Source organism: Cheilinus undulatus, linkage group 24 (assembly GCF_018320785.1).
Source record: "Cheilinus undulatus linkage group 24, ASM1832078v1, whole genome shotgun sequence".
NCBI classification, from domain to species: domain Eukaryota; kingdom Metazoa; phylum Chordata; class Actinopteri; order Labriformes; family Labridae; genus Cheilinus; species Cheilinus undulatus.
The window spans coordinates 8,148,245-8,398,789 of NC_054888.1; the positions used below are offsets into that span (position 1 = coordinate 8,148,245).

The 250,545-nt window shown below is 38.9% G+C and overlaps 13 protein-coding genes across 23 annotated transcripts; 6 read left to right on the plus strand and 7 right to left on the minus strand.

Annotated features, from left to right (window-relative positions):
* The first annotated feature begins 4,161 nt into the window (after positions 1 to 4,161).
* nbeal1 (neurobeachin-like 1) lies at positions 4,162 to 108,515 on the plus strand. Of its 4 annotated transcripts, XM_041781695.1 has the most exons (54): positions 4,162 to 4,211; positions 4,747 to 5,095; positions 28,902 to 28,993; positions 31,495 to 31,656; positions 31,794 to 31,875; positions 32,001 to 32,128; positions 32,544 to 32,626; positions 34,705 to 34,790; positions 37,343 to 37,709; positions 37,899 to 38,005; positions 41,440 to 41,526; positions 45,695 to 45,778; positions 45,874 to 45,972; positions 48,150 to 48,721; positions 50,521 to 50,653; positions 50,739 to 50,858; positions 50,967 to 51,276; positions 51,530 to 51,615; positions 54,064 to 54,153; positions 54,261 to 54,438; positions 54,532 to 54,665; positions 56,699 to 56,858; positions 56,941 to 57,043; positions 57,130 to 57,289; positions 59,237 to 59,395; positions 60,970 to 61,129; positions 61,634 to 61,722; positions 64,821 to 65,420; positions 68,791 to 68,966; positions 69,045 to 69,333; positions 69,406 to 69,714; positions 71,025 to 71,174; positions 71,257 to 71,414; positions 72,272 to 72,396; positions 73,694 to 73,820; positions 73,909 to 74,057; positions 74,137 to 74,372; positions 75,413 to 75,508; positions 75,593 to 75,717; positions 75,809 to 75,949; positions 76,045 to 76,175; positions 77,240 to 77,349; positions 77,529 to 77,646; positions 99,735 to 99,832; positions 99,902 to 100,018; positions 100,141 to 100,230; positions 100,330 to 100,439; positions 100,526 to 100,698; positions 102,463 to 102,557; positions 102,962 to 103,078; positions 103,549 to 103,710; positions 105,825 to 105,973; positions 106,087 to 106,222; positions 108,399 to 108,515. In XM_041781695.1, the coding sequence occupies exons 2-54, from the start codon at positions 5,045 to 5,047 to the stop codon at positions 108,486 to 108,488; spliced, it is 8,259 nt and encodes a 2,752-aa protein (XP_041637629.1). In that variant the 5' UTR covers positions 4,162 to 4,211; positions 4,747 to 5,044; the 3' UTR covers positions 108,489 to 108,515. The 4 variants fall into 4 exon arrangements, with proteins under 4 accessions (XP_041637629.1, XP_041637632.1, XP_041637628.1 ...); XM_041781698.1 differs by lacking the exon at positions 41,440 to 41,526; XM_041781694.1 differs by lacking the exon at positions 108,399 to 108,515 and having other exon boundaries at positions 106,087 to 108,245.
* A 5,108-nt stretch (positions 108,516 to 113,623) lies between these two features.
* On the minus strand, positions 113,624 to 118,398 carry LOC121506358. Its single transcript, XM_041782134.1, has 8 exons — positions 118,366 to 118,398; positions 118,187 to 118,233; positions 116,439 to 116,654; positions 116,259 to 116,327; positions 115,073 to 115,950; positions 114,752 to 114,889; positions 114,141 to 114,252; positions 113,624 to 113,824 (listed from the first exon to the last, which is right to left on the minus strand). Exons 2-8 carry the CDS (start codon positions 118,221 to 118,223, stop codon positions 113,751 to 113,753), a joined length of 1,524 nt encoding a protein of 507 aa, XP_041638068.1. The 5' UTR covers positions 118,224 to 118,233; positions 118,366 to 118,398; the 3' UTR covers positions 113,624 to 113,750.
* A 2,678-nt stretch (positions 118,399 to 121,076) lies between these two features.
* Positions 121,077 to 130,659, plus strand: LOC121506474 (adrenodoxin-like). The gene is made up of 4 exons (XM_041782304.1): positions 121,077 to 121,580; positions 126,866 to 126,990; positions 127,097 to 127,226; positions 129,916 to 130,659. The coding sequence occupies exons 1-4, from the start codon at positions 121,447 to 121,449 to the stop codon at positions 130,022 to 130,024; spliced, it is 498 nt and encodes a 165-aa protein (XP_041638238.1). The 5' UTR covers positions 121,077 to 121,446; the 3' UTR covers positions 130,025 to 130,659.
* A 1,024-nt stretch (positions 130,660 to 131,683) lies between these two features.
* On the minus strand, positions 131,684 to 165,262 carry LOC121506079 (rho GTPase-activating protein 20-like). 2 transcript variants are annotated; one of them, XM_041781590.1, is made up of 16 exons: positions 164,072 to 165,262; positions 155,692 to 155,777; positions 147,886 to 148,059; positions 147,587 to 147,736; positions 145,931 to 145,972; positions 145,757 to 145,841; positions 145,546 to 145,623; positions 143,958 to 144,024; positions 143,493 to 143,681; positions 143,241 to 143,407; positions 139,544 to 139,708; positions 139,090 to 139,202; positions 138,814 to 139,006; positions 138,189 to 138,303; positions 135,169 to 136,019; positions 131,684 to 134,996 (listed from the first exon to the last, which is right to left on the minus strand). In XM_041781590.1, exons 1-16 carry the CDS (start codon positions 164,126 to 164,128, stop codon positions 134,229 to 134,231), a joined length of 3,300 nt encoding a protein of 1,099 aa, XP_041637524.1. In that variant the 5' UTR covers positions 164,129 to 165,262; the 3' UTR covers positions 131,684 to 134,228. The 2 variants fall into 2 exon arrangements, with proteins under 2 accessions (XP_041637524.1, XP_041637525.1); XM_041781591.1 differs by lacking the exons at positions 155,692 to 155,777; positions 164,072 to 165,262 and adding exons at positions 150,899 to 151,020; positions 151,147 to 151,321.
* A 6,991-nt stretch (positions 165,263 to 172,253) lies between these two features.
* On the minus strand, positions 172,254 to 187,853 carry pspc1 (paraspeckle component 1). 2 transcript variants are annotated; one of them, XM_041781593.1, is made up of 10 exons: positions 187,385 to 187,853; positions 186,394 to 186,546; positions 186,140 to 186,291; positions 184,646 to 184,741; positions 184,351 to 184,547; positions 183,999 to 184,083; positions 183,627 to 183,732; positions 178,622 to 178,679; positions 174,067 to 174,203; positions 172,254 to 173,087 (listed from the first exon to the last, which is right to left on the minus strand). In XM_041781593.1, exons 1-10 carry the CDS (start codon positions 187,769 to 187,771, stop codon positions 172,863 to 172,865), a joined length of 1,596 nt encoding a protein of 531 aa, XP_041637527.1. In that variant the 5' UTR covers positions 187,772 to 187,853; the 3' UTR covers positions 172,254 to 172,862. The 2 variants fall into 2 exon arrangements, with proteins under 2 accessions (XP_041637527.1, XP_041637528.1); XM_041781594.1 differs by lacking the exons at positions 174,067 to 174,203; positions 178,622 to 178,679.
* A 17,433-nt stretch (positions 187,854 to 205,286) lies between these two features.
* Positions 205,287 to 208,115, plus strand: LOC121506480 (ly6/PLAUR domain-containing protein 6-like). The gene is made up of 4 exons (XM_041782313.1): positions 205,287 to 205,404; positions 207,176 to 207,274; positions 207,720 to 207,850; positions 207,942 to 208,115. Exons 1-4 carry the CDS (start codon positions 205,287 to 205,289, stop codon positions 208,113 to 208,115), a joined length of 522 nt encoding a protein of 173 aa, XP_041638247.1.
* Positions 208,116 to 209,690: 1,575 nt separating this feature from the next.
* Positions 209,691 to 212,488, minus strand: LOC121506383 (gastrula zinc finger protein XlCGF57.1-like). The gene is made up of 2 exons (XM_041782169.1): positions 212,243 to 212,488; positions 209,691 to 211,321 (listed from the first exon to the last, which is right to left on the minus strand). Exons 1-2 carry the CDS (start codon positions 212,412 to 212,414, stop codon positions 210,066 to 210,068), a joined length of 1,428 nt encoding a protein of 475 aa, XP_041638103.1. The 5' UTR covers positions 212,415 to 212,488; the 3' UTR covers positions 209,691 to 210,065.
* Positions 212,489 to 213,543: 1,055 nt separating this feature from the next.
* On the plus strand, positions 213,544 to 216,055 carry LOC121506424 (zinc finger protein 501-like). Its single transcript, XM_041782220.1, has 2 exons — positions 213,544 to 213,770; positions 214,065 to 216,055. The coding sequence occupies exons 1-2, from the start codon at positions 213,599 to 213,601 to the stop codon at positions 215,345 to 215,347; spliced, it is 1,455 nt and encodes a 484-aa protein (XP_041638154.1). The 5' UTR covers positions 213,544 to 213,598; the 3' UTR covers positions 215,348 to 216,055.
* A 250-nt stretch (positions 216,056 to 216,305) lies between these two features.
* LOC121506423 (gastrula zinc finger protein XlCGF57.1-like) lies at positions 216,306 to 220,809 on the plus strand. The gene is made up of 2 exons (XM_041782219.1): positions 216,306 to 216,549; positions 219,219 to 220,809. The coding sequence occupies exons 1-2, from the start codon at positions 216,378 to 216,380 to the stop codon at positions 220,505 to 220,507; spliced, it is 1,461 nt and encodes a 486-aa protein (XP_041638153.1). The 5' UTR covers positions 216,306 to 216,377; the 3' UTR covers positions 220,508 to 220,809.
* A 1,106-nt stretch (positions 220,810 to 221,915) lies between these two features.
* LOC121506422 (gastrula zinc finger protein XlCGF57.1-like) lies at positions 221,916 to 225,189 on the plus strand. The gene is made up of 2 exons (XM_041782218.1): positions 221,916 to 222,158; positions 223,394 to 225,189. The coding sequence occupies exons 1-2, from the start codon at positions 221,942 to 221,944 to the stop codon at positions 225,127 to 225,129; spliced, it is 1,953 nt and encodes a 650-aa protein (XP_041638152.1). The 5' UTR covers positions 221,916 to 221,941; the 3' UTR covers positions 225,130 to 225,189.
* A 3,390-nt stretch (positions 225,190 to 228,579) lies between these two features.
* Positions 228,580 to 232,728, minus strand: LOC121506352 (gastrula zinc finger protein XlCGF28.1-like). Of its 2 annotated transcripts, XM_041782127.1 has the most exons (3): positions 232,508 to 232,728; positions 231,448 to 231,715; positions 228,580 to 230,329 (listed from the first exon to the last, which is right to left on the minus strand). In XM_041782127.1, the coding sequence occupies exons 2-3, from the start codon at positions 231,572 to 231,574 to the stop codon at positions 229,059 to 229,061; spliced, it is 1,398 nt and encodes a 465-aa protein (XP_041638061.1). In that variant the 5' UTR covers positions 231,575 to 231,715; positions 232,508 to 232,728; the 3' UTR covers positions 228,580 to 229,058. The 2 variants fall into 2 exon arrangements, with proteins under 2 accessions (XP_041638061.1, XP_041638060.1); XM_041782126.1 differs by lacking the exon at positions 231,448 to 231,715.
* Positions 232,729 to 234,874: 2,146 nt separating this feature from the next.
* Positions 234,875 to 241,317, minus strand: LOC121506336 (oocyte zinc finger protein XlCOF6-like). Its single transcript, XM_041782104.1, has 2 exons — positions 240,961 to 241,317; positions 234,875 to 236,811 (listed from the first exon to the last, which is right to left on the minus strand). Exons 1-2 carry the CDS (start codon positions 241,130 to 241,132, stop codon positions 235,094 to 235,096), a joined length of 1,890 nt encoding a protein of 629 aa, XP_041638038.1. The 5' UTR covers positions 241,133 to 241,317; the 3' UTR covers positions 234,875 to 235,093.
* A 611-nt stretch (positions 241,318 to 241,928) lies between these two features.
* Positions 241,929 to 248,503, minus strand: LOC121506283 (gastrula zinc finger protein XlCGF8.2DB-like). Of its 5 annotated transcripts, none has more exons than XM_041782011.1 (3): positions 248,241 to 248,503; positions 247,416 to 247,598; positions 241,929 to 244,114 (listed from the first exon to the last, which is right to left on the minus strand). In XM_041782011.1, the coding sequence occupies exons 1-3, from the start codon at positions 248,410 to 248,412 to the stop codon at positions 242,877 to 242,879; spliced, it is 1,593 nt and encodes a 530-aa protein (XP_041637945.1). In that variant the 5' UTR covers positions 248,413 to 248,503; the 3' UTR covers positions 241,929 to 242,876. The 5 variants fall into 5 exon arrangements, with proteins under 5 accessions (XP_041637945.1, XP_041637947.1, XP_041637946.1 ...); XM_041782013.1 differs by lacking the exon at positions 248,241 to 248,503 and adding an exon at positions 246,705 to 247,070 and having other exon boundaries at positions 247,416 to 247,537; XM_041782012.1 differs by lacking the exon at positions 248,241 to 248,503 and adding an exon at positions 246,705 to 247,098 and having other exon boundaries at positions 247,416 to 247,527.
* Positions 248,504 to 250,545: the final 2,042 nt, after the last annotated feature.

Genomic DNA, 250,545 nt, shown 5'->3' on the forward strand with positions numbered 1-250,545 from the left:
ATCACATTGATAAAGTGATTCTAGGGATGTGCAGTTTTCACAAATATACACTACTTTAAACATTTTTGAAGTGCAAACACAGCTGGTTAAAGTAGAAAGCTAATGATGGCTCTAAAGCAGGGGTGTCCAAACTATGGCCCGGGGGCAAAATGTGGCCCGCAGTCTAGTTTTGATTGGCCTTCAGCAAATTCTTGACATAATATTGAATATGGCCCACATTTGAACTTTAGCATTGTGCTTGGCTGTATTGAACTGTGTAGTTTCAGCACAAAGCAACGCTACAGTGTTAATTCCGTAAACAAACATTTTGACGAAATGTATTTGTGCTTTTTTTCAGACTGAATTGCGACAACACTGTAAATATTGAACACATTTGCAACCAAAATTATAACAGTATCTTTGTTTATAACTCCCTGATGGATTACAGCAACAAATAGCAAAACCAGTAAAATTTTAGGGGCTGAGCCAGTTGGTGCCGGGTCCGAACAGGGCCCTCTGAAATCTGATTGGCCTCCCCAAAAATCCTAAAAATGATTGTCTATTTGCCTTGTCAAAAGTGAACTTGCCATTTAGGCCTACTCTGTAACTTTGCACGGCTTAACCTATATTACATAGGTTTTGAATATCCTCAAGGTGAGGAATATGAAAGTGGTCCCACCATCCTTATATATTTCTGTATGTGGCCCTCAGTGGAAAAAGTTTGGACACCCCTACACAAAGGTCAAGAGACTTCAGTGTTACCACCACTCAGCTTCCAACTTTGATTTTCAAACTCTACAGTCCCAGTTAGCCACGTGTTAGCGACCGCCTTTTGCAAGGTGTTTAAAAACTTCCAAATGCACAAGCGGGGCACTTCCAGTTGTATTTTATTCTTTTGAAAATAATGCTAAAATCTCATAAGCTTGTGTATGACACTAACCTTACTTTGGAATTTAACCTTAAACTTGTACAAAATATCCCATAGACTTAGCTGGTAGAACTAGAAATGCTAAAATGCTAATTCATGTCTGGTTAAAGACTTATCACGTCAACACTCTATACCAATTGAAATAGATTGTTGATGATGATACCTGCATGAAACTTTTAATTTATTCATCGACCTTGTGTCTACAAAAAATCTTGGCAGTGCATGTGTTTTAACCTCCTGAATAAGCTACTTCTTGTTTCATGGCGAATAACACATTTACAGAGCAACAGCCTTCATTGAAGATCTGTGTGCTTCACATGATAGCACGAGGGCTGAATTCAGGATGTTAAACACCTATTTAAAGATAGTCAGGAACCCTAGAGAGAACTGTCCTTTTTTTTTTTTTTTTTTTTTTTGTAAAACCCTTTTTCTGTGCCATGACAAGCACTTTAAGTTTTTCACACAAGCTGAATTAACTTTTGTTTCCCAAAAAAGGTCTCTACCAACGGCAAACCAAATTTAAAGTTGATGTCATGAATGCCCTTGGAGTAGTTGTTCATAGATGGGGCCCTTGGAAGTGGCCCCATCCAATTTTTCCAATAAAAATCAATATGGCAGACTTCCTGTGTATTTTACAATATAGGTCCAAGAGGCTTTTTTGTAGGTCCCGACATTATACACATGCCTACCAAATTTCCAAATCATTGGCTAAAAGAGCTGAAGGGGCTGATTTTTTTTTAATATTATGGGGGTGCCACTGAGTCATTGAGCAACATATGTAACTTTTAAGAAGGTTCATGCCCAACAATCTTCACAGCAGTACAAGCCCTATAAAGCCATTCAAGAAACTATTTCCTTCTTCATGACGAAAAATTGTGGCCGCTAGCTAGCTGAGTTAGCAGCATAGTGCTTACAGTTATATCTCCAAACTCATGGTAAATTTGTACCCTTTCATGCAAGATTAGACTTCTAATTGATACACGTAAGTAATGATGTTATTTAATGTATTTAAATCAGAATTTAATGATTTTTTTTAAATGTTTGAAAATATATGCACATGGTGTTTATGTATAGGACTTTTCCAAACTATTCTCATATCTTTGCCTACAAACAAAAAAAAGTTTGTGCAAACTTGACTCTTAAAAAAGCACATTAGCAATAGAGTATATTGTATGTTCTGTGTAGGAGTTAGAAACCCCTCAGTTAAACAAAAACAATATTTCTACTGTGCTGTGTGACCACTTATCCAACAAATGCCTTTTTGTTTGAGTGAAACCTGCATTCTGAATATGGTGATCTATCTGTAACTGTGATTAAGTGTACTGTGTATGAGAACTGTGATCTGCAGTTAATGGCAAACATGGTAGCTGTATGAGCCTTATATAAACACATTATAAATGATGTACATACAAAAATGTGATTTCTAAACTGTGTGCTGGCCTTGATTTATTTCTTTATTTGTGTTCCTATGAGGAACTTTTTTCTGTACATGCATTTCATAGACTTTAAAAATGACTATCGAAATCACTAATAATGTCTCTAATGGTCATTTTGTTTTTGTAGGTTTCATAGAGATGACCATATTAATTCTCTTGTTTTATAACCAGCAAAGAGCTCCTGACATGAGCAGTGTATACAGATGAATAAACAGGTATATCATCTGCTTATAAGCATATACATCCTGCTGCTCAGTGCCATTTCTTTGTATCCAACCCTTTGTTTTTGTCCCCTTGCCTTTTGAAATGGTTAGGGGGGAAAGTGGTGAAATCTGCTACTAACCAAAGGGATAACCCATCCAATTCCTGTTACATCAGTAGTCACTGACAGTGTTTACATAAACAAATGTTACAGCGTTTTCGGACATTTCTTCTGCAAGCAATTTTTAAAATGCTTGTTCGTAATTTAAAGCACCATACACTAACATTTTTTGGCGCCTTTTATAACACCTCCTAGGATGATTTACCCTCCAACTGATGTTAGAAATCAATCATGGTCAATCTAATTTGGCTTTTTGAAAATCTCAGCAGCTTGCCAACAAGATCTGGGCATCTATGTGAATGCGTAAAGCATAAAGGTAGAACAAAGTGATGGGGCAAGGGGTGTATTGGGGCTGAGCTTCAAAAAATATATTATTTTTGAGTTCATCTCAAATATTTTCAAGTATATTTACACCTTTTTTCCTTTGTGCAACAGAATCAAGTACTTTAGACTTGATAGATAATGTGATTCCCAGTTTGTGACCTCTTTTGCAGCTTTAGATTTGTATTTTTGTGGCGTAAGCATATGTAATGTGTACTGTATGTAAATAACTAAAAGCTTCCATTAAAATACTACTTAATATGATATTTTTAAATCTGATTCACCTTTCTCCATTTAAAACAACGTAATTTTAAACAGCATTTTTTATTTACTCCACTAGGTGGCAATACATATCCAAACAAACTGATGGGGCTCTGCAACCAAGCCCTGCCCGTAGCAACCCATTCCTCCACATCGACAACGTAAAGTGGATTAACTGTCGCAAACACATTGAGTACTACGATAAACGCTACAAACCATAAGTCGTGTGAGAGGTCTACTCATAAGCGTTTACAAGAAAAACACATAGGTTATTGTGTAGATGCAGCTTTAGCATTTGCATGTTGCTTGGTTGGCAGTATAGCAGTGCGAGTTTCTGCAGCGTGTTGTGCATCCGGTTAGCTTACCAAAGTAAAGGTTCGTTTATGTACTCGTTTCTCATGCGAAAGACAGTCGATAAACTGGGTTAGTATCGCACATAAGTCTGATTTAAGAAAGGCTTGTGAGCTATTATTATTTTATTTTCGTGTAAAAACATATTTTACGACTACAGTAGCGATATTTTTGCCCTTTATTTGGAAAAAAAACTTTATTTATCACATCAGTGCTAGGCAAATGTATTTTTTTATTTTAAAAATTCACCAGTTTTGTTCTCATAAGTCGCTTGATCTATAATAGACAAAAGCTAATATTACTGTGATGAGCAGGAAATATATCGTCTTTTCTAAAAAATAATTATGAAAAATGACTTACTCTGATTTGAAAGCGAAAAACTGCCTTTCAACAAGAGAAATTATATTCTAAAACATAATTTCTACTCTCAGTAACTCACTTTGGCTTCTGCAGTCGACTTTCTTCCTGTTTGTTATCTTATTTTGTAATAAAAGAAAGTGTCCTGTGACCGGAAGTCGCTTTGCTTGTATTCGTGGTGTCAGTGTCGTTAACTTGACGCATTACAACAACTCTGGAGACGCCGTCAGTGACAGTTGGTCGTCTCGTTACACAGGTGAGTGGTCTTCAGTTTGTCGACGGTTATGATACGTTTCACCAAGTATTCCTACGTTTATATTTTTATATATGAAGACTCTGTAGCCGGGCAGACTCTAAAGGACGAGGCGTTTCTGTCACATGAGACGGAGGAGGAGAGAGGAGGGCTAAAAACACCGAAATAGGCTTTTTTTTTGACAGCTAGCGCTTAGCTAGCTTGGTCAGGTAAGGTCGACTGATAGTGTAACGTTTGCAGAGGATAACCGGAGGCGTTGTAGTGGTGTCGCGTGACGAACGAGCCTGTCTCCGGCTTATTTTTAGAGCACTCACACAGAAACAGACGTTATTAATGGTGTGTGTTTTGCTGTGTAGTTAACCCACCATTGCCTCAGTCTGTCTGCGCTCGGAGCCAGCGGGGCAGCTCAAAGTGCACAGGGAGGGTTTCTGGAGGTATTTAAAATCTGGGAATAGAGGATAGTTTCAGCATTCCTTTCACCGTGACGAAAACATCCGCCTCAGTTGCATGTAATTGTCTGTGTTGTTATCATTGGCAGAGCTGGGAAAACCCTCCGGTTCTTCCAGGAGAGGAGCTGGAAGCGCAGGCCCATCTGCACCGAGCCCTCTTTGGGACTGCACATCTCTCCTTTGACATGGAATAATTTCTCTGGAAGTTTCCACCACATTACGTTCGTTTTTTTTTTTGTTTTTTTTTTGCATCTTTCAAGGAGTGTTACAGCTTTTCCAGTCATGGCTCTGAGCTCTGGAGGTTTAGCCCACGACTGGAAACCATGAAGCAGCCAGGGAAGTGACCTAGGTGGACACTACAGCCTGAGGGTGCCTCTCACAGGCACCATGGCATCCAAGGAGAGATTGTATGAAGTCTGGATGCTCTACTGCACCAAGGTAAGCTGTAGTCCTGCACATACATCTTCAAACTGTGGCTGCTTTGTCTGAGGGAAATGTCATCAGGTGAAGTAATGGTAATGTGATGTGATGGCATTTCCTCCCTAGCATGAAAGATTATTCTCTGTTGGCATTTAAATGCAGGAAGTGGCTCTTTTTGATAACAGACTGAGCATTTCTGTGTATGAAACGTTGAAGCCAAACCAACAAGCCAAGAGAGACCAGTCAAAGTTTCCAATACTTGTTTGAAACTATGTGTTTACAATCTTTATTATTATTAGTATCAAATAGCATCAATATACTCAAGGTCCACAAGACAGGTGCGTAGGAAGATATTACTCCCATTACAAATTGCAGGATTTAACTGCGGATTAATAAACTTGGATCTTACCTAATAGTGGATGCGAGGAATTTGATATGATAGGACACCATAATGGAATACTATACCATACCATAGCACAGGGTTCTCAACCTTTTCAGCCCGCAACCCCAAAATAAAGGTGCCAGAGACCAGGGACCCCCACTGTACCTGAAGGTGGCTGAACACAGCCATGCACATTCAAGAGGAGTCATGTGCAGACAAGGCTGCACATAAGGGGGGAAAAAAGGAGAGCTTTCTGGGGCCCAGCAAAATCCTGGTCCATTGTAAAGTTAAGCTGTGGTATTTTATAATTCACCTGAATAATAACCACTCTTATCAAAGAAACAAATTCGAATTCATTTGTGTTGTAAGAAGCCCTCTTAAAAGTGTTAATCCCTTTGTGAAAAACTAATTAAAATACGTCAAAAATAACTAAAATTAGTTAATAATGGCAAAAATGGTGGGAAAGCTGGTGAAATTTGATTTCAAAGTAGCAGAAATGGGTTAGAAATGCCAGAAATTAGATAAAAGTGACAGAAAATGGGTTGAAAGTGGCAAAAATGGGCATATTAAGTGGTAAAGGGTGATTCAAAAGTGGCTGAAATGATGTTAAAGTGGCAAAAATAGGAGGACATCTGGTGGAATGGAATAGTTTCTGACTATTTCTGAGGCAGAAATAGTCAGAAACTGGCAAAAACAGGCTTTTTAAACTGTGAAATGTGGCTTAAAAAGTGGAAAAAGAGGTTAAGATTGGCAATAATGTGTCAACAGAGCCAACAATAGGCAGAGAGTTGCAAGATTTGGTTTAGAAGTGGCTGAAAAAAAGTGGTGGAAAGGGTTTAAAATTGACAAAAAATGGGTTTTAAGTTGCAAAAATGTGTAAAATTTGGCAAAATTGGTGTAAAGTGGCAGCAGTGTAATTCAAAATGTTCTTAGTTTTTTTAAGGCAACTGGAGACCCCCTCTTAGTGTCTCGTGACCCCAAATGGGGTCCCGACCCTAACGTTGCGATCCCCTGCCATAGCATACCAATATTATACAGCAGGGCTCATTAACTCCATTTTCACAAGGACCAGCTTATTCCTAACTGATGCTGATTTTGAAATAAACAGAAATCCAATCTTTGTCTAATTAACATTCTTGTAAAACTATCTTTCCAAAATGAATAGAACTTTTTAAGCCTTTAACAGTGAGATCCGTCCCGATCACCTATATCGCAGCCAGCCACAAGGAACAACTAAGATATTTTAGCTACATATTTCTGGAGCCCTCTTGATGTCTATCACTGAGTTTGATGCTAATATGCTGTGATTGGCCAACAACATGTGCTGGAAACAGACCGTCTGTGAAGGTTCTCAGAGGGGAAAATTGCACTCTTAAAGGGCCTTATGTGGAAATATTGATGCCAAAAACTGCAACTTTAATCAAGATAACAATGATAAGTATGTGTTTACCATGCCAAATGACAGAAATACTAGTTTGCCTCTTGTCTGATAAGCTGCTAGGTTAAAGATTTTATTTAAACTTAAACCAAAACATGCCATATTTTTGCTCTCACAAATTTTCTGAATTTGACCATCCTCTTGGGGGCGGATAGGAAGCTGTCGGGGGGGGCCTGATGTGGCCTCCAGTTGATGATCACTGCTATACAGCCTTTGATCAGTCAACAATAAATCCTTGTTTGTATAGCGCCATGTCACAACGGAAGTTATGTCAAGATGCTTTACAAAGAGGGCAGGTGTAGACTTAACTCTCTGTTGTTGCCTATTGTAATAGACCAGTGTTGATCATTAATATTATTATAATAACAACTATAATAATAATAATAATAACTTTATTTATATTGCACCTTTAAAAACAGATGTTTACAAAGTGCTTTAACAGACATAGCAACAGCAAGAACACAGGGATTCACAAAATAAACAAATTAGTAATAAACAAAACAGAGAAACTCTTGATAATCAAACAGAAAATCAAAACAAACTGAAACAAGTCTACAGAATTAGCAAAATTGAAAGGAAAAGGAATGACGAGGATGACCTTGATGACAGTTAAAATACTAAAAGATGAAAATATCCAGGAAAAGGCAGTATGATATGATATGAAAGTAAAACTGTATACACATATAAGAAGACGACATCACATCATTATCAATAAAACAAAAATAAGAAGATTAAAAGCAGATAAAAGAGAAGGAACAGGTAGTATATTCAAAATATATGGAAGGAAAAGTCATGGATAAAAAGACTAAGAACTGCAAAAAGAGTAAAAGAGTGATTATAAAAATAAGTTAAAAGAAGTGTCACATAAAAGTGAGTTTTAAGGAGTGATTTAAAAGTTGTCACTGAATCTGCTAGCCTGATCTCCTCAGGTAGGTCATTCCAAAGTCGAGGGGCCCTGACAGCAAAAGCCCTGCCTCCTTTAGATTTGAGTCTCGACTTTGGAACGACCAGGAACCCCCGCCTGAGAATTTAAGGCTGCATGAAGGCTCATAAGGGGTCAGCATCTCAGTGATATTACCTGGGACTAAACCCATGAGAGCTTTAGTAGTGATCAGTAGAATCTTACAATCAATTCTAAAAGTGACAGGAAGCCAGTGGAGGGAAGCGAGGATGTGATGCCGTCAGTGAAAAAACAGTTAAAAGCCTAGCTGCTGTGTTTTGGACCAGTTGGAGGCGGGAGAAGGATTTTTTTTTGGTGATGCCAGAGAGGAAGGAGTTCCAGTGCCATTTTTTAAATTCAGATATCAATATATGATACTAGAAATTAAATGATTGTACCTAAGGTTGTGAAATTTAAAATTGAACTATAAATCAATATATTCCACACAAGTAAAGACAGCAATATATTTCTGTACTGATATTTTTACACTGCAATTGTTGCACTTTCAGGGATATAAAGCCTCTGAAACAGCACATAAAACATTATAGGACTCTAAAACACTCCAGTCTAAGCCAGACTAATGAAACAGCTTGAAGACCCTGAAGAATTTATTGGCAGTAAACCCATTAAGTGTATGAATAAATGATAAATTCTCAGTGTAACCTAAGATCAGGTAGCTTTTCTGTGTCCATGGTGCTGAATTAACAATTCTAAATCCACACAAATACAACAGATATTGATTAAACAACGACTCTACACTAGTTTGGATGAATTATGCCAATCATATCCGGCTGAAAATCAATCTTAGACTGCAGTGTACATAGTATCCTGCTCTGTTTTTACACTGGAGATGAATGGATGTAACTCCAGTAGAGACAGCACCCTTTGAGTCAGCTGTTAGGTACATTTAATTCACTTGGCGATAAAGCATGTGAACGTCCTGGTGCCCAATCAAAACGGCCCGCCTGAGCCGCTCCTCACGTGAGCCTGGCTGCAGTCACACACTTAAATAATCCTTGGCAGTAGCTCACACGTTACACGTCCCTCTTTGAAGTCTCTGCTGCATGAAAGCAGAGCTATTTTCTGCAAAGTTTAGGACGTGACATCGAATAATCCTCAGCTTGAGAAATAAAGTATGGGAGCTGGCGCGCTCACGTGAATAGAATGCATGTAAACAGAAGTCAGACAAACTCTTACCCACACACACTTGTCACAACAACTTGTGAAAATGCCGGCAGTTGCTGCAAGCGTACACATCACATTTGCCATAGCCAGAGAGGCTGTTTGCATTGACTGAGCATTGCACTGCAAGGAAGGAGGGGACGTTTCATTTCATGCTGGCTCTAAGCCAGGGTCCACTGAGGCAATATTTCTCTCTGCATGAGGCACGCTGAGAGGGAAGCATTTAAATATATATGTGCAGCAGAACTGCAAGGTATAGCCGCCGGGTTGTCCCTGCAATATATATGTGAGTGCATGTGAGGGTTGCCAGGATATGTTGTCTGTAAGGAGAACCTGCAGTCACGTGGCTGTAATCAGGCGAGGAATGCTGGCGTAGAGGAGCTGAGACCCTCTGTGTCCCTCCAAAGGGTTAATTTTTTTCTCAAGTCCTTAGCTCCCCTTCTCAGCCTCTTATTGTCTCAACACAGCACAGCGATTTTCTTATCTTACTCTGCGAGGAAGTCATTTGTGTTGTGTGACAGATGGCATGCTGTCACTGTAGAATCAATAACCGCTATCTACACTGGTGGTCGAGCCTCAAAATCAAGGATGTGATGCTAGACGTAGAGTTGCATTTTCACTGTCACACAGTTTCAGGTTCTTATCGCTTCCCTGTTTTGATTCTGAATAAATAATTTGATCTTTTAAGCATTTGTGGCCACTGAAAGTGAATTCCACGTAATACTTCTCTTGAGTCTTATCAGAAATCGTCAATGTTTTTAATCTATGTAAATGAGTCATACCCGAGACTGAGGCCTAATTACCCATGCAAAGCAATGAGCATGCAAAGAGCCTAGAAGTGTTAGCTGATAACACAGTCGAGCTCTAGCGAAGTATGCCAGTCGTCAAACATTGGACATTATTCAAGTTCCTCACCATCCTGTTTTGATGATAGTCGTGCATTTTAGCTCATATATCAACAAGTACACATCATTTTGTGCCTTATGTAACAGTCACATACAGCTGTCTTGGCAGAGTAAAGCCCTGTAGATTAGTTGTTACAAAGGATTATTGCATGTATGCAGCATCTAAAAGCAGAATACATTTTCCATTTCTTCTACCACTACCCAGTGAGAGGCATACTGGATTTGATTTTCCTTTGGAACAAACATCACGTCCTTCAAACTGATGGTACTGCGCGGTATCAAGCCTGTGATTACCAAAGTGGGGCCTGTGAATTAAGGCTACATGAAAACATGTTTGCCATTTTGCCTTGCTAGCAAAGCACAGTTGATTTTGTCAGGTTCCAGGTAATTGTGGGACTAACTATGAATCTGCATCAAGAACCGGTACTGACATAGTACCAGTACCACACATCCAATACCTACAAGACTGAATCACAGCACAGATATTGATACTTCATTTTGATACCCTGCCAATCAATGAAAGGCAAGAAATACATTCTGAAATTTGTGTGATTTGTGTGTTAAAATACACTGGTTTCCTTTTATATCCCATGTTTTTTTTTTTTTTGGTTATATTTTATTTGTAATTTTTCTTTTTTTTTTTTTTTTAAGATTTATTTATGGGCATTTTTGTGCCTTTATTAGATAGAGGAGGACAGTGGATGGAGTTGGAAACAGGGTAAGAGTGGGGGAGAGACATGCGGTAAAGGGCCTCAGGCCGGATTCAAACCCGGGCCGCCCGTGTACATGGGGAGCGCCTTTAACCACTAGGCCACCTGCTCCCCATTTTTTCAATTCTTACAGAAAACAACAAAAGTGAAAGAAAAAAACCCAAAACAAATAAGACAAACAACAAGGCTCAGACAGTTACCAAACAAAACAATGTGCAAGCTACAAATCATACAATGTGACTCTAAATGCTGTGCATCAAATTTTGAGGCTGAGAGCAATAGGTACATGTAAAAATGAAAATATAATGTGGAGATAAGATGTGTTTGCATGCAGACAATATTCATCCCAAACTGGCCTTGTCCAAGTGGACAAGAAATGGATCCTAGATAGCAGAGAAAGTTTTTATCGAGTCAATCCTCAAAAATCAGAGTCTCTCTGTCTGTATGACTGACAACATACTAGAAACCCATTTTTTTTTATCCCATGTTTAACTGGCACCTTAAAAAGATATTTCTGCAAATCATTTATGATGCCCAGACTGTTTTTATTTTCCCGCTGACTCTCAGCATGTTTTTTCGCCTTAAAAGTATTGATTCAGGCACTGTTTAGGCACCAGCACCTTATAAAAAGTATCAATTTAGCACCAATATCAGAAAAAAACACAACCATAATCAGAATTCCCAAAATGATACACATTAATGGGAATGAAAGAAAGAACCATACTTCCATCCTTTTGGCACATTTTAACAGTGTGAGCTAGTTTTTCTAGAAGGCATTATATTGAATTTTCGCTGATATTGGGTATGCCAGTATTTACGTATCAGTTTTGGCTCATACAACTACACAGTGTTTCATATTAGGTATATACTGGTTTCGTTCATTTTTACCTAAATAGTCTATAAGTGGAAATCAACAGGTTTTTCATTTCTCAGCAGTTGTATTGTAATCTGGATTTTATTCAACAAAATTACCAATGATGACAATGGCATCTTTTTGCAAAATAATTCAAAGTGCAATGTTCCAAATTATTATGCAAATAAATTTTTAAAGACAATAGTTTCTAAAAGATTGAAAACAGAAATTTGTTGTAATATTTTGCATTAGGAGGTAAATTTTCTCAAATCAAAGCTATTTGAATCAAACATATCTTTATAGATCAAGTTCATATCAAGTTTGATATCGCCATAACAACACCCTCATCCATTGAACTTCTAAGTTCATGTATAATTTCTGCTCTGAATTGCATCTCAGAGCTGCTGATGTGACTTTCCTTTTAAGGATGCTCTACAGGTTCTCAATAGGGCTGAGGTCAGGGGATGATGGTGGCCACACCTTGTTTTTCCCCCCTGACCATAGCAACCAAGGCCTGAGTGGTGTTTTTTTGCCATAGGAGATGGTGTGTTGTCTTGCATGAAAATGATTTTACTCCAGAAGGCACAGTTCTTCTTTTTGTACCATTGCAGGAAATGGGCAGTTAAGAACCCCATGTGTTTTGCTGAGGTCACTTTGACACCTTCAGGCACCTTAAAGGGGCCTACAAACTTACTTCCTATGATTCCAGCCAAAAACATGATTCCACTACCTCCTTGCTGACGTTGCAGCTTTGTTGGGACCTGGTAGCCATCCACCAACAATCCAGAACTCCATCCATCTGGGCCATCTAGTGCAACCTGGCATTCATAAGTTAATAGAGCTCCTTGTGGGCATTGGTTAAGGGTGGCAGAAATACGGCTGTTTTATATTCTGCACATGAGCATAACTTTGAGAGTGATTTTGCATTTATAAAATTGTCCTGTATGCATTGTATATTAGTAAGAAGTGATATGAAACAACAGCTTATTATGATCACTTAGTGGATGTAGCAACACTGAAACATTTTTCTTTATTCATGCTACTTTTTAAGCAGACCTGCTACCTTGTGTGATATCCATTCACTGCTGTGTCTTTATTTATCATGCAACCAGTAAGTTAAGTGATTTAGCCAGCTGCTTGGTGGCCATAATGACTCGTTAAAATAGACAAAGATTGCCTGATCTAATTTTATTCAGATCACCCAAGGCAGATAAATACACGTTAAGTTGATGCAGTACTTTTCTACTTTATATGTAAACCCATGTTATGGGAATTACTGCTGTATAGTAATTACTGTTCACTGTTTTATCATTGGCCTTTGGTCACTGGTTAAATTTAACCTAGTTCCATTGTACCACTGCCACTTCAAAGGCAATTTCAGCATAATAGCAGAGTAGACAACAAGGAGAGGCAATTGAATCTAGGTTATACTGTTCAGTCAGTGGAAGTTGTTTGTTTCATTCTGGGGCTCATCATGGCTCCCTCATGCCATCCGCCTGGTTAATGATTGCCAAAACAGAGACATCACTGCCGTTAGTGTCAGAGGTTAACACCCACACTGCTCTCTGTGGAGCAGTCAGTCAGATGTTGACAGTAAAAGCTGGTACAGTACAATCAGCTGCTGGTTGCATTAAGAGAACCAGCTCATCCTGCTCCGTCAGCCCGACATCAGATGCCTCCTCTTATCTCTGTGTGTTATTATTATCCACCTGACCGTCACACAGTTCCTGGTGCTGAGAAGTAAATGGATTAATACTCAAACAGATGTGTTAAGCTTTCATTTATGTATTAGAATGTTGACATGTGACACAGAAATGATAGATTAGGGCTTTGTTTCAGATCCAGCAGTTACAGCTGGTCACACAGTGATGATGAGGTTGAATATTGCTGTGAAAATAGCTGTGGCTTCAAAACCACTGTGAAGTTGTATGAAGGACTGTGTACTTGGTATGTCAGAGTGTTTTCTTTGTTTGATTCTGGCTTCCTGTTTCTGTCATTATAACACTTGTTTTGTATCATAGCTTGTTAAAGCATATCATTTAATTCAGTACCATACAGTATTGACTCATACAGTGTGATTTCATTCAGGACTGTACAGTCTGTTATCATATTGTATCATTGAATACCTTTTAAAATAGCAGAGGATTGCATGGTGACCTAAGCTTTTGTTCTGGACCCTACAGATGTTGTGTTGTAAAGAACCAAACCATGCCATATCATATGGTGTACTATTCTATTTTATCTTATTGTATACTTGTCATATACCCTGATTCAGATTGAATTATGATATTGATTCATGTAATCTAGAGATCAGTCTTTATATGGGCCTTCTCCATTTCCTGACAGCTCCTTGTGCAACCAGTCTTGAACTTGCATCGCTCATGCAGCTTGAAACTTAACCTGCACTTTCCTCTAAAGCCTTTAGACTTGCATTTAATTCCCATACCCTAACCCTAATCCCCAAAAAAGGGTTAGCTGAGGCAAAAATAGGCAAAAATGGGTATAACTGGCAAAAATGGACATATTAACTTGTGAAATGTGGCGTAAAAAGTGGTAAAGAGGGGCTAATAGTGGCAATAATGGGTCAACAAAGGCGGAGAGTGGAAAGATTTGGTTTAGTTGCAATAAAAGGGAAAAAAAGCGGTGGAAAGGGTTTAAATGGAAAAAAAAGAGTTTTAAGAGGCAAAAATGTGTAAAAATTGGCAAAAGTGATGGGGAAAAAGTCATGAAAATGGGTTACAAATCTGGCAAAATTGGCGTAAATTTGTAACAGTGTAATTTAAAACATATTCTTTGCTTTTTTAAGGCATCTGAAGATCCCCTCTCAGTGTCTCGCGATCCCCAGTGGGGTCCCAACCCTAGTGTTGAGAACCCCTGCTTTATTGTATCATGTCAACCAAACATTATCTTCTAGTTGCATTGGGTTTCATCGCATCTTTCAGTACAATACAATACTATTCTTTATTGTATCGTGCCTTTGCATTTCATGGTATTGCATTGCATTCCTCCTTTAGTACCATAGAGCAGTGGTTCTCAACCTTGAGGTTGGGACCCCCATGGGGGTCATGAGACACTGAGAGGGGGTCTCCAGATGCCCTAAAAAACTAAGAAACTTTTTAAAAATACACTGTTGCCACTTTACACAAATTTAGTCAATTTTTCACCCCTTTACATCATTTTTCCTCACATTTTTACCATTTAACACCTATTTTTGTAGTTTTAAACTCATTCCACCACTTTTTTTCTGCCTGTTTTTGCCACTTCTAAACCAATTCTTGCCACTCAAGCTTAATGTTGCCTCTGCTGACCCATTATTACCACTATTAATCCCTTTAAACCACTTTTTGCACCCAGTTTTTCCCATTTTATCCCCATTTCATCTTTTGATATGCCAATTTTTGCTTGTTTAACCAATTTCTGCCTATTTTTTCTTTCTCAGTTAACGTTTTTTGCCATTTTTATCCAACTTTTGCCACTTCTTACCCATTTCTGCTACTGTTAAAATCCAACTTCACTTCCTTTTCCACCATTTTTGCCATTGTTAACCCATTTTCAAACCTTTTTAATCCCTTTTTTTAACAAAAGGGATTTACGTTTTTAAGAAGGCTTTTACTACACAAATGATTATAAATAGATATTTGTTTCTTTGAGAAGAGTGGTTTTTCAGGTTAAAAATGAAATATGAATATCACAGCTTAACTTTACAATGGACCATGGTTTTGCTGACCTCCATGGGCCCCCAGTTTGGCTGGGTCCCAGAGACCTCCCCCTTTATCCCTCCTTTATGGACGACCTTGTCTGCACATGACTATTACAGATTGTGCATGGCTGTGTTCAACCACCTTCAGGTACTGTGGGGGTCCCCAGTCTCTGGCACCTTTATTCTGGGGGTCACGGGCTGAAAAGGTTGAGAACCACTCCCATAGAGTACCATACTTTGTTGTTTTGTGCCAACCAAACATTGTGTTCTAGTTGCTTTGGGTTGCATTGCATCACATTGCTTGTAAATTTTCTCAGTATTTCCCACCTTTTTGACTCCTGTGCTTGCACTCAGGCCTATTTCTTTCTGTCGCAGATGCAAATACATGTCACTTTCCACTTCAAGAAAGTCTCAGGCATTTGTAAAACAGGCTGTATTAGTACAGTTTTCATGAAATATTACTACATACTGTGCATGTTTTGGTAGCCCTTGGGGTTGGACAACATTTTTAGCTTTAGTGAGTGTCATTGGCAGTCACATGCACCTCACCTGAAAGCGCATTAGCATCATTTCAGAGTCATGTTAATCACGTATGCAAATAAGATTATATCAGTCATTAATTTGGCATTCAAAGCAGACTCTTATTAGCTATAGAAGCATGATTAAAGATGTAGTTGAAAACCAACCACCAGATCACAGAAAAGTCTGATACTGACTCTCTGAGTCATCAAAAACCATGCTCAAACTTTCCCATGAATTTAAATCAAGCCTAAGCCTGCCTTTTACTGCAGCAAGCATCATTTGAGACATCTGTAAAGAAAGTGGATGTCTTCTTAAAAAGTTAGAGAAAGTGTAATCACATTGCCTGAAAGCACCAGTGAAACTGGACTCCCATTAACCTCCATAAATGAGGAAATGGATTGGTCACAGCTTGGCTAGCAGCATCCTTATCAGACAGTCTGTGTCTGCCCAGGAGCGTTAGCAGTTATTACGTGCTTTGATTCAAATCTCTTTATTAATAGAGTATATATTGTCGATTGTAATTCTTGGTAAGAAGCATCTGTGTAATGAAGATTAGTTGAATCTTAACTCAAAAGAGTATTTTTCCCCAGTCTTATTTTGGTAGGAGGCTAGAAATGTGCAGATTATCCCCTCCAGCTCGCCTGAAACAGGCTGAGTTATTAGAAACATTGCACACTAATGTTGAGTCATCTTGGCTGGGTGGCCGGGTATCAAAAGGGCAGTCTAAAAGAGAACAGCTTTGAAATGCTCAACTCTAACACACTTATACAGTATTGCATACTCAACAAATGACCCTTCCTTTTATTTCAGACCTCAGTCATGCAAAGACGACCCTTGAACTGGCAGAATTATTCACTTCTATGATTCTAGAGGCATCATTATTATGTGATTTGGTAAATAACAACTGTGATCACAATTGTTTTTTGTCATATTTACTTGTTTTTCTCTCAGTAGCCACAGAGGCCGACTCCAGCTTTGCTTCTCAGAGCTGCCGAGGGCCGAGAGGTCACAGACAACACTAAGTCTGTTATGTAACCAGCAATCCTTTTAGCTGCCTATCATTGGTCCGTGCCAGAGCGTGTTCCCCGAGCAACAACACAGCCGCTGGTTGCCGCTGGTTTATATCGGCAACAACACAGCTTTGCAGCGGAGCTTGCCTTTCACTACCCAGAAGGACTTGTAAGGGAAAGTGGAGGTTTCATCAGAGTTCTGAATAATTCCTGTGACTCTGTTAAGGCTTTTGTCTACTGAAGAAAAGCCCTTTTAATTCTAAGCAGTAGGGAACATGCCTCAACAGTCAGGGACAGCCTTTACAGCCTGGTATCTCCATTATAATTGTACACAATCTAGTGATTTTGTGTCAAAACATACAGAACTGTCACCCTGCCTCTTGGGGCCTAGCCTGGCGAGATGCAATGACAGTAATTTGCATAAACCCCTCAACTTCTGGGACATTGAAAGGACCAAAGTGAGAGAGCGGAACTAGAGTGAAATGAAGAGGAAAAAAAAAACACTGAAGTGGAGCCAGGAGCCATGTAGGAGGAGAAAGTGCCACGGTTTCACATATTTGCTTGAGTAGATTACTCAGGTCTTTTTCACAGCTTTGCTGCTTGTTGTCGCAAACACTCATGAACTCCATGCCACACACAGTCACACACCCAGGCTTTAGTTGAAGTGCCGGTATGCAAAGTTTGTTCCCTCAGGCTAGCTTTCTATCCCTGCTGATTTTATTCCATGTCCCTGTCTTGCATTTTTCCTCCGTGCTATGAATATCTCTGCAATAACACTGATGTCACTGACATTGTGTATCAGACCAGCCTCTGTGGTTTTAACCCCTCCCACCAGGCTCTGTAAATACACCCATGGCTGTGACATCACCAGGAAGTGTCACTGACTGATAGGCGGTGATGTTCGACTCCAGTGATGTTGCAGGGTACAGAGAAACCACAGCCATCTCTTAAACCCACAGGGAGGGGACACTGTAAAACACTGTGGTTTCAGTGACTCCATGCCACTTCCACCAAACCAGGTCATCCACCCAAACTGAGCAAGTAGCCACCCTTGGGCGACTGCTACAGCTGGCAGACCGCGCCTGTCTGGAGGGGTGGGGATGTGCTGAGTGGCACATTGTGTAGCTGCATTGCATAGCAGCACAGAACAACTGAAAATTGATCTGTTTACCAGGGAAGGACTTTTGTTTTTTAGCAGCGTCCTCTTAAATAAGCTCAGTGCAGTCAAAGCTGTAAACTCACCATAGACATCATTAGACATAATGAGCCTGGGGCTTTTTAAGTTTATGTTAATTCTTTTATTAGTGTGGTAACTCTTGTTTTTAATGTCTGCAAAACTTGGTTTGTTGAATGTTACTTTTCCTTCTGTTTTTCTTACTTTGACTTTCTCTTCTTTTTTTGCATGAATCTAAAATTGGAAATTTTACAATCAAGAGAACCATTGACATGTAGTGTTCTTCATTCAAATGTTCCTTGGAAACCTTTTAGGGGAAAGCTGGCATTCTTTAATCTTACTTTTGCATTGTTTGCAACCATTTTTTCTTGATAGAGGGGAAACTATACCTTTAGATAAACAGTACTGTGCAAAACTTTAAGGCATGCTTAGGTCAAAAATTTAGGCTGAAATGAGGCGTGTAATGGCAAGTAAGCCCACCTGAGGGCTTACTTGCCCACCTTCTGTGCCACAGACACAGAAGTGGTTTGTTCTGGTCAGGGCTGAAACAGAGGGGTTTTTAGACATGCAAAAATCCAAAACTGGAGTGATTTTTCAGCATCAAGTTTCACAGGCATGTCTTGGGGACCACTGAGACCAATATTAACTTGTCTTAAAGGGGTCAAATATGTCCCCTTTAATTGTTTTTCACTGACAAAACCCACCATAGTAGGCCTACATAGACATTTTCTTGACAAAAGATCTGTGTTTACTAGGGCCACTCTAGAAAAAATTATGAGGATCTGTTCATTTTCAAGAAAAAAAGTGAAATTCTCAGCTTTAAAAAGTTGTTAATTTATAAGAATTTTTTCTTAAAAGTTTTAAACATAGCCAGTTTGTTTCTTGTATTTTTTTTTTACATTTACACTGCTGTTAAAAATGGGTGTTTTCTAAGTTTCTAGTGTCAAAATGTAAGATATTTTAAACTCTGAAATTTCAAGGTTTTTTTTTTTTTGCAAAATTTCTGATGTTATAAACTCTGAAATTCTGAGTGTGATTTCTGGAAAATGTACCACTATATAGTCTCTAAAAATATTTTTTCCCCTACAAAATGACCTTTTTTTTTGGTTGGCCCTAATACACTATGTCTCTAATCATGGTTTTGTAAAACATGTATACACATCTGATTTTGACAATGTCAGAGCAGACAGGGTCCTGCCCCCCTTAGATCTTTGGCGCCCCCTGAGGGTGCCCAGACCTCAGGTTGGAAACTACTGGCCCAGGGTAGGTTCTGGGAGGTAGTAGGGTTGCCACAAGCCCCTGGTAATGCTAGTGGATGTCCCAAGGGCCTGAAAAACTGCCAGTGTTCTCTGGGTGTATCACCAAGGGTGAAAAGGCAAGGACAAAAGAATTGCTTCCAAGCTTGACTCTGTCTGCCCCAGTGTAATAAGACATGATATGATACAATACAATCAATATGATACTTACAATCTCTATGACATAATGTGATCTATTTTGAAATATCACTAGAGCACAACTCAGTACTTCTAAGCTGCTGACATTTTTCTTTAGCATTGACCAGAGAAAATCAATCACATCTATGTGAAAGATCACTTCCTTGGTGCTAAAAAACCTCCAACAAAAGCCCAATTTCTTAATCAACAGTGAAGTATGCTGCCTGAACAGCATTAATAATGCATCACCAGCATTGCTTGTGTTCAGCTGATTTATCAGTGCATCCTTAAGTCATTTATAACAATTAATCAAGGAAATAATCTTTAACCATAGACCATTCAAAGAACAGATGTTCAAACATAAAGGCATCACTGATTTGGAGTTAGAATCTTGCATTAATGGCCTACTGGAGTGGAATTTTACAGCTGTATTTCCTTTCCCATATTGTAGATGTATCAGCTGCTCTTATAATTCCAAATAGAAGTCCTGATTCGTCATGCCAATGTTTATAGAACACAGCATCTCTTCTGTCTAGCTGAATGAGTTCTGTCTATGGATCCAGACATTGATCTCTTATCTGTGGGTCAGTGGGAATCTCATTGTCAAGAATTAAGCGCATGGATCTGTGTTGCTGACGGTGACCTTGTTAATTTAACAGAGGTCAGCCTCAGTAGATCATTAGGAATGTTGTGAAGCAGCTCAGCATTGCACATAATATGATAATGGATGCATGGGAAAAGCATGTGAGCCTCTCATGGAATTTTAGTTTTTTACTCGTTGCGCACAAAGTGGTTGTTAGGAGTTTGGACAAGGTGGCTGTTGTTAAAGGATTCCTACGTGTACGTTTGGATTGTGTACGTGTGTTAGGCCAGTGATGAAGGATAAACAGAGCCCACGGAGAGCAGGGTGTGTCCCCGCCTGCCACAGTCCAAACCCTCAATGGGCATCTGTGCTCTTGAGCTGCTGCCTAAAAGAGCACATTCTTTCTATGCTACTACACACAGTCATTCAGGCACAGCCACTGGACAGCTCACACACTTGAGAATGGAGCCGCTAAAATCATCTGCTAATTTTGTAGCGGCATTGTTAAAGGGAGGTGAGAACTTTTTAAGTGGGGTACTTCTCAATAGCAACAGGAGATGCTGGTCAGTGTGGCCCCTTTAAGGAGAGGAGAGGATGGCAGCTAAGCTGTATGCCTATGCAGATGATGTCATTTGCTCTAGAGCAGGGGTTCTCAACCTTTTCAGCCTGTGATCCTTAAAATAAAGGGGCCAAAGACCGGGGCCCCCACTGTACCTGGATGTGGTTGAGCACAGCCATGCAAAGTCAAGAATAGTCATGTGCAGACAAGGACCCCCATAAGGAGAGCTTTCAGGGCCTTAGCCATGAAGTCAGCAAAATTATGGTACATTGTTATATTGATCTGTGATACTCACATTTAACTGAATAATAGCCACTGTTACCAAAGCAAAAATTGTGGGGGGGTTTCATGCATTTGTGTCATGATATATAGTCATCTCATAAATATAAATCAGAAATAAAATGGGTTAGAAATGACAAAAAATGGTGGAAATGGGATTTGAAAAGTAGCAGAAATGGGTTAAAGGTGGCTAAAAAGGGTTAGAATGGCAAAAACAGGCATAAACATGGTACAAAAAGGTTAACAGTGTCAATATTGGCTTATAAGTGGCAGAAATGGGAGAAAAGGTGGTGAAATGGGATTTAAAAGTGGGAAAAAATTGGTTTAAACTGGCTAAAATGGGCATGACAAATAGTGAACTGTGGTTGAATTGGCAAAAATAGCTGTAAAATGATGGGAAAAGGGTTTTGAAGTTACAATAATGGGTCAGCAGTAGCAGTATTAGATGGGAAAAGTGGTGGAAAATGTTTAAAAGTGACAAAAATGTCTTACCAGTGGAAAAAATGTGCAGAAAAGGTGTTGAAATTTGATTAAGAAGTGGCAAAAATAGGAGCAATATGGCAATAATGTAGCAAAAGGGGCAAAAAATGGCCAGAAACAGTGATAAAAATTGGTTAAAAACTGGCCAAAAAGGGTAAAAAGAAGCAAAAATGGGCACGAAATTGTACAAAAACATTCTTAGTTTCTTAACGGCATCTGGTGACTCCTTCCTAGTGTCTCACGACCCCCAAGGGGGTCCTGACCCCAACGTTGAGAACCACTGCTCTAGAGAATTTAGCTAATTTAAAAAGAAAAGCTAAAAAAAACTACTTTGGGTATTCTCCTGTCCTCCAGTTCCCCCTCTACGTTTGAGACCTGTTCACACATCTTTCCTTGTGTACTCCAGCCCATGAAAGTATCCTCTTGATTCCACATTTAATGGTGTCATATTCTTAGTAAAAGTCACTCGTTTTCTTTGTGAGGATGTGCTAAAAAGTACCAAAACAAATTGCCATTAATGCTACTATGCTAGCATTCCAAACTAAAGTAAACTATGACAAGAGCGTGGTGCTTTAAAAAAGCTATGTTATCAGAGGAAAAAGTCAACATGTTGAGATGTAAAGGAAATATTTTAAGGTATACCATTGTCAGACAGGTATGCCATTGCTGGACAGTGAAGGTACAATGGTAGGTTGGAAAGGGCTGGAGTGGTTTTGTTGTGGTGGGAAGGTAAAGCACTGGGAGTTTTCTCAATATAGCATTAATGAGGAGTGTTATTAGGGTTTTTCTGATACTGGTGCTAAATAAATACTTAAGATCAGTACTGGTGCCTAAATAATGCCTGAAATCATACTTTTAAGTGGGAAAAGCAACCCCACGGACTAGATATCGTCATATGTGACAGGTATGGGGTTCATCTAGTTTGTACAAAAGTAAAACATGGATTCTTACAAATCTAAATGCCTAAGGCAGAGAAGATTTAGCGTCTTTGGCTGAGCCATTTATTGAGTGGTACCTAAATAATGTTCCTACAACCAAGGCTACCAATAAGGGGGATAAAGGGGAGAGCTTTCCAGGACCCAGCCAAATGTGGGGGCCCATGTAGGTCAGGAATGTCATTGTAAAGTTGGTCCATTGTGAAGTTAGGCTGTTTTTTTTTTTTTGCCTGAATGACAACCATCCTAATCAAAGCATCACATAATTTCATAATCTGTTTATGCCATGGTATATAGCCTTCCTCAAAATGTAAAACCACTTATCTTGAAACAGAATAATAAAGGTTTAAAACAATGGTTTTGTAACAAGTGGAAAAAATAAGCGTAAAAGAGTGAAATGCAGTCAAAATTTCAAATATTGGCATTAAAAGTGATGAAAACAGAGGCAGAATTGGTTTAAATAGGCAAAAATGGGTTCTAAGTAGAAAAAGGGTTAGCAGGTAAAAAAAAGGTAGAAAGTTGCAAATGGGTTAAAAGAGGCCAAATAGGTTTACATTGGCAAAAAGTGGCAGAAAAAGTGGTGAAAAGATGTTAAAAAGTGGCAAAAATGTACAGAGAAAGGGGCAAAATTGATGAAAAGTGGCTAATAAATTAGTTAAAAGTGGTCAAAAATGGCACAAATAGCCTAAATATCTTCAATATCAGACTCAATAAAAGCTTGACACAATTTTCCCCTTCAAAATGAAATAACTCTTAGCCAGGATAGCTAGCACCTATGCTACTCATCCAGCACACACTGAAATAATCAATATAACACAACTGGGGATGGCCCATTCTCTGGATTTGTCAGGGGCCCGGCCAAATGTGTGGACAGAGTACCTAAATCCGAGTTATGAGTTGGTTTGTTAGGTATCTGATGAGTTGATACTGCTGTTCTTAAATTTATGAATATCATGCCCTTATAAGCTGGAGGCTCATGCACATTTTTCCTAAGCAGCATAAATGAATATCCCTTTTATGTCCATAAAAGAGCAGGAGACTGCAGGGCTGTATGCAAACACAGAACACACACAGGACTGAGAAGTAGCAAGATGTTATCAGCAATGATGGAATTAAAATAAGAAATTCTTAGACCCTAAAGTAGACGCAGTACTGCTTGAAATAAAACCTAAAACAGTACCAGTAGCGGATATTTAATATATCCTAAAACTCAATGGATAACACTCATTGATACTGATTGATCTATCCATTCAATACTAATGCCTTTATAAGACCAACAGCATTTAAAAAATGCCAAGGACAAGCCCTATTATTTCTGTATCCTATTATTCTGCAGGGGATAAATTGATGCAAACCAAAAGTTTCTCACAGGAGCTTTAACCAACAGCCACAAGTAAAGGTTTTACTCACTAAAGTCCCTGAATTATGCAGCTTTGGTAACACAGGACCAAAAAATCACTCAGGCAACACGGGATGTTTTTTTCCAATAGAACAAACCATTCACACGTGGCTGCTGCTGACTCAGTTTAAATGTCTCTTGCTTTTTCTGGTCCTTCTTTCTTCTTGCCTCTCTCTCTCTCTCACACTCACACAGAGGGAGGCATCACAGGCTTGTCCTGATGACTTCATAGCAGGCTTCCTGCTCCGTTCTGGCTGATTCCCACTCTGACACGCAGACAGAAGCAGCAAGCCTCTCAAGCCCCCGACTCCCCACTCTTTAGCCAGATGGCTCTGCTGCTGTCCTCAGAAAACCCAGTTTTTTTTCCAGTTGTTGTGTATTTTCCTTCAGCCTTAATCTTCAGATTCTTTCGAATTAAAGTAATAGCTTCATAGGAAATGGCATAAATGTTTTTGGGAATCATCTTTGGCTTCCTGTTTGTCTGACATTAGCATGATGGGATATTTTCAGTTGAATATCTTTTGCAGGGTCCGGTCTGAGGTAGCTTGAGTGCAGGAAAGAAAACCTGAAAAGAAACACAGGAAAATAAAGTAAAGCCACAGAAATTTGGTCAACATACAGAACAAACAGCAACATTTTCCCCTTGTTGTAAGTTTTCCGACTGTTCGTCTGTATTTTGGGGGGGGGGGGGGGCAGCTCAGTCAATCAATACACTGGTGGCTATCCCATTCTCAGGCTCTAAGACACATACATATTTCATTTCACTCCGTTAGTGTCACTCATAGTAAAAGGTCTTTCAGATGAGTGACAAATGTGGGACACAGATCTCAACAACTGTGGCAGAGGAGGAGAAGATGGGGAAGTGTTGCATGGTGTAGTTTAGGAAAAACACTTGAAGTATCATGGTCTGTACAGTCAAATAAAGGAAACATGTCCAAAGCTACATCTTCTTTTGTAAGACTTTGTTATGAGTATCTAATCAAAAAAAATAATAATGCTGGCATCAACCTTTTTAAGTTCTTATTACAGCACAGCTAAAAGTATGGCAACCCTCTTTACTCAGCTGGTTAAAACTGTTAGTCCAGATTGTATTATTCTAGATTAAAGATATGAAATTTTATGAACACATCCATGGTGCTAGGAAAGTGAATTCTTAAAATTTTGGTGAACTTGTGACATTTTAACATCACCATAATGCAAAAAGTGAAATATTAAGCCTCTGGCATTTCAGTCATTCTCAATGTCAATGTGAGCATGCTGAAAAAAAAACTAGAACTAGAGTCTGGTAAAACAGCCATATCGTTGGATAACAAGTCAGCATGATTGGGTAGAACAACGGCATCTTAAGGTAAACCATTGCTGAACAGGTACGCCATTGCTGCATAGCCATGCAGTTGCTGGAGGTTTGCTATTACTGGACAGATATGCATATGCCGGGCAAGTTTGCTATTGCCGGGCAGGTATGCGCTCTCCAGCAATTGCATGCCTATCTGTCTGGAAAGTGCATACCTGCCCGGCAATGGCAAGTTTGCCATTGCCGGGCAGGTATGCACTTTCCAGACAGATAGGCATACAATTGCTGGAGAGGTTTGCCATTGCTGGACAAGTTAAAGCATTACTAGATAGGTAGGTAATTGCTGGACAGGCTTGCCATAGCCAGACAGGTTTGCCATGGCCAGACAAGTATACCATCGCTGGATAGGTATGCCACTGCCAGACAGGCATGCCATTGCCTGACAGGTATGCAAATGCCAGAAAGGTTTGCAATTGCTGTACAGATATGCAATTGCCAGACAGGCACTTGATGGCTGGACACGTGTGCCATTGCTGCACAGGCATGCAATTACAAGTTCAGCATTGTCAGACAGGTTTGCCATTGCCAGATCAGTGTGCAATTGCAGAACAGGTTTGCAGTTGCAGGATAGGTTTTCCATTGTCAGACAGGTACGTCATTGCAGGTAGGGCATTTCTTTTCAGACTATGGAAGAACAGCACATTTCCTCTAACCAGGGTGGTGTTTGACGTAGGGATTACAATGTTTGTAAAACTGTTGGTGTAACGCTTTAGTTCCTCCCCCTTCATATGTTTAAAACAAAGCAGGTTAGCCCTTCACAATATTTGCGCTTGGAAAAAGTCCGAAATGAGTTTGTGAGGAGTCCCTGTAATTTAGCAATACAGTTTGAAATTTCATATAATTACATATTCATTAAAAACTGGCATACATTTTCAGGAATATGCTAATTTCATTTTCACCATTCTGCACCACCTCTTCCTCAAAACACCAACACAAAAACATTCATTTTTAATCATTTTTGACATTTTCAGCCATAAAACATATTCTCATGTCACAGCCTAAACACAGATATCACCAATCCAGAAAGTACATGTTTTAGCCTCTATTACATGCACGGTAAAAAGGATTTACATCTGACTTAGAGTGAATACTATTGTTTGTTTGTTTGTTTTTTTTTTTTTTTTTTTTCAAAGCCTAGCTATCTGTCTTGTCAAACAGTTCTACCAAATGCACAATACTCTATGCTGTAATCTGCCCGATCACCTCTTCAGCCCTCCTTGACCTAGATTGCTCATTCACACCCACCAGATGGCCCAAAGTCCTTATGACAGGATGTTCTGGGGGGTTGTTGGAAGTGATTACTCTTGTCTTTGTATTAATGACTCTGTTGAAGCTGCATGAGGCCACACATGTGTTTGGCACTTCACTTGTCTATAGTGTAGTTCAGATACAACTTTTTTAACTCATTAGCTACGGCTGGAGAAATATGGCCTAATTGAGCGTAGCATACAATTAAATGAGACCAAATTAGCCACAGGCCAAGAGGCTATTGGTGCATCTTTAATGGCTTTTCTCCCTCATTTTGCCATAAATATGTTTTCAAAGTGCAGTGAGTTATACTAGTTAGCAGGGTCCAAAACTAACTTTTTCACTTACCAGCCAGGCTGGCTGGTAAGTGAAATTTTTACCACCCAGGCAGATATTTTACCAGCCAACCAAATAAAAATGGCTTTTAAGTGTTGTAATTTGGTATCAGTATTATTTAACATGTCATTTGGGTCTTTGTATGTGATTCTCAATCAATATTGTAATAGTTTGCACTAATACTAACAATAATGTGTGCTAAAATATGAATAACTGTTTCAAAAGTTAAGTGTAATATATGGGTTAATAAATTCTGTAGTATTCTTACTACAGTGCAAAAAGAATCTTTCAGTAAGGAATTTTACCTGAATCACGGACTTCAGTCTTCTTGGACAGTTGAGACATAAGATTTTAGCTCGGCCAGACTGCGACAGCCCTAAATAAACATGAATGTCTGACCAGTGGTGGACAAAGTATGCCAAGAAAGGCCTGCTAGCTGTCAATTTTTACCATAACATTCTTAACATGTTTTTATATATATACAAACTACATTAACAATCCAAATGGACCAAAAAGAGATGATTGAAAAAACTGTCAAGGTGGCTTCACGTCGTGGTTAAATTGCAGTCTGGACGTGAAGGGGTGAGCATCTGCTGCTCTGCCTGCAGCTGAGAGGGACTGCTGCATGAGGATGGGCTGCCTGTGAGAGCTTTGGGATGGGGAGGGGCCCATAGCAGCGCCCGCTGCTTATTGAGAGGAGCATGAACGATACGTGCTTTCACGTCAGAGTCTCCTAAGGTCTCCAGTAACACCAGAAAAAGTTGCTAAATTTGTTGCCAGTCGCTTTTTTGAAAAAGAGTCGCCAGAGGGGTCTGAAAACTCGCTAAATATAGCGACAAAGCCGCTAAGTTGGCAACACGGCGAGCAAGGAGGTACGGGTACAGTAACAACCAGCTATCCACCTCAGCACGCTGTGAATGACGTCATGACTGACGCATTTAGGTGACCAAAGATCTTCTTGGCCTGAAATACGCATTACTCTGCCAGGAAACCAGTGATACCAGCATCGTCTCCAGTAACAAAAAAAGGAATTTTTCACTAGTAAAAAAATAAATTGCCAGAGTGGCAAGTGGTCTTAAAAATTTACCAACTGGAGACAAAATCTACCCGTAATTGGCGAGTGGCAAGTGTTAGTTTTGGATCCTGCTAGTTAGCAAATAAACTTAGTGAAATAAGATTGATTGTCTTATTTTATTGTTATAGGGTCTAGTTTTCTTCTGGTACACCAGCCAGTCGCTCCTCAAAGGGGCCAGCAACTCATGTTACTAATCCACCTTTCAATACAAGTCCCTTTGAATAATCGGCAGGTTACCTGACTCTAACATCATCACTAGTTTCTGACTTACCATAACAGATGTAGCAGATCCACTTGTACTGCTAATGCAGTTTGTACAGCACACACCCATCAATTATGTTCAGTGTAAGAAGAGAAAATGTGACAGCATTATAGTCAGTGTTGCTTTCAGCTGTTTGCTCTGTGTGGTTTGGTCCGATCAGTTTGTGGTCATGGCCTGGCTTGATCCACAATGAAAATTGATGACTAAATATGACATGAAATATCTTGTGTTAAAGCCATAACAGCCATAAAATTTAAGAATGCATCCGAACAGTGATATAACTAAGTGTCTTTTTGTTTCTAGTGGCCAAACACAGTGGAGATATTAGAATTATTCTCCTGCTGTATCACCATGTTAGCTTCTCTGTCTTTGTTCCTATTGACTTGCACCAGGTCAAGCAAAGCCGGCCCTTCCCTGTGGCTTGTGTCGCCTTTCCATCCTTCGCCTGGCTTTGTTCCAGGAATTTAGGAAATGTTGATCGGCCGGCTGTTGTTAGAAACTTTCCGTCACAATGCAACCCGGCCAGTTTTCCTCTCAGACAGGTGCATGATTGAGCCTAACGCCTTGAAAAGATAAGGCGCTCACACCCACCTGAGTCATTTCTGCTCTCACAAGTTTAACATTCCATGATTGAATTACAGTAATCCATTGTGTTCAATAAAAGCATGCACAGCGTGAACACCTTGTTGTTTTCTTAAGATCTGCTTTTAAAAATCAGATTTTTTAAACTGGATTTTGTTTGTTACTGACAAACAGAAAGTGAAACCACTTTTTAAAACATGCTCAGGTCCTTGAGGGAGTTGGGACCAGCAAAGATGGCTGTCTGTCTCTCATATCCGTCATTTCATGTCTGCTCTCATAAATTAGGAGCAGCTAGTTGCTCATTGTTGTCTGACTCTTGAAGACGAGGATAATGTATGCAACCAAAATGAATTGAATCAAATCGCAGACAAGACTTGTCAGCTGCCAGCCAAGACGGCTATTGTCAGCAAAAGCCTCTAACTGTACTCCCAGTCTTAACTCACCCCCCTTCTCTCTCTCTTCTTTGTCTTTCTCTTTTGTCAGAGGGATCCAGACTACTTGAAGCTATGGCTGGAGATTTTCATCAGCTCTTATGAGCGATGTCTGGATGTGGACTTTGAAAAGCCGCCTACCAGGTAAAGGTTTGCAACACAAACTCAAATCAAGTCATTTTCTATTGATTGCATTTGGTTCATTAACAGTGAAATAATTGTAATAAAGCTACTGCTGCTCACAGGGGCAAGACTAATCCTTTTTTAGATCTGATCTGGTGGGAAACACTAATGTCCATCCATCCATCTTCTTCCGTTTATTACAATAGCAGCAGTCTGAGTAAGTCAACCCAGATGTCCCTCTCCCCAGCAACACTTTCCAACTCCTTTTGGGAGATGCCGTGGTGTTCCCAGACCAGACAGGATATATAATCCTTCCAGAGCATTCTGGGTCATCCCCGAGGTCTCCTCCCAGCTGGATGTGCCTGGAAGACCTCCAAAGGGAGGTGCCCAGGAGGCATCCTGATCAGATGCCTGAACCACCTCAGCATCAGGTCTACGTCTAGTTCTCTCTGGAAATCTAAGACCCCCCCTTCTCTAAAGCCCAAAACACATGGCGCTGTCCAACTTATGTCAAAATGATTGCCCCCATTATTCTCTATGAACAAATTCACACTGGCAGCACTTTAGACCACTGCTCTATTCCTGATTCTGTTGGTAGTGGCAGGTCGAATGTTTCTTAGAGAAAACAGCTGTTTTGTCCATCTCGCCTGCTGTAGTAGCAGTTCCGTTTGTAAGCACAAGAAGAGAAATTTAGCACCTGTCACCAGAATAAACAGGAGGCCTCGGCTGCTGGTGAAATACCACTGCTCCTATTGGTTTTTCACCTACCTGGTGAGGCATGAGCAGGCTCTCGGCTCTAGTATCAAGCACCTGGCCCAACAGTGGCTGGTGGAGAATTCGACTTTTGACGCGCTATTGTCTGAGCCACTTCAATGATAGGCTGGTGTGTTTTTGGCTTAAGGCTGAACCCAGACACCCTCTGGAGAAAACCCATTTCGACCACTTGTATCCCCGATTTCATTCTTTCAGTCATCACCCAGTTCATGACCATGGGTGAGGGTTGGGATGTAGATCGAGCAGTAAATTAAAGGATTTGCCTTTTCAGCTCAGGTTCCTCTTCACCACAAAGGTCCAGCACAATGTCCGCTGTCCATCAATCTCACGCTCACTTTTACCATCACTCGTGAACAAGAACCTGTGACACTTGAACTCCTTCACCTGAGGCAGAGACTCGGCCCCGTCTCAGAGGGTGTAATCGGTTGTTTTCAGATAGAGAACCATGGCCTCGGACTTGGAGGGGCTTACCCTTATCGCAACTGCTTCGAAGTTAGCTGCAAACTGCCCCAATGCCTGCTAGAGGTCCCCAGCTGAGGAAGAGAACAGAACCACATCATCTGCAAAAAGCAAGAGGCGAAATTCTGAGGTCCGCGAACTGGCAGCCCTCCTTCACTTGGCTGCACCTCGAGATCCTGTCCATGAAAATCCCAAACAGAATTGTTGATTAGTTGGTAGGGATGCAGACACAACTCTTTGGTTATACGGGTACCTGATGGCTCGGCCTGGAACCCATATTCCCATAGTACCACCACCAAGCCTTCTCCAAGTCCACAAAATGCTTATGCCATTGTCTAGTTATCATGATCATCCAATTAAGTGTAACACATGACTAGTACTGAAAGGCAAATTGCACTATCCATTTTGTCTTACACTGTCACTAGTTATCCTCTTTCTGTCAGTCATCTATCACTTCTAATGATTAAACTGACCCCCTCTGTTGTTGTTTTGGGTCACTGCAATGGGATCAGATTTATCCCTTCTTGTTTGTGACATCCACAGTGTGACCATTCAGCCTTTCACCGACCAAAATAGTTGCCACACCAGATGTTTTAGTGCTTAGCTATCATGTATTTTTATGCCCTGATTGGTGCCCAAATATGAAGATATGGCGCTGGTTAGTTTGAGAAAAGATCAACACGTCTCACAAAACAGTGGGAAGTCGGACCCTAAGTCACACTTTATATCAGAGCAGCAGCTTTGTGTAAAAGGGTGAAATGAAATAGAGAAAATATGGGTGACTAAATCCTCTTCATCTCTTCTTAGGATCCTCCTCCTTTGACTTACTTCCTCCTATCCTCTCCTGCTTTTTCTCTGCCTGCTTTCATCATCCTCTCTGCTGTCTCCTTCCCTTTTGTCCTCTGTCTTCTCATAATTTTCTTCCCCCTCCACTCCTCCTTCTCTCTCCTTTTCTTCCTCTGCAGCTGTCACATCTGTGCAGCCTTCCCACTGACACTTATTGCATTGGTTTTGCTACGCTCCCTCTCCTTCCCTCTCTCTCTCTCCCGCTCTAATATGAGCAGTGCAGCAAACATGGTGTGTTTCCAAGGAATTAGCACCTCAGTGCAGCAGGCATGTGTCTGGTTGAGGAAAAGCAGAGTGGTGCCTGCTCTTTCACATTGCCCTCCTGTGTTCATACCATGATTAACACCCATGATAAGAGGTTACAAATAAAGAGTTATCTTTATCTATCTAATGAAGATTTCGTATCGTAGTGTTTCAATCTTGTTGTTCTTCTGTGTCTTCAGGCCCGAAGAGGTTCCGCCAGTGTTGACGCTCCTCCCTGATAACATCCTGCAGGTTTTGCGCCACCAGCTGCTGCAGTGCGTCCAGAAAGCATCGGACGGCCTGGAGCCTGAGCAGCAAAACCTGGCTCTGCTGCTGCTCAAGTTCCTTATCATTATCTGCAGGTCTGGCAGGATAACAGACACAAATAGCACAGCTAATAACAGCAGAAAAGAAAGGATTGTGACACATGAATCATGGCTTAGCTTGTAGTCTGAAGCCAGTAATTGATAAGCATGTTTTTTGTGTTTGTGTCTGAAAGGAACCTGTCAAACGTGGAGGAGATTGGCACTTGCTCGTACATCAATCACATCATCACGATGACAACACTCTATATCCAGCAGGTCTGACTCCTCCTAGATTTAACCCTGCTTATTCTTTTTGGCACAAAAAGCCAGAAAAGAAATGACTTGATGAAATAAAAAACTGAGATTTGTGTATTTTTTTGTCTGTGTGTATGTTATTACAGCTGAAGAGCAAAACCAAAGAGAAGGAGATGGCTGACCAGAGCCAGGCGGAGGAGTTCGTCCGTCATGCGTTGGCTTTCTGCGAGAGCCTTTACGACCCCTACCGCAACTGGAGGCATCGAACCTGCGGGTAAAAATGTCCAGAAGCTAACTTGACATTTGCTTACAATAAATAATGCACATTTAAAGCAAATGATGATGAATCAAGCTGCATTTTTGGGTGTTTTCTTAGTGCTTTTTGTTCCTCGTGGGAGTAAAAAGCACATACATTAATCAACGTACAAGCATCCTTGCCGTTGAAATAAGCTGCTATCGAAGATTGGTGTGTTAGGAAATCTGCAAAAACTTGAAACTTACAGAAAGGATTCACAAAAGTCCTAGCCACATAATGTACAGATGTTCAAATCCTGATAAAGGCTTCAGATTTAGGCTTTTAAAGGTCTAAAAATGTTGATTCACTGGAAAATCAAAGTCATATGCATACTGCTTTCTTGTTTGGTTTCATTTTCTGGCTCTACCTGAGTTTTATGTGTCTATTTTTCCAGGGAGCAGCTTGGTACAGTGGAAAGAAGCAGACAGAAGTACAAGGCAGCGCCTCTTACTGTGGAGTTTGTTCCTTTTTTTTACCGTAAGTAACTAAATATTTGTCACACTTCCAAGTCCCACGCTCTTTCAATTTGTAACAGCGTGAGCAGCGTACTGCAGGGAATTTAAACATGGTTCTTAGTTCAGTTAAGATTCAGAAAACCAAAAGTGTGGTCATTAGTAGCAAAATCACTTCATATCATGAACAAAACACATTTTAGTATTGTCACAAATTTATTTGTGTATCCAGAGTATCTACCAACCCACAAAATGAGAGCTATGCCAACCCAGAACCTCCTCAGGTGCTTGATCCATGATATATTGTGACCAGAAACACAACACGGTTCACCCAAAGCCACGCAACTCTTCTTTTACACCCCTTTATCAAACTCATAAAAAAATAAATGGATTTTAAATTTTTTAAGAACATAATGCACATCAATAGCAGTTAATTACATTATTTCTGTGTTTTCTAATCTTATCTTCTGTCATTCAAACCTGGGGATTGGGCCTATTAAAATGGGGGTGTGGCCACTCTTGAGGGACACTTAACTGCTCATATCATACTTTACCATACCGTATCTTACTGCACAGTACCACACTGTACTGCAACATATTAGATGGTATCATACTGTATCGTATCTTATCGTATGGTATCGTATCATAAATTTCACTTTAAGGCATCAAAGGGCAGAACAGGTGGAGGCTGTAATCATCATGGTAACATTTCCTAATGTATCTAAAATATTGCTTTGTACCTTATCGTATCATAAATCTGATTGCAAGGCATTAAAGGGCAGGACAGGTCTAGACTGTAATCTTTATTTCATCGTATAGTATTGTACTGTATTATGTCCTGTTCTGTCCTATCCTATCTAGAAAACAGAACAAATCAGGATAACCCTAACACCCCAAAGATCTTGCCAAAAACCTGATGAACATAATAATTCAACAATATTATGAGACATCAAGAGCGCAGACGTCATGAGATGCAATGCAAACTAAGACATCAGTCACAGTACAGGAATCATTGAATACTACACAACTACGGCATCATAGACGTCACCGGAACGCAGGCATCACGTCGGCATCCTAAGTACCGTAAAGACAGTAGGAACCGAGGCAATTGTACATTACCATATCATATCATATCAAATATGGTAACATACTAGATCATTTATCTTATCCTAAGTCCCTCTGTGATTTCCATCCCTATTGGATATCATAAAATCCTAGATTTTGATTTTAGAAACCAGCCGTTCTTCTCTTTATCCTCTTCTCCTTTCTTCTTCTGATCACTTCCTCCACCATCTTTTTTCTAAGTACTTCTATGCCCTCACTCTCTCACCCGCTGACTCCTCTCCTTTCCTCCCTGGGTCTGGTTGAATCTGCTCTTTGTGTCCGCGTTCTGTTTGCCAGGCGATGAGATGAGCCGATAGTGAATAGTGTCTGTCAGGCCACTTCAGCTACGCTGGCGGCCATTTTGAACAAATCCTCCTTTCTGTCCTGTGTCTGGTGTGTGGCTGCTGTGGTTTGGCACTAGAAATAATACCCACAGCCTAACCTGACAGACAGACTGCTAATACATGCTTGTACTTCCGGACTTTTGCATGTTATGCACAATGAGAACATTTGGTGTCCTTTTTTATTTTAAAGTCTTTTAAAAACAATGTCATCACTGATAGAAGGAATTTGTTTACTTCTTTGGATAAGAAAACATAAATTATGGAGCCAAGATGTCCGACTTCTTCCGCCTAATCTGACGTGTTGACAGATGAGTTAATGGATGACTGGGACCTAGATGACCTGGAGGTTACTGACAGGGCTCCCACATGCCTCGCTGTCTGTGTTTGTGCACTGTGTGTGCTAACTGAGGCCCTATCTTATCTAGTTTTCAGATTTCATTTCGCTTCCTTGCATGGGAGTGTGCGTACAAAAACGCTAGATAAAGGTGTATCTGTGCCTGCATCCATCTGTGTTTTGTTTATAGATAAAGGATCATCAGCTTCATTGGTTTGCTGTGAGGCTGTGGTTTGGTTTCAGCTGTGTCATGTTTGTATAGCTGACATCACACCTACTTACCAAACTAAAAGTGTTTGTTTGTGTGTGCCCTTGTTTCAGAGTGCTTCCAGGAGAGTGAGCACCTAAAGGAGAGTCTGAAATGCTGCTTACTGCACCTGTTTGGAGCCATAGTAGCAGGGGACCAGGTAAACATTTGTATGACCTTCATGTCATGGGCTTGACTGCCTCGATGTGTGCATAACATCTCTTAATGGATCTGTGCAAGGGCGGTTTTAAAATACTACAACATCCAAACAGTGAAAAAGAAACTGCTCACTCTTGCATCCTCCTTTTTGGGCCAGAATACAAGAGCATAAAAGTTTGGTCTTCATTAAGCAACAGTAAATTTTAGGATGTTTCATGGTGGCTTTTTATGTAATGGTCCTGATGAGTACTGGAAGGCTTGAGTCAGCTTTTACAGCTGTTTTTATAAGGCATAATGCCTTTCTTTTATGTGCATGCACAATCAAACAACCCTGATAAAGAAGTGTAATAAGAAAGCGTCAGTGTAGATGTAAATGTGAATGACTTTTCCAGCATAAAAGCACAACTTCATAAGGAGATAAAGTATTTACAAAGGGTATAATATAGTGGGAACAGAAGGAGAAGAGAGAGGAAATATGATCTATACCATGGCTGTTCATGTCTATAGATATTAACCTGAAAAAGCTGATGCAGCAGCAAACTTTTGCCTGTACATACACATGGTTATGCCTGAGCGCTGAGGGTGCAAGGACCCTATCGAAATCCAAAGGATTCCTTCCTTCTACGTATTCCTCAGTGCTTAAACATACTCAAAAACTCACCTAACTTGGCAGGCCCTTCAGACATGGTGAAATAATAAATGCTTTATGGGTCTCCAATAGAAGTGGTGAAAATTGGCTCAATAGTGCCCCCTAACAGCTTTCCCCCTAAAGTATGTTTCACCTAGAATGACAAAATTTGGTAGGCATAACCAGCATCTTGAGACTTTAAAAAAAGCCCATTATCGTCATGGTGAATTCCCAAAAGGAAGTCCACAATTGTGGAGAAACTAGCAAAATTTGTGTTTTGGGGCCATTTCAAGGGGTCCTTCTAGGATGAACTCCTCCTAGCGCGTTCATCAAATCAAGCTAATTTTTATTTTGCAGCTAAAAGAGATCTGAATGAAGAAAAGTTATAAGATTTGTGGGTAAAGCTTAAAGGACTTGGCTGTTGTAAACCCCCCAAAATTGTGTATTTGCCAGGAAACAGGAAGTAGTGTTTATATCAGCATATATGACCCAAACTTTATATTTATGACAAGGGTCAGGCCCTGAACACAGTTGTATGGTAGTTTTAAAAATCAGTCAGAGCCCCCTAGTTATACATAGGAGTTAATAAGTCTATGCACATATATATTGTTTCAGATATGCAAAACAGTCCTGAAAATTTACCAGGTTTTCCAAGATTGTTTTTTAAGGATAGGGCTGGTGTTAATTTTTCATCTGGATTTTTTCTTTCTGCATCAAATTCCTGATTTTCTTGATTGATAATGCAACCAGTACAACTGTGCATGCAATAAATACTCTTTTACTCTTTTCAAACAAGGAAAAACACACTTTGTAAAGGACATGTGTAAATACAAAAATTAGAAAATTTCAGGAGCAGGCTAGCATGAAAATTTCAGCTGTTGAGAATCTGTTGATGTATGAATGTGAAGTTGTAGTTGGCGAAGACTTAAAAAAATGGTCTAGTTTCAGTCCATAAAACATTTAGTCAAAACATGTACTCTTTTTTTTTCTTGAATCTGGTGCCATATCATACTTGCATATTCTTTCACTCTGCAAAACCTGGAATCCATGCTCTCTTCAGCTGAGAGGCAGAGGAGAGGAGGAACATTTTAGTCCATCTCATCAGAGCTTTTGCCATCAGAGATCTATTTTTAGTTAGACTTAGTCTGTTTTTTTCTCATGGGAACAAGGTCGTTGACTTCCACAATGCTCTTTAACCAATGTAAACAGCTGTTAACTGATAGCACTGATAACATCTTGTAGGAACAGCCTGTTTTAGTAGTATTTAGAAAAGTTGTATGTAGGTGGTTCACAGTATACTCACATAAAACTGGAGCATTAAGACATGATATTTAGCACAGATGTGAATGCTCACCTGCAAAGAGGGTCGCTGCTTACATTAGCTACATTCTGCTTCCTTCTTAAATAAACAGGGCTCAAGTTTTGACTGTACCATTAGTGTTTTCTTAACCTTAGACTAATCAACAAAACTGTTATTATTTGCATTTAATTGTATGTGGAATAATTTGTGTAGGAATATCACTAAAATTTAGCCAAAAACATGCAAATTTCCGAAAAATCAGGACAGCCTCCTCCATAAGTTTCCGAGTTCCTGAATTTCCCTGCTGCATTCACACATTGTCTAACTGAAACCTCTCATTCACACTTTGAGACGTCTGGATGGAAGAATACGTGCTGCAAAACCTGTATGTATCTCTGAGTATTAATGGAACCTGCACAGATGTGCAAGTTACCCATGTCATGAGCACTAACACACCCCAACACAATGACTGAATGACTGGAATTTCTTAGGATACAGGGCATGTGTGAAAGTGGTTAAACTAACCCTTTCCAGGGTGTTTCTTGCTGAAGTTTATCTCTTATATCCCGGCTAGCCTTCTCTGACTATACTCTTTACATTTCTGTTTTATCTTCCCTTCCTCCAGAGGAACGCTCTTCTTGCCATCTCCCCTGCCACCATGGAGGTGTTGATGCGGGTGTTAGCCGACTGCTCCATGGGCAGCTGCCCCTCAGACGAAGGCGAAGACTGGGACAGCGAAGCCCCCGACCGTAAGGCGCTGCTTACTCTAGGCTGCCTGCGGGAGGTGGTGCAGCGCCTCCTCGCCTCCAGCTCCGACCAGCGGCAGGTGGAAATTGCCTCAGTGCTGGAAAATTATTTTAAGCTGCTTAACTCGGACCCGGCGGCTGTCGTCGCTGCAAAACAGCAGCAGCAGCAGCAAGCTAAGGGCCGAGTGCCAACGCTGGGGCGACACTGGGAGAGCAGATTTGTGGCATTGCAAGTAAATATGCTAGGTAAGGCCTCAAAAACCCCTCAAGTAAAATTATACATTTTGTTTGAGCTGCTTTTTTTGTATCATGATTGCACTACCCAGAACAGACAGGCTAATATGTTTTATTTCTGTCTCTCTTTTTTTCTCTCTATCTTTGTCTCCTTATCATTTTCTTGGCCTGTCTGTTTCCATTCCTCCTGCTGTCCCTCAGACACCATCAGGGACATGTTCCTGTGTTCAGACAGGCCAGTTCTTCAAGCCATCTTCCTCAATAGCAACTGTTTCGAGCATCTGACACGACTGCTGCAGAACAGCAAGGTAACAGCGAAAGCCTTTCTATCTAAATTTAACCTAAAGACAGAACAGAGCTAGGAGTGTGAGTGGCTTGATCTGCTGTTGGGTAGTATTTTTTCCCTAAAATTTCAAGTGTATAAGGCTTATAAGGAAATCTTATCTGGGTCATGTTAAACATTATTGCCTCTGTAAAAATTCCTTTAGCTGTGCTTGATCATTTCTTCTATCAGAAACGTGATCCAAAGGCTGCTTTAAATCATAGTGGAGACATCTCCAAACTGCTGTCTCTATTTATGGAAACATTTATTCAAATTCCAAAAAAGCTGGGACATTTTGCAAAATGAGAACAAAGAGCAGAATGTAGTGATTGGAAAATCCTTTCAGCTTATATTCAGTTGAATACAGCACAAAAACAAGATATTTTATCCTTAAACAAATCAAGATTGCTTTGTTTAAGAAATATACACAAATTCTGAATTTGATGCCATTGACACATTCCAAAAAAGTTGGGACATGAATAACCTTTTCTTTCAACAACACTCTGTAGGCGTCTTGGGACTGAAAACACAGTTAAAGTGCTGAAGTGGAAATCTTCCATTCATCATTTCAGTTGCTATACAGTGGGTTTTTCCCATTTTTGTTAATTTTCGCTTCATAATGTGCAATTAATTTTTAATAAGATTGCTTTCAAGTCTAGTACCAGCACTCTTTTATTGTGAAGCCATAGTGTTGTTACAGAAATAAGCAGGACAAACCCTAAATGGAAGCATATGTTGTACATACCTCTCAGTATTAATTCTGCCTTTGCAGATGTGCAAGTTCCCCATGCCATGGGCACCAGTACACCCACACACTATCACAGATTTTGGCTTTTGTAACTTTGCCTCAATAACAATGTACATGATGCTTTTCCTTTTCAGTATAGATGACGGTACAGCCATTATTTACAAAAAACACACTTTTACACTTTAGGTTAGTCCATCACAGATTAGCTCAGACCTAGAGGAGTCGGTGGCACTTCTGGTTGTTGTTGATGTATGGCTTTCAGTTTGCATGGAAGAGTTCTGACATACTATGTAAACTAACAACGGCTTTCCAAGACATTTCTGTGTTGTAGAGATGCAGAGATTTCTCCAGGTTCTCTAAATCTTTTGATAGAATTGTGGACTATAAATGGGGAAGTCGTAAAACTCCTTGCTATTGCTTGTTAAGCAGCATTGCTCCTAAATTGTTGGTCTATTACACCATGCACCTTCCCTTTGAAAGACTGCATGGGGAGAGAACGTTACTCCTGACCTTTCAAAGCAGATGGATTTGCCAGACTCCATCTTGAAAAGCTCCAATCCACAACATTTATGCCTAACTGCACACTGTTCGGGCCAGTCAGCAACAGTTGAGGAGAACAAGGTGGTAGCTATTGGCGAGCTCTAGTTGTATTCAGAGCTGTTTGCAATGGCTGTCTTCATGATTACCTTGAATGTAGCTTTAGCATAGCATCGGTTTTACTAGGGTTAGTGGTTGTGTGCAATAGTTGTTAGTGGAGTGATTGGCTCAGACGTAGCCACATTGGCAGTTTTGCTAGAACTGGACAACATTTCCATACTAAAACAAGGGCAACAAGAGCAACACTAGAAGCATTTGATGGTGGAAAAGATGTTTTCACTCTCCTCCCGGTCTGCTTCAGCATGGATTTGTGATCATTCCTGGTGGGGTTTGCTGGTGTGTCCAATGGCTGCTGCGTGGTAACTGTTAGCTCGGATCTAGCTGTAGGAAAGTCTCCAGAGCTGCTTTGGCATCAGTTTTATTCACAGAAGAGCTCTGCCATTAACAATGACAGCGCTATGATAGCAGTAACCTACCTTTTCAAGACTAGAACAAGTGCAGAACGTCATTTTGTCTTGTCACTCTGGTTGGCTCGTTATGAATGTGACAGACAGAATGTTCCTCCAATCACCTTCCAAGAATATTTAAAAAAAATCCTGCCCTTCCCAAACACTTTCTATGGGAGCTTTCCTAGATGAATGTGAAATGTATCCATGCAGAGCATATGAAATAGTCTGTCTGGCTTGTCAGGTTGCCTCACTCAGGCCCTGATTGAGAACAAGTGGAAGCTTTTAAGAGTGCTCCTTTTATACGCAGTTATGGAACTATCATCTGTTACCAAGCAGAGTTGGAATTTTACTTTTTTGTGTTCCTGCCACCGTGGCTGGTGGACTCAAAAAGCTACAAGCCACAAACTTTTCTTTCCAGCCACTCTATTTTAATATGCGGCATTATTTAATCAGAAATAATAGAATAATCAAGGCTTATAGTGTTCCAAGTTATAGGCTGTTTAATAAGAGAGTTGGTGCATAAATTATTGCATTGTTGCACATTTTAAACCTCCTTTTCTTAACCAATTTGTCCTGTAAGCAACCATGCAAACTTTGCAGTGCTTCCTACAGGGGTACTGTAAATTCATAGGAATTTTCCTGCATTATAAGTTGTAGACTTGCCAGAATATAACATTTACTGTGCGATTCTTAAGTCTCACACCATAACTCAGGCTTTTTTAAACTATCTTGAACTTGCAACATGACATTGGTTCGAGCTAACCTTTAGCAGATAGCCCAGCACAGCAGCTCTGACACAGGGAGAAAAAAAGGGGTTTCATTTACACTGTTTTCTGTAACAAAATCACTCTATTAGTCATTTAGGTTGTGCTACTTTTATTTACTTGCTCTAGTGGCTGGTAAATTGAGCAAATTCAAAGCTCCAAAATACCTGCATTTGGCTGGTGGTGGGTGGTAATTTCCCACCCTGTCACCAAGTAACCTACTCACCTTTGGAGTGTTCCAGGTGTTTTTTAAGCATTCCATAGCTTTGCAAGTCTTTTCTTGGCCATGCCCCAACTTTTTTGGAACATTTGACAGTCATCAAATTCAGAAGCTGGTATATTTACAAACAATACCCAATACATTTGATCAGTTTAATCATTAAATACATTGCCTTTGTGTAGAATTCAATGTACACAATGTCCCAACTTTTTTGAAATTCAAGTTCCTTCCATTCTCTTTATATTCTAAAAATGTTGAGAGTGATTTTACCTTGTAAGTCACTCCTCATTTAGCCAGTTAGGAGTTATTCTTTGCTAACTTTGTAAATACAGTCCCAGATATTTTACATGTATTTTTAGGCTTTCTAGTCTGGTTTATCTTGTATGTTATGAAAACCTGTTAAAGTTTCAGTGTGAGCATTTTGCCCACCTTGCATGTTTGCCTCCCCACAGCAAGGCTGGATCACCACACGCCTCCTCACAGCGAGGTCCCGGCTTTTAACCTCTCACCCTCTCCTCCCACTTACAAACATCTCTCCCCTCCTTCTGCACTGCCCTCTGCCTCTCCTTCTTTATCTCCATCTTCTCTCTCTGTCCACCTCCCCACATGCTGTGTTGACATGTTGCCTGTTGTGTGTGTCAGCTGGTTAATGCTAGGTGCACGGCGGCAGACAAGGACCAGAAAGATATAACCAACAACAGGTTACTGACAGGAGAGAGGGACACTCAGGTACCGCCGAGAAAAAGACCCCTAACATCCCCCCTCTGTCATCCACCTACCTGCACTTTTGCCCTCACCTGCTGGAAAGTCTCATCACATTCCCTTCAGCAGAGCATCTGGGCCACTCCACAGCAAGACACTGCTTTGTCTCAGATAATGATTTGTAATTGGATCATGCCTTCAACAGAAAGCACACAGTCATTTAGCTGTCAGAGAGTTGGCAGGAAACACAGAAGCACGTTGAGTGTGTTATTTATTTAACAGATTCGAACAACATATTATTATGATGGTGCATCAGAGCCATGTTAGAAAAGCAACGATTATGGGAATAAAGTTGTAATTTTATAACAAGTAAGTTGTTATTTTATGAAAATGAAGTCATGATATAACACCGATTAAGTCTTGAGAAAATAAGGTTGGAGTAAAATAAGAAAAAAGTGTAAATTTCTGAGTAAAAAGTTGTAAAAAGTCATCATTTGCAGCCTATATGTCATTTTAAAGGAGAAACCATGAGAGCAGCCAGTCCCCTGAAATAAGAACTAAAGTATTTAAGTATTCGTGAAACCTAAAGGAAAGTATAACTCCACATGACACTCCATGACTTTATTCTCATATTACAACTTTTTATTAAACCTTTGTAATATTTTTTTTTTTGGCTTCACAAAACTACAAGAAGCCCAGAGATCAGTTTTCAAATAAAGTTTTCATGAAGTGACTGACGCTCATATTGCCATCAAAGAGGTCCTGTCGTCCTGCTAGTCAACATAGATTTTCACATTTTACATGAAAGGAAAAATCCTTCTTGGGTAAATCCACAATATGTAAATTCATAGTGTCATTTGTGCCGCATCAGTGTAATATTGTTTTATATTTGAGTTTTTGATAATAAGGGAGAAAAGCTGTTTAAAGTGGCCCCCCGTTTACACTTTAAGCTATTATCAAAACGTTCTAGTGTCTCTTACTTGCAGTGCAAACCATGAAGGCCACTTTTAACAACTTTTCTCCCTCATCATCAGGTATGCCCAATATTAGATGTTGCCTTTGTCTGATACGCCGATGTTTACAGATTCGTTTTAGCCGACATCAAGACCGATATTTAAATATGTTTTATATAAGTAAAAATTTAGTCCTTTGAACACACTTCAAAGTTTGAGGATGAACAAAGAAAAAAACTTTTTTCTTAAAACAAACTTTGAAGTTGAAAGAATGAGGATGAATAAAGAAAAAGATCTCAACTTACATAGGTCTGTTGGTCCAGCCTCAAACTCAACTAATTTATTAGTAAATATTGCCAAATTTTACAGTTGATATATGCTGATATTCATGGCCAAAATATCAGATGTAAATATTGGCAGAAATTTTTATATCTGCCGGTACCGATTTTGCCTTTTTTAGCCAATATCTGCCGATACCGATATCAGGACAATAATATCGGGCATCCCTACTCATTATGTGAAATCCATCCATAAAACAATAATGTTTACAACTGTTTTGTAAATGCAGTATTTTGAGTTTTTATTAGATATAGTCCACAAAGCTCAACAAAAAAGTAAGATGCTGAATAGGGTGGAGTAAATTAGCATGTTAATAACGCACTTCTTGACTTGGATATGTCTAGTAGGGCCACACTATAACATTGGGAGCTTTGGCAACAGAATACAGTACCTGTAAAAGCTATTCACCCCTTTTATCGGTTTTATAAATCAATCATGGTCAATACATTTTGGCTTTTTTAACATAAAAAACTCTTTAATGTAAAAGTGGAAACGAATTTCTACAAAGTAATGTCACCTCCTTCAAGTCAGTGTTTAGTAGATGCACCTTTGATTGCAATCACAGCACTGAGTCTGTTTGGATAGGTCTCAATCAGGCTTGCATATCTGGGTGTTAACAGCCCTTTTCAAGCCCAGTCACAGATTCAGTATTAGATTGAAGTTTGGGCTTTGACTCAGCCAATCCAAAACATCCACCTTGTTGTCTCTAAAACATTCCCAGTCATCGTCTTGTTGGATAATAAATCTTCTCCCATTAAGTATTTCTCCTGCAGACTGAATAAGACTGTCCTCCAGGATTTCTATATTTTTGCCACATTCACATTGAATGAATGAGAAGCATCCCCACAGCGTGATGCTGCCACCACTGTGCTTCACAATGGGGATGGCGTGTCTATTGGCCTAAAAAGCATCGTTTTGGTCTCATCAGACCAAAGAACTTTCTTCCAATTGACCATGGAGTCTTCCACATGCCCTTTTCTCACTTTTCTCTGAGTTGCTTGGAGTGTTCTTTTGTCTTCATAGTGTAATGGTAGCCATGAATACTGATTAACTAGTGACTGGACCTTCCAGACAAAGGTGTCTTTGTACTACAATCACTTGAGAAACTTTTTTTGTCAGAAAGCCAGATTATATTGACCATGATTGATTTATAAAACCAATAAAAAGGTAAAACGTCCATGGGGATGAATACTTCTTTTTTTTTACATAATACCAAAATAATAAATAAAAGAATCAGTTTTAGCAAGTAACACGTCATCTAGTAGCTATTGCACAAATAACCACATGCAGATTTCACTCTTTTTTATGTTTTATTAACAGCTATAAAGATGACTGAGTCTCTTAAATGATCTCTCTGCACATAAAAGGTCACTTGTTTCCCTCAGAGTAAACCAGCACTCATTTTACTCTTTGTACTTCAATACACAGAGCCACCTTTATTAGGTATAATCCCTCCATTGATCAGGATAATGTGAATACAGGTGGACCAGCCGGTGTGTAGACATAGACATTAGTGGGCTTTTGTTGTTGTGTAGCTGTAACCTGATGCAGCTGGAGATGCTGCAGCCTGCCTGGCAGGTTTTAAGCATCTAGTCTCAGAAGGGTAAGAAGCATTTTATTGAAGCAGGGAGACATATAACGCCAAACACAACATCCAAATCAGGAAGTGATTCAAACTAGCTGATTAGCTATACAACTTTTCTATCTTGCTGTGGAGTGACCACTTTGCCTCTTTCATGGCTACGTCATTTCATTTATATTCCCTCCCTCATCTCCCCTCCTCCTCCACGTTGTCCTGGTTTCTGCGGTAAATTCTGGGTTCACTGGAATGCTATCACATTGGCCTGATGTGTGTCCTAATAGGGTACAGTGGTTTTGAACTCAGTGACGATGATTTAAGTGTTTGATTTATTTACCACATTCCCTCTCCAGCTGGTCCAAGCCTCTCTACATGTGTTTCACTTTGATGCCATAAGGGTTTCAGTCACCCATGAGGAGGACAGAGCTGGACGGAGATGTGTCTTTGTTTATTTCCACGATTTGGCTTGTGTTTTATGGGTTGCATGCTTTTCTGTGGATGCTTGACAGAAAACTAAGGTTCTTTTTTGTGTCTGTCTGTACGTGGAGGTGGGTGTTTTTTGTTTCACAAAGCTCTGAAAGCTTCCTGCTCCAGTCAGATCTATTAAAAGAATTACAGTCTTTACCTGGAGCAGAAAGACAACTCGTCATATCTACACTACAAAGTCTGCAGAACAAGCTTTGGTGCCAGCATCTACTGCAGCGACAAACAAGGTTTAAACAATACATAGCAAGTGAATCAAACTGCAAGGCATCAACTCAAGTCTCCTTTTTATTCCTCTAACCGTGATGCATGGTACAATCAATGCCTCAAAAAGGTTATAGAATTGGGGGTGGGATCTGCAGGGAAACTAAGGACAAGGTACAGTACAGTTCCAATACGCAGTGGATGGCCCATAATAATGATAATATTCCAATACAGGGTCATTCACCATTTGCTATGATATGATACGATACTACATGTTGATATAATATGATGTAACACATGGCTAAAGAGGAAAAAAGTATGATGCAGCAATTTGCCTTAAATCTGTTAATAAGGGTAGGAATAGCAGGGTTATTCTTAATATGATACACTACGATTGTACTGCACAAATCAAAAATGACCATAGAGATACCTAGTCCCACCCATACTCAGCATTATGAACCATGTATATGAATGCAACTTTGATTTATATGCATGCTTGACCCTTTGTAAAATTGCTGACACCTCCATCGGAATAAGAGTTCTGGCTTGTGTCCAATCATCACTAAATATTTACTGATTGCTACAAAAATAAATGGTGACATTGGTGAGTAACTCACAAGGGTGATTTTCTCTCCAGGTGTTTCAGGGGCGACTAGACTCCCTAGCTGTAGCAACCATTAAAGCCCTGACAACGGTGATGCACAAATCCCCAGCTGCAAAGGTAACAACAATAACTCCAGTGCACCCATTACGGCTTTCTCCTGCTCTTATGTAGAGTGTAGTTGTACTCATTCCTGTTTTTCTCCACGTATGCAGGAAGTGTTCAAGGAGAGGATTGGTTACAATCACCTGTATGAAGTTCTCACCTCACTCGGACAGCCTTCACGACACCTTCTGAAAGAGCTGATGAACATGGTGAGAGAAGGATTATCAGTGGTGCATAAATTTGGCCCCTTGTGGGTAAATCCAACTAGGTTTGGATTTTTGTTGTAGAAGGATTCTAGTGTCCATTTATGTGCCAGGTTATTATGACCAATTGTGATTTATACTTTTATTTTTTTTAATACTTATTTATTTTAATAACTTTTGTAATTCAATGTTGTTATGCTATTTCAGCAAAGTGAAGAACTGCTAATTACAAATTGTTCGCCATGAAACAGGAAGTAGTTTTTTTTTTTTCCAGAGTCTAACAACAGTCGTGGTGACAATAGAGAAGGACTGATACAATTTTTTTTGTTCGCCATGAAACAGGAAGTAGATTTCCAGAGTCTTAAAACAGTCATAGAGCCATGAATCTCAGCACTAAATTTTTGAATGACAAAAGAGGAGGATTGATACAAATTTTTTGTTCGCCATGAAACAGGAAGGTTGTTTTTTCCAGTCTTAAAACCATTGTACAGCCATAAATCTAAGCACTAAATTTTTGAATGACAAAAGAGGAGGGTTGATACCAATTTTTTGTTCGCCATGAAACAGGAAGTAGATTTCCTGTGTCTTGAAACAGCTGTAGAGCCATGAATCTCAGCACAAAATTTTTGAATGACAAAAGAGGAGGATTGATACCAATTTTTTGTTCGCCATGAAACAGGAAGTAGAATTCCAGAGTCTTGAAACAGCTGTAGAGCCATGAATCTCAGCACAAAATTTTTGAATGACAAAAGAGGAGGATTGATACAAATTTTTTGTTCGCCATGAAACAGGAAGGTTGTTTTTTCCAGTCTTAAAACCATTGTACAGCCATAAATCTAAGCACTAAATTTTTGAATGACAAAAGAGGAGGGTTGATACCAATTTTTTGTTCGCCATGAAACAGGAAGTAGTTTTTCCCAGAATCTTAAAACCGTTACAGACCCATGAATCTTGGCACAACTGTTTTGAAGGAGGAGGGATTGATACCAATTTGGAATATTTCTTCTTGAATTGTGTCCTCTGAGGGGATTCATCTGATCCAAATAAAGATAGTTTGATAGTTCATAGAGAGCTGAAAAAAGTAACTTTTTTAAGCATGAACAAAACTCACAGGTCAAGGCCTTCCCTAAATCAAGTCATTGTGTCTGAAACATACAGGGTACAACTTCCTGAAGTCAAGTTTTGAGTGGAAAGGGATTTTATGTTATTGTAAATCAAATCCGGGGGAACAGTCTTTGTGTTCAGATTGCTGTTTTTTACAAATTTGAACCCGCTCTGCCAAGATTCATGGCTGTGTGACTGAAAAACTACTTCCTGTTTCATGGCAAACAAATAAATTGCCATGGCTACATTTTTTGATGTGACTTGAGCTGACCTTAACCCATGGACAGCTGTAAAAAAGCTTCAACACCACAACCATTTTGCTTTTTGATTTCATTTGTGGAAAGTAATTACAATTTTTAAAGCTGAAGATTTTTACCTTCCTATAAAGTGTGATAAATCCTAGCAAATGTTATTATATTTGTTGGAAATATGTTATTATGGTTGCAGCAGGCAACTGCTATTATGTTTGTGGGAAATGTCTTACATTTGTGGGATTATGATGTAAAAAATTTCAGATTCGTATTACAATTGTGGGATTAAGAAAACCTCATCTGAAAGTTGACTCTTTGTCAAACTCATACAACTGAACCAGGCCCTAATGAGGCCTCTGTGTAACTTATTTACACTTACTAACCAGAAACAGCTGAACGTCTGAACAGCTGAAATGGAGAACTGACAGTGTGTGTATTGCAGACATATTTGAGGAGGCACATCTCACTTTATATTTATCCCAAACATCGGAGCACAGCAGATCCAATCCAACTCCATTCACGCATCTCATGTTGCTAGTTGGACTGTAAACAATGACCAGCGCGTGGAAAAGAAGGTCTTGGCCTGGATGTTTCTTTCCACTTTTCTGTATAACTGCTGGCAGCGCCTGGAGCCCTGAAATATAATCTGTCTCTCCCAGAGGCAAAACTGTGCCAGAGTATAGCCACTGGCTTCCAAGATTGGGTTAGGGATGTCCTGCTTACTTTCTTGGTAACGTGATTGGCTGAATGTGGCTCTCTAATTCACTATGCCTGTACTCTATCAGGGATAATTATCCTTGTTGTGTTTATTTCTGTGTTTGCGTCCAGGCTGTGGAGGGTGAGCACACCTCAGTGGGCCTCCTGGGGATCAGTAACGTGGAGCCTTTGCTGCTGCTGGTCCAGTGGCTCCCAGAGCTGGACTCATCGGAGCAACAGCTTTTCACAGCCGACTGGCTACGCCGTCTCAGCTGCCTCAACCGCCAGACCCGCGCCACCTGCGTCAACGCTGCCATGGTCATGCGAGCGCTAGCCGCCTTGGAGCGCCACGAACGGCTACACCGCTCTTGTGCCGAGAGCCTCCTAGCACTGGTGGGCTCTCTTGGCTCACAGTCTCTAAGCGCCAGAGAACTGTTGGGACTCCTGCGCCTTCTGAGGCCTCCGGAGCCAAATCAAGCACACCCCTACGTAGGTCCCACTCTGAGAGCCCTTCTGGCTATGGTACGAAAGCAGGGTCTGGAGAGTGCAATGCAGTACTTTGATCTGTCACCGAGCATGGCTGGGATTGTGGTTCCAACAGTGCAGCGATGGCCAGGATCTGCTTTTAGCTTTCTCGCCTGGTTGTCATTAGATCAGGACCAGCTCGGCCCACCCAGCAAGGACAAAAGGAAACAGCTCTACAGGTGAGAAAAAAAGACAAGTAGAAATAGAACAAACCAAATAACATACTTTTTCTCATGGAATCAACACACTCCTCTGTCTTGCAGATGTAGAGGTTAGTGATGCAGTAATGCAGAAATCAGGGCCAATACCAATATACACTGCTACAATATACACACTGATCTCGATAAGCTAAAAGAATGAATAGATATTGTTGAATTTCCCTCGGGATCAATAAAGTATCTGTCTATCTATCTATCTATCTATCTATCTTTCTATCTATCTATCTATCTATCTATCTATCTATTTTATTTTAGTGATATGCCCTATGTCTAAAAACAGACATTATTTAACATCAAGTTTGTAATAATAGTATTGTTTTATTTGTAGTTTAGGCTGAAGCTTGTGGCTATTCTTGCTCATCCTCTACCATCTGAGAAATAACCTAGAAAATCAGCAATACAAACAAAAATAAAGCTTTAGTTATTTTACATATCAACCTTCTAAGACCCTGCGTCCACGTATGAGGGCGTTACATTTTGGCTCCCCTTCATTATAGCAGTCATTTCTGGTAGAATTGATGAGATAATTGTCCAGAATGTCCATTCAAGGTCAAGGTATTTGCTTGGAATGTTGGGATAATTTGCTATTTGGATATTTTGGGGAATTTTCTTGGAAGGTATCAAATATTTTTATGGAAATTAAGAGGATATTTTTGTATATTTTGAAGAGTTTCATTCCTTTTAATTTATTTCAGTTTTCTTGCATTTTCATGGGAATATGGAAACTTTATTACCAGATTTTAAGGGAATTTAATTGGGAATTGAGGGGGGTGGATTTGTCTTCAAAAATGTCAGGCAGTTTGGGTGTTTGCATCATTTCATGGAATTTTTGAGAGAGTTCTTGTACATTTCTAGAATTTTCAGAGAAATATAAGGGTTAATTTGCTTTTATATTTGGGGAATTTGCTTTAAATATTTTCAGGAATTTGCATGGAATTTTTGGGGAATTTTAATGCTTTATGAGGAAGTTTCCCTAAAAATATTGAGTAGTATCTGGGGTACTTTTTCATGTGATACTTAAAAAATATATTTTTAAGAATTTTCAAATAAATTTTAGGTCTTTTTAAAATTATTTTATGGAATTTGGGTTTTGGAAAGGAAAATTTCCAAGAAATTCCTGTTCAATGGCAAGGCTGATGTTTTAACTTATCAGACCCTACTTGTAACAAATCAGTGGGAGAAACTGAAAATGCTCTCCAAAGAAATGTTCAGGCCTCAGGAGGTTAAAGGTTTTTGAAAATCAACAGAGGGTTACACAGTTTCAAGTCAGCATAAGTCTGTCCTGTAACACAACCCCAAAACTCACAAACATCTGTGTTTACCTTTTTTTTCCTCACTGCATGTTTAAATCCTATAAGATTATAATTTCCTTCTCTTAATTTGAAACCAGAAGGCTTTTATCTAATTGACTACACAAAACATGTAGTGTTTTGGAATGTACAATGTCCAGAAATTTTCATGTGGAGGACCCTTTAGAAAAACTAATTGGTTTATTTAAAATATCAAACTATTGGCCCTGACAAAGTTGTATTCCTGGTGCTGCACCTGGTCCGCCCTGATCTCACTCATCAGTCTGACCAACAGGTGACTTCTCCTGCTCAGTAAAATCCCTGTTTTCTCCTCACAGCGCAATCACATCGAAGCTCACCATAATATTGCCAATCAACAGAGCAAGCATTGGTGCATCCCTAATTACCACAGCAGACAGTTATGCATGTGAATGCAAACAGAACACTTTTGCTTTGTTTTGTCCCCTGCAGCTTTTTCACCCCAGGAGGGACGGGGTTCGAGGCCTTCATCAGCTCAGCGGGTGTCTTGGTAGTTGCTGTTTGTACAAAGAAGGAATACGTGACAGTCATGCTGCCTGACTACTGCTTTTGTGACTCTCTCTGGGTGAGTCACAGCTTCAGTGATAAAAGCTGAATTTGCACAGTCCCATTCAGTAGCTCTTGACTTCTATTTGAATCTCTCTTTACAGCACAGCATCGGTGTGGTGCATATTCCGGGAAAGAGGCCATTCGGGCAAAGCCTTGTGTATATTTATGTGGACGGACAGCAGAAACTGTCAGCCCCACTCAAATACCCCACCATGACTGATGTGAGACTTGCACCAACCTATATTTATGTTAAGATTTACCAGTTTCTTAGCAGTTAAGCTAACCAGCTACATTAAGTGCTTGATTTTTTTTTGTTCCTCCATCCACAGCCGTTCACCTCCTGCTGCATCGGCTCAGCAGGCCACCGCACCACCACTCCCCCGCCCTCCCAAATCCCAGACCCTCCCTTCTCTTCTGCAACAACACCCTCTACTCGCTCCTCATTGGGTGGCATCCTCTCACCGCAGACCTGGGGAGGCCTCCTTGGAGGAAAACCCGAGTCTGTGACTAAGCTCATCTCTGCAGGGACTCAGGACAGCGAGTGGGGAAGCCCGACGTCCTTACAGGGCCAGCTGGGGAGCGTCATGGTGTTTCATGAACCTTTGCAGCCTAACCACATTAAAGCCATCTGTAGTGCCGGTAAGGAGAAGAAATTTAAAGGACAAGCAATACAAGCAAAAAATCTGCTCAAAGGTTGAAGATCCAAATTTTGTCAAATGGCCTTGGAATCCTTTGTTTGGTGTTGGAATGTGTGTATAATTGAATCTTTATAATTTTAGCCGAGCTACTGTGATAAAAGTTACATTTCAGACTGTATCTGACTTTTCAATCAAAGTTGAAAAGTTGTAATATTACCATGACAGAGTATTTGTTCCTTTTTTTTTCTTCCCAGGTCCAAACTGTATCTCTCCTTTTAAAGCCCAGGAATCAGAACTTGGTGACTTATCAACCAAACTGCTGCTACACTACTCACCCAAGGTAAGGGGACAACTTTCAGTCATAAAAGAGTCTGAAATGATTACTTATGCCCCTGACAAAAGCAAACAAGACCATCAATGACAAGATTCATGATTTTAAATGTGATTTATAATATACAGTTCAAATATGTGTGCTTTAATATGGAGTTACCCCCCTTTTGCAGCTCTAAGAGCTTCCACTCTTCTAGGAAGGATGTCCACAGGATTTAGATTTTTTTTATGGCTTTTTTTTAAGGAACTCCATTCCAGTTCATCCCAAAGGTGCTCAGTGGGATTGAGGTCTGGGCTCAGGGTGGGCCTGTCAGGTTCCTTGTGCACTGGGGCACAGTCATGTTGGAATAGAAAAGGGCCTTATTTGAAGTTTTATGACAAAGTTGGAAGCATAGCATTGTCACCTCTTCATCCAATGCTTGGCAAAAATCAGCACAAGCTTAAAATCTACCACAGGAGCTTCAAAAGTAGCCAAACAAAGTATACAGGGCAGTGGTTGTAAATATTATGAGGTGTCAGGGAAAATATAAAGTGAAGTGAAAAATTCACCACTTGCTTTAATTTTCATTCCAGTATCTGTTAATCACTATTAGCAGATGTGACATTTGGCTGCTTGAAGCATTCTGATTTCTGTAATCAGAGTACCATTGTCCATTGAATCAGCTGACATTGGTTGTATGCAGAAGAAACAATTAATGTGGAGAGCAAAAGAGCCTATCAGGAGGCATCTTCTACATATATACACTGCCTGGCCAAAAAAAAAGTCGCCACCTAGATTTAACTAAGCAAATGGGTTCAAGCCTCATATTGGATAATTACTGCATGGGCAATTATCTTTCAGCTGGCAACAAGTTATTCAACCCCAGCTGATGCAATGAGTAACTTCTCATTTCTTAAACAACCATGTCGAAAGACACATCCTGTGGTCGTGGAAAAGATGTTAGTCTGTTTAGAAGGGTCAAATCATTGGCATGCATAAAGCAGAGAAAACATCTAAGGAGATTGCAGAAACTACTAAAATTGGGTTAAGAACTGTCCAACGCATTATTAAAAACTGGAAGGATGGTGGGGAACCATCGTCTTCCAGGAAGAAATGTGGTCATAAAACAATCCCGAATGATCGTGATCGGCGATTACTTAAACGTTTGGCCAAATCAAATCGAAGAAAAACAACAGTAGAACTTAGGGGTATGTTTAATAGTGAAAGTAAGAGCATTTCCACACGCACAATGCGAAGGGAACTCAAGGGATTGGGACTGAACAGCTGTGTAGCCTTAAGAAAACCACTAATCAGTAAGGCTAACCGGAAAAAAAAGGCTTCGGTTTGCTACGGAGCATGAAGATTGGACTCTGGAGGAATGCAAGAAGGTCATGTGGTCTGATCAGTCCAGATTTACCCTGTTCCAGAGTGATGGGCACATCAGGATGAGAAGAGAGGCAAGTGAAGTGATGCACCCATCATGCCTAGTGCCTACTGTACAAGCCTGTGGGGGCAGTGCTATGATCTTGGGTAGCTGCAGTTGGTCAGGTCTAGGTTCAGCAACATTATGTGCCCAAAGAATGAAATTGTGAAAGAGTGGTTCAGGGAGCATGAGACATCATTTTCACACATGGATTGGCCACCACAGAGTCCAGACCTTAACCCCATTGAGAATCTTTGGGATGTGCTGGAGAAGGCTTTGCGCAGTGGTCAGACTCTCCTATCATCAATACAAGATCTTGGTGAAAAATTAATACGACACTGGATGGAAATAAATCTTGTGACATTGCAGAAGCTTATCAAAACACAGCTAATGCATGCTGTAATCAAAGCTAAAGGCGGTCCAACAAAATATTAGAGTGTGGGACCTTTTTTTGGTGGCGACTTTTTTTTTGGCCAGGCAGTGTATGTACATCATCTGCATCTAAGTGCAGCCAAATCCACGTAGGGCTGTGAATCATGGTACTGCACAGCAAAGAAAGTCTTGATTAAAAGTCCTTCATCATTTACCTTTGAAAAGCTGTCTTGCACTCTAAACAGCTGTACTGTTTATAAATATAGACCATGCATCAGTCTCCCTCAAGAAGCACAAAAGTGAAGCCAAAATCCTCCACCACAAGCGCTGACTTTTTGCACAGGTACCAAGGAATGCACAAAAGGAAATTGTTGGTGGAACTGCAAAAATAACACCATGTCCCCTCTGTTGACTGCCGTACACCTAAGACTTAAATGTCAGAGTTCTCTTAGGTTGGTATATTTGCAGAAGAAAAGATTTTTATGTAGGTTTTATATGGACAGCTTGACACCATTCCTCCTCTTATCATGGCCAGTCAGCAGGGGAAGCTCTAAGTAATTGGCTTCATTCCCAGGTGGCTGTTGAGCTGTCCATCTAAATACAGAGTTTATGGCTGCTCCCAGAGGCTTTATCACATGATAGGTGATGGCTAATGAGCTAAATATTTGTCTTTTTATCAACAGGCGTGCAGGAATCCCATCTGTCTGGATCTGTCTCCAAACATGCTGCATGGGCGTCTAACTGGGAATAAAGTCGTCAACTGGGATATCAAGGTGCTTCTAACAGAATTATCGCTCCTACTGTCATGAAATTGGTTTGGTGCTCAGCGGCGCTTGAGCTGCATGACTGTAAATATGTATTTCTTTTGGACCTGATGCAGGATATGATCAACTGTGTTGGCGGTCTGCCGGTGCTTTTCCCCATCCTGGAGCAGTTGGCTTTAGTGACCCCTGATCAGCAGGCCAGTGACCCCACAGCTGGGTCAGATTTCATCACCCCTGATGTGACGACGCCAGCTGATGGAGACTGGGTCATCCTCCCGTCCAACAGGGCTTCAGGTCTGTGACATGTCTTTTTTTTTTCTTCATTTCTTAGTGTTTTGAATTTAACTCTGGAACTGGGTCAAATCCATTTTCTTTTTTTCATCACAGAGGCACGCCTGGAGAAGAATCTGGTGGCCACCTTCCTGTTGGTGCTGAAGCATTTCCTGCAGAGACATCTGATCAATCAGGAGAATCTGCTCCATTCACACGGCCTCGCTACACTAGGAGCCCTGCTGCAGAAGGTCTGTGTTTAATCCAAACTTTGCACACAATCAGTATAACCAAGTGGAAGGCTAAGTGCACATACTCATTCTTTAGAAACAAATCAAGAAATTTTTTTGATAACTGCTGCCTCATTTTAGCCAGTATGCTTGGTGGAGGCATATCGTCTTATTTCTACAGTTTACTCCTGGTGAAAAATAAGAAAAAAGCCATATGTTATACAATATTTGACAAGGGCCTAAGTATGGGGAAATGTAAACTTCTGGTAAAGTTCCTTAAACTGTGGAGACAGATTTGTATTCTTTAGGTACCATTTCTAAAACTGTGGCTACAGATTTGTAAACCATATAAAGGTATCTTTAACTGTGGGAATGTTTGTCAGCTATAGGCACAGTCTTATAAATTTTTGGAACAGATTGGTCAACTGTAGTCATGGTTTTCTAAACTATAGCCACAGAATTTAAAACCATTGGAATGGATATGTCAACTGTTGCAAGTGTTTCTTGGGCTGTGGGAACAGATTGGTCAAGTGTAGCTAGAGTTTCTTGAGCTGTGGGAGTGGATTTGTCAAGTGTAGCTAGAGTTTCTTGAACTGTGGGAGTGGATTTGTCAAGTGTAGCTAGAGTTTCTTGAACTGTGGGAACAGATTTGTCAAGTGTAGCTAGAGTTTCTTGAGCTGTAGGAACAGATTTTTCAATTGTAGCTAAAATTTCTTCAACTGTGGGAACAGATTGGTCAAGTGTAGCTAGAGTGTCTTGGACTGGGGAGCAGATTTGTCAAGTGTAGCTGGAGTTTCTTGAGCTGTAGGAACAGATTTGTCAACTGTGGACGTGGTTTTGTTTACAGTAGTCCTAGCTTCTTAAACCATTAGAACAGATTCGTAAACTCTGATCTCTCACAGTCCAAAGACATGCTCAGTTGGTTAATTTGTCACTCTTAATTGCCCGTAGGTGCGAGTGTGAGCTTGCCTGGTTGCTTGTCTGTTCGTGTGATTGACTGCAAATCAGTCCTCAGTGTACTCCGCCTCCTACCCACTCTCTCTCCTAAAAGCACCCGTAAGGAGCAGTGTTGACATCTGATGGTTTGTTTTCTAGAAAGTGATAACTTCGCTGCAAAGTTTAGAATTGCTTGTGAGCAAATTTGTATAAAAATAGAAATAGGAAATGGAAGCAATTTTCTCTTGAGGATTATAAAAGACAGAAATCTTGTCTGTTTGCAATTTGTAACCTTAAAACAAAGCAAGTTCATTCCTTTGTAATTCAAATCTTCTATGCTAGGTTTGGGTTTAATTTTGTGGGGTTTGAAGTTTCTTTCTCCTTCCAAATTGTGACTCCTCTCTCCCTGCAGTGCAAAATCTCGTTATCGTGGGGTCTAGACGGCAAGATTAGGAACCTTGGGCGACTGACTTTAATTTTAAAATCTCCATGCTGCACGGTCATTTATAGCTCTGTATCATTGCTGGTGCTGTGTGAGATTCACGGTGTGAGAAATATGAATGCTGCTGGAGCTCCACCAATGAAAACAAATGACCTCAGACAGCTTTTATGTCTGGTTGTGTGTCTGTGTTTGTGTTTTCTTTTGTGTCTGTCTGTGTCATTTCTCTTTCTTTTTTTTTTCCTTCCCCGCAAAAGCTTCAGAATTTATTTCTTTATCAGCTTTTTGTGCATTGGGGATGGAAATACCTCACAGTTAGTTTGCACTCTGGGAAAATAAAAGCCTCCACAGAGACACAGATAAAAGAAAATGACTTAGATGTGGTGATAGTTGCTGTAGGCAAACTAACCACACCCTGTAAATGGTAAAAGTCTAAATAAACCACTAATGCATCCACATTCCAGCATGTTTCTTATCTGTTTTGCCGGCAATTTATGGGTGTCAAATGTATTTGCAAACACGCCTCTACATGGTTTAAAGGAAATATAAAAAACCTATATAAACTTGGTAAAGCCCTATTTATTTTCATGTCTATATTCCTTCCTTCTTTTTCTAAATTGTGCATCAAAGGCAGTATATATCCCTCTGAAAAACCAATCTATATTTTGTGCATTTGTAGCTGCCAGCAGGTCATGTGGACGTTAGCGTTCTGGTCGCTGTGCAGCTTCTGATCGAGCAGGTGACATATGAGAAAAACCAGGCGCTTCTGCTGCAGCTTCACACACATTTGCTGTTTAACTTCAACATCTGGAACAAAGGAGACTTCCCTCTACGAATAGGTTAGATCTATACCAGCGTAATCCTGCACATGTCATTTTATTTCTGCAACTTTAAAATTCATGCTGTGTTTGTCTAACGCAGGTCATATCCAGTACATGTCTACGGTCATCAAAGACAACAGGAAGCAGTTCAGGAAGAAGTATGGAGTTCAGTTCCTTTTGGACACCGTGCGCCTTTACTATGGGTGAGCACTCATTAAAAAAGTTTGAATTTGTTCAATACTTATACTTTTCCCTGAAAAAAACACTGACACTGTTTTCTATACTGAAGGAAGAACAGCAATAAAGAGAGTGACCTGAGCGAGGATGACGTTCGAACAATCAGGGCGTCTCTCTGCGGCCTCATCAAGTACTACATTAGTAAGGGAATGTCACAGGATGAGATGCACAGCATTCTGGGATACATTGCTGCCATTGGAGATGAAGAACAGGTATGTGGGTTTGAGACTCAAGGTTGTCCATTCAGTTTCAGAAAAGGTGATATGAACCTTGAAAACTACAGTGCATATAAAACGTATTCACCCACTTGAATACGGGTGAATCCTCTTGGATGTTTTACTCCGGGGGTCATCAAGTACATTTGCACAAGGGCCAGATTTAGTCTTGACAGAAACTCTGGGGGCCAGACTTTCAAATAAACAAAAATTAAATCAGTATTCTGGTCTGATTAGCGTATTATTGAATTTATAGAGTTTTCTTTCAAAACATTCAGGACGTTTTTTGGCATTACCAGTGAGCTCTATCCCTGTTATCTATAATGTGGCAGGTCATAAGTAGACAGGCCTGACAACAGGATTGGCTGGGCCCCTGAAAATCCCAGAAAATGCCCCCCTACCCCCCACTTGTGATTTAGCACCAGTCTTGAATTACTTTTAATCCCTTTTTGATACTTTTTAGCACTATTTTTGCCACTTTCAACCCCTTCTGATACTTTTTGCACCTTTTTGTCTCTTTAACCCAATTTTTCCATTCTTTGACCCCTTTAAAACCACTTTTCCTGCCTGTTTTATCCCCTTTGTGCCACACTTTAATCAGTTTTTGCAGCTTTACTTCTATATTTGCCACTTTTAAACCCCTTTTCATTACTTTTTCTGAACCATTTTTACCACTTTCAACCAATTTTTGCCCATTTTGCCTCTCTTTAACCCATTTTCGATCTTTTTTGCCAATTATTGCCCCTGTGTGCCACTCTTAAACACATTTTCCCTACTTTGCCAGGCTATTTTTGCTACCACTTCTAACCCATTTTTAATACTTTCTGTCCCTTTTTGTGTGTTTAACCCAATTTTTGTCTGTCTCTAACCCCTTTAAAACCACTTTTCCTGCATGTTTTATCCCCTTTGTGCCAATCTTTAATCCATTTTTGCAGCTTTTCTTCTATTTCTGCTACTTTTACTCCTTTTCATAACTTTTTTTTGCACTATTTTTGCCACTTTTAACCCATTTTTGATACTTTTTGCACGGTTTACCTCTTTTACCAATTTTTGGCACATTTAACGTCTTTTCACCACTTTGTCTGTCCATTTCCACAACATTTCCGCCAGTCTTAACCCTTTTTTTTTATATTTACTGATAATGGCTGACAAGTGAATCTCTGTAAACAGATCAAGTGTTATGTCATTAACATACAGTCAAACAGATTAATTTGTGTTGATGCAACAGCTGAAATTTAAGCGTAGTTCAAGTTATTATAAGCACTTTCTTGCCATATGACTCATATTTTTTGAATTTGTTAATGCCAACATCCGTTGCTATTTGAGGATTTACTGGTGACCACAGATGAGCTTTTACTACAGGATTTTGTTTCCCTCTGAGACTCAGCGCAGGGATTTCTGTGTAGGAATCTGTCAGCTCACTTCCCTCCTCTGCATTATTGTTAAACATTTTCCCCCTCTGTAAGCGGTATCCTTCACTGTTCCTGATACAAACTGCTTAATTTCCACACTGACGGTGAACCTGACACCTGTTTAAATGAGTTTTCATGTAACTGTGTCTGTCAGCGGTTTTGTGAAGTCCATTTCCTCCTCCTGTCACATCTCTACCCCCTCTTCCTCTTTTAGTCCTGTCTCATTTTTCATTTGTCTGCCACTTTACATATCCTCTTACACCGCTGCTCTATATGTGGAAGCTTACATCACACTTTATGAGCATATGGTCAATACTGTCCTCTTCTACTGCTCTGCATCTGCTCTCTCTGATCATGTTTACCCATTCATGAAGCCCGACAGTCTTCTAATGCACTTAATGATTCACAAAATCTCAAACACTATCCTCATTGTCCAGATACAGTCCTTGTATTAGCTGCTCTTTATGACACTGATTTCCTCTCAGTTTTGTAGTTTTTTAAACTAAATTTTTTCCATGATTGTGTGTTGCAGTTATGTGGATTGCTGGAGTTGTTGCTCAGTCTTCTCCAAAGCAGTCCAGCTAGAGACCAGATCTTCCTGCTCCTCTTTGAACCTGGTGCAGCCGACTCCTGCTACGCACTACTGCTCAATAATAAGCACTCAGACAGACTCAGAGAGCTCGTCTTTAAGGTGGGTGAATGCCAATCTACTCCTGGGTCAAAATTAAAAAACTCGAGTTCATTTTTGGCTTTAGATATAACTTTCGTCTTAGTTTAATAATTTACAACTATTTTTTATATACAGAGCCTGAGGCAAAAAGAATTCACCCCGTTGGGTGCTTTCAGTCATGGACTGAGGTCTCAGCTTTGACTGAGCTGCTTCAGAACGTTCACCTTTTTGTTTTTAAACCATTTCTGTGTAGCTTTTGCTGTAGTTCTAGTTCAAGCTGAAGTTCTCTCGCAGCCTAAATAAGATAGTCCTCAAGGATTTTCCAACATTTTGCCGCATTCATTTTACCCTCTACCTTTAAAAGCCTTACAGGGATGGCTGCTGAGAAGCATCCCCACAGCATGATGGTGCCACCACCGTGCGTCAGAGTGGGGATGGTGTTTTTGTGGTCATACGCAGTGCTTGTCTGATGGCCTAAAAGCACCATTTTGGTCTCATTAGATCAAAGAACTTTCTCCCACTTGACTATGGAGTCTCCCACGGTGAACTCTTGCTGAGATTTAAGGAGTTTTCTTCAACAGTGGCTTTCTCTTTGCCACCCCCCCATAAAGCTTTGACTGGTGAAAAAACCAGGGCAACAGTCGTTGTATGCTTGTATCTCCTTTAGAGTAGTCATAGGTGTCTTGGTAGTCTCTCTCACTAGTCTCCATCTGGCGCTGTCACTCGGTTTGTAAGGATGGCCTGATCTAGGCAGATTTATACACGTGTCATGTTCCTTCCATTTTTTGATGATGAATTTAACTGAACTCAATGAGATGTTCAGTGCCTTTGAAATTTTTTAGTATCCTTCTCCTGATTTCTATATTTCAATAACCTTTTCTATGAATTGCTTGGAGTCTTCTTTTGTCCTCAGGGTGTAATGGTAGCCAGGAATACTGATTAGCTGGTGTCTGGTCCTTCCAGACACAGGTGTCTTTATACTACAATCATTTGAGACACACTCACTGCAATCAGGTGATCCCCGCTATGCTAATTGTGAGACTGCTAGCACCACTCTAGCTTCAGTCCTCACTGTGAAGCATAGTGGTGGCAGCAGCATGCTGTGGGGATGCTTCTCAGGCAGATTTTAGGCAGATTTACACATGCCATGTGCTTTATTCCTTCCATTTCTTGATGGTGGATTTAAGTGAACTCCAGGCATGTTGTCTGAATTGCTTGGAGTGTTCTTTTGTCTTCATGGTGTAATGGCAGCCAGGAATACTGATTAACCAGGGATTTGACCTTCCAGACACTGGTGTCTTCATACTACAATCACTTGAGACACATTCACAGCCCCTATTTTACTAATTGTGAGACTGCTAGCACCAATGGCTGGACCTCTGTTGAGGTCCATCTATAAAAGACCTGGACTAGCAGGTCCGTCCTTTGACCCAAAGGTAGCCAGGCAGTTCAGACAGGTGTTATGGTTAGTGTAATCTAAGTGTAATCTATAAACATTTCATGCCTTTAACTTGTGTGTGTAATCATATACATTGCTTTAGTATCATATGCATAAAAAAAGAAGCAAAAACAATCTGTTCCTTTTGTGTCCTCAGCTGTTTGAGCGCATGCTGCGCTGCGACCGCGTCTACGAGAGGAATAAGCAGCGTTTACGTCTGAGGGAGGCGGGTTATGCCGGCCTGTCGCTGCTCTTTTCTGAACTTCACATCACTCCAACACTAATCCGCTGTCTCCTCAACCAAGTCCTTCACACAGGTCAGCTTTCCTTCTTCTTTATTTGAAATTACAAAGCTGTGTTTCCTTTCTGCTTTGCTTATTGTAGCCATTCTCATCATCATAACCTTAAATAGTTTTCTTGAATTATTAGGTACAGTGTAAGAGGCCAGCCTTGCCTTTCCTTTCCATAAATCACTATTGCATGGAATTTATTGGGCATGGGATTATGCATTCAGTCGATTTTTCATCAGGCAGTAGGGCTTTGTTTTTCTTACCAGTTCATGGTCCTTTGACCATTACAGCCTCTGCAGTCACTTATCCTTACTTGAGTTAATTAAATCAATTTTATGAGCCGTCACGGAGCGTTATGGCGCTCACTGGACAGAGAATCTGTGTGGTTTCACTTTCATTTAACTCTATATACATTCTGATTATGACTTGACAACACACTTGAGTTGTTTTTGAAGCCTTTAAAGTGCCAGTCTATGCCATAAAAATGATGAATGTTGCTAAAATGCATCTGTTTGTGTCTAACATCTACAGACAACTTGGTGAACTACAAAGACCTCATGTCCTTGGTCCAGGTCACTCACAGGGCCGGGCCGAGTGTACGCCTCATCGTCTGCAAGAGGGTGAGGAAACACCTGCACTTAAAGCTGCAGACACTAACGCTATTAATTATAGATATTGATTAGCTGCAGGTAGAGGAAAGGGGGGAATGTCCAGCATTGATTGGAATCGTCAGAGGCTTTCCATTTTCTATATCCTCTCTTGTTTTTATGTCCTGTTTTCCTTCATCTGTTATTTGCTTAAACACACTTTGCTCTAAGTTTTATTGTGTTGCCTGGCATTTATTTCCTTGCTGATATTGTGACATCCGTTGCTAGTGTTTACAGTAAATGTAGTTTAATAGAGCAAAGAGTCATGGAGCTGCAGGTTTGGAGCAGTAATGTAGCACAAGACTGAAAGGTCGGACCACTTACAGGAGTGAATGATAAGGGCCCTAGTACCAACCTCAGAGTGAGGTAAACAGTTGCTAATTTGGGGGCCTTATCTTGCTCAAAACCTCACAAAACCATGCAAATGTATCTGACATGGTGAAAAATTACATATTTTGGTAATTTCATTTATGTGCATCAAATCATCCTTTATTGGGGGTCCCCTCCACATAATCTAGGCCACATATCTGAAAATCAGCATACACTATGTCCAGAGAAAGAACAAACTGATTTACTGTATTCTAAAAATATGTGCAGGAAGTGAGATAATGAACAGTAAAGGTCAAAATTTGAGATTTCTTTTTTTTTTTTTCTTTTTTACATTTTTTAAGGTCTCACATTTTAAGAAACTCCACCGAGGGGTTTTATCTGAGTCAGTCCTCAATCTTTTTGATAATTATAGACAAGATGGAGATCTAGAGTTGTGAAAACTCTGAGTTCTCACAAAATGGCTGGGCTACAATCTGGCCCCAAAGTTTGAATTATAATTATGTAGGGTAAAGGTCAGGATTGGACATTTTTGGACATTTTTTAAAGGTCTCACATTTTGACAAACTCCACCTATTGATTTTATCTTATTTGCTCCGGAATCTTTTTGATAAGTCTAGACAAGATGGAGATCTAAAGTTGTGAAAACTGTGAATTTTCACCAAAGGACGGAGCCACAATCTGGCCCCAAAATTTATGATTTTTCCCCTCCAAAATCTATTCAAACAATCAGCCCCTGTGGACCATTCAACCTAGCCTTATGATTTTTGGTCAGAATATACAGTGCTTAACAAATTTGTTAGACCACCTGTCATATTTGTCTCAAAGGCCATCCAGCATCATAAAGTGCTTTAATGCGGACTCTTTCATTTTCATTGAGCCACGTTTTACCATTTTGAACAGGAATGAGGAATTTCAAGCTGAATTCACCCCAATTTTAGCCGGCTCACTGGGCTTCTCTGAGAAGTCAGAAATTAATCAAGCATAACATTCAACCACTAAAACTATTTTTTCTCTTTAGTAATGCAAGTAAATAACTATAATTATATATCTAAGTTTGAATGGTGCAAAATGACTGTTCCCTATTGCAACTTTTGTATACACTATTATGTGTTCTTTTAATCTTTCTGGAAGGACAATAGTAACACACTGAACTCGCCCTCATGCAAACATCTCATCATAGCGCCTTCACTGAAGTCCTCAATAATTGTCCACAGCACTCACTTGTTTCAATAATGAACACCTCACTGGCGAGCATTTTGACATCTCACTAGTTTCACAGGAAGTTGGCGTAACTCTCATATGATACATCTGGTTTCATCCAAATTTTACATGTATGATCAAGGTCTCCCTCTACACATTTAAAGGTTAATTTTCTGGATGTGCTTTGTGCCGCCTACTGTAAAAAGCCAGTCACACCTCTATCATGAAATTACCAATCTTTGAATTTTGTATGAGAAATAATCAGTCCTGGTCTGATCATATCTACATATTGGCATCTCTGACTGTTTCTGGCGAGAGACTGAACACACCTTCATGCAAACATCTCATCATAGCACCTTCGCTGAAGTCCTCAATAACTGAACACACCCTCACATGTTTCAAAAATGGACACCTAACTGGCGATTGCAGACATTTTGATATCTTGCCAGTTTCACAGGAAGTTGGCATAACTCTCATATAGTACATCTGATTTCATTCAAATTGATCAAGGTGCCTCTCCACACATTTAAAGGTTCATTTTGCTGTTTTGCTGTAGCGCCACCTACTGTAAGAAGCCAGTAACACCTCTAACATAGAATGTCCATTGTTCTTTGAACTTTATATGTGAAAATATCACTTCTGGTTTGATCACATTTATATATTAGCAACTTGCTTTGTCATACTGATATCTAGTCTTGATAGTCAGTACTTCCTCATACAAATTGCAACATGCCTGTTAGTTTTTTATTTAATGACAAGCCTGGGAGGATCTACATGGCCTCTTTGCTATGCTGCAGCACACTGCATGGTATACCAACACCGATCAGCACCAAAATGATGTGATTAATTGCAATTAACTGTAGAAATCCTAAAATTTTAATCCTTTGATGACCTTGACATAGCAGGCGGGGTTCAGTATCTTTCCCCAGTACACTTAGAGGTTACTGCAGGGGCTGGGGTTCAAATTCCCCAGCCTTTTCTAGTAGAGACGACTGACTCTACCACTGCACCACAGCTGCCAAGGGTCCATTTCAAACCCTGAAAGACAGCCTGTCTGAAGGACAACCTCATCCTTAAATGGGGCATGCAGCATGACTGCTTGGCGTAAATTGTGCTCAAATTATTCAGATAATTAAAGATTTAAATTTAATCTCCCATTTTAACTTAGGAATTAGTGTTTTGCTACCTCCCTAGTTGTCTCCATAGAAGAGAAATTAATGTACTTTGCAAACAGATTTTTATTTTATAGCACAACATAAAAGTCTCATTTTGCTCTATTATTATGTTTTACACCTGTTTACTTGTACCTAGTATCAACCAAAACAATAGTTTGAAACACATCAGGATGTTAGAGTTCTGTACTTAAAGTCAGACACAAGCACTGATCAAAGCACTGACATTTTGAGAAATAGAAAGCTAATTATTAAATCATAAGCAGCTTTGAAGATTGTTTTTCTTTCATCTTTTCCCTCCAATGCGTCGTGACTTTCTCTCTCTGCAGGTGTTGTTAAACTTTAATCTTCTTCCTCCTCTGTCTTCAGGTGTACCAGCTGCTACAGTCCCAGCAGGATGCTGCCGTCCAGATTTCCCGGCAGCAGTGTTGGCAGGACACTCTGATGCGTCTCTACCTGCGAGGCGACGGCTCTTTACCGCTGCGAAGTGCAGACACCGTCAGCACCTGCAGCCTGGACCTGAACCGACCCAGCAGCACCAACCGCCTGGAGCTACCACTGGAGAGAAGGGGGAGGGCGGGCAGTACAGGCCGCCTGGACCGGCTGGACGACGACCGGCTCAGTATAGGTGACACCCGCTCTGTGGACAGCATGGAGAACGGGGACGTCATCTCCCTGCTGGACACGCCGTCGTCTTCGGCTTCCACTGAGCCGCAGCTTCACGTCAAACCCTGGGTGGTGGGGAAGTCAGGGGGCTTGACGCTGGATCTGTCCCACTTGCAGGCCTATGAAGGAGCAGAGAGCGGCAGCCAAACACCTGGCAGCATGCCCAGCACACCATCACCTCTAGAGACCTCTAAACCTTTCCCAGGAAGCTCTGGGGATAGAGAGGCATCGTCGTCTTTGACTGAAGACAGCTTTTTGTTCAGTGACAACATCTCACTGGGAGATTCCTTCAACAATGCTGAGGTGAGAGGGATCAGAGGTCAGGGAGGTAGTTTTGACTCCATATTTTGTTTAATAAGGTGGGAATCTCAAGGGATACTTTTAAGGTACAATACACTGATGTGATCCATAACACATACCCCACAATAATGATAATATCACAATAAAAAGATTCTGTTCTTGATTATATTAGGAATAGATTTTCTGTCATCTGAAAAAAATACTTTTCCAATATTTTTCACCTGGCTGCAATGCAGCCCAAGATGGTGGTGGTTGAACATCTGAAGGCTAATTGCTAACTGCTAATAAATAACAAAAGAAGAAAAATCCAGTTGAAGAGTGCACAGATGCAAACAAACTAACATGACCCCTTTTAATGCATATTTTCAATCAATTAAAATTAATACAATGCTAAATCTTCTAGCCCTTTAACAGCAGTTTCCATTATGTGTTAGCATCAAGCTAACAACCTGTTTCAATCTATTTGTGAGAAAATCCCAGAAGTAAGTAGACATCAAACTATTAGTGGCTATGATGATAATAAAAGTAGTTTACTTCAAAGTTGCATTCCCTATCTATGGATAAAGCAGGACGTTCATATACTGAGAAATTACAGCGCTGATGTTTTCTGATGCCCTTCCTCTGACTCTTGCACCCAGGCCTGTTTTTAGATCAGTCAGAACTATATATTTTCTTTTTATAAGAGCATCTTGTTTTTGGAAAAGAGCTCAAAAAAGATTAAAACAGGCATTTGCTATTTTTAGCTGCACATTTGGTGTTCCATTGCAGTGTTTCTCTAATGAGGGTACAGGTTTCTCTCTTCACACTGTCAAGAAGTGCAGGGGTGAAACATGTTTTAATAGTTATGTCTCGATGAGACCTAGAAAGGCAAATTAGACCAACATTACAACTACCCTCTCTTATTTGCCATTGTTAAAGCTGAAACCACTATAGCAGGGCAGGTGTTAGGCTAGGTTAACACATGGCTAAAACAACCTTTTTATACTGAACTCTAAAGACTCTTGTGTGTCAAACAAATGTTTGATATTAATGTGAAGATTTTAAACATACAACATAGTCAGAAATACTTCTACTGAGAAAACAGTCTTCTAGCATTATAAATCATTGCAGACTGCTAGCAAGGCAGAGGGTTCAGAGGAGCCCGCAGAGGGTGCTCATAAAAACATATTAACATAAAGCCTGCTGTATAAGTCGTGCTTTTAATGCCTGTTTTTCACTGAGAAAGGTGCCTGTGGCTTATATAGGTCCTTTGCAGATGACGTCACACTACAGTAGAGAACTCCCCTTCATAGAGAAACGCTACCAATAAGGCCATGTTCTGACTTGTTTAGCACTATGCCAAGCGCTCAAAGGTCGACAAAAAAAAAAAAAAAACATTCTGAATTTTTTTAGCTACTTTTGTGTCCAGAAAGTAGAGAAATATTCAGGCAACAAAACAATGTCACACAATGCTCTTGTATGTTCCGTTGGTTCAATACAGTTTTTTCACGGTTTAGCACGTTAAACTCTGATTTTATGTCACCATCCTCCAGTCTTGTTTGTTGTGATGAGAGGAGTCATTTTTAAGAGATCCAGATCTTTTGGCTGAGCTCAGTAGAGCCGGTTGTTTGCTTCCAAACGGCTTTTCATTGGGTCACAGTTTGGCTTTATAAATGTGGATTAAATGACAAAGAAAGGTGGAATGGAAACTGGCACTCAATGGGAGCAAGCTACTGTAGCTCACATTAAAGAGCCGTGTCACAGCACAGGCTCATTTGTAAAGCTTACAAGATTTATAGAAGTTGATACAAGTACATCATCGTTTCATTGTTGTTGAAGGGGCTGAGCTAACTTCTTAGATCTGTACAAGATGACGCTAGACGCTAAGAGGTCTGCAGGGCTGAATAAATTATGATATTGATTACCTCCGTGCCAGGTAAATCAGTTAAACTGTGGTTAAATCTCTTTTTTTAAAGTGTAGGGATGATACTCAATGTATGTAGAAATTTTCTCATAATAATTGCAGTGTGCAGGTCCATTTAGAGCTTTTAAGTACTAACTGTCCTCAAATCCCATTCATTCCTTATGGCTGTCCCCCACTTCCTGGCCCCCAATGGACATTCAGGATCACCTGATTGCAAACAACCTATTCCAGGGGCTACATATAAACTTTATATTAAGTTCTAAGTCATGCAACATCATTGCCTCAAGGGTGTTCACCTGCACTTGTCACACACTGTATGAGACCTAATGTGTTTAAAAAAATCACCCAAGTCATTGTGGATTGCAAGTGGTTACTTCACTGCTCACTGTGGGGGTTGGTGTCACTTTTCAACAGCTTTTTAGCCACATTTTTGTTGTTTTTTTAACTGCTTTCCCCCCCATCAGGTCATAATCCTACATTTAAAGGAAACAGGGAGTATACCAATAAGTAAATTACCCTTGTAGAGTGCATTGATGACTGTAAACACAGTAAGGACATAAAGTGTACTTTTGATTGCTATAACACAATAAAAGTAGCAGATAAGTGCACATGATGACAACTGCTACCATTTAGTGTAGTTATTATAATTAGCTAAAATACTATCAAAAGGGGTTGCGTTAGTAGAAGAGGGTTGATAACCGCTGTCTGGTTCGCGTCTCTTCTAGTGAGACTGTTTTTATGTTATAATCTCAAAATGAAGCAAATCAACTATGCTAAAGGTAATGAAAGTCATCCAGTATAGCTCTCTACCATGTTTTTAATGGTTTTCTGGCTTTGGCTACACTGAAAGCACTTTTTGAATGGTATATTAAGTGTCATTCTCTTTCACAGAAGAGTAATACCACCTAAAATAATCTGTTAAACAGTTTTTAATTAGCCGGCAGACGAAGGCAGGTGGCGAACCACCCCCTACATCTTCATTTTATACGATAGTCCACACTCCAAGGCTGCCATAATGCTTCTTAACAGCAAGTTCTTCCAACTCAGTGGGTGAAATGTCACTGCCACCTCAGGGAGCCCAGTGCTGACTTTCATCTAATGGGCTCTTTTAGTCATTTCAGAGTGTTCATGGAGGGCTGGAGTGGAAGAAAGACAACCTGTCCCCTCCTACAGCAGGCTGTCAAATGTAGAATAAATGTTTCATTTTTAAAAGTACAGCTTTAAGAGCGCAGCTTTTAAGATTAGAGGGGGATCATACTTACACTGGGGCTGGCACAAGGATTTGAGAGGAATTAGCATGCATTAAGTTCTTGTACAAAGAGATAACTTGACCTTCTATGTCTTATTAAAGACCTTTTATTTATTTCCTACCTTGATCTGCAGTTAGAGACATTCTGTTTTGTTAGTTCCATCTTTTCTAATTATAACCCTTTCTGTTTATGTCTCTCTCGGTGTGATGTCGCCCCCTAGCGAGCAGAAGAGGAGCTGTGTAACATGCTGCTGGAGATAATACTCTGTGTGATGTGGCGTGGAGTGGAAGGTTCTGATGATTCGGCGTGGCTCGAGAGAGGTCAGGTCTTTTCAGCTCTCACCAAACTTGGAACTGCCAACGAGCTGCTGCAACCAGTCGACCAAATAAAGCTCAGGTCAGCCCTTTATTCAGTGTTTTAAACACCTTAATTCATACCAAAGATGTGCTATGTAACATTTTTTTTCCGTTTCAGTCTCATGGAGCGCATGCTGGAGTGGGCAGTGAGTGATAACCGTGAGGCTTCAGCTGCTACGTTGCCCCAGCACACAGAGAATGCAGTGAGATTGCTTCACATGGTGCAGGACTTCCTGCAGGCGGAGGGCCTCATCAACCCGTCTCTGTGGACAGAGAAGGTGCTAGAGGAGACGGTGACGCTGATGGACAGCCTCATGGTGTGGTACACATCCGGCACCCAATGGTTCCAGCTCTCACAAGTTGGGCTGAGGCTGTTGCTTGGATTCATGGCACAGGAAGACCCTGATGTGAGTTTTCAACCCATCATATTTGGCATCTTTGCTCAAAGAAAGCACACTCAAGAGTTGTTTTTGTTCCAGGTGTGCGCGATGGCAACGGCTAAGCTCAACGGCATCCTTCAGACCAAAGAGGTGTCGAGTCAAGACGAGGCCTGCTACCTGCTCGGCAAGGTTGAAGGCATCCTGCGGCGCTCAATCCAGGAGCAAACGGAGGAGACTTACTCCTTCCTGGTTCCTCTTCTGCGAACGCTGCTCTCCAAAGTGCACCGCCTCCTCTACATGGAGCTGCACCTCCCTCAGCTACCGGACACCAACGGCAGCCCCTCCTTCTTTGAAGACTTCCAGCTTTACTGCAACTCACCTGAGTGGCGCGTCTACCTCGATAAATATGTAAGGGACTGACATTTGCACGGTGTTGGAGGCAAATTTTACAACCCTGATTCCACTGCGGGCCACATACAGAAATACATAAGGATGGTGGGGCCGCTTTTACATACCTCATCCTGAGGATTTTAAAGTTAATTAAACCAATCTAATGTCAGTTTAGTTATGCTTAGTGATTGAGTATGTTCAAGTGGATCATTTAACTATTTTGGGGAGGCCAATCAGATTTCAGGGGGCTCTGGTAAGACTGGCTCTGACTTTGAGTCGCTATTGGCTTATTTTCTGCTGTAATCAAAAAGAGCCTTATAAATTAATATATTATATATTTTAGTTGACAATATGTTTACCACTTCCAGTGTTGTCTCAATTTTGTTAAGAAAAAAAATATTCTTGTCAAAATCTTTGTTTACAGAATTAGCATGGTAGCATCACCTTGTGCTGAAATTAAGAAGTACACTACGGTCATGCACAAGCTCCATGTTTCCATTGTGGGTAATATTTCCTTTTCCTATTTAGGAATGTGTTTAGGGCCAATTAAAAACAGACCGTGGGCTGCATTTGGCCTCAAAGCCATAGTTTGGACACCCCTGCCACAGGCACCAATGCAACCCCATACCATCAGAGATGCAGGTTTTGGACTGTGCATTGATAACAAGCTGGATGGTCCCTCTCCTGTTTCGTCTTTGGGAAATGGTGTCTGTGGTTTCTAAAAAATTTTGAATGACTGACCACAGAACAGTTTTCCATTTTGCCTCAATCAATTTTAAATGAGCGATGTTCACATATGACTTCGTCTTTGCATGATACAGCTTTAACTGTTGACAGACAGTGATTTCTGGAAGTATTCCTGAGACTGTGCAGGGATTTCCAGTGCAGAATCATGCCACCTAAGGGCCCAAAGGTCGCGAGCATCATATTCTGACCTCAGTCTTGTCCTTTGTGCCCAGAGATTTCTCCAGATTCTTTTGATGATATGTCCTGTAGATGGTGTGATATTCTTTGCAAGTTTGCATTGAGGAACATTTTTCTGAATTTGTTCCACAATCTATAGACATTATGTTTTGCTGATTGTTGAACCTCTGCCCATCTTTACTTCTGAGAGACCCTGCCTCTCTAAAATGCTGACCTGCTGGCAATAACTCAATTAATTGCAAAATCTTCCTGCAGCTGTTTTTCATGAGTTCCACTTACTTTTCCAGCCTTTTGTTGCCCTGTCCCTACTTTTTTGAGATGTGTTGCTTCCATCAAATTCAAAATAAGCTAATATTTTCATGAAATGCAAAAATAACTCCTTGTCATCTTTCTTTCGTCCTTAGATAATTCCGTACATGAAGCAGTATGAAATAGAGACATTCAGCCAGGGCCATGAGACCATGGCTCTGTACTGGAAGGAATGCTATGAGGCCTTCATGGTCAGCCTGCACAAGAGAGAGAGGGAGAGAGGAGAGAGCAAGATCCGCTTCCAGGTACGCTATCACATTTCCCTAAGTTAAAAATCATGTTTTGGGGTCTGACAGCAAAGTGTGACCCCTCAAACTCGTCCTGCAGGAGCAGTTTGTGGAGCCTTTCTCACGCCGTGGTCGACAGGAGAACCTGCGCTACAACAGCATGTTGAAGCAGCAGCACAGCCAGAACAGTGCCACCCTGAGGCAGTGGAAGGCAGCACGTCGGGGTCTGGTGTGTGAGAGGGGGCCGTGGGCTGAAAGGTACTGAGCTTTATCTCTGCATTACTTGTTTTTTCATTATTTTGATTATGCTAATATGTCTCAGTGTGAGCCAATTCTCGCTTAAGTAAGGTAGATATACGGCTGTTTTAATTTGGAAAATAACATAGCAAGGGGAATACAAAGTGTTTGAATATTATGTACTGATATATACAAAAATAATAAATAAGAATCCAAGTAACAAAAAAGTTGGGACATTGTGTAAAATGTGAATTAAGACAAAGAATGATTCAAAAGTCTTTTTCAACCTAAATCAGTCAAATACAGCAGAAAGATTATGCATTTTATGTCGAAGCTGGTGAATTTTATTGTTTTTTTTAAATGTACACATATTCTTAATTTGATGCCTGCAGCATGCTCTAAAAAAAGTTGGGACAGGAGCGTGTTTACCACTGTGTCACATCACATTTTCTTCTAACAACACGTAAGAATCTAGAGACTGAAGACTTAAATTGTTGAAGTAGTAACAGTGGAATTCTTTCTCTTTCTTGCTTGTTGCACATCTTAAGTTGCTCTACAGTGCAGGGTTTCTGTTGTATTTTGGCTGCATAAATCTCCATACATTTTCAATGAGAGACAGGTCTGCATACAGGCCATTCTAGCACCTGCACTCTTTCACTGTGAAGCCATGCTGTTGTAACTTGCGCAGAATGTGACAAGTAAAACTGTTAATCCATTTTGCAATAAAATGGTTAAATGTGTGACAAGAGTGTTCCTGAATTTGCAAATCACTGCATTCTGTTTTATTCTCATTTTGCACAACATCCAACCTTTTTAAATTTGTATAATGAAAGTGAGATTTAGGAATTTGATAAGAGTTTGGTCTCATTTTGTTACAGGCAGCTGGACGAGATGCACTGGAGGGTTTCTAGCGCAGAAAATTTCTCTCGCATGAGGCTCAAACTGGTCCGGAATTACAACTACGACCCTCACCGAGAGGCCAGCGCTCTGAGAGACAACCTTGGTGAGACAAAAGGAGCTTTATATGGACTTGAACCATCATTTTTCATGTATTTTTGGAGTGGTACAGCTCCCTTTGTTCTCCTATATGTCTACACCAATGATACTCAATGTGTGGCTCTTAAGCCACATGTGGCTCTTTTGTGATGATTTGTGGCTCTTTTTTTAAATAATTTGAAATATTATTTCCCCAGAAAACCTTACGAAAGGGAAACTTTGACCTCAGAAAACATTTATTGCTAATTGCATTGATCTGTTTAGTCCCACACTTATACAGTAGCCTTAAACTTGATTGTCAACATCTATTTTTTGTCTGTATATTTCCATTGCCTTTACTTGCAATTTTTGCCTCTTTTCTCATTTTTTTGCCACTTTTGATGTATTTTTGCCACATTTAGACCATTTTTGCCACTTTTTTTTCCACTTTTCACCTGTTTTTTGCCACTTTGGTCCAATCTTTGCCCTTATTCACAAGTCTTAGCCCCTTTTTTTGCCCTGGAGTTGCAGTTGTTTACTTCGGTGACTGTATGGCCAGAAGTATCCATTCTTTCTTGTGAAAGGATGCTGTCATAAGGGCCAAGTGTGCTCACAGTATGATATAAGCACACTCATCCAGCCTGGCCTTAATAAACAGATTAAACAGGACTGACATTGAAAATCCGCTTTAAGCCGAACTTATGTCCAACCCTTCCATTTACTTTATGAGGAGGATGATCTGCTTTCCTTTAGAAGATGTAAGTACATGTGATCATGCTGCAGTCAGCAAACTCTCATTTTATTTTTACTTTCATTTTTTATCAGGCAGCATTGTAAAACAGTTTAATTCATATTGCCATCTCTTCTTCAAGCAGCTTTTAGGGCATGGGGATGATCCTTCTTTTCTTTGAAAATAAGCATCAGTTACTAAATTTTGCTGCCCATGTTCCTCACAGATTAGATTTCTCATGGTCCTACAGGTCTGGCTTCACGCTGTGAGTTCATCCTTTCAGTCTAAATTTATATTTTTAATAAGCAGAAGCCAGCAGGAGTTAAGTCTGCACTAATTTAACCACCTGGCTTGTGTCGGCCTCAAAATAAGTGAATAAAATCAATTTAAGTTTGAAGGAGAGGAGGAAAGTTTGTGTTTATATCCTGCTGAGATTATTCAAAGGCTAATTTCAGGTTAAAGTCCGCTTCTAAACACAAAAAGTGAAAAAAGGAAGCTTAATTTCAAGTCCTGTCATATGAAATTAGCCACTCCACTATTTTTAAATTCCTCCTCTGCATCTTTAATCCTCTCCTGTCTTCCTCGCTCTGCTCAGGTGTCCATCAGCAGCGTGTAAACCCCGAGTCTCTGCTGCTGGAGGCCGTGAAGCAGGTCAAAGTCAGCGACCTGGAGGACGACATCTTGGAGCTGCCGGAGGACGACCCTGCCGTCGCCAACAACCAGTCAGTCAATAATTAAAGCAGCCACAAAGTAACAAAACCACTTTGTAGATATTAGGTCAGCCTTTGATTTGTTGTTAATATCATGCAGGGTTGAAGCAGAGGAGGCAGGCCAGAAGGAGAAGCTGGTGCTGTGGGAGGATTGCGAGTTGGTGACTGTGGTGGACGTGGTGCCGGGCCGCCTGGAGCTCACCACCCAACATATCTACTTCTACGACAGCAGCCAGGAGAAGGAGGAAGGTGAGACAGAGGCGGTAAGAGAAACACTAAAACAACAATGATAAAAATGTAAATTAAATCTGTTGTCTTGTTCTTGAAGGAGTCGGCCACGACTTTAAATGGCCCCTGTCTCAGATCCGAGAAGTCCACCTGCGGCGTTACAACCTCCGTCGCTCAGCTCTGGAGATCTTCCTCATCGACCAGACCAATTATTTCCTCAACTTTAAAAAAGAGGCGAGGAATAAGGTGTACAGCCGCATGCTGCTGCTACGATCGCTCAGTCTTTATGGAACCAGGTCACCACAGGAGCTCCTTAAAGCCTCTGGGCTCACACAGGTAAGAGCAAAGGAGTCTCATCCGCAGTTAATTTGAGAAGAGGATAGTTTGATACTGTAGTGACTGAGTTTTTCATGTAGGAATGTAGTTTTGTTTCACCATGGAGCAGAAAAATGTGTGGGTTTGATTGGCTCACTCTCCCACTGTGTCTCATCTGCTGTAGCTTTGATGACACGGCGCTGTCTTAAAGTTGTGGCACCATGTTTAGCAGTCAGATTTTCAATTAAACTTCTTTTCAACATCGAAGACTTCAATATGGAATTGCAGACTAAGTATGTTTTCTTCAAGAACTGCATCTATTGCTTATTTGCTCCCATGCCCTGAAATGTTGGGCGGTATTGCTTTGACTACAGTCCTTAAAAAGGGTGCATATTTACAGTAAACATCTTAAAGTGTGTCTATTTCCAGCAGCAGCACCACTGCCCGTGTATCAAGATGCTCCAGAAGCTATGGTAGAACTTCTGTGACTGATGTAGGCCTAATTTTTCAATGAATCAAAAAAAAGGACTTTCTATTTACTGGATTGCACCATGCTATAGTCTTTGCTGCAAAATGAGCTCAACATTGTCCAAAATGTCTTGACATGCTGAAGCATTGATAAGAGGCCTATCCCTAACCCTGAAAAACAGCCCCATACCATTATCCCTCCTTCAACAGATATAGTCAAATACTGTTGTACATATAGTGTAAATGCTATTGCACACAAAGGGAAGGGAAAAAAGGGACTTTTTAGTTGGCTCAGGAGTTTCAGTATGTCATAAAAAGGATGTTCCATGGAGGTTTAACTGTAATGTTTCACCCTGACTTCTTATGGAAGTTTCACAAGGGGGCTGGAAGGAAAAAATCTGAATAAAGTGAAGGTGAATACCTTCATATTTGCATTTACACATGCACCCTACCATGAAAAAATGGAGACTTCTCTGTGCATTACAGCTCAACCACTAGATGACAGATGTGTGCTCTCACAAGTTTGAAATGTTGATTTAAAGTAATAGAATTAAGAATAAAATTTTTCATTTTTCTCCTTTTTTTCTCCACAGAAATGGGTGAACAGAGAGATCTCCAACTTCGACTACTTGATGCAACTCAACACAATAGCAGGCCGAACGTACAACAACCTGGCTCAGTATCCAGTGGTACTTACTCCTTACTCCTCTACAGCTTTGCTTTCTGATAAATATTAAAATTTAAACTAAATCAAGAGCTTTTTTTTCTTCCAGTTTCCCTGGATTCTTGCTGACTACACTTCAGAGGAGCTGAACCTGTCTGATCCTCGGGTATTTAGGGACCTATCAAAGCCAGTGGCTGTTCTTAATGAACGCAACGCCAAGGCTGTTAGAGAGAAGTATGTCAAAAGACTGTAGAATTGAAGAAAATAAATGACATAAATGATGTGTCAAAACTGCATAATGCTGAGGTTATTTTTGTGTCCTTAGGTATGAAAGTTTTGAAGACCCTACAGGCACCATAGATAGGTTTCATTATGGAACCCACTACTCAAACGCTGCTGGTGTGATGCACTACTTAATCAGAGTGGAGCCTTTTACCTCCCTACACATCCAGCTGCAGAGCGGACGGTAAGACAGCCATACTTCCTTCATTGAAGGATTCAAACTGTCATCTGCTTTTGTTTATTCTGGATGCTAATTGTACATATCTGCCTTCTGGTTAGGTTTGACTGCGCTGACCGCCAATTCCACTCCATCCCTGCTACCTGGCAGGCAATCATGGACAACCCCAACGACGTCAAGGAGCTCATCCCAGAGTTTTTCTACTTCCCAGAATTCCTTGAGAACCAAAATGGTGAGGGTTGCGTGTTCAGAAACCTTTGAATTATTGAAGTATTACTCTGTTCATGACAGGATATGTGTTCTCAAAATAAAGCAACATGCCTTTAGGTGCCAAAGTATATTTATTGAATGTTCTCAAAATGCAACTTATAATGGTTGCACTATGATTAGGGCCCAAGCACTGGGTGTGCAAGAACTTCTAATAATCCAGGGGATTATTTTGTCTGTGCATTTCCTTAATTTTCAGCACCTAAACACCTTCAGAAAGTCATCAAACCTGGCAGGAAAGTCATTTCTCATGATAATAAGAAAGATAAGTGAACTATGGCCATTTCTTCTGGTGCTTTCAGAATGAGCTTGTCCAAAGGCTTAACACCAAACAAGATGAAAACTTGTTCAGCTTGTGTAAAGAAACAAGTTGTTCATAACTCAGATGTGCATAGTCCAATGTCATTTGAATATGCCATGTATAAAAAGAGTTCAGATCTAAACACATATCACCCCCCCAAAGCATGTTCAACTGAGGGATTTGAAATTTGGTACACATGTTAAGCATAACAAGATCTAAAAAAAAGGCTCATGGACCCCTATCACCAAATCAACAGGAAGCCCACAGTTTGAATTTTTTTAAAGGGAGAAAAAAGTGACAGAGTTGCATTTTTCAGGGGTCCATTTTGGCTTGACTCCTCCAAGGGGGTTCTTCCAATCCTTTTGGAATTTGGTTTGCTGCTAGATGAGACCTTTGAGAAAAAACTTACTCTGCTTGTGTGCAAAACTTGGGTGGCCAAGGTAGCTCCTCAAATGTGTATATCTTACCATAGCACAGGATGTAGTTCTCTCTCAAAACAAATAGGGATCAAATCTATCAGATTTTGTTTCTATTATAATTATATCATCCTAATTACATCACCGGGGGGATAAAGTTCTGAAATGATATTTTTCTGCCTCATTATTGCATCACAAGAATGTGGCATTTTAACAGTGTTGTGCAGACTTTTCAAATCAACTGTGCATTCCTTGGGTGTTGTGTATCCCAGAATGTTTCTAATCATCCATGTCTTGTATTCTGTCACCCAGGCTTTGATCTGGGTCGCCTGCAGATCTCTAAGGAGAGAGTAAATGATGTTGTTCTGCCAAAATGGGCCAAATCTCCTGAGGACTTCATCTACAAGCACCGCAAAGCCCTGGTGAGATGCCGTTTTAGCCTTAATGCTGTAGCGTAACTTGTCACTCAAGGGAGTGTTCTCAGAAGTTATTATCCAGGATGACAAATTGTAACGTTTAGAATAAAAATAAGCAGCTCTGTGCCTTTTTCTGTGATGCCTGCCCTGTTTGCAACCACATTATATTTCTGTTTTTCATTCAGGAGTCAGAGTATGTATCAGCTCACCTCCACGAGTGGATAGATCTCATCTTTGGTTACAAGCAGAGGGGCCCTGCAGCAGTGGAGGCCCTTAACGTCTTCTACTACTGCACATATGAAGGTAAAACATCCAGTACAGTTTTAATAATGTCAAGTAAAATCAAGGTTAAGGTTTCCTGGTGTAATTTGGCAGCATTGCAAACTGAAGACATTTTGAGTTGGAGGTCCAAGGTTGCTAGAGAGAAATGGGAGTAGGGGTGCGTTAGAATGCAGAGACTGCTGATGTGTTGAGGCAGTGGCTTAAGTTGGAGTTGGAACCATCATTCCTTTTTTAATGGTGGGGGTGTAGTCTGATGGTTTCTGGCAATGCTCGGTCATTGGAGGCAGCAGCTGAATTTTAGGACAGAGGTACTGGTAGAGGCTGCAGGTGGAGGCACTGCATGGCAGAGGCTGGTGGCTGATGATGTTTAGCAGAGACTGGAGACAAAGGCATGGACTGCAGCTGATAGAGTGGGCAGGTTGGTAGCAGAGGCAGAGAGATTTTCATTGGAGAAGTTGTAACCATGTGGCCACAAACTGCAGTTGGGGATAGCTGCAAGTCCTGGCTCTAGTATAGGGTAATGAATGCAAAAAAATGTCATATTTGAAAGGTGGAGGTAGAGACCGATGAGTTCTTTACTCATTGAGTGCCAGCCCTTTTATAAAATGGAAAGTGGCTTGTGCCAGCGTTTTTGGACATTTTGAGTCGTCTTTCAAGACCCACAGTATATTTTGTACTATGACTCTGAAAACACAGAATAGCTCAAATGAAAAAAGAAACCTTCCATTTCATCATGGACAATACTGTTTGTTTGCACTTTGTTCCGTTCTCGATTTATCTGAAGTGAATAGAGGCTAGTTTCAACAAAAAGACCACTTTTTCTCTAGAATGCCGAGAAAAATGTGTTTTTGTGAAAGAGAGTCTGTCAAGCAAAACAGTGATTTGAATGTTATAATTTTGCCTTCAATAACATAAAAGACATCTGAAAATTGTATAAAAAATGTTATTTTATTGTAAAATAAATAATGCTTCCAGTCACTGTCATTCACACTTTTGAACTGGACGGCCTCAACGTGACCCCCCCCCATACGCCCACATCCTCTCCTGCTTGCGTGTCCTCTGGCACTACCTGTAAATTATAGAAGTAATGTAATAGCTATATAATATGTTTTGTATATATAATGTATATATAACCTAGAATCTAGAATTTTTTTGTTCTTACCTCTTTTTCTGCCAGCAGACGGTGTTGTAGAACTGCATGGGGCTTGCTCTTCTCTCAAGTCTGTTTCTGAAATCACAGGAGCAGGAGTGATGGTTTCATTCAATAAATTTGGCTGAATAATCAGTAGTGCTGGGCAATTAATTGTAAATTAGATCAAATCGCAATGGTGTGCTGCAATTTTCAAATTGCAGATGGTGCAATATTTCTTTAACCTGAAATTTGTGCCAAAATACCAGTTTACAACTTTTTTTTTGCTGTAGAGAAAATATGCATTACATATCATGCAATCATTCAAGTTAGATTTTTTTAGAATCGAAAAAATGTTATTTTCTTCCTTTTTTTTTTTTTTTTACATTATTCTTATTGAATATGAAGCTGATGGCTGCTGATTTTTTTTGCAGACGCTGTAGGAAAATGCAGGGCAGCTGAAGTTTTCCTTTAAGAGGAGACAGCAGCTCACATTGATGGTAAAGCTGTTTTCTGAGGGTAGTGAAGAGTTGGAGAGAATGCAGTTTGAGGCATTGGCTGTAGTTTCTGTCAGAGACTTGAGTCGGAGGCATCGCTTAAGCTACCTACTGCAGGAAGAGATGGCATCTCACATTGTTTGTAGAAGGTGCAGTCGTGTGCTTTTGTTTCTAGAAGGTCTGGGCTGGAGCCCTTGGATCAAGTTGGAGGTAGAAGTTGATGCTGTAGTTGGAGGCACTGGTTGAAATTGTATCCCACAGAAATCGGATAACTTTCCAGCATGCAGATGGAGGCGCTGAGTTTTCTGCAAGGTGCTTTTGAAAGGCTGGAGCAGCAGTAGTTTTTGGCTTATTGCTGCCTGTACTAGGCGGCAGTTGGAGTCTTGAGAGAGGAAGCTGTGCTTGATATTGAGCAAGTGAGACTGCAGGTGGAGGTAGTACTTCACATCTTTCAAGGCTGCAGTTGGATATATGGGCTTAAGCTGCAGCTGGAGTTGCTACAGTATGCTTTTAGAAGCTTGAAGGTTGAAGCAGTTGTTCTTTATTGTGCAGGTTAAGTTTTTTTTTTTTTGTGGTGCCCATAGTGCTTTTGGCTTAGGCTGAAGGTGAAGATAGCTTGCTTTCAACAGCTGCAACTGGGGGTGTGTTTGTAAGTGTTTAGTTCAGGTGGCTGCAGCTTTTGGTCAGGCTCAGGTTGTGGCTGGTTTGGCTGTTGGTGCACAGAAGTGGCTATGAACTGCCAGTGGAGGTGGCTGCAGTTTTCTGGCAAAGGCTCGGTTAAAGGCACTAGAGGCAGCTTTCATTTATGAAAGCTTTTTTTATGAAGCATTTATGAAGTACATTAAAGCTGAGGGTTCTAGCTGAGGTTTTGTACTGCAGGAGTGGGCACTGTTGTAGTCTTAAGTTGGAGGTAGTGGTGGCTGCTGGTGTAGAGGAGATGCTCTGGTTGGTCCTTGGGGAACTGCTTTGTGCCACAAACTGCTGGTGAAGGTGGTTGCAGTTTGCTGACAGAATCTTAATACTACTTTGATTTAAATTTCAAAATATTTCACTTCATATTTTATATCTATATATATTTTTTCCCACCACCAGCCCCCCTCATCAGAGGACAAATAATTTTAATCTATTTAAAAATAATTGTTTAAAGTTACCCCCTGATAAGGGCAGTTCGGTCCCTGTACGACCGGTGCCAGAGCTTGGTCCACATTGCCGGAATTAAGTCGGACTCATTCCCGGTGCGTGTTGGACTCCGCCAGGGCTGCCCTTTGTCATCGGTTCTGTTCATAACTTTTATGGACAGAATTTCTAGGCGCAGCCAGGGCGTTGAGGGTGCCCGGTTTGGTGGCCTCAGGAATAGGTCTCTGCTTTTCACGGATGATGTGTTCCTGTTGGCTTCATCAGACCGGGACCTCCAGCTCTCACTGGAATGGTTTGCAACCGAGTGTGAAGCGGCTGGGATGAGAATCAGCGCCTCCAAATCTGAGACCATGGTCCTCAGTCGGACAAGGGTGGAATGCCCTCTCCAGGTTGGGAATGAGATCCTGCCCCAAGTGGAGGAGTTCAAGTATCTCGGGGTCTTGTTCACGAGTGAGGGAAGAATGGAACGGGAGATCGACAGGCGGATCGGTGTGGCATCAGCAGTGATGCGGTCTCTGCATCAGTCTGTCATGGTGAAGAAAGAGCTGAGTCGAAAGGCGAAGCTCTCAATTTACCGGTCGAGCTACGTTCCCACCCTCACCTATGGTCATGAGAGGTGGAAAGTGACCGAAAGAACGAGATCGCGGATACAGGCAGCTGAAATGAGTTTCCTCCGCAGGGTGTCTGGGCTCTCCCTTAGAGATAGGGTGAGAAGCTCAGCCATCCGGGAGAGGAGCCAGATAAGGTGGCTCGGGTATCTGGTCCGGATGCCTCCTGGACGCCTCCCTGGTGAGGTGTTTCGGGCAAGTCCCACTGGGAGGAGGCCCTAGGGGAGACCCAGGACACGCTGGAGAGACTATGTCGCTCGGCTGGCCTGGGAATGCCTTGGGATCCCCTGGGAAGAGCTGGACCAAGTGGCTGGAGAGAGGGAAGTCTGGGCTTCCCTGCTTAGGCTGCTGCCCCTGCGACCCGTTCTCAGATAAGCGGAAGAAGATGGATGGATGGATGGATGGATATTTTATATCTGTTACTGTTTTTACCCGCCACCACCCCCCCTCATCGGAGGACAAATAACTTTTTTCTATTAAAAAAAATATTGCTTAATGTTACTTTTTGGATAATAATACTACTTTGGTTTAATTTTCAAAATATTTAACTTCATATTTTATATCTATTACTATTTTTTCCCACCACCACCCCTCTGATCAGAGGACAAATAATATTAATCTATTTGAAAATTATTGCTTAAGTTACTTTTTTAGATAATAAAACTACTTTGATTTAATTTTAAAAATACGTCAACTTCATATTTTTTATCTGTTACTATTTTTTCCCACCACCACCCCCTGATCAGAGGACAAATAATATTAATCTATTTAACGATAATTGCTTAAGTTACTCTGTTAGATAATAAAACTAGTTTGATTTAATTTTTTAAATATTTGACTTCATATCTTATATCTGTTACTATTTTTACCCGCCACCACCCCTCTCATCGGAGGACAAATAACTTTTTTCTATTTAACAAATTAGTGCTTAATGTTACTTTTGGATAATAATACTACTTTGACTTAATTTTAAAAATATTTAACTTCATATTTTATATCTGTTACTATTTTTACCCCCCACCTGCCCCCCTCATCGGAGGACAGATAATATTAATCTATTAAAAAATTGTTGCTTAATGTTACTGTTTGGAGAATAATACTTCTTTGTTTTAATTTTCAAAATATTTAACTTCATATTTTATATCTATTACTATTTTTCCCACCGCCACCCCCAAACAGAGGACAAATAATTTTAATCTATTTAAAAATGATTGCTTAGGGTTACTTTTTTAGATTAAAATAGTACTTTGATTTAATTTCGAAAATATTTAACTTCATATTTTATATCTGTTACTATGTTTACCCGCCACCACCTCCCTCATCGGAGGACAAATAATTTTAACCTATTTAAAAATAATTGCTTAAAGTTACTTTTTTAGATAATAAAACTACTTTGATTTAATTTTAAAAATACGTCAACTTCATATTTTTTATCTGTTACTATTTTTTCCCACCACCACCCCCTGATCAGAGGACAAATAATATTAATCTATTTAACGATAATTGCTTAAGTTACTCTGTTAGATAATAAAACTAGTTTGATTTAATTTTTTAAATATTTGACTTCATATCTTATATCTGTTACTATTTTTACCCGCCACCACCCCTCTCATCGGAGGACAAATAACTTTTTTCTATTTAACAAATAAGTGCTTAATGTTACTTTTGGATAATAATACTACTTTGACTTAATTTTAAAAATATTTAACTTCATATTTTATATCTGTTACTATTTTTACCCCCCACCTGCCCCCCTCATCGGAGGACAGATAATATTAATCTATTAAAAAATTGTTGCTTAATGTTACTGTTTGGAGAATAATACTACTTTGTTTTAATTTTCAAAATATTTAACTTCATATTTTATATCTATTACTATTTTTCCCACCGCCACCCCCAAACAGAGGACAAATAATTTTAATCTATTTAAAAATGATTGCTTAGGGTTACTTTTTTAGATTAAAATAGTACTTTGATTTAATTTCGAAAATATTTAACTTCATATTTTATATCTGTTACTATGTTTACCCGCCACCACCTCCCTCATCGGAGGACAAATAATTTTAACCTATTTAAAAATAATTGCTTAAAGTTACTTTTTTAGATAATAAAACTACTTTGATTAAATTTTAAAAATATGTAACTTCATATATTATATCTATTACTATGTTTTCCCACCACCACCCCTCATCGGAGGACAAATAACTCTTTTCTATTAAAAAATTATTGCTCAATGTTACTTTTTTAGATAATAAAATTTCTTTGATTTCATTTTAAAAATATTTAACTTCATCTTTTATATCTGTTACTATGTTTACCCGACATCCCCCCCCCCACCCCATTGGAGGACAAATGATTTTAACCTATTTAAAAATAATTGCTTAAAGTTACTTTTTTAGATAGTAACACTACTTTGATTTAATTTTAAAAAATATGTAACTTCATATATTATATCTATTACTATTTTTCCCCGCCACCACCCCCCCTCATCGGAGAACAAGTAACTTTTTCTATTTAACAAATTATTGCTTAATGTTACTTTTTTAGATAATAACACTACTTTGATTTAATTTTAAAAATATGTAACTTCATAATTTATATCTATTCCTATTTTTACCCACCACCACCCCCCCCCCCATTGGAGGACAAATAATTTTAACCTATTTAAAAAATTATTGCTTAAGTTAATCTAGTTTAAGGCTTATTATGAAGTTGATGGCTTCTGGTGCATGGGTCGTGCTTACAGAACAGGCATTGTCTTCAAACCATGAACTGCGTTTAGCGGCTGCAGTTTGCCGGAAGAAGCTGCAGGTGAAGTATCTGGATGAAGCTTTCATTTATGACACGCAGGTGAAGAAGCTGGAGCTAGGGTCTGGAGGTTCTAGCTGAGGTTTGAGATGACAATACTGAAGCTTTCGGCCATGTTTCTATGACGCAAACGACGGCTGCTTGTAGAGACATAAGCAGGGTTGCCCATATCTTTTTCAGTGAGTTTAGATCATTTAGGTCTAGTTGGGGCAACTAGATCTAAATGATCTAGATCTAGTTGGGGCAACTAGATTGCTTGCTGGAGATTTAGTTGGAGGTAGCTGTCTTCAGGTTTCTTTTGTAGTCAACAGTTGGAGTTGGCGGCTGTTGGCAGAGGTTGAAAAAGGATAAATAGGATTCAGCTTAAGCCAGGCTTGTGTCTGATGCAGTGTTGGCTGAATTGGTTGGCATTAGTTGTCACAGGTGGAGGAAGTGGCTGGTGATACATGGCACAAGTTTAGGCTGGAGTTCCTGGCTTTTGGAGTTTGACAGAAGAGGGTGACATCAGGCACTGACTGCAAGTGGAAGCAGCTGCAGTTTGTCAGGAGACACTTGATGTTGGAGGTGACTTTCTTGTGGAGGCAGAGGCTTGAGATGGAGTGGACAGATGTTTTTGTCCATGTGCAGCTGTATGTTGGTATAAACTGCTGGCACAGGTGGAGGTCACAGATGCTGTTTTGGATGGAGGCAGGTTAGATGTTACGGAGGCTGGCAGACTTGATTGAGGCAGGAGGATGTTTGAGTTCAGTTGTTAGTCCCTAGTAGTTGGTGGAGGTACCTGTTTTCTTCACAATACATTTTCAGTTTCTTAAAAATCAATCCTACGAATCTTAAACTAAAAACTACACACTATGTTGTATAACAGACTTAAACTTAAAACTACAGTATTTACAATATTTACAGAGAGAAACTTAGAGAATGCAAAGACTCTCTTTTCAGTTCTTTACAGTCTTGGTTGCTCAGTCGCACTCGGTTCCCCAGAAATGTCGACATTGTAAAGGGGAGGATAGACTCCAACCCCGTACTCCACATTCACCTGGACGAGTCCTGTCTCATCTTGAGTTTCAGTGAATGTGGGCCGACCAAGCCTTTCCCACAGCTGTTGCTTTATGCGCATTCCCAGATCTTGACTGTAGGGTCGTTTACGACCACTCGGGTACTTGCACATGTCGTCTACCACGGCGTGGTAGAGCGACTGGTATTCTTCCACTGAATGGTGGTGAATCCTCAGTGGAATATCTTCAAGCACTGAAGCTGTGGAGGTCTGGGGTCTAGGGAGTGCACTGCAGACAGGCAGTTCCTCTGGTGAAATTGGATCCCGTTCCTTTGGAGCCACTGTGGGAACATCCTGGGAAGGATGCTGAGGAGCAGGAGGATGGACCACGGAGGTCCGCTTCCTCTTCCTGGAGCTTCCAGCTTCCGGAGCAGGTTTGTGGTTCTGGGAGTTCTTCCTTCCTCTTGTCTCCAGGGCCTTTCCAGGCTGTGGAGGAACCACAGCTTGGGGGTCCTGTTTCCTTGGAACCACCTTAGGGTTCAGCCACTCCTGCAGCACAAGCAGCGTGTGGAAGCTTGACGCTTTCTTTCCGTACGGCGCGGCAACAGTTCCAGTGTCTGGAGGTCAACGGGTACATCACACTGCAACAAAAAACACAACATTTCAGAACACAAGAGTACAAAAATGATGTCAAATCAAAATTCCTACTAAGTCAACACATGAATATTTGAATAAAATCTAAGTTGTTAATATCATCCATTAGGATGAATTCGACTTTACTAGGACCTCCCAGTCTGTGATTATCATGATTCCAGCAAAAATGGTAAAGCAGGCCATTTTTTAACTTTTTATATCAACACCATTAGGGCATATCAGTTAGATTAATAGTAGCTAATAATGCATCTTATGAAGATCTGATGTGTCAAAATGAATTGTGCATTTATTTAAGTAAATATCACGATTAAAAAGAAAAATTACAGTGTGTGTGTATTAAGAGGATCCGTAATTTTTTTTTAGAAAAATAAGGCACATTTTTTGGGATTTGAAAAGGTTGAATATTTACAAGAAAACAAACTCAGAGTTTACAAAGTCATGAATTTTGACATTAGAACTCTTAATTTTCATGTTTTTAGCATCATAAATTTAGAACAGTGTAAAGTAAAAAAAAATTACAAGAAACCAAACTGAAAACAGTGGTTTAATGTTCAGCTTTTCAACTTTATATTCATAAAAATTCAAAGTTGTGGTTCAGGTACATTTACAACCTTTAAAGAAAAAAAGTCTGTTATTTTCCCTCGTAATTTGATGACTTTAGATTGGTTAGTGGTCAGTTTGTGCCTACGGATTTTATAATCTTCACTGTTTGACCTGACAGGTATGAATTCCCCCGACAGGCTTCAGGATTTAAGTCCCATTTTGGTGATTTCTGGTGCATTTATGTATTGGAAGACTGCATATTGATGATACATAGATCCCAGTCAAATAGAAACACATTATTGCCACAAACAGTGATTGAGGCAGACAGACTAAATAGGTCAAAGTTCATCAGTCAGCGTTTAACAGGTCATAGGAGCACCTTCAAATGTGAGCTACAGGTCAGGGCATGGTGTTAAAAATCATATTTCTAAAGTGGATTAACTCACAAACAGTAGTGTGTTTGAAAAAAAATGACAAGTGAACACCTCTTGGATAAAGGTGATGTATGTTTAATGTAAGAGAACAGCTTTGACTGAATGATGGAGCTTTATTTCTTGGTAGAATATGAAATATTACACTCAGGAACAAAGAACTAGTGCATAAAAACAAAGGACTTCACAAGTAGACGATCCCCATAAAACTATTTCATTTCTTTTTCTTTTGAATCTCATATCAATTTTAATTTCATTTGGACTGAAATGCAAATTTTAAAATGTGTTTTGTTTGAAAACCTGTCATCTTCTGTCATTTGTTTAATATAATCGGTCTTTAGTGAGGCAAAAGAGATGAATTTGTTTTCTGAGCTTGAAATATTTCTTATTAGAGTACCCGATTAGTCAATAGAAGAACGGATTACATAAAGAATCAACCACTGCAGCCCTAATTATACTTGATGTTTAATTTTTCCTAGTGGGTCCTAGGGGTCTTAGATATGAGTAGGGGGGCCCTGAGGATAAAAGGTTGGGAGCCACTGTTGTAAAGGCTCTTTTTGTCCTCTTAATGAAAGTTCAGTTGAAATCAAGGCCACAATAACACTCCTAGCATCTCTGTTTGTCTGTATCCCAGTATGGAGTTAGATTCACCTCAACATTTTATTTTTTAGATAAATTCAAAGATAGCACATCTTTCTGAAAGTTTATTTTTGGCTTTTTGATTGAACAAAACAGACCATCCACCCAGTAAAGTTAAACAGTTTGTATCTAGGACCAAATATCACAAAAAAGTTATAATGTCCCATTTTTCCATCATGAAACTTTGTAGAGTTTCTCTCTTTATCCTCCAGGAGTCTTTATTATATGTCAGGATGTAATATTTCTCAGTTAAAATGATGAATTTAGCAGAAAATCTCAGTTTAAATCCTGTTAAATGTTTCTTTCAGGCTATTTTAGGTTTTGTTTATGTTTAAATTCTTCTGATGACTCTGATGTCTTGAACATTCTATGGAACCAGAGGCTTTGTCGGCCATTTTGTCCCTATTAAACCAATGTTATTGGAAAATACAATAAAAATGTGATTAAATTGAAATCTGTGCGCACAAATCCACATTTTCTACCATCAATTGTCACCTCCAGTTATGATCTTTTAATTTTATCGTGTAAAATGTAAAAATAGGCATTTTTAATGTGTTTGCAGAGGGTTAGCCTGAGAGACATCAACAATGAGGTTTTCTTCCACTTTGGTTGTTAAAAAGTGGTTGAATCTCTTTAAATCTATGAAATATTTGTAGCTAAAAACAATATTTGACCTTTTAGCGACATATTAGTGATAAAAACGTTAGGAAATCATGCTAATGAAGCTAATGTTTGTGGCTAACTCTAGCATAGTTTCTCTGCGTTAGCTAGTCAGATTTTGATCTTAAATTCTAACAAACTTCATGAAATGTGTTGAAACATTTCAGAAACATGAAGATAATTCAGCTTTTTGGTCCTTTCTTAATAAAAATGGTGAAATATTTGAGCTTGAGTGGAGTTTTTAGCGTCTAAGTGTCTGCAGTAAACAGAAATCTTTTAAAGTTCAAATCTTACATTTGCCATCTCAGAGGTTTTTTATGTTTTTCTGGTGAAGGTCAAAGGAAATCTTTAATCCGTCTCTGGGGGGGAAATATCCACAGTTTTGTTGAGATTTTCAGGAGAAATGGCAGAATCCAGCAGGAGCAAAATTTTCTGTCTGTCTGTGATCTTGGTTTGGTTGAAATGAGCTGATTTGAAAAAATGCATTTTAGAGGAACCACGGCAACCACGGAATCATGGGCAGCCATTTTGTACATGCATGAGCTTCACATGAGAAATGAACCAGAAACCTTAAAATTAAGACTAGATTATCAAAAAAATACAAGTAATAAGTCATTTTCTTTGTGAGAATTATTAAATGTGATGTATGTAGTTGAAGCTTTGGCAGAAAATTAAATGTTATGCCTCTGTACTAGCACATTTAATGTATCAATTATTTTAGAAAACAGTTTTTAATTATTTTTAACATTAAATGGATGTCTATTTTTATGTATGTTGCTTTAAAGAATAAATAAAACCAGACCTGTCATCAAATTTTCTCAGTTTAGCTGGTTTGGGTCCAGGAGCACTTGATGAAGTGGACAGGCTTAAGTCATTATCCATTGTTGCTAGCTGGACCTGCACACCAAATGCGACATGGGCAAAGTGGCTGATGCGTGACGAATGATAGACTTCAGTGATACGTCACAGTCATATCTGAGTTTTTATCAGCCCAAAGCTGACTTATGTGGGAGTCATTGGTTAAGTATGGCGCTGTGGTCCCTATATGTGGCTTGAGAACTCCTGCTTCAGGAGACCTGACTTTGTTTAGGTTGATAAAGCATGAGCACAGAGCATGTGTTTTGTCTCATCCCAGATTTTCTTGATGCAAACTTTGTAAATTTCTGTTTTCACCCGAGGACAAATGCTTGTAACTTAGAATCAAAGTTTTCTGTTTCATTTCAAAGGATTGTAAATCAAGTTCAAGTCAGTTTTAACATGGTGTAGTCAACATTTATTCTATTATACAGGATTTATGGAACTCAATGTTGTGGCAAGCTGAAACTGAGAGTGGCCTATGAATGAATAAATGAATGATGTAATTCATGACTTGAATAGTGATTATGAGTTATTTTCTTTGAGAGAAATATAAGTGTGACACATGTAGTTGTAGCTTTATATCCTTAATTTGTCCAAGCTATATGTGTGAAATTTCTAAAATCCTAAAATGAACAAAAAGATCTCCCTTGCCCGGACGTGGGTCACCGGGGCCCCCTCCTGGAGCCAGGCCTGGGAGTGGGGCTCGATGGCGATAGCTGGGCCTGCACCCATGGGGCCCAGCCGGGCACAGCCTGAATAGGCAACGTGGGTCCCCCCTCCCATGGACTCACCACCCGTAGGAGGGGCCATAGAGGTCGGGTGCAGTGTGAGCTGGGCAGCAGCCGAAGGCGGGGACCTTGGCGGTCCGATCCTCGGCTGCAGAGGCTGGCTCTGGTGACATGGAATATCACCTCTCTGGTGGGGAAGGAGCCTAAGCTTGTGCGTGAGGTTGAGCGGTACCAGCTAGATATAGTTGGTCTCACCTCAACGCACAGCTTGGGCTCTGGAACTAGTCCTCTTGAGAGGGGTTGGTCTCTTTTCCACTCTGGAGTTGCACTTAGTGAGAGGCGCCGAGCAAGTGTGGGCATACTGATTGCCCCCGGGCTGGCAGCCTGTACATTGGGGTTTATCCCGATGGACGAGAGGGTCGCCTCCCTCCGCCTTCGCGTGGGGGGACGGGTCCTGACTGTTGTTTGTGCGTATGCACCAAACAGCAGCTCAGAGTACCCACCCTTTGTGGAGTCGCTGGAGGGGGTGCTGGAGAGTGCTCCTTCCAGGGACTCCATCGTCCTGCTGGGAGACCTCAGTGCTCATGGTGGGCAACGACAGCGAGAACTGGAAGGAGGTGATTGGGAGGAACAGCCCCCCTGATCTGGACCTGAGTGGTGTTCTGTTGCTGGACTTCTGTGCTCGTCATGGGATGTCTTTAACGAATACCATGTTCAGGCATAAGGGTTTCCATATGTGCACTTTGCACCAGGACACCCTAGGTCGCAGTTTGATGATCAACTTTGTAGTCGTATCATCGGACTTGCGGCCACATGTCCTGGACACTCGGGTAAAGAGAGGGGCGGAGCTGTCAACTGATCACCACCTGGTTGTGAGTTGGCTCCGCTGGTGGGGGAGGAAGCCGGTCAGACCTGGCAGGCCCAAACGTATGGTGAGGGTCTGCTGGGAATGTCTGGCAGAGTCCCCTGTCAGAAGGCGCTTCAACTCTCACCTCTGACAGAGCTTCAACCACGTTCCGGGGGAGGCGGGGGACATTGAGTCTGAGTGGGCCGTGTTCCGTGCCTCTACTGTGGAGGCAGCTGATAAGAGCTGCGGCCAGAAGGTGGTCGGTGCCTGTCATGGCGGCAACCCCCGAACCCACTGGTGGACACCGGCGGTGAGGGATGCCGTCAAACTGAAGAAGGAGTCTTATCGGGCCTTGTTTTGTGGATCTGGAGAAGGTATTCGACCGTGTCCCACGAGGAATCCTGTGGAGGGTGCTCTGGGAGTATGGGGTGCCGGACCCCCTGATAAGGGCAGTTCGGTCCCTGTACGACCGGTGCCAGAGCTTGGTCCACATTGCCGGAATTAAGTCGGACTCATTCCCGGTGCGTGTTGGACTCCGCCAGGGCTGCCTTTTGTCACCGGTTCTGTTCATAACTTTAATGGACAGAATTTCTAGGCGCAGCCAGGGCGTTGAGGGCGCCCAGTTTGGTGGCCTCAGGATTAGGTCTCTGCTTTTCACGGATGATGTGTTCCTGTTGGCTTCATCAGACCGGGACCTCCAGTTCTCACTGGAATGGTTTGCGACCGAGTGCGAAGCGGCTGGGATGAGAATCAGCACCTCCAAATCTGAGACCATGGTCCTCAGTCGGAATGCCCTCTCCAGGTTGGGAATGAGATCCTGCCCCAAGTGGAGGAGTTCAAGTATCTCGGGGTCTTGTTCACGAGTGAGGGAAGAATGGAGCGGGAGATTGACAGGCGGATTGGTGTGGCATCAGCAGTGATCCAGTCTCTGCATCAGTCTGTCATGGTGAAGAAAGAGCTGAGTCGAAAGGCGAAGCTCTCAATTTACCGGTTGATCTACGTTCCCACCCTCACCTATGGTCATGAGCGGTGGAAAGTGACCGAAAGAATGAGATCGCGGATACAGGCAGCTGAAATTAGGGTGTCTGGGCTCTCCCTTAGAGATAGGGTGAGAAGCTCAGCCATCCGGGAGAGACTCGGAGTAGAGCCGCTGCTCCTCCACGTTGAGAGGAGCCAGATAAGGTGGCTCGGGCATCTGGTCCAGATGCCTCCTGGACGCCTCCCTGGTGAGGTGTTCCGGGCAAGTCCCGCTGGGAGGAGGCCCCAGGGGAGACCCAGGACACGCTGGAGAGACTATGTCACTCGGCTGGCCTGGGAATGCCTTGGGATCCCCTGGGAAGAGCTGGACCAAGTGGCTGGAGAGAGGGAAGTCTGGGCTTCCCTGCTTAGGCTGCTGCCCCTGCGACCCGATCTCAGATAAGCGGCAGAAGATGGATGGATGGATGGATGGATGGATATTTTATATCTGTTACTATTTTTACCCGCCACCACCCCCCGTTATTGGAGGACAAATAACTTTTTTCTATTAAAAAAAAATATTGCTTAATGTTACTTTTTGGATAATAATACTACTTTGATTTAATTTTCAAAATATTTAACTTCATATTTTATATCCATACTATTTTTTCCCACCACCACCCCTCCGATCAGAGGACAAATAATATTAATCTATTTGAAAATAATTGCTTAAGTTACTTTTTTAGATAATAAAACTACTTTGATTTAGTTTTAAAAATATGTCAACTTCACATTTTATATCTATTACTATTTTTTTCCCACCACCACCCCTCCAATCAGAGGACAAATAATTTTAATCGATGTGAAAATAATTGCATAAGTTACTTTTTTTGATAATAAAACTACTTTGATTTAATTTTAAAAATATGTCAACTTCATATTTTATATCTGTTACTATTTTTCCCACCACCGCCCCCCCGATCAGAGGACAAATAATATCAATCTATGTAACGAGAATTGCTTAAGTTACTTTCTTAGATAATAAAACTACTTTGATTTAATTTTTTAAATATTTGACTTCATGTTTTATATCTGTTACTATTTTTACCTGCCACTACCCCTCTCATCGGAGGACAAATAACTTTTTTCTATTTAACAAATTAGTGCTTAATGTTACTTTTGGATAACAATACTACTTTGACTTAATTTTAAAAATACGTAACTTCATATTTTATATCTGTTACTATTTTCCCCCACCACCACCCCCCCTCATCGGAGGACAATTAATATTAATCTATTTAAAAATTATTGCTTAATGTTACTTTTTCGAGAATAATACTACTTTGATTTAATTTTCAAAATATTTAACTTCATTTTTTATATCTATTACTATTTTTTTCCGCCATCACCCCCGATCAGAGGACAAATAATTTTAACCTATTTAAAAATAATTGCTTAAAGTTACTTTTTTAGATAATAGAACTACTTTGATTTAATTTTTTAAATATGTAACTTCATATTTTATAGCTGTTACTATTTTTACCCACCACCACCCCCCCCTCATCAGAGGACAAATACCTTTTTTCTATTAAAAAAAATTATTGCTTAATGGTACTTTTTAGATAAAAACCTACTTTGATTTAATTTTAAAAATATTTAACTTCATATTTTATATCTATTACTATTTTTACCCACCACCACCCCCCTCATCGGAGGACAAATAACTTTTTTCTATTTAACAAATAAGTGCTTAATGTTACTTTTGGATAATAATACTACTTTGACTTAATTTTAAAAATATTTAACTTCATATTTTATATCTATTACTATTTTTCCCACCGCCACCCCCAAACAGAGGACAAATAATTTTAATATATTTAAAAATGATTGCTTAGGGTTACTTTTTTAGATAATAGAACTACTTTGATTTAATTTTTTAAATATGTAACTTCATATTTTATAGCTGTTACTATTTTTACCCACCACCACCCCCCCCTCATCAGAGGACAAATACCTTTTTTCTATTAAAAAAAATTATTGCTTAATGGTACTTTTTAGATAAAAACCTACTTTGATTTAATTTTAAAAATATTTAACTTCATATTTTATATCTATTACTATTTTTACCCACCACCACCCCCCTCATCGGAGGACAAATAACTCTTTTCTATTAAAAAATTATTGCTCAATGTTACTTTTTTAGATAATAAAATATCTTTGATTTCATTTTAAAAATATTTAACTTCATCTTTTATATCTGTTACTATGTTTACCTGACACCCCACCCCCCACCCCATTGGAGGACAAATAATATTGATCTATTTAAAAATTATTGTCTAATGTTACTTTTTTAAATAGTAACACTACTTTGATTTGATTTTAAAAATATTTAACTTCATTTTTTATATCTGTTACTATATTTCCCCGCCACCCCCCCCCCCCAATCGGAGAACAAGTAACTTTTTCTATTTAACAAATTATTGCTTAATGTTACTTTTTTAGTTAATAACACTACTTTGATTTAATTTTAAAAATATGTAACTTCATAATTTATATCTATTACATTTTTTACCCACCACCAACCCCCCTCATCGGAGGACAAATAATTTTAACCTATTTAAAAAATTATTGCCTAAGTTAATCTAGTTTAAGGCTTATTATGAAGTTGATGGCTTCTGGTGCATGGGTCGTGCTTACAGAACAGGCATTGGCTTCAAACCATGAACTGCGTTTGGTGGCTGCAGTTTGCCTGAAGAAGCTGCAGGTGAAGTATCTGGATGAAGCTTTCATTTATGACACCCAGGTGAAGAAGCTGGAGCTAGGGTCTGGAGGTTCTAGCTGAGGTTTGAGATGACAATATTGAAGCTTTCGGCCATGTTTCTATGACGCAAACGACGGCTGCTTGTAGAGACATAAGCAGGGGTGCCCATATCTTTTTCAGTGAGTTTAGATCATTTAGATCTAGTTGGGGCAACTAGATCTAAATGATCTAGATCTAGTTGGGGCAACTAGATTGCTTGCTGGAGATTTAGTTGGAGGTAGCTGTCTTCAGGTTTCTTTTGTAGTCAACAGTTGGAGTTGGCGGCTGTTGGCAGAGGTTGAAAAAGGATAAATAGGATTCAGCTTAAGCCAGGCTTGTGTCTGATGCAGTGTTGGCTGAATTGGTTGGCATTAGTTGTCACAGGTGGAGGAAGTGGCTGGTGATACATGGCACAGGTTTAGGCTGGAGTTCCTGGCTTTTGGAGTTTGACAGAAGAGGGTGACATCAGGCACTGACTGCTGGTGGAAGCAGCTGCAGTTTGTCAGGAGACACTTGATGTTGGAGGTGACTTTCTTGTGGAGGCAGAGGCTTGAGATGGAGTGGACAGATGTTTTTGTCCATGTGCAGCTGTATGTTGGTATAAACTGCTGGCACAGGTGGAGGTCACAGATGCTGTTTTGGATGGAGGCAGGTTAGATGTTACGGAGGCTGGCAGACTTGATTGAGGCAGGAGGATGTTTGAGTTCAGTTGTTAGTCCCTAGTAGTTGGTGGAGGTACCTGTTTTCTTCACAATACATTTTCAGTTTCTTAAAAATCAATCCTACGAATCTTAAACTAAAAACTACACACTATGTTGTATAACAGACTTAAACTTAAAACTACAGTATTTACAATATTTACAGAGAGAAACTTAGAGAATGCAAAGACTCTCTTTTCAGTTCTTTACAGTCTTGGTTGCTCAGTCGCACTCGGTTCCCCAGAAATGTCGACTTTGTAAAGGGGAGGATAGACTCCAACCCCGTACTCCACATTCACCTGGACGAGTCCTGTCTCATCTTGAGTTTCAGTGAATGTGGGCCGACCAAGCCTTTCCCACAGCTGTTGCTTTATGCGCATTCCCAGATCTTGACTGTAGGGTCGTTTACGACCACTTGGGTACTTGCACATGTCGTCTACCACGGTGTGGTAGAGCGACTGGTATTCTTCCACTGAATGGTGGTGAATCCTCAGTGGAATATCTTCAAGCACTGAAGCTGTGGAGGTCTGGGGTCTAGGGAGTGCACTGCAGACAGGCAGTTCCTCTGGTGAAATTGGATCCCGTTCCTTTGGAGCCACTGTGGGAACATCCTGGGAAGGATGCTGAGGAGCAGGAGGATGGACCACGGAGGTCCGCTTCCTCTTCCTGGAGCTTCCAGCTTCCGGAGCAGGTTTGTGGTTCTGGGAGTTCTTCCTTCCTCTTGTCTCCAGGGCCTTTCCAGGCTGTGGAGGAACCACAGCTTGGGGGTCCTGTTTCCTTGGAACCACCTTAGGGTTCAGGCCACTCCTGCAGCACAAGCAGCGTGTGGAAGCTTGACGCTTTCTTTCCGTACGGCGCGGCAACAGTTCCAGTGTCTGGAGGTCAACGGGTACATCACACTGCAACAAAAAACACAACATTTCAGAATACAAAAGTACAAAAATGATGTCAAATCAAAATTCCTACTAAGTCAACACATGAATATTTGAATAAAATCTAAGTTGTTAATATCATCCATTAGGATGAATTCGACTTTACTAGGACCTCCCAGTCTGTGATTATCATGATTCCAGCAAAAATGGTAAAGCAGGCCATTTTTTAACTTTTTATATCAACACCATTAGGGCATATCAGTTAGATTAATAGTAGCTAATAATGCATCTTATGAAGATCTGATGTGTCAACATTAATTGTGCATTTATTTAAGTAAATATCATGATTAAAAAGAAAAATTACAGTGTGTGTGTATTAAGAGGATCCGTTATTTTTTTTTTTAGAAAAAAAAGGCACATTTTTTGGGATTGAAAAGGTTGAATATTTACAAGAAAACAAACTCAGAGTTTACAAAGTCATGAATTTTGACATTAGAACTCTTAATTTTCATGTTTTTAGCATCATAAATTTAGAACAGTGTAAAGTAAAAAAAATTACAAGAAACCAAACTGAAAACAGTGGTTTAATGTTCAGCTTTTCAACTTTATAGTCATAAAAATTCAAAGTTGTGGTTCAGGTACATTTACAACCTTTAAAGAAAAAAAGTCTGTTATTTTCCCTCGTAATTTGATGACTTTAGATTGGTTAGTGGTCAGTTTGTGTCTGCGGATTTTATAATCTTCACTGTTTGACCTGACAGGTATGAATTCCCCCGACAGGCTTCAGGATTTAAGTCCCATTTTGGTGATTTCTGGTGCATTTATGTATTGGAAGACTGCATATTGATGATACATAGATCCCAGTCAAATAGAAACACATTATTGCCACAAACAGTGATTGAGGCAGACAGACTAAATAGGTCAAAGTTCATCAGTCAGCGTTTAACAGGTCATAGGAGCACCTTCAAATGTGAGCTACAGGTCAGGGCATGGTGTTAAAAATCATATTTCTAAAGTGGATTAACTCACAAACAGTAGTGTGTTTGAAAAAAAATGACAAGTGAACACCTCTTGGATAAAGGTGATGTATGTTTAATGTAAGAGAACAGCTTTGACTGAATGATGGAGCTTTATTTCTTGGTAGAATATGAAATATTACACTCAGGAACAAAGAACTAGTGCATAAAAACAAACAACTTTCAAAGTAGACCATCCCCATAAAACTATTTCATGTCTTTTTCTATTGAATCTCATATCAATTTTAATTTCATTTGGACTTAAATGCAAATTTTAAAATGTGTTTTGTTTGAAAACCTGTCATCTTCTGTCATTTGTTTAATATAATCGGTCTTTAGTGAGGCAAAAGAGATGAATTTGTTTTCTGAGCTTGAAATATTTCTTATTAGAGTACCCGATTAGTCAATAGAAGAACGGATTACATAAAGAATCAACCACTGCAGCCCTAATTATACTTGATGTTTAATTTTTCCTAGTGGGTCCTAGGGGTCTTAGATATGAGTAGGGGGGCCCTGAGGATAAAAGGTTGGGAGCCACTGTTGTAAAGGCTCTTTTTGTCCTCTTAATGAAAGTTCAGTTGAAATCAAGGCCACAATAAAACCCCTAGCATCTCTGTTTGTCTGTATCCCAGTATGGAGTTAGATTCACCTCAACATTTTATTTTTTAGATAAATTCAAAGATAGCACATCTTTCTGAAAGTTTATTTTTGGCTTTTTGATTGAACAAAACAGACCATCCACCCAGTAAAGTTAAACAGTTTGTATCTAGGACCAAATATCACAAAAAAGTTATAATGTCCCATTTTTCCATCATGAAACTGTGTAGAGTTTCTCTCTTTATCCTCCAGGAGTCTTTATTATACGTCAGGATGTAATATTTCTCAGTTAAAATGATGAATTTAGCAGAAAATCTCAGTTTAAATCCTGTTAAATGTTTCTTTCAGGCTATTTTAGGTTTTGTTTATGTTTAAATTCTTCTGATGACTCTGATGTCTTGAACATTCTATGGAACCAGAGGCTTTGTCGGCCATTTTGTCCCTATTAAACCAATGTTATTGGAAAATACAATAAAAATGTGATTAAATTGAAATCTGTGCGCATAAATCCACATTTTCTACCATCAATTGTCACCTCTAGTTATGATCTTTTAATTTTATCGTGTAAAATGTAAAAATAGACATTTTTAATGTGTTTGCAGAGGGTTAGCCTGAGAGACATCAACAATGAGGTTTTCTTCCACTTTGGTTGTTAAAAAGTGGTTGAAACATTTCAGAAACATGAAGATAATTCAGCTTTTTGGTCCTTTCTTAATAAAAATGGTGAAATATTTGAGCTTGAGTGGAGTTTTTAGCGTCTAAGTGTCTGCAGTAAACAGAAATCTTTTAAAGTTCAAATCTTACATTTGCCATCTCAGAGGTTTTTTATGTTTTTCTGGTGAAGGTCAAAGGAAATCTTTAATCCGTCTCTGGGGGGGAAATATCCACAGTTTTGTTGAGATTTTCAGGAGAAATGGCAGAATCCAGCAGGAGCAAAATTTTCTGTGTCTGTCTGTGATCTTGGTTTGGTTGAAATGAGCTGATTCGAAAAAATGCATTTTAGAGGAACCACGGCAACCACGGAATCATGGGCAGCCATTTTGTACACGCATGAGCTTCACATGAGAAATGAACCAGAAACCTTAAAATTAAGACTAGATTATAAAAATAATACAAGTAATAAGTCATTTTCTTTGTGAGAATTATTAAATGTGATGTATGTAGTTGAAGCTTTGGCAGAAAATTAAATGTTATGCCTCTGTACTAGCACATTTAATGTATCAATTATTTTAGAAAACAGTTTTTAATTATTTTTAACATTAAATGGATGTCTATTTTTATGTATGTTGCTTTAAAGAATAAATAAAACCAGACCTGTCATCAAATTTTCTCAGTTTAGCTGGTTTGGGTCCAGGAGCACTTGATGAAGTGGACAGGCTTAAGTCATTATCCATTGTTGCTAGCTGGACCTGCACACCAAATGCAACATGGGCAAAGTGGCTGATGCGTGACGAATGATAGACTTCAGTGATATGTCACAGTCATATCTGGGTTTTTATCAGCCCAAAGCTGACTTATGTGGGAGTCATTGGTTAAGTATGGCGCTTTGGGTCCTATATGTGGCTTGAGAACTCCTGCTTCAGGAGACCTGACTTTGTTTAGGTTGATAAAGCATGAGCACAGAGCATGTGTTTTGTCTCATCCCAGATTTTCTTGATGCAAACTTTGTAAATTTCTGTTTTCACCCGAGGACAAATGCTTGTAACTTAGAATCAAAGTTTTCTGTTTCATTTCAAAGGATTGTAAATCAAGTTCAAGTCAGTTTTAACATGCTATAGTCAACATTTATTCTATTATACAGGATTTATGGAACTCAATGTTGTGGCAAGCTGAAACTGAGAGTGGCCTATGAATGAATAAATGAATGATGTAATTCATGACTTGAATAGCGATTATGAGTTATTTTCTTTGAGAGAATTATAAGTGTGATACATGTAGTTGTAGCTTTATATCCTTAATTTGTCCAAGCTATATGTGTGAAATTTCTAAAATCCTAAAATGAACAAAAAACACATAAATCCATGTGTTAAACTGAAATGTCAGTTTGTACTGGCAAGGCTGGATGTGCTGTGTAGTCTCTGAGTTGCTTGAGGTGTTGTTTTGTTTTCATAGTGTAATGGTAGCTGGGCAAATTAATTAACTGGTCACTGGACCTTCCAGACACAATCACTTGAGACACTTTGACTGCACTCAGGTGATCCCCATCTCACTAATTGTTGGACCGCTAGCACTACTCCAGCTTCAGTCCCCACCGTGAAGCATGGCGGTGGAGGCATCATGTCGTGGGGATGCTTCTCAGGCAGATTTTAGGCAGATGTGCTATATTCCTTCCATTTTTTGATGATGGATTTAAGTTAACTTGAATTGTGAGACTAGTAGCACCAAATGCCTGGACCTTTGTTGACTTAGGCCAGTCACTTTAAAGGGGGTGTAGGCAGCTGATATCTCTGACATGCAGTGAAGTTGATTGGAGGTCTGTTGCCCTAGATTTGGGGTCTTTTTAAGTTGGGATGGCAAATGTGGGGAGCTTCTGTAACTCCTTTTTTTACACTTTGATGGTTTTCATTCTAATGATTTTTCTTTGCTTTAATCCCTGTATTTGTAAGTGCAGAACTTGAATATTTTTGATGTTGCAGGAGCCGTGGACCTGGACGCCATCACCGACGAGAAAGAGCGTAAAGCCCTGGAAGGCATGATCAGCAACTTCGGACAAACACCGTGCCAGTTACTCAAGGTGCAAACAAATACATTACTTTATTATATGATGGAGAAAAGCAAGACACTAACATTTATATCTGCATAGGAGCCCCACCCTGTACGTCTGTCTCAGGAGGAAGTTGAAAAGAGGAAAGCTCAGCTTGATTCGTGTCCCCTTAACATGTTCGAACACCTCAGCGACCTCAAGTCCTTCTTTGTCGAGGTTTGAACTCCTTTTTTTTTAACTGTTGCAGCATTATATCTCAGATGTCAAAGACTGAAATAGACACAAAAAACATTTCTTGCGTGTTTGAATAAAAATGCTTCTGTCATATCGTGCTGTAGGGCATCAGCGACAGCGTGCCACTTGTTAAGGCCGTGGTGCCAAAGAATCAGTCCCATTCCTTTATCACCCAGGGGAGCCCTGACACCATGGTGAGCTCTTCTTCTTACAGTACTAATGCAGTTTTCTACTCCTCTAAGTTGTGTAAAATGGAATGATTGAACGGATCTTGGTGTTTGTGCTTCCTCCAGGTGACGGTTAGTAAGAACTGCCTTGTCGGGACCCATGGGTGGCTGCCTTACAACAAGAACATCTCCAACTACTTCACCTTTATTAAGGACCCCACAGTGTCCAACAGCAAGTGAGAGCACCCGCAGCTCAGTGCAGACTTAATAAAACACTGTTGATGTGGCTGTAAACTCTGACCCACTCTGTATCTTCACCCAGGACCCAGCGGTTCCTGTCAGGACCGTTTGCCCCCGGCGTTGAGGTCACAGCAGGTCTGTTTGTCGTCTCTCACGACGGGAAGCTGCTCTTCAGCGGCGGCCACTGGGACAACAGCCTGCGGGTCACATCTCTGGTGAAGGGCAAGACTGTTGGACAACACATTCGACACATGGGTAAACAGCCACGCTAAGCATGCATCACTGAGGAGAAGAGGGCAGTTTGACTCATGCAAAAGTAGGGGTGGGAATCTAAGACTAATGTATATAATACTATGTCATATGATATGATACACTATATTGCAAAAAGTATTCACTCACCCATCCAAATAATTGAAATCAGGTGTTCCAATCACTTCCATGGCCACAGGTGTATAAAATCAAGCACCATGGTGAAATTTCCTCACTCTTAAATATTCTACAGTCAGCTGTCAGTGGTATTATAACAACGTGGAAGCGATTGGGAACGACAGCAACTCAGCCACGAAGTGGTAGGCCACGTAAAATGATGGAGCGGGGTCAGCGGATGCTGAGGCGCATAGTGTGCAGAGGTGGCCAACTTTCTGCAGAGTCAATCACTACAGACCTCCAAACTTCATGTGGCCTTCAGATTAGCTCAAGAACAGTGGTAGAGAGCTTCATGGAATGGGTTTCCATGGCCGAGCAGCTGCATCCAAGCCATACATCACCAAGTGCAATGCAAAGCGTCGGATGCAGTGGTGTAAAGCGCGCCACCACTGGACTCTAGAGCAGTAGAGTGACGTTCTCTGGAGTGACGAATCGCGGTTCTCCATCTGGCAGTCTGATTGACGAGTCTGGGTTTGGCGGTTGCCGGGAGAATGCTACTTGTCTGACTTCATTGTACCAAGTGTAATGTTTAAGGAGGGGGGATTATGGTGTGGGGTTGTTTTTCAGGAGCTGGGCTTGGCCCCTTAGTTCCAGTGAAAGAAACTCTGAATGCTTCAGCATACCAAGAAATTTTGGACAATTCCATGCTCCCAACTTTGTGGGACCAGTTTGAGGATGGCCCCTTCCTGTTCCAACATGACTGTGCACCAGTGCACAAAGCAAGGTCCATAAAGACATGGATGAGAGAGTTTGGTGTGGATGAGCTTGACTGGCCTGCACAGAGTCCTGACCTCAACCTGATAAAACACCTTTGGGATGAATTAGAGTGGAGACTGAGAGCCAGGCCTTCTTGTCCAACATCAGTGTGTGACCTCACAAATGCACTTCTGGAAGAATGGTCAAATATTCCCATAAACACACTCCTAAACCTTGTGGAAAGCCTTCCCAGAAGAGTTTAAGCTGTTATAGCTGCAAAGGGTGGACCGACATCATATTAAACCCTATGGATTAAGAATGGGAGGTCACTTAAGTTCATATGCAAGTCAAGGCAGGTGAGCGAATACTTTTGGTAATATAGTGTATATACTCAATATATACAATGACAGAATGCTTCATTACAGTGTCAGATTTACTGAAGACTACAAAATGTCCTGAAAAATTTAAGGCATATTAAAACATTTTTATGTTTGCATCAAAAGTCAGGGCGGCAGTGCATTGCTGTGACAATATTTCAACCCCAATTCCAATGCAATGATTTGCAAACTTCATAAACCCATGTTTTATTCACAGTGTTGAAAGTGAGCCCATTTTGTGGAAAATTTTAGCTCATTATGAATTTGATGGCAGCAACACACCTCAAAAGAGTAGGGACGGGACAAAAGGAGTGGACTGAATGGACTGAGGCGAAATGGAATACTGTTCTGTGGTCAGATCATGAACTGTAAAAAGACTTGGACAAAGCTTGTTTGATGTTAGATTACAATCAGAAGATCAGCCTTATGGCAGACAAGACACCAAATGTCTTGTATTTGTCTACCAGCTTGTCAAAAACCTTGATTCTGATGCTGTTTGTGTGTCTCACCTCTCTTCCAGACATCGTGACCTGCTTATCCACAGACCACTGCGGCATTCACCTGATCTCAGGCTCCAGAGACACAACCTGTATGGTGTGGCAGGTTCTGCAGCAGGTGAGGGCAGCTTGATGGGATGTTTTTTTCAGAGGATAGGTCTCAATTAGGCTTGCACATCTGGACACTGCAATTCTACTCCATTCTTCTTTGCAAAACTTCCGATCAGTGTCTTGCTGGAAAATAAATCTTCTCCCAAGCTGTAGACCTCTTGCAGACTGAATAAGATTGTCCTCCAGGAATTTCCAACATTTTTTCCGCATTCATTTTACCCCCTACCTTTACAAGGCTTTCAGGCTGGCTGCTGAGAAGCATCCTCACAGTATGATGCTGCTACCACCATACTGGTCAAATTTGTGTTGAACTTTCATAGAAATTTTTACAACTCTGGACTTCTCTGCAACTTTCTACCAATTAAAACGCATTTCATGAGTTGTTTGTGTTTCTTTCTTTCTGATTTTCAGGGAGGAGCTCCCGTTGGTCTCTATCCCAAACCTGTCCAGGTGTTGTACGGGCACACGGATGAGGTGGTGAGCGTCAGCATCAGCACAGAGCTGGACATGGCCGTGTCTGGGTCAAGGGTAAGAGCCAGTGCTGCTTTCCCAATCATGAATCAGAAAATGCCAAATTATTCATCAAATAAGTTAAAGCTCCAAAAGTGAAAGCAATGTTGAAACCAGATCTTGTGGGCTCTAAAACTATTCAGGCTTCATTTATGAGCAGGAAAAACAAGTTTAGACTGAAACAAAATGTCCTGGACATGTGTGATTATGGGTCCTTGAATGTAAAGAGATTTATAAGGTTTTAAGCGTTGTGCAATTGTTGTTTTTCAGAGGCACTAGTTGCTGTTAACACGAATGAACTCAGATATTTCACCTTGAACGTTTTATGTGATTTTGCAGAATTAAAGAATTAGGCTTTCAGCTGAGTGAAACTTACAGTGTGAAATAAGGATACAAAATAAAGAAATACTTGCCCTGGGTACAGTTTAACATCAGGTATGAACAGCTGCTTGACTAAATAATGCCCTTTTTGTGTGTTTTTGCTTCAGGATGGCACTGTGATCATCCACACTGTGCGTCGGGGTCAGTACATGCGTTGCCTGCGACCTCCCTGCGACAGCTCCCTGCCGCTCTCCATCCTTCACCTCGCCGTGTCGTGGGAGGGTCACCTGCTGGTTCACACCTGTGTCGAGGGCAAAGCAACGCTCAAGGTGCAAACATAATTTTTTTGTTAGGTAGCATTAAAAGAAGGGAATACACACATGCAGGATTCACTTTGGTGGCCAGTGGATCATTTTAGATTTTTTCCTTATAGATATAATGTGTGTTGGATCAGTAGCATTGGTGCTAGCTACCCTGGCTAACAGTTACTTTATTTTGTTGCTGAAAAGTGTTTCAAGTTGTTAATGGGTTTGATGTTGAAGAGATTAATTTCTTCTGCTTTTTAGCCTCTTTTTACCACTTTTTCCAGCCAATTTATTCCACTTTCATTTGCCACTTTTCATCAATTGTGTGCACTTTTTTACCCAACTTGCCCCTTTTTTACACATTTTTGCCAGGTTTTAACCCTGCCTCACCTCTTTTTCTGCCCTTTTTTACTTTTAATGATTTTGCCAGTTCAAACCAATTTTTGCCCCTTTTAATCATATTTCACTCATTCTGCTGTGTCCAAGCCATTTTGCCATTTTGAACCCTTTTCACTACTTTTCTGCTCATTTTCACTTTTTCTGCCTGTTTTAACCATTTTTAGGCAATTTTTTGCGAATTTCTGCGATCTATTTTGCTTTTTAACGCATTTGTGCCAATCTAAACCTATTTCGCCTTTTGTCATGTAATTTTTGCCAATTTATATCGCTTTTACTGCTTGCAACTCATTTTTTGCCTCTTTTCCCTATTTTTTGACAGTTTTTAAACCATGTTCACTATTTTTCCTACTGTTTTTGCCAATTTGCCCCTTTTGAACAGATTTTTGCTACTTTCTACCTATTTTTTTGCATTTAACCATTTCCACTTCTATCTAATCTTTGCCTCTTTTTATCCTATATTACCCATTCTGCCACGTTTAAGCCATTTTACCACATTTTAAGCCTTTTCCAGCACTTCTTCTGCCCATTTTGCCACTATTAACCCTTTTGCACCACATTTTACACCAAATTTTGCTAACTTAGACTGCATTTCACTCTTTCTTAAACTACACTTGTAACCCTTTTTCATTATTTCAGACTTGTTTGATAAACTTTTAAGCCATTTTTGCAACTGTCTGCCATTTGTTTTTGCTTCTGTAACCCAATTGTTGCCTTCTTTTCCCTTTTTTTGCCACTTTTTAACCTCTTTTCACCAATTTTCTCCCATTTTTGCTTATTTCAACCCATTTTCACCCGTTTTAACCCATTTTTGCCACTTTCTACCAGTTATTTTTTTACAATAAATCTTTTCCACTTTTAACCATTTTTTGCCCCTTTTAGTCCTCTTTCACCCATTATGTCATACTTAAGCCTTTTTGCCAATTTTTGAACCCTTTTCACTACTTTTCTACCCAGTTTGCCTGTTAACCCACGTTTGCCACTATAAACCCCTTTTTCACCACTTCTTATGCCAAATTTGGCCAATTTGAACTGCATTTCACTATTTCTTACCCTTATTTTTGGCACTTGTAACATCTTTTGACCTTTATTCCTGCCTGTTTTAACAATTTTTAAGACATTTTTGCAACTTTTAGCCATTTATTTTGCTTTTTAGCTCATTTTTTGCCACTTTCTGAACCCTTTCCACCAGTTTTTATGCCCATGTTGCCTCTGTTAACACCTTTTCACCACTTTTTATGCAAATTTTTGCAGATTCAAACTGCATTTCACTCTTTCTTACACTTATTTTTACCCGCTTTCATCCATTTCTTTTGCTTTTGTTAACCCATTTGTGCCACTTTAAACCCATTTTTTGTTCTGTTTTGAGAAAAGGTTTTCATTTCAAAGAAGACTATACGCAACAGCATAAATAAATTAAGAAATTATTTGTTGCTTTGATAAGGATGGTTGTTATTCAGGTAAAAAAAAGCCAAATATGGTTATCATAGCTTAACTTTACAATGGACCATGATTTTCCTGACCTCCATGGGTCCTCCATTTGGCTGGGCTGGGAAGGCTCTCCCCTTTATCCCCACTTAGGGGGGCCTTGGATACATAGTTTTAGAGCACTTTTACCACTCCACTTCTGAGTTAGAAAGATATAAAGTCTTTAAAAATGTTAGGAAATGACTGAAACAGAACAAACAACCAAGGTTTTACATTAAAAAAAGTTCATCACTGGTTTGGTATCTTCTTTCCAGGACAAAAACGCCCTCCATCTTTATTCTGTGAATGGGAAGCACCTCTGTAGTGAGCCACTGAAGGAGCAGGTGACTGACATGTGTGTTTCAGGAGAGTATGTAGTCATTGGAAGCGAGCAGGGATACCTGTCCATCCGAGACCTCTACAGGTAACGTCTTACACTTTATCTTAAGCTGGAAAGCAGTCCAGTTTTTCTCTCCTTTTATCCTCTAGCGAGCATTTTCTTGTGGTCATAATTGCCGCATCTTTCCCCCGGTACAGTCTGTCTCTGAGTACGGAGCCCATGGCGATGCGCGTGCCAGTCCGCTGCGTCTCCGTCACCAAAGAGCAGAGCCACGTCCTGGTGGGCCTCGAGGACGGCAAGCTGATCATCGTCGGCGTGGGCAAGCCAGCGGAGGTAAAGAACTCGCTGAGGAACTACATCGCTCAGAGCCTGGAGGGATCGCCGCTCATGGCCTCCCCCCTGCTGGCCCCACTCCGGGCTCGCTCGCCAACCCGCCTGCTGCACCAGCGTGACCAGCTGGTGTTCACTCCCCCCTCTAACACCCTTAAACCCTAACCTCCCTCTTCTCCCCCTTACATCACTGTCACACACTGATAAACCTGCTGCACACGTCACTGGTGTTGCAAAACTCGGCCTCAACATTCTCAACGACCTTTAGAATCACTTTCACCTCGTCCTACTCAGGGATGGTTGTCGCCCACAGTCACACCTGAAGCTATGCTCACATTTACGTTAAAAACAAACACATTCCTTCAGCGCACCGCTGAGCAGACAACTGTGATAGAAAAACAACTCTCCATGCTGACCTCATTCTGTATTTCCAGTTAGGTTTGGCATCAGTGCAATATTTGACTTGATTTGGCTGTTGACCTGGGATAAATTCCATCCCCTGCTGTTTACCTAAAGTGTCATTATGTTACATGTCTGAGTGTACTCTACAAATATAACAAATATGCTGTGAAAAACCTGTGAACGCTTCTGCAAACTCAAGCCATACTAACAATGTAGCTACAATCTAATAATGCAAACTAGTAACCTAGCCAAGTTAGACTCCAGTGTTTTATAATGTAAATATAAAGTTAGCATAGACGATGCAGGTAGTTCCCTCTGAGTCTTTGAATCATCGCACCTTTGATTTTCATCTTTTCTGTTCAGATCTACGGAGGAGTGTTAGGGCCACGAGAAAAAACTGACATCAAACATTTTGTTTTAAATCTATTTATTAATTTTTCAAATCTGAGATTAAAGTTAGAATTCTCATACTGAAGTGAATAATCTGAGACAATAATCAGAATTCTGAGTAGAAATTTGAATTCTTAGATTAAAGCCAGAATTCTGAGAAAATAATCAGACTGCTGAGTAAAACTTTTAGTTTTTAGATTGAAGCCAGAATTCTGAGATTACAGTCAGAAGTCTTAGATTTAGAATAGATGTCCAAGAATAGAGCCAAAATTCAGACAGTAAAGGCAGTAATCTGAGAAAATGATCAGAATTCTGAGTTAAAAAAAAAAAAAAAAAGAATTCTGAGATTGAAGTCAGAATTCTCAGATTAATACAAAAAGGGAAAAAAAATCTAAGGTTAAAGTCTGATATTTTAATTAGAATTCTTGGATTAAAGTCAGATTTCAAAGATTAAAGAAAATAATCTGAGAAAATAATCAGAATTCTGGGTAAAGAATTGCATTCTGAAATTAAAGTCTGTAATTTGAGATTAAAGTCCAAAATCTCAGATTAAAATCAGCAATATTCTTTGATTAAAGTCAGAATTTCTCGAGTAAGGTCAGTAATCTGAGAAAATTATCAGAATTCTGAGTAAAAATTGGGATTCTGAGATTAAAGTCAAAATTCTAGGTTAAAGTCAGAGGTCTGCAGGTAGAAATAAAGATTCTGAGTACAGAGTCTGAAGTCTGATCTTTAAATTAGAAGTCTGGGATTTATGTCAGATTTAAAAGATTAAAGTAGAAAATAATCAAATTTCTGAGTAAAAAATTGAATTCTCAGATTGAAGTCAGAAGTCAGAAATAAAAATCAGAAATTTGAGATTTAAACCAAATTCTATTATTAAAGTCAGAGTTCTGACTTTATCACAAGATTTTGAAAGAGATTAAAGTCAAAAATGTGTAAAATAAGTCAGAATTCTGAGTTAAAAATCGGAATACTGGGATTTAAGTTGGGTTTCTGAGGGTTCTGACTTTTTTTCCAAGATTTGGAAAAAATAAGAATTGGTCAGAACTCTGGCTTTTGGTTAAGAAATGTTCCTTTAATTTAGAATTCTGCCTTTTTCCTTTTTTTGAGTTGGATTTAAAGTTGGATCTCAGAAATATTTTTTTTGGTCCTCATCCTCTTCCGTACAGATCAACTGAATCAAGCTTGATTTTTTTTCCTTTAGTCTTAATTTTACTCGCAAGTAAATCAAGCTAGACTGATCTAAACACTCATGAATCATATCCCTCCTCCTTTTTTCCCCGTTTTCTTTGACTTCATGCTTTTCTTTCCCCCACTCTCCCCCCACCCCCTCCTCCTCCTCCTCCTCCTCCTCCTCCTCCTCCTCTTCCTCCGCTCTTCCCAGATGCGTTCGGGCCAGATCACACGGAAGCTGTGGGGCTCCAGGAGGGGACTGAGCCAGATCTCCTCGGGGGAGACCGTGTACAACATCTAGCACGAGCACCACCGACCCCACCCGCCCACCCAAACTCCCTGATTCCTGATCCTTCCCTTCCATGCACATCCCACATTCCCGTCACCCTGTTCACCTTTATGCCTGTCAATCACCAAAACAGGTCGCTTTATTCTGTCTGATGAGTGTGCTCTCCAGGTGTTCTGTGGTGCTTGAAACATTTAGCATCACAACATCTGTCTTTTTATGTGTCTGCTTTCATGCTTGGGATTGACCAAACAGTGCTGGCGCTGTTTTTTGAATCCAGAAGCAACATCACCCCACCACCAAACATCCTTCTAAATCAGTCATCGTCATTTATACACGGTCAGCCTAATGTTTCCTGTCTTGTCCGAATTGATCTGCTTAAATTTAAAAGGATCAATTATTTTGTGTGTTTATGTATGTTTTGCTATTCTCTGTCTAAAAATATAGTTTCAAGTGGCCTTTTCGTCCCCCCCTTAGTTTGCCTTCGATGCAGACAGGCGGGCCTGTGCTATCTGAAGGTGAAACCTTTTCATGGTTGCCTCAAAGCTGCTGACTCAGCAGCCTTATGCAGTAAGACAGCTCCATCACTCACAAGACCAAACTCTCTGCCTTTCCTATGCGTTTTTTACATGTATATATATGTGAGTGAATGTTGTTTTTATCGTGGATTTCTTCGTGTTTTGTCACTGCATGTGCCAGTTCACTCGGCATCTGTTCGTACGCATGGCATTTCTGATCCATTTTGAGATTAGGCAGCAGAGAATAGTTATGGAGAAGTTTTTTTTTTACACTTGGATACAGCTGTCTGATTTTACTCACATCTGTAGTGTCTGTCATTAAAGCTCCTGTGAGGAGTTTTTATCTGGTTACAAACAATTGAACAGTAATGCCTCTTTATAAGATAAAAAATCAAGCAGGACATCGGCATAATGCACAGCTTCTTAAATTTGGTTATTTTCAGTGTGGGAAAAAAATACTCCGGGGGAAAGCATTAAAAGTGTCAAAGAAAATGAATTCAAACTGCTGAAACATCCTCTTTTTTTGCGGCAAATTTTATTTTCTATAAGAACTTACCGGGGGTACGAATCAAAAGTGTTCAAGTAATTAAAAACTACTTTTGTTATCTTCACAGGGTGGGGTGCTCTGTGTAGTTATTGTTGATGGGGATGCCCGGCCATCAAAAGTGTGCAAGTAACTCCAAACTGCTGAAACGCTTTTTTTCTTTTGTTGCGGCAAATCTTGTCATTTAATGCTCTGCAAAATCAGCTGAGACTCATGAAGTATAGCTTTGTCCATAGGGGGGAGCCCTGTGCAGTTGTTTCAATGTGGAGAAAAACCCCGCCAGGAGGTAGCCATCAAAGGTTTGAAGTAGTAGACTTCAAACTGTGGAAACACCCTCTTTTTGCAGCAAATATTCTCAATGAGTAAACCTTTTGATGTTTTAAAGCAGCAAAATCAGCAGAGACTCAAGAAGTCTAACTTTGTCCGCAGGGGGTTGCCCTATGCAATGATTTTCATTGTGTAAAAAACAAGCCCTGCCAGGGAGTAGCCATCAAAAGAGATGAAGTAATTGACTTCAAACTGCTGAAACACCCTCTTTTTGCTGCAAATCGTCTCAATGTGTGAACATTTTGATGTTTTAAAATCAGCAGAGACTCAAGAAGTCTAACTTTGTCCGCAGGGGGTTGCCCTATGTAGGTATTTTCAATGTGTAAAAAACCTCGCCAGGGAGTAGGCATCAAAAATGTTGACGTAACAGACTTCAAACTGCTGAAACACCCTCTTTTTTTTTTTTTTTTTTTTTTTTTACAGAAAATCTTCTCAGTGAGTGAGCCACTTGATTCTTAAAGCAAGCAAAATCAGTAGAGATTTAAGAAGAAGTGTTTGTCCAAAGGGGAGTGCCCTATGTACTTATTTTTGATGTAGAAAAACCCCGCCAGGGGGTAGCCATCCAAAACGTTTAAGTAATTGACTTTAAACTACTTTTACACTCATTTCTTTTTTTGCAGCAAATATTCTCATTTAGTCAGCCGCAAAATTAGCACAGACTTGAAAAGTCTAACTTTGTCCACAAGGGGGTGCTCTGTATAATTATTTTTAATGTGTAAAAAACCTGTCGCAGGGGGTGGGAATCAAAAATGTTAAAATAATTGACTTCAAACTGCTGAAACACTTTTTGTGTGGCAAATATTTCTAATGAGTGAGCTGCTTCATTTTTTTAAGCATCCAAAATCAGCATAGTCAAGAAGTACTGATTTGTCCACAGGTGGCGCCAAAAACAACCCAAACAAAAAACCCTCACTGGAGCTTTAACTTTCACAAAGATGAAGATTTTCTCACTACAGAAAACACTACATTCTCTAACACATGAAGCTTCCATTACTGCAGTAAAGAAAAGAAGTCTAATGTTTATAAGTTACTTGAAACATGTTTATTTATATGTATAAGTAGCAGTTTTTAGATCACATTTTGTCAATGGAATACAGACACAAGTATGGAATATTTAAAACTCTTCTGACTGTTCAGAGACCTATAAAAGAAGGAGAAAGAAGATATCCTCAAGGGCTTTATGAGATGTCAGTGTTAACAGCAATACAGCTGCGTTGCTTGGTGGCTGTCGATGCTTTCTTCCCGTCTTTTTCCGTAAGCCATGCCTCTATCGCTAGTCTTCCTGTAGTAGAAAATTGCCTGAACTCCTCCCTTTTCCCCCTAGATTTGCCTTCATCAACGCCTCAGTCTTTCTCCGTGTTTTTACATCTCATTCTCATTCCTGCTCATCGTGAAGTGACTGATTTTAAGGGGCATTGGAACAGTTTGCATGCCTCGCCGCTTGCGTCGTTCATGTTTGAATGGGGTTTCTGTGATATCAGACTAACACAAAAAAGCCACAGTAAGAAGCTCCTGTGGATTAAACTGTGTGATTTATATTTTTGCACCATACATGTTAGTGTGTGATTGAATCTGTGTGTGAGGATGCCAGTGATAAGTTTGTTTTTTATCGCCAAATTCTTGATTTCATTGTATGTTTCTGTGAACCGAAGTCACACGTTTCTGTTTTTTTAATGTGATATTGTATTAAGTTTTATTTAAATGTCACGGAAAGGCCTATCTGTGTCCTTCTTTAAGAGATTTCTGCAAAAGGTGCATAAAATGTCTCTCAATGCAGCTTTTTCTTTCATCTTCATTCATCGTTCTGACTAAAGACCACTGTTTGAGTTGTTCCACGACTGCAACAAACGGAGTGCCTTTATCCAGTGTGTGATTGACATAGAGATAGGTTTCTCTCATTTCTTTCTTAAGCTCATCTCCCCTGAATTTTACTGTCAAAATAAATAAAAAGCAGCATTCCAGATGATAAACCTCAAAAAGAGGAAGTGAGAATATAGGACTTTAAAGCAAAGCATACTATTTTGTGTCTTAGCAACATTCTCTGTGACTGTCACCAAATGGATGTGTGTATATCTGTGATTATTTATGAATACAGTATATAATGTACAGCATGATTTTTATTTCAGCGTATTTGAAATGTACTTTTTGCACTTTCCAGGTACTAAATTGTAACAAATTGTTTTAACTTGGCTCCCTAATCTGTACAAACTGCTTTGTATACACAGGTGGAAAAATGATCATTAAAGTCTTGTCTAAATTAAAGTAGGGTTATATGAATTTGTTATGACTCTGTATTTAATGGAACACAGAAAAGTGGCAAAAACCAACCAAGGGTCTGCGAGGACCCTGCTTTATCTATGCATCATTTTTCTGTGAGAAGAATCGCTAATTTTGGGGCTTTAAAATACTCAAAAACTCACCAAACTTAACAGAAAATTTTCCCCAAGTTTTGGTATTTTGGTGGAATCGTGCAAGTCCATCAAGCAGACATGAGATAGAGGACTGAGTAAGAGCTACCTGCATGAAAATCAGTAAACCTATGTATCATGATTAGACAAGAAAAAAGTCTCCTGGGGCCACCCTCTAAAATGTACAGGAAGTGCACTACAAAAAGCTAAAGGTGAAATTTTGGCATTTTTCGCCGATTCACTGGTTTCATACTTTTACAAACTAGTTTGAGGGATTTCATCTGACTGTCTCCAGATTTTTTTTGCTCATACTAGACAACCTGAAGATTTAAAGTTGTGCAAACTGTGAGTTTCCACTACAGGGTGGAGCCATGACCCAAGCCTAGACTTAAACTACTTTTTGTACATTTTTTTGCAGTGAAAATGTATGAATAATGCCTTCTAACTCTTTAGTGCTTTCACCAATCATCACCAAACTTTACAGGGATGATCACATATCGATCTTAAATATTTTCTTATATTAATATCATTACATTGTCACAGCGCCTCCTTCTGGCAATTGAACATTTCTGCTTCTGATTTTTTAACTTTCCCTTTGAATATTCAGCCCCCACACACCATTCAGCCTTGGCTTATAATTTTTGGTATACATATGGGTCATCATAAGACCTACATGAAAGCCTCTTGGACGCATGCCAAATCCCAACAGGAAGTAAACAAGCTTCATCTCTAGTTTCAAAATAACACATTTTTGATGGTGCCAAATGACTTTAACCTTTTATAACTTTAGTATACAATCTTCTGTGATCTTCTGCTCTTTCTTGCAAGCCTACGGTATCACACTGGTCACGCCCATGTGCAAATGTCTCATAATAACATCTCCGGCTGGCAACGGGAAGTGACACAAATGGGTCATATCTTCATTCCTCTTATTGTGCTTAACCAGTTAAGCTCTGATTTTGAAAGAAAGGTCTCAAAACACAGATATGTTTCATTAAAGGATATCTTGCCAATTTGACAGGAAGTATGTGCAACTCTCACACCAAACATCTGATTGCCTTATAATTTCCCATGTAGGATCAAGGTCTGCCCCTCTACATATTCAAACAATTATTTCATTGTTTTGATGTAGCACCCCTACTGTCAACAGAAAGTGACACAATTGTCTCGCCAATTTACAGGAAGTGACTGTAACTCATGAAATGTCTGATTTGCATGAAATCTCACATGATTAGGGTCTTCCCCTCTACATATTTAAATATGTGTGGGAGATGTGTGAGGGCCCTTCAGTGCTGCTTGCAGCCCTAGTCTTTATTTGTTGCTTTTCATGTTAAAAAACACCAAAGACAGGGGTAATATGCCAGGTTTATTCAAGGAAACTCAGACAGATTCATACAAAGGTATGGAAACTCATTTGAAGGTATGATTTTGACAAGAAACCAATCAAAAACACCCTCTTATCGCTGTCTCTTTATGGTTTTCATGCAGTGATCGGGTAAGAGCAGATGGATGCTCTCTTCAGCTCACAGTCGACCGCAGTCCACCAGCTCTGATCTGCAAAAAGCGGTAGGGACAGGTTAATAAAGGACACATTTTCTATATGTTTAAGACTATTTACACTGAAAATGTACAAAGGCAGTCATTCAAGTTAATATTTTAATATCTTATCAACCTTCCATGACGCAGACTAAGCTTATCTAAGCTTCCTTAATTCATAACCTTTGAATTAATAGTGCCATAAAAGCAAAAGTGCTTAATCTATGACTTGTTTAATGCTGTTACTGTGTTATAAGGAAAGACTAGTTGGAACTTTTCCAAAAAAAAAGATCTTGATTATGTGTTTACGGTATATGTTAGTGTTAGATATTACCTATCTTGAACATCTCCACACAAACAGGCTTGTCACTGTGAATGTTAGGATGGCCAGGCATCCAGTCGCTGTAGCTCCACTCTGACCCGTCAACCCAAGATGCCTTCTGGTTCTGAGGTGTGCAAAGCCAATACGCATACAATTAAGACTGGTTTGAACCATTCATTTTACAGAAACAATAAGATTATTCAAATGTTCTAAATAAGCCATTCAAAGTCCTTTAAAGAATAATACTATAGTACTAAAGTGTACTTTGAGTCCAGAAACATGCTTCTATCTCAAACTAAAAGCTCAGAGGTCAGTGTTCTACCAAGGTAAGAATAACATTATCTGTCCTGTTGATACCATATCTGATGACACTCTCCTTGGCCTCAATTCTGAGTGGGAGTTGGTGTCAAACTGCTGGCGTCATAGTCAGAAAGTTCATTACAAGGAGGTGGTTTGCTGACATGCATGTTTATTTTATTGTAGTGGGTTTTTTTCCTAGCTATAGATCCAATTAAATATTTAGATTTGGAAAGAATCTGAGTACTGGTGATGGTAGAATGGTACAATTTCAGTTGCCAAGTATGCAGAAGAGGAAAGGGTTGTGTATGAAAAGACGAACTTGCCTTTACAGTGCCTCCCAGCCAGGTCAGCACGGGGTTACTCTCACCACCCTTGGTCACCAGAGAGACCAGACGGGAATGCAGGTCGCCACTTGTTACAGATGCAAGCTCAGCATTTGGTGCAAGAGCTCTGCATAAGTCCTGGAGACAAAGGACAAAGAAAGTTCATGATTTAATTTGGAAAGCAACAAACAGTCAGAAGTGAAGAATAAAGGCTACAGTTTTAGGGGTGAAACAGAGCGGCCTTTCTGTTTTGGCCTAAACAGTGAAGGAATTAAGGCTTAATTACTCTTGTACATCATTTTAATACAAGAGTAGTCTAACCTGTGCATCTTGAAAGGCAAGTGGTGTGGGGTTGAACTGGTAGCAGTTTCCGTTGATGACCGCTCCTTTGCATTCAACTGTCTGGGTTTGGCGCCTGGAGGTTGAGGGTTCTGTTCCCTGTCGGAAGCCCATTGGGAGTGTTCGAATTGGTTCAGTGCCCTGCCTAAAACCATCAGGGATTGTCTTGACAGGTTCTGTGCCCTGTCTGTAGCCCTCTGGGATGTTGCGAACAGGTTCTGTGCCCTGTCTAAAACCCTCTGGGATCTTACGAACAGGCTCTGTGCCCTGTCTAAAACCCTCTGGGATCTTACGAACAGGCTCTGTACCCTGTCTAAAGCCCTCTGGGATCTTACGAACAGGCTCTGTACCCTGTCTAAAGCCCTCTGGGATCTTACGAACAGGCTCTGTGCCCTGTCTAAAGCCCTCTGGGATCTTACGAACAGGCTCTGTGCCCTGTCTAAAGCCCTCTGGGATCTTACGAACAGGCTCTGTACCCTGTCTAAAGCCCTCTGGGATCTTACGAACAGGCTCTGTGCCCTGTCTAAAACCAGCTGGAAGTGATTTCCTGGGTTCTGCTCCCTGTCTGAGAAGCTCAAGGTTTTGCAAAGATGGTTCTGTGCCCTGTCTGTAGCTCTCTGGGATGTTACGAACAGGTTCAGTGCCCTGTCTAAAGCCTTCTGGGATGGTCTTGACGGGCTCTGTTCCCTGTCTGAAACCAGCTGGGATTGCTCTAACGGGCTCTGTTCCCTGCCTAAAACCATCAGGGATTGTCTTGACAGGTTCAGTTCCCTGTCTGAAACCATCAGGAAGACGATAAGCAGACGCCATCTCCACACGGACCCAACCATGACCATTCCTCTGGGCTGGGACATCTTGAGCTTTTGAAAGACACAACATTTTCGACAATTCAGGCTTGACAGCAAGACCAAGGGTTGTAGCTATGTTAGTTCACACCAGCATGCTCGCATGCTAATTGTGGCTTGCTAATGTTAAGTAGATGTTTATCGTGCCCACTATAGAAAATGTGCATGTTGCCATGCTAAAATAGCTAATTATCACTCAAACACAAAAAAAGACAAATCTAGGTCTGCAGCACAATGGTTTGTCATTGTTTGTAGTGCCTGAAAGTACTGGAGAATGAATTATGATTGAATTTTATCATTGTAGCACTTACACCCATGCTTACCCTCTTCCAATATCCAGTGTCTTCTCTTCATCTCGCCTAATCCATTCCCACGAGAAGGATGGATTGAATCTGGCAAAAAAAAAGAGGTAGATAAGAATTATTTAAATTTTTTAGATTTCCTCACATGGAAACAAGTTCCTAGTTCCACCAAAATGTGTCCAGCCTCGTGTGTATTCTTACCTACTCTCCTCTCCATCTCACTGACGTAATCCTGAACAAGGCCAGTGTTGAGGTTTATGATGAATCTCCTGGAGGGCTCGGTACCTTGTCGGAAGTTGTCGGGAATCGGCTTGCGGATGTCGGAGTGTTCAGTGCCCTGCCGAAAGCCATCAGGCAGCCGGTAGGTATGTGACTTCTTATGGAAAGTTTGGCGTGCGAGTGGGGCAGCCTGGAGGCCTGTAAAGGACATATTTTACTTTACAGTTAGGTCACTTTTTGAAAAGCAAAGACTTCAAAGCAGAGTAAGTAGTCTTAAAAGGAACATACCAATTTGACCTTTTATAACAATGATTCATCACTGTGCTAGAATTACATGTGGGCCAAAGTTTTTTGCTTACTGTGTCATAAAGATCTATTGCCCTGATTACATTGCTGTAAGCCACGATTGACCAGGTTATAGACATTATTAAAGTTTAACTAGGACTGTCAAATAGAAAAAAAGCAATTTTTCCAAAAAATTCTGTGTTTTATGTCAAGAAAAGCTTTGGAGTGGTTCATTTTGTTGAAAAAACTTGAAGTTTTTACATTGAGATTGAAAAATTTCTTCAAGATCACATAAAAAATACTTTAAAAAATTATATTACTGGTGCATATTTCAAGCCATCAAACATAAATAGCTTAGAATGAAAATAAAAAAAAATCTGAAAAAAAAAAAAACATTTATTGCAATTTATGATAAAAGAACTATTATTTTTTATGTTAAAACAATAACAGCGTTTTTTTAAGGGGGGAAAAATGCTTAGAATCATATCATCTGCATACTGAAGAATACTATCAGTTATACTACTGAGAAAAATCTCTTTATGGAGGTTACTTTTATTCAGAATAACTATAGGGTTATAGACATTATTCAAGTTTTGCTAAGACTATCAATGGGAAAAAAAGCAGTTTTACCAAAAAATTCTGTGTTTTATGTCAAGAAAAGCTTTGGAGTGGTTCATTTTGTTGAAAAAACTTGAAGTTATTTCATTGAGATTGACAGATTTCTTCAAGATCACATAAAAAATACTTTTAAAAAATTATATTATTGGTGCGTATTTCCAGCCATCAAACATAAATAGCTTAGAATGAAAATAAAAAAATCAGGAAAATACATTTATTGCCATTTATGATAAAAAGAACTATTATTTTTTTCATGTTAAAACAATAATAGCGTTTTTTAAGAGGGAAAATGCTTAGAATCACATCATCTGCATATTGAAGAATACTATCCGTTATACTACGGAGAAAAATCTCTTTATGGAGGTTACTTTCATTCAGAATAATTATAGGGTTATAGACATTATTCAAGTTTTGCTAAGACTATCAATGGAAAAAAGTTTTACCAAAAAAGAATCTGTGTTTTATGTCAAGAAAAGCTTTGGAGTGGTTCATTTTGTTGAAAAAAGTTATTTCATTGAGATTGACAGATTTCTTCAAGATCACTTAAAAAAATGCTTTAAAAAGTATATTATTGTTGCATATTTCACACATAAATAGCTTAGAATTAAAATTCAAGCATTTATGATTAAAGAACTATTATTTTTATATTAAACCAATAATACTGTATTTTAGGGTAAAACAAATGCTTAGAATCACATCATCTGCATATTGAAGAATACTATCACTCATATTATGGAGAAAAATCTCTTTATGGAGGTTAATTTTATCCAGAATTACTACTTTAAATGTCAAAAATGATAGTGACAAAGAAATTTAACAGAACTTACCTGACAGTGTCAGGAACAACAGCACTAGCTTGAGCATCCTGTCGGCACTAGAATAAGCAGAGCAAATATTCATACGTCTTTGAAGCTACTGTAACTGCCTCTGCACTCCCTGCTCTATTTAAGCGGCTGTCAGTCTGGGTAGATAAGGTGTGTCAGGTATGTCAGTCTGAGTTGCTTACCTGTGGCAGCAGCAAGGAACACTGAGCCACTTTCACACATACGGTTTCCCATTAAAATGTTACAGTCTTGGTCATAAAGTCATAATAAGATTATTGATTGATTCGAAGTATTCATTGCACTTTGCCCTCAGGTCTTGTCTGACACTGGTTTGAACACAACACAGTTACAACAGTAGATAATTAAGTACACTCTGTGATGACCTTTGATGACCACTAAAACGCTCAGTGTTGCATGATGTGATGCTGACGCTACAACTTAAATTGAACCTGCCCTCTTTGTCCTGTAAGGTGAATGGCACCTGGTTCAATCAAGGCTGGTGCAATCGACATTTCTGCCAGAGAGCAGAGATGACAACATGTTTTTACGTGACTATGTGGGTCACCAAAGTTTGGTCCAGGGATGGGCTACCACGGGTTAATCACAACTTTAAACACAATGAATGTCAAAGAGGCCTGCAGATCTTTAGATGTTGTTCTGAGTTCTTTTGTGACCTGGATGAGTCAACAATACGTTCTTGAAGTGATTTTGGTAGGCCAGACACTGTCATTAAATGGCTCCTTCACTTCACTTTGTCCATCAGGTTCTACTTTTCACATAGGGCAAGCTACGTTTGGATGACTTTTCCCCTCAATGAATAAAACTAACATGTAGAAACTAAATTTTATATATACTTGGGATGTCTTTGTCTAATGTTAACATATGTCTGATGGCCTGAAATATTTAAGAGTGACAAATATGCAAAAGAAGAAGAAGATGATGTAAGAAGGTAGCAAATGCTCTTCCCAGCACTTTTATGTTGCGTATAAGCATGAGAAATTACACTGCCCTCAATCTCTGGCTCCATCTGGTGTATATTTGCAGTAGCATACCTTCTGCTGATATATCAAGAAAGCTTTCATCGCAAAGTCACATAAAACCCAAATCCTAACTGTAATTACAACAGTTAACACTAATGACAAAACGTTTATTGTGGCTTGAGGGATAAATGCGTTTTGCCTGTTTTTCTGTCCAGGAGAGAAGACATAATTTTCCTCAAAAGCTATGACCTTTCTTAGGCAACACTTGGAGGGTTGGTCTTTATCTCTCGGTTACACGACGGAGGAGTTCCTCCCCTTTGGAGAGCCCTTCCAAAGCGAGAAAAATCTCTTACTCAATCCACCGGCGGACGCTGAGGTACAAAACGAACACACGAACTCACTGATACTCTATTTGGCAGACTTCCGCACGCACGTGTACAGACACAACTCTCTATTAGCGGTGTCAAGCTGGCGTCAGTTATCCGGTACATACCTGAAAAATTAACGGTTGGTTTTTCAAAATAAAGTGCTGTCGAGTCAGGACAGTTTGCTGAACGCAAAATTCAGTTAGTAAGGGGACTCTTTTTGGTTATGGGGTCGCTTACTGTCTAAAATGTGTAAATCGAAGAAACACGCAGTTTGTATACGGGCACGTCATTTCCGTCCGAGTCTGTAACAGTTTTGGATTTTTCACAAGTTTTATTTGGTTTCTGCTGTTGTTTTTAACTCCAGTTTAGTTTTGCGTTATTTTGTCTATATGTCATTTTAATCAGTTTTGCCAACTTTTAACAAAATAGCCCGTTCTTCAGTTATTCTTGCCACTTTTCAACTCTTTTTCAACCCTTTTTTTTGTGAATTTGAAGAAATTTTGCCTCTTTTTGGCATATTTTTAGCTTTTTTTCCAGTTACCCTTTTCCTCTTACAACCAGTTTTGCCTATTTAAACCCGTTTTTATTTTTAAATCGCATTTTACCCATTTTGTCTCTACTAACCCATTTTTGGCATTTTTTAACCCTTTCCACATCTTCTGCCCATTTTGCCTCAGTTAATCCATTTTTATCAATATTAATCCTTTTTCAACACTTTTTTTTTTTTTTTTTTTTTGCTGATTTTAAATGCCTTTCACTCTTTTTAAACTTATTTTTGCTACCTATATCCCTTCACCTTTCTTTCTAACTGTTTTAACAATTTCTAAGCCCTTGTTGCAGCTTTCCGTCAATTATTTAGCTTCTGTTAAGCCGTTTCTGTCTCTTTTAGCCCATTTGTGCCACTTTTGATATATTTATGCCACCTTTAACCCATTTTTATTCTGTTCAAAGAAAATGGGTTTACATTTTGGCTGTATACAGCATTAATAAATTAAATTATTCGTTGCTTTGATAAGGGTGGTGGTTATTCAGATAAAAAAAGACAGGATTGGTTTTACTTGACTATATAGTATAGTTGCAGTCACTGCACGGTCATGATAATGCAGTTAAGATTTAAATAGCGACCGTGTTAACTGGTGATCTACAGCCGTTATAACATGTCTTGAACCAAATAAATGTGACTAAGGCATAGTTTATGAATGTTCTTGGAAAATACTGTGTTATTAAAGCGAAAGGGGGGGGGCAGCATTTAGTTCCGTCTTTGACATCACTTTTATAAGTCACCATTTAGCACGGTAACAATTGAAGCCACAACAACGTATCCACGTTTTGGCATAAATGTTTCGTCAAGAGCTTCCGTTTAAACGGGAAGTTACTGTGTTTTTTGAGTTAAAAAAAAAAGTTTTTCATTTTCAGATATACGTGAGTGTTTGGGAAACACCTTTGAATGTAAAGCTGCAACGTTTTGGTTACTTGAGCTTTTATTTTTGAAGTCATAACCGGATGTGGACTCACCGTGCCTACTCTAACGTCACCCCCATGCCAGGAAATACATCGGAGACCCGTCACATTTGCTATTTGCCTGCATAAACTTGTGTGGCGTGATTACAGCCGATAGTCTCTGCATGCTCTTTGTTTCCTGCTCATTATTACGAGCTAATGAACCAAATCAGCTAGGACCTTAGACCGCGGGCAGTTGACATATGTGTCGGGTTACGCAATGAACGTGACAGTGACAGAGTGATTTCTTGTACATAAAAAACGCTAGTTAAGCTAGCAGGCTAGCTCGCTCAAAACCTCTCTGGGGTGTCCGCGGTCGCTGGAGCTCGACGAAAGTGGACTGTGAAGCCCAGGTTGTGAGTGTCGGCAGCAGTTTGGATAGTTTTGAACTGCCTTTTCCGTGTCTGTACTTCAAATGGCTTTGGTAACGGCTTTCAGAAGGCTTGCTCACGTAAGGCTACGGGAGTATACGCGGAGGACGGCGGCTGTAAGTTGGAGCGCCTGGCTGACGGGTCAGAGGAGTTTTACCACAGGGACGCAGCCTCTGAGGTAAGTGAATTCACCTTATCACAAGGTAAACTGTATGCTCTGAAAGTCCACTGACGTCTTGTAAGGACAGAGCCAAGAAAACAGTTTAATTAGTAGTGCAGCTCTAGTTATATGTGTTGTCAAACATGGCAAAGAGCTGGACTAACGTCCACAATGCTGACTGCTGCTGGGGTCACCTTAGATCAGACGCATGTGGAGGGCAGACAGCACGTTTGAAAGGTTTAACTTGTGAAAATGCTTACTGTTTTCACAGCTAATAATCCCAGTAGTAGGAAATCAGCTGGACCAACACAGAAAGGGATAATCGAATCAAACTCAAGCTTTGTAGTGAGTTTCACTGGTCTGGTTTTTCAAGATAAGCTATCTAAAGTCAACAAAAGACACACATGGGTAATGAAACACAAGGATCAGGTTAAACAGGAAAATTGGAACAGATTCCGTATAAAGTATGTCATAACATATCTATTTTATCTTATAAATGGAGAATCAATCATCATTATGAAGCCTTGGAAGAAGCCAAAACTTGAAGGCTGAAGTGATCCATCCTACTCCGGTACAAAGCTGTAATCAAGGCTAGGCTTCCCATGGCCAAACAGAACCGGACCAGTTGAAGGTTTGGCGTTCTCAGCTGGCCTTAAACTGGTAAACACCAGCCCTGACCCTCACATATCACTGTCATTTTAAAAGTCAACATTTCAGACTGTTGTTTTAAAGTTCATGCAGTGCATTGGTTGGATGAAAGGTTTATAATTGACATATTTTGTAAAGAGGATTACATGGGGGTCTAGGGTGCTGGGATTTTCAGAGGGGTCATGGAGTTTGTTATGTATAGCTGAGGAAATCAGAATTATGTAGGTTTAGACTTTGGATTTTCTATGTGGGTATAATCGGGGCAGCAAGTCTGGGAAGTTAGCTCTCATCAGGAGCAACGCTTGTCACAGTGTGGCTAAGGTGATTATAGGAGGACATGCTTCTTTTTCATCATGACTAACTTTTCTAATTACACTCACAGATTCTTGCAGTGAAATAACAACAAAAAAAAAGTTTGCACCTTGTTTCAGTTCCAACCAAAAATCCACTGCAGTGAAATAGTTACTCTGGCTGCTTGGCTAATCAGATGAAGAATGTTTATCCTGATCCTGAATAGAAACATTAAACTGGGTGAATTCAGGTGGATTTGTAAACACATGCTCAATGAGCATTTGTGTGCATTTTTTAAAGAGTGTTTTTGATATTGGACGTGCAATGTATAACATCCTTATTTCAGAAAAGATCCCACACAATCTTTCCTCTATAGATAGCATGTGCAACAGGTCTTTCCATTTTTAGATGCTTTTAACTAATAGTGTCAAAACTTTTAAAGAGTCTTTTTAAAATCCTTTATTTTAGTATTCGGTTACATCAAGAAGTACCCAACGCTTTTAAACATCAGATCTTCAGTCAGATTTCAAGATTTTGTGAGTGATCAGGATCACCATCTGGATCCAGGAATTTTTTTTAAGGGTTCTGTACTATTGGGAGATAGGGCTAATGGTAGAGGTCTGCACGCTCTGAGTGCTTTTCTAGTTGGTACTGATATTTGCTGTTGAAACTCATCAGGGAGTTAGAAAACAAGATGTTCTTTTTTGTTTTCCAGTAATTTTGTACAGTACTGTCTCAGTTTAATCACAAAAAACATCCACTAATTCTTCCTGCTGAGAAGTTTGTTTACAACATTAGATGAAAAAACAAATGCAATTTCAGCTGAAATTGTGTGGGGATGCTGAGAGCTGAACTGTGGAAGAACTGCTGAAAATAGCGGATAAAACAATAAAATAGCTGAAAATAGCATTAAAAAATGCCAGAAAATAGCATAAAAGAGCTAAATAGCATAAAAATAGCTGAAAATAGCATAAAAATATCTAAATCAAGCATAGAATAGCTAAATAGCAAAATAACTGAAAATAGCATATAAATAGCATAAATAGCCAAAAGGCAAAAAAAGCTGAAAAGCATACAAATGGTTGAAAATGCATATAAGCTGAAGAGTGCAATACCTGATTAGTGAAAAATGGAAAAAAAAACATTGAAAAAGAGAGCCATTTAGAAATTTGTCTCAAGATTTACACTCAAACACATTGTTTTATACTTTAAGAAGCTGAAGAGTATGATAGTAGAATAGTGAAAATAGAGAATAGAAAATATAGAAATATATAGAATAGAAAATATAGAAAAGCCAAAGTTAGGAGGAGTTGGAAAAAAGTGCTGATTTGTTAAATTTTTCCATCTGTTTGGCATTCTTAAACAAAGTTAAATATTTTAAAAATTATAAACGTTAGAAAAGAGAAAAGTCAAAGCATGACAAAGAAACTTATTTTTTTAAAAGTTTAAGCAGTGTTGATACGACAAAGTATGAAGGAGGAGATAGCCAGCGTGGAAGAATAATAATAAACAAAATGGCCTACCCAAATATCAACAGTGTGGATGCTAACTCAGCATCCCCACTAATTAACGTGGTAGCAGGCCACTCACAATTGGACCGCGGCCTGCATTTGGCCCCTGGGCCATAGTTTGGACACCTCTGGTTTACACAGTAATTATTAGAGATGCATTGATTGTAAAAATTATGGCCGGCATTTAGCAGATGCCAACGCCAATAGAGATTTTTTTTATTTCAATATTTCTTTTGGAGTACTGCTCCTAGTGCAGGGGTGTCTAAACTATGGCATGGGGACCAAATATGGCCCTCTGCCCACTTTTGGTAGGTCCCCTAAAATGATTTAAATTAAATGAAATATGGCCCTCAAGTATGAGGCTTTTGGTAGACTGTATTATACCTCTTAGTTTCAGCACAAGGCAGTGCTACCATGCTAATACTGTAAACAAACATTTTGACAACAATGCTGTTGTTATAAGGACTAAATTGAGACACTAAAAATATTAAACACAGTGGCAACCAATATATCTTAAATAATAATGCCCTAATGGATTACAGCAGAAAAGAGCAGCACCAATGATGTTCCAGGGGCGGAGCCAGTGGTAGCCAGAGCCGACCGGGGCCCCCTGAAATCTGATTGGTCTCCTCAAAATCCTCAGAATGATTTGCCATTTGTCCTGCCAGCAATTTAAAGCATACCCAATCACTGAGCATATCTTTACCTGTATTAGTCTGGTTTTACTTACATTAATATCAAAGTGAGGTATATGGAAGTGGCCCCACCATCCTTATATATTTCTGTATGTGACCCCCAATGGAAGAAGTCTGGACACCCCTGTCATAGTGTGTCTGTCACATTTGGCAATCTGGCAATGAAAGAAATGACCCAATATTTGGTGCACAGGACTTAAATTTGTTTCTGTGATGTTAAAACAGGTCTAGATGTTGTCTGATTTTTGACAGTACGATATCAAAGTTAAAGATTCTGGTCTATTTCAGAAGCCAAAGGTGATGCGTAACAAACAGTCCCTAACCTGAAAATATTTAACTCACTGTAATGCAAGGCAAGAACAGGGTGGTCTATTTCAGAAGCTGGAGTCTTCAGTTTGAGTAATTTGGCTTTAGACTCTGTGTGAATAAGGACTTTGATTATCTGTGGAGTACATGATGTCTGGATATTCGCACAGCATTGTTGAAAAACGACTTCTGACTTTGTTTATGCAGTATGTAGATAAAGGTCGTGATGCATGAGAGTAAACATGTTTGATTTATATAATGATGAATTGTGTACTCAGTAGTAGGGCTGTCAGGATATGAAAGGCTTAATCTTTAGTGGAATTGAAACAGTTTTGATACCCAAACCACAATACTAGTCTTAAGCGTCCGTTACTGGGTAATTTGTAGCTTTAGTTACAGTAAAATGCAGACAGAATTTGTTTTGGGTTTTTTTTAAACAATATTTCATGGTCTTTGTCTTCTCTTACACATGTTCTGTGTAAAAGATGTCTATTTGAAAAGTTTGGACTAAATTCCCAGAAATTTACACCATTTAATCCTTACAAATCCTGTCACTTCAGCTGGCTGAACTGAGTGCAGTGTCAAGTTTTAGCCACCAGAGAGCAGCGTCAGTCTGGGAAGGTTGGAGCCTTCAGGTAGTTGGAGAAAGGTACAAAATACCATTTAATATATGAATCTTCCTGAGACCTGAGACCTGAGCTGGGGAACTTGATCACAAAGCCTTAAATATTATGGTGAAGATTTCCCCTAAAATCCACGCAGACTCCTTAAATTTTAAAAGCAAATTCCCTTTAAGTTTTATTAAACAAAGCCACTGAAAATAAATCAATACTTTCCCCAATATTCTGTGAAAATGATGGGAAGTTCCCCCAAACATCCAAACACATTCCCTGAAATTTCCATGGATCTTTTGACAATTTCAAAGGACACCCCCCTCCCAAATTTCCCAAATAAATCAGCTAAATTTCCATTAAAAAGCCAACTTTCTATAAAAATACCTACAGGTTTGTATCAAATACACCCAAACATCCAAACAAATTTGCTTTAATTTCTGTTTAAATTCAAGGAAAATTTCAAATATACAATCCCCAAAATTCCCAGCCAATAAGTAAATATATTTGCCAAAATTCCCTGAAAATATCTTGAAATTTCAAGGCATATTCCCCTTAATTTCCATGAAAATTTTTGAAAATTTAAATGGACAAAAAAATGCAATAAAAATACCAAACATTTACAAATAAATTTCAAATATTTCCACAAAAATAGCTAAAAAAGTCCTATCAATCCCCCAAACATCCAGATAAATTCCCTTTAATTTCTAAGAAAATTTCAAAGGATACCTTCCCCCAAATTCCCAATCAAGTTACAAACAAATTGCCAAATTTCCATGAAAATACTGGAAAAAATTTCAAAGCAATTTCTCTTAAGCAACCAAACAGACTTTCCAAATTCCCAGGTCTAAAATTTCATAGCATTTTCAAAATTTGAAATGAAACTCTCTAAAATAAACAAACATATCACAAAATTTCCTTGAAAATACTTTAAAAATACCCACAAATTCCCCAAAATATCAAAACAAATTCACCAGAAGTTCCATTAAAATTCCTGAGAATTTCAGAGCAAATTCTCCCAACATTTGAAGCAAATTAGGCTTTTTATTTATTAATCCTAAAAGTAGAAACTATTACTATGTTGTAGAAAAGCCAAATGTTATGTACTCATATGTTAAATTTCTGTCATTGTATACTGGATTTCTATCAGCTCTAATCTTTGTGTCTGTGTTCCTAATGTGAGAAATGTGGGCTGTTGTGATTGTTGGAATAGAGAAGGTCAGCTGTTCTCTCTGTCTCAGGTCAGACAACAAGGTGACGATCCACTTCATCAACAGAGACGGAGAGAAGATCACAGTGAAGGGCTCGCCTGGAGACTCGCTGCTAGACATCGTCATTAACGAAGACCTCGACTTTGATGGTTTTGGTAAGAAAGCAAAAACACAAAAAAGCAGAGACGGTCCTATCAGATGGCTGCCTGCTCTCACATCTGTCAGATAAGCTCTAAAATGTGTGTTTGTTGGTGTGTTCAGGAGCGTGTGAGGGCACCCTGGCATGCTCCACATGCCATCTGATCTTCGACGAGGACGTCTACAAGAAGCTGGGGCCGGTCACAGATGAGGAGATGGACATGCTAGACTTAGCTTACGGCCTGACTGACACGTAAGTTTAAACCAGCTCACCAACATCTGGAGGGAAAACACTCCCATTAAAGACTGAATGATAAAATCAGGCATCATCTGCACAGACAGTACATGTTAATGTAAATATTCTCTGTTGATTGTATGTTTTTAATCAGTTGGCCTCGTCATTGTCAGCCGGTAGATTTAAAGTAAGTGATCTCACATCCTGCATTATGCTGATAAGTTAGTTACCAGGATGTAATGAGATTTGTCAGAGCTGATCAGTTAATCAGAGAAGGACAAAGAGGTAAACATAACAGGGCCGTCCTCCTACACCAGCATTAAACCGCCCACTTTCCTCCATCTCTACTTCCATTAGATTAAGATCATTTAGAAACACTTAAGACATGGAACTACCAATATTTGGTTTAATTCTTCACTACTCTTTGCATCTGTCTGATAAAAACACAGCCCTGATTGACCCTGGGGATGTCTTAATACTACAGTTCTCGCCTTCAGTGTGAAACTAGCAAGAAATCAAACAATAGTGATGCTTGTTTAGATGGTATGATGCAAAAATAGAAGTCCTGTGCACCTAATTTTGGCTCATTTCTTGTTCTTATTTCACTAAATTTGCAGGCAAACTTCTGCACAGTGGCATTTTTTTGAATACTGACCTCTCTTTGTTTCTGTTTCAGTAGCTTCTGGCTAAAAATATACCTGAAAATCTGCTGTTTTTTTTAAGTTTGTGCACTTTTTTGATCACTTGAAATTTAATTTATATGTAAAGACTTTGACACAACTGCTACAACAACGCCATCCCACCCAATGAAACTGCCAATTTATTTTGCATGTAAGGCCACTGGTTCCCAACCCCAGGTCCTATTACACATAAGAGGGCACCAAACATCACAAACAAGGCGCATTGTCAAAATTAGATGAAATCATGATAAGAAAAACAATCTGTAACAGGGGTTTATCAGCACCCTAAAACATTAAAAATAAAGAGGATCTGTTATTTAAAAAAAAAAAAGATATGTTTTTGGGCTTTTTATGCCTTCATTGATTATATGAGGATAGCTGATAAGATCGATAAGAGAGAGCTGGGAGAGACGTGAAGGAAATGGTGCCACGGACTCGAACTTGAGCCGCCTGCATACATGGCGCCTTAAACCCTTGGCCATCTACGCCCCAGGATCTGTTGATTTAAATAAATAATAATAATAATAATAATGAATTTTGTGGGGAAAAAGTTATTTTGGAGATTATAGTCCTTTATTTACAAGAAACCAAACTCAGTACATCTTAGTTTAAAAAGTCATAAATGTACAGGAAAAATGTGAAACTTACACATTAAAAATGTGCATATTTTGACTTTATAAACACAAAAATTTCAGATTTTCCTAGTCATAGATTTACAGCATTGTAAAGCCACACTGAAAACAGTGGCTGGATTGACCCATTTCATAGACATGTCTCATTGGGATGATAATGTGATGATTTTGGGCTAAAATTATAAGTATTTCCTTTTTGACAAGGCCGTACATGAGGGGGGATAAAGGAGAGAGCTCTTCCAAAATGTCAACCCCTTTTTTAAAACAGAAGAAAAAAGGGATAAATGTGCAAAAAGGTATTTAAAGTGGCACAGAATCAAAATAAAAGCTTGTTTAAGTCATTGCAGAAACGACTTCAAACAGGCAAAAATGGGTTAAAAGAGGCTAAAAAAAAGTTTAAAATTGGCAAAAACAGCAGGAAACATGGGGAAAAGCTGTTAAAAAGTGTCAAGAATGTGTGGGGAAAAAAGGCAAATTGGGCAAAAATGTTGAAAAACAGCTTACAAAAGTGGCATATATCAACTGAAAAAAGAGGTTAAAAAGTGGCACAAATGAAAATCTTCCACATCAGTAGTATCAGCGAAACACTCTTCAAATTGAAGTAGCTGTTAGCCAGGATCGTTAGCACCAATGCCACTGATCAAACACACATTTGTATCATCAATAAATCACAACTGGGATTGACTAGTAGCAATTTCAAACATTATTTGTTAGACTGTCCACTGCAGAACTAGTGCAAGGAAAACGGCTTCATCTGGTGTTATTTTCTTCCATGCAATCAGCTGTTTCCGACTTTATAATCTCAAAAACTAAAAGTTTTGATTTAAATTAACAACTTTCAACACAGTGAGCATGCAGTGCAGCAGGGTACAATGTCTGACGTTAGCATGCTGTAAGGATGTTGGTTATAGTTTTTCTAGTTGCTGCATAGTTGTAGTAATAATAGATTCCCAAAGCACACCACTGGTGTAGACCAAAAAAGGAGCTAAAAATGTATCGTAGAACTTTGAGAGATGCATTGATTATAAAATCAGAGCAGGTACCAGTGTTTAAACTATTTTAGCAGAGACAGATGTGTTTTTAGAACTTTTTTTGGTGAAAGACTCGCAAAATGTCAACAGTTTCTCCATGTTTGACCACTAAAACAGATCATTTCTCTTTTTCTGCCTAAAGAAATGTTTCTATACCAGCAGTCAGGTGCAAAAAATTCTACATATGCAGGTTTTAGACAAACTTTGTAAATAATGAGTATGAAAGTTTGTTCTTATGAAATTTAGAGGATGCTGGGATGTGACTCTTTTGTGAGTTTTGAGTAGGCAGCCTTCATCTAGAGTTGAGTTTGTAGTCAGAAATGATGTAAAATATGACATGAAATATGTATTTCTTTTTTTACAGATCTCGTCTGGGCTGCCAGATTTGTCTTACCAAGTCCCTGGAAGGCATCGTGGCCCGGGTCCCCGAGAGCGTAGCGGACATCAGACAGAGCAAAGACGGCTCCTCCTAACAGACGTGACGTTGCAGACAGCATAATTGGGGCTGAGGGTTTGTTCTGTATGCACAGGGATGATGGTGGGTGTGAAATCTGTCAGCACTGCCTCTGCTCATCCCTCCTTTTTTTAAAAAAGAAAAAACACATTTTCAACTAGAGCCAGCTCTGGACCCCCAGGTCATGTGAAACCAGAACTCTTTACTCAGAAGGCAGAATCACTTTTATAGGCAAGATTTTTAGACTAGTGGAAGACAGACTTATTAACTATTAATCTGCACTGATTTAAGGTTTTTAATCTCATAAAGACGTCTTCACCTCAGCTTACACTTCCATCTGGACCAGAAACGTCTCAATGCAACATTCAACTCTCTTCTTTTTCACTGAACAATGCAATGAAATGGTGCATAGCTGCTCACAGCATGACTGAAACATTTGAACCAACTAACAGTTCAACGCCTTAAAGATTGTGCTGATGATGACCTCTGTAAACCTCTATTTTATTCCACCTATGTATACCCACCCCTACTATTGTTTGTTTGATCCAATCCATCATGTAACCGTATAATTTCATCATGATTGTACATAGCTAGAACACAAACGTATACCTATGTATAGAGTGAAAAAGAATGTAATAAAAATCACCTTTCTAATGGCGTGTTGAACTGTCAGTTTTTAAAAGTTATGAGTTAAAAATGAGCACAAAGTGAAACCGTTTTTTCATAGGTCACTTTATTTGCAAATACAGCTTTATAGGCCGATATCTTAGGTACATCTGCATAGAAAGGAGGCATGGATGATATTAAAGCAACAGTCTTGTGGCCTAGTTAAAGGTTTGAGCTGCCTAAATATCAAGCTTTCATAATAAGAATGTGCTAGTATCCCCCACAGATGATCATATTTACATATAAGATACACTGTTCATAATTTACATTAGTACAGGCTTCTGTGAAAACCACGTTGGCACCTACAATGTAAACCTAAAGATAGCAACTCGTAAGTGAACTGAACCCATTTTCTAAGTGCTAATGCTGAGAAGTGTTTGAAATATGTTGTGTAAATAACATTTAAAACCGTCGTGAACAGCAAAGATTTACTGCCAGCATAACTTATCATCTAAAAGTGTCAGTTAATCTTGATTTTTTAACCCTTATTGACATTGAAATTGGCAAAAAGCAGTACAAACATCCAAAAAACAAAGGATACCTTCAGGTTGCCCTTTCATTTAAGCATAATTATAAGCTCGATATAAAACAACTTGAAAAAAGGTTATAAGCTCATTGCAACACCAATGATGGTTCTGAATTTAGACTATAATCATGAATGTATTTGCTGTTATATGCTTAATACTTACTCAAACATACAAGGTGCAATTCTTGGCATATCTGTTGTCTCCAAGGCTGCATTTACACCACAGTCCAAGCATTAAAGGTCATATATTTTACCCTTTTAAGACAAGTTTATATTGGTCTCAGAGGTCCCCGAAACATGCCTGTCAAGTTTGTTGCTGAAAAAACACTCCAGTATTGGATTTTTCATGTATAAAAACTCCTCTGTTTCAGCCTCTCTCAGACCGAGCTGTTTCTGTGTCTGTAGCTTTAAATATTACTGAGCTGTCTGACTCCACCCCTAACCACACCCCTCTTAGGAAATGAATGTGGCTCTTCCGCTCAGGAGGGCGGAACTTTCTTCCAGGTGGGGAGGGCCAACTGAACCTGGGGGCGGGGCTAACTCCCCACATTACATCATGAGGGGAAAATCTCAGAACGGCTTGTTTCAGCACACATTTTCCGAAAGGTGGTATTTGAAATTGAATAGTCCAAAATAATCTCAGCCTATACTGATATCAACACCCATATCTAAATGTCGATCAGAGCCAAATTTCAGTCCTTAAAATAGACTTTAAAGTGTAAAGAATAGGGGTGTAATGGTTTTTTGTAATCATTACTGTTCAGGGGTCGCAAATTCGATGCCCATAGCCCCACGACAAATACGACTGAACCATTAAAAAGAGAAAAGAAGAAAAAAATTAGATAAAAAACAAAAAAAACTTTAACAGTATTTACCCACCAATCTTAGTGGCAGCACTGCTCATAAGTGTTTTGCTAATCGCTGTTAAATCACCGATGAGGAAGAAGAAGTCACCGTCATTTTAAAAACATACGAAGAAGAAATGTTTCCTACACTTTTCATCCTCTCCTAAGCAACACGCTGGTTTTAAAAAGCCTACGGACCATAAGAGAAGACCGACGACCGTGTTTTTAATCACTCTGCACAGGCTCTGAGTTAACGTCCCATCCTGTGTGTACATGAGCTAGTCTGTGATCCTCCTCTGATGAATATGAGTCAGGATTTTGCACGAGTAATCACTGCACAGCGTTACAGCATGCTTTATAAATCACAAATATGATACACTGCTCTGTAAGCAGTGTAATTAATTTGCATTTTATGTTGTACACTTTATTTTTTAAATCAGGAGATAGCGGGCTGTTTTCTGTTAACCTTTTCATTTTGCAGATTTTTTTTTGTCTTGTGTTTAATATATCAGGCTGTGCAAACTATCACTGATAGTCCTTTATAACACTAGATGGAATAAAGTATTGATGTAATCATATATTTTCAATATGTAAAATTATTAGTTGCACTAACATTAGTAAAAAAATAAGTAAGTGAGGGGCATCTAGAATTATAAATCTGGGACTCCTTGTTTTTTTATCGAACTGAACCCGTACCGAACCGTGACCCCAAAACCGAGGTACCCATACCAAACTGTGACCTGTGTGAACCGTTACACCCCTAGTAAGGAATGATGACTAATAAAGAAAGCCAAAAAAGCCAAAAACTCCCCAAACTTATTTGTTTTGTTGTTCGTACGGCCAATATTTTGTAGCCAAAATATTGAGTCTTAAATATCAGCTGAAATGTTCTGATCTGCTGATGCAGATAATTAAGTTTTTAAGCTTCTATCTGCTGATACCGATATCTTACCAATTATGTCGTGCATCTCTGGTCTTTGTTTACCCAATTCTGTAAAATCCAGAATATAATTTGCACTGTTTCACGGGACAGTCTTTTTTTTTTTTTGGGGGGGGGGGGTGTCTACCAGAGGGAAAGCTATGCCCAGTTGCCCTGAACCATGCTTGTCCCTTCTTCCCAGTCCCTGCTGGCCAGCACACATAAAGCTCAACCAGCCTGGGCACAGATCATCATAGTGTAATAATGTAACTTGGACAGTGTTTAAAATTGTTGTGCAAACTGGACTTATGGTGCTCAAGCATGCTTGGGAATGGTACAGATTGCCTAGTGGGAGTGCACCCTTGAATGGTCTCTGCATGATTTCCATTGGATTCAGCAGAGTCAAGTTTCTGTACAGATGTGTAACTCTTTTAGTACGCTCTGTTTTAGTGTAAACTCCTACCCTTGCAAGCTATTGGTGCAGCAGTTAAGCTCTTTGAAACTACACTGATAGTTGCGAAGTACAGACCCACAGTCTGTGAGTTGAGCTACCCATCTCTGCTGGCTTGTCTTTAATTGGTGTCTTTTCAGTCATTAAGGCTGGTTTACTTAACAGCACTGTTGTTTTTTAAAATGTATGATTGTTACCGAATGAAGAAGTAAATTCGTTTTACAGTAGCGTCACCAGCTTGATTTTGAAATGTGATATTTTTCGAAAAAAAAAAACAAAGTTGGTGAACTTGTGCATAAAACCTTAGACTGCCAATCCTGCAAAAGACTCAACCATCCACATTTAAATACAGCTCTACATTCTACGTGTCCAGGGTTGTTTGAAAGGCAAAATTAGGAAAGTTTCAATTGGCTGGATTTATATTTAGTACAGTCTAGAACAGAACCAATCAGTTGGACTGTGCTAAGTATTTCATTCTATCAAAAGTAGCATCATTTCTGAATGTGTAAATCCAGCCTCGAGGACATTGAAGCAAAGCAGAAACATTCCCTTAATGGCAAAAAGCACTAGGCAAGTTTAAAAAGTACTTATCACTTATTTTACAAAATGTACCCAGCCTTGTGTTTACAATCATTTCCTCCCTGCTATCTCTACTATGGCATAACCGTTACGTCCACAGACTCAGGCAAGTATGTATCACAATTTAAGGGTCTGAGAACACAACAAAAAGCAGTTATTTAAGTTGGCAATATTATCTATTTTCCAGTATTCTAGAATCTGCTGCAGGTAAGTGGTATCGCTTTGCTAAAGGTTAAATTAAACGAAGGATTCTTCAGCGAACAGAAGCTGGTCAAAGTCTGGTTCTGCCTTTGCATCGCTGCATCTCTTAACCCATTCCCTGCGACTCTCCACCAAGGCGAGTGCCACCTGCTGGCTGCTCTGGGGGTTGCTGCGCGGGTGGGAGGAGAAGTACTCCTTCACTGCTTTAGTGGCGAAAGGGGTGAGGCAGAACCGGGCCTCTGACGTCTCTCCCTGCCAGTCCACATCAGTCACCCTCAGTCCTGGATCGCTGGGCAGCCTCGCCCTTGTGAAGCTTGAGACTCGCTCTACGACCTGCCGCATTGGTTCAGACACCCGGCGTTGGTTGACTTTGGCTTTGTATCCCTCGTCAATGGAATGCGGCTTGTTTTCCTTGAGTACGGATAGAGATAACCGATCCTGATTGTAAAAGAAGGATGTCGATTGCTCCTTCAGCAGATTCCCTTCACTTTTTACTGTGGTGCCACCGTCACTGACCTGCTTGGCTGACTCTGGAGACCATACCCAGGGGGACATTGGCATATGGAGACTACCTGTAGAGCGGTGGTGGGAAGGGGGGCTGGATGACATCTTAAGCTGTCGAGGATTGCGAGTCTCCTGGCTTGGCCACTCTCCTACGTGTCCTTTTCCTTCTGCATCTTTTGAGACTGTTTGGGTAGTTTCGGACTCGCCATGACCACTGGAAACAAGTCCTCCTCCGATCTCAGCTACTTTACCTTTCTCTGAGGAGAGTTTCCCAAAGGTGAGCAACTTAACAGTTCCTTCCTGTTAAAGGAAACATACACACAATATTAACCTTCAATGGTGCAAGGACAGTGTGCAACATGGTACAAGTTTCAGCTTAATCCCAGCCAAAAGCTTGGAGGTTCAGGAAGACAAGAAACTGAGTTCCCTGTACGATTTAGCGATCTTCTATAGTCTAAACTAAATGACTCACCCCAGTCATGTCCTGGTCCTTGTCCAAGTTGTCTTCTTGGCTGCGTGACATCCTCTGGCTTCTCATAAGCCAAGACTTTGGGTGGACATTGCAGCAGCCTTTCCCAGCTGCAAAGTTTTGTGGTTCTTTGGGTGGGCAGGCTTTTTGAGAAGTTGCTGAGGTTAGAGCAGAGCTTCCAGTAAAGGCTGTAGAGGGGACAAAGGATGGAGCGGTTGAAGAAGTGGAGTAAAATACGTTCTTCTCCCTCCGCTTCGTCAACCAGCTGTGATCGCTGCAAGGGGAATCCAAGGAGGAGTCAGTGGGTGCAGGGGAGATGGGTGGACTCTCCTTTAGAGCTTCTGATCTCAGATCATGATAGTTCAATATCGACCCATGTCCTTTTTTGCTGCTGTAATCTCTGGATGGAGGGAATGCCTGGCTGATTGGTTTCTTGCAAAACTCCTCTTCATCGTCTTCGTCCTCACCAGTGAGAGCGTCAGCGCTTGGCTGAAACTTGTTCATGTATGATATGGCTGGTTCAGAGCACCGCCGCCTCCGCTGTCTGTGCCGAGGATCAAGGGACCGCCACTCCAAGTTGGACGATGTGTTCACAGTCGGGTTCTGTCTCGGACAGCAGAGATTTGGTTCCTGTGTCCTGATTTGTGCTCTTTTCGATGGTTCTAACTTCTGCTGCGTGTCTGGCTCTGTGTCTTGGTCGTAGTCGCTAAACGTTAAGATGGAGTCCAGGCTGCCTTGGAGAGCGTTGGGTTTAAACGGCTCTCTGCCGTAGAAGCCTGGAGAACCACCACTGCTGTTGTCTAAATCGTTCTCTAGACTGTCGTAGGAAGAGTCGGTCATGGGGTACAGCCAGTCTGATGGTCCGAGACAGGATGACGAATGAAATAGAGGGAAAGAGAATTACAGTATGAATTTAACACAAAAAACCAAAACAAAAAACAACAACCTGGGACCCAATAAAAAAGCTTTGAGATCCAATAACAGATAATTAAGTGTAGCAATGGGTTTTGCTTAGGTTGGGCCATTAAACTGTACTACGTTTTTGCATAAATATTGGGGCTGTCAAGATTAATCAAGTTAATCACTATTAGTCAAGGTCCACAAATAGTACACTTATTTTTTGTAATCGCGATTAATTGCATGCTTTATTATCCCTTTTCTGTACACTTTGGTTGAAGCATTTCAGCATCTACCTGCAGCCACAGTGATGTAAAACAAGTCCGCCGCTGCTCTTTAACGTCTCATTGTATTTTAAAATCTCACAGGCAGCTCAGTGAAAAACGTCAAAGTCGTCTAAACCTTTTTAATGTTCTCTTATTTCATTCTCAATCATAACAAGTTCCTTTTTCCACAGTTAAGTTCATATTAAAATCTCTGATCTACCAATAGAAGTAGGTCTGGATCTCAACAGGAAGGGAATTATCCCAAGTTTAAGACAGTGGAAAACACAAATGCAAAATAGTGGAATTTTAAAATGCACTAAAAAGGGTATGATTAATTGCAATTCACTACAGAAATTCTGAGATTAATCTAATTAAATTTTAATCTTTGACAGCCCTAATCAAAATACAAGGGAGGGAAATTCAACTTTTATCCAACTTCCTAAAAGCTGGAATCCCAGGTTTTCCCATATGCATCGAGTATTCTATACTTTTGGAATCAACTCCATCAGACACTAAATCTGATGGAATACACATTTTTAAAGATGATTTATAATAATTTAATGATGACTTGCAGATATGTGTGCATTGTTTATTTAAAACATCCAAAGATGTGGAACTTAACAGATTAATTGTACTAGTCTGAATATGCCATTAACAGGAAGTTGCAAAAGGATCACAAGGGTCCTTGATTAATTAAAGGTTTTTCAAAAACCCGACAGAGCTGACTGAGTGTGAGGACAAACCTTAATTGACAGTATTTTATGGTAAATATAATTTCACTTTATATTTGTAATGTTAATAACACTTTCCTTCCATCTGATTAGATTTTTTTATGCATTTCTACAGCTCTGTTAACCACGTTTTGTCTCCTGAACACTGGGACTACTTGCTGAGGAACAAGTTAAATTTGCATAATTTCTGGCTACAGACCCCACATTATAGCAAGTTCGATTAAGATAGATTTTTAAAAGATAAAATTAATGCTATATGAATCACATTTACCTTGTATTTACATTTTAACAAGATTTAATGCCATTAATTGTTTTTACTTTTTAACACAGAACTATTTAATTTTAAAGGACTTTATCATTATCCCCCTAATTTATTAAATAAACCAAGAGTGGTTGACGATTGTCAGATATTAGGCTCACTATCTGGTTTGATGTGGGTCCTCAAGGTGGACCAGTTTGGGACTACTACCTTGGCTTATGGCGATATCTGAAGGCAGAAGACAGCATAACGTCTGTCTTGTTATGCATCTATGCTGTTCAACTTTTATGTGAAACTGTGGAACATATCAGGGACGTCTAGTCCACTTTGACTTTGAATTGTAAATGCCTGACTAAAGTCCCTAATCACGATATTAAGATGTATCAGACTTAAAGAAACATTACTTAGTAGGATTCCACTGCATTCTTACTGTGTGTAAATGTACAGTTAGTCTGGGTACATTGTTTTGCCAAACAGACCTGTGACCTGGGCCACATTAAAGCACCGCCTTTATTCTCCTCATATCCACTCTAGATCATGTTGAACACTTGTTCTATCTATTTGCTGTCTTGTGAAAATGGTGCTGTATTTTCTTGTCTAGTTTTCGTTTAAAATGTTTCTACAAGCATGTGAAAACACAGCTTATGCATTGTGCATGATGATAAAGGCATACTATATACTGTATTTGATCACTGAGGGACACAATGTTTAGTTTTTCCTGAGGTATGGATCTTTTACTGACAAAGGAGAGGGGATGTGCACTATAATTATGCTTGTAAATTGTTAAAAGTAAAGTCAAAACCCATAATGCAGGTGGATATAAATTAATATAACAGTTTCATCCCTCTCTAGTTAAAGTTGTTGATTTACCTGATCCCATCTCTTCAGTGGCGACTCTTTGTGGTGGTCCTCCAAACAGGTTTGATGGATTTTCTCCCAGAATCTGCTGACAGTGTTCGATCATGAACTTCACCAGCTCACAGACCTGCACCAGAGGAGAGTTTGACATTTCAGAAGTGTAACCACTGAAATTTTCAATGACACATCCCTATCTTCTGCTTCTAGCATTTAAATGTCATCTTTGTAAGCAGCTGCTGGTGCTTCAGTGTTGAATACTTTCTAGAACAAAAGTCAAACAGAATGCAGCATCATTGTAGCAATATTAGTTTGAGAGTGTGTTAGTGATCTGTGGTATTCCATGTCTAAATATTTATTTTTTCATGTCAGACACTTTAATTTCTTGCCAGTTTTCTTGATATCAATGCCTTTAAAAAGTATTTACTTCCTTGAATTTTTTTACCCTTTGAAAACAGATTTCAAAAGGGGCGAAGATTCATGCAGTCACTTATTTTACATTACATGTTTTTTTACCTTCACTTTGACAAAAACTTCTTTTTTTTCCAATTTTTTTGTCAAAATGCCAAATTATTTAGACCACATCTGATTTATAAAGTTAATGAAAATAAGATTTAAGAAGCTGACTTCCTTCTCTGACCTTCCTAGTTCCTTCTCCTTCCACCTCAGGGCTACAAGGCATTCCAGGAGGCCAAAGCATGCTGGGAGCTATGCACACTGATAGGTTAAAACTGGTCATCTGGTTCTCCTGGGCATTGCCTTGGATGCCGTGCAGCATTGCTAACAGGTAGCGTAGCAGGAGAATGTTTTCTTTGGGGAGGCGGAAAACCATCCTGCAGAGACAGAACAAGAAAACAGGTGATGATAAAGACTCAGGAACAATATTAAAAAGCCAGATCTAGATCATAGTGTGTACCTCTGTACATCCTGCACTTGTTCCTCCTCATCGTCATCTTCATCCAGCACATCCATCCACTCTTCATGAAGCTCACAGCACAACAAGCTACCTGGGATGCTGCGCAGGAAATCCTATAAACATGAACACATTTTCTCTGTAAACAAGAAAAACTTTCTGCTGGGCAAAGCTATGACCTATTTTAAGCACTCATGCACAGAAGCTCCCAGTTATCCCTTTAAGATAATAAGGGATTATAATCCAGATTACATCCTCAAACCAATCTGAAGAGGCTGTCCTGCTTAAATAGCTGCATAACATGTGGCATACGAAGGCTGAGCAGGATGTTGGCAGATTAATTTGGTGTTTCCAGATGTGGCCTACTAAGGTCACCAATGTAAAGATAGACCTGCCAGTGACACTGATGTTATTCCATTTAGATTTAAAAGCATGTTTGCGAGTCCTACGGTCTCACCTTGAAGACACCAGCGATGATGAAGATGTTATCCTTCGTCAGAGGAAGTTGAAAAACTCCTAAATCCAGAGAGTCCCGCAGCTCTCTGACTGCTCGAGCTCCCGCCGGACGACGGAAGATCCCCCGAGTGCATGAACCCTCATGGTACAGGAAGACCAACATGTCCTGGTGATGGAGGAAAGAGGAAGTGATTATCTAAATCATTAAATACTAAAGGAAGAAGAACATGGCATGACCTGCAGTCCGAAACTACCATAAGGAGGACAATACAGTCAGAGGTGGTAAAACAAAGAGCATTGTGATATAAATCATTCAGTAGCTCTAAGACGGAAGAAGTTGCATATGTATACGGAGTGTCTCCATTGTACTAATTTGCTCCTTTATATACATTTAAGCCATTTTTAACCCCTTTTTCCACCACTTTTTTGGATGTTTGTTTTCTACTTTTGGCCCATTTTTGTCTCTGGTAACCCATTTTACCACTTTCTCCCTATTTTTTGCCACTTTTTTAACTGCTTTTCAACCCTTCTTCTGCCATTTTTGCCAATTGAAACCTATTTTGCAGTTTTTTCCTCTTGACTCAGTAGCATTATTGCTAGCTATCCTGGTAACAGTTACTTCATTTTGGAGCTGAAAAGTATCTCAAGAATGATGTTGAAGACAATTATTTGTGCCATTTTTTTAACCTCTTTCTCAGCCAATTTTTGCCACTTTTTACCCAATTTGTCCCCCCTCCAAACCTTTTTTCTACTTTAGAACCTTTTTCATCATGTCTTCTGCTGTTTTTGACACTTTTGGCCTACTTTTTCTCTGCTAACCCAGTTCTGCCCCTTTTACCTATTTTTTTTATGCTTATAACTGCTTTTCACCACTTTCTCTGACCTTTTTGACATTTACATTTTGCCTGTTGAACCCCCTTTTTCCCCTTTTAATCCTATTCAGTGTTTGAAGTTATTTGGCCTGATGTTGAAGATATTATTTGTGCCTCTTTTTCTTACTTTTTTGGCCACTTTTCACCGACTCCGCTCCTTTGTACACATTTTGCCACTTTATTACCATTTTAAACATGCTATCTGCTGTTTTTGCCAGGTTTGGCCCATTTTTTTGCCACTTTGTACCATTCTTTTTACTCTTTTTCCACCACTTTTTAGCCGCTTTTCACTGCTTTTTCTGCCCTTTTCCAGTTTGAAACCATATTGCCCCTTTTAACCATTTTTGCCCTTGACTCATATTCCACCCATTCTGCCACATTTAAGCCATTTTTGCCACTATATACCCATTTTTAATCACTTTTTGTGCCAATTTTGGCCGGTTTTAACTGCATTTCACCCTTTCTTACACTTGTTTTTTCCACTTCTAACTCCTTGTCACCAATTTTTTTGCCTGTTTTTACCATTTATTTTGCTTCTGTTAACCCATTTTTGCCACTTTAAACCTGTTTTACTCTGTTTTAAGAAAAGGGGTTTACATTTTGAAGAAGGATATATACTACAGCAGTGGTGCCCCCCCCCCACCCCAAGGGAGTCCCAGACCCCAGGCTGAGAACCAGTGTACTACAGCATAAATAAATGACTAAATTGTTTGTTGTTATTCAGGTAAAAAAAATCTAATATGATTATCACAGCTTTACTTTATAATGAACCATAATTTCCCTGACCTCCATGGGCCCCCCACTTGGCTTGGCCTTAGAAAGTTCTCCCCTTTATCCCCCCCTTGCTTATGGTTAGGCTAGACTTATTCCTGAAAAGAAAGCCAAACTGAGGCCTTACTTTCCCAACTAAATTTGAAATGTGAGACCTAAAAGGCAGAACTAACCAGATACCCAGGTATTTGTACTGTTGGACATGTTCCTTGTTCATATATTTTGTAAAAAAGAAAAAAAAAACAGTCTGTGGCTGTGAGGGTTTGACTGTTGGAAGGGGTAGTGAAGTATAAAATCGCATCGTCTGCATAAAGATGTATTTTACAATTTCCTGTTTGTCCTGCAAGTCATTTATATAGAGTAAAAGGAGTGGCCCAAGGATGAAGCCCTGGGGAACTTCTTTGCAGACATATATAAAGGGTGACTTAACAATATCCACAACAGTGTCGCCACCTTAACAGACCCAAGCTCCAAGTAGGGACAACACCAATGCTACCTTACTGTAACACTTGGCCCTCACACACCCCCAACCCAACTATGTAGACTGGGCAGAAAGAGACAGTCCATCACTGGGGTCATAAAGTGGGACTGCTTTCAGGGATCAAAGATTCTCCCACAAGTTTAACATTTGTGGTATTGATTAAATGTCTCAAAAAGTATGAATGAAATACAAGACATTCTGTAAACACCTCCCCCTCAGGATGAACTATAGTAACCTGAGTGATTCCTAAACATAATCTAGTCCAACCAGCCTGATTAGTAAACATTAGCTATAATACGCTTATCTAATAGCTATGACTACTGTCATTGTGTGCATATAAATATTAGCATTTATCTCAAGACACTACGGTTCCTAAATAAAGTCTCAGCTGCTAGCATGGCCAAAGCTTTGCTTTCTAAAGGTAAAATATGCAATTGTAAGAGTAGATGCTGCACTGTAGCATTAGCCTCTCTGATGAAAACAAACTCACTGCCTCCCCTCCTCCATTTGTTTTGATCATTCCAAAGTTGATTCAATTCTTGTGTCTTTATTTTTAGACCATCTAAGTCTTTTGTTTGGGAAGTCACTGGCTGTCCTTCAGTTGTTCTTTTTTTCCACAAATTTTGCCTGAATGTTTTTTTAATTTTCACACTTTGAATGATTGAAATAATTGTAAACGACACAAAACAAGCCACTTTTTTTTTTTTACACATTCTTGCCATTTTTTAACAGCTTTTCACCACTTTTTCTGACATTTTTGACACTTGTGTCACACTTCTGCCTCTGTCAACCCAGTTTTAGCCGCTTTCTACAGTGTTTTTTTTTTTTTGCTGCTTTTTAACCGCTTTTCACCACCTTTCCTGCCATTTTTTTCCCCTTTCAATCCTATTTTACCAATTCTGCCACGTTTAAGCTGTTATGCCACTTTCTGGACCCTTTCAACCACTTTTTTTGGTCCATTTTGCCACTGTTAACCCATTTTAACCACTAATAACCACTTTTTAATCTGATTTTTGCCTATTCTAACTGCACTTCACTCTTTGTTACACTTATTTTTGGCACTTGTAAGCCTTTTTCATCTTTTTTTCTGCTTGTTTTCTCAATTTTTAGGCAATTTTTGTGATGTTCTGCCACTTAGTTGCTTCTGTTAACCCATTTTTGCCACTTTCTAACACTTTTTGCCACTTTTAACTCATTTGTATTCTGTTTTAAGAAAAGATGTTTACATTTTGAAGAAGGCTATATACTACAGCATACATTAATTAATAACTTCTTTGTCACTTAGATAAGGGTGGTTGTTATTGAAGTTTTAAAAAATCAAATATGGTTATCACAGCTTATTTTTTACAATGGACCATGATTTTCCTGACCTCCATAACAAAATGTGCACCTACGTTGTTGAAAGAATACGATTTCGACCAATCTGCTACCACAAAAAACACCCAAGCCCCTCTTCTTTGCTGTGTCCTGTACTTAAACTGTCTAACAATTGTGAACCTTACGGAGGCAGCATCTCTAGATACTTCCTGTTAACTTCTGCACACTTACATCTAACTCCAAGAGTGCCCACTTACCATGATAGGCTTTGGAAGCTTGTTGTCTACACAAATAGTGCTGAGCGGCTGGCAGAACAGGCGGCCTTGAGAGGCCTCTGATAACTCATTCAGGTTGTAGGAGGATCCCCGCCAAAAGGCCCAGGTGATGAGGGAACGCCTCCTCTTATACGGCTTCTTACACATCTCTGAAATGAAAATCAGAGCCCAAGAATTCACCAAAATCCGCTTATAAAAGTCTACCTAAAGAGAATAACCTGCTGGTGCTCTGACCTGCAGAGGGGTGCTGTGTTTCAGTGGGACGAGGCTTCAGGATGAACTGGCACTGCTTGTACACCTGCATCTGCTCCACCTGCATGGCCCGCTGCCTGTCTGCAGGTGACGCAGGCATATCTCTGCTGCCTCCTGTCGCCATGGTGTGTCTCACATGACTCATCTGGATACTGAAGGGAAACTCATGACCTGAGACAGGAGAGAGAAGACACCATCGTTTCCTTGAGGCAGCAACAAAATCACATTTTATGCAAACACTGTGACCCTTCACTCCTTCACTGCAGGAGCAACATCACATTCTTCTCTGTGAATCAATGCTCCTACTGTGTCCAAAAAAACTCCTCACTCATGTGTCAAAGCTTGGAGCCACATTTTTTTGCCCTAGCCTTCTTCAGGAGGCTGCAAAGTTCTATCAACAAGATGTAACAGTGTTTTTGAAAACGTGTCTAGAGTTCATGCACTGACCGATTAGAGGATAAACACAGTTGTCCCTCTTGGAGATGACCCAAAGCTGGAAGTCTTTCACATTTCCCTGAACAAAACACACATAGACGTACAAATCAACATGTAAAAAATATGTAAACATGAGAAAAACACACTGTCACAGTTCTTGCTAAAAAAAAAACAAAAAAAAAACACCTATCTTTTTATTTACCACAACATAAAACTGTAAATTTTTGTAGAAATATCAACAACCAACGCCTTAAACATTGTTTTAAAATTCTGACTGTCTGAAGATAAACAATTCCCTGAGAATATAAAGTGTGGCTAGGGCTCTCCTGCCCAGCAGTGGATACTCCTTTTCTCCTTTACTGATTTTACCCAGAATTCTAAGGTGTTAGTTATCAGTTTTTTAATGCATTAACTATGAAAGACCTTCTATTTGTCAAATAAATCGTGTTGGGTACTGTATAAATTGAAATGATAACAATAAGTTACACGCACTTTTTTCCCCCGTTTGCCCCTTTCTACACATTTTTGGCACTTTTTAACCACTATTCCTGCTATTTCTGACACTTTTGACCCACTTCTGCACCGTTCTTCCTATTTTTTTGCTGCGTTTTAACTGCTTTTCACCACTTAATCTGATGTTTTTGCCAATTCAAACCCATTTTTGTCTCTTTTAACCCCTTTTTGTCCACTTTGAACAAATTTCACCCGGCCATTCACTCGGCCATTTTGCCACTTTTTCTGCCCATTGTGTCTTTCTTAACCAATTTTTTTTGCCACTGTGAGCTTTCACACCACTCCAAACGAACCGGACTATACAGGAAAACAGACCGAAGTTCATTTAAAGTGGACCAAACAGCTCTGGAATCATAGAATCCCTCCTGGACTGAATCTGATTGGTCGTGGATTCATATACCAACAAAACAATGACCCAAAGCTTCAAAGCTGAGACAGCAGAGACTATTGGACCAGGAAAAAAGGAATCTGGAGTACTCGACCAGATGGACTGGCCAAGCCAAGCCAAAGTCTGAATTTGAATCCTATTGAACAAATTTGGGATTTATTAGATTCAATGATTGATCGCATCAAAGTTTCATCTATCAGCTAGAAACTATTTGGAACTCAATCAAAAAAGAGACTGTGGAAAAGTCTGCAAAGGATGCCAGCTGTTATCAGGGCCAAAGGAAGCCGTACAAAATGTTACATTTTATTGTTATTATGTGTGAAAAAAAGACTCTTTAGTTGTTTCAGTTTGATTCAGTTTTAAACAAGTTTTTGACAGATTTCTAAAATATTTGTTTTCTCGCAGAAACATCAGTCTAGCTCCATTAACAACAATACAGTTATGTAGCTGAACTACATCAGGATTTTTTTAGAATTTATCCAAAAATGAAAATTAGGCGTGTGTCTAAGTAACTCATATTTTTTTGCATAAATATCCAGAAGGGTCTACTTTTTTATTTCTACTCATACATTGCTCCTTCTTGAAAAAAAACTTGACAGCCTGTCCAGATATATAAGTATGGCGGTTTGTGAGTGCAACTAAAGAAGCAAGTTTCTCATTCATCTCTTTTTTTTTTTTTTTTTTTTCAAATTAACTTACAATGATGCCAAACTGCTGCAAAGCGAGCCGGATCACCTCATTGGTTGAGTCAGAGTTGCTCACAGCGAGCGTCTTTGTCTAAATGAGGGGAAAAGGCATCAGAAGCAAAGAAGAAATGCACATTTAAAACAAAGCTGACAGGAAATCACAAGACAGAGGGCTAAAAAAATTAAAGTTTTCATAAACTGAAAATTTTTTTTAGAAGACTTACAACAGCAAATGTGTTAATTCCCTTCCCGTAGACTCTGAGTGGGATTGTTTTGGGTTCTTCCTTCTCCTTCTCGTCTTTTATCCGACTAAATAGAAAGGAAAACAAAAGCAAAGCGTGATTCCTTCTCTCTACACAGACTAGGACACTTAATGTTGCTGTGTGGTTCATGTTTACCTCTTGAGGAGGGACAGCCACCTCTCCTTCTGATCTGCTGAGCTGAGAGAAACATAAGACCTTTTATACATCATTGCAGACAGGGTTACATTTTGATATTTATAGCCCAAAATGTAAAAAATCACAATTTTACTGAGTACCAAAAGGGGCATAGGAAGTATAAAATGCATTTCTGGTGTCATAATTGAGCACTTTCGTATTTAATAAGGGACCACAGCCATAATGTGGCTCATGTTAGCTAACATGCTAGCACATCCTTACACATTAACCTCCACATTCCTGTGCTGACTGTCCTTATGCTTCATTCATATGTGAGTACAACCTCACACAGCCAAACATACAATTTTATCCCCATTTTCTATTTATTATAGTGCTGAACTGCATTGTTACCATGTGATGCTATCAATGCTATCCATTTAGCATTGTTTACATTCACATTAAAGAACATAATGGCAGCAGGGCAGTGGTTACAGAGGTTACTGTTGACTAGTGGCTCTATACAGTTTAGATGCAGCGTTTCAAATGGACTGCTGGCCTAAACTAGTTTAAAAGCTAGGTAAACCGACTACCAATTCTGGTGTCAATTTAAGGGGGACCGAGTGTTTAACAGTGGAACTGGCTAATCACATACATGCCTAATATTAGCTAGTAGGGTTGTTAAACAAGTGACGTTTTTGATCACAATTAATCTGGATTAATTTCCCCTATTATCACAGTTTTAAATTCCACTTTACCACCTTTTCTTCTATTTTGGACACTTTTGACCCACTTAACCCATTTCTGCCCCATTCTACGTAGTTTTTGCTGCTTTTTAACCGCTTTTCACCACTTTATCTCATGTTTTTGCCAATACAAACCCAGCTGGCTCCTTTTTTCCATTTTTATTGTTATGTAAAGGACATAGAAAAGGTAAAAGTAAGGGGCACCATTGGGGAGTCAGAAGACGGCTTCTTATTACAGAGATGAGACAAATACTCCAGATCTCTAAAAAAGAGCTGCAACTACCATCACTTCCTGCAAGGCCAAAAAATAAAACCCATGCCTTTGAATTACTAACAGAATACTGCGTATCACCACAGGTGATAAGTTGATCCACTAAGCATCACAACCAGACCATTCCCACTAAGACCATCAAACTTGTCCTGTGAAACAGAAAGGCAGTGACTTTAAGTGACTGTGAGAAAATAGTTTTTGTCAGACCTGAACTGACTTTCTCCCCTAAAAGGCTCCGTGCAGTTTCCCTCAGGTAAGCCTTCACCTGAAGTTAAGAGAAACGTTTCCCTACCTTGTAGGTAACCTTCTGGTTTGGGTAATTTCTAATCTTTTAAAGGGTTTATCAGCATTAAAAGTTTTATTGGGTTCTGGCAAGATTTTGATTTGAGGCTAAGCAGGTTAGATAATTGGAATTCGTCAATTAAACAATTCAGTATGACTGTAAATAGGTTCCCCATACAAGAGCTTATGGCTCATCCTGTCCGCTTTGTGTTCATGTGGCATTTAAGGTCAAGTTTACAGTAGAATAATATATTTACTGTTGAAACACACACTTTATACAGTGCTGGCATAGGTTAGTGTTGGCATAAACATCAACCTTTTCTATATAACCCATGAGGACTGAGCTCTTTCTCATGGATGCATGTTAAAATTGTTGGGTACCTAAACACAGCGACACAGTTGCAGGTGGGCCAGCCCATGACGAAGCTCTTCTCTGGAAACGTGCTCCCCTCACACACCTCGTCCAAGCACCCCGCTGTCCACATCTCACACAGACACACCTGCGCCTTCTGCTTGAAGTGGTTGGCTGACCTGACAGAGAGCAGCAGAGTGGACGCACTTTAATTTCACTCATAGACAAAGGTATTAACGGGACGGATCACTGGAGGATGTGGGGGGCTGCCAAAACCTCCGCTAACCAAGATAAAAACAAGGCGACACAAACACACGCCTGCTCTTACTTGGCTTTGGCAACCACAAGTATGTCGCTGAAGAGGAAGAGGTGTCTGTCCTGGGTTTGCATCCCGGTTTTCAACTGAGCATGTCCATGGAGGAGGAATGACCTATCGGAGCCGGCGAGTAAACACTGGACCAGCGGGCAGGACTCGGGGACCACAGGAATCACAAAGCTGTCTCTGGAATAAAAAACAAAATACAGAATTTGTTTATGAAACATTTTAACAGACCCTTTTTAGCAGAATGGCCAAACCGATCTCTACTTCACTGTAAAACTTACCAAAGACACTTTTAAGAGTATTGAACATCAGGCCTGCCCACTGATGTGGCAGGACCCCTGACAAACCCAGAGAATGGGCCCAGCTGTGATTTATTGATGATATCAATGTGTGTTGGATCAGTAGCATTAATGCTAGCTATCATGGCTAGCATTTACTTTATTTTGAAGCTAAAAAGTGTTTCAAGCTATTATTAGGTCCGATGTTGAAGATATTATTTGTGCCACTTTTAATCTCTTTTAACCACTGTTTACAGCCCATTTTGTCTCTTTTATTGGTCCCTATTTACACAATTTGCTGCTTTTTCACCACTTTTTAACCACTTTTTCTACCGTTTTTGACACTTTTGACCCACTTTTTGCCTCTGTTTACCAATTTCTGCCACTTTCTACATATATTTTGCTGCTTTTTAACCACTTTTCACCACTTTTCTGCCATTTTTGACACATTCCATTTTTGTCCCTTTCTTCCAATTTTTTTTTGCTGCTTATGCTTTCGTTTTAACTGCTTTCCACCACTTTTTCTGTTGTTTTTGACCCTTTTGACCCACTTTTGCCTCTGTTAACCAATTTCTACCACAGTCTACTGATGCATTGCTGCTTTATAACCATTTACACCTCTTTTTCTGCTGTTTTTGCCAATTCAAACCATTTTTGTCTCTGTTAACCATTTCTGCCCCTTTCTACCTGTTATTTTGCTGCTTTTAAACTGCTTTTCACCACTTTTTCTGCAGTTTTCGACACTTTCGAGCCACTTCTACTTCTTATAACCAATTTCTGCCACTTTCTTCCTATTTTTTGCTGCTTTTTAACCGCTTTTCATCTCTTTTACTACCGTTTTTGCCAATTTAAACCCAGTTTTGCCTCTTTGTACCAATTTCTGCCCCTTTTAATACTATATTAACGCGTTTCCCCACTTTTCCTGCCTTTTTTCAAATTTTAACTACATTTCTCTCTTTCTTACACTTCTTTTTTGCCATATGTAACACCTTTTTACCTTTTTTCTGCCTGTTATAACAACTTTTAAGCCATGTTTGTGATGTTCTGCCAATTATTTTGTTTCTCTCAAACCTTTTCTGCCACTTTTAACCCATTTTTATTCTGTTTTAAGAAAAGAAGTTTATATTTTGAAGGAGGCTATATACTATAGCATAAATAAACTTCGAGATTATTTATTGCTTTGATATGTGTGGTTGTTATCCAGGTAAAAATGAGGCCTTGCCTCTCTCTACCTGAATGTCACAAAAGTCAGACCAGTGATAACATTTTGTATACTTAACTCTTTTTTATGTAGCCTCTCTAGCTTATGTACAGGATTCCTACCAGTCTTATCCTAGTTGTATGACAGTGACTTTGAGGTCGTTTTTCTTTCTTTAAGACAGTGAAAGGTAAACCAGGTATATCAATGAGCCTTTAGACAGTGTAATGCTCTGACTTGCTCAGAACAAGCGTGACACACTGGTAATGCCAAGCAGCTACGTAGTCATCGGGTGAAACCTTTCAATCTTATAAGGAGATGTTGGAGGTTTTCAGAGGACATGTTTGTTACTGACATCTAATTGTGAACACAAAGACTTAGTCAGCCTTTCATGAAGGCCAGTCAGCACTTCATTTATGAGATTATTCACTTAGGATCTTTCCTTCTCTGGTTCAAAAGGGAAAAAAACATGCATTGAGTTTGGATTCAATAGAGACTGATAAAAGATCAAAGAAGACTCCTTCACTTGTCATTATATAAACTGTTATGTAATATGGAGACGGACAGAACCTCCTGACTGTACTGTGCATTCATTTCATCCGGATTTATGCAAGCGCTCTGGAAGCTTATGGCTGCAGACCAAACATTGCAATACCACCCGTAATCATGTAGGCAGCGATGAGGAAAGTTCAGTAAATGGCAGAACTTCTTGAGGAAATACTGAAGACTATTTTGCAAATTTTGAAAAAGGATCTCCAGAAAGCGTAAACGATAGGATATATTGGTGCTAATAGGTTTAAACAAATGGTAAAAATAATTTTCCTTTTTACTTGATGGGGACAATACAAGAAAATATTTCCAATAGCCCAGAGGCATAGAAGATGGCCTGAGATATCAGAGATCCTGTGTTTGATCCTTATGGGGAATTTTGCAAGTCTGAGACCAAAAGAAAGTGAAAAAACTCTTGGAAACACTATTGTCTTGCTCAGTGGTGAAAAAGACTACCTGGCAGTCTGCTGGTTGTGTGACTGATTCTTACTGTTGGTGAGTTTGAAAGTCCAACATCCAAATAAAACACTAAAAGCTTTGGAGAAACTTGAGCCAGTGTCTGATCCTATGGCTGAAGGTGCTCGAAAACTGACTGGCAATCCAAATGTTCCTGGTTCAAACCTAATTCAGGCAGGGCCTAGAGGGATCCAGGACTACCAGGGAAATTAGAGGGTCTAGGTTCAAATCTTAACCACACTTTGTCAATTTTCAAAATGTGAGTCCAAAAAAAGAAAGGAGAATCTTTGGGAGCTTCTAGAGATGTCTGACACTGTGGCCAAGAGGAAATGGGTTCTGTCTAGGGGTCTGAAGGTTGCAGGTTTGAGTCTTAACATGGTTTTTTCAATTTTCAAGCTTTGACTCCAAATACAGAAGTGGAAACCCTGGAAGACCATTGTGTGTGTCTGTGTCTGTAGGCTAGTGAGATAAAGATTACTTGGGGGTTCAATTCTTGGTCAGTTTTAAAGATTTGAGTCTAAAGGGAGAATGTCAAAACCTTTGGAAGACTTCAGCAAGTGTCTTTCTCTGTGGCCTTGGGAGAGAGCAGGCTGTCTGGTAATCAGGAGGTTGCTGGTTCAAGTCTCCCTACGGCTGCAAGACTGCAACAGTTCTCTGTCTCTGCAGTGTAGGGAGAAGGTTGTGAATTTTAAAGTCCAACATCCCAAATGAAGGTGAGAAATGCACCAGGAGAAAATCCCCTAATGTGAAAGGTACCGGTGCAGTTGACTAGTTCTGTACACTCACAAGCACCCAACGCTGCCGGTACCTGGATCAAGCAGTGGCCAGGGGGGGCTGTGTCACCCCTGGTGTCTCGTGACACATAGCAAAAAAAAAAGAGGAAAAAGTTAACAAAAGTAAATTTATGCTAACTTGAAGTTTACTGTTAGTACTGAGTAGCTGTACAGTAGAAATCTGATCTTTCCTTATAGAGCTCCAACCAGGAAGTTCAGGTAAAGGCACACAAAGCTTGTACGTATCTAAATCTTATTTTAGATACTTCATGTGTAATTCCTGTATATTGAGAGGAAAGCTAACCAGAGTCAAAATCCTTGTCTGTACTTGGAATCTGACTACACCTCACTATGCTTCTGTACGCTCAGGAATACATCTCACATTTGCACTAAATGATCTACTAACTGTAACGTAAATCACTGTCTTAAAAAGTCTTATCACCTCATATGCATACTTCAACTGTGTGAAATGATCAACGCTGCATCAGGTCTTAAGGGTAGAAAGACCCCAACATCTCATCAGCTCCTAGATAAACGTTACATCAGGTCTAAATGGGCTAGACCAGGGCTGTTCAATTAGTTTGGAATGGGGGCCACTTCCTGAAGAAGCATCCACAAGAAGGGCCTGAGAGACACCGCATGATGCTGTGGACAAGTATTCACCCCTGTCCTAATTTTTGGGGACAAAGTCATTACCCCCTAAACTTAATAAATGGTTGTTCCACCTTCAGTATCAGCAACAGAAAGCAAGCATTTGTGATAAATGTCAACAAGTCTTTCACATAACTGTGGAGGAGTTTTGGCCCACTCTTCTCTTCAGAATTGTTTTAATCCAGCCACATTAGAGGGTTTCCAAGCATGCTTTGGCTACTGGTTGCGTGCTCTTTCACTGCAAAATAGTAACAAAAACACAGAGGTTTTCTGGGTTGATACTTCAAAAAATTTTGATAGTGTGTTAATTTGAGGCAAAATTATTTTGTGGCCCATTTTTATCAATAACTGTACTGAGAAACTGTCTGTTGCACAGTAAAGCCTAACTTCCTGGCCAGTACAAACAGTGAATCCTGCATTTAAAGGAGCAATGCTCAGAACTAGAATAGAGAGGGAGGTTTAGGAAATATCTGAAATACTGTAAGACCTCAGTTAAAAAAATTATATAATAAAATAGGAATGGTCACTTTTTAAAATTAATATAGATTTTTAGAGGCGAAAACTCTACATACTGGATCTTTAAATGGCCACTAAAAGTGACCTTAGGAGCCTGATCTGGCCCCAGGGCCTCCAACTGAATAGCCTGGGGCTAGACATTTTCAAGGCTAGACAACTCAGCACATTTTAAATTTAGCACTCCTTGGTAAGACATTGTTTTCATGGATGGATTTCACATAATAAGGGAGAAAAGCCATTAAAAGTGGCCTTCTTGGTTCATGCTGCCAGCAATCCCAGTACTTTAGATCTCTACTCTTCTTTTTTATTGTTCTGAGTCTGGTGGCGGAATAAACATACTTTGCATTTTCAGTCAAGGAATTGAGACAAAATAATTGTAGTTCTTCATAAACTGGCTTCCATGAAAACTGGAGGAAAAGACAGGAAAAAAGTGCTAAAATCTGACTATGAATCCACAATTTGGTCACGCTTTGTTGTTATTTGGGTTTCTTGTCCCTTGTCAGTCATGGCAACCATCCGCCTGGTTACTCTGACTATCAGTTACGTCTTAAAGCAGCAACATAAACACTGTCAGCAGTCCAGGTGGGTCCCACCTCTGCGGGATCCTTTTAATGAGTTTATTTCTTCTTCACTCCCTCGTCCATATGTTCAAAAGCAGAGCTATTAGTAGATGCCTGATCCTCCGTAAAGCCTGGTTACAGGAGGATTATGTATCCGAGTGGATCCAACACCTTGGCCCGGGTTTTGCTCGGGGCGTGCGAATGTGTGCGTGCGTGCGTCCGTGTGTTAGAGCGTGGTTTGAGGGTTTTTGTTAGAGCTGCCTGACCTCAGTGACTGCGATGTCAAGGAGGTGGATGACTGTTTCTAAGAACCTCCTAACCTTGTGTAACGCCGCTGTCACCCAAGGTAACCCTGAACATAACAAAACCTGGAGCTTTCAATATGAACACACATCATTTAGATTGCTTGATATTCCTCAGCTGATTGTTTTGTTTCCTGCAGTCAAAGTGGTCACATTGAGATTTTATCAAACGGTTACACAACGCATGTGTGGCAGTTAATTTGTCCCCTCTGCCACAGAGCCAAACAAACTGTTGTTGTATCCTGTTGTATCTGTATCTCACATTATGTGTATTTAAAGCTCCTGCGAGTTTTATCTGAGTATAAAATAAACTTAAAAGAACATTAACTGCCTTGTTATGAACTACAAGAGTAAACCACCGTAATCCGCGTAAAGGCCGACTGTTTTTGTACTGTTATTTCTATGTCTACTGTCCCAAAGGTGCTCCATGGGGTTGAGGCCAGGGCTCAGTCAAGTTCTTCCACACTGAACTCATCAAACCATGTCTTTAGAGTCCCACTGGGGCACAGCCATGTTGGAATAGATAATTACATCCCCCAAACTGGAAGCATAGCATTGTCCAAAATATCTTGGTACGCTGAAGCCTTCACTGGAGATAAGGGGCCTAGGCCTAACACTGAAAAACACATTAAGTGTGGGATTGGGTCACAAAATGGGGTCAGTTGTCCAGTTTGACAGAGGTAGTGAGAATAAAGACTCGAACAACTACAGATTTATTTTGTAATCTTATGATGCCAATGGTTTATCAGGTAAGTTATAATATATATCAGTGGTTCCAAACCTTTTTTCCATAGGGACCCCCAACTAATACTTAAGAAAAGCAAAGCCCCATGACATGAAAAATTAAACTATAATAATAATAATAATAATAATAATTGTTATTATTATTATTTATTATATTACAAAATTTCTAAAAAAACATGTACATTTTCAAGAAAAAACTAAAATTCTCAAGTTTAAAAAGTCATTAATTTACAAGGGGAAAAAATAACCTTTTTGACTTTAAAAGTTGTAAATGTGCAGTACGTGAACCAAAACAGAATTTTTGAGACTATAAAGTCACAAATTAAACCACTCTTTTTAATTTGGTTTCTTGTGATTGTTTTAATTTACACTGATGTAAATTTACTGTTGTAAAAATATTTAATGTCAAAATGTGAGACTTTTTAAACTTGGAAATTCAAGTTATTTTCTTGTAAATTTCAGACTTTCTAAACTGAAATTCTGAGTTTGATTTCTTGTAAATATAGGACTTAATAATCCCAAACATTTGGGGGATTTTTCCCAAAAATTTGTGATTTCTTTGCACAAAAATGAACAGATTCATCCTTCAGGTATGCCCTTATACATTATGTTTCTGTTAATGTTTTTGAATAATATATGTAATACATGTATTATTATATATGCATATTTTAAATGTAAAATATTTTTAGCACTTTAACCTGACCTCCAGTGTTCACTCATTTTAAACCTTTAAGATGGCGTTTCCTCGGTATGTACTGGGTACACACATTTTCTTGTTCCACTCGTGTCTTTAATTTTTGAGCATTTTGCCAAAACTGTGTATGGATTGCAGGGAGGGTTAGAGGGTTGGGCTGAGTAGGTTTGGGTCATACTTCCTTTACTTCTTTTAATTTATCCGTCTGTTTGTAAAGCACTTTGTGCTACATTGTCTTGTATGAAAAGTGCTATATAAATAAAGTTTGATTGATTGAATTTTGACAACGTCAGTGCAGACAGGCCATTTATTTAGGTAGAAGGAAAGTTTGGGTCACGTTACATGTTTATAAAAGGTGGGACATTTTCTACGGTTGCTTAGTTTAGTTGGGCGACCAGCTCTTGGAAGAGTCCTGGTTGTGCCAAACTTCTTCCCTCTGAGAATTCTGGAGGTTTCTGTGCAGAAGAACATTTTTATAGTATTCCCCAGATCTGTGCCTTGCATCAATCCTGTCTCTGAGCTCTACAGGCAGTTCCTTTGACCTCATGGCTTGGTTTTTGCTGTGATATGCATAGTCAGCCGTGAGGCCTTCTATAGAGAGGTGTGTACCTTCACAAATCATGTCCAATTAATTTAGCACAGGTGGACTCAAATCAAGGTGTAGAAACATCTCAGAAAAGATCAAGAGAAACAGGAGGAACCTGAGCTGAAGACTTGGTGATACAACAAAATTGAAAGAAATAAAGGGGGTCTGAATACACTGTATATCACAGGAGAAGACACATTCACTAAATGTAGACATTTCAAAGCTGAAATTCAACATACTGCACGTTTGAATTAACATAATCACAATACCAAACCTGTTTTAGCCTCCTAATGATAACTTCTGTTATTTAGTCAAGATCACGTCTTTATAACTCAGTAGGTCTCGATCACAGAGTTAAAGTTAAAATATTTCCCTTAAAGACCAGATCACTTTGTTACAGTTCAGTCAAAGTCACAACAGTTTAGGTAAGATCAGTGCACACATTTGTGCTGAGTCATGCAATGAGTAAATCTAGCCTTGAGTACTTAGTTGTATTTTATGGTACCTGGAGAGAGTCTTGGACCTGTTGAGAGCCTTGGTGATGACGAGAGACGGGGCAGACTGGCGTCGATATGTCATAGACTTCAACCGCTAAAATAGACAAACAGAAAAAATCCAAATTAATATACTGACTTATAACTTCAATATTCAACATAAACCACAGAGCAGGGCTTCTCAACCTTTTCAGCCCCAAAATAAAGATGCCAGAGACCGGGGACCCCCACTGTACCTGAAGGTGGTTGATCAAGGCCATGAACATTCAAGAATAGTCATGCGGAGACAAGGCCGTCTATAAGGGGGTATAGAGGGGAAATCTTTTTGGGGCCCAGCCAACTGGGGGACCATAAAGTGGTTAAAATTCAATTCAATTCAACTTTATTTGTATAGCACATTTCATACAGGTGTATACTCAATGTACAAATACACACACACACACACACACACACACATGTACAGTGCAAGTCATGTGTACACAGACAAAGTGCTAATATGTTGTACTTGTAAAAATAAGGGTTAAATGGCAAAAATGTCTTTAAGTAGTGGGAAAAAATTTGAAAACTGGTTAGAATTTGGCAAAATTGGTGTAAAGTGGCAACAGTGGAATTCTAAAAATATTCTTAGTTTTTAAGGGAATCTGGAGACCCCATCTTAGCGTCCCACAAGGGGGTCCTGACCCCACAGTTAAGAACCACTGCCATAGAAGGTAGAAGCCCTAGGCACCTGATATTTGGTCATTTTTTGTTTTGAATATCAAAACTTGCAAATAAACTCTTTCAAGCACACCTGCCTGATGAAAGAGATGGCTTTTTGAAAGCTTTTGTACTTTTGGTAGAACCAATCACTACAAAACAAACAAACAAACAAAAAACAAACAAACAAAAAGTTATATCTTTTCAAACATTCCATATTAAAAAGGGTAAAACAGGGGTGTCCAAACTTTTTCTACTAAGGGCCTCATACAGAAATACATAAGGATTTTGGGGCCACTTTAATATCCACGAGATGAGGTATATGACATTGATTAAGTCAGAAGCAGCATAAAGGAGGAGCTGGGGTGGAGGAGGGCAACAGAGTGTGGCCAGGCAAAAGACGTTTAAATAAGGCGACATGAGAGAGACTGGCCAATAGCGTGCTTCCAGCAAATCAGCTTGCCGTCAGCTGATGACGACTTGATGAGACCAGCTGACTGGGGCAGAGCTTGACCCCGTGGCCTACCTGAACTTGATTCAGTGGCTGCCACTGCCTCAGCCCCTGGAGAATTTTTGGTACTGTTATTTGCTGCCGAAACTCATCAGGGAGTTAGAAAACAAAACATTATTATTTTGACTGCCAATATTCAAATGTGGAAATGTGGGCCATATTTCAATTTATTTTTTGAATTTGCTGCAGGCCAATCAAAATTGGACCATGGGCTGCATTTGGCCCCCTGGCCATAGTTTGGACACCCCTGGTGTAAAAAAATAAAATATTTTGACAACCTTGGTACAACATTTATGTATATAAGCGTAATAAAATTTAATCTAAACATGCTTTATCCATGTAAATTAATTCATGGAATAACTCTAGTGCTTCATTTCTCACTTCAGAATCTCACATTGATCAAAGTAACTTTTTCCTGGTAGTTACTAAAGCCACCATTTTCCAGTAGTTTTTTGAAATTTACATAAAAATAAGCATTGCTATTTACACATATGCTGTTCTGTATGCTATCATCTCTTTAACAATACCAGAAAAATGTAGAAAATATCGTAATTTTCATCACATTTGGCCACTACTCACCACAGAACTAAACTTCCAAATAAAGAGAGGTGAGAGAAACTGACTTCATGTTACGTAATATTTACACTCTAATTTGTCACATAACCATCCAATGTTCATCACATTCATCACACTGAGCCGACTGGCCTCCAAAACGACAGGAGCAGTAGAATGAAGCAGGATAATTTAAACACATGGGAACGTCAGAGCTTGGACATTTGCCAGGTGACAACAATTTATTCCGTAGTACCTTCTGTACTCTGCCGTGACCCTCCTGACCTCTCTCACACTTCAATGTAACTATCTGGTAATTCAGCTTTTACAGGAATATTTCAGAATCAATCATGTTGAAGGTTTGAATACATCTCTAACACATTATTCTGATTCTAAGTTGTCTTTTAAGTATGACTAAATAATATAAAACAAGACAATGTCACTGTAATATTAAAATAGGCTGCTGTTCCCATTGCCATGTGCCCTTCACAGCCATATTAAGATCCTATTATCCTAACTTCCCCATGAGGATCATTAAAGTTTTATTCAGTCTAAATGTAGAGGGATTTATGAGAGTGAATCAAGGTGATGAACAAACATTAAATAACTAAAGCTGAGTCACTGTACGTCTGATTAAAACTAAGTCACCTAACAGTCCTTATGTCCGTGTGCTTATTATTGGCCAGGCTGGTTGAATGGTCTGATGTAAGGCTATTTGTATTTCACCATCTATCTGACTGCAGTCAGCTACACTGACACTTTATAATTAATGGCAGTCAGCAGGTAACAGTATGACCACTGTGACTCCAGGATAAGCCAGTGAGTGAAGACATGCTAGATCTAGATACAGTATATCTCAATTTAAAGCTCCAGCGAGGAGCTCGTTATGAAACAGTCTAAAATCAACGCTGGTGCCTCTTTATGACCTACAAAAGCAAACAATATCATCAGCATAGAGATCAACTGTGTCTGTATGTAATAATATTAAATGACTGTAACCACTGTCCCAGGGTAGGTGCCAGACCAAATAATTAACAGCAACAAATATTCACTTTTACTGATAAATTTTGACTTTGTAAACATTTTTTTCAGAAAATACAACTTAAACATGGACAGAAATCAGAGAAAAAGTAAGGGGTACCACTTTGTACACAAGTGGGTACCAAAATCTTTAAGCATAGTTCCTCATAAGAGGAACTTTTTGTTTATCTTACTACTTTAATTGGGTCCATGTCTGTGTGTCTGTCTTGATTTACACGCTACATTGTTGCTCTAATTGTCCCAGATACCTCCTAGAAGAATTCTGGGTGCTCTGGTTCGAAACTGGCGACATAAAAAATATAATAAATATGCGCAGGTTTTCTATAAAATCCAAAATTGTTGTGCCTTTTATTTCAGTTTGCCACCCTTCCAATCCGTGTCCACCATTACATGTCATTACATGCCATGCCACATATCACTTACTCTGTATAACCCATACACTATAAATGGTTAATGCAAATGTCTTTTGGTAGTAACACTTGCGTTTCTGGCTATTTTGTTTAACTGTTAATGATGAAAAAAATTCAAATTGAGGTGTATTTTTGACAGCAATAAGGCCTTGTCCACACGGAGATGAAAACATTATATTTCCGTTTCATTCTGAAAAAGTTTTCAGTAAACATGGGATCAATTCAGGAAATGTCCGCGTAAGCACACAACCACTGAAAATGACTGGAAACGCTGCAGTATATATGCCACGTACGTGGTGCTGTACTGCTGCCATAGAATTGCACCAAAAGAGAGAAGAAGATCACAGAAAACTGATAGAAACTTTCCTCTAGTGCCCTTCTGATTGGTCTCCGCTGTTTCCATGTGGATGAAATGCCGATATGACAAAAAACTTTTGCGTATACTCCTGAATTTGTCTCCGTGTAGACGGGGCCTAAGTCCCTTTGTTCTTTCGTGTGGGTCAAGGGGGTCCACAGCTCTTCTCAGATATGTGAAGGGGGTGCTCAATGGGAAAAAAGTTGGGAACCACTGCTATAAAAGATTCAAACTACACTGGGCTCGTGACTGTTTTTTCTTCATAACTGAGAGAAAAAGTGACAGAGCTGGAAAACAACGGGACTTTGTTGAAACACACCCACAGGGAAACGTATTTGGCATGTCTGGGAGCCTGATTAAAGTAAGCTCTCTTTAAAGCACTTCTCTGTGCTCATATTAAAAAAGACAATACAGCAGATGTTAAACATGTTGCTGTTAGAATTAGTGTTAATTTTGTCAACTACAACTACGACTTAATATATTCGTCAACAGCCTTTTTTCCATGACAAAGACTAGACTAAGACTAGACTAGGACTAGCCAAAAATAGATCTGTGATGACTAAAACTGACTAAAAGTAAGTTTTGTTTTCATGTAAAATGTAATTTAGTTTTTGTCAGACATTCAAAATCCATGAAATTTCTCCACTGTGGGTAAATCTGTCAAAATACATTGCTGCTGTAGCTACTCTGCCTCTCAGCTGTAGAAAGCAAAGACACCAGGGTTAGCAGGGTGCCAACACTAGAACACAATATCATGATTTGGTACCATTCTATCTCCTGTTAGACAATGAAAACAGGTTAGTTTGTCAAAAAGGTGCCTTATAAATATCAGTTATTTGGGAGGCGCAAGTTTGGCTCAGTTGGTAGAGCACCCATATGCAGAGATTCACGATCATGCCATTGTCAGCATGCTGATGTTTGACTGGTTTAATGTTCCAGTAACTATCATCACAGGTTAGGGTTAAAGCGTGTCAAATCTAACAAAGTATTTCCATCAAAGAAAAAAGCTAACTTGTTAATCTGCCATCTTATTTTCTATATTTATCAGCTTTTTAGTTTTTAACTGTCACATTTTAACTGAATCCTTCATTTTGTTGCAAATCTAAAGACTGAATCGACAGCTCCAAGGAGAGGAGAAATCAACCGGCCCTGAACTATGTCCACACATTTTTGACATTTCACAATGTAACATCACTGATTTAGCAGGGTCACACAGTGGTTACACATTCCTTATACTCAGGCCAAACATGGCAATCTTACCTTTCACTCAGCATGGAGATATGGCTATTATGCTGGGAAACCACAAACTAGGGAACAACTTCTGAGAATGTTGACTAACACAACACAGCGTCAGAGAAAATTCAGTGTTTCAGAATGTATCAAATCTGTCAAATTTTGGTTCATTACAGGTGAAATTAAATGCAACCACAGCAATGGCGTGAAAGTAACAAGTAGTAGTTCTGTTTTAAATAAAGCCACTTTGTTTTCAATCATTAATGAAAAACAGATGCAGCAGCAACTTGCCTTTTTTAGACTATAACAATCATTAAATACATCAATTTCCATTACACGACAGCTGTTTCTATGTTTCTAGCAGGATTTCTTCCAGCTGGGCTCATTTGAGCTTATCCGCATGTACATGTGAGGACATTAAGTTTTGGCTTTTCCTACAACATAGCAATATTTCTGCTATAAGAACTGTCCACTGAAGTTTAAGTGACTTGCTTGAGATGTTGGTAGAATTTGTTATGAAACTTTAAGGAATATATTAAGGAACAGTATTTTCATGGAAATTTAGAAGATATGTTTGCAATTTCTGGAGAGTCATTGAACATTTTGAAGGAAATTTGTTTTGAAACTTTTCTTTGGCATTTTCATGGAAATTTGGGAAATTTAATTGGAAATCCTCAAGCATTTTTTTCACTGAAAATTTGGACTGTATTTGTATTTTTTTTAATTAAAATTTTGTGAGAGAATTTGTGTTGAAATTTTTAGGTACTCTCATGTAAATTTGGGAAAATAATGTGTTAATTTTTGGTCAGTTGAGTTGAATTTTGGAAAGGGTTGTCATTTGAAATTTTCAAGAATTTTCACAGGCATTTAAGAGCATTGACTTGATATTATGGGAAATTTGTTTTTATTATTATTATGATTTACATGGAAATTCCGAGTTGATGGTCATGAAATCCTTAAAGTTTCACTGGAAGCTTTTGGGGAAATATGCTTTGAAATTTTTGGTAATTTCCATGGCAATTTGTGTGATTTGTTTGGATGTTCTTGGAAATTTGTTTGGAAACTTTCATGTTTCTTCATGGGAATTTAGGAGATGTATCTGTATTCCTTTTTTTCAATTTGATTTGAATTTTGAGGGGGAATTTGCATGGATTTTTTTTAGGTATTTTCATGTAAATTTTGGAAATTGATTTGTTAATTTTTGAGAAATTCATTTGGATTTTGAAAGGGAATGTTGTTTGAAATTTTTATAATTTTTCATGGACATATCAAGAAAATAGTTTGGATATTTGGGGGAATGTGTTAGGAAATTTTTTATCTGGGAAATTTATTTGCAGTTTTGAGAATTTGATTAGAATTTTGGGTGGAATCTGCATTGAAATATTTAGTTTTTTGTGCAACTTTGGGAAATCTTTGGTCATATTTTGGGAGTGATTAGAATTTTAGAGAGGGGTTTCCCTTGAAATTTTCAAGTATTTTCATGGAAATTTCAAGTAATTTAATTTGAATGTTTGGGGGGATTTTCTGTCATTTTAATGGAAATTTGGGAAGTTATTTTTGGGGGAGTTTGATAAGAAATTTTTGGGGGAATTTGCTTTAGGGATTTGTGGAATTTCCCTGAAATATTTTCAGGAATTTACATGGAATGTTTTTATTGAAATATTTAGGCTTTATATACAGTTTTCCTAAAATGTACAGGTATTCTGTAAGAATTGGGGTGCTTTTGTGGGATACTTTAAGTATGTGTTAAGAATTTTCTCCTAAATTTTGGGTAATTTATTTGAAGTTTTGAAGTTTCCAAGAAATTAAGATCTTCTAGTGGAAATGTTTATTCTTGGCCCTAATAGGTCCTTGTGGTCCATCAGCAAAATGACTCCGCCATACCTCTTATTAGTGACACTATTTCTCACTGACTGATATCCTATGATAACTGGCCAAGACTCAGCCAAAACAGATGCTCTAAAACTGATCCAGTGATGTATTTTCTGCAGAAACAGGACCTACAGGAGATTTACAGACATGTTTTTTGGTCAGAACTAATTCTTATTCCAATTGTCTTAATACGAAGACATGGATGAATGTTTTAAGTTATCAGGTCCTATTGATCCTAAACATGTGGCAAAAACTAATGCATTCCAAACAAAAACTCGAGTCTCAGGAAGTTAACCCTCTCCTTACAGACGAGGTTAGGCGTTGCTCACAAGTGTTGAATTTGGTGAGAAATGATTTTCTTTAGTTGTTATTAAGATTATAATGTGAGCACAATATCCAATCTGTGAATTGTCTAATTAAGTTAATTTTTTTAGAGAAGTACAGCACAATTTATTACATTATCAACAATGAGTGAGGCTTAAAAATTATATATATATCTTCCATATCTAAAAAGACTTGTATCAATGTATGGAAGTCCTATGAGGACATGCATCCATATGTTTAATTTTGTCCGTTTTCCTGTGATAATGAGTGAGTTAGATCTCTATAAAATGACTCAAATCCACTTCTTGTCACAGAGAAAAGAGTAAAATAAAATGTATGGATTCATGTCCTGATAGGGTGTCAATTCTAATATTAATACTCATATATGCATTAAAATTTCTTTACCATTAATTTCCACACGCTGCTTATAAATAAGTAATTTCAAGTCGTTTAGTTAACATGGGGGAAAAAGGCTGCATGACAACAAAAAAACAGTAACAAAGTCAAATAATTTAACTTAATTATTCCTGTAATAATGATACTCGCCCCAAACAGACATGCATCAGTAAATTTTGTTTTTGTCTCATGGATGACTATTTTGGTCGTAAATTTGAGGTTTTTTTTGAGATCTTGACTGATTATGTTATTATCTTGGACTAACTGGTGCTCATTTCCCCGTGATATTGATTACATTTCAGTTATTTTCTTGAGCTTGCTGGAAATTACCGTAAAATCCAGATTAAATGTGCAAAAGTATATTAGACAGAGTTTTTTTTTTTTTTTTGGAGGGGCTCTTCCAGCGGTATTAAAGGTTTAAAGTGTTAACTTGTGTGGTGATTGCCATTATCTTTTAGCACCACTGAGAGTTTAAACTTCTATTAGCAACAATACAGTAGTTGTACTCCCAGCCTGATATGCTAAGTTGGCTGATTAAAATTAATTTGCATCTTTTCCCCTTAATACTACACTTCAAGAAATCAATGTAATTAGGGAGAATAATGTATAAAGTATTGCGAACTCTTCAGTTATCAAAATAAAACTAGCCGTGTTATCTGAAAAGCACTGTCACAGGAAAACTGATTAAATAAAATGGATGGATGGATGTCCTCTTTGGGCTTCCGTACCTGTGTATGTTGTAGAAAAGTGTCTATATTAAGCTTTGGTGGTCATACCTTTTGCCAAACAACATAGTAATTTATGTTCGCTACCTCTGAAGAAATTACAACGGTTTCTGTCAATTTACTTTAAAACGAGCGCGAGAGAAAACTCACTTTTCAACCCGCGTGTAGCGGAGAGAAACGGTCTCGTGTTCACGCTAATTAATCACGTAAATGAGACGTAAACTCCTCTTTCTTGTTCTGTTAACAGTAGCAGAGACTGGCTACGCTGAGTCATACCCGTCTGTTTTCTTGCAGTCCACCAAGGCTGTCCTGTTGAGGAGACATGTTGTCCATCCAGCCTCCAGACGCCCTCGGGCTCACTGTCCGCCGGTCCTCAGGTGATGCAGCGGCGACAGAAATCCCGTTAATAGCCTCCGGAGGGTATCGACCATGTCAACACAAGCTCGTGAGAAGTCGCAGAAAACGTCAGGGCGCGTGAGTAGGAATCTAAAGGGAGAACACTTAGGAGAAAAAACAAACAAGTTGTGCTGATCTGAAGAGTCTCCCTCTTTACTATCACTGTCAGGCTGTGCTGTTACCAAAGCCAACTCCTGTCTGGATTATCAGCGCTGCCACTTAATGCGTCTTTACGCACAGGTTGGAGGCGGTGCCAATACGCAGCAAAAAATAGGTCCACCTATTTATAACCACATTGCTCCATTCATTCAGCGGATGTACACATTTAACCTCAAAACACACAGAGAAAAAGTTAGAATAAATGGATATACATTTTTTAGCTGAGGCAGACGGCAAAAACAAAACTCCAGACTGGTTAATGATGGCAAAAAAAGTAGAATGGGCATGCTGAACTAAACCATTTGGAAAGTAATGGCAGACTTCAAAGATAACCCAAGGTGTACACTAATGTCAGGATACCAGAGAGTAAAGTAGATGAAATGGAGATAGCTTCAATGGAAAAACATAATCAAATAATTGCAAAAGAAAGGCAAAAATGGGTTAAAAGTGGGAAGAATGGGTTAAAATTAGTGGTGAAAGGTTGTTAAATAATGGCAGAATTTGGTTAAAAGTTTCAAAAATAGGTTGAAGGCCCAAAAAAGGGATAAAACAGCAAATGGGTTTAGAGAGGAAAAAAGTGGCAAAAAATGGGGTAAAAATAAAAAGTGGTTAAAAAGCAGCAAAAATGGGTTAAAAGTGTCCAAAAATAGCACTTAATGTGGTGAAAAGTGGTTAAAAAATGGTAAATTGGTTGAATACGTCAAAAATGCATTGCAAGTGGAAGAAATAAGACAAAAAGTGAAAAAAATGTCAGTGAAGTGGTGAAAAGTGGTTAAAAGTGGTAAAAATTGGTTAAAAATGGGGTAAAAGGGGCCAAATATGGATTAAAGAGCAACTATGGGTATATAGAAGAAAAATGTAGCAAAATAGGGGTGAAAATGGTGAAATGCAGTTAAAAAGTGTCAAAAATTGGGTTGAAATTGGCAAAGCGTAAAAAAAAGCTGTAAAAATTGTGAAAATTGGTGAAAAAGTGGTAAAAATTGGAAGTAAATATGGTGAAAAGCAGTTAAAAAGTGGCAAAAATCAGGTTGAAAGTGGCAAAAATGTATTGTAAGTGGCAAAAATTTGCCTAAAGTGGCAAAAAAAGGCAGAAATTACGGTGAAAAGTGGGTAAACACTGGTAAAAATGGCTTAAATGTGGAAAACGTATTTGAAGTAGCAAAAACTGGCAGTAAAAATTGGTTAAAAAGTGGCAAAAATGGGTTGAAAATGGCAAAAATGGGTCGAAAATGGCAAAAATTTGCTCAAATGGCAAACATTTGTGGCAAAAAATGTGTAAAGTAGTGACTAAAGTAGTGAAAAGGTCTAAAAGTGGTAAAAAATGGCTAAAAGTAAAAAAAGTTTTATATGGAAACAAATGTGTCAAAATGGGCAGCAACAGTGATGAAAAGGAGTTAAAATGGCATGGATGTATAATTGGAACATCAGCTTTACATTCTTTTCAGCTCCAAAATGAGGCAACTATTAGCCAGGATGCTAGCACCCATGTTACCGATCCAGCACACATGCATTGATTTAATCAATAAAACATAACTGGGAAAGGCCCATCCACTGGGTTTTTCTTCTTTGGACTCTAGGAGCTCTTGATCTGCAGAGATTAGCTTCTTTATTTACATTTGTGTACATAATTCAGTTTAGCAAAAGAAAGGACCACCACTATGGGCTCAAGTTATCCTGGGAACATTTTCAACACCAGAAGGTGTTATCCAGCAGACATATGTTATCAGATTACAGGGTTAGAAGCTTGAGTCTGATGCTCCCTGTCAGCAGAGTAGCTCCAGGCTTTTCCATCTATCTGACATCACGTTATTAAATTTAAAGTCTCTGGGAAACCGTCATGAATAGTACTGACTGATATCTAGGCCATAAGGTCGTAATGTAGGGCACATTCAAACCTTAAAACGAGTCATTCTCCTTCATTTAACCCGACATTTATAATCCGTGAGGAAGAAATCAATGTCTCACTGCTGTAATAGAACTCAAATGAGATTAATTTAGTTCTAAATATGTTCTGGTTTTCTGGACAGGAGACCAGAGAGTTGAATAACAATTGCCCCAAAATCGATTGTGCTTCTAGAATCAGAAGTGGGCCACAAACTGGGCTAAAGAAGAACCAGGCCAGAAAGTAAAGAAGAGAGGCGCCGAGTGTTCATTCCCCAAATTGGCCGCAATCAGCCCCGTTAAAAGTGGATCACTTCAATGATTACCTGCCCTCTGTTGATAATGAACAGCCTAGGGCATGGCAAAGAAAAGCAACATGCCCTCTCCTTGCCGGCGCCAAACTTTCACGCGACAAACAGACTTAGACGCCCTAAAAGCACCAGTTAGTTTGCTTTGATTGTAGCTGAATGATGGAGAAACATATCATCCTTCACGTCTCACTACAACTTGTTTTAAATTGGTACACTAAAAACAAAGTAATAGTAAAAGATTTGACGTCTTTCTATTAAATTTATAAAGCATCAAGCAGGAACAGCACATGTTCCTGCTTTCCCTGTGCCTACAAGGAAAGCCTGAGGCAGGGAGAGAAGCAGCAGAGCAGATCAGGCATCAATGACAACAGAAAAACCCTGATTAAGGCAGATGCATGATAAAGGAGGAGCTGGGGTGGAGGACGATTGCAAAAGCAGCTTGCAGAGGGAACAGCAAAGCGTAACCACGCCACAGCAGTGTAAACATGTCAGCACAAATGCGATTAGCCAATAGCTTGCTTAGAGTGAATCAGCTGGCCGTCAGCTGATGAGGGCTTACCTGAGATCAGCTGATCTTAATTGCATCCATCTGAGACTGTGCATGTTTATATGAGAACATTACATTTTGGCTTTCCTACAATGTAGTATTCATTTCTGAAGTCAGAACTTTTTTGATAATTGTCCAGAATGTCCACTAAAGTTTAAGTAATTTGCTTCATGAAATTTTGGTGAAATTTGCTTTTTTGTTTGTTTGTTTTGTTTTTCATGGGAATTGGGAAAATGTTGAAATTTTCAAGCATTTTCATAAAATTTGGGAAATGTATTTGTAATTTTTCTCAGGGAAATTTGGTTTAGAATTTTTGAATATCTTCATGGACTTGTAAGGAATATTCTGCATATTTTGGAGGGTTTCCCTGTAAGTTTTTAAGGGAAACTTGCTTTGCATTTTTAAAAATTCATGGAAATTTCAGGGAATTTTGATGCTTTTGTCATTTTTTTATGGATTTTTTTTGAAAATCTATTTGTAAATGTTGGGGAATTTGCTCATACATATTGAGAGGGATTTGCTTTGAAATTTGGGGAATTGATGGGGCGCAGGTGGCCTAGTGGTTTAAGGCACACCCCCTTGTACTCAGTCGGCCCAGGTTCAGATCTGGCCTGTCCTGCATGTCTCTCCACAGCTCTCTCATCCCTGATTCTGATTTTGTCCACTGTCCTCCTCTGTCAGGAAAGACATAAAAAGCCCAAAAACAAATCTTAAATAATAATGATAATAATAATAATAATAATAATAATAATAATAATAATAATAATAATAATAAATAAAAACAATTGGGGAACTGAAATTTGGAATTTTTCAGTATTTTTTGTATTGGAATGTGTTGGCTTATGATAAAGTTTCACTGACTATTTGAAGAAATTTTGGGTACTTTTTAAGGGATTATTTAAACAATGTTTGAGATTTTTTAAAATTAATTTTAGGGAATTTGTGTGCATTTTGGAAAGAAACATTTTCAAGAAGTCCCTGTTCAAAGACAAGGCCAATATCTTAACATATCAGGTCCTACTAATCCCAAAAAGGTGGGGTAAACTAAAATGCATTTTAAACAAAAGCTCAGGTCTCAAGAGGACACGGCAAAACTTTACTTCATGGCTTTCCTGAACTAATGCTATACCCTCGATTTATCTGGGTCTTTTTTATAACTTAGAAAATATTCTAAAGAGCTTTAAACAAATGCCAGATTGATCTAGTATAGGGACACAGTGGCATTTACAAAATTCTCTTTCTTTGGCTGTCATGAGAAGTAATACTGAAAAAGTTATTCTTGCTTGACCCGCTTCCCTGAAAATGGACCAAAAAGTTTGAAGACAATGTTTCCTTGCAAAAAAAAATCAATTACAGTCATGACCCAAAAATTAATGAAACATGTGAGATTCCACTTTTTGACTCTACTGCACCTACTCTGATCAGAACTTTGACTAAATAAGGACGGATTATTATTTTACCACAAACACTGTTAATAATCTTCAAACAAACCAAGTCTAATCTTCAAATAAACCAAGTCATTACAATTAAAGCTACTGTGAGGAATGGTGGAAATGCAAAAGAAAGGGCTTAATCTTAGGCTTTTGTGGTTTCTGTGGTAGTGTAATAGGTAGGAGTATTGAAAGCAGGGGATGAACATGATGTCCTGTGATTTTGACCACTGGAATCTAATTAGTTCATCCTTTAGTCAGTGTGGGCTTTTGAAGAAAATCCCTTAAAGAGTACTTGACATGTCACATTCAGAGGAATGACCCGGATGGATGGACGACCTTAAATCATAACACCTACAGCTTCGGCCATCACCCTGCAGAAGTATGAAAACTGAAGTGGATAACTTCAGAAATGGAGGATCTTTTATTCAGAATACACATTTTGTTCTTTTATGCCCTTATTTAGAGAAAACAGTGGACAGAGCCAGATTCAGGGATGAGAGATGAAGGAAAGGAGCCACAGGGCCAGACATGATCCAGGCTACCCACATGCATGGGACACTACCTAACCACTAGATCAGGGGTATCAAACTCAAGGCCCCTGGAACGATTATATCCGGCCTGCAAGATCATATCATATTTGTATTATTACTGGCCCACCAGTATGAGGTCTGCAGATTTCCTCCAATATAATAATATAAACTTCAACTTGATTATTTAAAATATCCTTGTTAAACTATAAAAATCTGAAAAAATAAAGAGTAAGAAAGATTTTATAAGAAGTCAAGAATGAGGGGAAAGAAATTAATTTATGTTTTTATTTCATATTTTGGACTTTGCATCTCAAGATTACAACTCAAACTTATAATTCTGACTTTTCATTTCATGCTTTGACCTTTTCAACCCATAATTTGGACTTCATATCTCACATTTTTGTCTCTTTGAGTCCCAATTTTAAATTTTAAGTCATATTTTGACATTTTCAACTCCTAACTTTGACTTTTAAACTCATGTTTTTTTTTTTTTTAACTTTTTAAATGAATAATTTCAAATTTTATATCATATTTTGACCTTTTAGACTCCCAGTTCTAAATTTAAGTCAAATTTGTAACTTTTTGAGTCATAATTTTTAATTCTAGCTCATATTTAGACATTTTCAACTCTTAATTTTGGCTTTTTAATCCCACATTTTGACCTATTAGACTCACAATTTAAAATTTTAAGTATATTTTGTCTTTTAAAGTCATGTTTTCACATTTTATTTCATATTTTGAACTTTCCAAATTATTATTTTAATTTTCTCCTCATGTATTTGTTCTTTAAAGTTGATAGTTAGGTTGAAAGTTTGTGGTTAAATTTTGACCCTGTTATGCTCTCAGGTTAGACCTAAATCCAGAATCCAGCCCCTGCTGTGATTGAGTTTGACACCCCTGCACTAGATCATCTGCAAAATTAATCTTTCTGCTGATTATCTCGTTTGGTTTTGCAGCTTATAAAAGGCATTTTTTGGTCTGTTTCATGATCAGTTAACAACCTCTGGTAGGAGGTTTAATATTATTTTGTCAAATATGACAAAACAATGTGAAAAATCAAAGGCATCAACAGTGAGGTGTTTGAAACATTTTTATTCAGTGTAGAAATATTCTTTAAAACCAACCTATTAAATAAGGCATTTGTCAAATTAAAAATAGAGTGGAAAATTTGATAAAGATATCCATTTATGGCATTTATTCTATCATAAAAAAAGCTTTTTAATATAATAAGTGAAACTTCCATTATTCTAGATTCATCATAACAAAGTGAAATATTTCAAGACATATTTTGTTTTAAGTTGATGATTGCAGCTCACATCTCGCACAAATAATCTGAGATAGTGGATTTTAGATTTTCATGAGCTGTCAGCTGTAATCATCAAGATTGAAACAAACTTTCTAAAGTAAATCACAGGGGAAAAATTTACTTTTTTATGATATTCTGATTTTTTAGATGCACCTGTAAATGCTTGGGGGGATGCTGTGGTAGACAGGACAGATAAGGGCCCCCCTGAAATCTGATTGGCCACCCCAAAACCACCCCCATCACTCAGCATATTTTAAAAAATCTGACACCTCTGCTCTAAGGCATTAAAATAAGAACGATGGTTGACCTAGATCCCTAAATAGCCAATCATACAGAGGTCAAATCATGAGTCAAAATTCTCAGTCCTATTGTGAATAGAATAAAACACATTCAGTCCTGTTTGCAGACATGTAATGTTGTGTGTTATGATTTACCTCTTCCTTCCCTAGGGACCGGGCACTGACAGGGCCTAGAGAGACGAAAGGGAAAGATATCTAAAACATTCTGTGGCACAGAGAATTTAAGTTACGTTTAACCTTATGAAGGGTATGGAAGTAAAGCACATATTTCCTACAGTAGGTAGGCAGCTAAATTCTGCTCTAACTAAAGGTACCAAAATGAGTATTCATTATTTTGCATGTTAGCTGTTCCATTTCCTGTCCAGCACTTAAAGTCAGGAAAAAAAAAACTACCATAACTATGCTATAGCACAGGCGTGTCAAAACTATGGCCATCAAATGCGACCTGCAGAACATTTTTGATTGGCCCTCACCAATATCTTTAAATTTAATGTAGAACATTAGAACATGAAGCCTGTGCTTGAATGTGGTGCTCCCATGTTAATTCAGTAAACAAACATTTTGACAAGAATTTGTTGATGTGGGGTTTTTTTGTTACTAAAATGAGACAACACTAAACATATTTGCATCCAACATAATAACGACCGCTTGGTTTACATCACTCTGGTAGACTACCACAGGAAATAGCGAAACCAATGGCATTTAAGGGGCGGAGCCTGTGGTAGCCAGGCTGAACCAGGGCCCCTGAAATCTGATTGGCCACCCCAAAATCCTTAAAATGATTGACCATTTGCCATTAGCTAGCCATTTAAGCACTCGTTCACTAAGCCAGTGGTTCCCAACCCTTTTTTCCTTGCCCCCTCCCCTCCCTTTACTCATATCTAGAAAACTAAGCCCCCCCAAGCCCATTTGGAAAAGATTATAAATCAGTTTTAGTTAAATCCCAACTTAATAGACCTACATACACTTGTTCTTGACAAAGGATCTATATATAAACTATCCATTATGACAATGGTGTATTTGGGCTATTCCAGGAAAAATAAATCAATAAATGATGAAGAGGATCTGTTAATTTTCAAGAAAAACTCCTGAAATTCTCAAGCTTAAAAAGTTATTAATTTACAAGAAAAACAAAGATTTTGTATTAAAGTCATACTTCTGTGTGAACAAAAACTTTAAATTTTTTAAAGTCCTAGAGCTGTAAAGTCAAAAATCCATCCATTTTTCAGTTTGGTTTCTTGAAAATTTTGACTTTACACTGATGTAGATTTATCATTTTGGAAACTTTAATTTTGTCAGTCTTTAATATCAAAATAATACCTCTTAAACTCAGAAATTGTTGTTTTTTTGGCTCAAAAATTAACTGATCCTTTTTATTTTTCAAAATATTTTCAGTGGCCCTTATACGCCATTATACATTGTGTTTCTAATCATGATTTTAACGGTTTGGATGTGACACGCTACACAAGCTCAAATCCATTCACTATTACCATTAGTGATGGTGTCAAATTATTTGAAGGTGAAATACAGAGGTTTGGTGATTGATAGGAACCATTCAGCAGTATTTGTTTCATTAAGAAACTCCAAATAGAGACATCTTTCTATAAATCTTTTATTCCTTTTAATCATCAACACAAGATGCACTCAAGCTGCAAAAACATTCACTCACTGTTTGACTGAACACATTATTGGCCAAGAGTCACAGTACGCTTGAACAGGAGAGTTTGACTGAAAGCTGCATCTGTTAATTCGCTTTATCCCTTTCATTGTAAGGGATATGAAATATTTCACCGTTTGTGAAGTTGGTGATTTTTGCACTTATAAAGTCCAAAGTAGTTAGTCTTATTTGAAACATCACTTCCCTAAAGCAGCTTAATGATGTATCCAAGACCAGTCAGCCACACAACAGACACAAAACAGGTTTTCCCAAGGAAAACGCTGAGGAGAATATCAGGGAAAAAGGTAAAACACAGCAGAAGTGATTGGACAAGGCATAATCCTACAGCTTATGAATCCAAGTTAATTCCCCTTCCAGTAAAATAAAAAATAAAAAGACATACAAATGCAAAAAAAACTGTCTCATTTGTCAGCCAGGTTACCCAAAACACAGGAAGGGAATTAAGTCAAAATAAGGACAAACAAGCTGGTATTGGCAGTAACAGATCCAAGAGAACCGTATTTCCATGTCAGGTTACTATTAAGAAGCTAGAATCTGCGGCGTTTGTTATTTGGCCCGTCAAAGACTCCCCCTACTGGGCTTCCCCTTGCAAATCCTGGAGCTTGTCCAACCTGAGGGCCCAATGACTGCTGCTGCAGCTGCTGCTGCTGCAGCTGCTGCTGCTGCTGCTGCAGCTGCTGTTGTTGCTGTTGTTTTGGGGACTCGACCTGTCGGCCCTCCATGGATCCAGCTTGCGGGAATCTATCGTTCCGCTGTCATGTTGTGGTGTCGGATAAAGGCGTGGAATTTTAAGGACAGTTGAACCAGGGGTGTGGTAGCATGTTTAAGGGTGATCCAAGAGTAGAAAGATGTGAGTCAGAGACAGAGAGAGGGGAAACAATATGATTAGTTAAATCTAAAATGCAGCTCTGAAAGATTAGAAATAAAGTTTTCTCAAAGGAATTTCTCACCAACACTTTATTTTCGTGGGTCCTACTTACCAAGTAACTATCTAGTGATTTTAGAGTAGTTACATATTAATTTCATAGTAATACATCCATTACTTTCTCATAAGTTGGCATTTTACCAAGTAATATTTTAGAAATACGCTAATATTATTTACCTAAATCCTCATAATATTGTGGCAACTCTCGGCCCAGTAGTACTTCCTGCATCATTTCCAAGTAATTTTTAGGTATTTTCTGATCGCTTTCATTCATAATTCCTATAACAATTTCCTCCACAACTCACGATATTTTGTACATTAATTTTGCATATCAGCCCACCAAATGGAAGAAAGCCTTTTTTCCATAAAAAAGGGCTTGTGCAATGCTCCAGCAAAGGCACACGTCCATTAAAGTAACTTGACATAGGCAACTTGTTTAGAAAAACTATCACCTTATTTCTAATAAATCACTTCGTTAAATACCATCTCATTACAAGGGAATTGCTACAATATTACGAGACATCTCTTTATAATTAATACATTATTACTGGGTAAATACTGCTTATATCACCATATTTCTGAGTTACAGGGTTAGTAATGTGCCAAATTATTACAAGGTAATCACTACCTTATTCTTGAGAAATTACTAGATAATCTTTTTTAGAAGTGCAATGATTTACTGGTATTTTTTTAACAAAAATTGAAGGTAATATCCTGTTTCTAACAAGTAATTTCAATTGTTTAAAAGTAAAACTGCCAAAATATCTGCGGTGGAAAAGCTCAGTTTCATTTTACTGATACGTTACCATGGCTCCATTATCAGACATCACTGGTGTCCCCATATTAGGAGTTCCCTCTGGGCCAACCGCTCCTCCCCTTCCACTCATGCCCATCATTTGACCCTGGTTAGCACTGGGCCCGACAGAGGCCTGGTTAAAGCCATCTACACGCAAAACAATGGCGCATTAGTTTGTCAGGTGGTTGGCTGTAAGGTCTCCAAAGTATCAATGAAATCTGCAGCCGAGTAAAAGAATCCATACCAGTGATGTATTATTGGGTTAAATGATCAGTAGGAATGCAACAACAAACTCAGCTCACAATAGAACATGTAAGACAATATTAAGATTTTCTTATGATTTTTAAAAAATAAAATAAAAACTTCAATCTATGAATGAATTTTACAAAATATCGCTTGCTTCTAGCTGGTCTGTACATCCTTCTTTGCTACAGACACCAAACAGGAGAAGCCAAAAGCATACAGCACCCCCTGGTGGTTAGAATGAAGGATTGAAATACATTTTGCTGTCAAATTTAGATTTTGCCTTTTTTTAATTTTCCCAACTTATTGTGAGGTATTGTTACATCCCCATTGATTATTCAATTTCTATTAACTGATTAAAACACTTTTAAGACCTCATCACTGACTTACAAGAGTATTTAGGCCCTGTTTACACGAAAACTATCTCAGACGAAAACTGATGGTGCACCGATGCAATTTCATTAGCTGACTCAGAATTTTTCCTGATTTTAACTGTGGATATAGAGTTTCTTTTTTGATAAAACTGTTACTGGGAACAAATAGAAGTTGTTTAATGTAGCTCTAAGAAATTAAAATCACAGAAACTGAAAACTGTATTGTTCACAAGCTTCAGTAGTATTTTCTGTGACTGCTGGACGATTTAGGAATTATTTGACAAAAAAACTACATTTAGCTGTAGCTTAAAATCGCATTAATACACTCACGCTACGGTTTTATAATTAAAGTGTCCAACCATGACCTCTGCGATAGAGGGACAAGGGGAGCAGGCTCATACATGAGCAGAGCGAGGATGCAGATCTGCCATGGGCAGTAACATCAGGGCTTGTTTTGCTGTGTGCACAGCTTGTGAAACATCTTGTGAGCATGCTTCTGGGATGTTTGAGAGGATCAGCCGGTCACAACTCGGGACCGAGCTGCCTAAAAATGTAATGAAAACTGTCAACTTTTGTTGTTTTGTGTGCCTAAAAATGGAAAGATTTGAAAAAAGGTTCCAGAGTTTTACCTTTAAAAAACAACATCGTGTCCAAACTGTAAACACCCAGTTCCTCTGGAAAAGACTTTTCACACATGCTCATTACAGTTCCTGTCCATAGCCGTGCTTGAGCAGGACTTTTGCTGGAAGACGGGTCTTTTTCTAACTTAGCCTAGGAAAAATGTTTTCGTCTGAACAGTTAACATTTTAAACAAAAAATCAACCTTTTTCAGTGATCATATTCGTGTAAACATGGCCTCTATCAGCTTAAAGTCAACATAAAATACATTACACTATGCCCTTTAAATTATGCTAGCAAAAAACACTGTTAACCTTTAGTTATCAACAGAGGATGTTTGCCATTGCAGTAAAGATTCAAGAGCACATGTAGGTAGAATGAACAATATACAATCAAGAGAAGTAGGATAAGATATAACTGCAAGACCTAAACATGGTGGACAAGTACCAAATGAGAAGCTGCAACAAGGTGAGATTTTAAAGGTACAAAAACTATTTAATGGTATTCAATGTGTCCTTGAATCATGGTTTTCAATTATAAGTGCTTGTGTTTAAGACGACTTGTAATGACAACAAAAGTGCTTCTTAGGTGAAACAAACTTGTCCCTACAAAGTCAGACAACACTGTGTCCTATTGAGGTACATTTTAGATTGGTTGGAAATTTTTATACTAAATCTACTTTAATTTGACTCACATGTTGAATCTGACACTTTAAACAATAAAAAAATATATGGTGATATGATTATAAATACATTTACCACAGGATAGTGTGATTGCATTATATCAATAAAAAACAAGTGAACACCCACTAGAATGTGACTAAACCTTGGATTGCACATCATCTTCCAAGAGCAAATATGATGTTAGTATACAAACTCTTACCTATTTAAAAAGCAGTGAAACCGACACTTACAACAAACATACACAACACAATCACCCGTTATTAAACAATTCCACAACAACACAATCACCCATAATACACACATCCACAACAACACAATCACCCATTAATACACACATCCACAACAACACAATCACCCATTAATACACACATCCACAACAACACAATCACCCATTAATACACACATCCACAACAACACAATCACCCATTAATACACACATCCACAACAACACAATCACCCATTAATACACAGTTTCACAACAACACAATCACCCATTAATACACACATCCACAACAACACAATCACCCATTACTACACAATTTCACAACAACACAATCACCCATTAATACACACATCCACAACAACACAATCACCCATTAATACACAGTTTCACAACAACACAATCACCCATTAATACACAGTTTCACAACAACACAATCACCCATTAATACACAGTTTCACAACAACACAATCACCCATTAATACACAATTTCACAACAACACAATCACCCATTAATACACGCATCCACAACAACACAATCACCCATTAATACACACATCCACAACAACACAATCACCCATTAATACACGCATCCACAACAACACAATCACCCATTAATACACAAATCCACAACAACACAATCACCCATTAATACAAACATCCACAAGAACACAATCACCCATTTATACACAGGAAAACATACAGTTCATTACACAACATTCAAAATATGGAATGGGGCAAAAGTCAAGCATTTTCTTGCCTCCTTTTTGTGCATTTTATTTTGGTACTTTTCAAGTAAAGACTCTTGATATAAAAATAAAAACCTTGATAAAAAATGTTTTAACAAGGACTGTGAAATGCTAACATTTTTTAACATTTAATCTCCCCTCATTGAAATTCCACTTTTAGGCATTTTACACAATTTTTTTTTTCATTTTGGACTTTTGTACTCTCTTAAGGGATATTTTGGTATTTTTGAAGTTGGGTTGTATAAGGCACTTGGCAACAGTAGTGGCTTTAGCCTCCAGTGATTTCAGTGAGCATTACCCCTTTTAAACAGGACACGCTTAGGAAGCTTGGCTAGACAGCGTAGCAGACCGGTATCATTTTTCTAGGCACTTTGGCAAATTTAAGGTAAAAATGGGCCAAAACCCAATACTGCATCAACTGTGCGCTATATTGAAATATTTTGAAGTGTATTATTTTTTATCTTGTGATACGTGTTTGGCATTATTTAGCAATGCTAGCTTCAGCTACCTGCTACGTGCTCCTCCGCCTCAGCGTATCTTAACAGCTGTTTGGTTCTGAAGGCTTTGTCAGAGGAAACAAGTATGTACCTTTAAAGGTAAATGTCGGCAATAACAACTGACGAGAATTATTTAAATCAGTGGCTCTCAAAACGTGAGTCGGGACCCAAAAGTGTGTCACAGAACCTTTTCCAGTGGGTCGGGCAGGTGTTCCTGGAAGCTAAAGTTGGGCCAGTAAGTCCAGGAAACTAACCTAAAACATGTTTTCTTTTATTTTTCAAATGTCAAGGTCCAAACTATACTGTTTCGCATCAAATTAATATAACTGGTTGATAAATATCAGAAATTTGGGTTGCAAAATCTCAGTGAAGAGTTGATGATGGGTCCTGAAGCACAACCAGTTGAGAACCACTAATTTAAATAATGTTTCCAAATCAGCTGCTACCTTTCCAGACACTCATGTATCTAGTCAAAAACTTGAATGCATCAGGACTGTGCAACCAAGCCTATAATGAAACTTAACACTTTGTAGAGATGATGTGCAATCCTCAGTTATAGTCGTAGCACACTGAAGAGGTTCCATGATTGTCCATTAATAAGTTTTACATCATAGACACCAGTCCCTGGCCTCTCATCCTGCTAGAATTAGAGCTTACTGTCGAAAACAGACTTGTATTTGTCTATTCTTGTCTCCAATTTCTTAACGAGATTCATTCAATAAAGTGCCTGACAAGTTCAACAGATGTTTTGTTTTAGGATTTTTTTAACACCAATAAAAGGTCAAATCAGAAGTCATCATCTGAGCACATTTATCGTCGTCTTTTGAAAGCACAGGTTTGGAATCATAAAACCATTACTGAATCTGAATATAGGAGAGGATGAGAGCTCAGGGAGCATTTACTTTCTTCACTTTCACACGTCAACCTGACAAAAAAAAAAAAAAAAAAAAACTCCAATAAACACTGCATTTGTTACTACTGGCATTATGGTGTAATGTGGTGTATTCAGAGTTGTATTTTGCAGATCAAACAATGAAAGGTACTTTCAGAAAAAGAGACACTTAGGATAAAAATGGAATAAGAGTGATAAATGACTATAAAGACAAAAATAAAACACGCATCATCATCATCAGTTGGTCTGGTTTTGGTATGAACCAGTCTGTACATATTCATGCCCGTACCTCCCATATTTATGGCTCCACGAGGGCCCAGCTCACCCACTCTCATTTCCTGTTCTCTCTGGAAGAAGTGAAGAAGAGCCTTCAGAATAAAATTCTGCTAAAGTACAAATAATCAGCCCAAAGTCTAACATACAGTTTTCAACTCTCACACACTGGAAGTATTCATTTTCCTAATGTAATTTGGAGCCCAGAGCTCTTAAGCAAGGATTTATTAATCTAGAATGTTTATAGTGACATAGATATAAAAACTAAAATGGTGAAAAATCATTCTGGCAAAAATTTCTAAGAGTTCAAAGAGCCTGGATCAAATTAATTTGGAGTGTGCATATTTAAAAAAAAAATGTCTAAAAGATGCTAAAACAGGCTCTAAACAAGAAACACTTACACGTCAGTTTCTAAACCAAACAAAAAATAGGATTTATGTGGAAAAAACTGTACACCATGCCATTCACTCAGGGCCCAAACACACCAAATCAAACTAGAAACTAGCAACCAGACCTTTACAAAACTGTTCACTTTATTCTTAAATATAATGTACAACAGTGCCAACTACAATTGTAACTTTGTTTTGCTCCAATATTGCCTACATTACTGCTGCTACTGAAAGAAATCAACCTAAGCTATTGTTGGGGGACATAACTCATTCTGATGGCGGTTTGGCGTGTCAGGGCCCAAGAAGCACACAAAGATATGCTCCATTATGTTTTCATTCATTCCCACATTTTATCTTACAACAGTTAACATACAACTGAGTCACACACAAACCACACAGAATCTTACACACACACATTCAAAATGGAATAGGACTCAACATTTTACTTGACAGAATTCAAATAACACAAGGTAGAAATACTTTAAAGTACAAACAAAAATATGTTTGATACTACATGCTACTTGTGATTAAAGTAGGAAGACACTATGAGTATATACATGGCTCACTGAAGTGAATAGCTGTAGTTTATTTGCTATGTCAAAACTATATGGCTGTAACCGAGCTGAGAGTACAAACTGAACAAAGTGAGCAAGTGATAGTTAAGATTACTGCAGTCTGTGTATTCCTTATGTACTCACCTGTTAAGACTGTTGATATATGGGGGAGTATAAGAAAGCCAAAGATGTGACTGTGCTTGAAGATTTTAAATCTCAGCACTGAAGCTGCATTAGACACTAGATGGCAGCAGATAACCTCTACATTCTGGGAGTCGCTCCTTAGTGGGGCTTTCACCTAGCAGTTTAGTTTGGTATAGGATGATACGGTTGTTTACATTTCCCTGTCAAAAGCTGGAAAGGACCAAAATAACCGACCCATGTGGTCCTACTGTTTCTGGCTGTTTTCTGTTGGTTGCTAGACTGCTCAAAGACTGGCTCTTGCTCCTGAGCTGGTCCAAAAAGAAAGAAATTCTCACCATTAAAAGCAAAAGTGGACAGACATTGATTGTGGAAACTCAAGTAAGATCAGGGTTACCTGTACCAAACTGGACAGCTTGGTGAGAACACAACATGTGACTGACCTCCCAGCACACAAATGTATGATTCACAGATGTAAGTGAATTATCTTTCAAATACTATGTGTAAAAATTTGGTTATTTAGTTGATATACATGTGCTTTTTTGTAAGACTTATTGTTGGTGTTATCTAACACAGTGAATCTCAACTGGTTTCAGAAAAAAAAAGAATTCTAGGCAGACATCTACCCATATACTTTATTTTGCAGGAAAATCTGTATATTGAATTGTTTTCCTGAGATCTTCTCTTATTTATCTTGTTATCTTGGATGGAAATATTTTCAAGAAAGTTAGTTTTCATATGATAGTTTGTAAATGTTGTCACCTTTCAAAAGAACAACCAAAATGTGTTACAATGGTAAAACATAGTAAAATAAAATGTTTGCATGCATGTCCTCCAAAAGTGTTAGTCAGTCTCATTGTTCAACCTATTGTTACATTTCTTCCAAGGTCCAAATTTCAGCATTTTTTTGTTGAATTAATTGAATAATAATAATAAAAAAAAAAAAACAGAAAAAAACCCTGAAATTTCCAAGATTGAGAACCACAGATCTAACATTACAGAAATAAATGAGGATGTTTTTCCAACAAAATTGGTGCTGATAATGCAGCCAAATACAATTTGGTCAGATGTAGGGCTGGGCGATTATGGCAAAAATCAAAATCACAATTAAATGAACTTTTTACCTCAATTACGACTGATGAACAATTATGCTGCCCCCCACTCCTGACTCTGTTTGTGCTGTAAGTATTTGTATAATCCTAAAACAAATAACTGAAAGGAACGTGATTTATTAGTAATGTATGGTTATTATTTGAAACAAAAATCAAAACCTGGCTGCCTATCACATGACTACACAGCCAGTAGTTTGTTTTGAAGGGGATGGTGCATTGGTAGAGAGAATTGCAAGGGGGGAAATAATTGAAATAACTGACATGGCAGGTTTACATTGGTTAGAAGCTCTAAATATTGGTTTTGATTATTTTTCCATGAATTGCCCAGCACTGGTCAGATGGTTACTCATGACATCTGTCAAGCTGCAGACTCCCACAGATGCTCTATACAGAGAAAAGGGTTTAAATAATAAAGTCATAACATAGAAAATATACACAAAAACTCATACTGACCCATGAAGAACACTATAATCCATGCTAACTTCACTTACTTACTAACAGAGATGTAACAGTATCGTTAATTCTGCAGTAACAGAAGTACCTCAGTGTCGTCCCCAACATGTGACGTGTCAAACGGTAGGTCTCGACTTGATCTAACAGTGCAAATATTTGTGGATACATAGCGTATACAATATAGCATGGATATGCTATGAGTGGCAAGGGAGGATCAGTCAATGGGGACTGAAGTTTCTGAGATTGTTGAGACTTCAGTGACTTTAAAATCTACGTATGGAAGCATTTTGGATTCCCGGAGTCAAGAAACGAGAAAGCAGAAACAGTGATGGACAAATAAAAACAAAAACAATATGCAGACACTGCCAGACTGCAGTGACATCAAAAACAACTTTGGAAATCATCATCCGGGAAAGAAGAAACGAGGAGCAGAAACCGGCCGGGCCAAACAATATTCAAGAAAGCGTAGACAATGCAACATCCCCACAACAACGCAACATCCCAACAGATCACAAGGTTTAATAGTGAATATGTCTGCAAAGACCTACAGCTGTTTTCAGCGGACAACAAAAGTTTTAGAAGGTTAACACGTGGGAGTCAAGTTTATGTTTTTAAGCCTGATGCACACCTATGGCACTTTATTGCAATGTTGATGTAATATTTAAAGTGCAACTTTTGTTAAATAAATGCCAACATCACCCCCCAACATCACAGACTAGGATGAAATTTTAAGACCCCCTGTAAATGTCAGGTTTTTAGAAGTATTTCCCAAATGTTGTTAAATAAAGCGATGCTTACATTATCTTACTTCACACACAGAAACAAAAGGATTTTAGAAAACCAAAAACCACTAGGGTCAAAACTATTAGCCCCCATTATAACAGACCTTTTAGTTGAGCCATAGCACAAACCACTGTGGTGCAATGATGTGCTTTAACTTTGTAAAGCTCATCATAAAAACTTCAGAAAGGGTCTGAGCTGTCACTTCAGAGCATCATGGCAAAAACAAAAGAAATCAATTTAGACTTGAGGAAAAAGAATTGTTGATGCTCACAAAGCAGGAGACAGATCTACAAAGTTATAACAGCTTTTCCAAGAGTCAAGAACTGGAGTGAGAAGTATCGTCAGGAAATTCAAAAAGAGCCACACAGTCCAGAACAAGCCTGGCAGAGGTAGAAAGAGAAAAGTCTCAAAGATTCTGGAAAGAAAACTAGTGAGAGATGTGTCTAAAGACCCTAGAAAAACTGTCAAGACACTAATGAAGGACTTAGTCAAGTCAGGAATTGTAGAGCCCTGAACAGGAATGGACCAAGAAAAACTCCACTTCTGCAGAAGAGACATCGTCAAGTCAGACTGAAGTATGATACGAATAATCTGGAGAAAGACTCTGCACACTGGAAGCATGTCCTTTGGTCAGATGAGACCAAACTAGAGCTCTTTGGCCAAACAGACGCTGGAGAAAATAGGGAGAGGCGTATGATCAGAAGAAGTATTATGCTGCAGGGATGCTTCAGCACTAGAACTAGCAATCTCATAAAGATGGAAGGAATCATGAAGAAAGATGGATACGTTTAGATTTAGGAAGAAAACCTCAAGCAGCCAGCAGCACAACTGGGTCGCTACTCCTGGTGAAGAACTACCTCCAGAAGACCAACGTGAACATTACTGACTGGCTTGTGGATAGTATGAAGTAAGAAAAGACCATAAAAAGCATAAAAAAACAATAAAGACGAATGAAGAGAAAATGTTGTAGGCTTCTTGCAATCAAATAAAGTGATAACCACAGCGGCTTGACAGCAACTGTTACAAGGCAGCCAAAATTTAAAGCATAATCAGAGACTATGGGAAAATGCTTTAATAGACATTACTATTGAGCAATGACAACTGTGATGAAAATAGAGATTCCTGCTCAGATGTCAATCTCATTCAAGTATGAGTTGAGATTATTTTTCCTCCTTCATGGGCCTTAAATAGAAAGATTTTCATCGTTAACGGCACAGTTATATACATAGCTAATTACTTCAGATACATGTCTGTTAGCTGTAATCAAACAAAAATGTCCTGGATGATTCTATTCTGACTGAAAACTACAAGCGATGCAGGACAAAGATTCAAAATTATGCCCACTACTGTACACTATGCAACCTGTTGAAGTCAAAAATAATCTATAGAACAAATACTGTACAAAAAAATGCTAAAAACCTTCAATATAACTCCTATTTAGATGTAGGAATTAGAGGAACATGAGCTATTCCAATAATAATACAATTAAGACTGTATGTATGGTTCTTTGCCAGGTATCAAAAGTGCAAATGGAACTGGACAGACTTATGTGTATTTATCTGCATTTGTGTTTTTACAGCCGTACTCACGTTGTCCATGTAGTTTGGTTTAAAGCCATCTGGGTGGCGTCTCATATCCTCCTGCTCTCTGTGTCTCATCATCTCCTCCTCTCTCCGCCTCCTCTCCTCCTCATGCCTACAGACAGACAGAGCAGACAGGGAAATAAGACACTTAAAACCATCAGCTAATATAAAACACATTTTCCTCGAAAGGGAGAAATAACAGCGATGGCATAGCAGTAAAATAAGTCCAATTCAAGTTAATCAACAGGAATAAATGCATTACACAAACTGTCGAACACAAATGAGCTCGAAAAATCAATTTTGTATTTGGAGTAAACTTACTAATAATGACCGAAATAATTGATGTTAACTACATTTTAAGAAAATGAAAGATCGCACCTCATCTCTATCTGCTTTCGTCTCTGTAGCTCCTGATTGCGGAGCTCTTCTAGCCTCCTCAGCTCCTCCTGACGTCTCATTAGATCTGGAAGAAGACAGGAGGACATCACAAAGACATACATAAGCGCAATCACATTTCTGTCAGTAAACAAAAAGCAAAGTGCTTGACTTCTAGCTGTTGTTCATTCACTACATTAAGTAATAACAAAGACAACACTGCCACAGAAGAACAACTGAAAAGACCATGAGCAAAAGCACTGTGTCAACCAAACATTTAGCATTAACTCAAGCAGTAAACACAAAAACATAAGCTGTTTATCCAACCTTAACACGTATCTCTCTATCTTAATACCTTGTCTCATTAACATGAGTTGATGTTCATGTTTGGCCGACTCCAGCTCAGCCTCCAGTTTCTCTTTGGCCTCTCGAATGTTCCTGTCAACCACCTCTCTCTGCTGTTTCTCCATCTCATGAAGAGCTTTCCATCGAGAAGAGTATTCAAACTCAAACGTCCCTGGCTGAGCAAAGTGTGGTGGCTGCTCCCGTTCCCTGGTAGAACAGAAAATAAATGAAGGTCACCGGCAACTTTCGCTTATTGTCGCTTATTGACAGCAAGAAACCAGCCAGAATCTGAACTGTTCACTTACTTGTGGTACTTGGGAGTTTTCTGCATCAGTTTTTCAGACAGTCCATCCTCCTCGTCAAAGTGCTCTGCAGGCTCTACAATGGCTGGACAAGGCGTGCTGAAAGACATAAAGACAACGCTTGGTAAAATAAGTTGTGATTTAATAAGAAAGCAATAGTCAAGATGTCAGGGGAGAATACTTCCTGATAAAGTCAAATAAGACAGGAATAAAGATGGCTTATGATAATAAGAAGCAGTATGACTCTAAAAGCTGCGTACCTAACACTTTACAGTCATCTATAGTGTAGGTCTGAACAAGGCCGCCCTTAAGGAGGAAGAGCTTACTGGGATCCCAGCCAAATGGGGGAACCATGGAGGAAAATCATGATCTATTATAAAGTTAAGCTGTGATAACCATATTTTATTTTTTTACCTAAATAACAACCACCCTTATCACAGCAACAAATTATTTATTTATTTATTATATAGTATAAAGCCTTCTTCAAAATGTAAACCCCATTTTCTAAGAACAGAAAAAAGGGGTAAACAGATGCAAAAAAATTGTCAAAAGTTGCAGGAAAAACATTAGCAAAGGGTTATAAGTGGCAAATATCTGCATAAGAAAGAGTGAAATGCAGTAAAAATAGGTAAATTTGGCATAAAAAGTGGTGAAAATGGGTTGAAAGGGTTCAAAATTTGTTTAAATTGGCAAAAGCTAGTTAAAAAGTAAAGAGCGGGTTAACAGCCAAAAATATTGGTAAAGTGGCAAAAATGGGCAGAGACAGGTCAAAAGTGGAATAAATGGCAGAAAAGTGGTGAAAAGGGGTTAAAAATGGCAAAAATAGGGAGCAAATGGCAAAAAATAATAGAAAAAGTGGCAAAAAAAAATGTGTCAAAAGCAGGAAAAATTAGGGATACAGTTGTAAAAATGGGTTAACAGAGGCAAAATAGGGAACAAGTGGCAAAAACGGCCAAAAAGTGGCAAAAAGCAGATAAAAGTGGCAAAAATGGGTCAAAAGTGGCAAAAATGGGTCAAAAGTGGCAAAAACGACAGGAAAGTGGTGAAAAATCTACATCACAGGCAAGGGAAGCGAATACGCCTTTATTTCTCCTTCAAATGTTGCAGCTTCTCCTCTTCTGCTGACAGACACCCCATGTCCACATAGCTGACATGTTACCCAATGCTTGCATGGCCTTCCACTAGCTTTGTCACTGTGCACACAGCATGAAGCTGCATGCATGCAGATTGTCCAGATTTGTTTTCAATGTCTGATGAAAACAGACCTCGGTATCGGTTTACACACCGAGTTTAACTCCCTCAGTTTAAGTTAATGACTTACAAGAGGAGCACTATGGTTTTAAAAACCAAGGAGCAATATTGTGTTAATTTGTCATTGTTTAACATGTATTGTGATGCATTTATTTTTTTTAATCATGTCATTGCTCTTCAACATTCTGATCAAGAGTCAAGATGAAAATTCTGTGCTCCCTCCTGCACACTACCCCATCTGCTTACGTGGTCAGCAGCAGAGCTCCCTCTGTGCAGCGCTCCAGGGCTTTTCTTGCAGCTTGTTTGTTTGCAAACTCCACAATCCCTCTCCCGGTGGGACGACCCCGGTCATCTGTCACGACAATCGCCCTTTCCACTGGTCCAAACTGAGAAAAGGCCTGATGGTAGAAGAGGAACACAGAACAGAACATAAATCAGCCAAGGCAATAGACTGAGGAGGTTTAATTGATGAATACTACTACAGATGTTGTCCAGTTTACCTGCTCCAGAAGCTCATTAGTCACGACAGGTAACAAGTTGCGAACTGTGAGGGCACAATTGTGCGTGGCAAAGCGGATCCTCATTGGTCGTCCGTTCTTCAGTATGGTTCCATCCAGTTCAGCTTTGGCAATCTCTGCAAGAGTCCGGGTTTCCTGGAAAAGTAAAGCAAAGGGAGCCTTCATTGTTTCTGTACAATACTTCATTTATTGTCTACACTTTAAGCTCCAGTGAGGTACTTACAGATAGTGTCAATTATTTTGTGCCCCACACACCTCTTGTCCTCAGTCTTTATGTATTAAAGCCTGTTTTGTAAGGATGAGGACGATCTTTAAATCTGATACCTACCCTCTGGCATCTGACATGAAACATAACTCTATGGAAATTGTCAATGTTTATACTAATGGTCTTATTTGCTTTGTAAGTATATAAATAGTAATCTGCTTCATAACCAGCTAGAGACTACTTACAGGAGCTTTAAATTTATCTTATTTGCAGCAATTCAGATAAGTTTGCAGCAATTAATCAAACCTAGCACGTTATTATAACGTATAATAACCAATAAAAGACATTTATTAAGTTGCTTTGGAGAAGTATTGCAGTTTAATGTCCCAGCATGTCAATGAAACATGATAACTGTTATTTCTAACATGTTAAAACCTGTGGTTTACATAACAAAGCTTTGGTGCAACACTTGAAAAATATGTGTCACAGCCTAACTAAGTTAGCCTACTACTAAAAGGGCAATATTTATAAATGCTTAACCTCTCCATAAATAGTTAACTGACAGTCTGACATATATAATCTGTCATTAACTGTTAGATACGACAGAGCATCACTTACTATACAATTAAGGCTCGTGCTGATGCTTGTTATGCTAACATAGCAGCTAACGTGTTTTAGCATCTAATTTAGGGCGAAGACGTTTAAAACAAGCTAAAACAATGAAAAACATACAAACATGCAATTTAAAACAACGTTTTTTAAACATACCAGGCAAATGAAGCCGAATCCCCGGTCTCTATTGATGAAAATCTCGTTTATACTCCCATATTTAGCAAACATTTTTCGGAACTCTTCCTCCGGGATGTCCAACGGCAGATTCCCCACGAACAGCCGCGACCGTTGGGTGAACGTCTTCTCACCCGGCTTCCGAAAACTTGTGATATCCAGAGTCATTTCTCGAGGGGCATCATCGCTTCCCTCGGCGGCTGCCTCTGTTTGTTCGGCTGCGGGGGATTGTTGAGGCTGTTGCGGGGGTGCTGGGCTGTCTTTGTTCGCCGGGGTCTGCTCCGGGGCCGGGGAGTCTGTCCCCTGTTTCGCCGGCTGAGGAGAGTCGCTACTCTGCATACCGGGTTGTTGCATGTTTCGGGAAGCCATGCTTGTATTAAAAGAAGCTTTATGCTTGCTATTTTAATTGCACTAACTTTGTAGGAAAGCCTGGTGGAGTGTTGACGGTCCACGCCTCCTGAGTTTCAAAGATGGCGATGGCTGCGCGCGCAGCTTGCTAACGAGTTCAAAGCAGGTGCGTCAATTTAAAAATTCTGGGCTGAAGGGCAATATCAGTTTACTATCCACATACTACTCAAATAAAATCATAATATTATTACAAGTTTTCGTGACACATAAAATCGCTTAATTTATTCACTGACTTTTTAAAAAGCAAACTTTAATGCACTTTTTTCCAATTGGTTGTTTGCAATCATGTGATGTGTTGGGGGTCAGGAAGTTGGGAACAGCCATCAAGAATGAATGGGGACAGAGGAAACTTAGCACTTTGCAGCAATCACAATCCCTACATTTTACAAAAAAAAAAAAAACAAGATTTTTACCCCATGTTAACTGATTTACCTGGCATGGAGGTGATCAATATCTTAAATTCCTCCTAGTTCCTAGTGTCGTCACGAAGCCGAGACGCTAGCTGAGCTCCTTTAACTTATAAAAAATCTTAATTTTGTCACAAACATGCTTTTGATGGAAACAGCAACATACTATCAACCATATAAATCTCATGGAGTGAGAGACCAAGTAAAGATGTGCAGTTCACAAACCAGCCTGTGCTACCAAACAGCTCTTTAATATGAGCCACTGTAGCTAGCTCCCGTCTGAGTGCCAGTTTCCTTTCCTCCATCCTTTCTCGTTATTTAATCCTAATCTAAAAAGCCAAACTGTTACCAAATGAGCCTTTCAGGAGCCAAAAAACAGCTCCATTGGGCTGGGCCAAATGATCGGGGTCAGAAGGATTTTTTAAAGGACATATACTTACTATAAAATGTATTAAAATATGGTGTGTTGCTGGATAATTTACTTTTATGGATGTGGAATTTGGCCATATTGATAATCAGATTTATCATGTGAACACAGTTGTTTGTCTATTTACTATTTACCTTGAGACCAAATGATAAAAACTTCCACATTAAAACAAAAAAGTTTATCTATTTTATCATGATTGATATCACATTTTTTTCCAGAATGTCTTAACAGCTGGGCAATACAAAAATAAATGCATAACAGTTTCATGAAATTCCTCTTGTACATTTCTGAAGCCGAGGGTTAATCCTGAGGATTTTGGACCCTTTATGGGGAGCTTAAATTTAATCTCAACACCCCTGAAAGAGTAACGATTCCTGATTTTGTCAAATCTGGCAGGCATTTTGTAGATAGATATACTTTAATGTCCCAGCTTTTACCTATATTTAACTTTTTTCACTACTATTTAACAATACAACTTTTAGTGTAACAATAAGACATGAGTAATTAAAATCCTAAATTATTTATTTTACCAGGCTTAAAAATGTTTATTTCTGCTGTCAAAACTGATGTTTTAAACATGGGTGTTAATGAGTGTTTGAAACATGATCGTTACTTGATTTTATTCCATCAACAGTTTAAAACAGGGGTGTCAAACTCAAGGCCCAGGGGTCAAATCCGGCCCACGGTGCAGTTTTATCCGGCCCACCAGATCATTTGATATTTTTATTATAACTAGCCCACCAGGATGAGGTCTGCAGATTTCCTCTAGTATAAAAATGTCAACTTAATCTTGATGGTAATATCCTTGAGTCATAAAAATTAGAAAAAGTAAACAGTGAAAATAATTTGATAGAAAATAAAGGTCATGGGGAGAAATTTGCATTTTCTCTATATTTTCAATTTAGCATCTGACTAAAAGTTATGGTTTTGACCGTTTATTTCATATTTTAACCATTAAATCTCATAACTTTGAATTTTTATCTCATATTTTTTAATTTTGAACCCTATTTGACCTTTTAAAGTCAGGATTTAGAATTTTATCTCACGTTTTGACCTTTTTCAATTTACAATGTTGACTTTCATCTCACTTTTTACTTTTTAAACTCATGATTTTTTATTTTATTTCATATTTTTTTGCTTTTAAAACTCATGAATTTGAAATTTTATCTCATATTTTGACCTGTAAAACTCATGATTTTGACAATATCTCATTTTTTGACTGTTAAAAATTATGGTTTCAGTAATCTATCTCATATTTTGCCTTTTAAAAACATTATTTTGACTTCAAATGCCATGTTTTTACCGTTAAACTTTTAAGTTTGACTTTTTATCACAGATTTTGAGTTTTTAACTTATCATGTTGACCTTTTAATCACAAAATCATTTAGGTTGACAGTCTATGGTTAAATATGGACCCTATTAGGCCCTCAGGCTTGACCCAAATTCAGAATCCGGCCCCTGCCGTGATTGAGTTTGACACCCCTGGTTTAAAACCTCAATTGAAAAATTGTTATTTGTCCCCAGAGGGACAAATCTAGCCACTTAGAGCAGTAGCACTACAAACAAAGGAAATAATTTTATATTCCAAAAAATGAATGGTCAGAATTTTCATTTTAAACTAGTTGACTTGATCAGAATGGTGAGTTTTCTGTAGCTATGCCTCTTTACTGATCATTTTTTCCACATTAAAGATGTGCATATAAGGTTATGCATCTAAAATGACTTGATTATTAAAACATACATTATGAATATAAGTGAGGTGCCAAGAATTAATAGAGTAGTATCAAAATAGATGATTTTTAATATCTAAAAAGTCCTAGGGAGGACTTCTCACCCTAACAGCAAGGTAAAAGCCCCTCAAATAGCCCCTGAAATTCTTCATATCAACCCAGCGATACTTAGATAGGTATATTTATTGATCCAGTATATAAAGTATGTATGGTGTTTGGTTATTAGTCATGCTGGAAGCCTTTTCCATGACCCACTGACCACCTGAGCAGATATTATGACACATCTTTGTGCATATGCAGCTTAAATTCCTCTGTTTGACAAGGGTCTAAGAGTCTTCTTTTCTTACCCGTCACAGATACCATATCAGGACGGGTCAGGGGGCAGTTGCCTTTAGTGGACGGGTCAACAGTGGGTCTGTCCTCAGTGGCAGCACACCTTGTGTTTCACTAAAGGAATGTGAGTTAGCAGACAGTTAGTAGGTCATGTTTGGTTGATCTTGTTGTGTGCCTAGAGCAAAAATGTCTCCTCATTACAGAACAGAGAAGGTTTGCTATTTGATCTTTTATACATCCTGAGCAGAGCCCCTAAGCATCAGATTTACATATGTGAAGACGCCGATCTAATTATCTTGATGTTCATAAAATATGCAGCACTTGCATGCCTCTTATGGAAATGTTTACGTTGACATTCTTTGATCATTTGACTTAAAATGATTCAGTTTGAGTTTTAATTTGACCATTCAACAGAAATTGCAATGTGCCTTTTTCTAGAGAACACATATGCTCATAAATATCTAACATATCTTTAATTTTTTTTTTCAAGCTCTCTCGATGTTTATTTAATTTATTCTATTCTGAAGTCAAAGTAAGGTGCTTCAGAATTAATGCAGTGCTGTTGTTACACCTTAACAGTGGTGATTTAAACACATCTGACCTATTTGGGTAAAACATTGCAAACTCCTCAGAGAATATGACAAATAACCTTCTTATGGTTTTTATTTAAAGTTCCTGTAAAGATTTTTTTTTTCAATCTTGTTGAGTGATCTTGTCCTGTACGTAAAAATTACTTTTTAAGAACAATTAATACACCAGCTTAATTTTAACCCTTTTCTATGTCTTCAGAATTATTTTATTGTTTTTGCTATTATTGTTAAAATAAAATGACAAAATGTAAATAAAATAGGCTTGGATGCATGCTGTCCCTCCCTAGTTGGGATTTATTGATATCAATGTGTGCTGGATCAGTAGCATTGGTGCTAGCTATCCTGGCTAACAGTTACTTCAATCTGGAGCTGAAAATTGTTTCAAGCTGTTATTGGGTCTGATATTAAGATATGTAGTTATTTATTTGTGCCACTTTTAGCCTCTTTTAACCACTTTTTCCTCCTATTTATGCTGTTTTTAACTGATTTTCACCACTTTTTCTGTTGTTTTTGCTGTTATCTAACATTTTTTGGCACTTTTTAACTGCTTTTCATCACTTATCCTGCTGGTTTTGCTACTTTTGACCAATTTTTGCCACTTTTTTTTTTTTTTACTTCTTTTTATCACTTTTTTTGCTACATTTGACCCATTTTGCCACTTTTTAACCACTTTTCACCACTTTTACTGTTTTTGCTACTACTGACCCTTTTGCCATTTAAATCCCTTTTTAGCCTGTTTTAATTCCATTTTCTTCCCTTTTTTTACACTGCTTGAACCCTTGTCACCACTTTTTTTGCCAATTTTTGCCTATTCTAACTGCATTTCACACTTTCTTACACTTTTTGCCACTTTCAGCTCTTTTCACCTTTATATCTGGCTGTTTTACCATTTTTAAGCCAGTTTTGCAACTGTCTGACATTTATTTTGTGCCACTTTAAACCTGTTGTTGCCTCTTTTAACCCATTTGTGACACTTTAAACCCATTTTGCCACTTTTAACCCATTTTTATTCTGTTTTGAGAAAAGGTGTTTACATCTTGAAGAAGGCTACATTCTATGACATGAAAACAAATAATTTGTTGCATTGATAAGGGTTGTTATTATTCAGGTAGAATGAAATTTTATCGCCTCTTATGGACGACCTTGGCCTTAATTATCAAGATTCAAACAAAAAAATGTCTTGAAGTGTTTCACTTTGTATGTGATGAATCTAGAATAAATAAACAACTAACCTTCTGTAGTAAATCACACTAAAAGATGAACTTTTACATGATATTCAAATTTTTCAGACGCACCTGAATACTTGCCTTCAGACATAAAACACTGAGACATAGAGACAGTTGAGTTACTGCTTGCTCACATTTGGGTTTGTTCATATAGTTCTATAACGTTTTTCAATGAAATGCCTCAAAATATTCCTCATGTTGCTTTTGTCTGAGGCCTCCAAGAAACTAAAACCGCCCTTGTGAGCCTACACCACATTGTTTTAAAACTATATTGCCACTTAACACAAAAATGTAAAAGATAAAGTTAAACTGCCTTGAGCTACTACATCTACGCGGACTAGCATGCTCCCGGATCTAGCCTGTGTCAGCCTGTGTTTAAGGTTAACGGTCCAGCTTCAGTGACTGATGGGACTGGTGGTGACGTGCCTGTGACGCTGCAGCACCCTCCTCCCTCAGCTTCACACAGCAGCACAACAGTATTTGTAATTTCCATCTTCGGTCGGACAGGGTGTCAGTCTCCTTTGGGCTTTGTGGGCAAATAAAACCGGTAAGTTCCTTTGCAAAGTCCTGAAAGTCGGTTTGAATGCCTGTTTGCATGTGGCGCGCGAGCCTTTATTTGAGGCGCGAGAGCGCGAATTTAAGAAGAAGCTGGAACTGAAGAAAACCTACAAACGTCAGGTTTTATAACGGCAATATAACGATATCAGAGGACGAGGACACCGCAGAATCAGTTTAATATTTTTACGGACATTTTTGAGATATTAAACCCGATGTTTTGTTCATGAATATTTGCTTATTTTTCACATTAAGTCAATATTTTTGCGCTTATCGTCCCAAGAAGAGGTTTCTTGATAATAAAGGCTATTTTTGCAGCGATATCGGTAGAGCAAAACTGGATATCTTACTAGAAAAAATCAAAGGGTATTAAAAGCTGTTTATCGTAACAGCAAAATAACTCTTAGATATGCAGTAACGAGTAATCTTTTTTTTATTACAAAAAATGCAGGTAAACCACTACACACACTGTCTAAATTTCACAAATACCTTGTCAACTGCAGTGTGCTTTTGTTCTTGTGCTTACCTTTTGGTAAAAAAAAAAAAAAAAAAAAAAGTTGCAAAATTATATTTTTAACCCTCCTTTTTAATTTAATTGAAAATTAAAATGACATAAATTGAACTATTTTAATATTGACAGCATGAAAAAAATGCAGTACTGTAAATTTTGTGTAGTTTCTGTAATTTAATTTAGTTGAAGGATCCATATTAATTATTATTCTACTTTTACTTTTTAGTGAATGATCATAACACTTCATCCTCTACTGAATGAGAAAGAAAATGAGGCTTAAAAACTCAAAGAAGATGTATTTATCATCTTGTATGAAATTTAAATTATATTCTTATGAGGATGCTGTCAGCCAATCAGCTTCTTTTAGGCTTTTCTTAAAGCTCTTGTGATGGGTTATTAAGCGGGGACGAAACTGTCTAAAATTAATATTATTGTCTTTGTATGATTACCGAAAACAAACATGACCATCAGCAACAAGGTTGATAGTTTTTTTTTTTTTTTTATTTGTTATGTCCTAAAGCGCTGGCAGGGGGACTATCTGTCTGATTATCAGCATGCCTTTTTAAAAAATATTTTCCTTGGCTAAGATTTATGATGACTGAGACATTTATCATTTTACGGTATTTTTTTGTTTGAAAACATGGCTACGCGTGTATACACCATTTCCTCCACTGGGGGCGCCAAAATCAACACAAGTTTTCATCTTCACAGGAGCTTTAAAGCTGTATTTCTTTGCTGAGTCTGAAGTCTGATGTCAACCTTTTCAACCATATTAAACAATAGAGTAAAGGAACTAGGAATTTTATGGGATGCCCCGCTTTTAGAGGACCAAATCTAAGTCATGCAGTGACTCAGTAAACCCAGCTGCTGAGGCCTTTGGAAGCAGCCTGAAGGCTGAACTTAACAAGCTAAACCAAGTCTCTGTATTTAAGTGCTTCAGTCAACACTGGAGCGTTAAACATCCTAAGACACAAGAATTCAGCAACACTTACTGTAATTTCTCTGGTGCAGTCATGCATCTCGGACCAAAACACGTAAGCATTGGTATGACAGAAGTTAATCTCCTGCCATATGTGCCCGGTCAGAGAACTGAACTGCTGGATGTTGGCTGAACTTGAAAGGAAACCCTGGTGGTCTAACTCTTGAATTTCCCTCCATTTAGGAAGGGGAGAGTTCACATTTAAAGTATGATTGATGAGTATTTAAGAGTTTTTTACATTAGATTTGGCTTTCTTGGTAGAGCCTAATGAGGCGCATTCTCCATGGCTCTCTATGTTTTTTAACCAGGCGGTATGTGGTGCATTCAAGAATGACCGAATGGGTTTTACCGACTGCAGAGGCCTCAGGGTATTTAAACCATCTCTGTGTTTTTCTTTCTGCTCCATTGGTAATCCAGCCTCCATGTGGTCCTCGTAGACTGCATACTCTCTCGATGTAACGCCATTTATGACCATTTCTTCAATCCTGTGTTTTTGCCCCATTTAAATGACCTAAATCAGCAGAAAATACAGACTGAAACAAAAAGTAGTTTTTGTATAAAAATCTACAAAAAATGCACTGAAGTACAGAAGCCCTAAGCAGACATATGTCCACATATTTAACTGTATTCAGTTTTCCCATGATAATGAGTACAGTTTGGTTATATATATATATATATATATATATATATATATATATATATATATATATATATTAGATTTTGACAATTTTATGTTGCTATCTCAAGATAATAGTGCTGGTTTTCCTGGGATCCATCCATTATTCCATACCACTTCTCCCAATCGGGGTCACTGGGGTCTGCAGCGATCCCAGCTGTCACTGAGTGAGGTGGTGTGTACACTCTCAACCAGTCACCAGGCGATCACAGGGCTGGAAATATAGAGAGGCACACCCACATAGAGTCACCATTTCACCCAGCGAGCACGCCTTTGGGCTGCAGCCAGGGTACCTGGTGAGAACTCACGCATACATGGGGTGCAAATGCAAACTCCAACCAGGAAGGCTCTAACAGGGATTCATACCAGAAACTTTACCACTGCTCCACTGTGCAGCCCTTTTCTTGTGAAAAAAGTAGAAAAAAGAGATCTTAAAGAAAACATATGAAATGCACTTACTGTCATAGTCCATTCATCCATTCAGTATCTCTGCTAATATCTCGCTCAGGGTCGCAGGACATACTGAAGTCATTCAACTGATTTAATCATAAGTAGTCCTGCATAAATGTAGAAATGTCAGAATCCCTAACAAACAAACATTCATATATTTTATTTTAGTCATTTTCATGTGATATCTATGAAAGCCAATTTTATTTGCGAGAGAAAGCAATATTTTTTATTTTATGATTTTTTTTCCTATAATTTCTGACTTAAATTCTTCTTTTTTAAAGTATTTTTTTCTATTTTTTTCTGAGTTAGTGACTCCACTTCCTCATAATTTTGAGACTGTGAAATAAAAAACTCGAAAAACAGCGGAATTTTTAATTTAGAAAAAAATGAAAAAGTTCAAGTAAGAAAAACCATGGAAAAAATCAGAAAAATTTAGTAAAAATCAAATTACAAAAAAAATAAATTTGAGTCAACAGAAGTAATAGTCAGGAAAAAGAAAATTACTCAGAAAATAGAGGAGGAAATCATAAAAAGAAAATAAATTCAAGACATTAAAAAAAAGAAAAAAGTCTTAGAAAATAAATTTAAGTCTTAAAAAATGAAAAATTGAAGTTATAAGAACAAAGAAAAAAGGACAAAGAACAAATTAACTTGGAAAAAAGAGCAAACATTTTGTCTGAAAAAGAAAAATAATAACTTGTAATTCTAAGACTGTGATATAACGAACTCGTAAAACATAGAAATTCTTAATTTAGAAAAAAGTGAAAATGTTCAAGTAAGAAAAACGGGGAAAAAATTTAGGAAAAATTAAATTAGAAAAAAAATAATTTGAATCAGACAAAACAAAAAAAATAGTCAGAAAAAAAGAAAATCACTCAGAAAATAGAGAAAAAAAAATTAAATCACTAAAAGAAAATAAATTCATTACATTAAAAAGTGGAAACATCTTGTAAAATAAATTTGAGTCTAAAAACTGAAAGAAATGAAATGATAAGAACAGAGGAAAAGGGAAAATAAAAAATAAGTTAGAAAAAAGAAGAGAAACATTTTGTCTTAAAAAAAGAAAAATAATAATTTAGGAAAAAAAGAAAAATGTAGCCTAAAGAAAAGAAATTTGAAAGGGAAAAAATTCAGAATAATTTTCAAAATAGAAAGATAATACTTTATCAACTCAAAAAGCAGAGAAAATTTCTTTTCTTATGTAAATAATAGGCACTTCCTTTGATACATAAAAAAAAAGTTTGTTTAGAGCCTCAATCCATGGAAGAGGATAAGGACTTTGAGTGAAGAAAAAAATAATGCTTTGCACTTTGATAATTAAGTTGAAGTGACGAGAAAAAAAATCTTCATAAAATTTTGGCATTAATTTTGAAATGTCAAAAAAATTGGAAGTTTAGTTTCACATGTTCATCGATACAAGGCATTTTGTAAAGACAGTTGCTGTTTGTTAAAGTCCAGTAAAGTTTCATTTTCTGCTCAAATTTTTGACATTTTTTTCAAAACTGTATCTCGAATTTTTCTCAAAATCTTTATACTTTATTCTCAACATTTTTACTTCAATTTTGACACTGTATTTGAATGTTATTATTGAAATTTCAACTCAACATTTTGAGCACAGCATTATTTTTCCTTCCCCTTTGGCCCTTATCCTCTCCTGTATGAATCGCTTATGTTGTTAACTCAAGACAACAAAAACTGTGTTTTTTATTCATTTTAATATTGAGTTAGTGTCTCAAGATCTTGAGAAAACATGGGAAATCAATGCCATTATCACAGAATTAATCTGTGTTGCTATCCCGATTCTGAGTGAGTAAAAATCTTGAGAAAACAGAATTTTTCTTGTTATCTGGGAAAACAGGGTAGAGTAAAAAGCATGTCCTATTTGGGCTTCCGTACAAAAGACATTCAACTGATTTTGACCCAAATATTCTAACATATCCTATCGCAACAAATGCTAGAGAAGGACACATACAGTAAACCAATTTAAATTGAATTTTTTTGGGTTTATTTTTGTGTATTTAAGATATAAATATGAGTTTTACCTGAGCATATATTGCTTCAATTAAGAGAAAGCTGGCAGGTCAGGAGTCAAGCAGTATTTTAAACAATTTTGTTTCAAAGTCACACATAAAAACTGCTATTTTGCTTCTGTTTCTGGTGAAATACATGAGATATGAGAAGCTTCACAGTTCATTGACCTGTAAATTTTCCCTCATTGTCTGTAGCACCAGAAAGATTTATAACCTGCTCTCCTTCAGATCCTGTGTGGCCTTTTAACTGGGACCCAAAGGAGATGGTCGGCGCTGATTAAACCCTCTCCATCCCTCTCCACTTCTAACAGGGAACCATTGTGCCTAATCCCTGCACTCTCAGACCCAAACCAGATTTTACATGAGGCAAGACTCGGCATCTCTCAGACAGCTCAGAGTTGGAGAGCTGGTCTCAAGTGCTCCTTTCAGCGTACAGCATATCATTATAGCTATACAGTAGCACTGCTGCTGCAGGGAGGTTCATAAATGCAAACCCGTGAACCAGAACTTCAGACTTTTGTGAACGTTTTTTAATCATGCCCTTTGGCATAATTTGGCAAGACCTCAAGAGAAAGTGCCGGATGAATGGTGAGAAAGATGCAGATGGAAAATGGTGAAGCTAATGGTCGGCGAACGGTGAAATGACACGAGACAAAAGGTTTCAAATTTTGTGTCTATAAAATGGCAAAGCTAATAGTTGAGGCTAACAGTAAAACATTGCAAAGACTTGACAAAAGGCTTTTATTTTGAATTTGATAAATTTAGGGTAGAAGTTACCCAAATGTAGCACAAACAAATCTGAGCTGCACGACTTACTAGGAAGCCACATCAACTTTTTTGCGTCATTTTTTGTGCAGTGTACAGGGGGAGCACGGTGGCTGACCATGACAGCCAACCATGCCCCAACTAGATGCTCCTGACTGCTCACATAGATTTCTGGTATGTTTGATATTTTAGTCATATGACTGCACACTGTCCCACACTGAGAGCAGAGCCCTGAGCAGAATCCTCAACTTTGGGGTATTTTTCCTATGGGGCATGAACCAGAATGACGTACTGCCGTTCTCATGACAGCAGAATTTTGTGAATAAAAACAAAAAATTACTGAGGGGGATCAATTTAAATTTAACCCTAAAGGTTAGGGTTGGGGGATAAAATTAAAAATAACTCACCACAAACGAAGGGAAAACCCTAAAAGGGTTGGTATGTCACTTCCCGCCCAACAATCAAGGTTGCCCCACCATAGAGGTCTACTGCCAGACGCCTCTCAACGCCCCCCCTCCATAACAAATGAGCAGGAAATATGCCTCCAGCTGACATGGATGGCAGTGTTTGTGTGTGTATGATAGAGGGAGAGATAAAAGAGGGCATGACTAGATATGACTTCAACCTCAGTGTGCGAGACTTTCTCAAAGGAAACTCCACAGATTTTTGTCACCGTCCATCCCTACTTTTCTAAAACAGTGTGAGCACTCAGGTTGTGTGTATGGTTCATTGGACCATATAATGTGACCACATAAATCATACGATGAAAGTGATTCAGTCACACAGCGTGGGCTGACATTCCGCCACGACTGTAATAGAGTTGGCTTTAAATCACACCGTGTATGCCCGACCTATGTCAGTGGAGAAGTGTAGGGTATGCACAAGTAGACAGAGTAGGCCTATACCCACTTATTTTTTGATCTCCATAGTGCCCATTAGTGCCCGGTCCATTAGTGCCTTCATGTGCTAGAGTATGGTTGGTCATACTTTGCGGGTTGCTGATGTATCTAGGTACGCAAATGTAACTGCCAACTCTACTTTATATCAATTGTTTCTCTAAAAATGTCATCATGATCTTTTCCTTAAGTCAAGTAGCAAAAGTTAAGCATCAGTGTGCAAATGAGTCATTTAAAAATGGGCATAAATTAAAAGTAGGGACACACAATATTATCGCCATGACTGTTATTGGCATATATTAGCATATAAGGTGAATTAAGTGGCGTATGAACAAAAAGGTTAGTAGAGTTTTAGACTGGACCAACTAATGTAGGTCAGCTAAAGTCTGTTTCTTCATTCATCATAAATTTGCATGCTTTAAGTGTTTTTAAAGACTGAAATTTGTTCATTTGTTTACCCTCAAACTTTTAATTGCGTGTTTTACAAACCAAAATTTTAGGTTGGAACTACATTTTAATATTGGTATTGATAAAATTAATTTATAAATATCGACTTATTGGATAATGCCAAAAATCCAATATCACGCATCCATAATTAAGAGCACACACACCTATTCAAGAAGCTCTACACTACTGGCCTCAGCTATCAGTGGGTTGAAATTTTGGTGGGGTAAAAAGTGTCAAAAACTAGGGAGAAAGTGTCAAAAATGGGTTTAAAATGGCAATGAAAATGGTGATGAAAGAGGTGCAAAAGAGGTTAAAAATTTCAATGATGAATATCTTCAACATCAGACCCAATATGAACTCACTGGAGGATGAGGTGGAGAGACGAGAGGCATCTGGCTGCAGCCCTCGGGCAAACCTCTACGCTGGGGCGTTCGGCTGGAGACCTCTATGGTGGGGCGAAACTTCTCTGCTGGGACGTGACGTATATTACCCGCAACGAAATTTCAGCTCTATCCGCTTGCCGACAGGCTGACCCTAAATCTAACCAGTCGGGTGTTGATGCCTAAACCTAACCAGTCGAATTTAAATGCCTAAACCGAACCAGTCGGGTTTTAATGGCGTAGACCCAAGCGTATGGGTCAAAGCTATGCTTGTGACACAGAAGCTATGCTAATGTGTCACAAGCACAGCGGTGTAGTCATGCTAACAACAGCTAGGTCATGCAAACAACAGCTAACACGCTGCACGCCCCAGCGTAGGCTTGGGCAATGTACGTCACACCCCAGTGAAGAGGTTTCGCCCCACCGTAGAGGTCTCCAGCCGAACGCCCCAGCATAGAGGTTTGCTCAAGGGCTGCAGTTAGACCCTCTTGGGAGAATGAATGAAGAAGGTGGAGGCCATTCTGAGGAACATGGATCATCCACTTCATATCTCCCTAAATGACCAAAGAAACAACGGTGGTGGATGGCTCCTATCCCTGCACTGCAAGACAAAAAGATTTAGAAAATCTTTCATTCCATCAGCAATTAGACTTTATAATTCTACCGTAAACAGATGAGAGAGACTCCAGACAACTGAATTTCCCTGCGGGGATAGATAAAGTTATTGTATTGTATTTTATTGTATTAATAATAGCTTGAAACACTTTTCAGCTCCAAATGAAGTAACTGTTAGCCAGGATAGCTAGCACCAATGCTACTGAGCCAGCACACATTGATATCATCAATAAATCACAACTTGGGAGGTCCCACTCTGTGTTTATGTGACTGATTTTTTGTTTTAGACTGTTAAAAATGTGTCCCCTTCATTCCTGACTTGGCTTAATTTGAGCAGGGCAATTATATGAGCCCATGACCTCACTGGTCTTGATTGGGAATTACCCCGCCCTCCTAATGCTACAATATTATAAAATCATCAAGAAGTTCATCACAGTACGGTAGCTAATGTCACTGTCTTCATCGAAAGTTAACAGCCAGCTACATGCTGTGTTTTTATTCATTGTGAGGTAAATTTCCCAGAGCTATCAGCCATGGGTCATTAAGAGTATCATAACTGAGAGATTTGTGCCAGAAAACAGTAAATTTGATCCAGGACTTCTGTCTCTGCTCAGGATCTGATCTGATCAGTAGCTTTTTAAAATTATTTGATAGGATCATATTTCTCGTGAGTGGGTGTGGCTTCCGCCCAGTCAACCGACATGCCCACATCATTCCAGAACAGATTTTACTGCCTCATTTTTCATGAATTTGAAGCTTAATTTTATAAACTTAGAGATGTTTTTCATGACTGAAATTTGGCCTGGTGGTTTGTAACACAGTGGGCTGTCATACAACAAACCTAAAATACAGACTTTTTTTTATCACTTTACAAGGACTTTAAAAATGTCTAATGACTTATATTATGTGGCTTAGTGTAACAAATCATTTTGTATTGTGCCTTCATTTAATATCATGTGGCTTTCCTTTGACTGCCAAATTTTCCATCCTTCCTTACAAGAAAATGGGTTAAAAACAGATTATTCTTGCATTCATTGTTGTGCACATTTCTTCATACTTTATTGACTTTGTTCTTATTTAGAAAATTATGTAATTTTTAGCTAAATTATCAGTGCTTTTAATAAAAGTCAAAATGCACTGCACTGTACTGTACAGCACTGTACAGTATGGTTTTCCAGTCTACAGCAAATATGGAGATCAGTTATTGGAGCATGCTTAATGCAAAGAAAACAAGCATTTACAAGCCAACAGCCTGCACAATGCCTGAGGATAAAACCTAAAGAAGAGTCAGAGGCATTTGAACTCATCAGTGATGTTAGACAAATATATGGATGTCAAGTTAGAGCCAAAACCAGGTCATGTGGTTTTTAATGTAGTGACTGACGTCTCAGGGAATCCTTTGCTTGAGAGCAGTGCAAGTCTCAGTGTAAGTGTAAGCACCAAAGCCCATAGGAATAAAAAAAGCACACCTATCTTTGCAAACAGGAATGTCCCCTCTTGTCCCGCTATCATCATGCCCTGTTTGAAACTTTAAGCTGCGGGATATACTGAGAACAGCTAGCTTAAACCCTTAGGCTATGTGGATATGCTCTTGTTGGGGTTATACTTTACAGCAAATCTGCAACACTGACTTATCAAATCCTCCTTTGAAGTCTGGAATGAAAACAGATTATTTCCTGTTGCAGAAAGATGGCGATTGTTGAATCTGTTTTAAAGGATTAACCAGGAGGCTTACAGGACGTCCCTGTATTTCTCAACAAAGTCAGTGTCATAACAAGGAGACAAAAGGCTTTTTATTCTCTCTATAAGCTTGTGTATCTGTTATCTTAAATAGCAGGCTAAACAGCTTTACTTTTTAAGTTACCAAGTCTTGTGGCTCCATAAATAGCTCTCAGTCACTTGGTGGGTAAGTCCTTAAAGAATTGTTCAGACCTTTATTTTTATCCTTTGGGTGTTAAATTATCCCCTCTGATAAAAAAGTTGGGATGCTGTGTAAAATGTAAATGAAAACCGAATGCATTAATTGTCAAATGTCATGAACCCATATTTTATTCACAATAGAACATAACATACCAGACATTTGTATGGAGACATTTTACCATTGTGTGGGAGATATTAGCTTATTTTGAATCTGATGGCAGCGACATATCTCAGAAGAGTATCAACAGGGCTACAAAAGAAAAGTAAGCTGAAAAATATATAGGCTAGAGGTTTAAGAGTGAGATAAGCTCTCACCCAGGCAACGTCACTTTCAGGGACGGCCTTGCATATTTCAGCAAGACAATGCTAAACTACGTATCACAACTAGCAAGGAAGACCTAGGACTGTTGAGCAGCTTGAATCTTACATTGTACAAGAGTGGGACAACATTCCTCTCAAAGAACTCCAGACCGACTTGTTAAAAAAGACGGGATGCTACCCAATTGTAAACATGGCTCTGTCCCTACTTTTTTGAGATGTCTTGCTGCCATCAGTTACAAAATGGGTAATATTTTTTATAAAATGGTAAAATGTCTCAGTTTCAACATCTGATGTTATTTTTTATTGTAAATAAAACATGTTTCTAGCATGTTAGCACGTCTGTGCTAGCTTAACTCAAAGCACTGCTCATTCTACAATAAACAGGCTGACATGCTAGCATAACTTGTGTGAACAGATCTATCTGAACTTGGCTAACATTAGTGTTATAGCAGTGTTATTGTAGTAAAGTCAGCATGATTGTGTTAGCAATTAACATATAGCACAGCCTCACAGACATGCTAGCATGATTGTGTATGAATAGATCTATGTCATTTATCGCTATTATGCTAATGTTAGCATGCTAACACAAATGAATTACTTTTAGAAAAATGGTCAACATTCTTCCATACTTTCTGAACTTTACTAACGTCAGTGTCCTTTTAATAAAGTTAGTGTGATGTATAAGATATATTTACCTTTTTGTAAAGCACTTTGTGACCTCGCTGTTCTTTAAAGGTGCTATAAAAATAAACTTATTATTATTATTATTATTTAACACATAGCAAAGCCTCAAAGACGCGCTAGCATAATGGTGTTTGAATAGATCGAAATATCTATCTATCTATCTATCTATCTATCTATCTATGTTGTTTATCACTAAAAAGCTAATGTTAGCATGCTAACAGATGAATGACATTTAAGAAGATGGTCATATGAATCAATACTTGCTGAACTTTGCTAATATGAGTGTTCTAGTAGTGTCATTGTAGTAAAGTTAGCATGATGGTTTTAGCATTTAACACATAGCATAGCCCCATAGACATGCTAGCTTGGCATAGACTTGTATGTTTGAGGGGTTGGTTCAGTTTAGACCTGGTGTAGGCAATAAAATGTTCCCTTTGATAACTCTTGCTAGTATTTGGATTTATGTAAAAAAATAATCAAATTAAAATACTTGGAGTATTTCTTGTTTCCCAGGCGCGCCAGTTAATTCAATCCAAAATTTAATAGCGTAGATAGCATGGATTTTACTTTTAATAGACAGCATCTCATGATGCTGAATGGATGGTCTTGTGACTGCTGTTGTTTACAGTATACTGAAGGAGAACTGTTGTTGCCCTTATCTCAAATTCTTATCACTGAAGGTTTTAGTGAGATGTAATTCAGCTTATTAAGGGTCTGAAGTCCCCATTACATACCATATAGACAACAATGAGACTTACATACATGGCTCATCCTTCAATGGGGCCTGGAGTCTGATCTTTGCTTTATTCTGTAAAGGCCTAACCTTGCTCGGAAGTTAAAAAAAATCCAATAATGATGCTTTCTCCGATAGCAGACTTGCTCTTGTAATCTTTAGTTTAATTGAGTAGAAAAGACAATACACCCGCTGACTCGGCTAAACCAATAAATTGAAACACTACAGCACAACAAAACACATGTGGCAAGCAAGGGCTAATGGCTGAATTCCCAGTGGGTCACAGTGGCTAGTAATGGCAACATAACTCATGATTATGTCACAAGTGACAATGTTAATAGTGAAAACAGATGTCCTGCAGCACCTTTGTCTTGCAATTATTTAAATCAGGGCTGGAAGCAGAGAGTGAAAGCTGGTAGGGTTCCTTTTGTGGTTCAAATAATGAAGCAAGCTCACAGCACGTGCTGCTAACACAGCCAATCACTCTAAAAGACTATTACTGTCTATTTTTAGCCTTCAGGCGTGTTTGCCTTTGACATAATGACACATACCTTAATTTAACACCTATTTATCAAAGGTGAAAAAAACACCTATGGCAAAAATAGAAGCATTTCTCTAACATACCAGATCATACCTCAAATATTCTGTGATTATGGTTAATGCTGGTAAATTCATACGAAGATATTCTCATGATGTGTTATACTGGTATATCTCTGTGGTATACATTTAATGGTCCCTTTTCTCATGTAGTGGATTTTCCTGCCTGGACAGAAAAGTGCATGAAGACACTCTGGAGCGACGATGGAGGGCTGGCCTGCAGTGGCCTGGATCCTGCTAATGACCAGCATTGCTGACTGGCTGAAAACTGTCCAGTCCCGGGACTTTACCATGATGGACATTATCCGGCTACATCCCTCAAGTAGGAACAAACTTTTTGATTTTAAGTATATTGTATAATCTTTGAAAAATCATCTGTATTGTCAGACACATGCTACTGTTATGTGACCTTTAGCTAATCCAGCTACAACATGGCTGTGTGTTTGGCGTCCATCAAACATAGTGTCTTCTCTGATGGCCTGGCATTTAGCAAACTCTAGTCCAGTTCAACAGGGGCTTTCTCTTTGCCACTCTACCATAAAGCTTACCAAAATTAACAGTAACAATGGCAGAGGTCAGAGTCTAAGCCTATAACAGTACAACTAGGGGCTGGACCATGCATGGACTATCCCAAACTATGAGCTTTGCACCAAAAAAAAAAAAAAAAGAGAAAGCAAAGATAAAGCCTACTCTCAAAATTAGAGCGTGTCTCTTTCAGACCCTGACTAGTAGCTCTACCTCCCATACTACTTCGAAGATCGTTAGGTGTTATAAGCTGGCATTCATTACAGGTGTATAACGAGGAAAGTTTTAGCCTACTCTTAAATTAAGTGAGGGCGTCTGCCTCTCTGGCCCTGACTTGTAGAGGATTCCAGAGGAGTGGGATTTGACAACTGAAAGCTCTACCTCCCATACTACTTCTAGGAATGTTAGGTATTATAAGCTGGCTTGCATTACGAGCGCATATTGAAAGTTTAAGCCTACTTTTAAAAGTAGAAAGGATGTCTGCCTCTTAGACCCTGGCTGGCACATGATTACGGAGGAGAAGGATCTGGCAACTGGAAGCTCTACCTCCCATATTCCTTTAGGAAATGTAACTATTATAAGCAGACTTTTGTTGTGGGAGCATAATTAGGAAAGTTTAAGCCGACTCTTACCCAAAACTTATCTTTTTTTCCTGTTTCCACAAGGGTTTAGTGTGATAAATGGACTAAACATTCTTGTCCTTGCTAGAGGGGACTATCTTTAGCTACATGGTTACACTAGCTGTATGTATTCTATTAATGTAGGCCCTGCTAAATGATGTGTTCTGTAGCACAGCAACCCCCCATTAGCTACAGCCGGGTCAGTGGGCCTGCTCTTCCGCTCTACTGCCTGTATGTAAACAAGCACACGTATGTAGGCTGTGCTGAGTTAAACTAGCATATTACCACTCAACCGGACCAATGCCTAACCGTATTTAACAGAGGCATATACAGTGCCTGTGAAAAGTATTCACACCCTTTGATGTTTTATCTGTTTACTGATTAACATCCAGACAGTTGGTGCTAGTAGTCTCACATTTAGTATAAAGGGGGTCACCTGAGTTCAGTGAATGTGTCTGAAGCGATGGTAGTGTAAAGACATTTGTGTCTGAAAGGTCCAGTTGCTGGTTAATCAGTATTCTTGGCTACCATTACACCATGAAAATAAAAGAACACTCCAAGCAACTCAGAGAAAATGTTATTGAAAAGTATGAGTTAGGGGATTGATACAAAAAAATCCAAGGAACTGAGCATCCTCCAGAGTTCACTTAAATCCATCATCAAAAAATTGAAGCACTATGGCACGTGTAAAACTGCCTGGATCAGGCCGTCCTCACAAACTGAGTGATTGTGCAAGAAGGAGACTAGTGAGAGAGTCCACCAGGACATCTATGACACCCATTGTTATCTTACCTTTAGAAGAGTTTAAATTTGGATTCTTTATTCTACAGTCTCTATAAACATTCCCAGTTTCAGAATATAGTTTTATCTCTATTTAAAACCTTTATTTTTAACTGTCGTGACTGCCAGAACTAGTATCTAACTCAGTTGTTTCTCAAAATTCCACAGCTACACCCCATCCTGGTGGCTTCAAGTGCTTCACATGTGAAGATGCTGAGGATAACTATGAGTGTAATCGCTGGGCTCCTGATGTCTACTGTCCCAAAGGTACATCTTTTACCTTTTTCCTTCAATACCGTAGACCATTTTGTTGCTTTTGCAAAGATTGGCTAATACAGGGTTTTCCTCTTAAACACTTAAAGGGTTTAAAAATTGCTTTAGTGCCCATTGTCTAGTTTTATGAAAGTTCACAGTGATGGCCCACAAGGGTCCATATTGGGTCCGATTTTTGTTGAAACATGTTTATGCTGATGATAGTTAAAAATGTTTGTCTGCTGTAAGTGACATCTAATAAACCCCAAGCAGCATTCAATGTTGCCAAGAGAAACCTCAGTTCATTTAGACTCGTATTTAATGCCAGCAACACCAAAATAATGCAATTACGTTTAAGATGGTATTTAGATTTTTACTTTAAAAATGAGGAAATTCGGCTTTATTGTGGTCTTCATTTGGTGGATCTTGTTTATATGTTAAGATATAATGTGTCTTCCAGATGCCAAATATTGTTACACACTCCATATGATGGATAGAAATCAAGAGAGTGTGTCTGTGACCAAGAGGTGTGCAACGTTTAAGGACTGTCAGTTCACTGGCTGTGCTCATGTCACTGAAAATGGCAATCGGGTAATAAAGAGCCTCACTATGAAAAAACTGTAATCACAGATCATATTATATAATCTAGATAATTTCCTAACACTGATGTTGTTTCTGTCAGGTGTGTTCTTCCTGCTGTGAGGGGAACATCTGTAACTTGTTTGTGCCAAGGAACGAGAGCAGCGCCATTTTCTCCTTCACTTCTCCTCTGCTGAGCTCCAGTGAACGAAGTTTACCCACAGTGCTGAGCTACGTCATTATTAGCAGCAGTTTTTTTGCAGCTGGACATGTCTGAGAGGGAAATTCTGCATCTGTTGTACATCACCATGAACAATTATATATCTAAGCTTGAATGGAAAGGCAACTGGATTATTTGAAGATGTTTGGAGGCGAAAGGGCTTTGCAAACATTTCACTTTTCCTCCAAAAGGCTTCTTAAGTTACTGAAGATCGGCTCAAGCCCAGAAATACCATGACCTGGATGACTGAAAACCTTCACAAACACATCTATAGACAATGTTTTAAAGGAGGAAAAATGGCCAAGCTTTATAAGCACCTTTCCTACTATCATTGTTTTGTTAATATTAGATTAGCTCTAGTTTAAATTATACTTAAACCCACTGCTATTCTATTCCAACCACCTCTTTCCATCATACACTATCTACCTTTTGTTGAAGTGTTTTGTGGTAACTTATGGCTAGTAACAGTATTAATGTATTGATGTCAAAACATTTAAATGTCCTTGTGTATTTTTGGCATTTTGTATGCATGTAAAATTGATAAATATCTTGCTTGTTGTATTTAATAAATTTTGAAATGAAAGCTGAGTTCAATTTCAGTTGCTACACCTAGGACTGATTACTACCAGCCCTGTTGAATCAAAAAGTCATTGGAATCTATCAGCCTGGGGTACCAAGCCATTTCCATGGCTTTGGGACTAAAGTGAACCACTGTGAGAGCCATTACCCACAAATGGGGAAAACTTGGAACAGTGGTGAACCTTCGCAGGAGTGTCCAGCCTACTAAAATTACTCCAAGAGTGCACTGATGACTCATCATAGATATCTGAGGGCTCTACCTCTCATACTACTTTTGAATTCTTTAGGTACCACAAGCAGAGCTGTGGCAAAGCTTCACATTGATTTTTAAAACATTTGTCAGATTGTTTTTTGTAAAGCATGACTATCAATGGTGCATATTTGATTAATGCAGTGGCAGTAGTAGCAGTCAAAGCCTATAGAAGTTTGAGTATGGTGTGCCCCAAACCTAGGCCAGACATAACTACAGGCTTCATCAAAAAGGAACGTTTGAGGTCTCTCTCTTACAGTCTTCCTGGACCCTAACTTTTGAGATTATCACAGGAACTTGGGCATGATAACTGAGTGCTCTTCCTCCCACACTACTTTTGATTAATTTAGGGCACACAAGCAGAGTAGAGGCAACGCTTCGACTCCACAATGATTTGTAATAGATTTGTTAGATTAGACTTTTTGTAAAGCATGATTATCAATGGTGCATATTTGTTTAATGCAGTGGCAGTAGTAGCAGTCTAAACCTATAGCAGCTTGAGTATAGTGTGTCCCAAACATAGGCCAGATGTAACTACAGGCTTAATCAAAAAGGAAAACTTCAGGCCTTCTCTTACAGCCTTTCTGGATCCTAACTTTTGGAATCATCACAGGAACTTGGGCATGATAACTGAGTGCTCTACCTCCCATACTACTTTTGATTACTTTAGGTACTGCAAGCAGAGCTGTGGCAAAGCTTGAACTCCACAATGATTTGTAATGGATTTGTCAGATTTTTGCTAAGCATGACTATCAATGGTGCATATTTGATAAATGCAGGAATAAGATCATTATGTCGAAAAATCTTGACTGATAACTTTATTCCCAGACAAAGTCTGAAATTTGCTCTGCGTTACATTAGCTTCATGTGCAATTAAATTCAATTGAAGACAAGATACAAAAATGTGCAATTTTGACAAACAATTTAGACATGAATCACATCATTTCAAGGCCTTTAAAAGTAACTTATTCATATGTAATGCTTGAAGATTAAATTTTACAACTGACTGGTGTACTTCTTCAAATACACAAGGAGCCTCATCCTTTTGCATTAGCTGCTGAAGCTTATATAGATATTTCATTAGTTTGATTGTCTGAAATGTTGAGATGGCAGGTTGTTTTCCAGCAGATCTTGCAAAGCTACAGCCTTTTCAGTGTCAAAACTTCATATACAAACTGTCATGACTGTAAAGAATCTAAATAACCTGGCACATGTTTTGCAAGAATACAACTTTTCAATCTTGTGTGCCTCTCCAAATAGAGTTTCATAGTGAATGCTGCCCCACAGATGTCACAGGAGTACAGCTTTTCACTTGCATGAGTTTGAATGTGTCTGGTTAACTCTGAGTTTTGATAGAATCTTTGTCCACAGGTGCTGCACGCGTGTGGTCTCTCACCTAAGTGGATCCATTCCATATGCTTTTTCAAGTCTCCACTACTTCTGAAATTCTTCCCACATGTACTGCAAGTTAAGTACCTGTTATCTGTATGAATTCTATTATGTACATTTAATTGTGTTTGCCGAGAGAAGCTTTTTCCACAGGTAGTGCAGGAGTAAGGCCTCTCACCTGTGTGGGTTCTAATGTGGACTTTCAAATCGTGTTGTCCTCTGAAAGATTTGCCGCATGTTTTGCACATAAATGGCTTTTCATTTGTGTGTATTAGAGTGTGCTTTTTCAAGACTGACTGCTGAGAGAAGCTTTTTCCACACGTGTCACAGGAGTAAGGCCTCTCACCTGTGTGGGTCCTCATGTGGACTTTCAAGTCAGATTTTAATCCACAAGATTTGCCACATATTGGGCAAATAAAAGGCTTTTCCCCTGAGTGCATTATGTTGTGCTTTTTCAAGTCTGATATCTGAAGGAATCCTTTTCCACATGTTTTACAAATATATGGCCTCTCACCTGTGTGACTTCTTACATGAACCGTTAATAATGACTTCCAACTGAACATTTTCCCACAAATCCTGCAAGTATGTGTTTCTTTACCTCTGTGGACACGCTGATGTGTCTGTAAAGCTGACTTGTTCTTAAAACACTCACCACAAGTGTCACATTTAAAGGACGTTTGATCTTGGGAATTATTTTCTGACATGTCAGTGTTGTGACTGCTTTGGTGAATTATGTTGGATGGGTTGGGTTCTAAGTGTCTGTGATTGCTTCCTGTAGGCTCTTGATTCTCAGCGACATGAGAGTTGTGAGAAAAGAGCTGGAGTTCATGTTGTAGTTCAGGTTCAATGTGGTCCCCTTCCTCATGAGTAAGGGTCAACATGAACATCTCAGCCTCCTGCTTAGGTTCAAGTTGCTCTCCTTCCTGAATTCTGCAGGTTTCCTCTTTAATCTGTGGAGGCTCTGACTCCTCTTGGTCTGGACTGGAGTTCCCATCCTGGTTACAAAGCTGCTCCTCTTCCTTACACACAAGCAGCTGTGGCACATCTGGAGGAACACAAAAGAAAAGGAATTAGAGACTGATATGCCAGCTCAAGTTTTCTGCAGAGATGGAAAAAGTACACAGCTATTGTGGTCAAGTAAAAGTACAGTTAGTCTGGTTAAACTGTACTTAAGTAAAAGTAAAATTACTGGTCAAGTGAAAGCGAAAAGCTCTAAATTTAAACTTCACTTTAAGTACTGATTATTGCATGGCTACTGAGGAACTGTACAGCAAAATTATCAGCATTAATTTATCTCACAAAGAGCTCAATTTAACCCTTGAACAGTCACAGACAGGAACTCTATCTCAGTAGATAACTTCATGCATGGTGCAAATGTTTCAAACAACAAAAACAACAACAATCCACTAAAAATATGAGCAAACAGCAGGGATCAGTGTGTAACAGTCAACATTTAAACTCATTTAAGCACTCTGTCCAAGAGCATGATGGGAAACTCTGCCCATACATTCTCTTGTTACGTGCAACTGTGTAGTCAACAGAGGTGGAAAAGGCGCAAGAGAGCAGTACTCAAGTAAGAGTACAGTTTTATATATATATATATATATATATATATATATATATACTCAGAAAAGTGAAAGTAGCCAAAAACTACTCAATTGCAATAATATGAGTAGATGTAGTTACTTTCCACTCCTGGTTTTCTGCTCCGTTTACTCTGTAATTGTTGCTTTAATCTTGTTGTTTGCATTTTTTCCATTCATTTGCAGTCATCTGGTCGCCTAAATGAAAACTTTATTGAGCCTATCTTTGAGTTTACACTCGTGGCTCACCGTATTTAAAGAAAGGAGCATACGCATTAACCCATTAAGAAGTGTAAAAAACGTTGTAATAAATGAATAAATAACATGAAATGGATGAACAGTTAAAATACTAGTTTTTGTTGTTGTTGTTTTTTTCTTCTTACCTATTCTGTTTAAGTTGACATGAGGTTTCAGGACGTTTTCCAGCAGGTTACGTTGACGCTCGAGCTCCTCCTCGTACTCGATGACAGTTCTTTTAAAAACTACAAAAATGTCTTCAGCAGCAGCCGTTAGCCTCTCTGTGATAAACCCTGTCAAATTCTCCTCTGAATACATTTTTCATTTATATAACAATAATAATAGTACAACCGACTTCGATAGGCTGGAGCAGCGTTTCAATGAAGCCTGCACTGCTCCTGTTTGTTTATTTCCGGTGTGTGTCACAGTATGAGGTGCCGACAGTTGGAAGATCGGAAGCTCCGTTGTTAACTTCAGTATTTCATTACACATTTATAAAGACTCGATTGTCTTTTCCAAGCCAAGTTGGGGGCACAAAACACCAGCAAGCTTTATAAACTGGGGATAAAAAAAAAACAAAAACAAAAACTTCTACCGAAAGTGGAACTTTTGAGCTTCCACTGTCGGCATTTCACACTGTGACACACAGTGTAGTGATGGGAATTTGGGCTCTTTTTAGTGATCCAAATACTTAGGCTCAACTTAGCTAGAAGAGCCTCTAACAGCTCTTCATTTAGGTACCAGTTTGGCTTCAACTGACATGCCAAACTGAGTAATTTCATAACACATGATTGCTGCTGATGTTTTACTCCATCTAGGCTCAACTTTTTTAATTAATGAAAATATCTTCTAATTATTTTTAAAAATATACTGTCTCTCCAAAACATCTGTGGGTCAGAGGAAATCTGCTAACTGACTAGGCTGTTTAATATCATCTGATATAAAATTTTAATGCTGCACCATCAAGTCCTTAATGGCCAGTGTGCCTGCGGTAGTGTAGTGTCATCCCTACAAATCAATCATTTAACAAGTGGTGTGTGTAATGTTACAAAGTAATCCCTTAGAGTACTTAGTTTACTTTTTAAATTTCCTTTCTCTTCTGTTGTTTCACAAAGAGAGAGACGAAAAAAGAAGCTCCTTAAAAAAAATCTGTGCCATTTGTTCTTTGTTTCCTTTTGGCATGTCGGTGGAACACTGTGCGGGAACATGCACACTGCTAGCTTATTGAACTAGCAATGTACAGTGTTGGGTAACACTACCCAACATTGCACATAACATACAGACACAAACAACATATCTAAAACTTATAATAGTAAATTTGATAATGAAATAAAACGACTCTCAAACGGGATCCGGTTCTTATCGGGCGCATAAAAGAGCCGGTTCAAAAAGCCCGCTCGTCCCCATCACCACCACAACGGAGATAAACAACCACGGGCCGGGGAGCGGGAGTTTCATTTAAATGCCACCCTGTTTTCTCGTGAAATAAAGCAACAAGAAGAATGTTTTCAGGGGAGAGTTTGAGAAAATTCGTGACAGAGCGACTGACGGCTGCTGCTGAGGACATTTTTGTAGTTTTTAAAAGAACTGTCGTCGAGTACGAGGACGAGCTCGAACGTCAACGTAAACTGCTGGATGTCCTCTTGAACCCCCAAGTCACACTGCACAGAATCGGTAAGGAAAACGGCCATCTTGTTTTAAACCCCCAATCATTTAACTTTGGGATGGTTCAGTTGTACCACTTCTCCGTTGTTACCTATTAAATTCCCGTCTCTGTGTTTTCTTTTCTTATATTAAAGTGTAATATAAATATAAACGTGAAACTGAATGAATGAATGACATGTTCTGTTGAGTTTCATGATCATTTCTTTCAGGGATTTGTATGATTGGTGTTTTGGGATTATTCTTAATGAGCATAGTAGATTGTCTTTGTCCTTGTAGTTCACATTAGTATCTGTGGTCTTTCAGATTTGCCACAGCAACTTTTAAGTACAGAAGATGAGGCCCTGCTTGACCAACAGCTCTGTAACCAGGAGAGGAACTCCAGTCTGGACCAAGAGGAGCCAGATCTTCGACTGGTTAAAGAGGAACCAGAGGAGCCCTGGAGCATTCAGGAGGGAGAGCAGCTCATACTGAAGGAGGAGACTGACAGGTTCATGTTGACCCTTAATCATGAGGACAGTGAACCCGGACTACAACATGAACTCCGGCCACTTTCTCCAAACTCTTATGATGCTGAGGCTCAAGATCCCACCGGAAACAAGCACAGAGACTCACAATCAACTAAAAATCTCAGAACCCAACCCAGCACAATTCACCTAAACAGTCACATCAGTGGCACATCAGAGGACCAATGTAATCCTCTTTCAGATCAGCCATTTTTTAAATGTGGCAGTTGTGGTGAGAGTTTTAAGAACAAGTCAGTATTACGGACACACCAGCGTGTCCACAGTGGTAAAGAAACACACACTTGCAAGATTTGTGGGAAAATATTCAGTTGGAAGTCATTATTAATGGTTCATGTCAGGTGTCACACAGGTGAAAGGCCACATTCTTGTACAACTTGTGGTAAAAGATTCCTCCATTTATCAGGCTTGAAAAAACACAACATGATTCATACAGGTGAAAAGCCTTTTACTTGTACAACATGCGGCAAATCTTTAAGGAAAAAACAGTACTTGATAAACCACATGAGGACCCACACAGGTGAGAGGCCTTTCTCCTGTGGCACCTGTGGAAAAAGCTTTTCTGATTCAACTACTTTTATTGCTCACAAAAAAACTCATACAGGTGCATGGTCATTTAACTGCAGAATTTGTCGGAAAAGATTCAGAAGCAGTCATGACTTGAGAGTCCACATGAGATCACACACAAGTAAGGGGCCTTACACCTGCAGCGCCTGTGGGAAAAGCTTCCTTCAGCAAACTGATTTGGATCAGCACAGAAAAAATCATACAAGTAAAAAGTTGTCTACTTGTAGAACATGTGGCAAGTCTTTCAGAGACGACAAAAGCGTCAAAAGACATGAGAGGCGGATCCACTTAAAGGAGAGGCCGCATTCGTGCAGCACCTGTGGAAAAGAATTCTACGAAAGTTATGATTTAAAAAAACACATACTGAGAAGACATGCTGTCCAGACAAGTATGACGCTGTACCCCTGTAGCAATTGTGGGCTGTCTTACACAACAAAAGGTTATTTAGATAGGCATATGAAAAAATGTCCTCTTACAAAACATGAGTCAGGTATTTAGATTTTTACTGTCGTGACAGTTCCCTGGAAAAAGGCTGACACAGGCAAAAGCCTTTTTTTCCGGTGTTTTCATTGGTGCTTAGGATAACTTGTCTAAATGAAGGTTCAAATTTAAGTCTTAAGACAGGGGTATCCAAACTTTTTCCACTGAGGGCCACATACAGATTTATATAAGGATGGTGGGGCCACTTTCATATTCCTCACCTTGAGGATATTTAAAACTAATATAACATAGGTCAAGATATGCAAAGTTACTGAGTAGGCCTAAATGGCTAGTTCACTGCTAACAAGGCAAATGTTACTGGTTCTGCTATTTGTTGCTGTAATCCATCAGGGAGTTATAAATAAATATATTACTATTTTGGTTACAAATGTGTTCAATATTTACAGTGTTGTTGGAATTTAGTCTGAAAAAATGCACTAATACATTTTAATCAAAATGTTTGTTTATGGAATTAACATTGTAGCACGGCCTTGTGCTGACACTACACAGTTCAATGTTAATGTTCAAATGTGAGCAATATTCAATTTTATATCAAGAATTGGCATAGTTGGACCATAGTTGCTGCTCTAATTGAAATAAGGTTTAAAAAACACTATGTGATTGGTGTCGAGGATTTTTCTCCTGCAGAAGTTTCACATGCCTAATATATGTTACCTTTAAGGCCAAGTTTGAAATTTTAACTTGTAAATAAACTATTTTATATGATCTGTTGTAACCGCTGTGGTTTGTTTGAAACTATGAATTTAAAAATGCAAGGAAGAAGGGGCTAAATGAGTATAATATCATTCTTGACCGCAGTGAAGGAGTTTCGAAAAAATTACGTCGTGATTTTACTAAAATTTGAAATAAAATACTTAAGTTGAAAGCGGAACTTCCGAGCCTCCCAATCGGCACTTCATATTGTGACACACGCCGGAAGTAAACAAACAGTAGGAGCGGAAGTTCAATAAAACGCCGCCGATAGCTACTGGAGGTCGGCTTTATCGTGACTCCCCTTTCTCATACGTTCAGTAAATTTGAAACAAGGATGTTTTCAGAGGAGAATTTGAGAGAATTTGTCACGGAGAGACTAACGGCTGCTGCTGAAGACATTTTTGTAGTTTTTAAAAGAGCTGTCGTCGAGTACGAGGAGGAGCTCGAGCGTCAACGTAAACTGCTGGATAGCGTCTTGAAACCTCAAGTGAACTTATACAGGATAGGTAAGAAAAAATCCTTCCTTGTTCTAAAATCCCAATCATCTAACTATAGGACGGTACAAGACTCCCATGTTACGGTGGGCAATGGGTGTAAACCACAGGTGTAAACGCAAAGGAATTATGCGACAGCAATGTGGCGCCTGGCCTGACAGACTGGATGGATGAACCGAGAGTCCCCCCTTCAGTCATATACATCTTTTCTTTCTTTCTTTTATTTTAATTGAACACATAAATGAACAATACAGAAACATGCATCCTCTCTTAAGGACCATTCATCTTCTTACAGTGAAACGTCACATTGTAGATTATTAGGCACAGAAACAAGGCAAGCAAAAATATACAGGGAGGAGCAAAGTTATGGATAAATCAAATAAGCAAGAAACGAGATATATCTTTACAGATCTTTATAGCTGTTTTACTGGAGCACAGTTTATTAAGGGATTGAAAAAATAATTTGAAATCATTAATAAACCAATCAAAGGAGGGTTTGCTATTTCTTCACTAACTGCAATGACTTTGATATTTATCCTTAAGAATAATCAAGATATTTCAATGAGAAATATCAAAAGCCAGGATGTCATGTATCTTAAGCAATAACCAATTTCTTATTTCTGACCAAAATTTCCTAGACACAGGACATGAGAAAAACATGTTCTAATGTTTCATCTGCTGCATTACCAAAGGTAACAGGTCAACTTCAAACTTAAATCTTTTTTTATTTAGAAATTCTGCAACTGGGTAGACTTTATAAAGTATTTTAAAATGAGTTTCTTTAAACTTTGAGGGGACAGGCTATTTGATATATTTAGAGTGTGCTTTTTCAATCAAAATATTATAGCTTTCAAAGCAGCACTAATCAGTTTGTCATTACAATTTTTGTCAATTAAGTTACAATCGTTAATCATCAGTTTTGGTAGTACTGATTCAACATTTGAATACAATAAGGCAGTGATACTCATCCTGCTTAACCAAAGAGCCAAATTGTTGAAAAATACCTTTGCAAGAGCCACAATCTAAGTAGTGAAAAGTGGCAAAAAAAAAAAAACTGCTTAAGTAGCACTAAAAGAAAATTTAAGGTAGCGAAAAAGGTCAAAAAGAAGCAAAAAATGTGTGAAAAGGGGAGACAATTGGGAGAAAAGGTGGAAGAAGAGTCAGAAAATGGCAAAAATGGTCCAAAAGTGCCAAAAATGGGTGGAAATTGACTTAAATTGGCAAAAATATGGAGCTATTATTGTTGCAAAAATATTTGCAAATGCGTACAAATCCACAACATTTCTCCTTCCATACTGACGTTATATAGAGCCGTTACTAAGTCTTGACTGCTGTCTCCTGTGTGATGCCAATGTGATGAGAAAGGCAGCCTTGCCTGTAACCCTGCACTGAGGGCAACAGACCCAACCTTCATGCTTACAGATCTAAGTACATGCTTACGGATCTCAGTACAAATCGTGTGTGGTACAAGTGTTGCAAAAGTCACGTGTGTATGACAGCCAATTGAGAGGCAGATTCTGAACCAAAATGAACTAAGTCCACAATTACAAATTCCTCTACATATTTGCAGATTAGTGCATGCATTTGTGGATCTTTGTACAAATTTGCAAAACTTTGCACACACTTGCATATCTTTACACGGATTTGCAGATCTGTACACGCATTTGTGGATTTGTGCGCAGATCTTTGTACGCATTTGCAAATAATTTTGCAACAATAATAGCTCCATACAAAAAGCAGTCAAGAGTGGCAAAAATGAGCAAAAAAGTAGGAAACAAGTTGTATTTAATGACAAAAATTAGCTTAAATGGGCAAAAAATGGATTAAAAGTGGCAAAAGGAAGTGGCAAAAATGGGGAAAAATAGGAAACAAGTGCTATTTAATGGGAAAGGGTGGATTACATGGGTTAAAAGAGTGAAAAAGGGCAAAAAGGGGATAAAAATGGCAAAAAGAACTGGTAAAAATGGGAAAAAAAATCAGAAACAATTGCTATTTAATGGCAAAACTTAGCTTAAATGTGTGACAAGTGGCAAAACATTTTGAAAAAGGGCAACAGAGTTTCCCTTTAAGGTTTTCTGGGGAATGATATTTAAAATGAAGACATAAGAGAGCCACAAATAGTCACAAAAGGGCCACATGTGGCTCCAGAGCCACATGTTGAGTATCACTGCAATAAGGTATTCTTGAAGAATTGAATCAGTGGTAAGGGGATTGCTTTACAAATCCCATTATACTCTCTCTGAGTACAATTTATGTCATAGTTTTCAAACCAAGCCCTGTAGTCTAAAAGACTTCCATCAGAATCCATTATATCCTTTACAAACAGAATGCCTTTGTCATACCAATCTCTTTTGAATGTTGATTTTTCACTCAGATACCTGCCTTTGTTAAACAAACAGTAATCGTCTGGCTCTGACCAAAATTTACAATTGGTGTACAATTTTAAAAAAATGTGATTAATCACAGGTTTTATTGTCCTGTTAATCCACTTTCACTAAACCTCCAAGACAGGTGAAATAAATGTAAACGTTTTGTTATCTATAAAGACAAAAGGCACTAAAGTTTAATGCCATATGTTGATGCTTACAGCTACTAGAAACTGCTCTCCAGGTTGTAGGCCAGGCTAACAGCCACAAAACTTGTGCCATACTAGCTACTTTTTTTCTTTTGTATTCTTCCAGATGTGCCACAGCAAGTTTTATGTAAAGAAGAGGAGGTTCTGTCTGACCATGAGCTCTGTAACCAGGAGAGGAACTCCAGTCCAGACCAAGAGGAGGAAGAGCCTCCACAGATTAAAGAGGAACCAGAGGAACCCTGCAGCATTCAGGAGGGAGAGCAGCTTGAACTGAAGGAAGAGACTGACATGTTCATGTTGACTCATGAGGAAAGTGACAACAGTGAACCTGAACTACAGCATGAGCCCCGGTTCCTCACTCATAACCCTTATGTTGGTGAGAATCACGATCCCGCAGGAAGCAATCACAGAGACTCAGAATCAACTAGAAACTCAGAACCAATCACTGACGTGTCCGAGAATCAATGTGATCCTCTTCAAGATCTAAAGTTTTTCAAATGTGACACTTGTAGTGAAAGTTTTAAGTACAAGACAGAATTACAGACACATCAGCGTGTCCACAGTGGCAAAAAAACACATTCTTGCCCGATTTGTGGGAAAGTATTCAGTTGGAAGTCATCAATGAGGGTACATGTCAGATGCCACACAGGCGAGAGGCCATATTCTTGCACAACCTGTGGAAAAGGATTCTTTCAGATTTCAAACTTGAAAAATCACAACAGAATCCATACAGGTGAAACTCCTTTTATTTGTGCAACATGCGGCAAATCATTCAGACAAAAACAGTGCCTGAAGAATCACATGGGAACCCACACAGGTGAGAAGCCTTACTCTTGTAGTACCTGTGGGAAAAGCTTCTCTCATTTAAGAGTTTTATATTCTCACAATAAAAGTCATACAGACGAAAGGCCGTTTAGTTGTAGAGTTTGTGGGCAAAGATTCAGAGGCAGTCATGACTTGAAAGTCCACATGAGATCACACACAGGTAAGAGGCCTTACTCATGCAGCACCTGTGGTAAAAGCTTCCTACGGCAAACTCATTTGAATCAACATAGTAAAACTCATACTGATGAAAAGCCGTTTACTTGCAGAACATGTGGCAAGTCTTTCAGAAATCGTAAAGACGTCAGAAAACACGAGGAGCGGATCCACTTAGGTGAGAGGCCGCACTTGTGCAGCACCTGTGGAAAACGATTCTATGAGAAATATGATTTGGCAAAACACATGCAAACACATACAGGTACAAAGCCATACTCCTGTGGTATCTGTGGGGCATCTTTTGGCAGAAAAAGTCATCTGGATAGGCACTCAAGATTGACAAAATGTTCTCTAGAAAAAGAGGTGGCAGGTACTTCGATACCTGACTGTCAGGACAGTTCACTGGAGATAAGCTGACATGGACAAGAAGCGTTAATGTTGCTAGATCGACAAGAAAGCTCTCTGTTTGTTTAGTGTGCAAAAGGCACCAAATCACAGACAATTGTGTACAAATGTTCATGCAGTAGGAATGGTTCTTGATTTGAAATATGTAAGTCACGAATTGTTAAAAAAATGATTGATTATACATGACTAATCACATTTCAAAAATGTCTTTTTTTGTACTGTTTTCCGCAGTACCTTGTTGTAATGTGGTTCTTCTGCCTGAGGGTGGCTGTAGCACATCTCAGTACTGTTTTTTCATGAAACTGTTTGTTGTGTTTTGGCTGGTTCTCTGATTAAAGTATTTCTCTAAATTCAATGGGTATAACACGTCTAAATAATGTTATAATCAAATTCTTAAGACAGTGTTCAAGTTGGTGCTCTTCAAGGTTGTTAAAGTTTACTAAAACTAACTAAAACTAAAATTAAAAAATATTTTTAGTTAATCAAAACTAAATCAAAACTAGGCTTTACCAAAAAAACAAACAAACAAACAAACAAAAAAAAAACAAAAGCTAACTAAAGCTGTATAGTGCACTTACAAACCTAAAATAAAATACAAATAGAGACAAAATATCCTTAGTTTTTGTCTTTAACACAACCATAGTGACTGGCACCTACACCAGAGTCTTGGCAGAGTGAATTTGCCTGAATTGATTGGTTAAGACTTCATACAGTTGCAGTTTTATGCCTGGAGTTGTATTCAGACATCATCTTTAAACAAATAAAATGATAAGTGAAGAGTAGCCTGTTTGAATATGTTTTTAAAAAGGTATGACGTCCCCTCAGCCCTGACATGTATCTGAAAAAACGAACACTAAAACGAATAAAAATGAAACCAAAACAAAGCATTTTTGCAAAATAAAAACTAAACTAACAAACCAGCAGTAAAAATTAATTAACACTAAACTGAAATTGAAAAAGAAAGTGAAAACGGAATTAAAAAAAAAAAAATATATATATATATATATATATATATAAATACAAAACTATTATAACCTTTGTGCTCTCATTAAAGTAAGAGTAAAAAAACACTATTTAATTGCTATTGAGGATGTATTTTCCAACGGAAGTTTCACCTGCGTTTATATTTGTAACTAATTAGGCTAATTTTTAAATTTTAAGTAAACTTTAAGTTTGTTTGTTGTGAGTTAACTGTTTACTATTAGGTATTCTAAACGCTGTGATTTATAGTTTGTTAGAAAACTAGACATTAAAACAGCTAAGGAATAAGAGGCTGAACGAACATATTATAATTCTTGACCGTACAATAAAACTGGAATAAATACTTACGTTGAAAGCGGAACCTTCGAGCCTCAAAGTCGGAACCTCATACAGTGACACACAGCGGAAGTTAAAACAAACAGGAGGAGCGGAAGCTTAATGAAAACGCCGCCAAAGCTTGTTTTTATGAAAGCTCCGCTTCCTTATACATGTAATAAATCATCAAAAATAATGTATTCAGAGGAAGGCCTGAGAAAACTTGTCGCAGAAAGACTAACGGCTGCTGCGGAAGACATTTTTGTAGTTTTTAAAAGAACGTTCGTCGAGTACGAGGAGGAGCTCGAGCGTCAACGTAAACTGCTGGATAGCGTCCTGAAACCTCAAGTCACTCTTTGTAGAATTGGTAAGAAAGGCTGTCTAGTTAATTGTCAGGCAAAATACAATATTTTACGCTAACAACACGAATCACAATTATTGGGATGAAAAACGTGTAACAGCTGAATATAACTGGAAAACCTGAGTAAAATACATGACAGGATAAATTTGACAATTACAGTGCTTTTTCGTTGTTTCTTTTATTACTTTGTATTACTGGCATTTTCTTTCAAATTATTGCTAATGAGCATGGTACAGTCTCTTAGTCCTTGTGGTCTGCCACATTTTGTGCCCTCGGATATCTATTATTTTAATGTTTTTTTTTTTTTACCATAATTTCCCTATACACATTGCAATTTTTTTTTTTTTACTTTGAATAGATTCGAATTACTTTTATTATTTACTACACATTTAATTGTATTTATTAGCCTATTCTCAGAGTGTGACACAATATACCATTTTACCTTGATAACTCCCACATTAGAAAAATGCTTACAATACTGCAAATGTATTTCTTCACAATTTTTGTAGTTCTTTATGCACCTTTCCACTTTGGCATAACGCTAAAAAAAAATCTTAATTTTACCCGCTTTCCTTATCTCCGTCATCCTCATCTTGCACTCTATCCTTTCTTTCCTCTTCTCCATCATCCTCATCTTGCTCTCTGTCCCTACTTTCCTCTACTCCATAATCCTGATCTTTCTCTCCGTCCTCGTTTTCTTCTCCATCATCCTCATCCTGCTCTTTGTCCCTGCTTTCTTCTACATCCCCTAAATAGTCATTTTCCCCATCTACTTCAAGATCAGGACTCTCTACAAGAATCAATATACAGCAGTGATATAAGCCTCTTACTTAATTTTGGCCTGTCATACATCTGATGTCAGGATTGCTATTCAAAAAACTGGCCGTATAAATATAGTGGAAATGTCATGACAATAATCACAGAAAATATACAGGAGAGAAGTACTGAATCGACTGTTAACAGTGTGTCTATCTCTGCCTCACTCTGTTGTCAGTCTCAGTCTTCAGCACCACAGTTGCACTTATTAGCCAAAACATTTGGAAACCAAAAGCTTTAAAAAGCAATACATTTTCATAAGTTGTATTGTAAACTACAATAATATACTAGTATTTGATATTTACTTGAAGACAACAGTTGTGTACTTATCCACCTCCGCTACAAAAGTGCCATATTCCTAAAGAACTCATCCAAGTTGAGGATCTAGCGTTATCTTTTTAATCTTCCCTCTTGTGTTCTTCAAGATGTGCCACAGCAACTGTTGTGTAACGAAGAGGAGGTTCTGCCTGACCAGCAGCTCTGTAACCAGGAGAGGAACTCCAGTCCAGACCAAGAGGAGGCAGAGCCTCCACGGATTAAAGAGGAACCAGAGGAACCCTGCAGCATTCAGGAGGGAGAGCAGCTTGAACTGAAGGAGGAGGATGACTTCTTCATGTTGACTCCTGCTCACAAGGAAAGTTACCAGAGTGGACTGGAACTACAACATGAACACCCACCCAGCGTAATTCACCAAAGCAGTCACATCAATGGCGTGTCAGAGAACAAATGTAATCCTCTTCAAGATCAGCCATCTTTTAAATGTGACGTTTGTGGTGAATGTTTTAAGTACAAATCAGTATTACAGACACATCAGCGTGTCCACAGTGGTAAAAAAACTCATACTTGCAAGATTTGTGGGAGAATGTTCAGTTGGAAGTCATTATTAACGGTTCATGTAAGAAGTCACACAGGCGAGAGGCCATATTTGTGTTCAACCTGTGGAAAAAGATTCTTTCAAATATCAAGCTTGAAGAATCACAGCAGAATCCACACAGGTGAAACTCCTTTTACATGTACAACATGCGGCAAATCTTACAAGGAAAAGCAGCATTTGACAAAGCACATGAGAACCCACACAGGTGAGAGGCCTTATTCCTGCAGCACCTGTGGGAAATGCTTCTCTATGTTAAGTATTTTAAACAGTCACAATAAAACCCACACAGGTGTTAGGCCCTTTAATTGTAGAGTTTGTGGGCAAAGATTCAGAGAAAATCATGACTTGAAAGTCCACATGAGATCACACACAGGTGAGAGGCCTTACTCCTGCGGCACCTGTGGGAAAAGCTTCTTTCGGCAAACACATTTGAATGTACATAAAAGAATTCACACAGGTGAGAGGTCTTACTCCTGCAGCACCTGCGGGAAATGCTTCTCTACGTTAAGTATTTTAAATAATCACAATAAAACCCACACAGGTGTTAAGCCCTTTAATTGTAGAGTTTGTGGGCAAAGATTCAGAGGAAATCATGACTTGAAAGTCCACATGAGATCACACACAGGTGAGAGGCCTTACTCCTGCAGCACCTGTGGGAAAAGCTTCTTTCGGCAAACACATTTGAATGTACATAAAAGAATTCACACAGGTGAGAGGTCTTACTCCTGCAGCACCTGCGGGAAATGCTTCCCATTGTTAAGTATTCTAAATAGTCACAATAAAACCCACACAGGTGTTAAGCCTTTTAATTGTAGAGTTTGTGGGCAAAATTTCAGAGATAATCATGACTTGAAAGTCCACATGAGATCACACACAGGTGAGAGGCCTTACTCATGCAGCACCTGTGGGAAAAGCTTCTTTCGGCAAACACATTTGAACGTACATAAAAGAATTCATACAGGTGAGAGGCCGTATACTTGCAGAACATGTGGCAAGTCTTTTAGGAATAGTAAAGACGTCAAAAAACACGAGGAGCGGATCCACTTAGGTGAGAAGCCTCACTCGTGCAGCACCTGTGGAAAACGATTCTATGAGAAACATGATCTAGCAAAACACATTCAAACTCATTCAAGGGAAAAGGCGTTCCCTTGTGGTGTCTGTGGGGCATCTTACACATCAAGACGTTATTTAGATAGGCACACAAGATTGACAAAATGTTCTCTAGCAAAACAGGTGGCAGGTACTCAGATTCCTGACTGTCAGGACAGTTCACATGAGAAACGCTGACAGACAAGAAGCTGGTTGTAATGTGGTAATTCTACCTGAGGGTGGTTGTTGTGCTTCTAAATGCTGCTTCCTTATTTTGCATGAAACTTAAAAATAAAGGTTGAAAATGAATAAGAAATAGAGTGTTTAAGTTGATGCTTTAACTCAAATATGTCTGTGAGATGTCTTGGGGATGTTTCACCATCAGAACTTCCATATTAATTCAAGAAATGTTCAATATGATTAAGGCACACACATAATTCTTTTATGTTCAGTACTAAAACAGTGATCATGCAAGTGTATTCAGACTGAAACATGTCTGTAAACATAAATATAATCATTACAGATAGAGGTCATCAGGAGTTTCTGAAGTTTTATTTGTATGTTATATATTTTTAAGAGAATTATAAATGATTTTGTTGATTCCAAAGTAGAATTATAGCCACTATCATTTATAAAGTCTCACCTATAAAAACAAAACAAAACAAAACAATGAATTAGAACAGGAAAGGAAGAGTGAGGAATTATACATTCAACTAGTTTTAGATTTTTTAAATTCAACTTTATTTTCGAAGTCTGGCAGTTACATGGATGAAATAAATAACACTGCAAACATCATGTACTAAACACATTTCAGAAATAATAGCGAAATAAAAGTCAGAGGTCTCATCAGAGATTAAAATGTGAACAAGTTATTTGAATGATGCCTTTAGCTTGGTTGACTTTAGCTAAAGCTAATATAGCTAGCTAGCTAAGTAGTTAACATTATGCAAGCTAATGTAGCAGTATGTTGGCTTAAGCTATTTTAACTATGTAGCTTACATAGCTAACAGCCTCATTAGCTTTAGCTACGTAGCTACCTTATCTACATTGCTTGATTTAGCTTAGTTAGCTTTAGATATGTTATCTCTGTAGTTAATGTAGCTAAGTTAGTTTTAGACATAGCCACATGCTATGTTAGCTTAAGCTAAAGTACCTAGTTCAGCTAAAGATTTAGCTACAATAGCTATGTCATCTGTGTAGCTTATATAGGTTAGATTTAGGAATTTGCTGTTATTCTCTAGCTAATGTAGCTTAGTAAATAATTTAACTGTCTAGCTATGTTATCTCTGTAGCTAATGTAGCTGAGTTAGCTTTAGATATAGGCATGTGCTATGTCAGCTTTAACTAAAGTACCTAGGTTAGCTTTAGGTTTATCTACATTAGCTATGTCATCTGTGCAGCTTATGTAGACGTTTGTTAGCTTTAGCTACAATAGCTATGTTGTTTATGAAGCTAATGTAGCTTTATTAGTTTTAGATCCAGCAATGTGTTATTACCTCTATAGCTAATGTAGCTTTGTCAGGTTTAGATTTAGGGACTTATTAAATAATCTCTGTAGCTAATGTAGCTTTGTAAGGTTTAGATTTAGGGACGTACTAAATTATCTGTGTAGCTAATAAAGCTGAGCCTTAGGTTTAGCTTCATTCGCATTGTCATCTATAAAGCTATTGTAGCTTCCTATAGCTCTAGGTTAAGGGATGTGCTTTATTATCATTGTCACTAATGTAGCTTAGTTAGCTTTGGATCTTGCTACATTATCTGTGTAGTGGATGCAGCTTTGTTATCTTTAGATTTTTAGATGTGCAAAGTTATGTCTATAGCTGATGTAGCTCTGTTAGCTTTAGGTTTGGGAATGTGCTGTTATCTCGAAAGTTGATGTAGCTGTTTTATCTTTAAATTTAGGGATTTGCTGTTATCAATGTAGCTTAGCTTTAGATTTAGCTAAATAAGTATGTCATCTTTGTAGCTAATTTAGCTTTGTTAGCTTTAAACTCAGCAATGTGCTATTTTATCTCTATAGCTTATGTAGCTTGGTTAACATTAGATTTAGGGGTGTGCTATCTTATGTCTGTAGCTATGTAGTTAGCTCTAGATGTAGGGATGTGCTGTTATCTTCATAGCTAATGTTAACTTAGTTAGCTTTAGCTACGTTATCTCTGTCATCTATGTCACTAATGTTGCTTCTTTTAGCACTAGATTCAGAGATGTGCCTTATCTCTGTTGCTAATGTAGCTTAGTTAGCTTTAGCGTTTGCTACATTATATATGTAATTAATTTAGCTTTGTTAGCTTTAGCTCTGTGCTATGTTATCTCCATAGCTGACGAAGCTTTGTTAGCTTTAAATTTAGAGATGTGCTATGTTATCACTATAGCCAATTCAACTTTGTTAGCTTTAGATTTAGGGATGTGCTGTGATATGTCTGTTGCTGATTTAGCTTTGTTAACCTATGACTTAGCTACTTGGCTATGTTGTTTATGTAGCTAATGTAGCTTTATTAGCTTTAGATAGACAAAATTTGGTGATGAAAGGAGTAGGATGGGATGAGATGACTAGGACGTGTCAATGAAGGGATGTGGGTGGGCGCAGAGGAGCTGAATCTGGACACTGCTGAGATGTAATGGAGGTAGCTGGGGTGGAGGAAGATTAGTAGTCGCACTGAAACATCAGACTGGCTGTGGAGAGAAGAGATTTTGAAATATAACATCAGCAGGATGACTGGACCGAGAGAGATCATGGAAATGGAACTGGCTTGGACTCAGGCAAGTAGTCTCTCATACTGGGTGATTATCAGAGCAGGAAAACAAAGACGTACAAACTCCAACACTGTTTTTAGTATTGTTTTTTAACCTTTATTTAGTCAAGTTATCCCTGATGAGATCAGGCAACTGATTCCATCATAGACCTGGCCAAACACATGCAGGTACATGTAAAAATATAAGGAAACAGCATTTAGATGTGTCACTAGCCACTTTCGTGAAGTAACACATTAGAACCAGACAAAAAAAAAAAAAAAAAAAAAAAAATGGACCTTTTTGAACAGATGTTTGAACTCATAAAACAGAATGTTTTCCTGAAGATCTTCCAATGTTCTAGCTTTTTGTCAGTGTCAGATATTTCTACGTGAACATCAAGACAGTAGGGCTGAACGATTTGGGAAAATAATCTAATTGCGATTTTTTTTTCACCCAACATTGCGATTGCAATTTGGCATGAAATTCTCCTTCAGGTTTCTCATCTTATAAACCGTTCTATATTATAACACACAAAGCTATTTCCCCCAGAAATTTATATCCAATCTTCCAAAATCTACAAATAAATGTTCAAATTTTCTGATAAAATAACTATTAACTAAAAACCTGCCTGCTCCCCCATTAAATAAAATTCCCCAAAATTAAAAAATAAATTCCTCAAATTTTCATAAAAATACTAAAAAAAATCAAAGCAACCCTCCCCAAAAATCTAATCAACTTCTTAAAAATTTAAAAATAAGGTTCTCAAATTTTCATGAAATTACTGAAAAGTTTCAAAGCTAATTCCCCCAGAAATTTGAATCAAATCCCCCAAATTTACAAATAAATGTTAGAATTTCCATAAAAAACCCTAAAATTCTCAAGAACAATTTCCCCAAAAATTCAAATCACATTCCCAAAAATTTACAGATAAATTAATCACATTTTAAAGAAGATACTTTAAATTTTCAAAGCAAATTCCCCCCACAAAAAATTTTAACTCAAATTCCTTAAATTGTGACAATACATTTCTCAAATTTCTGCAGAAATATCTAAAAATTTTGAAGCAAACCCCCCCAAATTCAAATCAATCCAACAAAAATGTCTTTTTGCAATTTTTTGTGCTATATCCCAAATTTGATATGAATTGTAATGAAGGGGGTGGTGATATTACAGATTTTTTATTTTGAAGAGGACAAAAATATACAAGTATGAACTTTTGTCAGTTGTTTTAGAAAATATTGGCACTTGAATGTTTGCATGATGTGTAAAACACCTCTGCCTCAAAAAATGTATTAAACTAGTATTTCAAAACACCTGTCTGGTCAAAGAAATATTGCACCCTCTGTGATTTAAAATTTGCAGTAGGTCACACTGCGATTTAATTTACATTTTGATTAATTGCCCAGCCCTTCAAGACAGTAAGGAATCTTTGTACCTGACACCTGCTTTGCATGAGAACATTTTTTTAATCTTAAGTGCCTATCCAGGTAGCTTTTGGTTGTGAAAGAAGCCCCACAGATGCTACAGGAGAACAGCTTTTCACTTGAGTGAATTGGCGTGTGCTTACTCAGATCTGATTTTTGATAGAAGCTTTTTGAACAGATGCTGCACGAGTGCGGCCTCTCACGTAAGTGAACCCCTTCCACGTGTTTTTTCAGTCTCCCGCTCTCTTTGAAAGACTTGCCGCATGTCCTGCAAATAAACGGCCTTTCATCTCTATGAATTGTATTGTGGGTGTTTAAATGCGTTAAGCGAAAGAAGCTTTTTCCGCAGGTCGTGCAGGAGTAAGGCTTCTCACCTGTGTGAATTCTCATGTGGGCTGTCAGTTCGTGCTTTCCTTTGAATGATTTGCCACATGTTACACACATAAATGGCTTCTCGGTTTCATGAATCTGGATGTGCGTGTTCAAGGCAGAGCTCTGAGAGAAGCTTTCTCCACAGATGCTACAGGATAACAGCGTCTCATCTGTGTGAGTTCCCATGTGGACTTTCAAGTTTCTTTTGAATCTGAACGACTTACCACATGTTGTACAAGTAAAAGGCTGTTCACCTGTATGCTTCACATTGTGCTTTTTCAAGCCTGACATCTGAAAGAATCCTTTTCCACATATTTTGCAAGAAAATGGCCTCTCACCTGTGTGACTTCTTACATGAACTGCCAATAATGATTTAAAACTGAACATTTTCCCACAGGTCTTGCAAGAATGTGTTTCTTTTCCACTGTGGACATGCTGATGTGTCTGTAAAGCTGTCTTGTTCTTAAAACTTTCACCACAGGTGTCACATTTAAAAGGCTGTTGATCTTGAAGAGGATTCTCTGACATGTCCGTGTTATGACTGCTTTGGTGAATTATACTGGGTTCTGAGTCTCTGTGATTGCTTCCTGTAGGATTTTGATCCTCAGCTATGTAAGAGTTGCAAGAAAGGGGCTCATTTTCATGTTGTAGTTCTGGTTCACTGTGGTCTCCTTCCTCTTGAGCAGGAGTCAACATGAACGCGTCAGTCTCCTCCTTCAGTATAAGCTGCTCTCCCTGCTGAATGCTGCAGGGTTCCTCTGGTTCCTCTTTAATCTGTGGAGGATCTGGCTCCTCTTGGTCTTGACTGGAGTTCCTCTCCTGGTTATAGGGCTGCTGGTCAGGCAGAACCTCCTCTTCTTTACACACATCTGGAGGACAATGAAACAAAAAGAATTAGGAATTCATACATTGAGCGCTTCTACACTGCAGGTCATACCCATACAAACCCATTCCACCAAGCATTAGCTTATCCTGTTTATATGATACTATTTATATTATACTGTGTGGCAAAGAGATACTCCAACTCCGATCACAAGCTTGACAGAAGAGTTCAAGTGCTCAAAGGTTAGAACAGAGTTGCTGTTAGCAGGGAGCAAAGATATAATAGTTAGCAGTGTAGTTTCAAATCCAACTAGGGGAACGAAATGGAACCCAAGACAGGCAGTAGAGGAGGAGGAGGCAGCTCTTAGGCATGCTGAGATTGTAGGCAATGTCCAGATAGGCCAGGGAGGCCTGGGGCTTGGCTTAGGTAGAGGACGAGGACAGTTCAGTTTGTCTCAGAAGGAGAGAAGGTTAAAGGAGGCAAGTTTTTAGGTAGGCACCAATTAGGCCAGTTAAAGGATGCTAAGGACTAGGGCTGAACGATTTGAGAAAATAATCTAATTGCGATTATTTTTTCAAATATTGCGGTTGGGATTTGATATCGGGTTTTGGGTATTTTCTTTTTTAGTTCCTCACATTATGCATTTTCAACCAACCTAGGCAATAAATAAGTCTATACTTTAACCAGCATAACATTAAATAGATACGACTACGTCTGAACGATTTTAAAAAAAACATTTTAATTGCAATTATTTACACTTATCTTGCAAACTTTACATGAATTGTTGTGTTAAAGGGAATGATAGTATTTATGTTTATATTTGATGAGAAAAACATCTACAAAAACAAGAAAATAGTGCTATGGTCTGCCAGTCAGCGCATAGTTTGTTTTATAGAGCTGACAGTTCTGTGGGAGGATTCTGTGGAGGAAGCCTGTGAAAGGAAAAAGCTGAGATATGAAGATTTAGGAGCAGAAGCTGAACAGCGAGGATGGAAAGTTAGGGCTCATCCAGCAAAAGTGGGCCGTAGAGGGTTTGTAGCAAGGTCAGCTGTTTCATTACTTAGAGAGCTGGGAGTGCAGGGGCAGAATTTGCGAAAGGAAGTTACAGAGTTGTCGGATGACGCAGCTCAGGCCAGTCAGTAGATCTGGATGAGAAGGAGCTACCTGGAGCTTGCATGTACGGAGCCTGGCTCTGTTGAAGGTGGCGTGCTGTTGAGGCTGTGTGGGCCATGTGGTACTGTTGGTAAGATGATGTCTCTGTGCTGGCATGGTGGGTGGTTAGAGCCGGCATGGAGGTGAGTGGCTCTGGGACGCTGGAGATCACCGTTCAGCTCTCTGGAGGTGCTGTGGGACTAACTGGACGAAACACTGATGAAGGAGGGGTCCCACTTGACAACCCTGGTGAAGTGCAGGTTTCTTACTACCTATGAGTCTGCACGGTTGACGTGTGGAGACAAATAGTAACTGATTAGGGATTTCTTCACTGAGTGCTGATCCTCTTTATATAGGGCACAAGTATCTTGTGTTTTATTCAGCCCATCATGGGTTTAATCCCACTAAACCAGTGATGGGTTGCAGAACCACTGGCTCTACCTACTGAGCCACAGTCACCCCAAACTGATGGGTCAGACTACAAGGTTGCTAAAGCTCATGTTGGTAAAGCTAACCTTGCTATAGATAACAGAGCTACGTAGGTAAAGGAGCTAAAGTTAAACCCTCAAAGCAGCTACCAGTTCATAACAAAAAAAAATCCTAAACCACAATAATAAAGTCATGTAAGACATAAAAAGCATCATGGTTTTCATTTTTTTACCAGTCCAGTTCATTTAATGAGTGACGAGTTTTTGCAAGTGTTATGTTGTTGGCATACATTTTTAACTGAGCAGATTTCAGGACTTCCACTTTTATATGTTTTTAAACAGGTAGCCCGTTTGAACATTATTTATTTAATTTCAAGATACCCCATACATATATGTAAATATGTATATAGTGTATAATTTGTATATACATGGGTGTATAATGCAAATGTCGGTGTATATAGTTGTATATGCTTCACATCTATCAACAAAAAAGAAACTCAGCGCCCTCCGTAGCTTACTGAGACTGGACTTTAAAATTAAACCACAAAGTAGAGAGATAAACCCGAATTACTGTTAAAAGATTGGAAGGTAAACACATTTACATGGCATATCTTGAGCTATTAAAATAAAGCAGTTTTTCTTACCTATTCGGTCTAAGTTGACTTGAGGTTTTAAGAAGATATCCAGCAGTTTCCGTTGACGCTCGAGCTCCTCCTCGTACTCGACGACAGTTCTTTTAAAAACTACAAAAATGTCTTCAGCAGCAGCCGTTAGTCTCTCTGTGACGATTTTCCTTAAACTCTCTTCTGAATACATTCTTGTTGTCGCTTTATTGAGCGTGGAAAAAGGAGAGCCACGATGCAGCCGACGTTCAATACCTTCAGCTGCGTTTCAATGAACGCGCCGCGCCTCCTGTTTGTTTACTTCCGCTGTGTGTCACAGTTAAACTGGCACGCCACAGAAACGGGTGTACCGAAAATGGAGGCTCAAAAGTTCCGCTTTAAACTGACTTATTTTATTCCAAATTTGTTTAATATCAGGGGATAATATTTTTAAAGCGCGCTCACTTCGGTCAAGAATTATATTACAAATCATTCAAAATCTTCTTCCTTTCCCATTGTAATTCACAGTTTTCATATAAACAAGTATTAACAGTGGTTACAAGCAGGGGCGTAGCTAGGGATTTAGGGCCTCCAGAAAGTCTATGCATTATTTTACAGCGCTGGACATTTGTAAGAGAAGAGCTTTGATACAAATTGCAGTCCCTTAACCAATTCGTGTAGTCACTTTTAATTTAATAATTACATTAATTCCTAAGAAACAAAGAAGTAAAAAGACACTTTTCATTGCAGCTTCTCAAGGGCCCCTCCCTACTGTGGGCCAGGTTCATCGTTGACGCTCAAACTCTTCCTTGTACTCTTGACAGTTCTTTTAAATTCTCTTGGTCTCTTCTGAATACATTGTTGTTGGTGTAGAGAAAAACCTGAGCTTCAATTCTTTCGACTTAAAGTACCTCAATGAAACTCTCACTCCTCCTTTTGTTTACGCTCTGTGTCACAGTAGAAAGTACCGACTTCACAGACTCGAAAGTTCCGCTATCGACGTAACTTTTATTTCAGTCTATCAAAAGGGCGAAACTTCAAGAACAGCACTCATATCGGTGCATAATTTAAAATGTTTTAATAACCGTGGTTGTAATTCAGTACATCATAACGTCAATTTATCATGAGCATATTAATGTTTCACAGACATTATTCAGCATGTGTATAGTAGCAAGATTACTTTTTGGTTATGACTAGAGACTTAAAAAAAAAATTAAGTGTATGGGTGCGAAAAGACCAGTTATCACCATCCATTTAACTTCAAGGTATGGAAGCCCACCTTTTTTAAATTAACTTGAATAAAGGCCATAATATGGGAGCCTGTTTCTGCCACTTAAAAAAAGAAAAATGTAAAAGTTAGGTGAAAAAAAAAATCTTGAGTCATCATTGTGAGATAAAAAGTCCTAATTATGAGATAAAAGTCAGAATTTTAGATAAAGAGTCAAAATTAAGAGACAAAATTAAGAGACAAAAAGTCGAAATTAAAAGATAATAGTCATAATTATGGGATACAAAAATCTAAATTGAGATAAAAAGTAAAATTAATGAGAAGTTAAAATTATCAGATAAGATTATGAGTTTAAAAAAAATCAAAAGTATGAGATTAAAAAATATAAGTTAAAATGATCATATTTATGATTAGGAGATTAAAAAGTTTTAATTACTAGTTTAAAAGTCATAATTATCAGATGAAGTCAAAATTATGATATAAAGTAATAATTAAGAGATAAAAACTACACATTTACTTTTTTCTCGTTACTATGACTCGAAATTGTGAGATAAGTCATTAAAATGAGGAAAAAGGTTAAAATTATGCAGTAAAAATTAAATTTAAAAAAAGTCATAATTTGACTTTTTATCTCTTAACTGTGACTTGTGATTTTTTTTTCCAAGAATTGCCTAACTTTCACACTTTTTTTTTTTATAAGTGGCAGAAATGGGCCCCCATATTATGGCCTTTATTCAAGTCAATTTTAAAAAACATATACAAAACACAAGCTGGACAAAAGTATTTGGCCACACCTGTTAATTATTGAATTCTGGCGCCTCCATTTTCAAACATTTGTGATCAAAATAGGTTGTTCTGGAGAGCTCAGTGACCTCAAGCGTGACACTGTGATGGACGCTAACTTTGCAATAAGACAGTTTGAGAAATTTCACCCATGCTAGATATTCCAGTCATCTGTAAGTGACATGTTTAGAAAGTGGAATAGTTGAGGAACAACAGCCCACATTCCATATTAAAGTACATGTATTTAAATAGACTGTCATTACAGTCCTGGTTAGTGTAGTAATGTGAATAGTGTAGTTCTGACAATGAAAACATCCAAACCCAAATCAAATACACAAAAGGAGACTGTTTTTCTCTTTAAAGCACCAACTTTATTAGTTAGCCAGAGATCTCTTCATCAGCGACGTGGCTGAAATACAAAGGTTTGAGCCACAATTGCTTACTCTGTCAAATAACAAGAATGTTTTCTGCAGATCTCTCAAGATCATTGCTTTTCAGGGGAAGATTTTCTCATGGAAACTGTTAACACCTGACACTTTTTTTCCAAAGCAAACATTCAAATGAAGCCCCACATAGATCACAGAACATTTCACTTGTGTGAGCATGAATGTGCCTAGCTAACTCTGAATTTCGAGAGAATCTCTGTCCACAGGTGCTGCTGAATAAGGCGTTGCACTGATGTGGATTATTTCCATATGCTTTTCCAGGTCCCTCATACTGCTGAAAGATTCGCCACAAGTTCCACAGGTAAACTGCATTTCTGTTGTATGACTTTTAAAGTGAGCATTCAAATATGTTTGCTGTGAAAAGCTTTTCGCACAGATGCTGCAGGAGTAAGGCTTCTCACCTGTGTGTGTTCTCTCGTGTTTTGTCAAGTCATGTCTATCTCTGAAACCTTTTCGACAAAAACTGCAAGAAAACGGCTTTGTGTGAGTTCGACTGTGTTGTTTCAAGGCTGAATACTGAAAGAATATTTTTCCACAGGTGCTACAGGAGTAAGGCTTCTCTCCCGCATGTATTCTCTCATGTTTTGCCAAGCCCCATCTATCTCTGAAACCTTTTTGACAAAATCTGCAAGAAACGGGCTTTGTGTGATTTCGACTGTGGTGTTTCAAGGCTGAATTCTTGAAGAATCTTTTCCCACAGGTGCTGCAAGAGTAAGGCTTCTCAACTGTGTGGGTTCTCTCGTGTTTTGTCAAGTCATGTCTATCTCTGAAACCTTTTTGACAAAAACTGCAAGAAAACTGCTTTGTGTGATTTCGAATGTGTTGTTTAAAGGCTGAATACAGAAAGAATCTTTCCCCACAGGTGCTACATGAGTAAGGCTTCTTACCTGTGTGTGTTCTCTCGTGTTTTGTCAGGCCCCATCTATCTCTGAAACCTTTTTGACAAAATCTGCAAGAAAAGGGCTTTGTGTGATTTCGACTGTGGTGGTTCAAGGCTGAAATATTGAAAAATCTTTTCCCACAGGTGCTGCAGGAGTAAGGCTTCTCAGCTGTGTGGGTTTTCATGTGGATTTCCAGTTCGTTTTGAGAAATGAAACATTTGTTGCACGTTTTGCACATAAAAGGCTTCTCAGTGTCGTGGGTTTGAAGGTGCATGGACAGGAACGACCACTGAGAAAAGCTTTCTCCACAGATGCTACAGGATAACCGCAACTCTCCTGTGTGGGTCCCCATGTGGATTTTCAGGTTTTTCTCAAGTCTGAAAGATTTGCTGCATACTGTGCAAGAAAAAGGCTTTTCACCTGTGTGCTCAACATTGTGCTTTTTTAGCTCGTCCATGGAAGAGAATTCTGTTCCACATGTTTTACAAGAATAAAGGCTGTCATCTATGTGATATTTTACATGAGCCATCAATGATGACTTCCTACTGAACATTCTCCCACATGTCTTGCAAGAATATTTTTTTGTATCACGATGGACACGCTGATGTGTCTGTAAACCTTCCCCACATGAGTCACTTTTGAAAGAATCACCATGATTCCCTGACAAGTCAGAGATGTGACTGCTTTGGTGAATTATACTGAGAGGGTTGGGCTCTGAGTTTCTAGCTGATTCTTGATCCTCAGCCTCACAGAAGTTGTGAGTGAACAGGTGTTCCTGCTGTTCTGGTTCACTGTGGTCTCCTTCCTCATGAACAGGAGTCAACGTGTCAGTCTCCTCCTTCAGTTCAAGCTGCTCTCCCTCCTGAATGCTGCAGGGCTCCTCTAGTTCCTCTTTAATCCATGGAGGCTCTGCCTTCTCTTGGTGTGGACTGGAGTTTCTATCCTGGTTACAGAGCTGCTGGTCAGGCAGAACCTCCTCTTCCTTACGCAAAAGTTGCTGTGGCACATCTGGAAAAACACAAAAGAAAAGGAATGCTGGCTTTCTCTAACATAGTTCCATTTAAATGTCAAACTATTCAGCCAAAGTAGAACTTTATGAGAGTTACTTTTCTTATTTATGTCATCCAAATTTTCTGAGATATCCCAGGATTTCCAAGAATGTCGGGACTAGGGCTGAACAATTTGGGAAAATAATCTAATTGTGATTTTTTCACCTAACATTGCAATTTCAATTTAACGTGATAATTCTTCAGGTTCCTCATCTTATAAACCATTCTATATTATAACACACAAAGCTATTTCCCCAGAAATTTATATCGAATCGCCCAAAATTTACAAATAAATGTTCAAAATTTCTAAGAAAATAATAATACATTATTTATTTTGCCCGGCCCCCAACAAATTTTGATCAAATTCCCCAAAATTGAGAAATAAATTCCTTTAATTTTCATAAAAAATACAAAAATAAAAAATAAAAATAAACCCTTAAATAAAGCAACCTCTTAGAAATTTAAAAATAAGGTTCTCAAATTTTCATGAAATTACTGAAAAGTTTCAAAGCTAATTCCCCCAGAAATTTGAATCAAATTCCACCAAATTTACAAATAAATGTCAGAAATTCCATAAAAATACCTAAAATTTTCAAAACCAATTTCCAAAGAAATTCAAATCAAATTCCCAAAAATTTACAGATAAATTTATCAAATTTTTAAGATGATACTTTTTATTTCCAAAGCACCCCCCCCCCCCCCCAAAAATCTAGTCGAATTCCTCAAAATGTGACAATACATTTCTCAAATTTTTACAAAAATATCTAAAAATTTCTAAGCAACCCCTCCCCACCCAAATTCAAATCAATCCAACAAAAAAGTCTTATTCAAGGCTGTACAGTGCGACATATATGTTGCAAATGCTACGAGAAAATGGGTTTGTGCTAAGAGGTTTTCACTCCTCATCGCAGAGGTTCTCTGACAAAATGAGAGAGACGTGTGAATGCCAGACGTGCAGATAAGACTTTAGGTTTGACTTGTTGCCCCAAAAACTTCATTCCACTTTGATTTGAGATTTGAATTTCATGCCCAGTCCATTTATTTCTAATTTCTGGTATATTTTAGACTCAAATGGAATGTTTTTTCCTCTTGTCATGCGCAATCCTGTGCTTCTGGAGCGCAAGCAGCCACGCTCCGTGATAAGAGAGAGGCCTGCTGCAGCTCTAACAGACAGGGCAGGCTCAGGGCAGACGCAGTACAGGTGTCATTATGTTGAAGAGGAGCGATGCTATATCCCTAAGTTTTATTTTAAGGCACGTAGGCTAGACGATGTTAAAAACGTGTATCTACTAGCTTATTTCATTAGCCTTGTCCTTTCCAAATAACAGCGCTATGGGCAAAAAGTTAACGTACAGCCCTGTTATTGCAATTTTTTGTCCTATATCGCAAATTTAATATATATATCCTATAATGTAATGAATGGGTTGATGATTTTATGGATTTCTTATTTTGAAAAAGACAAAAATAAAAAAAAAAAACAAGGAAAGTAGGAACTTTTGTCAATTATTCTAGAAAATATTGGCACTTGAATGTTTCCATGATGTGTAGAGCAAAACACCTCTGCCTCAAAAATTTTTTATTAAACTGGTTTTTCAAAACATATTTCAGGTCAAAGAAGTATTCCACCCTCCGCGATTTGAAAATTGCAGCATTATTATCATCATCACATATTGTGATTTAATCTACACTTTGATTAATTGCCCAGCCTTAGTTGGGACAATTTAAAACGAGTGGGTAGAATGTTAAAACTGGCACACGCCTTCAAAGCTTTAAAACTTTTTCATATTTCCAGCCTCACATTGCAACTCGTTTGACGATAGCAGTTAAAGACTTGGAACACTGACAGGAGTTCAAGAGTGCGTCTTCAACTGAAATCTCAGCGAATTACAGCTGAGGCTCAGGTGAGGCCTGGTATGGCGGCATATGCTGGTTTGGCACTTTGCCACACTTCTTGTATGAGTCTGGCCACCTGCTGGCAATCGTCCAGGCCTGCACCAGGCCCCATCTTCCCAGCTGGCTTCCTACGATGCCAATACCAAAAGACTGCATGCTCGGATACTGGGAACGCCACACCATCCTTGCTCAGCAAACCTATCGGCCCATGTACAAGTCCAAGTCTACAATTTAATGTAGAAGTACCAGCAAGCTTTGCACTGAAGTTTAGGGATGGGAATTGATAAGATTTTATTGATATCGATTCAATTCTTTATCTAACTTTAATGGCTCCGTTAGCAATAAGTTACGTACAACACTGCTACTCAAAATAATTTCTGTACTCACAGTATGTAATTTGTAGTCTGTTTTTCGCGACTTTTAATGACTGTAACCTCCTGTACAGTTTAATATGTATGTAAACAACTATCTAAATCAAATTGATTGAGTCCATTCATTCGTCTGACAGCTTACGTCATGCATATCGGAACACAAACGCAGCTGTCCGCGCTGTTTGTCGGTTAAAATTACTTCTAAAACTTATCAATTACAAAATAAAATGTGCAAGAAGTGGAGCTGACAAACGAACAATGTTTACTTACTTTAATTACTCGATCCAAGCATGTTAGTTCGCGTTGTGGTACGTAACTTATTGCTAACGGAGCCGTTAGCATGTTTGCTCTTGTAAATGTCTCTTTATAAACCTGTTTTATTTTAGACTCGAAGCATTTTGATGAAGGATTAGATGAAGCGCTGCAGAGGTGTGCGCTCCACTCGTTGTGCGTATGCATGCACGTTGAAGAGCTTGTAAAAATGTGTTTTAAAATACCTTGCAGCGATACTGTATAGCCCGGTAAATGTTTATTTTCTTCAGCTTCTCTCTTCAGCCACTTGATCAACCTTGGATAACCATGACCTGGATGACTGAGAACCTAAACAGACAGATTCTTATCGAGCTTGTTAACTCTTTTTTTTAAAGCATTTTAAATTTTTAGCATTTTACAATTAAAATATAAAAGCCAAATTTAAGACTTCCTAGTTTTGCATTTAAGACCTTCAAATAAGTTTAAAAGCCATAATTTTGGCTGAATTCATTTGTCAACTGTTACTATTTCTTTAGACCTGTGGACACCTGGATTGTTATTGTTAGAGAAAAACAAACAAACTCTAATATAAGCAAATATGGGTATCAGATCAGGAAACTGAATCTAAAGATACTAAATATTTTGCTTTAAAGTCGGATCTTCTGACCCCTTTTCCACTTTTCTTTCCCATTCTCACCCATTTTTGTTTCATTTTGACCATTTTTACCACCTTGAACGTATTGTTATACTTCAAGCTGTTTTTGCTTCACTGCTCAGATTGTGACTCTTTCAAAGGTATTTTTCAACAATTTGGCTCTTTGGTTGAGCAGGGTTAGGTAACACTGCTGTGAACAATATCTCCACCATCTTTAGCGCTATCTCACACACCTTCAGCCTTTAGACCCAAGAGGCTACTCTGTCAAGAAGGCAGTGTTCAACTGTTTGATTAACTAAATTCTGTATTTTGAGCAATGATTTCACATTCTTCACAAATGAGGAATTACACTCTTCAGCTTTTATTTTATCATCATCATCACCATCATCTTTATTGGCAGACATAGAAGTCCATAAAAAAACAAACAAATACATACATAAACGCAGTATTAAAACAAAGTAACACTACTATCTTCAGCTATTTCTATGCTTTTTCAGCCATTAAATGCCATTACAGCTATTTTCAGCTTTTTTTTCAGCTATTTCTTAAAATCCATTTTAGCCACTAAGTGCCATTTTCGGCTACTTTTATGACGTATACTATTTTTACGCTATTTTTCGTGCTTTTTGGATATTTTCAGCAGTTCTTTCATGATGTCAGCTCTCAGCATCCCCACGCAATTTCAGTTGAAATTTCTATTTTGATCCAGTTTAATTTGATTTTTTTTTAAGCTGTCAATATTACTCAGTGCTATTTCATACCTTTGCAAAAACTTTTTGGGCCTTTCCTTTGTTTCCACTCGGCACCTTCCGTACAACACCGGAGTGGGAATGTTACACAACGCCATTCAGGGGTAGGGTTAAAAAATGTATGGATAGACAATAAGGATTTTAAAACTTCTTTAAAATGCATTTTCACAGTCTACAGTATTTCTTACCTATTCGGTGTAAGTAGACTTCGGGGTTCAAGAATATTTCCAGCAGTTTCCGTTGATGCTCGAGCTCCTCCTTGTACTCGACGATAGTAGTTTTAACCAGCTCAAATATGTCTTCAGCAGCAGCCGTTAGTCTCTCTGTGATCAGTTCTCTCAAACTATCCCCTTCAGACATCGTTGCTGACTCAATAACCGTTGAAAAGACGCCCAACAATACAATCTAGTACTGCTAGCGGTAACAGAGGCTCAGCGAAACTCGCGGGCTTGCGTTTGTTTACTTCTGCTGTGTGTCGCAGCATGAAGTGCCGACCTGGTTCATACACTGGGGGCTCGAAAGTTCCGCTTTCCACTCAACAACTTTGCTCCTACATACTATTACGAGGGGGAAACTTCTACTACTGACGTCTCTTCGGCCCAGAATTAAATTACACTAACTCACTACCTTCTTCTTTTCCCAAAGTAACACAGGAAATATGTTTTACTTAAAAATAAAACTTTCGAAGTCTAGTCAGTACTCATGATACCATCCATTTGTCATGAGCTTATTTTTGTGTTACAGTTAATAGAATTCAGTCCATGTATAGTAACACAATAAGAGAACAGTATACTCAAGTGTAAGTGTGTATGGGGGCAAGGACTGCAGAAAATTTATAAAATAAATCTATTTAAATCCTAAAGATAATACTGTTGTTAACAACATAATTCTGTTTATCACCATATCTCCCTTTTTAACTTATATTACCATATTAATACATTCTGTTTGTGAAAACAACCCCCATGTATATATCACATACATAATAAGAGCTTTTATACTCATGGCATCAACCTTATTTTCCCATGAACATGGACATTATCAATCCAAGTTAGTCCAATGTTTTGGAGAACTGGCCAAAATATTACACACAGTTGCAACAGCAAAATAAAAAAAAAAACTTACATAAAAAACCCAAAACATGAATGCAAAGTCAGACTTACAGTATGTTAAACCTTTATAGTTTCTTGAACTTTAACAATATGTTGATTTCACTGCTTAGTGGCTCTAAATAAAAACAGTAACACAACAGATATCCAGGAATCCAGCATTTTTGGTTTCATGGATGAATCTCCCTTAATGAGGGAGAAAAGTGGTTCAAAGTGGCTTTCCAGGGTAACTCTCCACAATGTGGTGCTACAGCGTTACAGGGTTGGATTTTTTTGTTTGTTTTTTTTTTTTGTTTGTTTTTTGGCAGGGGGGTGTAATATCTTTGCACATCATAACTAAACACTGCAAGTAAACAACGCAAAACATTAAGAAAGGCAGCTCCCAGTAGCAGTTACCACAAACACCTTAAAACAAACCATCCTGACCATTTATAAAAATGTGAACTGAAAACTGCTGTAAATATTTGACATAATGTAGGAACTAAATTAAAACACTTACTTAGACACATTGTTAAACACATCTGTGGTACGAATTCAAATATTTAATCTATATGATGGTTGTACTCTGATGGGGAAGAAAAAATCATAGGACTACAGTCAAGGTGAGCCGGTTTGTCAGTGCAGACTTCATTCTGCTTGTTTTGTTGTTGTTGACACAACTGTGTACACCAAATACTGCTAAAAGGCCATTGGTCAATACAGATTGGATTACACATGTACAACTCACACAAACGATAGCATTTAATACAATGAAAATCAAGATTCTTTCTTAAATTGAAGATGAAAATCAACTCCTCCCATCTCTCCTCGTTATTAAATGGTGGCTAGCAAACAATCCCTACTGCATTCACATTTACGCACGATTGCTAATTCAGTCAAATAACTGGAGATTTTCCTGTAGCCCTCATCAAACACCTTTTCGATTCTGTGTGCCCAATAAAATTTTCGTTAAATGTGTATAAAGCCCCACAGGTACCACAGGAGTATCACTTTTTACATTAATGACTTTGCATATGCTTTGTTAACTCTGCCTTTAAATAGAATCCTTTTCCACAGGTGCTGCATGAGTGAGGCCACTTACCTAAGTGGACCTTTTCTACATGTTTTTTCAGCTCACTACTGTTTCTACAAGTATTGCCACATGTATTGAAACTAAACAGCCTGTCATCTGTATGAATTTTGTTGTGATTGTTCAGACTTTTTAGGTGACAGAATCCTTTTCCACATGTTCTGCAGGAGTAAGGTTTCTCACCTGTGTGTATACGCATGTGGACAGTCAAATATTTTTGTTGTGTGAAAGACTTGCCACATGTTGTACAAGTGAAAGGCCTCTCACCTGTGTGAATACGTATATGGATTCTCAAAAGGTTTTGTTGTGCAAAAGATCTGCCGCATGTTGTACAAGTAAAAGGCTTCTCACCTGTGTGTTTAGGTATGTGGACTTTCAGACATTTTTGTTGTGTGAAAGATTTGCCGCATGTTGTACAAGTGAAAGGCTTCTCGCCTGTGTGTGTACGTATGTGGAATTTCAGACATTTTTGTAGTGTGAAAGATTTGCCGCATGTTGTACAGGTAAAAGGCTTCTCACCTGTGTGTATCATGTTGTGATTTTTCAAGTGTGACTTCTGAACGAATGCTTTTCCACAAGTTGTGCAAGTAAAAGGCTTTTCCCCTGTGTGACTTCTTACATGAGCTCTTAATAAAGACTTCCAAATGAACATTTTCCCACAAATCTTGCAAGAATGTGTTTCTTTACCACTGTGGACACGCTGATGTGTCTGTAAAGCTAACTTGTTCTTAAAACACTCACCACAAATGCCACATTTAAAAGATGGCTTATCTTGAAGAGGACCACATTGATTCTCTGACACGTCCGTGTTGTGCCTGCTTTGATAGATTTTGTTGGGTGGGTTTGGCTCTGAATTTCTAATTGATTCTGAGCCCCTGTCCTTGCTTCCTGCAGGATCTTTATCCTCAGCAACATTTGAGTTTTGAGAAAGGAGTTGGTGTTCATGCAGTTCTGGTTCACTGTGGTCTCTTTCCTCATGAGCAGGAGTCAACATGAATGCGTCAGTCTCCTCCTTCAGTTCAAGCTGCTCTCCTTCCTGAACGCTGCAGGGTTCCTCTGATTCCTCTTTCATCCGTGGAAGTTCTGCCTCGTCTTGGTCCGGACTGGAGCTCTTCTCCTGGTCAGACAGAGCCTCCTCTTCTTCACACACAAGTTGCTGCGGCTCATCTGGAACAACACAGAAGAAAAGGAATGCCACTTTAAAGTGAAGTTGGGATGTTTTTAATTCATCTTTTGAGTTCAGTTTTTGTTACAACTTATATAGTCTAGTTTTGTGGTTCCCAAAGTGGGGGTCAGGACCCCCAGGGGGGTTGCGAGACGGTGAAGGGGGGTTGATGTCAACGCCAATCAGATGGTGTTGAGGGCGGGACATAGAGTGAGTGAACGAGAACTGAGCTTGAGGAGAGGAAATACATGCAGAGGAGTCAAAGTAGCAACTTTTTATTAATTAATCCTATCAGTGATAATCAGGGAAATGTCAAATATCAGTCCCTATGTTCAGTAGCTACACCACAGTCTACAAGTTTAGCACTGCAGTTAAAGCTAAAAAGTAGAACCTCTTACATTTGGATCTGAACAATAAAAACGGGATTCTTCTCCTACTTGTTCATTCTGATTAGAAAATTTTACAGCCTGCAACCTCTTTTGATTACTTTAAAAATACAACAGCCAAATGTCAGACCTTCTAGTCTTGCACTGAAGACTTTTGATCAATTTGTCAAATCTTTCTTTTTGCTAAATTGATTCAGCAACTTTCTATATTATTTAAGAACCAGAGACACTCTGTAAATACAATAAGCTTATCGTAGTAATTAGAGTAATTTTCGTTAGAGAAAAAAAACCCTCTAATCTCAGCAAATATGCCAGGCTGGCTGGTAAGTTAATTTTTTTTACCACCCAGGTAGATATGTTACCAGCCAACCAAATAAAAATTGCTTTTAAGTGTTGTAATTTGCTATCAGTATTATTTAACATGTCATTTGGGTCTTTTATGTGATTCTCAATCAATATTTTAATAGTATGCACTAATACTTGCAATAATGTGTGCTAAAATATAAATAACTGTTTCAAAAGTTAAGTGTAATATTTGGGTTAATAAATTCTGTAATATTTTTACTACAGTGCAACAAGAATCTTTTATTAAGGAATTTTACCTGAATCACTACTTCAGTCTCCTTTGGACAGTTGAGACATAGGATTTTAGCTCACCCAGACAGCAACAGCCCTAAATAAACATGAATGTCTGACCAGTGGTGGACAAAGTATTCAACGACTTGACTTGAGAGAAAATAATGAGACTGGGGGTTGGCATTGGCGTCGGGAGCAGCAGCAACATTAACCTCCGTCTTTTGGTGGCCGGTCGTTAAAATCTCAGCCTCAGCAGGTTCTTTTGGTTTAGTTTTTTGGGGTTTTTTTGCGGGAGGCTCCACAATACCTGGCCAGCATCGCCACGATACTTTTTTCCTACTTCTTCTTCTTCTTCTTTCTTACTACTTCTTCATCTACGAGCAAGGAGGCAGTGTTGCCAACTCCTCAGTAAGGTAAGTCACTTTCGGCTGTGCTAAAACCAGAAGTTGGTAAATGACGTCATTGCATAATTTGCATAATTGTCACTGCAGTTAAATTGGATGGATTTAATTGTAAAGGACACTGTAGGAGAGAGGAAAAACATCATGAGAGAGACAAAAAGCGAGTAAAAATACCCTTATGTGCAGAACTACAAATGAACTTGCTTCTGTTGATTCTTGTTTTAGTAACGTCACAATTCCAACCTCCTTTATCTGGGCTAGGCAAAATGACTCAAGAGACACTATGGCAGAATTACTTTAAAGTTTATTTCTGGTTCATCATTTATTTTTCTATTTTTCTTAGAAGTTTAGTTTTCTTACATTTGGTTTAGTTTAAAACCTTATGGTCCACTTAAGAGCCTACAACAAATCAATTAATTTTTTTGTATACATTCTTCATTAACAATCTAAATGGACCAAAAAGAGACAATAGAAAAAACTATCACGGCGCCTTCATAGCGCGGTTAAACTGTAGTTTGGACATGGAGGCGTGAGTATCTCCTGCTCTGACCGCAGCTGAGAAGGATTTCTGCACGAGAAGTGGGCTGCCTGTCAGTGCTTTGGGACGGGGTGGGGCCCACAGCAGCACCAGCTGCTCGCTGAGAGGTGCTACAACGATACGTGCTTTCATGTCAGTCTCCAAAAGTCTCCAGTAACACCAGAAAAAGTCGCTAGATTTGTCGCTAGTCGCTTTTTTTTAAAGAATCACTAGAGGGGTCAGAAAACTCGCTAAATATAACAACAAAGTCGCTAAGTTGGCAAAACTGCAAGGAGGTACAGGTACAACCGCCTTTCCACCTCAGCGCACTGTGAATGACGTCATGACTGATGCACTTATGTGACCAAAGATCGTCTCAGCCTGAAATACATATTACTCTGCCAGGAAACCAGTTGATACCAGCATCGTTCTCCAGTAACAAAAAAAAGGAATTTTTCGCTGGTAAGAAAAATAACGCCAGAGCGGCGAGTGGTCTTAACAATTTACCAGCCAGAGACAAAATCTACCCGTAACTGGCTAGTGGCGAGTGTTAGTTTTGGACCCTGATTCCAACTGAACATTTTCCCACAAAACTTGCAAGAATGTGTTTCTTTACCACTGTGGACACGCTGATGTGACTGTAAAGCTAACTTGTTAAAACTTTCACCACAAACATCACATTTAAAAGATGGCTTATCTTGAAGAGGATTACATTGATTCTCTGACACGTCAGTGTTGTGACTGCTGTGATGGATTTGTCAGGAATGTTTGACTCTGATTTTCTACTTGATTCTGAGTCCTTGTCCTTGCTTCCTGCAGGATCTTGATCCTCAGCAACATGAGTACTGTCAGGAAGGAGCTGGTGTTCATGTAGTTCTGGTTCACTGTGGTTTCTTCCATCATAAGTAGGAGTCATGAACGAGTCAGTCTCCTCCTTCAGTTCAAGCTGCTCTCCCTCCTGAATGCTGCAAGGTTCCTCTGGTTCCTCTTTAATCCATGGTGGCTCTGCCTCTTCTTGGTGTGGACTGGAGTTTCTGTCCTGGTTACAGAGCTGCTTGCTAAGTAGAACCTCCTCTTCCTTACACACAAGAGTGAGTGAATGAGAACTGAGCTCGAGGAGAGGAAACACATGCAGAGGAGTCAAAGTAGAGACTTTCAACTAATTAATCATATCAGTGATAATCAGCAAAATGTCAAATATCAGTCCCTATGAGCAGCCTGATAGTAGCTACACCACAGTCAAGAAGTATGTATGTAGAAGTGTTTCACTGCAGTTAAAGCTAAAAAGTAGAACCTCTTACATTCAGATCTGAGTATAAAAACATGTCAGGATTCATATCCGACTTGTTCATTCTGATTAGAAAATTTTACAGCCTGCAACCTCTTTTGATTACTTTAAAAATACAACAGCCAAATGTCAGACCTTCTAGTCTTGCATTGAAGACTCGCTGCTTTCCCTCCTGAATGCTGCAGGGTTCCTCTGGTTCCTCTTTAATCCATGGAGGCTCTGCCTCCTCTTGGTGTGGACTGGAGTTTCTATCCTGGTTACAGAGCTGCTTGCTGAGTAGAACCTCCTCTTCCTTACACACAAGTTGCTGTGGCACATCTGGAAGAACACAAAAGAAAAGGAATGCTGGCTTTCTTTAAAATTCACACATTCAAATGTAAAAGTATAAAGCCAAAGTGGAACATTATTTGAATGACTTTATTCATCTATGTCATTCAAACGTTCAGAGATAGTTAAGGATTCCATAAAAGTTGGGACAATTAAAAGTTGTGGGTAGAACTTTAAAAAAATAGCACACTCACTCAAATTTGCACAACTCATTCATATTTCCACTTAGAAACTCGATTCAACCTTTAAATATTACCAAGACATTAGGCTTTTGTCAGTAAGATTATTTTTTTTATATCACTCAGTATTTCGTCACAGCAACATTTCAAGGATGATTCCCTTTTTCAGACCTTCAGCTCGTTCACTTCAGGAAAGATACCTGAAGTTTGCACTGAAATTTAAGCTAAGAAGTAGAACATCTTACATTCAGGTGCTGTTTTATATTTCTGCGGTTTATTTCAAGCCTGTAGCCTTTTCTTTGTTTCCAATCGGCACCTTCTATACAACACCAGAGTGGGAATATTATACTAAGCCATTAAGGAGGGTTAAAATAAATGTATGGATAAACGATAAGGAGTTTAAAATTTCTTTAAAATGCATTTCCACGCCGTTAAAGTCTGCAGTATTTCTTGCCTATTCTGTGTAGGTAGACTTTAGGGTTCAAGAAGATATTCTGCAGTTTCCGCTGACGCTCGAGCTCCTCCTTGTACTCGACGATAGTAGTTTTAACCAGCTCAAATATGTCTTCAGCAGCAGCCGTTAGTCTCTCTGTGATCAATTCTCTCAAACCATCCCCTGCAGACATCGCTGTTAATTCAATAACCGTTGAGAAGACGCCCAGAAATACAACGGAGCACTGCTAGCGGGAGCAACGTCTAAGTTCTTCTTCTTCTTCTTCTTTCGTTTTATGGCGGATCGCAAACAACTTTCAGGTGCATACCGCCACCTACTGTACAAGAGTGTGTAAGCGTCCAATCCCCACCTTTAGATTCTACCCATCCATTGGGTCTCTTTCAGAAAGCTGAATGCTTTCCTTACATCTGGAATCTTTTCTCTTTCCCCTTCTGTTCCTAGAATTCCAGCCATGCTCCAGTCCTGCTGCGCTGCTCTGACTTTCCTCTGAAGCCTCTCTCTCTGAAGCATATTTTACACAGTGTATTAAAATATGTCCCTTTACACCACATCTCTCACTCTGGTCAGTATTCTTTTTCCCTATTAAATTCATTGTGTCATTCAGACCAGTCTGACCAACTCTAAGCCTCATCGCGATGATTTCTTCTCTTCTGTTCCTTTCTTTAAAGATTTTTGTTATGACTGATTTTTGTATATTGTGATATTTTCTTCCTTTCTGATCATCTTCCCATCTTTTCTGCCAAATTTCCTTACCTATTGCCCTTATCATTGTTTTACCCTCTCCTTTTCCATGAGGTATTGTGACTGTTATATTCTTTTCCAGAGCCCTTTTTGCTAGGTTATCAGCAACCTAATTTCCCTTCACCCCTGTGTGAGCTGGCACCCAGCAGAACTGTACCTCAATTCCACCCCTGTGAAGTCTGAACAAACTGTGCTGTACTTCAATGAACAAATCTTCCCGGATTATGCTTTTTGACTGTAGACTTTCCAAAATAGCAACTGAATCTATACATATCACCATCCTATCTGGTCTGACCTCCTCCACCCACTGTAGACTGACAATTGCTGCCACCATTTCTGCTGTGAATACTGACAAGTGGTCTGACAGGCGTTTTGAAATGTGCACTCCAAATTTTGGTATGTACACCCCTGCTCCCACACACCCCTTTGTGTTCTTAGATCCATCTGTAAATATTTTGAGATAGTTGTAATACCTAGTTCTTAGGTATTCACTCGTTCTCTCACCCACTTCACTCAGTCGCCATTCTTTCTTCATAGTACTAACATTCATGTCCACCTTTGCTTCAGGGTAGATCCATGGGGAAACCATACTAACTGGGCTGGGCTGTGTGAATACTAGAGTATCTATCCCACACTTTTTGGCCCATTCATTTCCTGTCCACCCAAACCCTCTCCTCTGGAGCCTGGAATATTCCCAGCAGCTTTGTATAACTTGTGCAGCTGGATTCTTCGCGCCACTTCCTTTAAGCTTGATCCAATAAGCTAATGAAACTCTTTCTCTCCGTAACTCCAGAGGCGTCTCTCCTGCTTCTATTGACAGAGCATTAATGGGGGTTGTCTTCATGGCTCCTGTGCATACACGCAATGCTCTGTACTGTAATCTGTCCAATTTATGTAATGATGTTTGAGCTGCTGCACCATACACTGTGCATCCATACTCAAGTATCGACCTCATGAGTGCCCTATACATGTCAAGTAAAGCCTGTTTGTCTGCCCCCCAGTCACATCCGGCCACAGCTTTCACCAAGTTAATGACTTTTTTACATTTAGTTTCCATGAACTCAAATTGTTTTTCCATGAATATTTACTGTCTAGCCATAGGCCCAGATACTTAAATTCAGCCACCATCTCTAGTGGCTGACCATACATTGTTATCTTCTCCATCTCTCTACTTTCTCAACTGCTCTCTTTATTTTTTTCGTCACATGAGAAACATTTCTCCCCCTCATCCAGATGGCCCCATCATCTGCATACAAAGCCGATCTAATACCTCCCTCTACATTTGCAAAAACATCATTTATCATTATGTCGAACAACACTGGGCTGATAACACTCCCTTGTGGGGTACCGTTTTCCACTCTAAATTCTTTTGACAGCTCTGACCCAACTTTCACTCTTATTCTCCTGTCTAAGAGAAAACTCATTATCCAATTATACATTCTCACATTAATGCCCATTTATTTAATTTAATCAGTAAACCTTCCCTCCACATTAAATCATATGCTTTTTCTATGTCGACAAATACAATTACCATTGTTTCTTTCACCTTTAATGCCTTTTCTAA

Bases quoted from the DNA above. Each gene is read 5' to 3' on its own strand.
- LOC121506283 (XM_041782011.1), bottom strand. From the start codon at position 248,412: ATGTCTGCAGGGGATGGTTTGAGAGAATTGATCACAGAGAGACTAACG. The intron at 247,599-248,240 runs GCAAGAAATACT...GTGTTCTTCCAG, and splicing joins AGTCTACCTACACAGAATAG to ATGTGCCACAGCAACTTGTG. The intron at 244,115-247,415 runs GTCTGACATTTG...GTGTTGTTCCAG, and splicing joins CTTCAATGCAAGACTAGAAG to ATGAGCCGCAGCAACTTGTG.
- nbeal1 (XM_041781694.1), top strand. From the start codon at position 5,045: ATGGCATCCAAGGAGAGATTGTATGAAGTCTGGATGCTCTACTGCACC. The intron at 45,779-45,873 runs GTAACAACAATA...CCACGTATGCAG, and splicing joins ACAAATCCCCAGCTGCAAAG to GAAGTGTTCAAGGAGAGGAT. The intron at 105,974-106,086 runs GTAACGTCTTAC...CCCCCGGTACAG, and splicing joins TCCATCCGAGACCTCTACAG to TCTGTCTCTGAGTACGGAGC.
- LOC121506480 (XM_041782313.1), top strand. From the start codon at position 205,287: ATGGAGGGCTGGCCTGCAGTGGCCTGGATCCTGCTAATGACCAGCATT. The intron at 205,405-207,175 runs GTAGGAACAAAC...AAAATTCCACAG, and splicing joins TATCCGGCTACATCCCTCAA to CTACACCCCATCCTGGTGGC. The intron at 207,275-207,719 runs GTACATCTTTTA...TGTGTCTTCCAG, and splicing joins TGATGTCTACTGTCCCAAAG to ATGCCAAATATTGTTACACA.
- LOC121506422 (XM_041782218.1), top strand. From the start codon at position 221,942: ATGAAAGCTCCGCTTCCTTATACATGTAATAAATCATCAAAAATAATG. The intron at 222,159-223,393 runs GTAAGAAAGGCT...GTGTTCTTCAAG, and splicing joins AGTCACTCTTTGTAGAATTG to ATGTGCCACAGCAACTGTTG.
- LOC121506383 (XM_041782169.1), bottom strand. From the start codon at position 212,414: ATGTATTCAGAGGAGAATTTGACAGGGTTTATCACAGAGAGGCTAACG. The intron at 211,322-212,242 runs GTAAGAAGAAAA...GTGTTCCTCCAG, and splicing joins TGTCAACTTAAACAGAATAG to ATGTGCCACAGCTGCTTGTG.
- LOC121506424 (XM_041782220.1), top strand. From the start codon at position 213,599: ATGTTTTCAGGGGAGAGTTTGAGAAAATTCGTGACAGAGCGACTGACG. The intron at 213,771-214,064 runs GTAAGGAAAACG...GTGGTCTTTCAG, and splicing joins AGTCACACTGCACAGAATCG to ATTTGCCACAGCAACTTTTA.
- LOC121506352 (XM_041782126.1), bottom strand. From the start codon at position 232,679: ATGTATTCAGAAGAGAGTTTAAGGAAAATCGTCACAGAGAGACTAACG. The intron at 230,330-232,507 runs GTAAGAAAAACT...ATTGTCCTCCAG, and splicing joins AGTCAACTTAGACCGAATAG to ATGTGTGTAAAGAAGAGGAG.
- LOC121506358 (XM_041782134.1), bottom strand. From the start codon at position 118,223: ATGCTCAAGCTAGTGCTGTTGTTCCTGACACTGTCAG. The intron at 116,655-118,186 runs GTAAGTTCTGTT...TGTCCTTTACAG, and splicing joins GTTGTTCCTGACACTGTCAG to GCCTCCAGGCTGCCCCACTC. The intron at 114,890-115,072 runs GTTAGACTACTC...CTTTGTCTCCAG, and splicing joins TTGCCTTTCAAGATGCACAG to GACTTATGCAGAGCTCTTGC.
- LOC121506423 (XM_041782219.1), top strand. From the start codon at position 216,378: ATGTTTTCAGAGGAGAATTTGAGAGAATTTGTCACGGAGAGACTAACG. The intron at 216,550-219,218 runs GTAAGAAAAAAT...GTATTCTTCCAG, and splicing joins AGTGAACTTATACAGGATAG to ATGTGCCACAGCAAGTTTTA.
- LOC121506079 (XM_041781590.1), bottom strand. From the start codon at position 164,128: ATGGACAACATGTCTCCTCAACAGGACAGCCTTGGTGGACTGCAAGAA. The intron at 148,060-155,691 runs GTACCATAAAAT...TTTTTATTCCAG, and splicing joins AGGTCCAAGACTCTCTCCAG to AGACAGCTTTGTGATTCCTG. The intron at 139,007-139,089 runs GTACACACTATG...CTGTCTCTGCAG, and splicing joins CAAGTGCAGGATGTACAGAG to GATGGTTTTCCGCCTCCCCA.
- LOC121506336 (XM_041782104.1), bottom strand. From the start codon at position 241,132: ATGTCTGAAGGGGATAGTTTGAGAGAACTGATCACAGAGAGACTAACG. The intron at 236,812-240,960 runs GTAAGAAATACT...GTGTTTTTCCAG, and splicing joins AGTCTACTTACACCGAATAG to ATGTGCCACAGCAACTTTTG.
- pspc1 (XM_041781593.1), bottom strand. From the start codon at position 187,771: ATGGCTTCCCGAAACATGCAACAACCCGGTATGCAGAGTAGCGACTCT. The intron at 184,742-186,139 runs GTAAGCAGATGG...TATGTCTTTCAG, and splicing joins GGAGCTCTGCTGCTGACCAC to CACGCCTTGTCCAGCCATTG. The intron at 178,680-183,626 runs GTGAGTACGGCT...CACTTCTTCCAG, and splicing joins AACCAAACTACATGGACAAC to AGAGAACAGGAAATGAGAGT.
- LOC121506474 (XM_041782304.1), top strand. From the start codon at position 121,447: ATGGCTTTGGTAACGGCTTTCAGAAGGCTTGCTCACGTAAGGCTACGG. The intron at 126,991-127,096 runs GTAAGAAAGCAA...TGGTGTGTTCAG, and splicing joins CCTCGACTTTGATGGTTTTG to GAGCGTGTGAGGGCACCCTG. The intron at 127,227-129,915 runs GTAAGTTTAAAC...CTTTTTTTACAG, and splicing joins GCTTACGGCCTGACTGACAC to ATCTCGTCTGGGCTGCCAGA.